The 282,292-nt window shown below is 48.9% G+C and overlaps 3 protein-coding genes and 1 long non-coding RNA gene across 8 annotated transcripts; 2 read left to right on the top strand and 2 right to left on the bottom strand.

The window, feature by feature from the left end:
- Positions 1–91,142: 91,142 nt before the first annotated feature.
- On the top strand, positions 91,143–170,156 carry robo3 (roundabout, axon guidance receptor, homolog 3 (Drosophila)). Of its 5 annotated transcripts, none has more exons than XM_030100898.1 (28): positions 91,143–91,545; positions 107,275–107,601; positions 131,727–131,884; positions 132,581–132,701; positions 132,885–133,023; positions 134,077–134,204; positions 135,299–135,310; positions 142,492–142,616; positions 145,721–145,892; positions 146,985–147,190; positions 153,482–153,563; positions 156,169–156,337; positions 158,134–158,300; positions 158,421–158,542; positions 159,005–159,221; positions 160,829–160,953; positions 161,570–161,753; positions 161,962–162,201; positions 162,901–162,940; positions 163,021–163,160; positions 164,237–164,506; positions 164,683–164,830; positions 166,701–166,895; positions 167,630–167,814; positions 167,911–168,018; positions 168,129–168,299; positions 168,620–168,762; positions 169,533–170,156. In XM_030100898.1, exons 1-28 carry the CDS (start codon positions 91,479–91,481, stop codon positions 169,542–169,544), a joined length of 4,173 nt encoding a protein of 1,390 aa, XP_029956758.1. In that variant the 5' UTR covers positions 91,143–91,478; the 3' UTR covers positions 169,545–170,156. The 5 variants fall into 5 exon arrangements, with proteins under 5 accessions (XP_029956758.1, XP_029956759.1, XP_029956757.1 ...); XM_030100899.1 differs by having other exon boundaries at positions 164,680–164,830; positions 167,633–167,814; XM_030100897.1 differs by having other exon boundaries at positions 164,680–164,830.
- Positions 170,157–178,537: 8,381 nt separating this feature from the next.
- robo4 (roundabout, axon guidance receptor, homolog 4 (Drosophila)) lies at positions 178,538–193,122 on the bottom strand. The gene is made up of 19 exons (XM_030101519.1): positions 192,925–193,122; positions 191,576–191,893; positions 190,722–190,879; positions 190,515–190,635; positions 190,300–190,438; positions 189,639–189,766; positions 184,529–184,644; positions 183,941–184,172; positions 183,741–183,862; positions 183,319–183,490; positions 183,048–183,245; positions 182,914–182,956; positions 182,614–182,726; positions 181,598–181,924; positions 181,422–181,523; positions 181,196–181,328; positions 180,601–180,834; positions 180,156–180,523; positions 178,538–179,256 (listed from the first exon to the last, which is right to left on the bottom strand). The coding sequence occupies exons 1-19, from the start codon at positions 192,965–192,967 to the stop codon at positions 179,081–179,083; spliced, it is 3,243 nt and encodes a 1,080-aa protein (XP_029957379.1). The 5' UTR covers positions 192,968–193,122; the 3' UTR covers positions 178,538–179,080.
- A 13,841-nt stretch (positions 193,123–206,963) lies between these two features.
- Positions 206,964–213,725, bottom strand: tmem218 (transmembrane protein 218). Its single transcript, XM_030101032.1, has 3 exons — positions 213,194–213,725; positions 211,608–211,710; positions 206,964–208,275 (listed from the first exon to the last, which is right to left on the bottom strand). Exons 1-3 carry the CDS (start codon positions 213,301–213,303, stop codon positions 208,144–208,146), a joined length of 345 nt encoding a protein of 114 aa, XP_029956892.1. The 5' UTR covers positions 213,304–213,725; the 3' UTR covers positions 206,964–208,143.
- A 2,225-nt stretch (positions 213,726–215,950) lies between these two features.
- LOC115395626 (uncharacterized) lies at positions 215,951–270,347 on the top strand. Its single transcript, XR_003932301.1, has 4 exons — positions 215,951–216,003; positions 236,258–236,299; positions 268,461–268,567; positions 270,215–270,347. It is a non-coding gene; the product is annotated as an uncharacterized LOC115395626 (long non-coding RNA).
- Positions 270,348–282,292: the final 11,945 nt, after the last annotated feature.

Genomic DNA, 282,292 nt, shown 5'->3' with positions numbered 1-282,292 from the left:
GACAATGAACTGCTATTTTTAAGACTCCACCTGCTAAAAAACAAAGAAAATTCTAACTTTCTGGGATTAATAAACTGATAAAATGACTTAATAAATGTGAGACTGAAAGACAGTCACGATCAGATTTCATGAGACGTTGCAGTTTGACTGATGAAGCAACAGTTTTCTGATTCACTTGAAACTCCGTCCTGTGTCTTCGTGCTACATTTCATTCAATTAGTCCTTTAACAATTCATGCGATGGCAGTTTGGCGCTAAGAGGAGGGGATAGAATCCATTCTGGGTGTTTTCTGGTCGCTCTGCGGTCTCTGAGGATGAGTCACGGCTTCGGCAGGAAGCTTTTCACATCACTGTCATCTCGCTCTCATCAGCGCCGCCTCGGATGGGATCATTCACCAGATCGCTGGGAAACGCTCTCCTGATGCTGATTGCTCGGGACAGTTCATCTTAACTCACAGAGAGCGGCGGCCGGTGGGAATCAGGCCTCCATCACCCTGTGAGCAGAGCGCCCAATCAGCACGAGGCTTCAGAGAGGAGAGGGGAGAGCATCGACAGGAAGTTCGGCCACTTTCCTCCAACTTCTCTCTGAAGGAGAAGAAATTCCAGCACCACTCAGTCTCTGCCTGCTGGTGGATTTTATCCAATTAAATATCTATTATTTTAGTGTTTTAACCATCATCGTGCTCGGTTATGTTTATTAACCAATAAATAAAAACACTGCGGTCAAACAAGTCGCTGCTGCGTGTGTTCAGAGCTGCGAGCGCTGTCCGGTTTGGGGTTCAGTGGAGATGAATGAGACTGTCGTGTTCACAGAACTAAAGTTATCTCAAGCAGGACAAACGATACAGAGCAGAGTTCTGGACCGAAGGTTAAAGGTTCCTGATTAAATGACGGCGATGGACTCTTTAATGAGGGTCACAACAACAGAAACAAGCAGAACACACCCTGGATGGTCACATATCACTCCGACATGTTCACACACCACTCCAAACACTCCAAACACTCCAAACACTCCACACTGGTCAACCAGGTGAGCCTGAGCAGCATCTTCCACACAGAAACAGAGTAATTATGAAACATGAATAATTCTATAGAATTAAGCAAGAGAACTAATAAAAATACAGAAGCTAACGTATTTGACGTATTCCAGCGTTTAATGTGAATATTTTAAAATATTCATCTTGTCATATGATCTCTAATCCAATGCAAAGTTTGTAAAAATATTTTAACTGAACAAAAGGGAAACACTATGAGGTGACCCCTGTTACTGTCCCGACCCTGTCAAGGTCAAAAGGTTGAGTTTGAGGCTGGAATGACTTTGACCTGAACCTGATTCAAAGCTCCGCTGGCATCTTCCTGGATTCTCCCACATGTCCTCAAACAAAGGATCCCCGAGTCCCCCGCTGACTCTCCTGATGTTCAAACTCAATCCCTGTCCTCCAATCAGCATTCAGCTCTTTAACATCCCCCAGCTGGGCCCGGAGCCCCCCTCAGCCCCCCCTCAGCCCCCCCTCCCCGGCAGATTCCCCTCCGCTGAGCTCACCTGCCCCGAGCGACAGGGGCCCAGGTGCCGTCACGCCGCCAGACGAGGGGCTAATTTGGCCGGACGCGCCCGAACACACACAGAGGAGGGACGGCGGACATTAAACTCTGTCTCATTAGGTCTGTTTGGACGAGGCGAGGTGGGAGGCGTAATGGGAGGCGGTGTAACGACCGAAAACATCTGATCTCCACCCGCCGCTGACTAAACATCCAGGCGGAGCCGAGCCCAGGGTCAGGGCCAAAGGCATGTCACTCCTCCACACCTCCCAGGAGGGGGGGAGGAAGAGGAGGAGAAGGGGAAGGAGGGGAAGGAAGAAGAGGAGGAGGAGGGAGAGGAGGAGGAGGAAGTGGAGGGGGGAGAGGAGAAGAGAGGAGGAGAGGAGGAGGAAGACGAGGGGGGAGGGAGGAGGAGAAGAAAATGAAGGAAAAGGAGGTGAAGGAAGAAGAGGAGGAGGGAGAAGAGGAGGAAGAGGAGGGATGAGAGGAGGAGGAGAAGGGAGGAGGAAGATGAGGGGGAGAGGAAGAGGAGGAGGAGGGAGAGGAGGAGGAAGAGGAGGGATGAGAGGAGGAGGAAGAGGAGGGATGAGAGGAGGAGGAGAAGGGAGGAGGAAGATGAGGGGTGAGAGGAGGAGGAGAAGAGGAATGGAGGAAAAGGAGGAGTAGGGGAAGGAAGAAGAGAAGGAGGAAGAGGAGGGATGAGAGGAGTAGGAGATGGGAGAGGAGAAGAGAGGAGGAGGAGGAGGAAGATGAGGGGGAGAGGAGGAGGAAGACGAGGGGGGAGGAGGAGGAGGAGAAGAAGAATGGAGGAAAAGGAGGAGGAGGGGAAGGAAGGAGAGGAGGTTCAGGGAGGGGTGAGAAGGAGTAGAAGTAGAATGAGGATGAGGAGGAAGGAGGAAAAAGAAGAGGAAAGATGAAGGGGGGTTGAGAAAGATGAGAAAGAGGAGGATGAAGTAAGAAGGGAAGGAGGGGGAGGACGAGGAGGCTGGACTCAGGAGGAGGAAGAAGAGAAAGAAGAGGAGGACGGAGGGAAGGAGGGAGGAGGAAGAGAAAGAGTAACGTCACACTGAAAATGTTTTCTTGGTTCTTTGGAGATTTTTCTGTGGTTTCTGCTTCTTGAGCTCCAGTTCATCTAAAATCACATCGATTTGCAGAAAAACTCTGGCTTTGATTCCAGAAGCTCATGAACAGGAGAGCAGAGTCAGTCGTGTCGCGCAGCTGAAAGTTTTCCAGCGTTTCTGGGAAATGGCCGGCAGCTGGGGAGCATCAGCCAATTAGATGTCAGCACGGCGGACAGCTTTCTGAAGCACACACATTTCTCAGCTCATTAACATCTCATGAATCCTAAATTAAAATGCAAATAATTGCAATTTTGATGATATAGTTTTCCGTGTCACCACAAATAAAACCCATAAATCACAATGTAAGCGCAGCGCCTGTTTGGCTTGTTTGCTCTTCGTTGGAGGAACGCTGGGTTTAATTACTAAACGAGCTCGCCGGGATGTTTAATGCAGGGCGAACCAAACACACACACCTGATTCCCAGGATCAGCCTCATCATGTACTCCTGCAGTCAGCAAGACGAGATGCTCGTTTGCAAATCCCCACATGGCGAGCGTTGGAGGAAAGACAAAAGGAGGGGGTGACAGGGATGAATGAGTGGATGAATGAATGGATGAAGGTGAGCTGATGGCCGCCGCCTCTTCATCTCCATTCTGAAGACAGGAGGATGAATGTTCCTCCTCGTGGTGAAGAGCAGTGCTTCAGACCTTCACAGGGTCTCAGGTGTGCAGCAGCTGAGACCCCCGGACGCCCCCGACCCCCCCGGACCCCCCTGACCCCCCCGACCCCCCTGACCCACAGCTCAATACTGCGTTAGCCCCTGCTGCTGACCTGAGACCTGGATTCACTCAGAGCTCAGTGAAGATCCGACCAATCAGGATCAATGAGAGTGAAAATACAGGAAACATTAAAGACTGTCCGACACGTGGGGACGTCTTCTTTTTTTAATTCACGTTTTACATTTGAAGAATTTCGTTACTTTTAATAATTTCAGCAGTAAAATCTTGAGTGAGTCGACAAATCAACACATCAGAGTCGATGCTGGAGAAAAACAGAGCGATGCTGACCCTGTCAGAGTTTTAAAATCTGAGATAAATGAGCTTCTCCTTGAGTCCCGCGCCCAGGGCCTTTTCATTCAGAGTTTGCATGTGCTCCCTGAGCGTGGGAGGTTATCTCCAGGGGGACTCCTAACTGTCTTGACAAGTATTTTTGTTTTCAGTCTGTGGCAGGAGACATTGAGAAGACTCCGTCTCTGTATTGAGCTGATAAGAGACGGAGTGTCGTTTGTTCAACCCTCTGCTGCATAGCGTCCACTGCAGTGGACAGCGACTAAACACTCATTTTCTCTTAAATGTAATAGTTTCTATGGTGGAACAGCTTATCAGCTCTCTGCTGCCACCCTCCGTTGAGGTCCATTCAGTGGTCAGTTGATGTAACTGCAAGTAACTTTCCTCTGAATCGAAGGTGGCCGAGAAACAGACTCTGCTGCAGACTACTGCTGGCATTTCCTGTCGTTGCTTCTAGAGTGGAAGAAATCCAGATGTTAAAAAAGGATGCTAGACAGTAACATCAAAGAAAGGGTATCATCCATGTGGAATATAAATACTTTATGTCACACGTGTAGAAAATTACAATGAACCGTGTCCACTGGAGAGGGCATCGTGCATCAGAGGGAGTCGTGTCACTGATTCACTGCCTCTTGTGACTGATTTGGTTTTAAATCAGTTTATCACTTTTTTATTTGTAAACTTTTCATTTAAAATGTACATTTTTGTGCAGATTAGTTGTATTTTGCTTTAGAGTATTTTATGATATTTCACCAAAGGAGACCATGAGGTCAAGTTAGGCTCAATAAATCACTGACCCCAACTCACTGAGTGAAAAATGCAAAGAGATATCATGATGCAGCATCGTGACACAGAAAACCAAACACATCTGGAAGCATTGCTGTGTACCACTGCCTGTGATGCTTTGAAATCTTTCGTACAGCCCAGGTGTGGCGATCACAGCCAAAATGTCACTTTCTCATTCAGGTCTAAACACAGTGTGGACCAGGGTGAACAGTCGTGGTCCTGAAGGGCCACAGTCCTCCATCCATCCATCCATTAATCCATTCATCTGTTCATCCATGCATCCCTTCATTCGTTCTTGATCCATCTATATTACTATCTGCATGTTTCTATGACTTTTGAAAATATCTTTATTTAGTGTGGTTTTGTCAAAATCCTTCTTATATTCATGCAGCCAAAATAGTTTGAATGTATTTTTTGTGCATTTTACCATCTTAATTGATTAATATTTAAAATTATTTCATTCAGTTCAGTGAAGTTTTGAGACTCAAACTTCTGTGTGGAGAATCTATTTTGACAAATCCTCTCTGCCAATATTGATGTGAAGAATATTCAATGACAGTTTGGTCTCCTGTGGAGTGAAAAGGTGTACACACACACACACACACACACACACACACACACACACACACACACACACACACACACACACACACACGGACACACAGATGAGAGGAGAACAAGGGGAAGAGCAGGAAACATGGAGTCTCTGGTGAAAACCTCCTGATTCCTCCTGAACTCATCTAAACAGCCAGAAACTCTATAATTATCTGCTTTCAAAGGAAACCGTCTCTGAAGACTCAGAGGAGTCGGAGTCTGCTGGAATGACGGTCGCTGTCTCATCAGACGTCTTTCACTCCAAACGAGTCGTTTGGAGATCCGATCCCTGTGAAATATCATTGATAAGAAATCAGTGTCTTCAGTGACTGCCAGCTTGAATATTGATCAGTGTTCAATCGCTGTTTTTCCAGTTCGTTATAATTAAATTGACCTTTGCAGACCTTATAGAAGGAGGACAGAAACACTGCGGTTGAGTAAATAAAGTCTTGGTGTCGGACCCCCCGCCGAGCGTCTGATGGCAGAGCGACGGAGTCAGTCTTCTCTCGCGCTCATGACAGTGACGACCCTGAATCCTGCTCAGCAGTCTGTTTAATGTCTGCCTGATGGATCAGAAATCAAATTTGTGAGAGATTTTCTCTGAGACCTTCATGTATCAAAGACCTTTAACTCACCTTCTGGTGGAGACGAAGCAGAGCTGGAGGGCTTCAGGCTCCGAGCTCCGAAGTCGTGTAAACGGACGCCAGAAGGCCACAGAGGGGTCGACGTTCCTGGACTTGTTTTAATCGAGACGTGAAGCTTCAGCCTGGTTACTCTGTGAACTGCAGCGAGTTCGGCAGGCTCAGAGTTCAGCTCAGAGCTCTGAATGCTCTTAAAGAGTCACAGATCAGAGGAGAGGCTGAAGGTTTGACTATCTTCACAGAGACGTTTCATCAGGAATCAACCATTTTTATTTTCAGCTTAGTTTCAAGTAAGAATTTTTCTTTTTGTAAAATTTGCCTGTTTTCTTATACTGTTTGAAAACAGTGTTTTCAGATGCAGTTTTCAGCAGTCAGACAGAATTTGACAGAACACCGGTGCAGCTGAAGAACGGATTCACGAAAAACTCCATTCCGTCTTTAATCTTACAGCACTTCAAATGTTCCCCACGGCACAAAGCGCTGAACAGAAATAAACACCACAATAACAAAAACGTTAAAAGGCAGGTGAGATAAAATCCACTCAGACTGAGGAATGTATTTCCTGATGGATGTTTGTGAACCCGCTCCAGAGGAGAGGAAAATGTATCATCAAGAAATGTGTCTTTCCTCATGAAAACACCGAGACGGAGAGTTTGCATGTTCTCCCTCTGCACTGCTTTTGAACATTTGTGCGTGGAGGGAAGAAATAGTCCAAGAAAGAAGGTCCACTTTCAGATTATCCAGAAAGTTTTGAGAGTTTTAGCCTAAACTAGGACCTTTGTGTGCAGACAGGCTCATGCATCTCATCAGATTAAAATATAGAAGAAAAGTTTCAATAATTTAACTCAAAATATGAAACGTCCATATAGTTTCAATTTATTACACCCTTTCATTATTTAGAATTTCAGCTACTAAATTAAAAAAAAAAAAAAAGATTAAAACATTTCAAGAAACCTGTTTTAGACAGAGACTCACATTTTATTCATGTCATTAAAAAAAACGTCAGTTTAAAATGTTCAGAGTAGAAAAGCTTCATCTGTTGTGAGATTCTCATGATGTCTGTGTGTCGCGGTGAGAGACGAAGCCTCAGGAAGCAGCTCTCCTCTGTTCAGAAAGAAACGAGAACTTTTCAGAGCGCCGTGGTTCAGGACGAGTCTCGCTGTCACAACTCGTCCCCACGAGGTTAAAGGTTGTCGTCCAAATGTCAGCAGACGCCGGAGCCGGGGCAGATGGGAAGCTGCGTCTGCCTCCACCTATTGATCACGTCAGAGAGTCTAATGAGAGGAGGACGGACGGCTTCACACACACACACACACACACACACACACACACACACAAGATGGATGATCAGGTTTTTCATGATTGTAAAGAAAATCTGTAATCAACTAAAACCATATTTCAGTCTGCTGCCAGTTTAACCCGTTAAAAACATGCATTAGTTTATCGAGGCAGAGGTTATTCCATCTGTCTCTGACTCCCGTTGACTTTGACTGGATGATAGTTTAGAAGGAACGTGACAAAATGAGGAAATGTTGTTGTTGATATCTCTATAAGACTGGACAAAATCATATTCAGGATCATATTTAGACCAGACAGAAGAACTGTGAAAACAATATTTTACAGAAATCCAGTGAATCTCCAATAACTGATGTTATTTTGGTCGGTTTTACACTTTTTATCAGATTTTTCTTCACATCATGATATAAACAGAGATGCTGAATTCAAATGGATTTAAAATATCAAAGAACAAAATACATCAATGATCTCCCCATTAAGGGTTAAAAAAACTGAAAGATTTCAGGAGTTTGTCTTCCTTCTGTTCTCATTACATTCATCTCCATCATATTTACACTAATTAACTCATTTGTGATGTGATTAAAATAAGAGATTCAAGATGAAACAAAGTAAAATAAGAGTTTTTACTTCATTAGAAAGATTGTGATAAAAATAATTCAGTAATGCAGATTCAAATTAAATAGAACACTATTACCGTACAGTACAGTACAAGATTTTAATCTAATACCGTTCCTACTTTAATGCTCCACTGAATATCATGGATTGTCTGAATCAGCTGCTGATATGTGTGAAACTGGAGTACAGACATCCAGACTTAGTGTGATGTTTGAGAATCTGTGATTCTAGAGTTTTAGGAGAAGGGAAAAACACGATCAGCTTGTATCAGATGGCAGGAGCCTTCATGGGTTCATGGCAGGAGACTCCTGGTTTCATGTCTTCATAAAGTATCAGTGAGAAAATATGAGTTAAAAATAGATGTTGAAAGTGTTTAGAGCTCAAACTGACCAGCCTCTCCCAGGCTGGTCCTGCGTTCTGCAGGCAGACGTTCGGCTCTGCGTGAGCCGGAAATCCTGGGACGCAGCGGGTCGGCCTGACGGGGAGCAGAGCGCCGCCGGGGTTCAGGAGGCTCTGCGCTCACATCCAGACCGGAATCATGAAGCAGCGAAGAGGCGCGCGGCGGCCGTCACTTTACACCAGCACCTCCATGCATCTGTGTGTGTGTGTGTGTGTGTGTCGGTGCCCCGTCCTGCTGTGAGCCTAATTAAAAGGCAGTGGGTGCAGAGGGGGCTGCTCTGGCCCCCGACCGAGTCCCCTCACATCCCCGCTCCCCTGCCTCTGCATCCCGGCCCTTTGATTACCGCCGAGCGCTAATGCCCCTCAAACAGCGCCGCACATGTGACCCCTCTGCGGCGGAGGGAAGGCGGGCGTGCGGGGGGGGGGCGGGGGGGGTCCTTCCCTCCGGCTTTGTCGGATTGCCCGCGGTTAGAAAGTCAAAGATCGGAGAGAAATTTCTGGCAGAAATAAAACGACTCTTTCTTCAAAGTGCTCAGAGCAGGTCTGTTCTGGCTGCAGCCCGGCGGCTCGCGGCCTTATTACCGCCTCACCTCCGGGCTTTAGTGAACGTTCAGCTTCCAGCATCGACCCCAAATCATACCAAATGCACTGCGATGTGGTTTCTGCCCAGCGGGAGAAACGTGGACACAAAGAGAGAGATAAATCACTGAAAGAGACCGAGTCCGAGCACGGCAGGAGACTTCCAGGGAATTATTGTTTGAAACAACTGATTAGATTAGAATACAGGTGCTGAAGGTTTATCAATTAATCGTTCAAACCAACACCAATAATAGAGTTTACTGAGAAGAGCAGTGAGGTGGGGGGGTGGGGGGTCCTATCAGGCTGGGTGGGGCATTAAAGGACCTATATCATGCAAAATCCACTGTTTTAAGGTTTTCAGCATGCCACAAAGTTGATTTCCCTTAAAAACCACCCCCAAAATGTTATTTGCCTTCATCCACGCACGTCTGAGTAATCTCTTCCAGTCTGCTGCTCTCTACAGCAGCCCCTCCCTTTGGGTAGAAAACAGCTCGTTTGAAACTCTTCAAACCCAAGTACGTCACAAAAGTTGAATTCCTCCCCACCACTCTTCTCCCACCCCACCCCGCGCAGACAGCACGCCCACCCTCCTCTGACCAGCAGCAGCTGATTCGCATTTTCCACTGAGGAACCCCCCCCCCCCCCCCCCCCCCCCCCCCCCCCCCCCCCCCCCCCCCACCGCAGGCCCTTGTATCTCCGATTATGGAGATAAACTTTAAGCATCGTCTGAAAGCAACAATCAAGCAAGAGCAAGAGTCTGGAGGGTCTGCGCTTGGTGAGTTTCTAACAGGAAAAGACGTTTTCGTGTGTCTTTGCATGTAGAGAAGCTAAAGCTAAAGAGCTAAAGCTAACCCTTAGAGAAGCTAACGCATGACGTTTTTGTTTTGAAGCTCTGATTGGCTGAAGTACGCTGTCAGTCAAAGTCCACAGGGGGAGAGGCGGGATTTTCAGTGAACCAGAGCGTTTTCTCTTCTGGGTTTCAGAATTAGCCCCAGAAAATCTTTTATTTAACACAAAATGACTTTTCCTTAGCGCCAAAAATAAACTATTACCATGTTAATGCCAATAATAGGGTTTGGACGAGCTAAAAAAGCATGATACAGCCCCTTTAATGGGTGTGATTCAGTGTGAGGGTTCCGTCTCAGCAGATTGCTCACAGATCAGTCGATGGATCGGGTCTGCCCATCTGATGGGAAGAAACAGGACAAATCTCCTCTTACTGCAAAACCTCGGTTTCCGCCGATTCCGTCATACACGTTGAAATAAATCCATCATTTCATTTCTACTGCCACAAGCTGAGGCCTAGGCCTAATGGAGTTTGACTTCCACTAAAATAGTTGAGATGTTAGCTTCCTTTAGCAGGATGCAGCTCAATTAGCAGAATCTTCACTGATGAATGGAGCTGCGCCTCTTCCCGTTTTCTTTGGCTGTTCAGTGGATCAGCTGGGAGAGCAGGTCGTCTGGTTGTTAGACTGCAGGTTTGCAGGCTGCACATATTCATGTGTGACTGGGTGAACAGATGGAAATGATACGGATTTCGAACCGTTCGTTCCCAGAAACCCCTTAAAAAAAACCACAGAACCTCTTTTAGACTTCTGATGAACCAAAACATGACAGCCAAGTCAAACCGAACACCGACTCTCAGGACTCTCTGGGGAACCAACAGTCCAGCTCCTGGTCTCCAACTGACGCTGGACTGAATCACGTTTCCATCTCTGGTCCAAATGTACTGTTGAGAGCCTCAGAGCAGGAACAAGCCTCCTCAGGGACGTCTCCACACAAGCAAAAGGTTTCAGAAGGCCTTTCTTGACACATATATTGAGCTGAAAACAGAAATGAAATGCTTCTTTGATCGTCTGTGCTCAAACTACTGGTTTTCTGTTCCGCAGGAACAAATGTCGCCACATAAACATTAGAAATGCTCTTATTGCTCTGACTGCCAGACCAGAGTTCAACTGTTCCAGACAAACAAGCAGATTTCCATGTGCGGCGGCCAAAGCACTCCGGTGTGACGAAAGCCAGGCGGCGAGGAGGGATCAGCTGCCGCCGCCAATCCCTTCCACTTGCACACGCTCAGAAGAACCTCCACTTAAACACACACGGCGGCCGACGCGGGTCTGAACGAGGGCCATAATCCCTTGCTGTAATTGCGTTCGGGGGCTCTCAGAGAGCCTTGATACGCCGCCGAAAGCCACTTCAGCGCCCAGAAATGCATCTCAGGTCCCTCCAAGGTCGCTGCTTGACAACATATGTCTCTTCATTCCTTAAGCCCTTTATTCCCAAACAAGATGGTTAAAATGCATAAATCACGGCCGGTAATTACTCAGCTCCTGCCATGCACCTCTTGATTTGACATCATTTGAAATGAGCAGCTGAGTCTGGGAGCATCCGGCACCGCTGATAAGTGACATGAAATCAGGATGGAAAATAAGGAACGTTTCTGGGTAAAATGTGTTTTTTTACCGCTCTGACTTTCAATTAAATCAACTTTTAAAGAGGTGTTGGGGAGAGAACGGCCGTCCTTGGCAGGAATTAGTGTCTAAACGCTGATGGATGCTTCTTTCTGTCGCTTTTGTACGAGAGAAAAAGGTGACTTTCACTGAAATGACTTCAGTTTTCTGGAAATTATCGTCACTATAGCTGCATAGTTAACACCACTGCCTGGACAAGAAGTGTTGATAATTCTGCTTTATAATGGTGCAAGGAGAAATGCTACAACAAAGACAAACAACAATAAAAACGCCAAACCAGAGGTGCAAATACCAACAACACGAATGCAAAAGTCATTGCAGTCAAATATAACAAATCACACAAATGTAAAAGCTAAAACACAAATACAAAAATTACAACATGATTGTGCATTAAATACAGATACAAAAGTAACAACATAATAATTACAAAAGTCACAGCATGATTATAAAAATCACGTTATGATTACAAAAGTCACAAGCTGATTGCACAAGTCACAGCTTTATTACAAAAATCACAATATTACAAAAGTCACAAACTACCAAAGTCACAGCATGACAAAAGTCACAACAAAAATAGAAAAAAACATCAAAATTACGAAAGCCAGCAACACAAACAGAAATGCCACACCAGACATACTGCGACCACAACAATATGCTAATAACACAAACAAAACCCACAGCAGAAATATAGAATTCCAGCTTCAATACAAAAACTACAAAGTGTGAAAGGACAACTTTTTATCATTAATGCTTTCCTGATTGTTTTGTGACTTTTGTTTTCATGTTCTGTCTTTTGTATTTGTGTTGCTAGCGTTAGCTTTAGCATTGTGGTTCTTCTTGTATTTGGGCCTTCACAGCCGTCTGTGTGTCCAGAATCTTCCTTCCACCTCTGGAGCTGGACTGAAACGCCGTGTTGGCAGGAATCTGAGCGTCAGTCGTCGCCGCTCCGCCTCTCGGTTCCGTGTGACGTGACTGACAGGAACTCGACTCCTCTCGGCGCCGGACGCTTCCTGCGGCGGATTCTTCTTTATTAGCTCTTATGGAACTCGCAGCCTCTTTTGTTTTGGGTGTGAGGGACCCCAGATGACGCCCAACCCGGGTCGTCCATCACCCCTGTGACACGCCCCCCCCATTCCACCCACACACACACACACACACACCGTCACCGCTCCACATCGCCACGCACGTGTCCCCCACGCTGCGTCGCTTCTTCCTCAGTCAATATTAAAATGGGCTAATAAAGAGGGGCGAGGTTCCCCGCGGTAATGGCCCCCCGGAGACGGCGGGCTAATTAAAGGGCTGCCCCCTCCAATGAGCAGTGATCGCTCACAGCTTTGGGTAGACAAACACGACACATGAGCCCTGAACGGGCGAAGGGACGGGGGCTGCCGGCCGGCTCTGTCAGGACTATAAAGACGAAACCTAATCGCTCCTATCAAGTCACAATAAGTGTTACAAGCCGATCATGACTTGTGTGAATTCAAGCTTCAAATGAAAGCCTCTAATTGATTAAACACAGGAAATAGATTACCATCACAAGCAAGGGGAGCATGAAACTGTGACAGCGTTAGTGTACATGGTTATATATAGAGGTATTTTGGTGATCTGTTTGGGATTTCTCCATTAAAAAGCCGACATAGTCATTTGCAAATCTCATCTGATTCATTTAAGATGTTTTTCTAAAGAAAACGGACTTTTCTGCTGCTGTGGGTTTAATCTGTGAAGGTATCGTCATGTCGATGCTGTTTGAAGTGATCTTCCTTCCTCTGAGGCTAATTCAGCTCAATTCAGTTTCGTTTGAACAGCACCAGTAAATAAACTCAGTCATTTCAAGACATTTAACAGAAATTCCACCTGGGACTCAAACCCTGGTTCATGTGTGGGGTAAAGATTCAAACCCCGGTTTGGGGGATTCTCCATTCAGCGATCAGACGGAGGAGAGGAGGATGGAGTTCTCTCCAAACCACAAACAAAAGCTTTCAGCATACAATCAGCTGATTATCAGGACATTAATAAAACGAGCTGATATAACATCTGAAGCAACTTAAAGGGGACATATTAGTCATATCGGTCTCAGAAGCCCAAAAACATAGTATTTAGGTTTATTTGCCCCAAATTCATCCTTCTAAAGGTCTAAAGTGGCTCAGAACAGGCTGTTTCTGAGCCTGCTTCCCGGTCTGGCCACGCCCACTCTCACACACACATGGTGGGGGCACAGTCGGGGGGAGGAGTTAAATCTGCTTATTTCAGGTTAAGTGGACCAAACTCAAAGTCAACCGTTTCAGCTTCAGTTTCAGTTTAATTTTCACAAAATGTGGTGCAGCGAGACAGGGAGGGAACACACAGTTTTCACATTTGAACGTCATAATGAGGCTACGGCAAAATATACTGCTATAAGAAACTCTTCACAAAGTGAAAAAAGCATAATATGTCCCCTTTAAAACAATCTCCAAGTTTAACTCGGTTTTTAACATTTCAAAATTGCTCAATCTGCACGATTCTTTAACAACAAAAGATTCACTGTGATTTTTATAAACGACATACAGGGTAATAACTTTTTTTAACCTGCGAGCACTGGTCACTTCTCAGCTGGAAGTGTATTGCTTTTGCCTTTATTTCCTTGAACATCCAGAAGACAATTAAAAAATGAGCCTGGAAGCCTGAAACATTTCACACTGCTGAGTTTTTTCTATTAAACGCAATTAACCTTCACAATTCTTTCAAACTTATTTCACTGCATTTGTCAGTCATATATGAACACATTCAACTTCAATGTGATTTACACTCTTCAGATAAAGTTCAGTGTGTGGTTCTCCAGTCCACCGCTCTGAAGCGCTCTCTGTACTGACAGGAAAGGCGATTTCGTCTCACTCCCTGCTCTCTTTCTGCTGGTATTTGATCCTAAACCCTCTCACTGTGAGGGCAGAGCGCTCCCCACTGCTCCGCCGTGCCCGTTCAGGTTCAGTCAATACCGGACGGATTTATCCCTCCATCAGGATCAGGAGACGAGGCAGCGCCGGAGCTGCAGGTGCGGATGACCGGACCGAGCTGAGGTCTGCCTCCAGAGCTCGTCCAATCCTGAGAATAATAACAACCGGGGACAAAATAAATAATCCGTTCGTTTCCTCAGGAAACAAAATCTGCAATTTAAATGTGTGCGAGCGGCTGATGAGTCACCCTGAATCAATATGTGATTTGTTTTTCTATTTGTGCAGGCCGCGCTGTAATTGGATGAAGAAAATAGGCAAGTGTCGCCGCCGCCACTGCGCTGCTCTTCACATCCTCAGAATGAAAGCAGGAGAAATCCTTCAGTCAGCGCCTGATAAAATAAATTAACCAGCGCATGCCTCCTCATGAATGACACAAATGTATTCCAGATTCCTCACAACTCTGAGCGTCACAGCTGAGATCCAGGTCTGACCAGCCGTCAAATCCTAACAAGACTCTTCCAATGAGCCCGATGAGTGGCCTAATGAGAGGATGTGCTCTGCATGCTGCCTGTGTGTGTGTCTGTCTGTGTGTGTGTGTGTGTGTGTGTGTGTGTGTGTGTGTGTGTGTGGGGTCACATGGGACCTCGTTCTCCAAAGATATTTCAAGGTCTGGATTTCTTTGTTCTAATAAATGCAGCAAAGATTTGGGGTGCTGAGCTGAAACACACACACACACACACACACACACACACACACACACACACACACGCGCGCAGCATGCAGAGTAGCCTGTCAGCGGCGCCGACTTCCTGCATCGGCGTCTGAACGGCAGCTGCTCCTCCCAGACCTGCGCCCCACCCGGTTCTACCCCACCCGGTTCTACCCCACCCAGCTCTACCCCACCCGGTTCTACCCCACCCGGTTCTACCCCACCCGGCCGCACCCCACCCGACTCTACCCCACCCAGTTCTACCCTACCCGAGTGCACCCCGGAAATCCTTCACCCGCCCCTCCCACCCCTGCTGTTCAGGCTCCTGCGGTCATGCAGAAGGTTCCCGGGTCTTACCCTTATTAAAAAAAATTTGTGCTGTAAGTTTTAATCGCATTGATCGCAATTAATCGTGATTAATTCATGGAGAACTGTCAACAATTAACTTTTTTAAAGTTGAGATTAATCGCAATGAAGAATCTAATCCTCATAAATCAGTCCCAATGTCAGGAAAGACACTATTATCCTCTAAGTTCTTTTCTTTGACCCAATTGGCAGACCTCAATGGATTAATCGCGATTAAAACTGACAGCACTAAAAAAAATTAAAATCAATGTAGTTATTTTGTGTAAAATAATTTTCAGTTTTATTTACTGTAACTTTAACTGTATAGACTCATAATTTTTGCAACTATTCATGATGACTGTCAAAATAAAGGTTATTTTGTGCGTTATAAGGTTCGATTGACCTCCACGGGGGGGTTAGGGTTAGGGTCCTCGTGTCTCCACCTTCCTGTGACGGAGGAGCCTGAAGCAGACACTGCAGTGATGGAGGTACCTGACGTTGCTCTACGCCGCGTCCTGTCAGCTCGTTAGCCCTGATGAAAGAGGGCAGGAGCTTTACTGACACTGACGTCCGACGGAGGCGTCTGAATCTGCTCCAGTAAAAACCCAGCGTGTCTGGAAACGACACCCCCGGTCACAGTAAAGCCCTCTTTGTGATCTCTGAGCCACGCCGCCGCCGCCACAGCTCCTGCCGTTTCCTGAGAGGCAAGCAATTAGCAGCGGCCGGTGGGCCGGGCGGTCCGGGCCAGGCCGGGCCGGCTAATGGCCGCGCAGTGGAAGACGTCAGCGTGTCGGGACCGGCGGCGGAGGAAGGCCGGCGGGGGCCTGGAACGCAGCCACTCCTCTCTTCACACTAATTGCCATGAAAAGTCCATCCAGTGGGGTTTATGGGGTGGCGGAGGGACGGGCGCCCTGCGAGGGGTTTGGTTAAGCTGGCTCTGGCTCCTCCTGATCACCACCGCCCCCGGGGGCCGAGGGAGGTGGGCAGCAAAATGGACACCAGATGGAGGAAGCATAACTGGGGGGTGGGGGGTGGGGGGGGGGTTGAAGCATGGCAGGGAGCCTGGCAGAGCCGGCAGCTCCATGCTGCTGGAGACCCAGGCCTGCAGACTGAGACGTGAATGGAACAAATGTCCCAGTCTGGGGGGGGGTTTGGTGTTTCTGAGGCCTCACAAGACTTCTGAACTGCTGCTGAGGAATCTTCATTTTAACTGTTTAACATCCAGAAAATCCTGCAGGAAGTGACAGAGAGAGACAGAGAGAGAGAGAGAGAGAGAGAGAGAGAGGAAGAGTTCCAGGCTGATTAAACCAGGTGTCCCAGCAGTCTGAACCTACAGCAGCTCCACTGGAAAATGGTCCTGAAGCCGCTCCAACTGTAAGCTTCAGAAAATAAAAGAGTCGTCAGCATAATCTCAAACGTGGAGACTGTGTCAGTGTCCTAGAGTGAGACTGTTAGCTGGTTCCACATCAGAGGAGCCTGGAAGACAAGAAGAGAAGAAAGGTGTGTGAAAAAACTAGCATGAGAGCAAAGTGCTATTCTGTGATGATCAGCACACTAAAATGTAGTTTCAAAGCTTTAAATGTTATGAAACGAGGATTTCAAATCTTTAAATCTGAAATTATACAGGATACTAATCAAGATAAATCAATATTCCTGTAATCTGACCTCTACCTCTGTTCAATAGTAGAAACTACATTCATATGTTAGAATCATTGTTCTGTATTCTGGGATCGGCACCAGTGTTTTTTAAACCAAGATTATAAATGTTACCACCGGTCAAGGGGCAACATTAAATGCTGACCCTTTGTAGGACTGTCATTTATTTCTGAAGCATTTCAATCATCAGTCATTGTTATGAGAAATAAAATGGGATTTATATCCGATAGAGGTCCAAAACTGAACCAATTATATCATAAATTTCATATTGTAAAATAAAAAGTCCATCCAGGCAGAATTTTCCCTGAATGTCTTCAGAAAGCTTCACAGTCCTGTAGCTGTCTCATACTCTCCACGAGAGTCCTGAAAAGTCTGTTTTTATCAGGAAAACGATGAGTTCTGTCAGTGTGGCTCACTCCTGGGGGCGAGGTAAAAAGTTGGCCGTGACCATATGTGGTAACTAAAAAAAAGAAAAAAAAAACTTTCTCAAGTCTCCTGCTGCAGAAATTCAAATGATTCCTCCGGAGAAGTGTGAAACGTGCCAGCGTGAAGCTTGTGTACAGACTCAAATGAGAACGGCCCCCCCTGGACGAGTGGAGCCCGAACCCCACCCGGCCTGTGATGGCACAGCTAACCAAGCGCGCCCGGCGTGGATTTGCATCACAGAGACAGAGGAGAAAACAAATGGACGGGGACTAAATTGAGAGGGAAAGTGCCGACGACGGCCCGGTCCTGTTGTTGCTGTCTGTTAATCATTCCCCGAGCCCCTCTGGCCTCAATAAAGCAGAATAAAAGAATATAAAAGAACAATTTGGACTGCCCCAGCTGTGAATAACCAAGCCATCACGCCGCACAATGGCCCAGTCACGCTGGCTATAATTCAGCGTGTGATCTGGGACACGCCCCCCTCTCTGGACACATCTTTGTTAAAGTCATCCGTCAGGCATATCATTTCCCTGTCCTCACCCCCCCTCCCCAACCCCCCCCTGCACAGCCAGATGGTTAAAATCCATAATTCACTGCCAAAAAAAAAAAAAAAAGGCCCATCTCTCCACTCGCTCCTGGCCCTCCTCCTCGCCTAATTAAGCTCAGCTTGGTGGAGCCGGGGCGCAATATCTGCTGGGGCTGGGAGGAGGGCGCCGCACCTGGGGGAGCCTACCTGTTACAGCGCCCGGGTCGGAGAGGGGAGGGGGGTTCGGGGGGTTCGGGGGGCGCCCAGCTGGCCGTGCTGCTCCGGCACTTAGAGGAGCGGCGCCGGAGCGTGGTGCCGTTGTTTTAGCAGCCTAGAGGGGATTTCAGGCCGGACACGGCTCAGTGGGTGAATGTAAACACACACACACACACACACACACACACACACACACACACACACACACACACACACACACACCGCTGCTCAGGGCTGTTTAAGTGGCAGAGATAGCCTTATTTCTAACATGAACTCCCAAATAATGAGGTTTAACTTCAATTATTTATGATTAATCACAGGATTTCTGAGTGGAAGTCACACGGAACGTTTCAGTTTTGTGACTCTTCGTTGTTTTCACTGAATGTTCCACCGTTTACAGAGAATTCTGAGAAGAAAACTGGTAAATCTCAGCAGTGAAGCAGAGTAAAATCCCAGCAGGGGAAGCTCCGTTTCTGTCAGGGTGGAGCTCTCCTGCTGTGACGACACACAAAGACACACACACACACACACGCACAATCTTCTGCACATTTCAGCTTCGAATGGCTCAAACACTCTGTGGCCTGAAGTTTAGAAGAGGGAAAAAAAAATCACAGAAATGCAGAATTGCTGTTCAAACTGAAGGAGATGCAGCCGGCAGCAGATTCCATTATTTCAGTTTTCTTGCTCAATTTAGCAGCAAGGAGCTCAGCTGGTGTGATGTGGTCAGTCAATCCCGCTCTTAGTTTGAGAAGAATGAACTTGCACGGAATGGTTTTGAGAGATGTTGCAGCTGGTCAGCTGAGGGGAAGCTTCTCTTGGTGTTCTGTCTGGGGGTGGTGCTGACCAGCAGCCACTGGCTGGAGGGGGGAGGGACGTTTCCTTCAAGAAAGTCCCTGCAAGTCTGAAATAGTCTCACAGAATTTGAACAGAAGATCATATTTTATGGTAAATTCTATTTTTTAACAGTGTCCATCATGATTTTGCTGGACTTGTCAGAGTTCATGATAATCAGGTCAGCAAAGGTCAAACTCAGTCACACTCACATTTACAACTACAGACAGAATTTAGACACCGTTTAACCTCATGTTTCTGGGAAAATGTTTAAACTTCACACAGAAATCAAATTGAGAAGCTTCTTTACTCTGAGCTGAGAGTTTCCTCTTGGTTGTAATAATGCTCCATATGAACTCTGACTTCAGTTTTTCAGACTCACACACTGTGTGTGTCCTGCAGCTCGGCGCCGCTGTGAGAAGATTAAACTATAGAGACGGTCCAGGCCTTTTCTGAACGTATTTATTTTATTGTTCTGATGATTTGTGTGCAGCTTAAGAGATGAAACAGGTTTCAGGCCCTGCAGATAGCGGCTGGCGAGTCCTGGTTGAGGCGTCCATTAAGCCGGGACGGCGCTCTCCATTGATTTTCCCTCCTTAGACACGAGTGGCGTCTTCGGAGTCCGCCGGCCGCGGTGCGCGGCGCCGTGGGAAGGCAATCAGGCTCCAAAAGTTTTCTCCTCCTTCAGATTCGGAGGCTGACAAATAACTCATCTTTTCTAGCTCCAATCAATAAGACGCCGACCTCTCCACTCCGCCGCGCCAATATTTTCTCTCCCGGCCGCTGATTGGAATGAACTCCGCCGCTCGGGCAGGTCCGAGCGCTGATTGTGAGAACGTGAGCCAATCTGGGGGTCTCTCTCCGGGCTGCGGCGGCGCCGGAGCGAGGGGTCGGCCTCTGGAGAGCCGCTCGCTGAAAACAAAGCTCCGGGGAACAGGCGCGACCCGGGGGCGCAACCAAAATTACCGCCTTCGTTTTTGGAGGCGGCTTTGATACTAATGCATATTTAAATGAGCGCTTTGCATGCATCTGCATTCATCTGGAAATAAAATAGCCCGAAAGCAAGGGCGGAATAAAGATTTGCACGGGAAGGTGTGGAGAGAGGCATTCATGAGATGCTAATGCCCGATAGGTAAATGACAGGTCCATCTTTTCCCACTTAATCGCCGCCGGGTCGCGGCTAATTGCGCTTTTGTTGTGCAATTACCCGGAGTTTGCTCAGGCTTTAGCCCGTCCGGGCGCTCTGTTTGACTTCCTCCCCTCGTGGCCCCGCGTGTAACCCGGGCCTCTGGAGACGGGATAATCCCCGCACGCCGGCGCACTGCCTCCGTCGGCGGCCGTTCCCGCCGTTCGGCCGCCGATGAGCGCGCTCAGACACAGACCTCCAGCTCTCTCTCTGGTGAAGGGGAAGAGAGGAGCTCTGGTTCTCGCGGGTTTGAGCTGTGATTGCGGGCGGCTCCGAACGCTTTGAAGTCGGTTTTGAAGTTATGAGGCAATTGGAGGAAATGAGCGAGCCGGCCGCGGGGTTTCCCGGAGAGCCGTGTTTGTGAGCGGCGTGATTGGACACAGCACCCCAGAGGGAGACATCGGCCATTTTGCTCGAGGGGGCCCCCAGCTCCTTCTGGCTAAACGTCCAGGACAGGGGCGCCAATTACGGCGCGTTGGCATATGGGCGGCGGCGAGCGCCCCGGCTCTAATGACGGACCCTGCCAACTGCCTGCCAGCCCGGGTCGGCGACACGGCAGATTTATTGGCCCAAAATGCTTCCATCTCTGTTTCTGATGCGACTGCTGGGTGGACGGGGGGTTGGGGGGGGGGTTGGGGAGGGGGGCGCTGGTACACCTGCAGCCCTGTCGGGAGGCTGGATCTGGCTCTCTGCCCGACTCTCAGCCCTCCTCTCCCCAGCTGGGAGAGAGGCATCCGGCTGTCTGCTGCCCCGGCTCGGCGGCTCCCATGGGGGGTCAGAGCTGCAGCGGCGGACCCCAGACGTGCACGGCAGACCTGGACACAGATGTTCCGCCGGGGCGCCGTGTGGCGTCCCCCGGTACGCCGCCGCCGCCGCGGCTGCAGCTCGCCGTTCGGGACACGTCAGATGTTCACCACACTTCATCCGGGCTGACACTCATCCGCGGCGACGAGGCTCGGGCCTGTCACGCCGCTGACAGGCGGAGAGCGCGAGATGACAATGAGCTCTGCAAATGAGTTTCCAGCCAACAGCAGGAAGCAGAGAGAGAGAAAACAAGCCTCAAACAAACACATCCTCATGATTTTATAGAAAGGAAATGAGTTTAATGAAACACCGCCAGCATCAGAGTATATTTACCAGCTGATTGTAGCAGAGCCCATAGGCACTGTGCAGACTGAGCAGTTTCCTCACGGCTGCAGAGAAGATCTGTTCATATAAGCCTCTGGAATGATTCCATTACTCAAGCTAACACTGAAATCTCGCCCTATTTAATGCATGCAAGGCTCCGTCAATAGAAGTGATCTTTGGTGTGTTTAACAGCGAGCAGCTAATCAGCTCGGTGGGAAAGATGAACGGACGATGGGAGTTCGGTGGTAACGATGTTCTCAGGTGTTTTCTCACCTCCCTCTGCTTCTGCTGTTGTTAAATTGAACGTCGGGTTAGAGGATTGTAATTCTGTCTCATGAAAAAGCTGCAACTTTTAATACGGCTTCTGTGTTTATGGGATATTGAAGCTGTGGGATTCCTGCAGATTAAAATAAACTCACCTCAAAGTTCTATGAGCTGATGTGACCCGAGTTCAGTGGGTTCGATGTAAAAATAACTAAATACACAAATCTTCAGTGTTGTGGGACATCCAGTGTGGGAATGTTAAAGAACTGAAGCGCTGACATGAAGGAGGCCTCTGCTTCCATCCCGACATCACTGTTTGCTGAGGGCCGCCACTCTTCCCCCGCTTGATGGATTTGCATGAAATTTGGTTTCATGCCTGGAACAGGGGTCTCCTGAACAAAGGCAAAAGGTCAACGTGCGTAGATCCTCTGACATGTGGCGTGTGAGCATCTGCTTCGTCAGCAAGATCACAAGATCCACACAACACGTGTCTTTTAACCAGTTATTTACACTCAGTGTGTGTGTATGTGTGTGTATGTGTTCAGCAGTACACAGATCATCATGAACACAGTGATGGAGCTCGGTTTCTTTTCCCTGAACGCCGTGATCGATTCAGTGTGCGCTGAAGCTAATGACTCAGGTTTACTGCCATGCTGGAGGTCTGCGGCGACACATTCAGGGACTGTCTGTAACTTTCACCAAGCAGACAAACGTTTTTATCGACAGATTCAACAATGAAAGCCGCTTTTACAGCAATAACAGCCACATGCTGAAAATATCTAAATGTTAAAACGGCTGTATATAATGATGAAAATGTCAATTGTTTTAATTGTAGTAAATGTTGTCAGTGCAATATAAAGGTCACATTTTCAGGTGCAAAAGCTTTGGCAAAAATAAAAAAATAAAATAAAATAAAATAAAATAAAATAAAATAAAATAAAATAAAATAGCTGTGTTGTCTCTGCATTCAAAGTTGAACATATTTTGCATGTTAATAAAATTTATTTGGTGAAATTTGAACATAAAAAAGGTTGAAAAGCTCAACAACAATAATTACAATTTAACAAACGTGTTTATTGTATTAATATATAGCGTCTAGATTACAGAGCATCTTCCTCTAACATCCAGATTAAAGAGCATCTTCCTCCTCGAGAAAGTATATACCAGTATAAATAAAGATATTCCCTTTGATAACAGGGAAAATAGCAAATCCTCCCTTTCTACATGTAAATAATAATAGAGCAAAACGTCTTGCATAAACGTAGTGCAGATAACAATTTGTGGAAAATGTACATAAAAACAAAAAAGAAAAAAGTAAAGTGCAATATGTTGGAGAAAAGCACAATTAAGTAAAATGTGCATTTTTACAATAAAAATTGTCAAATACATTTTAGAAAAAAACTTCTACTTGTCCTTCGCGCGCATGTCGCTCTGCCGCGCGCGCCCCCGTGCGTCACTGATCCAAGATGGCGGCGGCTCACCTGTGTTTCCGCTCAGGGATTCTGGAGCATCTTCCCTCACGGATGGAGTCTCATTCTACTGGAATATACCGATGGAAAGTTCGAGATATTCAGAATGTCAACAAACTTTATTAAAATTCCCGAGACCGACGACTGATGGCGCAAGACTCCGTTTCACCGTTACGGAGGAAAACACGGTGGAGTTTGGTCCGAGGCCTGGAAATGACCACAAAACGGTAAGGAAATGACATAAACTGCTTTTTGTGTGATTAGTTTTGAGATTTGGTGAAGAAGTGAGTGAGAAATACACTCACACAAAATCATTTAACATTGTATTGCTTTTGTTAGTGTCTCCATTTTTATGTATTTTAAAGTTGTTATAAAACATCTTTTGTTGCCAAAGGTCAGTTGGAGTTTTTACTTGGTGGTGTAGAAAGTACCTGAATTCATTTATTATTATTTTTTTAGGATGAATCCAAATCAAGTACTTCCTAATTCTACCTTTCACACATTGAACAGCTGGACAGAACAACATTTTCAGTAATATAACAATATTCTTTACTGTCTCATATGCAGTTATGTCCTAAACTGTGGGAACATCTTCCACCTGAAATCGGTTTGTTTTCTCAGTATTTCTCCATTTGCAGTGCAGAAGTGATTTAGCATTAGGAAACAGGAAAACATGTTGATCATCTGGGCAGATCACACAGCAGAGAGTCATTAGTGAGGAATTATGAGAGACTGAGGAGAGGAACGGGGAGCAGGTAATCATCCACATTACTTTGTAGTGGCGCTTCAGTGATGCCTCATTATCACAGCTTTATGACAGAAATTAGAAAAGGCCCTTTTAAGATAATTGCAGCAACATCATCACAACATGCAATTCATCACTGCTTTTCCTCCATGTTGGAAGGCAGTGAAGGAAATATTTCATCTTTTTTCCTGCTAAATATAAAAAGGTTTGCATTTATGCTGTCCAAGAAAGATGTTCAACGAATCCAAATGAATCAGCACGATTTGAGAAGGAGAACTCCCACAATCCACGGCTGCGTTCAGGCCTTCGGCTGGTCTGAATACGTCTGCTTCTGCATTCCCAGCGACGCTCCCGAACTGTTCCCACACGGTGGATCATGAGTCTGCAGAGTGGAGGGAAGCTGCTGTTAATCCCCCGAAGCAGCAGAACCACGGCTCCAGCAGGCTGATGAGGAATTACTCACTGTGTGTGTGTGTGTGTGTGTGTGTGTGTGTGTGTGTGTGTGTGTGTGTGTGTGCTCCACTTCAGAATCAAAGAGAACAAGTGAAGATTTTCAGTTTAACAGCTTCAGAGAGAAGCAGAATTTACAAAAAAGAAGCTCTTTCTTACTGTTAATTCGTCTCCTGCTGATGATCAGTTCTTGGTTATTGGCTGTAACTGGTAGAAAGCATCAGCCTGGAGGTGTTAATGACGGACCACTTCAATAAGCTGTTATAATTAGCTTCAGATCCTCTACTTGACTTTTGGACCTAAATCTTTTTATTGATGATATAATTGCCTCCGTGGCTGAAAGAAATATTCTTCATTTGGTTCCATTTTGCTGTTTTTGTCTCATTTACTGTGATTTATTGTCCACAGCTAAAAGTTATCATGTCCCTGTCAACACATCCTGCGCTGATTGTCACTACAGTTCAGTTTAATCTGGACGTTTTTCCTGAATATAAGGAAACGCTGCATCGATAGTATAACAATAGAAACTCATAGTTATGAATTAGGACTGTACAGTGAATCACAGACATATCGACACTGCAGATATTCTGCATCCCGGGTCCTGAGGGGCTCCTGTCCATGTTCCAGATGTTTCCCTGCCTCAGTGCAGCTGCTCTAATGACTCCGTCACCAACAAGCTCCTCAGATAGTCCAATCAGGACCCCATCATCGAGGTGGAAGGACGAAGGTTTGAGACGCTTCTCCCAGACAGGCCTTGTTCGCTCGTGTACCTGGAACAGCGCCACCTCCTGACAGCATGACTGTTTCCCCCACAGAGAAGACCAAGTCTGTCAGGAAGATCACAGGGCGAAAGCCGAAAAAAAGCAGAAAAAAACAAAGAAAAACAACCAAAACAACAACGTAAAATCTTCTCAAACTGTATATTTGCTGCGATATTTGACTAAATTACTAGATTTGACATGTTGACCTGCTGATGTAAATATCAAGACGTCCCTGGACGTCTGGGACGTCTGTCTTTCCCATAGCGAGGTGCGGGTCACGTGACCGCCGTGCTGCTCGCTCCTCATCCTCTCCGCTCTGAAAGCTCAAAGCTCGGAGTCGTGTTTGGCTTTTCCTCCGAATCCCTCGCAGGATCTGCGGACCGGAGATCCGGATCCGCTCCGGGCCGCCGTGGATCCACGGAGGACGTCCAGCTGTGCAGCAGTAAACCCCTCAGAGCCGGATCCTCGCCGTCGTCTTTCTTCCACTGAACCTGATTTATTCAGTGAATTCAACATTTCTCTTGAAACCGCTGCTCTGCTGTTTTCACCTCATCCTGAGTTTCTGAGATTGAAACAAAACTGTCCCAATGCAGAAAGACAAGCTGGCCCCCCCTCCCAGCGGCCCGGCCTGCCGGCGGCCATCGATCTCCATGGCGGCTCGCCCGCCGTGCCCATATTGCACGGCCATTAGCGCCGTGTGTGTCGCTGTAGCTGGCACCGCCGTCCCATGAATGGAAAACCCCCCAAAATGAGGAGGGACCGGAAAAGCCCCCCAGGAGCAGAGCGGCGGCCCGGATCGGGGGTCGTCACGGCGGCTTTGTGGGCTGCCATTGTCACGGTGATGGAGCGGGGGGACGGGGCCCCAGTGGGGCCCGGGCGTCATTAGTAGGAGGATGTCAGCGGGACGTCCGGCCGCCACATGAGCCCGACCGCTGCCGCCGCCGCTCGGCCATGATGACATGTAGAGGATGCATTAGGGCCGGACGGCGTGCTTCAGCATGATTGAAGGCATGCGGTGGATTTCTTCATCCATATGCAGACGCAGCCGAGGCAGCATTCCGGAGCCGGAACCTTCAAGAACAGTGACGCAAAATAAACCAAACTACTTCAATTCCTGTGTCAGAGTTTCTTCACGCAGCTGAAGCTTGTTCCTCTGCAGGTTGTTCTTCATTAACCCGCTCTTTTTATTTCATTTCATGTTTAATTACCAGCAGCGTGACGAGCTGAAGGCAGGAGATCCTGGAGCCAGCTGCTGATCCTGACGAGCCGGTTCCACATGCGAGGTGAGATCTGGGGGGACGGCAGGACTGACGGCTGGTGAGAGACGAGAACGAAACATGAAAACATGAAGCTTTGACCGGAGAGAGTCCAGTCAGTGAGTTTACAGAGTACAAACTTACTTGAATTGAAGTCTACTTTGTTTTCTCTGTCATGTTTCTGAAGCGGTTCGGAGAAGAGTCGGGTTCAGGGTTCAGGGTTCAGGGTTCACCTTTCCAGGTGTGTCGATGTGCAGTTTAAACCATCTGACTCTAGATTCTCTCTCCGTTACTGATCAGACTGTAGTGATATCAGAACCCGCCGCCTGGTGTTTCTCCTGAGAGGTCATGAGCCGTTCTCCAGCGCTGTGTTGATGAGCATGGCATTATTAGTGTGAAAGTGCCCAGCAGGAGCCCCGTGTTTGTTTCTCTCACTGTGTGTGTGTGTGTGTGTGTGTGTGTGTGTGTGTGTGTGTGTGCGTGTGTGTGTTTTCCCTCTGACCTGCCGTTTATGATCCAGACAGTGACAGTAACTCTGTTTTTGCACCGTCCCGGTTTTCAGCCTCCTGGGATGATTATTAATCTAATAATTAAACATTTATTGCCAACAGCACCTGCTCTCTCTCCCTCTCTCTCCCTCTCTCTCCCTCTCTCCGGTGGACCCCGGGGACCCCATCACATCGAGAGAGGAGGAGGAGGAGGAGGAGGAGGAGGAGGAGGAGGAGGAGCCAGAGGGAGGCGTTGGTGAGAGGAGGAGAACAATCCGAAGGGGTCATCATCACAGAGCTGGATTCTTTCACACCGGCAGCATGGGAGCCGTTTTTCAGTGTGAAGTTATTTGATCAGAGAACAAAAGGAACAAGGCGTCACGGCGAGGAACCCCCCCCCTCCCTCCTCCACCCCCGCCGCCCCCCCAGCTCAGGTCTGACCCTCCAGACGTTCGTCCGCACACTTTTCCATCGAGACGCGCCACTTTCTGGATTGTTTGGGAATACTCCGCCGCTCTTTCACTCTCCTGTCTTGAAGGAAGGCGGCGAGGGAGAGCCTCTCTGAGGGACAAGCTGACAGCCAGGGATCAGGACGGGGGCTCCGCTGGCCCCCACCACCACCACCACCACCACCGGCCAAGATGCTGCGCTACCTGATCAAGACCCTGCTGCAGATGAACCTGTTCACCGACACCCTGCGTCACCCGGGCAACGGCACGGACCCCTTCCTGAACGGCAGCTTGTCCTTCAACAGCTCCCTGCTGGACTGGGGAAACTTCAGCGGCTTCAACGGTGAGTGGTCCGGTCCCGGTCCCAGTCCCAGTCCCGGTCCCCCCCCCCGCCCTCCAGACCCGCACACTCGCCTCTCCGTCAGCGGGACGGAGATAGCTCTCAGTGGGGATCTCTTTTGTGATGGTAATGTGTTGAAACGGCGCCGCGGATCAGAGATCGTTCCCCCGCCGTCAGACCGCGCGGCGTCGAGCTGCTGCTGTGAATGATGGGACGAAGAGAGGAGACCTGGAGCACACCTGCCTGTCTTCAACCTGAACCTCCGGCTCTCAGAGCTCTGAAACATTTGTGAGTCCGTGAGTGGCGAGCGGCTCGATGAAGCCGTCACATCGCCTCAACTTTCTGCTTCCCGTCCTTCAGCCGCCGCGCTCTGATTGGTCCTCCTGCAGGAGGAAAATCACAGAAGCCTGTTTCATCTCTGTTTCGTGGTTTTTGGGACGACTTGAGTTGTTTTTATTGTGTGTCTGCACAGGATCATTAACATCCTGTAACGACGCGTCCCCGTGCTGCGCCGCATCGTGATGGCAGGGCTGCGAACTGTGTGTGTGTGTGTGTGTGTGTGTGTGTGTGTGTGTGGGTTTGAGTTAAGTCAACAGATCACCTTGATGTCTGCTATAATGAGCATCCTAAGCTTTGTCTCCATGTCAGAGCATACAAATGAAAGCTACACACACACACACACACACACACACACACACACACACACACACACACACACACACACACACACACACACACACACACACACACACACACACACACACACACACACACACACACGCACACACACACACACACACACAGAAGTGTGCCACATTTTCTGCTTTTCAGTTTAGAGCTGGTTATAGAGCGTCCAGCTGCTTCCCAGCTTGTGTCCGGTGACTGATGTTGAAGAGTCGGGGTGGGGGGGGGGCTTCTCTGTGCAGAGTCGGGGTGGGGGGGCCCCGGGTGTCATTTAGCCTCGCAGACGGGGGGCGGCGTTTGCCTTTTGATGTTCGGACGCCGGCGTGAGCGGTGCCTCTCTCCACCCGTCCCGCTGAAACAGCTCTATCGTCCCGGCGTCTCTGTCGCTGCCCTCGCTCTCCCTCCTCTCTCTCTCTCTCTCTCTCTCTCTCTCTCTCTCTCTCTCCTCGCTCTGCCTCCTCTCTCTCTCCTCGCTCCGCTCACCCGCTCGCCCTAATGGAGTGCAGATTGAGCGTGGGGTCGCACTTCATGAGATCTATAGGAGAAAGTAAGCGTGAAAGGCGAGGACGGACAATGAATCTATTGGGGGGGGGGATCTATCAGGACGTGCTCTGATGTCCTGATAGACGGACGTGTCTCCTGCGCACGTGGCTTCATGATCTCTGGGACGCTCCCAGAATCCCGCTCTGCTCCGGACTGTCTTTTAAACACCGTCGACACGTTCAGATGTCTCCAGCCTGCTCATGAGGGATCGATGAGATCAGCTGTAAACCGGTGTGAAGGCTGAAGATCGACCGCGTGCAGAGGATGAAGCTGATCGCTGCGTTTCCTCGCTGATCAGGATGTTTCCACAAAGTTTTTGAAGCAGTTTGACCCAAGCGGTCTTCAGATTTGGACGAGCTCTGTGCTCATAATTCATCGCGTGCTGACTCATCAGCGGGGGGCGCCGTGGGGGCGTGAGGGGGGGGGGTCGGACCGTGGGCACCCAGGCGAGGAGCTCGATAGCCAGGCGGTGGGTGGACAGCTTGTGTGGGTCGAGCCGCCGCTCTCTGGGAGACTCGATGGGAAAATCAATGCAGCCCAATTACCAATTTGGGAAATAATGGACAATTCACTCAAACACAGGACCGCGGAGGACGAGTCCGACTTCCTCCTCTCTCTCTCCGTCTCTGCCTTTCTTTGGGGATCAGTTGTTGGTTGCGTTGTACCTGGCGCCGTATAAATAAAGCTGAACTGGATTGAATGACTGGCCTCTAGAGTTAGAGGAAGGTGAAAATCGTCACGTTCAGGTTTTCGTTCTTCTCCTCGCTTCACCTTCATGACTTCACCCGAGCGCCTGTGATTTGACACCAGCCTCATTACCATCTGGCCCCTTCTGCGGCGATGATGTCATCTCATCACAGAACCCATGACCATATATGGCATCTGAGGACGAGATGACATCATCCCGTTACAGAAGCGATGACCATATTTGGAAAGTGGCGAGATGAGGTCATCTCCTTCATTCTGCGTTCCAAACTTCTTCAGTCCAGATTCAATTTATCGCTATAGATTTCTGTGTCACTTCTTTGAATAACACTTTGTTGAATTAATTCAGACTCAAGCATCTGTGACAGCGTTGAATTCCAGCCTAATTAGCTGGCCTGCCCGGCTCGCCACGCTCGCCACGCTCCCGTCGGCGGAGACGGATTCATAATCCATAAAGACGGAGAAGCTCTGCCGGGTCAATAAGTGTTAAAGCAGCAGTTCTTCAGGGAGCAGAGCTGTGAGGAAGACGTTTGGCTCCCCGGTCGATGAGACCAGCAGGAACCAGAGACCCGATCAGAGGTCAGACCACGAAGCTTCTGCTCAGATCGCGGCTCCTTCTGCTGGAAATAACAAAGCTCCTCAGAGAAAACATGATGAAAAGTTTTCTCTGTTTTCATTTTGATCATGTATTAAAAAAAAAAGTTCAGTGGTTTTTAGACTTTGGAAAAAAAAGAAAATGAAAGGGAAAAAAAAGTAAGACAGCAAATAAATAGATTCCCAAGAGCGATTTAAGAAATGTACGTGAACGATAATCAGTGGATAAATGTGGATCAGTCTCAGTGTGTCTTTCATATAATTAGCATAATTTTGAATTCGGGTGAAATTAAAAAAAAAGTTAAAACAAAGTGGGAAATAAAAAACGGGACATAATAATTCTTAATAAAATAATCATAATAATTCATAAAAATTCTTCCATTTAACAAATTGATACAATTTTCAAGAGAACAAATGCAGTTTTAAGCAATTTAACCAACATGTCAATAAAAAAAACAAAAAAAACAAAAACAAAACTAAAGATAAACCAACACAAAAGGCAAAAGCAGCAACAGTGCAAAAAACCCTCAACAACTTAGACAAACATTAAACCGGGCTGTAATTTTAAAAAGTAATAAAGTGGAATCTGAAAAGCTGACTGAGTGGTGATGACTGTGAGTAATTATCCGAGTGTGAACCAAGTGTAATTTATGGGCGCTAATGTGGCGATTTGTCCCTTCATGGAGGTCAAGCAGGTTCCCCTTTGCTCCGCTCACCATCAATCTGGCAAGGAGTCATTAACGCCGTGTGTGTGTGTGTCTGTGTGTGCATGTGTGTGTGTTTCCGAGCCAATTACTTCCCAGTTTTTCAATATGTAAATCTCATAAAAGTATCCTCCGCTGTCACATCCAGCGCTCGCTGCTGAATCTCCGGCAGGCTGAGTCACATGATGTCAGTCTGAACGCTGCCGCCGTTCAGAAACATGAGAACTACAAGTAGAACGGCTGCAGTGTGCAGCCCCCAGTCTGAACCCGTTCATCCTGGAGCCTGGAGCCGGCAGCTGGCAGCCCGGCGCAGCGCTCCGGGTCTCCGGGTCTCCGGGTCGATTGCTTTGCCTCCCACATCTTTGCAGCTGTATCCTTCATTTATTCCCAGTAAACGTCCGGCGACTACAGATGCATTATTAATACACTTCCTAGAGCATCTTTATTCATGGTGCGAGCCACTCTGGGCGCCGCCGCTCGTCCCTGGGCGTGTTGACCTCGGCCGCCGTTGCCAAAACTCTTGCGCCCGTGGAAGAGCAAACACACGGACTCACACCCTAATCCAGAGTAACCAGGAGTGCTACACACACACACACACACACACACACACACACACACACACACACACACACACACACACACACACACACACACGCACACACGCTTCCTGGTCAGAGCGGCTTCCAGCACCGCCGCCGCGCCCGGATCATTAGCCGTGACCTTTCTGGGCGAGCTCGTGCGGATGCTGGCGCCGCCGCCATGCCGGGGACTTTGTAGTGGGCCTGAAAGAGAATGTCTGATGACCAGCGAGGGGGAGGAGGGGCTCGGACCCCACGCGCTGAAATAACGCCTCCATCCAACCGTCCCCTGTTCAATCAGCGGTCATCACGCAGCGCTCGTGACAATACTCAGTTCCTTTTACACAGAATAGGTGGCAGAAGCGGCGGCGTGATTGCATCTTTGATTATCAGGCTGAAGTGTTTTTGAGAGCGTGGAGGTCTGATCGTCGCCCGAATGAGAGGAAACGAACGAAGCGCCGCTTCCTCCGCGTCAAACCTGGAGCGAAGGACAACAGCTCCACAGGCAATCAGCGGGACGCGCTCCAGAACGCTCCAACAGCTCATTACACAGCTTAAGGGCCGTTAAAAGGCTCCTCTCAGACTGGATGCTGCTTAATTAATGCATCTTCTGCATAGAAATACTTCTTGGCATTTTCTTGAAAGTTGTCCTGAAATCACCAACAGCAGGTCAGCATGAAGTTCAGACTCCGCCGGAACAAAGATCCAGATCCAAACTGCTCCTGCTGTCGGCACTAATGCAGCGAGTCACAGTCTGATCAGATTGAAAACATGTAATCAGGTCTTCAGATCCTGATCTGATCCGGTCCATTCAGACCCAGAGGACCGGTTCCTGTCCGTCCTGCTTCTGATCAGCGATCATGTCCGCGCTGGTTCTGATCCCGTCTCCATGTTGGATTCAGCTGCTGGGATTCCTGGTCACTTTACATCCGCAGTGTTTCAGTGGATTTTCTGCTGCTGCTGAATGAAGCGAATATCTGCGTTCACAGCAGCTTCAGGAGGACAATCCTCAGAGACCACAGGGTGGAAACCACCAGATTAAATGACCTTCTGTAACCTCAGGCATCGTTTGTGTAATAACGATCTGTAAGGGAATCATTTGAACTAATTTAAATTTAATATTACATTAAAGGAATCATATTAAAAATGTGAAGGTTAAATTAATTTCAACTGTTTCTCCTAATGTTCCTGTTTTGATGAAACTGGAAAAAATGTTTAATGCCTTCACATTATTGGCTTCAGTTTAATACATTTTCATTTTTAAAACCTTATGTGAACAATGTAAAGCTCCTTAAATGTGTAATTACGTCACTGACTTCACTTTCCATACATCTAAAATGGGAAGAATTATTTTTTTCTTGTAGTTTTTAAGACGGGATTTATTTTCAATGTAGTGATTTTTAAATTCAGACATCAGAAACGGTGTGAACAGACTTCCTGAGAGAGGCCTGGAGTTAAGTTGTTGGTGCTGGACGCACTCGGCCGTAACGAGGGAAACATTCGCCGGCGCAGCTTCCGGATGAGGTGAAACGTGTTCGCAGCCTTTCTTTATCCGCCCTCCATCTCCACTCTGTTTGCTCGCCGCCGCTATCTGCCTGCCTTCAATTTCCCTACAATCCACCTTGATTTATCGGCGCGGCCGCTGCATCAACATTACAGCAGCTTGTATGAATACATAACAGAAGACAGACAGTGAGAAGCAAGCCGGCGGACGCCTCTTGAATTAATTCCTACGTCGGCGTGCGACAGCGCCTTGCTAATGAAGGATCTGAGTCGCTTCACTTCATCCCTCCATCTGCGGCCGCTTGTGTTCGTCCTCCTGCGGCGGAGGAGTGGCGCCGGGCGCCGGTCCGGCCCTCTCGCCGTCCGCCGCCTCGCCGCGGAGCTCCAATCTGACGACCAGCGGGCGTTCGAGCCCGGCGCCGGCGCCCCGGTCGTCGCTCCGTGACATTGAAGTTAGGCGGGCATGAAAGTTCCCTCTGACGCCTTCCGCGGCGCCGAACACGCTCTTTGTCTCAGATAATATGCAGAATTATGTACATAACCAAGCGGGAATGGAAATGAGGCGGCAGCAGCATCTGTGGCTGAAGTGTGAGGAGGGGAGCGAGGGAGCGAGGGAGGGAAGGCCACCACACTTCTGCATATGCTAATAGCGGCCCGGACAACTTCCCTCCATCAGCGCCGGGATTTCTCCTTGGAGATATAAGAAGGTGGCTGGATTCGCCGGCGACGCGGGGCTTAGTGTCGGAGATCCGCAGGAAAAAGGGGGAAAAGGAGCTCGGATCAGGGGAGATGATTGGAATTCTAATTGTCGGCGTGGCTCATTCGATTTCCCCGAGTGTTTGTGGAGGGAAGAGTGGCGATAAGCCTCGGAGATGAGCTATGATAATGTAGCCGGGGTCCTGCTGCTGACAGTTATTGGGATGAATGGAAATGACGTGGGCCGTTCGCCTTGAGATGATAGAAAAGTCTTCATCTCAGCCGTCTGTATTTATCTGCAGCTCCTTTCCTTTTTTTCACATCTTACTAACAAGCTCCCTTAATCACACTTTCTGCTTTCTCTAATGCAAATCCAAACCAGGTGTGGAAATACGGATAACCAAGGCTGCTTTAGCTCACCTGGAGGTGTCCTCTCTGGGGGTTTTAGACTTTCTTCTGTTTCTGGTTTCAGAATAAAGAAAATGAGAAAGATGTTCAAACATCTGCAGCCTGTTGCATCCTCCTCCAGCGCTTTCAGTCTGCTCATTTTAAATACTCAAATCTTCCAGGATTTCCCCTCTGAATGTGCATTAACACTCATTTTTTTCCCACATTTCAACACTTTCTGAAAACAAAAGAGTGAAAACTGAAGTCTCCAACATCAGTAAGAAGGAAGGCTTTGAAAACCTGGATCAAAAACAGTGAAAATAATAGAAAATGTCATGTAATAATGAGGTATAGTTGGATGCAACTTGGCTAAAGTGGAACTAAAAAAAGGGTTTTTGATAGAGTGAGTTGGTTGTTCCAGTGGGTGGATCAATATTTGGCCTTCTGGAGGTTTCTGCGGTTTCTCCGCACTCGTTCGATGATGTGAGTGACTTAACGTATCGACGACAAGAAGATGAACATCGCTGAGATCAATGCAGTCAATAAAGTGAGGACTCCTCCGCCCTCATAAATCATCCAGACCTCTCCGTCCGCCGTGCAGCGGCCGCTCGAGGGGGGGCGGCTGAGGTGAAGGAGGTCGACGCCTCCTCACCCGCTTTACAGACACCTCTGACCCCTGAAGGCCCCGGCCTAAGTACAGACCCCCAGGGAGGTCCCGGCCTGAGGACGGACCCCCAGGGAGCCCCAGCCTGAGGACGGACCCCCAGGGAGGCCCCGGCCTGAGGACGGACCCCCAGGGAGCCCCGGCCTGAGGACGGACCCCCAGGGAGCCCCGGCCTGAGGACGGACCCCCAGGGAGGTCCCGGCCTGAGGACGAAGATTAGATCTTCACAATGTCAGATTCTGTATCAACAGTGGCGAAAAATCGATATAAAACAGAAAAGAGTGGATCATGAAGAGCCTCATGAAGCTTCATGAACCACTGTCTATTTTCTGAGGCCACTTGGTGGCGCTCTTGGTTCTAAGATAGAGGCTAAGGGACTGGCAGTGAAGTGTGCTTGTGTTGCCCTTAAAAGAATACTCCGAAGATTTTGGACCCACGCCCTATCCCGATCATTTACAGAGTTAGATAAGCTCATAAATACTTTTTTTGTGTCCGTTCATCCAGTGCCTGGCTCCCAGCTGTTAGCATCATAGTTAGCTTAGCTCAACTACGGCAGGTGAAGAGAAGACAGAGCCAGACTGAGAAAGTGGACAAAATACTCCTTCCAGTGGTCCAGGGGACGGCGTATTAGCACGCGAAGTAAATCCGATTGGTTATAAAGCATTTTAAAAGACATATTTTTTTTTTCAATCCGTTAAAATGATGTTTTGATCCACACAGACCTGCGCGTGCACAGTGCTCCGCGGAAGGATATGCCGGAGCACAGCAGTAGAAGCATAGACTCAGCCGCTGTGCGCCTGGTATATCCTTCCGCAGCGCACTATGCTTGTTCAGTTTTGTGTGTATCAAAACGCTATTTTAAGGGATTGAAAAGAAAACACGTCTTTTAAAAAGTTTTATAACCATTCGGATTTTCTTCGCCATTCCCTGGACCACTGGAAGAAGTATTTTGTCCACTTTCTCAGTCTGGCTCTGTCTCCTCTTCACCTGCCGTAGTTGAGCTAAGCTAACTACAATGCTAACAGCTGTTAGCCAGGCACTGGACGGACACAAAAAAGGTATTTATGGGCTTATCTCACTTTGTAAACGATAGGGATAGGGCGTGGGTTCAAAATCTTCGGAGTATTCTTTTAAGGCAATTGTTTTCTGTGCATAACAAGTTCACGTGTCTATAAATGTCAGAAAGTGTAAAAGAATAATTTTGAGATGTTTTACGTGCACATTTCATCATTAAACGTTCCCTGTGGTCCTGGTTCTTCTCCAGAGGTTTAAGTGGGTGTTAAATCAATGACGCTGTGGTGATCTCAAACATTTCTCAACAGTTAGCACCATCTAGTGGCTGCAGAAAATAAAGACAGTGGTTCATGAAGCTTCATGAAGCTTCATCTGCAAATTATGCACTGTTATAGAGTAAGAGACAATATGAACAGAATATCTGCAACGTAAAATATTATCAAAACTTAAATCCAACTAAATATACGAAACAATATCGACAATGTAGGAAAACTGTGTTTGTGTTGGACTGAACGCCGCCTGGTACTTTTCTCGTCTTTATTGAATCTCCACTGTGAGACGAGAACCTTGACGGACTCGGTATGAAAGTCACGTCATATCGCAATCATTGCTCGCCTCCAGTCAGACGTTGCATCACGATTAGCGGCTAATATAAGAATTTGTATGCGCAGCATTTTTCTCTCCAAGCTAATTAGTTTTTACTCGTGTTCAACAAATAGACTGAAAGCAGAGGAGTGAAGGTGTGAAGCAGAGCTTTAAGAGCAGCAAGTCGTCGTTAGTGCCTATCAGGAGAAGTAATACACACACACACACCCGCCACACACACACACACACACACACACACGGTCTGTGTAATGCATATACATCCGTCTCCCATCACGCTCGTCCTGACCCGCTGGCAGGGAGGAAACATACGAAGACAATCCTGATCTGTCAACACGATCGGTCACGCATGTCCGTGAATACTAAGATATGAAGTGTGTGTGAAGCGTGTGTGAAGCGTGTGAGCTCCGTGTCACAGAACATGATGTGTTCGCCGGAGAAGCTTGGAGCTCATTAATTCGAGGTGAACCTGCACAGATGTTCTGCATAATTCCCACATAAACAGTGAAGAAGAACAATTGTAGGAAATAGAGCTCCTTTTCCTTCACTTTCAGTGACTCCTCACAAAAATCTAACTTCTGTTTTACTTTCTTTTGCTGCTAATTGAAATCTTCCTGCAGCTCTGAGCGGCTTGGTTCTCCGTCTCTGTTCCTCTTCACATCTAATCATTGGAAATGAGACTCTTGATTTCAGTGACACTTCCCTGAATAAATGAAGGCAGAAACTCCTCCATGAGAGGATTTGTTCATTCTGATCAGCACCTCGGTGCTTTGGTCTCGGACCGTTTAGAATCAGACTTCAGTCTATCAGAGATTTTTTTTTTTTAAGTCACCAGGAAATCGTCTTTCCTTGATCTTCCATTGTGGCTCACCTGTAACTTGGTGACTCAGTGGCTTCTGCGCCGCCTGCAGCTGCTTTGTGATTCCTGCGTCACCTCCTGTAGTTGAGTGCCGCTGTCCTGTAAACTGACACTGAAAGTGGAATTAAAGTTATGCTTTTCATCGAAACATCAGTTAAACCGGGCCTGAAAGTGCCTCTATCTGTAAACCGATATGTAAATTAATCAGTAGAACACGTAAAACAAATGGACAGATTTGGAAAAAAAAAAGCCGTGAAAGCATTTTGTGCTGCCTAAATCATTTTGAATGACTCCTGTTGCCTGTTTTCTCCTTTTCTTTGTTTACTGACATTCAGACGTGATTTTATACAGCTGTCTTAGACAAATTGCTGAAATGCCCTGATCTACCATCTGTTAGAAATCAATTCTGATTTTGATGCGAAATGCTAATTATTGATATGTAGGGTATGTCAGGTATGTTCCTTGATATTCTTGAGCTAAGATGGTCTCAGTCAACTTTTGTCAACCACTAAAGAAATTATGGCAACAAGGACATATTTTAGCAGCATGGTTGTTAATCATCACGAGAACGACACTTTTTGATCTTATACGTTTATTTACTTGCCACAGACAGGTTTTGTGATCATGAGAACCTTCATGAAAACTCATTTCCAAACTGATAAAACCTCATTATTTGGTTTGTGAGCTCCAGCCACGCTGTAGCTTTTGAGCCTGAGACTGAAGAATGAAGTTTTCGCCTGCAGTTTATCGAGCTATAAACACAGATAACAGACTAATAGATTCGGAAAAAAGCTGTGAAAAGCCTTCGCCAGACGCCAAAGCGCCAGTTTTAATGAATTTAACATACTTTATCGAAAAATGTGTCATCCTCAAGAAACTGAAGCTGAGAAGCCAGAGCAGTATTTATTTATTTACATAACTAAGTACTTTAGTACTTTAACTTGACCACAATCGTAAACAAGCAGCTTTTGCTTCACTGAGTATCAGTGGTTGTACTGCAGGACTGGGGTTGAGTGTTTGTCCCCCGCTGATTGAATTCCTGATGTGGATCAGTGTTTGGGTGTTTCAGCGAGTCGATGCGGACTCATTAACCATGACTCTGTCAGGAGGATCTGCAGGTAATTACTGAGCAAACACTAATTAATCAATACAGTCAGTTTGTGACCCATCCTGACGTGCCCTCACGTGCACGTGCACGTGCGCGAGCGTGCACCGGGCCCTGCTTTCTCTGAGCTGCGTCTGTTGAACAAACGTCTTAACGGCGGGTGACTGGAGTCAACTCTTAATTGCCGCCATGCGGCCGTGATGAGCCGCTCCCGGCTCTGTTTGCAGAATATTCTAATTTTGACATTTGTGATAATGCAGCCGGCGAGCGCGGCTAATTAAAGACCGGCGTGGCATTTCGCTCTCGTCTTACTGGAATCAACGGGAAAGTTGAAATCGTAGCTTCAAAATCAGGTCGTTTTCTGTTTTTTTTTGGTTTTTTTTTTTTTTTTGCTGTCTTTATTTCTTTAAAGATCAACAAAGCTGAGGAAGCCGTCCCACTGGGGCGCTACGCTCCGGGAATGAGCGTGAAATTAGCATGCTAACCTCAACGGTGGAGGGGCATCGGCGGTCCTAATGAGGGCTAATGAAGACTTTGTGTGTGTGTGTGTGTGTGTGTGTGTGTGTGTGTGTGTGTGTGTGTGTGTGTGTGTGTGCTGGAGCGTTCTGCCGCCGGCCACCTGTAAGAGCGGCGGAGACCTGTCTCTGACCTTTAACCCCGCCCTGCGCACCTCTCCTCCACCTGGAAACACGTTCATCCATCCTCTGCTCTGTTTCCATGGCGACCTGCCCTTAAACCCCGCCCCCTCCCGGTCTCTGTTGCCCCTCAGACTGGGAAATCACCCTAATAAATAGCTTTATGCTAATGAGGCCCGTGGACGGCGAGCGAGCTGCCAATCTTCATCCTCTTATTAAAGAGCCTTCAGCCGTCGGCGCCCGTCCCTCCGCTCTCTCTCCACGCCGCCGTCCGATGCGTCCTCCTCTTCGTCCTCCTCTTCCTCCGTCACGATGTCTCCCACCGTCCCCGTTCAGCCTCCAGCTCAGTGTTCTTACACACATCGTACTTTCTGGACTGTAGGTCAGGTTTTCCGGCGTTTCGCTGCTCCTGGAGCAACTTGAATGTTGGATTATAAGAGCAGCACCGTTTCTGACCACTAGGTGTCTCTGTAGGACGACAGCATGGAAAATGCAACAGAAATGTCTTTTTGTGAATCTATCAGACCCGTTTCTTTAAGCTGCTCTTTAACTCAACAGTCTTGATGTATTATTCAAATCAATTTATTTTCCAACATCTTTCACAAGTGTGACTGGTATGCTTTATTTAAATTGTGATTCATGACTTATTTTTTGTCAGATGCAATTTATTGTCCAGAAAATATTAAATGTGAATCAAGATTCTCACATTTTATGGTCTAAAAAATAAATTCATATAAAAGAAAAACTTCTAATTCATAATAAATTTCAGTCAAAACATATAATACATTGATACAGTTGTTTGCACTGTCCCCTCACAGAGATAAATCCCCGGTTCGATTCCGGGCTTGAAGGCCTTTCAATTTGGAGTTTGCATGTGTTGCTACTCTCTGTTCTGATCCCATAATCCATCATGTTTCTCACTTTAATGTGGGTGTGACTCTTTCACTGAATATTCTACAGATACTGAAGAATGTCTCTGGAATTCATTCTGTCTCCGCCCCCTGAAGTCTCATTTGCTAACGCCTACTTTTCCTCTCAGGAGCTTTTCTTTGGCTTTTTTCTTTTTCCTCAAGTTTTCTTCAAAAATCTCCTTTAGAATTATCAGGAATCATCGCTTCAAATTTATTCTAATGTGGCATTTCTGCAGAAGTTTGAGCTGATGAGTGGATTGATTTTATGCTGATGAGTATGTATTTAGAGCTACAGAAACATTTCACTTCATTTGGTGTGTGTTTCAAAGGGAGGTGTGTGTGTTGAAGCCTCTCTCTCTTTCTCGAATCCGGCCTCTGGCCCGGCAGGAGTGTAATCTGCCCGTCTGAAATTGGACTCATCACGGCGTCGGCTCCTGGAGAATTGGCGACGGTGTGAGCGCACGGCGCAGCTGCTGCCGCCCGGCTCCTCCAGACATGTTTACCAGCTCCGCTTTCATCTCCGCCTCCTCACCTTTGACTCGCCGTGAAGTGTTGGCTTCTCCCGGCGCCGGCTGACAGCCGTCAAGCGGCGCCGCCGGCTCCTCGCCGGGGGTGTCGGTGGACCCCGGATCAAAACCTGCGCCGAGACCCGACAAGCATTAACATGCTGCGGCCGGTTTAGGGACGAAGCAGGGACCCGGTTCTCTGACAGGGTGGAGACCTGAGAGGCCGGGAAGACGCTTCGGGATGAGCCGGATGTCGCTCCGTTACCCGGACCGACCTGGATCCAGACGTGATCCGTGCACGTTCACTGAAAAGGGGCGGAGTTTGCAGCGTCTGACCAATCACAACAGGATCAGGGTTTAGTTTAGGATCAGGTCAGATTAACCAGGGACCTCACTGCCTGTCCACAGAATCTGAGGGTCGCTCCTGGAAAGCGTTGAAAGGCCGGCCGTGATCCAGCGGCGGGAGCAGGATCAAACCTCGTGCACGCCCGCCGCTCCCATGATTAATTCAAACCCAACATGAAACAGAATTGTAAACAAGGACAAACACAAAAGAGAGTTTAATTTGCATGAATGCAGCTTCACGCTACATTATTGATCTGAGAGGAGGAGAGAAAGTGTCCAGAGCCGAGCCGAGCTGTCGGGATGATTCCTGCCCTCATCCTCTCACCGCGCTCCCTGAAATCAGCCATTAGTTCAGTTTCTCTGCAGAATCTCCGGCTGTTATCGTCTGGCTCTGGGTGCTGAGAGATTCACTGTCACACTTCTCCTGCTGAGTCCAGAGTTTTCTCTCAGTTGCGACGTTTTATTGTTAAAGTTCTGATAAAATCTGATCTGGTTCATTCAGTCCACTGCGTTACAGGAAACACACCATTTTAACCTCAAATCGTCACACGTCTAATTAAAAGTGTTGAAAAACAGTAAAATGTTGGAAAGTATTGCTGCAACAAAAAGACATTAATCCACACTAATCTGCCATCTAATGTATTATGTGCTTAAAAAAGCAGCTTAAGTATAATTCACTCGAAGATTTGGGCATTTGTTTATTAATGTGTGTAAAACTGGTCATACAGGGTTTTTTGTTTTTACATTACTGTACATTTTGAAGTGAGCAGGATCAGTCGGATGAACTGACTGAACGACTAATAATTGTTGTGGAATTTTTGGTGAATCAGAGCCAAAGATGACGAGTCAAGGTGTTGACGCTGCACAAGGAGGATTTATTGAGGATTGCAGAGGAAGCACACACAAATCAGCTGATTGAGAGCAAGGCTGCTGCTCCGGGGAGAATCCAACCCGACTCTGGCATGACTTCCCGCCATGCCAACTCATATAGCTAGATCTCACGAGACTAGCAGACGCTGTTTCCAAGTGACTTCAGACAAAACAGAGCGGCCTTCACACTGTGTTCCTGAGGACTTTGAAAACAAAGCATTATTCCATATCAATAATCACCAGATGTTTCAGCAGCAGCATAAATAATTTAATCCTCAATGTCTCAGTGTGAATCGGGATGCTCGCTTTTCCTGATAAAACCTTCAGACCTGTCGTCCCTGAAGAGCTGATTGGTCTCACGCTCAGTTAAACTGTGTAATTTGACTCCAGCCTCACATCATGTCTAACTTTGAAGCTGTGACGGAAACGGACTGACGGACGCTGCTGAAGTGTTTTCAGGAAAAGCTCCGTCTGTAAAACCCAGCGACCCGTATGAAGAGGCGGCAGAAGCATCGGAGGACCGGCGGGTTGGTCAGTAGAGTCCTCCAGCTCTGCTGAGTGGAGCTGACGGAGGTCGGGTGGAGACGGAGCAGAAAACACCAGCTGAAGCAGCAGAGCGTCACTGGTCCTCCAGAGGATCACTGTGAGGAGGACTGCAGCAGCCTGAGAGCCAAACATGACCAGCTCTGCTCAGGAGGAGCAGGAGCGCCCTCTGCTGGACACCTGCACTCATGACATGCAGAGTCCTGGTCCTGGTCCTGGTCCCGGTCTGGGTCCCTCTGCTGGGCTGATGAGGCACAGAGCAGAGCAGGCAGCAGGGGAGGGGAATTCCCCCGGGAAAACCAGACAGCTGAGCCCCGGCGGCTGTAGCGCCGCAGATCAGCAGCAGGGGGCAGCAGCGCACCAGGCTGTGAGGAACCACCGCAGGAAGCGGCGGCCCTCACACAGGAAGTGGGACTACACCAGCATTTCAAAATAAAGACATAAGATTAAAAATACTGGAAGGAATGTGAAATATGTTAAATCTGCAACGTGCTTGAGTAACAAAAGATTAAAAAAAATACACAAATATGTGAGGGTTGACCCTCTTCAACACTTGATGAATATTTAATTGTAACTACCTCTCAGAACAAACTGATGAGATTACTGTTTAACCAGAATGCAATAGGCCAACTGATTAGGATGAATATTATTTAATATGCATGGAAAATTGCAAAATGTAACAAAACATAACAAAAAAAAAACCGTTTGAAATAAATACGAAATTCTTAAAGCTGATCAAACTAAACCAGGAAAGTAAAGAACAAATAATAAATTAATAAAAAAGACAGGAAAATTAGTTTGTGAAGACAGTGAAAGAAAGAGTCGTGTGTGTGTGTGTGTGTGTGTGTGTGTGTGTGTGTGTTCTTGTATTTCTATCCTTGTCGGGGCCAAATGTCCCCACAAGGATAGCAAAACGTGGAACGACGTGCCTTGTGGGGACCTTTTTCCGGTCCTAAGTAGGAGAAACAGTGTTTTCTTGACCATGTTGTTGTTACTGAAAAAAGTAAAAGTGCAAAAACATTTCTTTAGGGTTAGGCTTTGTTGTGGTGTGGGTTAGGGTTAGGGTAAGGGTCAGGGTTAGGGGCTAGACATGAATGGGAGTCAATGGACGGTCCCCACAAGGATAGAAATACAAGACTGAGCGTGTGTGTGTGTGTGTGTGTGTGTGTGTGTGTGTGAGTGAGTGTGTGTCCTTCACCCCGATGCATCTCACAGGCAGAATGAATGAAGTCGTACATCATGATAATGAACATAAAATGTTGTTAATTTCGTCTCATTCTTCATGTCAAAGTGACACTACAGCCGCCTGACAGTTATTTTCATTTTCCCAGAACCACCTTCACCACCTACACCCGCCTAGGCCCTCCTACACCCGCCGGCATTTACATTAGGAACACCTGGACGCTCTGACATGATCTAATCAATCTCATCAATCACCGCGCCTTGAAAACATTTTTAATTTATTACTGTGTGCAAAGTAGCAGGAGTGGTGGGGATGGGATTGTTTATAGAACTGCTTCTTCAAATAGGTTGGAGTATGATTCACTCAAAAAGCAAGAAAGGTGCTCTGAAATCTAGTGTTAGAGGAGGAAGATGCACATGGTTTGAATGAATATTGATAAAATTAGCTGGGGACACGATCCCTCAGTGTTTCCTTTATTGTTAGAATGAAACCTGCAGTAGCGCCGCTCCTCCACCAGGTGGCGGCAGATCACTGCAGGTACCAGACGCACATGCAGGATGACCCTTGATGGACCTCCTGTTTAATCCCTGAGTGGTGGGCTGTGTGACAGGTGAGGGGGCGTCCCTCCCCTTTCACTTCACCCTCATCCATCACCCCTCCGCCCCGACACACACACACACACACCCCCGTCTGCCTCTCCCACGCCGTTCACCTAATGTGTGTGTGTGTGTATGGTTTGCTTATGTTTCATGCACAGTCCAAATGGAAGCTAGATAACATCCACCACCCCCCCTCGGCTCCACCCTCCACTGCTTCCTGCAGGAGGTTCGGTCTTTCTCAGACTCTTCGGGCTTTTCGCTCATCCCGCAGCCGAACGTTCAGTTAATTAAAGAGCAGCTTCTAAAGAGGAGGCTGATGAAGGAGGACACTTTCTGCTCACACTCTGTACTTTCCTCTGTTTCATTCATCTCTTTATCTGCTGGACGATTAATTTGCAGCTTAAATGGGACAATCCCAGCTGGAGACGAGTCAATAGCAGGAAAAAAATAAAAATACAGTAAAAAAATCAACAGTGATGACAGTACTGTGGGATTAAAGTAGCACACACAGGGAGAACAGGGCGATTGACACACTGAAAAACCCCCAAGTCCCAAATTTAAACCCCCTTCCATCTGGTTACAGCAGTTTGGAGACAGAAAACTGTAAGAAAACATCCAGATCCAGTCCAATTTTCACCTGCAGTGTTTGTCAGGAAGTCGTCAAAATATGGTCAGAGTGAGCTGAGATCACAGAAAACTACAAACTTTTGTTCACAACTTTCTTGCTGTGAATCCCCGCAAATAAAATCAGAATTATTGATCATTAGAAAAACAGGCTCTGACTCCAGACCAGCTGAATGATTTGGGTGAATTGTACTTGTGAGTGTAGTTTTAATGCAATTTACTTTTTATTTTATTTTAGAATTCTGACCATAAATACTTTATTTCAAATTATTGCACATTAAATGACTCGAGGTGCCTCATCTCAGTGAATCTGCGCTGACTTTTCAGATCCTAATGGACTTCTGGAGCGGTTCATTTCTGCTCTACAAGTCGTTTTGTGAACGCTGACTTTCTGCTTCAGCTGAATGAAGACGTCAGCTCGCTGGATTCTCACTTCGTCCGTTGTTGAAACCAGATTGAGGAGTTCGATGGAGGTTTGGTGAAGCGTCGGAGCGGAGGTGTGGAGCAGCTGCAGTTGATTTACCTGATCCGGAACGTCGTCATGGACGTCGTCGTGCCGTCACTGTGCATGATTCCAGGTCGCGGCAGGTAGAACACGTGCTGCGTTCAGGGACCATCGGGTCTGCAGGTTCAGTTTAATCTATTAACTTTCGGAACGCACAACCTTTTCCTGCTTTCCTCTCTCTCTTTTTTAACCTTTCTAAATATATCTTCGCCTGGAGCGCTTCTTGTCTTCCCCTCCCCCACCCAGCATCGATTCTCCTCCGGCATTGATCTGGGATCCACCGTGTGCGACTTGTGTGGGATTAAATCCAGCAGCATGTAGGTGTGTAGATACACATATAGATATACGAGCACACGGATCCTAACGTGTGTGTGTTTCTGATTAACAGATGCTTTGTGGCTTTGGGGTCATCTGAGCGTCGCGCTGAGTCAGGAGACACTGAAAGGACTGAAGCTGAAGCAGTAGAAAAATAGATTTAAATGTTGACAAATGGAGATGGTGGGGCTTTCTATGCTCAGCAGAATTTCCTCCTATAAACACTGAAGCGTTAATCTGTCTATGAGAGAAATCTGGAATGAGAGCTCCAGTCCAGGCAGACCCCAGCGGGGATTCTGTTTGGCTTGAATATCTCGACAAATCCAGCTCATGCAGAGGGAGAACATGCAAACTCCTCCATGAACGGCTGCTAGTTAGAGGAAACATTATCAAACTACTGAGATATGAAGTGAAATCAAGCTGATCCGTCAGATTAGAATCAGAGGCTCCAGATTAAAAGAAGGGATTTCATTCAGAGAGCGGTTCTGTCGTTAGCCTCTGGAGTGGGAGCTCGGTTCTCTGAGCCGCTGAAGTGACGGATCTCATTATCTGGAGAGCTCTCCAAGGTGTTTCATCTCAGGGTCTGATGCTTCCCGGGTCTGAAACATTTCGGGGGTCTGGTCAGAATTGGTCTGCTGGTGTCCTGAAGTGTTGATCCATCTCCTGATCCGGATGGATGAAGAGGTTTCAGACATTCAGACGCAGTTTGCTTTGATTTGAAATGTGTTTGATTCTCAGTGTTTGCAGCTGGATGCGTGAACAAGGTGAACTCCTGTCTGGACGGAAAGCCAAACCGAGTCACGTCGATTCCTTTGATGAAGAATGTGACGTTGTCCTCCGTGGTTTCTCCTCCTGGAGCCAGAACACTTCAATCTCCAGTCAAACCTGCAGCTCCTCCTGTCTTTGTCCTCTGAAGCAGACGGAATGAATCCCTCCATCAGTCTGAAGACCGGCTCAGACTGATCCTCTCCTGACCCTCTAACAGGATCTGAAATGATTCAGCTCTGGTCTTTATACAACAAATGAATGAGAGTGTTTCCTGGGGAATCAGCCTCCGTCAGGTCCTCAGGTCCTCTTCAGGTTCTCTTCAGGTCCTCAGGTCTTCAGGTCCTCTTCAGGTCCTCAGGTCTTCAGGTCCTCTTCAGGTCCTCAGGTCCTCTTCAGGTCCTCTTCAGGTCCTCAGGTCTTCAGGTCCTCTTCAGGTCCTCAGGTCCTCTTCAGGTTCTCTTCAGGTCTTCAGGTCTTCAGGTTTTCAGGTCCTCAGATCAGGGCTGCTTTATAGTTTTTCTCCTTTGCTTTGGCTCATTTCTTGAATCAGAAATTCCATTCTCAAAACAGCACGGCCGAGTCTCCAAACTACTCTAACTGCTCTCAGCAGAATGGTGTTTCTCATTCGTTTCATCGCATTGGAAATATCTTTAGTCCATGTCTCAATGTCTCTGAACATCTTTGTCAATGATCAATCACAGTAATGATAGATTTAACTCAATTTCCAAGTGAATATATCAAGTTGATCTGAACTGATTGATTGGTTCTCAGTCTAATGGTTGTTCCCTCCTAAACATGTCAGCATCGGTTCATTGTGTGAGTCATCATATGATCAATAGTCTGACCGACTGTCAGAATCAGTGAAGAACAAACTTCAGGACCATGAAGACCAGACATGGATCAGTTTGAATGAGGGTGAGGAGGGTGAGGAGGAGGACCAGGGAGACCAGCGAAGAACTGAGCCGTGAAGCTCCAGCTTGATTTACAGCACTGTGGGCTACATGCTGTTATCCTTGTGTGTGTGTGTGTGTGTGTGTGTGTATTTTACAGTATGTTGTCTTTCATGCATGGAAGTTACTTTGTGTGTGAATAAAGGTAATTACAGCTACAGCAATGGATGGAGAACATTGACCATTTGTTTGAAATGTAGTTTCCTCCCCCTGAGTGAGCTGTTTTGAGGAGATGTGATCTTAAGAGACTTGAGAACGTCTGGTCTGTTTGGAGAAATGAGCCGAAGCTGTTGAGAAGGATCTTTACATTCTGGACTGTCAATATAGAGAAGAAATGAAGCTTTGAAACATGAGTGAAGAGCTTCAGCAGGTGATGTTGAGCTGAACTGTCAGACTTTCTGGCTGGATTTCATTTTTCCCAGCTTTTCCTGAGATTCTGGACAAAACCTGCTGAGTTGGCTGATACTGTTTGTCTATGGAGGAAACTAACAACTCTATCAGAGGATTACAGACAAAAATACCTCAATTTGGCCCAAAAACAGAAAAACAAATCATAATCTGGGAAAAGATTAGTCTCGAACAAAAAGAATAAAACCCTTCAGAAAACATTCAAATGACAGAAAATATCAAGCAGCTGAGGAAACGTCTCTGATGAGAATCAGATTCCAGGACCGCCTGAGGACCTTTCGCTTACTTCATTAGTAGCTTCATGTTCATGTTTCCAGATATTGAACCAATGAGAAGAACATGAAAAATGTGATTCAGATTAACGTTCTTCCAGATGTCCTCACAGCTCAGAAAAGCTTGATTAAAATGTTTGAACGTTAATTTTTTTAGCTTGTGACAGAAGCAGTCCGGGGCCGATCGCTCTTAGAGCAGTTTATTGTATCTGCCGGCCGTGACAGCCGTTGATCTCACACTTCCTGTGACCCTCCGAAGAGTTTATCCTAAATGTCACATAATCAATAAAGGCTGCATTAATCTCGGGGCAGCATTCATCAAAAGCCGAGCGGACAGGAGGATCAAACGCTGGGTCTCATCCTGTTCCTGATCCGATCCTTCGGCCTCCCGCTTCCTGCTCGTCTCTCCAGTCGTCCTCCTTCCACAGGATTTCCTGAGACGTAGCAGCAGTTAGGAATTAACTGGAATCACGCGTATCGATGCGACGCAGCTGTTTTCTCAAGTTGACGTTACTGGAATGAGATTATTTGTGCGTCGGGCTGAATCCCATTGACTGCACTCCGTCATTATGACTGTACCAGAAGTGATCAATTGTAAACCAATTTCCTAAGAGCAGAAAGCAATTATCAGCGGCAGCCGTCGCCGAGCGTCACGAGGAAACCCGCCGCTGTCGTCTCACTCAACCCCACGGTCCTAATTACCAGTCTGCTCCCGGCTGCCGCGGCGGCAGCTTTCCTCACTCCCTCCGTTATCGCCTTCAAATAGTGTTTTCCTCATAATTGGATTGTGACTCATTATTTCTGCTTGTGCTGTTTTTGCGGCGTCACTTTCATCCGACGTCCGTATCTCGCTGCAGAAAACCACATTTCATGAAAACACATCGAAGTGAGCCTCCTGATCGTAGAGATCCAGCGGTGTGTGAATGTGTGTGATTATAGTGAAAGTATGGGAAGACAATATTGAAGTGTTACATTTCAAGTTTTTAAACCCTTCTATAACTTTTTTCCTCCATTTCTTGTGGTTTTAGCTAATTTTCCCAATTCTACTTGCACCTTTTTTGAAACCCTTTTTAACCTAGAGTGATGAATCGTTCTGAATAGTACTGTTGTGTGTCACTATAATAAAAATGTTAAAAGTTTATTCACATTTCTTGTTGTGAAAGCTTCATGGAGCCACTGTAGAAGGACTAAAGGGCCACATGTGGCTCCAGAGCCGCAGGTTGAACACCCCTGGTGTTTTTTTTATCGTCGCATAAAGCGTGAGCGCTCCTCTTCAGCTCAGAGTATTTTTCTGGTGTCTAATGAATAACTCAGAGCAATAATTGGCGGCGGTAACTGAAAGTGCTGATTTAACTGCAGGTATTAGGACTCATCTCGGCTGCACTGCCCGTCTTCTCTTCCTGTCGGTTTGCTTTTCACTTACTGGCTCCAGCATCCTCTATGATTGCTTTTGCTGAATCTCTGCGTTTTCTCTGCGCGTTCGGGGATATTTCTGTGTCCGTCTTCAGTCTCCAGGGTTTACAGAGCTGCAGGATTGGCCATGTGGATGTGTGTGTGTGTGTGTGTGTGTGTGTGTGTGTGTGTGTGTGTGTGGGAGGACGCAGGACGATGCTGACCGGTGTGAGCAGGATGCAGGGAGGATAACAGCTGTACGTTCTGGCTTCACATCTGTCCTGCTGTGAGCTCAGACACTGAACCCTCTGACACGAACCACCTGCTTCAGACATCGAATGTCAGACGGGAGGAAACGGGACTGTTTTGTTGATGAACCCAGAAACATACTGTCCAGCTCTTTGACTTTCTGTTGCTGGTTTCATTCGATTCATTTGATTGAAAATCCCAGGCCAAAGAATTCAGGGGTGTAAAAGTACAAAAAAAAGGACAGGTCAGAATCAATCATGGCTAAAAGATGGGAAATGAACATTCCTTGTACAAACAGCACCATCTAGTGGCTTCAGAAAATAAAGACAGTGGTTCACGAAGCTTCATCTGCCCATCATGTCTGCTGACAGCTGATGGAAATCAGTCATTAGCTGGAACTCATGTTGCAAACATTGGAAAAACTCACTTCTGATTGATGTTCCCAAGTCATCAATCACCCAAGACATCCAATCACATTTCAGGGTTGACCACCGCGGCCACCCCTTTAGCTCCGCCCCCTCTTTCTCAGCTGAAGCAACACATTGTACCTCCGACTCCCGCACTTTCCATCATCTCACAAAAAAAAGGGATAAAATGAGCTCGATGAAAGGTATTAAATTCCGTAATAGATTGTCTTCCTAACACAGCGGTGGTATGTAGGGGGGGTACGGGGCTGGGGGGGTGGCGTGCACAAATAAATCAATACAACAAAGTGTGGTGAGCGGGGAGGAGAGACAGCGGGCTGAAATATTAACCAGGCGCCACACGAACACAAGCCAGAACCTATGAAACAGAGAATCCATTACGGAGCGGGCTGGAATTGGATTCAGTAACAGGAGGAGGGGGGCCGGGGGGGGGGCGCAGCACACCTTCACCACTTTTATTGAGAACTCATTGCACGGCAAAATTGAGAAGCCATTGGTATCGATCAGAGAGCACAAAGCAGGCTGCGCTCTCTAAACTTGTTTTTCTGGGTTTCCCCTCAGGCAGACGCTCTTTATTCCTCTTTTCTCTCCTCCTTTAATTACCCGCTCTCTCCTTCTTTATCGTTTGCATCTGTTGCTGCGCAGTTTCAGATTCCTCCTTTCTTCACCTTCTTCTGCCAGATTTAATTTTTTGCTGCTTTCAAACAAGCTGATTTTTCGCGAGCCAATTAGAAACGGCGTGGATCTGCGAGCGTGAGTGACGGCGCCGCGGACCTTGTTAGGACTAATTCCAGAGGATTGACTTCATCTCTGTGTGTGTGTGTGTGTGTGTGTGTGTGTGTGTGTGTGTGTGTGTGTGTGTGTGTTTTCTCTGATATACTGGGATTTATTTTGACAGTTTCACAGACCTACTCTGTGTCAGGGAATGTTCACACACATCTTGAGTTTATATATTTTTTTACAGATGAAACGAGTTGCGGTAGTTTTCTCGAAGTCGGCGTAGAACCGAGTAGAACCGAGAAGCTTCGGGACCAAATCTCCACCAGACCGAGCCAAATGAAGCCGCTGGGTGTTTGACCGACAGCTCCTGATCGACGGCCCGTGATGTGAACCGTGTTTTCAATAACTGCTGCTTTTGTTGACGTCTCTCACCGTCGCCGTGGAAACGAACAGCCGAAATGTCTTGGTTTGGAGGTGGAGGTGGAGGTGGTGACTGTAGGGTAGCGATGTTCAGGTGGATTAACCACTCGATATGGATGAGACTCTGGATGCCTGTATAAGGTCTGCATCCTCAAAATGAAGCTCATGAATAGAAACATTACGGCCACTGTGAGGTCAAAGGTCAGTGTGGTGGCTGCTGTGTTTCCATGTTGGCATTTAAAGTGGTTTTTAAAGTGATTGAGGTTGAAAAAAAAGGCCCAGAAGAAGATTGTTCATGTTGAGAAGAGGCTGATTTTCCCTGAAACATGTCTCTCTGAATATCACAAAGAAATGATGCTGCATATATTTTCACATGAGCGTCTGTTCCATACGTTCCGTATGTTCCGTATGTTCACGCTTGAATAAACCCCGATCAGAGGAACGGTGGGACGTAGTGACACTCTGATACCGACGTGTTAAATGCTTTGAATGAGTTCAGTTCAACACCTCTGCTTTAAAGACACAGCAAACAGCAGCAGGTGCTGATGGCCGGAGACGTCTAAATGGATTTCCAATTGAAATATTGATTACGCAATTTGAAAATGTATTGAAATAAACTGTGAAATGCAGCAGTCACACAAAATGTATCACAATAAAATACTGGAGTTTTGTATGTTTGAAACACTACATCAAACACTACAAAAAAACAACCTAAACGCTAAACGTAGCCCCGAGGTTTTTGACAATAATCAAATTTAAAACCCAGTTTGTAGCTTTCCTGTCATGGTTCCGTTTTACTGGTCTTCTATTACTAGACCGAGTGTCTCAGACGTGAACGTCTGACGGCAAATTTGAGGATAAGTTGGACCAATAGACCTTCTTACATAATCTGAGGTCCTGATTTTGAATGTTTTCTGGTATCCAGACAATGCATTATGGGTGAATACGGTAGGATGTGTTGACGACCAGATACTCACTGTTGTATGAAAATATATATTCATTGAAAAACAACTGTCTAAGTAAGTTAGCCCAATAAGCTCACAAATCAGACGACTTCATCAGAATTCCAACGTTTTAAATGCAGTGAAGTCAGTAATGGAGTGAAGTAGTGGAAAACTATTCCAGTAGTAACTCACAAAGTGCTGTATTGTTGTAGTTTGCGACAGATGTGTTCACTACGCGACATATTTGTTCCATTTGCTGTGTGTGAAATCCCTCATGCTAGCCTGTGAACCGCTAGCGGGAGCATTGGCGCTCCCGCTAGCCAGCTAGCCATAGCGCAGACGCCGGCAGCAGCGTTTCCACTGGTGGTTTGTTCAGTAAACTGCCACACAGTCCCGACTGTTGTTCTCCGCCATCATATACCGCACTGCCAGTGGCTGCAGGTTGTTTTTTATTATATCAACATAACATTTCTCGCCATGCATCTATTATGTATGCGGTTCACTGCACTACAGGGAATACTTAAGCACATAGTTAGTTAATCTTAACATCTGGAGCTTTCAGGCAACATTATCACCGCTGAAAATAATATCTATATGTATTGGTGACAAACGAGCGAGGGGGGGGGGGAGAAAATGATGTGCACACGGTTATTGATTTTTCTAAACGGTTATGATTTGTTGTCCGTGTGCAGGTGTGGCTGTTCACACTCCTGGTATCCACAGTGAACGAATGTGACGACTGCGTCATCCACTGCGATCCGCTGCGTTCAGCAAACTGCACTAAAACTACAAAGAAAAACATTTCTTTCCAAGCTCTTACTTATATATTATTGCACTATTGACTGCTGTTGATGAGAATCACATGTAATTGCGATCAGCTGATCAGTTTACTCGGCACTGCCCCCTACAGTGCAGCTGCAGTAACTACATCACTTCTTCCTCTGCTTTGCAGTTTTATGTTGAATTGATAAGAAGAGGATTTATTTTAAGAGTTTGTGTGGATTTTGCAGTCTGAGGCTTGAGCTGCCTCTCATGGTGACGGTCTTTTTACCATTTAAGCCTGACGCACACACATTAGGTGCTTTCGAACATAAAGTCATTGCTGCAGCGCGTCGTGTTTATTTATTCTGAACACTGACAAAGAGTAGTGCGTTCACAAGTCCATCTCAGCTGTTAGTGTCTGAGAGAAAATTATATTGCTAAGCCAGCAGAAACAAGGAGGCCCTGTGGAGGAGCAGTAGAAATCCAGCAAACAGAGAAACTCACTCATATTTCAAACCTGGAGAAGCTTGGAGGATGATACTTTATTGTTTCTGGTTCTCTTCAGCCACTGCTGCTCCAAACACTGATTCAATGTAGTTCCACGAAATGAAGTTTCATCTTTTGAAAAACTGTAATTCCGGTCAGGAATCTGTCAGTTCCTGTCGTTATTCACAGGAGATCCTCCTGGAGATCGACTCTGCAGAGCTTTATAAAGGGAAACTCCGGACCCAGTCCTGGAGAGAAAACCCGCATGTTCCCGAACCACACGGTGACAGACGACACACACTCCCAGACCGGAGCCTCTGAAAGCCCTCAGTGGCGCTCCGGAGCTTTATGAAGAGCGACGCGGCACACGCCACATCTGAATGACAATGATCAGGCCATGTGTCGGTCCATCTGGACACACACACACACACACACACACGCGGCTTTAAATAAAATCATAGGCCCCCATATACAACAGGGGCCGGTGCAAACGGGGGTCGCCCTCCGCCCTCCGCCCCTCGCTCTCCTCCGTCAGACGTCTCCTCTCTTCATTGCTGTCTGGGTCGCCGTCCCGGCCGGGCTCTGGGGTCACTTCACTTTCATTTCCATTCATGTCAGGAAATGAATTGTAATTCCGCTGGGCCGCGCCGCCGCGCACATCCATCTCAACGAGTCAATGCATGTCCCATCCAGTCTGTGTTTTTCACAAATCAGGTGAAAAATTGGCCACTGGGGTGAGATCACATCAGTCCGGCCCCTTTGTCCGCTCCGTCTAACACAAACAAATCTGTCCCGGAGCCGGCGGAAGTATCGGCTCCTTCAAGGAGACATTTAATGAAAAATACCATGAGCAGCATGTCTGAGCGCCGGATGAAGCTCCAGCGTAAAGCTGGAAAAAAAAAGACTTTTGCTTTTGACTTTGAACTTTCAGATTGCCTCAAATGTCAGCGACACTGATCTTCATCCGTTCCAGATAAAAGATGATAATTGTGAGAGAATCATGGTGAAATCCTCAGTCTTGGTTCTGGATCTGTGATCCTACGTGGCCCTGGGAGACCAGGTCAAAAACAGCTGTGATCACGGTCCTCTGATCAAAGACAACCTGCAACAGGAATCTGTGGACAAACACATAAATGCCACGAAGTCGTGAGGGCTCTGTTCATGTTTCCTCTGTGAATGGATGATGGTGATGGTTCACACTCATCACTCCCTTACATCGCTCTCACGGTGCATTCTGGGCACAGTCGTGTCCCGTCTCAGTTTATTAGATTCATTCCGTCCAGTGTGGCAAAATAGCTTTTAGATTATAGATTACAGTGAAGTCAAACTCTCTCCAGCTTTCTATGGGAAGATTCCATGTTCTACCTGAGTTTCCTGTCTTTTTATGTGACAGATGTCCATTCACATCCTTTTGACTGACAGAAAGTCTTGTTCTCCAGTCACGAGCTGGTTCTGGACGGTTTTTGGAAAGTTGTCTCATTTTGTTGTTTGATGTTTTTCTGTGGTTAAAAGCCAGAAATATTATAAACTCTGTGTTAATGTGTCAAAAAGCAGTTTATCTTTGTCTTCAAAGCTTGTTTTTGAAGATCAGTGAGCGTGTAGAGCATGTGGCGTTTGCATGTTCTCCCTGTGCAAACCTTGGTTTTCTCAGGATAACGTCTCTGACAACCCAAAGCATTTCCTACTGTGTTGATTAACAAACAATCTGTGTTCTGCCCTTTGTAAATTGAAACAATGCTGTTGTTTCTTTGTCACCGCTCAGGTTTTAAATCCAGCGTTCTTTGGGCAGTGAGGGCCGTGACGTCTGAGATCAGCCGGAGGGTTTTCCTCAGCGTTTAACTAACCGTGACCGAAGTGAAAAGAATTTAATTACCGCCTTTTTTGCGTCTCCCAGGTCTGCCACCGAGCCGAATTAGTGTGAGGGGAGGAGTTTTTTCCGTGGGAAGTGGAGATCACGGCAGATTAGATAAGAACTGTATCTCGGTGCAGATTCGGCGGCTCGGAGCAGGTCAAGTGCGATCTGCTCCCTCAGATACGCCGTTAGCCAGAATCTATTAGCATGACGTCCATTTATCTGATAATGGAGCGAATGAAGCGCAGATATCCGGCAGAGCAGAGGCTTATTGTGAAGCAGATACACTCGCCTCATCAAAGCTGCTCTTAAAGATTCACATTTTACTGTTTTTTTAATTTTTCAGCATCCTGACTGAATCAGACTGTGTCACCAGCAGAGAGCTGTAGCACCTTCTTTTATTGATCAGTCAGCGTTCGAGACCGGGTCTGACTGCAAGCCTCGGCTCTCCTTCTGTCTTTGTCGGTGTTTTTAACCTGAACGGAGGCTTCAGTTTTATGACTTTAGCTTCAAGGAGACTCGAGTCTGAAATCTGACATTGAATAAAAACTAAAGAAGAAAACAGATGAAAATACAAACCTTCACCTCATGACACCAGTTGGAGCGTTGCGTGACGAGGGAAGCTACGTGGGAATCATGTGGCTCAGCAGAAGAATCTGAAACAGCGTCCGACCAACCCCAGACGTCTGAGAATCAACAAGCGGATTACTTCCTGTCTGTTTCATGTGTTCGAATCAGAAAGTGCTGGCCTGGAGTCATATTTCACTCCGCCCTCTCCTGTGTCCGTCTGACTTTGGGTTTCGGCGACGGGGTCCGAGCGTCGTGACTTGCAAAAAGATGGCTTCATTTAGTTTCTCGTTTCTGCCTTTTGAAATTTACTGCGGCGCTAAATCAAAGGGAAGACGGCGCCACCGGAAGACGGACGGGCTCTTACAGGCGTTTACACCCCAACAGCGGCCGCGGACGTTTTAACGGCCGAAGACGAAGCGTCACCTGCTTCCTCCGTGGTTCCAGCCCCCCCAAGCCCCCCCGAAGACTGATGGATTATCCAGGAACTGATCGCAGCGATCCGGCAATCAATCAAAGACTCTCGCGGTCTCGTCACCTGCTCCACCTCCTCCTCCTCCTCCTCCTCCACCCAGCAGGTTTTATATCGGCCTGGAAGGGAAATGAATGACTGCCGGATCGGAGACGCAGCCACGCCGTGAACAAACAACCAATCTTGATGTGTCGCTTTGGAGGCGAGGCGCAGCAGCGAGATGGAAATGAGATCATTACAACACGGCGACGCACAGATTTCATCCTGTCTCAGGTTTTATGTTCCATTTCCTCCACCGAATGATGGAGCGCCTGGCGAGGCCGCCGGTGGCTGGCGGGCCGCGGCGCCGTGGACGGAGCCCAGCTGAGCCCCGGTCGATTCCCAGGCCTCGGGATGCGTTCAGACGCGACACTGAGCTGCAGAGATGCTGCAGAATCGACATTCACGCTCAAACACCGACCAGGGAGCAGGACTCTCTGTTTGTGGTGGAAACGGTGGCAGGAGGCGGTTTGGCCGCCGAGTGAAGAGGAGAGACGACAGAAGGAGGAGCTGTCTTTGTTAATTCAGAGTTGATGAAACTCAATCTGTCGTGACTGAAGCACCGAGTGACTCGTTTCCCTGTAACGAAGCGGGCGGCGCTCCACACAGGGAAGGCGTCGTAGAGCGACTGAGTGTGTGTCAGGAACAACACACGAGGCTGTTTTCTCCCATGGAAACCGTTTTAGAGCTGCTGTCTCTCTTGTCAGCAGCTCGTCGATCACGAAGGTCTCAGACTCCAGACTGATAGTGAGAGTAATCAGTATACCCGCGATCACCTGTTGATCAATAGAGGAAGCGAATATGAGGCTAACCTGCAGCTACCAGCTGGGATATGTTATGCTAATGCTAACGGCTCTGCATTAGCAGGCTCCCCTCGCACTGATTAAATCTGTACGTTGCTTTGGGTTGAACCATTTAGATGAAACACACACAGGCCAGTCAGTCAAGCTCATGCCTCTCTTTTATTGGAGAAATAAAGTCGGCTGAAAGCGGAGGATCAGTTAATGCTAAGCTCCGCTAGCAGAACAGAGGTCCACTGAGTAGAATGTTAAATGTCCCTCTGAACCGTTTTTATTGTTCAGGTCTTTATTTTAAAAGCGCAATCATTCCCCACATTTCTCTTGGCAGTAATTTCTCTTCTGTTACTTCTCTTATCTGCCCGGTCTGATAGTCTGCTGGCGGGAGAAACGGCGGCGCTGGCTGTTGCTCGCTATCAGGAGCTGCTTATCGGCGCTGCATTGAATCTAAATGAACCATAAATACAGACGCCGCCGCTCCCGCTCGCCGCCGCTCCCGCTCGCCTCTGATTGCCGCTTTCTGAAGGAGCCCGAAGGGTTAATGCCTCCCGCACAGGATGGCCAGAGGAGAGGTGGGAAAGGTCATTCCCTTTGATGGCAGCTCATCAGCTGGCAGCGGCTCGCACACACGCACACACACACACACACACACACACACACACACACACACACACACACACACGGAGGCAGATGAAATGTGTTCAAACATTGCCACCTCTGTTATTGACTGTGGGATTTGCCGGCTGTGATGGTGTTTATCAGATGTGGGCGAGCGCTTTCAGACTTTAACTTTCACACATTGTTATCGGGATTTTTTTTTTTTTTTTTTTTTTAAAACAACCTCTTTCGCCGCCTCTCACACTCAGACCAATTCATTTCTCCTCTCATGGCCGATCTGTATCTGCGCTCCAGCTGCTCCTCTCACCTTCAGCCTGACCTGGACCACATTCCTGCTTCAGGCCGGCGGGATGCAGCTTCTCTCGGCCTTCATCAGGAGGCCAAACACTCGTCTGATCCTTGATTGTAGACGTTAGAGCATCGCTATTGTACGGAGAACTTGGTGTCAAATGTCAGGACCAGGAGTCAAACTTCTGATCTGCTAGAAAGTTAATCGCCGGTTAATATTTAGGTCCCAATGTGTCGTTTTTAAAGTGGCTTTAATCCATATTTCTAATCAGTATGCCATGATGAAGTCTGTAAAGGTGGATCAGATCTGATATGGCGTTGAAGTCTTCAGAGCTGATATAAATAATCTGATTCCGTTTGAAACCTTGAGTTTCATAGTCTCTTTTTAACCCGAGTGCACCGGCGCAGGTAAAAAAAAAAAAAAAAAAAAAAAAAATTTAAAAATTCTGTGCTTCATCCTTCAGCACTTTGAGCAGAAAACTGTTCATTAATTCAGAGAGATGATGCCAAGTCCAGGAGTGAAATAAAATCACTTCAAATTCAGTCAGAATTCATAAATCTGCTGGAAAATGGAAGAAAACTTGCTTTAAGTTCAGTTGATTCAGTATTTTCATTCTTTTAAAGGTCAGGATTTTTATCGAATGTCCATTTGGGACGAGTCTCTACCGACCAACCGTTCAGTCTGTGGAATTTGACCGTTTTCTCGCCGACTGTTCCGAACGCGTCGATCCAGTCGATTCCCTTCCGGTGATGGAAGAGTAAACGCTCCTGCGTTTGCCGGCGCTCGTGGCGTTGGCGGCCGTGCAAACACACGGCCGTGCTGGCGACTTGCTGTTTGGAGCCACTTGTTGGACCGGCAGTCACCAGGTAACGGCTAATTTGTTATTCATGGAAAGCCACTTGTATAAATCCGCCCTCAGCCGCCGCCGCCGCCGCCGCTAAATTGGCCAATTACGCTAATGGAAGAGCGTCTCTTTGTTTGCCGCTGCGGCCATGTTGGCTGCGGTGGAGGTGATGGAGGTGGGAACGTGTGGGAGGGGAAAAGTAAAGGAAACAACCCCCCCATACACACACACACACACACACACTCACACACACACACGCACACACACACACACACAGGGTGATTTCATTGATGTCTGTGTTGGACCGAGGCCTCCATTACGGCTTCAGAAGGCTCAGATTGGTCTAAATTACTGTTGGTGTGTTTGAAGTGTTCTGGCGGCGGCGGTGGCGGCGGCGGCGGTCCGAGGGGACGGATGAAGTGCAAAATGTCACGGCGGCAGCTGGAGAGGGCTAAAGAGGCGAGCAGCAGTTTGCTATCTGGATTAGATTGAAAACACCGCAGCTGTCTCCGGGTCGACCTTCACTCCTCCCAGTTTTTATTTTCCTGACGGTTTAAAGAAGACATGAATCCCCCCCCCCCCCCTCCCCCGCCTCCCCCCCAGTCTGCAGCATTAACATGGTCCTGGTGGGGGGGTGTGGGGGGGTTCTCCACAGGTAGCAGACTGCCGGCTTTTAGCCGCGGTCGCCCGCTGGGCCTCGAAGTGAAGAACGCTGTACGATCGGCTCCTCGGAAACATGTCGTCATTGAAAAAGTCGTTCCCGTTAAAATAGGTTGAAATAACAAACTTGAACAAGTAGAGAGTGAAACCACCTCAATGAGTGTCTGAAAAAGATCCAAACTGCAGTCAGATGTGTTGAAAAGACACATTTTCCCAGAATTCCCACCAAATAAAATGTAATCTCAGAAGTGATATGTGGGTTCATGTTCATAATAAAGGCTCACAGAGCGTGAGGAGCTGTTGGCTCCTCCCCTCTCGTCTTCCCATCCTGAACACATTAAACGGAGGCGGCGCTCCAGCTGCAGATGCAGATGTGTGAATGTGTCGATCCTGCTGTGCTCCGATGCTTCTCACTGCTTCGTTTCAGCTCTTTCCTCCTCCGGTCCGGTAAAGAGTCCATTCATTCAGCACAAAAGCCTCAAATGAGAGTCGGTGGAAGAGCCCAGGTCAGGACGGGACTTTCTCAGAGTCCGTGACGAAGGAGAAACTTCAGCTAATAGAAATGATCCTTTCACTCCTCCTGGATTGACGGGCTGCAGTCGCTCTGTGGACGCTTTGTTTTCTGCGCTCCTGAAGTTAAAATGCGGTGAAATCCTCAGTCGATTCACAAAAGAAGGAGAGAAAAGAGTTTTGTGGATTAATGGATTTGAAAGTTTGTATGAAATCTGTCTGAACTTCAGAATAAAAGGCCTCTTTGTGTCCAGCCTTTCACTTTCAGCTCTTTTTATTGAGCACTAGTGGTAAAAAGTTAAAGATCTACTGATTTGAAGCTAAAGGTCAGAGAATTAACTAAATAAAGTAAATAAAAGGGCAAAATCCCTGACTTCTAATAAAGAGCTTTCTTTTTGAAATATACAGATATCTGTTCCACTATTCACTCAGCGCCGCAGATTATTCTCTACAATTATATGAAATCAATGGACCACTCTCTCTGTGTGTTTTACTGCCGCAGTGTTAACATAGATAAAACCGCCAGCCAGACTCTCTCAGAGGTGGGAAAACCAGCAGCCTTGCTCCTTTAACGACTGGAGTCACGGACAGTCGCAGTGAAGCTGCAGAAAAAATGGAGAAAGGAGAAGATATGAATTCTTAATATTCGTCTGAACGTCACAGTCAGACTCAGAGTCCTGTTAGAACTGGTGGAGGAGCAGATGAACGCGGCGAAGCAACAGCCTGCCTGCGTTAGTTAGCGCGTATGCTAACATTAGGGCATAGGCTAATGCGAGTGCGTATGCTAACAAGTTCAAACTTAACTTATTATTTCCTTACAAATCTTACACATAGCTTACAGCTGTTGCTTTCTGGTGGACTGAACAACAAAAAACTGGACGGACAGGAAGCGAGGAGAAATCTGGCGTCTTCTCCGCGTTCACGGCTGCCAGACGGTTGTTCTCAGAAGCGCTATGAGAAAACGAAACCATCAACTATAGAAATACGTACGAAACAAGTAAGGTCTGTCATCACTAAATGATCAACATTTTAAACGTTTTTTCTTTATTCAGCATAATTTCTAGTGAAGAACAATGAGCAGCAGAGCATGCTGGGAAAAGATGACTATTCTGTCAGAAAGAAAGCAGAGACAACCACAACAAACGCTTTTGATGTGTAAAAAAATGGCAGACAGGATAATCCTGCGGTTGACGACGACGTGACGATTCTCTGAACCAATCGGACGTGCTGGACTCGCCGATCCTCCGCCCGTTCAGCCGCCGCCAGCATATGGCGCGGCGTAATTGGCGACAGCCACCGTTTGACCCGAACACGTGTTCTGACATTTTGATTGCGACGGCCGCGCGAGAGCGGCGACCCTTAATGAGCCGCCGAGCGTGAATCAGATGACGGGGAGACATTCCTCTAATGAGACCGACAGGATTAGCGGAGGAAGGGCTACTTCAAGTCCGGCCGCCGGCTCTCCGCCGTGTAAATAGAGGAATTACAATTCCAGGGTAGCCTCGCCGCTCCTCGCCGTGACGCTCTGTAATTGGCAAGTGTTCCGACGGGCCTCCTGCAACAACTGTTCTCTTCATTACCATGCAGATCATATTGGTTTAATATCATCCCAGACCGCGGCGGAGCTCCTCGCCGTCCAGGAACCTTGTTTTATGGCCGTTCCTGCGCCGCACACAAAATCCAATTAAAGCAATGAAATCAAATTAGCCCGGCTACATCTGGATATGCTAATTTCTAACCAGTTTGCTGTTGAATTTAATTCCTTCCCGAAGGTCATCTTTCTTCTTTTTTTTTTTTTTTTTTTGACATGCCTGCAGCGTCGGTGCTGCGCGTCCCCGAGGATACCTCTGCACCGAGTGATTTGGCAAAGCTCTGGCTTTTTATTGGCTAAATTTCAATTAAGTGCAATTACAACCTGTTTCTGGTAATTGGACGACACAAACGGCGGCTCGGAGTGGATCAGAGAGCCGCTCACATATGGCACCTTTGTGTGTGTGTGTGTGTGTGTGTGTGTGTGTGTGTGTGTGTTCATCTGCTGACACGCATGAAAAGACAGATATAGCTCTTCTCTTTGGAGCCGTGCTCCCTCCTGGCAGTTCCTTTTAATAGCAAACGTCACAGCAACATGTTCAGATGTGGCGTTTTTCATGTCATAAATGTTTATTTTGGAGCAGGGTTTAAACTGGAGCCAGGATCTGTCTGCTCACATCCACTCATCGAGGCGCAGGTCTGTAGTTGAAACGCCTGGACGGGGCCCACTGAGCCGCCGTGGGGCCCCGGGGCCTCGGGGGGCCGCTGGGACGTCCCACTAGACGTCAGTCAGGACAGTTAATACAGCAGCAGCTTCATGTTTCTGGGCTGGACTGACGGCAGACGTCAGAATAAAGTTAATTCAAGCTCAGGTTTGTGCTAATTCAGCTTTTCAGAGGCTTTTTTATGAATGATGTTTGATGGTGATGAAATGGACTCAGACATGTTTGGACTTCCTGTAGTTTCACAGCACGATATGTATGAATCTGGAGATTTTTTTAAGGCTTTCACTGTGAAAATTCCCTGCAACAGTCGAGTGTTGTGTGTAGTTTCTGCTTGTTGGACGGTCTTTAAGTGGGATCTCTGCAGCGTTTTCAGCGCTGGGCGGTCGCTGCATGCTGATCAGCTGTTGAGCCTCCGCTGCCCGAGGTGTGCTGCGGGGCCCCCGTCACCCGTCCATCCCCCCTCCGAGAATGAAATATTAATGCTTCCTCGCAAGGTCACCCGCTCGCTCCTCGTTGTTGGGAAGCAGCCTGACGGCCGAGGCGATTGGGTCTGAAGAGATTTCCGCCTCGTCCTCACAGATTAGAGCGAAGAAGCCATGACTCCCTGCAGCCCGACCTCGGAGCGCATTGTTACCTGCAGGCTGCCGGGAGGGGGAGGGAGAGGGAGGGGCGCCGAGACGCCGGCGAGGAAGACAGAGGAGCGTTTTGCCTTCATTCATTCGCCGCACGGCCGTCACACACACCGGTGTGTTGCTCTTTGTGTGTGTTTTATGTGAGCCTCGTGTTGAAGGACAGACACAATCAATAGAAGCAATCAATGTTGCATGAAGGCTGGAGGGGGGAGGGGCGGTTTCTGAGGTTCCCCTGTTTCTGTCTGCGGCGGTACGACACACACACACACACACACACACACACACACACACACACGCACACAGGTACAGTACAGCTGCACATCCCAGGGTTCAAAGCGGCACGGCGGCGTCTGAGCACACATCTCCAGCTCCGTCTGAGGGATGCTGCGATTTGCATTCATATCAAACAACAAGCTTCCCCTTTGTCCCCTCTCTCCCCTCGCTCCTCGCTCCCCCTCGCTCCCATGATGCCTTTCATCTTCCCTACCTGTGCGCTCGCAGACCGATAACCCGAATCCTGCAGCTGATCACGGCGCCGGGAACGACCGCCGCTCTGCAGCTCCGGCTGTGGCGGCGCGCTCCCGAGTTCCTGGAAGCGCACGTGCAGATTGGCGAGGAGCGTGCACGTGCACGTGCACGTGCACGAGCACGAGCACGGTGGCCTCTGCGGACGTGTGTGTAGGGAATGCTGAAACGGAGAGGAGGCAGAAAGACGATGCAGGACGTCAGAGATGACGCGATCAAACAGTTTCAGGTTCAGATTCAGTTATTTCAGATTTCAGAGCGCAGACGATCAGCGCTTTCAAACATGAATGATCATTTAAATCAGGGGTCGGAAAATAGATTTGGCATCGGGCCACTTTTTTTTTTGGGCAATCGCGGCTCCTCACCGCCGCTCCAGTCCTGCTCCGTCACCGCTCACCGCCTGTTTGTTCTGCTAACGCTGCGCTGCGCCTGCAGGTTCTACATGTTTAACGCTTCATTCGCTCTACAGCGAGGACGGACAACCTGAAGGGTTCCTGTGCTTCACAGATATTCATGAAGCTGCATATTGTGGCTTTTTTCAATTCACAGCATCTCCGTGGCGTCACGCAGCTTTTTCTACAGGCCAAATTAATTCATTTCATTCAGAAATACGAATGTTAAGCTGATCCTGATGAAATTCGTCGGGGTCTCCTTTCCCGACAGCGTCTGTCTGAACCTTTTATCTGGAGCATCGCCGTCTTGCTGTGTGAGAACCTGAAGTCTTTCGACGCCGGGACAGACGCTGCGCTGTAGGAACACCGCCGTGGATCCCGTCCGCTCAGTCCTCGTCCTGACTGATGAAAACGAGCCTGGGTTTGGTTTAGGAACATTACCCAGCAAGCATTTCACCGCTGCAGCAGTTTATAATCAGGCAGGCGTGAGCAGAGCTTCAGGGCGAGTTCATCTGTAGAGAAACGTCAGAGAAAACCAGGAGTTTCTGACTCTGCAGTCACATCAGAGGTCTCCAGACGAGCCACACTCGAGGCGTCGGTTCCTCCAGAGTCGCTCTCAGTGAGCGTTGTCGGGTTTCCACTGCGATGAGACGCCGGACGTCGCGTCTCATCCGTCTGACGCTCATTAATCAGCCGCACTTTCTCCTCCTCATATTTGGAGAGTTTGCAGGAGAACCAGTGAGTCTGTTTGTTCGGCGTCGGGAAGCGTTTGTTGTGTCTGACGGCAGGAGAGAGTCGACCGAGGCGTCGCCTGAAGACTTCACCACACATTTGTTTCCTCGGAGGCTGGAATTCATGTGTTTGGACAGTGAGAGCAGAGGATCAGCGTCAAGAACTGGAGAGGAATTCAAAGAAACGGATTTCTCAGATAGTTTGAATCATAAGAGTCAGTTTCAGCTGAGAGTCGACTGTCTGCTTGATCTGAAGATCGGTCCAAACACGCTGCTCCGAATCTCTCAGGGTTCGTTCATCTTCCTGTGCTTCCTGTGAGTTCATCCTGTAAACCTATCAGCCATAACATTAAGACCACCTGCTTGATGCACGGTTTACATTGAATTCAGTCTTTTTCCAAAGTTTCAGTCATTGTCGTCCGTCGTCATTGTTTTTCTCTCCATAACGCCGTGACAGTCCGGTGTTTTCATTAAACGCCTCCCGTCTCCACAAAACCTGCGTAAAAGGCACCAAGAGGAAAACGTCACAAGACGCTGAAGGTCACCTGCAGACGAGCGCCGGGGCTGAAACAGGCTGACGGACGAGTCGTTAACCAGCCCGTCTTCCTCCTGTCTGATTTACATCCTGGTTCTGATCCGGCCCTCGTACCGGAGCGACGCCTCTGATAACAGGAAGCTGCTGGAACCGAGGGCCGCTCAGCTGCTTCCAGGGTTGATCCTCGGTCAGACGCCTCGCCTCGGCTTCGCTCTGACTCACGCCGCTTTCTTCACAGGAATCACGTAACAACGTGTAGAAAATTGCGAGTGGAGATAATTTCGCCGCTCATTTCCGTGGATGAGTGATTTAACACAACACTGCGTTTCATTCAGACTGTATCTGCAGAACAAATGTGATCCACAGTGAGCAGCAGAGTAATTAGAGGACATCCGTCTGAGTGTAAGACTGCATTCAGAATGAGCCAAAGCAGAACTTCCCTGCTGCTTTATAAACCTATTTATTGTAGGATTTTCATGGCACGGTTTGGCTTTATGTGGTCTTTCTATAAGCTGCTTACGCCTCCCACTGTATCGGCCCCGCTCCGCTTTACCGTCGGCGGACATTTAATTATCCATTATGTCTCCATTTCTGCTGCAGTTCTGTGCCGTATTAACATTTTCTCTTCCCTCGACGTTTGCTGTGTCTTTTTGGCTTGAATCTGCTCGATGTGGAACTCTGCCGTTTGCTTCTTGGCATCGGCGGTGGACGTTCCCCAACTGGAGCGTCGGCGAGCAATCTGGAGGGCAAGGCTGCTGAGGCTGTGGCTGTGAATGCTGGGAAAGGCTCAAATGAATCCTCACTCCTCACAGCAGGACAGGTGGATTGTTAACGTGCTGGACTGCACCGGGTGTCTGATGTCTCTGTTTAAAGGTGCAGTGTGCAGTCGAAGCAGTAGGTGGCAGTAGTGAGTTCTGGGCTGTAGGGTCAAGCTAACGCTGCTACATCAGTGGAAAACCTCTGATGTAAAGCACAGCTTTTTAGTGTTAGCTTATTTTAAATTGTTAATCTAGAAGTCAGAGATGTGACAGTGTTAATGTCTCCTGATCTCTACTCATTTGTCTTCTTCATGCTGTCGCTTTCACTAATGTTTGACAAATCAAGACCACAAAACGTGAGCATGGAAGCTCCTGAAGTGATTTAGGTTGGCTGATTCGTCCTTTTTAACTTGACTTTTCATCAAAAACTCAGCTGTGAAGGACTCGGGCGCTCTCCCTCCCCGGATCTCCAGTTGCGTAATGATAGAAATCGTCCCACGTCTTTGAACCGTCATCTCCTGAAGTGATCTCTGCGTGACAACGAGAGAAACTCGTTCCACAGAAACAAGCAGCTGATTGAAGAGAAGCGAACCTCCAGCTGCAGGAGTTCCTGAACAAAGGGAGGTTGTGGTGTCGGGAGACAGATAATTGCGTCTCTTAATTGAATCCCCGGTGTGCTGAGATGCTGGGAGGGTGATTGAGATCAGGCTCACCCGCAGCCTTTGTCTCCTTCTCCTCCTCCTCCAGCGGCGCTAAAACCTGGAATCGGTCTCCGTCCTCCGCCCGCCGCCCCGTCTCCCTGCCCTCCGTCTCCCCTCGGCTTCCCTTTGTTGTCGACTCGTCTGCTCCGTCACGTCCCGATCCGTCGCAGAGCAACAAGTCAAGCTGCCTCTTCACATTCTCCTCTCCTTTTGTTTGTCTTGTCTCTTCCTCTCTCTCATCCCTGACTTTCCTTCACCCTTCCTCCTCCTCCTCCTCCTCTCGCTTCGCTCCTTCTCCTCTCCTCGTCGGTTCGGGCCTAATTAGGGAGATCGCTCTCTGATCAATAGACCCTCCCCAATGGGAGATGTGTGTGTGTGTGTGTGTGTGTGTGTGTGTGTGTGTGTGTGTGTGTCTGCACGCATGCACGAGGAGCAACGAGGCCAGGTTACACGTCTGGAGACACTGCGGATCCTCACAGCGAGCACGGAGGAAAATTTACCTCCAGGATCGCAGTTCGAATGTTTCAGTTTCCCTGCCGATGGAGATGATCATCAGGTGAACCGGACCGATGAGAGTCAGAGAGAATCACTGTTTGTAACTGACCATCGGTGGAAACAGCCACCAATAGCAAACAGAAGATGCATATAGTTAATTATTTTATAGAATTAACTACTGAATGATCTTCTGGGGTCCTTTGTTGGATTTTATCAGCTGACTGGAAGGAAAATACAGTGAAAATACAAACGGTCACCATCATCCACTGTTTGTTTGGGCTACGTTCACTCGGTAGCTTCGGTATATGATTGCACTGAGGAATACACTCACACACACACACATACTCACACACAAACATACACACACAAAATCAACAAATGTTTTCTTTTGTGCTGTTTTGTTTGGAGCTTGAAAAGAATTCCTCCAAAGCCCGCCGCTCCGGCTGGCTCCATAATTAACAATACATTCCTGCTAATTTCCCTTTTAGAGCCGACGAGGGACGGATTCCGCCTCAAGGTCGCAGCCGAGGCAGTACATTAAAATTTAATCGCAGTCACACACAGATTTGAGGCGCGCGGTGCGGCGAGGCTGCACCTAATGAGTCAGGAGCGAGCGGCGGGAGGGTGTTTACGTCGGCGTGAGCGGAGGGCCGAGGGCCACGGGGGCCATCTGGGACTCCGAATTTCAGAATTACGTTCGGCGCCGTGGCCACCGGCACGTTCACCCCGTGCCGCTGTCAGAGAATTCATAATGTGTGCGGCGTCTGTTTCCGTCGAAATCCTTCGTAATCTTGCAGGGAAACAAAAGCCAATTAAAAATAACTGCAATCTGTATGCACACGTCTCCACCACTTTACCCTGAGAGCCTTCTGGAAGGGAAGGCTGCGGCTCGGCGGCGGGGAAGCATCGGCGGAGCGGGGCTTGTGGGAAGGCGGTCAGAGAAGAGTGGCGGCTGTAGTCCGACTCCAGAGATCCGCAGTCCCAGACGGCTCATTAGCAAGGCACTCAGGGATGGACACACTCACTCATTTAGCGTCAGGCTGGACAGTCAGACTGCTGATTACCAGGCGTGTGTGTGTGTGTGTGTGTGAAGGTGGCACTCTTATGCTTTGTGCTCATGTATGGATGAATTCACGTTGCCTGACAACCTTAGCGGGATTGGAAAGGCCTGCAGTCTCCTGCCAGGATGCATGTTATTCTGATTTATTGCCACCAGTGTGGAGAGCAGGAGTTCATTTCTGAGGCTGTGAGAACAAACTGCTCCGGTCCAGTTAATCATCAGCGGCCGTTAAGTTGTTTATAACTCTGTGGTTTCTGGTTGGAACCAAACTTTGATGTTTTTCACCCCAGTGCCACAGAACTGTTCTAATCAGGTGGAATGAGATTCTGGAGACGTTTTGAAGCTGTCTTAAGCATTTCTAAATGTTTGAGAACCATCTGGAGGTGTTAAGTAGTGTGAATCAGCGCGCTGGAGGGGAACAATGGGGCATGAAAGCGTCCTGGACTGGTCTGAGAACATCGATTTGTTTTTCCGCCGGTCATAAGAGCGTCAGATGAAGGGAGAGCGGAGCCTCCTGGACCTGCAGGGCGACTGGAGTCTCCATGGACGGACTTTCAGCTGGCCGCCGGTTCTGTCTGGATCCCCGGCTCCTCTCGCCTCCTTCTGCTCTCCCGGCTGTCTTTCAGCAACAGCCGGACGCTGAAGGGCGTGAGCTTTAAAACCACCGGTGTGAACTTGTGTGTTTTGCTTTTACTACCAGGTGAAGTTTAATTCTTCCAAATAAAACCTGGAACATCTGATCAGCAGTAACGCCTCAGCATTAAACAGTGTGTGTGTGTCTTCAGGCTGATTGCCTCTTCGCCCTCAGGGACTGAAGCGTTGTTGATGCTGTTTAGGAGCTGTGTGTGTAATTGGTCCGAGGGACTCGGGGCTCAGTCAGACGCCGCCGGCGTGCCGCTCTGGGCGCCGATGTGCCGACCGACCCACCGACCACGGCAGTAATTAACAGAAGCCATTTCCAAGTGTTACCGTGACGCGGCGCTCCTGGAGCACCGGCTCGCCGCCTCACCTCTGCGGCGCCGCTCGCTGGAAGAGCCTGATTATCTTCGCTCTTCTCGTCGGCCTGACGATTGTCGGTGCGCACGTCTCTGTCAGGCCTCCCTCTCCTGCATACGTGCTCCGAATCAATACTAATGAATGAATAAATACCAGTACCTCGGTTCATTTAGACGCTTGAGCTCTCGCTCCACGTTGGTTGGGTGTGTGTGTGTGTGTGTGAACACAGGGGAAATTAATATCATCAAGCCTCTAAAGCCAGTGGCAGGAAAGCAATATCCTAAGTAACTCCAATAACACAACACTTACCAGTCCTTCTCTCCAGCGGATTAGTTTTCTCCTGGAAAGAAAGTTAGCTGATCGTGTTTCAGGCGTTGGGGAAGCAGCAGCGCGACCGTTTGTCAATTAACGCAGGAGTCGAAGGAAAACTCGCTCTAATCATCCTGCGAGTCGTCTGTCGACTGGAAGCTGCAGCCGGTCTCGGTTTTCGGTCTGTAAACGACTGGAAGTCCCAGATCTTTGGGTCGCTGACCGGTGGATTGGTATTCCTGGGAGCGGAGTTGACGTCTCACGGGGTTAATCAGTGCGTTTGCTCCATTCATCCACCCGTCGTGAACGAACACACCTCCTGAGTGTCTCCTCTTCTCAACCCCGACGTTTCGCATCGAAACGTCCCGAGGAGAAAAACCCCGGCGACTTTGCTCACCCCGTCAGCTCCAGGTGTGTTTAACATTTCCACGCACGCTGACCTTCTGGTCGGCGCCTCGCAGACGGGCTGGATGAATCGCCGTGATATTTCAGTGATATTTCAGAAGTGTGATCAAATAGTTTTTCAATAACCATCAACAGGCCGGCGTGTTGTTACCTGCTGTCCATGTAAATATCACAGCGAAGGTGAAGCTTGTTCCTCCCAAACTCCTACCAGCTTTGGAAAAAGTGTTTCTGCTGCGGGATAGATCAGGAGGATCTCTTCACTCCTCTCCAGGTGTGGATTCATGAACTTTGATCATTTTTAATGAGCTCTCGGAAAGTTGATCTGCAGACAGAGCTCCGCTCGTTGAAGTAGATCCTCCTGCGGTCTAAACCTCGGTCCAGGATGGCTGGACTGGTTTGAAGCCAGTAAAATGATAGCCTGGCACGCCAGACTGTCTCTCCATGCTCAGGGATACATGGGAAAACAGTCTGGTACCGCGCCAATTGAATCTGACTTCTGCCCGGCAAACTTCTCCCGGGCCAATCACAGCCCACGAGAGGCGGGAGTTAGCGATGCGTCATATTATACCCCCCTCAAAACAATCATGGTGGCGGCCGCAACACAGCGAGGTTTTATCACGGCTCTGTCTGAAGTTTTGAACGAACTGAATTTGGCGCTGAAACCACAGCAAGAATCTGCTTTGAAGGCTTTTCTTTAACCCCAAATTCCACCGGACGCAAAAGCGCCGCGCCGTGTCCCATTAGCGCTGCGCGCGCCACGGCGCTGGTGATTCACTTCAGGTCGCCGCTTCTAAACATTTCCAGTGTGTGTTGACTTCAGGAACAAGACGGACGTAAAACTCCACGCCATGATCCCATGTTTTGGACTACAAAACTACTACAACGGAGCGCTGCATACGTCGCATTGTCGTTGCGTCACAGCCTCGTTTCTTGGATTGGTTCTCTCCGCTCAGTAGTCCCGCCTCTCGTCAGCCTGTCTGAAATGATGCCCCAATGGCGCCGTGCCTGACTGTCTTGTGTGTAACACATGAAGTCAGTCTGGCATGCCGGGCTAGTAAAATGATCCAGTCTGTTGGAAATAAATGCAGAGGCTGGGTTTTTATCCTGGTCCTGTTCTGATGTTGTCGGGTTTCCACACAGAGCTGTCAGGAGTGAGCTCCTTCTCGGCTCCATCAGACGTCGTCTCGCGGCATCCCCCCCCCCACCCCATGGCGTTCAGCCTGACACGCCACTGCCGGCACGCTCTAGATGTGGAGACGGAGGACAGCTCCGACAATAATGAGCCGCGTCGTCCGTCCACAGCGGGAAGACGCCGGCGGATAATTGGCCAATTTCAGCGCCGGGATGTTTATTCCGGCTCGAGATCCTGTGAATTAACGAGCCGACCGGCGCCGCATCAGAGGTCAGCTCGCAGGAAGACGCAGAGTCGGAAAGTGATGATGCTCCACAACGCTAACGATGCCTGCCATTAGCATGCGGCGCTCTGAGCGGCCGCCGTCGGTCCGAGCGGAGCCGGCTTCCTGAGTCAGCTGCTGGTCCGTCTGTCTCCGCCGCCGGGCGTCACGCCGTCCTGACCGCCACGAGCAGCTGAGTCTGTCACGCTCGCCACTCGGAAAACTGTACCCGACAGTGAAGGCGAAGGCTTTTCCGGCGTGTTTGAAGTGGTGGAGGATTCGGGGGGGCCGGTTCTGCAGCGGGCCGGCCGACGTTTGCGGACTGACAGCAAGGCCTTGAAATGAGCGGCGGATCTGACAGGAATCAATGAGCCGCCGCCGTCAGCCCGACACTTGACACCAGTTTGAGACGTCTGTGTCTTCAGATCTGACATTGTTCCATCTTTAGGTTCTGAAGAATGTTCTTCACTCCCTGATTCATGTTTTAGTTCAAATCTATATTTCAGGGTGCGATTAATGTGCCGGATTCTCTGTTAAATCATGACTGACTGCAGCGGCTCCCTGACGGCTCTCGTCAGTCTTTCCTTCGCCTCTTCTCGCTGAGGGAAAAGCTCAAAGCACTCAGCTGTCTTCAGGTCCAGACGATTCTGGAGATCCGGCTGCTTCCAGCACAGCAGGCTGGATGAACCGAACCAGAACCTTCAACCAGGCGAATATGAGCAGAGCTGATGAAGACGCTGTGAGAAACTCTTGATTATGATGGGTTTACAGTGAGTTTCCCCAGATTACCATGGTTTTGACTCTCTCTCACATGTTTTTTTGGACTGTGGGGAGAAAGACGCCCAGGAAGAACTTGCAAACTGTTCTGTTTTTTCTTTTGTTTGCTTCTGAAATAAAAATATAAAGCATAAAATCCATGTGAGAATTGATTCTGCAGCTAAGACGGCCGTCACTTTGCAGTTCCCTCAGTCTTTTCTGTGGCCTCTGGAGGTTCCTTCTGGTTGGGATGTTTCCTCCTTTTCTTCGGCGCTCGCCGGGTGAAGCGGCGGTGCTGGTGGGAGCGTGAGGCTGGAATGTGACGGCCGCCGAGCAGCCGTGCGTGGATCCGACTCGCTGAACCCGGCGCTTCGGCGTTTAAAGCCAACACGTCTTTCACCCACTAAACTCCCAGCCGAGTCTTTTCTTCTTCCTCCACACAAAAGTTACCTTGAAATTGCAGCCGTCGCTGCCTTTCAATAGACCTGGAGGTTCTGCCAACGCCTGGAATTCTCTCTTCCATAACTGGTTATTGATTTATTACCAGGGAAGAGTTTCCCAGTAATCCAGCGCCGCTCTGCTCAGCTCAGCCTTTTAAACTCCCACTGCTGCTTTCCTCTTTAATGCTGGAGTGGAAAACATCTCTCGAGATGCATCTCCAGGCTTCATTTGCACTTCTCCTCGCCCACACAGCTTGGCCTGCGCCTTGCTAACGCTCTCACGACTCGTTCGCGGCTCTGCCTGCCATTTTTATTCCGTCCCGCTCCGGTGTGAAGTGGAAAACGGACAGAACGCTAAACTTTGAAATCCTCCGCTTGCTTCTAGCTCGGTTCGTCTTCCCTGCAGACGCTCTGGGCGTTTGACACCGGGCTCGCGGAGCGTCTTGTCCCTCCGTCAGTGGCTAACATGAAGTCTGTTTACTCTCCTGCTTCATGTTCCTTCGCTGCTCTCATTTCACACAGAAGGCTGATAGAATCCACCTCCTCTGTTGACTGAAGCTTGAATTAATCTCTCGTCCGTTTGAGCGGCTGGAGCACACTGAGCCTTGAATCAGTCAAACCCCCCTTTGGGCCCAGACTGGAGCTTTTCATATAGAGCGTTGGGTTTTCTCAGGATTTCTTTTCGCAGTCTGAAAACATGCATTTTAAAGCTGCTGCAGGTGTGAATGTCAGTGTGATGGGTTGAAGGAAAAGGTTTTAATCTGCCCGAACTCAGAGTAATGGAATGGATCAGCTCCATCCCTCTGCAGCCTGAAGGGCCTGATTGTTTCACATCGTATTCAAAACATTGCTGAAATGCAGCGGTTTGCATAAAGCAGCTTGTGTTACTGTTTGAATCTGTGAGATGAATGATCACAAAGTCAAAAACAAAACCTGCGTCACAGATCAGTGGAGCGACCAGAAGGAAGGAGGGACGAGTCAAAAGAGTTAAATTAACTCAAACAGAAGTCAAAAGCAAAGAAAGATCCAGAAACACAAAGGAAGACGAGGATGGAGGATTATCAGAACAAAAGACGAACGGCTGAGACATGCTGACAATCTGGAGAGATTCATGTTGAGTTCAGCAGAAATCTGGATCCATCCCATAATTTAATGTCCTGAAGCGGAACTTTGTGGACTGATCGTTTTGAAGTTCCAGCAGACTGATAGTCTGAGGTCGATGATTTGTTGTAGAAGATACAGTCGATTCACTCAGCAGATTTTCACAAGAGGATTTTTTTACGTTGTCAGTTTAACAGTCTTCCCCAATTCCCTCATGAAGATCCACAAAGACACAGTCAAGCACATCTGACAACTAAGCTCGCCTCATATTCTTCTTCTTTTTGTTGAAAGTTTTTCTCCAACAAAATTAGCTGACTCTGTTGCCATGACAACACTCCAAAAAACACGTCTGTTTAGACGGTGACGGCAGAAATGCAGAAAAAGAAGCCGTTATTGTTCCGAGCCACCAGGTGGCGCTCTGGGCTGTTGTTCTCACCGGTTTGCGGTGTGGAGCCTCGGTTGTTTGTGGAGACGGTGAGACGCGCCGGGCGGTGACGTGAGCCGCGCTCGTCTCGCCTCGGTGGAAAGTTTCCTCGTTATTCTGAGGGTCTGCGTCCGGACGAGCCCGGCTCTAATTGGCCGCTCCTCATCTGAATTCTCCACGTTCATTCTCTCCGCTCTGCATTTCCATTTGCTTGGAAGTCCAATTTCCAAGAAGCGCCATGCAAATGTCCTCACCTCTGCACGGCGGGGGTCTGACCTCCGGGTCCTGCCGGTCTCTCCAGAACCTGCTGAGCTAATTAAGTTTGGTCTCATAAAGTTTGATCAACTTTGAAATTAAAATATTCAGAACCACTTTTAAAAAGTATGAATTTAGTATTTCCTCAGAACCCGAGACTGACCAAACCACAAGGAGACTGGTGTCAAATTACAAGCACAGTGGTGAGCTCAATGTGCTGAGTCAGGATCTTTCAGTTTATTTCACATCGATGTGAATAAAAACAGGAGGCTGGTGTCAAACTACAGGCGCCGAATGCTGGATGCCAGCTGTTTGTTTGGGGTGGAGGAGACTGAATATCGGTTCAGTGTGAATCTTCAAATCTGCTCAGGAACGTTGATTAATGCTGAAAATAGAATCTCAGGACCTGATGAGAGCGTTCAGACCCGCTGTGCTCCTCCATCCGGCCCGGGACCGTCGCTCGGGGGTCACCTCCAGTCCCCGTCATAAATAAAGACAGAGAGAGAGAGAGAGAGAGAGAGAGAGAGAGAGAGAGAGAGAGAGAGAGAGAGAGAGAGAAAGAACAATGGAACCCTCCCCTCCACCTCCTCATCCCCCCCCCCGCCAGCGGCAGCGCTGTAAATCAGAGGGCAGAAACCCGAGCCCAGGAGGAGCCAGGAGACATTAAAGTGGGAACTCGCTCTCCAGGAGTCCCTCATCACCGGGGAGGGAGGGAGACAAAGACAGGAGGAGAGGATGGGGGGGGGGAAGCAAACATGAAAACATGTGCAGCCCCGCCCGGACCTGGCTCTCCACTGCACCTCGTACCCTCGTAAATCCAGGTGGAGGCACGAGGCTGAGCGGCGGCGGCCCTGCTGCCGGGGACAAACGTAATCCGCCAATCATTCTCAGCCAACAAGGGATTTTGATTTCTACCCCGTCAGAGTGGAGGTGGGGTGGAGGGGGGGGGGGGGGGGGGGGGGGGGGGGGGGGGGGGGGGGGGCGAGAGAGGCCGAATGGTGTGTGAGGCGCTTTCTCTCTCTCCAGCCGGCAGCCGAGCAGTGTCCTTGCATTCTGGGGGATAAAGCCGTCTCTGACAATGATGGAAAAAAAGAGCTGCTGATGGAGAGTGAAGAAGCTGGGGCGATGAAAGGATAGCACAGTGTGTGTGTGTGTGTGTGTGTGTGTCACAGTCATCATTATGAGGCAACAAAAGCAGGCGTGTTAAAGCATTCAGCACATGTAATGACGCTGACCTTCATTATAGCTTTACATTTGTTTAACCTTTCCCTCCTCCTCGCTCTGAAGGAGCTTTTCAAACATCCCCTCATGAAAGGAAATGTCGGCACGGAGTGTTTTGATAAAAGAAGGAATTCTTTCAAATGCCACATTTCTGACTGGATGTGTCTCGCGCCACATTTCCAGGTGTTACCGTCTGAACGCTCCGTCCTCCGCAGGATAGTACGACCAACGGTCAGTTCTAGAAAGTCGAGACGTTAATTAGGGACGTCCAGATCGGACCAGTCCAGATCGGATTGGGGCTAATATGAGCGATTTTTGATTGATCAGCAAATCCAGGCAGTCGCCTCGCCGGTTCTTTTAGTTTTTAGTTTTAGTTTGGTTAGCTTTCGTCCGCTGAGCCTCGTTTGCGGTGATCAAACGGTTTCCTCCAACCAGCTGAATGAAGTGAAGCAGCTTTCAAAATAAAACTCCATGCAAACTAACAGAAATTCAAATGTAGATTTTCAAAATAATATTTTTTTTCCTATTCTAAATTTGCAAATCGGTAAAGTATTGAAATGAGCCGATTATCAAAATCTGATGGACTGGGTCGGGATCAGTCGCTGGAAAGTGTGACTATGCATTGATTTCCTTTAGACGTCCATTTTTTGCAGCTGCAACAGCTTGAGGTCACGTTTATATTTGGTGTCTGTGAAGTTAGCAGAAATGTAAAATCTGGACATTTTTCCTGTGAATTCAGGGATTCCAGCCTGTCGGAGACGGCGATCCTCTCAGTCGCTCTGGATCCGGAGGTCATCTCAGCGTCAGCGAGCCTCGTGTTTAACAGCAGCTAAATGCCACATTTTTCCACCACGGTGCACATTTGTTCGATCCTCCTGCTTTTCACGCTCTGAGCGGTAACGCTCATGACGCTGCAGGATGCTCGCAGCAGAACTTCCTCTTCCTGCGTTCGGTCTCTACGGTCGATGGCGTTTTACATCTCTGATCAGTTTATTTGGTCCAATCAGAATTTCAATTCCAGGAAAACTGTCGCGTAAAATGCGACTTTGCTTGTTTTCTTTAGATCAGCGCTCAGACTGAATTTTGGCGTTGGGTCGGCGGGACGCGCTGAGCGGTTAAGTGAAAGATGTACATTGATTGTTGATGGAAGTGGGTCAGAAATACAGAGCAAGTGATGGAAAGAGGAGAGGAACAGGGAATCAATAGGCTCCAGCATGATGCTCCCCTGATAGCAGCTCCTCTGCTCTGTTTACGCAGCCTGTCGAGCTCGGTTTACTGACACCGATCGCTGCCCCCGCCTCCAGACCCCCCCCTCCGGGCCCCTCGGAGCCCCCCGGGGCCCTGGTACCCCTCTCAGCCTCTTCACCCTGACCGCAGTGTTTGAGGAGCTTTCTGTAGCCGTGGAGAGGCTGAGAGGCCTGGACTCTTTACATTAATACAGCGGGGGCCGGGGGGGGGGGGGGGGGGGGGGGGCGGGGGGGGCTGAGGAGGAGGAGTGCTGTGGAGAACTCGCCCTGCTATGAGAGCAGGCGGGAGAACACGGAGAACATGAAGGAACATGCAGGCCGATGTTCAGCTTTCTGTTCATCTGGAAAGTTGTTTCTCTTTATCGCCACAGTGAAGCTTCGGAGCTTCACCTTCACCCACTGACAGGAGGCTCATGTCATACAGGAGAAGACGCTAGCTAGCATGCTGCTAACTGATTGCTTGTAACCAGGAAGTGACTTAAAGCGACACTAAGGAACTTTTCAACCTTAATAAAACATTTTAATATCTTTTGTGATGACACATCGAATTACAACGGGTTGAATGACCCCTCTGTCACGGGCTGAGGGCGTCAGTATTGCTTTCACTTGGACTAAGAAACTGTGAGGAGGGTGGTAGGAACCCAGCACACGGCATGCGTCACATTATGATATAATATTGTTTAGCCACCATTAGATTCATTACCTCGTCGCTATCCGTCCTTCACACAGCCACTGGAAACAAATGTAGGCGAGTTCAGTCTGACAGCACGCCACCGGGAGCAGCATTTTACGACGTCACGCACTAGTCCTCATGGGAACTGTAGTATTCCTTTAGGCAAAACACTACCGCTTTTGTCCACTGGCGCCGCCAAAATCAACGGAAACTGAAAGTTCCTTAGTGTTACTTTAAATTAACAATCTTAAAGGTGCAGTGTAATTTATGGATCGGCTGTAGGTTTGGAAGAGCTGTCAGTCCATTAAACGAGACAATTAAACACTGAAACTGCTAAACAAAAAAAAAAAAAAAACAGCTGCCATCTAGTGGACAAAAATAGAATCACGCCAATTTACATACCTTGCTAAAAAACTAAAATGATTTTTTTAAATGACCACTTTCCCGTGTCTCTGCCTCTGTCTTGAATCGGTATCAGATTAAAGCTGGGTGCTTTCAGCGGATGTTGACCTCAGTGACCTTGACTTCAATCTCTCCAGCGGCTGTGAGCTTCAGCCCAGATTCTCCCTCCGCTGACCGGATACGATCCGCCACTGCACCTCCAGCTGTTTGTGTTCGCAGTGGTTGGTACAAAACATAGTATCTCTGCCGTACTTCCACAGCCGAAGCTCGCTTCCTCTTTCTCAGTGCAGGACTTAACGTAAAGGCATCTGAAAATGTCAGCAGAGGCAGCGGCACTCTGGGAGAGGAGTTCTGCGCCGAGCGAGCTGACAGCCGCTCACTGAGGAATCAGATCTGCATCTCTGCATCAGTTCGCTCTGCTTCCAGGACAAACGCTGCAGACGCCTTGAAGGAAGCTTTTTACAGATACACGAATCCAGAACCTGGTCCACAGTAAACCTGCTCAGCTCCAGACTGTCGTGTTTCCAGAATCAACAGCCAAACTACATGTTTTGTCACGACACAACAAAACAACACCATTTTTGTATGGCTTTCCTGATTTAGAGCCTGTAGGAGAGGCGACGGTTCGAGTGCCAGATATTTAATGGAGCCAAAGCTTGAAATAATGAAGCGATCACAGATAAAAGTAAATCGTTTAAAGTAATGATCACACCTACAAAGTCCGTGGCGGAGACCCAGAAGGGAAGCAAACACTTGATCTGTGTGTGAAGTGGAAGTTCTGGCTCCTGCTCCTCTTCTGGAAGGCGTCCATCCGCCGTAACGGCAGGTTTGAACGGCAGTGTGTAGGATTCAGCAGGGCGGCAGCAGATTGCACCCGTGAAAACAAAGAATACATTATTTCCAGAAAGGCTCTGTGTGTGTGTGTGTGTGTGTGTGTGTGTGTGTGTGTGTGTGTGTGTGTGTGTGTGTTTTCACACCCGTTTCACTGCATTTAGAGAATTACTGCACTGCTCCGTCTCACCGATAAACCAAAGATGTGGATTCACATCCTGCTTATTGACTCTTCACCGTAGAAAACAAAGCAGCCCGACCACATCCATGTTTTCACAGCTAAAGTCTGGATGTTTCATCATCTTGACGATGTTTCCAGTCCGGAGCTGGACTGTCCTGACCTTTACTCCTCATTACCGCCGGCTCCCATTCATTCCGAGGACCATTGTCGCGCCCAGAGTGTCTGAAAGCTCCGTTCCGGTACGAAGGGCTCTGCTTCCAGCCGACGACAGTAATATCGCCTGCACTCCATTTTTTGCCATCTCCCATTAAAATGAGAGCATCTCTGCCGTGACTGTTATTTTGCTTTATTAGATCAATTTTCAATACTTACAAATGAGCTGGCTGTGTATATTCACGGCGTAATTACTTTGCCTTTCCAATTTGCCAGACACAACAGCTCCGTCCCGGAGACGTAATGGGCTGCTTTGCATCGAACGCGGCTAAAGTAATAACCGAATATTAGCTTACCTCTCAGCGGGGGTCCGATGAGACGGGGGGGTCACAATCGATGCAGGAGACAGAGCTTCTGGCGTGTTCTGGCGGATGATAATTGCTCTCTGGACGTGCTGAAACAAAAGGAATGAAGCGGTGAAATGAATCCAGACGGTCCTCGTCTCGCTTGCCGTCTTCTCCTCTTCGCAGCTCAGCTTCTGCTCTTCAGTCTTCAGAGTCGGGAGGATCCAGAAGTGCGTTTCTGAATACAGGTTCTGCTGTTTGAACAGTTGTGGATCTAAAAGTCAAATTTAGCTCTTTTAAAGGTAAATCTTCCAGGCTTTGTTCAGGCTACAGCTTCAAGCAGCTGCTTCTGCTACCTCTGTGAGCACAAATACTGAGGTCCAGAGTTTTAATAAAAGGTATTTTCTGTCATTCAGACGACGGAGACACTTGCTTTAGTGCTGTTGTTCCCCAAACCGGCACTCACCCCCTCCTTTGGGGCACTGAGGCTTTGACTGCTCAGAAGTTGTGAAAATAAAACGGCTGTAATCGACCTCACTGAGAGTGGAGCGGATCTGAGAAGCTTTTCGGATGTTATCTGGAGTGAAGCTGAGCCTCAGTGTTCGACTTCACTGTGACGGTTTGGAAAATCTCAGATCAGTGCCGCCTTGTTTCTGATGGATCCTAGTAAAAAAAAAAAAAAAAGATGAAATCTCTGATTAAGTCATGAAAATACTGAGGCGTTGGTCCAAACGCTGCCATCTGACCACCTTTCTATTAAACCTTCACCTCAGCGAAAAAACTCATTCATAGATGGAGGAAACCAAGCAGAAAACACTGACCCTGTTTAAGACCAAGTAAATCGTCTACACCTGGTTTAGCACCCTATTATTGGCTTGATTGTACTTTAAATACAAATCATTTCATTGTAATAAATAACCTTATTTTGAAATTTGATTCATGATCTTTTCTATACTCAGACAGTATATGAGAAAAGTGACTAAAAATGAGGATATGTGGCTGAAATCAGTACAACAAGGGTGAAAACGTCCTCCAGCTGAAACACTTCTGTTCTGATCTGATTCTGTAAACGACCATTCTGGAGCAAATCGACACTGCAGCTTTCAGTCAGCCTGAAACAAAACCTGTTTGAAACACCAATGAGATGAGATTCTTCTCCGTGCTTTTCAAAAGGTTCAAATCACAGTTACAGGAACAACTGAGGTTCGTTTGGACATTCAGAAAGCTGAAAAGCTCATGATTAGACGGCGATTTTTTACAGACCAGAGGCCAGTTTCATGTGTTGGCCGGAGAAAGAGGAAATGACCTTGGATGCACTTTCCATGAATAGAGGGGGAAAAAAAGCAAAATCAAGTCAGTATTTGGTCAGAAGTGTACTTTCTGATGCTTTCAGTGCAATTACTCTCTCAGAGACGGAGAAACGCGAAGCCCTGAATAGGAGGAAATGTTTCGGAGGCTTTGAAGTTGCTTTTAGTCGGAGTGAAATAGCAGCCGGGATTCTGTCCGACTTGTACTTTCAGCCTGAAAGCTCAGCGCAGTGCGATCGGAGTGTATTTCACCGGCATCAAGATCTCAAACGCATTACTGCAGTTTCCATTTTCCACAAGTCAGAATTGACGGGATAAAAATGCAATTTGAAGGCAAACATGTGATCCAACCCCGTCTGATAATCTCTCAGTCGGACGAGTGTAGAAGAACCTGGAGTCTTCAGTGAAAGAGGAACTCAGTCAATCTGCCCCCCGTTCAGCTGAAATATCTCCTCAGAGAGAAATTGTGTTTGGATGTCAGACTTCCTGTAACTCTGAAGCCCCTCAGAATGAAAAACCCTTGAATGTTTGAAGGGTTTCATGAATGAACTTCCAGTTTCAAATCCCACCATGAGCCTTCAGCGGGATTCAGGCCATTTAATGACTCGGTTTCTTCTTTCTGATGCTTTCTGTCAGCGGGTTTTCCACTGCTTTTACCATCGTCTCTTCAAGGCAGAGTATATATTCCCGGCATGGCCCTCTCTAGTGTTTTTGATTATTATTTTAAAATTCTGCCCCAGTCAGTGCAGCAAGCAGCCAATCACTGACTGAGGATTTATCAAGGTTCTACCACAAGGGGGCAGAGCAGTGACGGTCAGCTGTGTGTAAAAAAGTGTTAATCTAACAAGTTTCATCAAAGAATGTCTCAGTTAATTATTACTATTAGTATTGGATGATTGCAGTTTCACAGAGCAGCTGCAGTTGTTTCGGGATGGAATCCTTTAAGTTGAAGAATTTCTCGTGTCCTGAAGAATTTATGTCTTTTAAAAGTAGGAGATCTTTCAGAGCCGGTGCCGTCTGCGGTACTGCAGCCATGTCTGCCACCAGACCCGGTCCCGGAGATCAATCGAGGCCGGCTGGGTCGTGACTTCGTGGCTGATATGTATTCCAAGGAAGCTTCAAGCCGTCTGCCGGCAAGGACTGCTTCATGTCCTCATTTCACGAAGTCAAAAGACAGCCAAGTCATAAAAATGCAAGAAAATGTAATTAGACATTCCAAATAGCCACTTTTTTTTTGATCACCTCTTTCTCTCCTGTCAGCCTGGTGTCTGTTATGGGCAGAAAACTGCAGCTGTCTGCAGGCCGGGCCCGCCCGGCGCTCATTACGCTGCGCGATCAGCACATGAAACCAGTTGAACGGTCTGAAGCCCGTCGGAGCGGCGAGGGCCTGACGTCGCCCCTGACACCCCCGCCTGCCCCCCTCATCGCCGCGAGTGGTGGCAAACAGGCGGGGGCCGGCCGGCCACTCCGTCTTCATACACTCATATCGGTCTGTAGACCTGCAGAGAGCGAGGGTGGGCCGGGGGGGCGGGGGCGCCGCGGGGAGGGAGGCGGGGGGGGCGGGAACAGAGGGCACGTCTCGCTTCACAGCCCCAAAATTAATAGGGGGCCTCTCATTATGGAGAAATGGGGAAGACAAAGAGGTCTGGGAGACGACGGGAGGGAGCCGCAGAGCTGGGCGAGTGAAGCAGGAACCAGATGATAGATGTGAACGAGTCCAGCCTCTCGCTCACGTTTCCTCTGCGCCGCTCCTGCAGTGCGGCGTCCAGGCCGAGAGGAGCGGCGACAGAAACAGGAAATTAGTTGCCCCCTTAATAGCAGTGCTGCTTTACCCCCCCCCCCCCCCTCCATCTTATTTTCTTCCTCGTTCCCCCCTTCGTCCCTCGGGGAGGTTGGGTAAGAGCCAATCTCATTGAAAGGCAGATCAATAAAGAGATATATCGTCATCTTGGAGCGCCACCCTCTTAATCAATTAATCTATAACAGGATCTATTCAGCGAGGCCTCTTAAAGGGCCGGCCCCCGCGTCTCCAGCCGCGGGTCACAAAAGGTGGAGACAGATGTGTGGAGTCGTTACTGGAGCGGCCTCAGAGCTGCAGCTGATGAAGGTTCTCCGTCGAACACAGACGGCGTCGGCCTGCAGAGACGAGAGCAGGAGTCCTAATGAGGGATTATCCAGGCTCTGACACAGGCTGCTCCGTCCTGTGTGGAGTCTGCATGTTCTGCCTGTGCCTGCAGGGGGCCTGTCGTGTCGCGTCCTTTCCAAACTGATGAAACTCGTCATGCAAAAAACACCATAAAAAATATTATCATGAAAACATCACAGACTAAAATCAGAACTCTAATTTACTGAATAGAAATATGCAAAGTTTCATTATGTGGATGGATGAGTGGATGAATATTGGTGGAGGGATGGCTGTTGTTGGGTGGATGGGCGGATGGATGGATGGATGTATGGATAAATATCGGTGGATAGATGATTGGATGGATAGAGATGGGTGGATGGGTGTGTAATGGGTGAGTGGATGAATGGATATGAATGGATTAATAGGGGTAGATTGATGGATGATTAGATGGATGGGTGAAATGGTAAATGGTAAATGGACTACACTTATATACCGCTTTTTACCCTGCACTGACAGAGCCCCAAGCGCTTTACACTGCAATATCACATTCACCCATTCACACTCACATTTACACACCAGGTGGGTGGGTGGTTGGGTGGATGGATGTTTATGAGTGATGGATGGATATGGATGAATATGGGTTGATGGATCATTAGATGGATGGAGATGAGTGTGTAATGGGTGGATGGATGGATGGATGGATGGATGGATGTTTGTGAGTGATGGATGGATAATGTGTGAGTGGAAGGATGGATATGGATGGATGAATATGGGTAGATGGATGGATGGGTGGGTGGAGATGGCTGGAAGGATGGATGACTGTAGGTGGATGGGTGTATGGATGGATGGATGGGTGATGGATGGCTGGATGGATAGTGGATGGATCCCAGCATGGTGAACTCACTGGAGCTAGCTGACTCACGACACCACCTGGTGGTTGGAGTTGGTGTTGCGAGGTGGGTGGACCTGCTGCCTCTCGTTCTGTTTCATCTCCACTGACCACCAGAAGGCGGCGCTGAAAGCCTGAATGTTCCCTTCATACAGTTTGGCTCCTGCAGAATCTTCTTGCCTGATCATGAGGATTCTGGGCCACAGAGCGTTCTGGTGGTCACCTGGGATTCATAGAACCATAGTTACATTCACAACTCTCGTTTTACACATTTAACACATTAAAGTCCAAACTTTGACAGTTTGTATTTCAAAAGTTGGGTTTGGTTTATCAGATTAGATAACATCAAACATTTAAACATATATTTTAAAAGTAGACATTTAAACCATGTGACGAGCAAAGAAAGTAAAGACACTGCATTAGCTATAAGATAGAGCTTTTAAATAGAGCAGGTAAATTGAGCACTTTTACAATTTTGACCACTTTAATGTGTAAATTTACTGTGTGAAACTGAACTGACATTTTGATTCAGCTTCAAGTGAAACATTTTCCACTGATTTTTAGGGATGTCCCGATCCGATACTCAGTATCGATATCGGACCCGATACGCCTATTTTCGGAAACTCGGGTGGTATCGGCTTTTGTCAAGGTATCGATCCGATCTCATTTTCAGCGCCGTCACACTTTACGGCAGTCGCAAATCAAAACGTGCATCCAGCATGTCCGCTGTTTGGGAATATTTCTCCATTCAAACCAACGGCAGTCCAACAGCTACTTGCAATGTTTGCAAAAAGGAAATTTCTCGAGGAGGCACCAGCAGGGCGCACTTTAACACAACAAATATGATCAGACATTTACAAAGAAGTCACCCCACGGAGTTCGGGATATATAAGGAAAAGACAGCAAAGCCACAGCAGCAAACTTTGGCGGAGGTGTTTCAAAGAAGAGAAAAGCTACCTCGAAACAGCGAGAAGTCCAGGAAATTAACACAAAAGATCGTCGAATTCATAGCTTTGGACGACCAACCTCTTTCCGTGGTGGAAAACCAAGGATTTCGTCGCCTGATGAACTTTGTAGAGCCAAGATACGAACTCCCATCTCGGCACTATTTGACGGATGCGGCATTACCGGAGCTACACGAGAGGGTTTGTGAACGCATTCGATCCCTCATAGCTGATGCAAGCAGCATTTCATTTACAACAGACATTTGGAGCGCTGATGTGTGCCCAATGTCTTTGTTAAGTCTTACTGCACACTGGATTGACGCCTCTTTTAACCTCGTTAATGTTGTGCTACATGCTAACGAGTTCCGTGGCTCACACACGGCTGAACATGTGAAAGAGGTGATTGAGGAAATGATGAAAGGATGGCAAATACAGAAAGAACGAGTGCATGTGATTTTAAGAGACAACGCCAGCAACATGCGCAAAGCAATGGATGAGATGGGGGTGCGAAGCCTGGGCTGTGTTGCACACACGCTGCACCTCATCGTGCAACAGGGCTTACTGTCACAGCGCAGCGTGAGTGACACTTTGGTCATTGCCAGGAAAATTGTTGGTCATTTCAAGCATTCACCCCTAGCCTACTCACGCCTGGAAGACATTCAGACTGACCTTAAAATGCCCACAAAACGTCTGCAGCAGGATGTGCAAGTGAGATGGAACAGCACTCTGTACATGCTGCAAAGCCTCCTTGAGCAAAAACGTCCCCTCAGTGTCTATGCAGGCGAGCACAGCCTACCCTCTACTCTTACTCCAAACCAGTGGATGTTAGCAGAGAAGACTGCAACTGTCCTGGCCCCATTTGATGAGGTTACAAAGTCAGTGAGTGCAGAGACAGCAACATGCGCTGATGTGATACCTGCCATAACAGTGCTGAAGCGAGTTCTGTCTCGAGAAGACGAAAGTGATGCAGGAATCAAAACCATGAAGAGCACTCTCCTCGAGGCTGTAAACAGGCGCTTCTCCCATGTTGAGACGGAGCCACTGTACTACATCGCCACTTTGGTGGATCCAAGATACAAAGACAGGCAAGTTTTGCCAAAATTATTTAATTACCAAGGGTATATTGTGTGTGAGTTAATGATTATTTGTAATATTTCTAGGTATTTCACAAGTGCAGCCAACCTGAAAAGTGCCAAAGCCTCACTCCTGGAGAATGTGGAGAAGGTCTGCAAAGTCAGCAGTGAGCCAGCGAGTCCAGCCCCACGTGCAAGACCAGAGGAGGGAAGCAACAAACTGGGAAGCGTGTTTGATGAAATTTTGGAAGAAAGTGAGGTTGAAACCAGAGGTGCCACTTCATCTTCAGTTGTCACTGAAGTGCACAGCTATTTCTCTGAGCAAACCATCCCCAGGTCTGTCAGTCCACTGGAATACTGGAGGGCACATGCTACACAAAAACCCTCTCTGGCTGCTGTTGCCACCAAGTTCCTCTCTGCCCCTTGCACAAGTGTGGACAGTGAGAGACTTTTCAGTGCTACTTCAAATGTTCTGGATGAGAAGCGAAACCGTTTATCGGCAGACTTGACAGAGAAGCTTGTCTTCATTAAGAAAAACTTTCACCTCATTATTGATGGTTAGACAGCTAAACTAAGCCCTGTTCACCCTAACAGAATGTAAGACAGGGTTTACAGTTTGTTCAAAAGTATTGTTTTACTCGCTGCATTCTGCACTTTTTTTTCAGTATTTGTGTGCAAGTTGAGCACCAGCACTTTTAAAGAGGATAAAAAGGCTAATTTTCTTTTTCTTAATGCATGAATCTGTGCATTTGTACAACTACATTTTAAAGTGTAGACGTTTACAGTTACTGCTCAAATGAGTTCTCACTTGTTTTGCTCCCTATGTTCTTCTTATGACTGTAAAACCTTTTGAGTGAAATTCAGCATCAGCACTGGAAAAAAGAGAAACTATTTTATTTTTGCATTGAATATTAAGCTCAGCTAGCTACTGGGTTATTTATTTTTCCATTTCTGACAATCTATTTTTGTGTAAAAGGAAGGTTTTAGTTTTATGACTTTTGAAGTTGAAGTATTCTGCAGACATGGTTTGAAACCATTTTTTTTTTATTATGAGATTTTGTTGCATTGTTCTTTATCAAGCAAAATAAAATTTATCTGTAATTTTGATACTGCTGAATTATTTTTAATGCTCTGTGAATGAAGGTATCGGATCGGATCGGGTTGGTATCGGCAAAACACATCACTAAAAAAATCGGATCGGATCGGAAGTCAAAAAATCTGTATCGGGACATCCCTACTGATTTTTAAATCTCCTATTTTATTGAGAGTTAATCAGACGTTTAGCGAACAGTCGGGACGAGAAGTCGAATGAGCCGGAGTGAATGGAGATGAAGAAGAGTCCATTTCTCATCAAGGCGAAGATTTCTCTCTGAGCTGTGTGAGCCTGATGGGACAGAACAGGAAGTTTAGGAGACGTTCAGCTGAGAGCGCGTTTGATCGTCGGTATAAAGCTGATTTTGTCTGCGTAAAGTGAGATTTTCTGCTTGCAGAGGGGTAAAGTCTCCGTCAGCCTCCAGGAAGCAGCGCTGGGTTTCTTGGGCTTTCTTGGGGCATTTGAAAGGCTAATCTCTGTCATCAGCAGCATACTTGTGGTGCTTTCTCTGTTTGCTTATGGTTTCCCCTCCTCGGCTTCATTAGCTTTAATTGTGAGCGTGCAGAATGAGCTCTGGCCTCCTCCCAGTCGTATCAGCGCTGCCATCGCCGCCGCGGACCGAGTTCAGGCCAGGGAGAGGGGAAGCTGGTCCGACAGAACGCCGCTTGTGCAGAACAGGACGTCCTTTGTTGTTTGGAGACTTGAGTTTTTTTGTATTTTACAGTGAGATTTGACTCCTCATCCATATCCCTCCTGGTGAGCGCTCTTCTTCTCACAACCTGCTGATTTCTGCGCAGGATCTTTGGCTCCATTCTCGCCAAGCTGCTCATTTCAGAGGAAACGCCACCGATCGCTGGGTGGTGACGGGTCACGTGACCTCCGCTCGCTTCCTGGGTGTTCTCCCGTCTCTCTGTCCAGAATTCCTCTCTCTCCTCTCGTCTATCTTGATCTCAGAGGTGAAAGGCCTGGAACGTCCTGGATGTGTCTGAAACAGATTCAGCCACGTTTCATGTTGCACATGAATCTATTAGCATATCAGCCCGGTGTTGTTGCTCAATCTATCGTCCTCAGAGTCTAGATCAGCTTTAGTGGACGAGAAGTCTCCTTAAAGGCTGGACGTGTCCCGCCGTGGCGTCAGTTCCTTGTCCTGTGTCTTTGTGGGGATCGTTGCTCCTCCGAGCCGATGATCTTCCTGAAACGCTGGAGCGTCCTCGCCTCCGCGGCAGCAGAGAATGAGGACAGGCTCATCTTAAATTAATAACCCTTCTCCTCCCTCCGAGTCCGTCGGCAGAGTGAAACGTGCCTCCTGAGCCGCTCATTTGCTTCTCTTTCACAAACGAAGCCTGATTCGAGCGGGCGGAGAGGACACTTGATTCCCTCCTTCTCTTTATGAAGGCATTCAATCAGCCTCCAAACCGGCCGAATAATGAAATTGCTTGTAGTGGCGGCGAAAGGAATGAGCGCAACGCAGAGGTCAGGCATACGTCATGGTTCCAATTCACTCAGAGGCATTAGTTTATTTGAAGGCTTTTACTCTCCCACACACACACACACACACACACCCACACACACACACACACACAGCACGAAGCTGGGTGTGTTAAAGTTGAACTTCCTTCCTGTGGAGCTCATATTATGCACATTTATTGTTGTTATTGTTGCATTTTTAACATGTGGACTCACTGCAGTCGACTTTTCTCCTGCATTTCATGCATTTTCTGAATTCTGCAGCTGTTCTCAGTTGAAGTTATTTCAGACTCACTGATCAGAAAAACAAACAAAGTGACTGATTGCAGTGAGTTACAGTAAAGCTATTAATACTTCATTCACTGCTTCTTTCACTGCATCTATTATCAGGATCAACCAGAGAAGTTCTGTTTGCTTCTATTCAGACATGTAGAAAGGAGCCGTTACTGTATTGAAACACCGTTCTGCTCCAGCAGCTCCATCCCGACACACCCTGACACACCCTGACACTCCTCCATTTTATAACCTTGAACTTTTTGTTGTTTTCAGTCGTTTAATTTGCCATTTTTTGACAGAAAATCAAAGTTTCCCAAAATCCTCTCTGTTTAATAAGCCACTTCAACATGTGATAATATGATGAAATACCAGTGCTGTTTCTCTTTCGGTGGACGGCGTTTTCCCTTTCTTCCTTCAGTCCTGATTAGTTGTTTTTAGCTTTTACCTCCAGTTGGACGTGAAGTTGAAGGACTCGCCTGATTGGTCGGATCTGGAGCGTGGGAACCTCGCTGATCACCTGGATGCTGCAAACGTCACTCCATTATTAAAGCAGAAACAGGAAGCTTCTCTTTAATCCCAAATCAAACGTGAATCCATGAAGAAACGGCACACACCTTGCCCCCCCCCATCCCCCCGCAGGGCGTCTACAATGCCGTCATGTGATTGGCGCAGCTCCTTTGTGTGATGAACGGCTCAGCTGCGAGCGAGCGGCGCGGCGCCGGCCCTCGCTGATGGCCCGTCTTTGTGATTCGCCGCCTAATGTGGATAATTAGTCTAAATTCATGGAGTGCTTGATTCCGCTGACAGCCACGCCAAACGTTTGACGAAGGCGGCGAAGTAGCGGCATCAGTCACAGGCGAGCGGAAATGCGTTTAGCGGAGGGCCTCATCATGTTTTATTCAATCACAGAGCGCCGCTCAATTAATCAGTTTCTGCAATTAAATTAAACATGTACATGCATAAAACATGAAGGACTATCCGGGGTGTTTCAGTCCCCCGAACCCAGAAAACATGGAGGCCGCCGTGGAATTATTCTGGATGCTCGCCGCCGTCCAATGCATTTTCTGTAAATGTCAAGAGCGGCGTGTTTACCAGGTCTGCCTGACCCCCGGTATTTATTCTGCTCAACGGCACTCCAGCCAATCAGCCCTCATTGCCGGGCGGCTGGATTCTGTGCGGAGCCTCATTCCGTCCGCCGCCACGCGGAATATTGCTTTTCTCTTCCCATCAGCGGCCGGCGAGGCCGGCGGCAGGATGAGAAGTGACATTTGTCCGCGGCGCCGGCGTCTCGCGGCGCCCGAGTCGTTTCCACGGCCTGATTTGTAAACACAGCGGCGGCGCAGCGATCAGAGTTCCCCCACATGGACGACGCATTAGCATTTGGATCCATGCGACCGCCGGCGTCATTTACAGCGGAGATGACGGCGCCGAGATCAACGCTGACATTCGCACCACGATGAAGACGGAGACTTCAGTGGAAACATGAGTTCCCTCCAGATTGATTCAATTAGAATCTTTACAGCGGTTTGTCAGGTGATCGGAGGGGAGGCGGCGTTAGCATCTGTTAGCATCTGCTAGCATCTACTAGCATGAGTCTGAATTCACCATCATTGATTTCCTCTCCTGAATGACTGGAGCTGGTTTCACTTGTTCTGCATTTACAGGAAGAATCGTCTCGTTTCAACACGTCTCCTGATTCTTTACACACTTTTCATAAATAATCATTTGCTGGTTTCCAGCTCGTTGACATCCGCAGTTATATTTGCACATTTTACAGCAAATCAGGCCAACTGTGTCTCATCACGGTGATTAAACATCAGATTTCTTCATATTTTATCAGAGGAAGATTCAGTCAGGGACACTGAGAAAACCCTGTGATGAAAAAAATGAAAAACCTCAATTATTCTCATTTTACTTCTGTTAACTGACTGTTTTGAAGGTTTCTTTGAAAAGCAGAAGCTGCTCCTGATGGTCGTGATCGTTCAGACGCTGCGGAAGAAAAAACAAAGTTAGATATTTATTCAAAGACAGGATGAGCAAGAAAAAGTTGGAGTCTTCGTGATATTTCTGACTAACGTCTTTTCACTGAACCTACAGAGAGAACTCAGACCTCAGTCTGTCCTCGTTCCTCTAAATCCAGAGGATTTCACTTCTCTCAACCAACATTTCTTCTCTTTAAACATGAATATTTAATATGTCCACTGCAGTGAAGCAGCTTTTCCTTTTCACCGTCTCACCTGAACATAAAGGATCATGAAAATATTCATGAAGCTTTGCAGAAAACCTGATAATGAAACGCTCATCAAAACTTAGCAGGCCGGAGAGAGGAAGCACTGAAGCATCCTGGATTAAACCTGGATTAAACCTGGATTACATTCACCTCACCTCTCTAAAGGTAGAACCAGCATCCGTCTGATTTTAACTTGTCTTTGTCAAGTGATTTTAATCTTTCAGGTAATTATCATCTCTAAATCCTCAATTCCAACATCAAAAAATGAGTGAACTCTGACCCCGACATGCAGTGACAGACTCATCCCAGCAGAGCAGCGCCGTGTGGGTTTTCTGTAATCTGAGCGACATCAGGATTATTATTAGGATTATTTCTACATCAGCAGATTACAGCTGAATCAATTTAACAGTCTTTCTCCTGTTTGTCAGATTATTTGGGGCACTGGCCCTTTAAGGGAGCCCTGGTGATGGTTAAATTACACAAAGTGAGGGCAGATTAAACCGGAAGTGAAGGATTTCAACATAAAACCCCAATTCACAACATGCAGAATAGAAAAAACTGAAACGAATCAGAGGGTTTTAACCAAGTGACTTTCACTCGAAATGAAACATTTTAAGGAAAAACAGTGTTTATGAGCTGGAAGAATGGAGAAAAATAAACTTGATATCAATAAAATACCCAATGCTGCGTCATATTCATGGGGTAAAAGATGGTTTATTTTGTTTTTATTAGTGTGATGGAACAATGAAAACCAATTCAATCTGAATGAATTTCATAAAAAGAGATTTATTGAAGAGATTTGAAGAGAGAAGCGTCCAGTGTGTAAATAAAGACATGAAAGCTGTTTACTGATCATCTCAATTAAACATCAAATCAAGAGAGAAACCAGAATGAGAGTTTTTTCACATTTTCTGGTTAAAAACAGAACTGCCATCGCCCAGATCTCTCAGTATAAACACAGAGGACTGAATTTGCGCCGTTTCCAGACGGTCTCGTGTGTTAAGCTGTAACGGGGGGGGGGGGGGGGGGGGGGGGGGGGGGGGGGGGGGGGGTCCAGACGCTTTTCTTCTGACAGCTCGGACGGAAGCAGTTCTCGTGGTCGCGTGCGTCTTGACTGCGCGCCGCGCGCCGCCGCCGCGCTCCGGCTCCGTGCGCCGCGCGCCGTGCTGGAGGCTGCAGCAGCAGAGCGGAGAGCCAGAGAGCCAGAGCGCAGCGCGCAGAGCGCAGCAGCGGAGGACGCCGACCGTCCGGGGAGCAACAAAGTGGGGAAGAGGACTTTTCCCTCTCTGCTCGTGCGCGCCGCGGGACGCGGAGCCGCTCGGACGCCGCTCGGAAGCGCCTCTGCTCGGGTTCCGTCCTCCGCCTCACCTGCGGCTCCTCCTGCGGGCTTCGATCCGCGCGGCGGCGGAGATGCTGCCTGTGGAGCTGGACGCTGCCGCCGGGTCTTAGGCTGGATTTACCGTCGCTGCCGCTGCTGCGTCCCTCGAACCGTCCGCGCCTCGGAGAAGCCCGCACGTATGATGGAGTACCGCCTGGCTCTGCTCCCGTTACTGGTTTTACACGAGCTCACAACTTTGGCATACGGTAAGTTTGAGTTGGCTCGATGCTGGGCTGCAGTTCTTACCCTCATTCCACTGGAGCCGTTTCAAGAAATGCATTTCACTCGTGGAAAGTTCCAATGTCAGCCCGTCATGTGAGGATTTACGCACCGGAGCGCCGTGGTCCTGCTGCATGATGTCATTTTAAAAGGCCACTCAGGCCCAGATGCAGCTTCACCCCGCCGGCCCACCCGGGGGACCCCCGGACCCGCACCAGCATCTGCTCCCCGCTGGCTGCAGCCTGGAGCCGCTCGTTTATCTCCATTATCACCGCCATTAGGTGGATCATCTGCAGCAGCGGGACGCTGCCGGTACCGCGACTCCTCTCCCCTCTGGAGGAACATGCATCAACACTGAGGAGTTTTTGGCATCCAGAGGTTTGTTAAGGACGGAGCAGTGCGGGTTCCAGGGTTCAGGAATCATTAAACCAACATCTGACTTCATTAGTGGAGAAAGTTCTTCTGCTCAGTAACTCCTGTGTTTCTGGTTCCACTTTTATATATTGGATAAAATGAGCAGTAGATGGATTTTGTTAATTTTCTCTTTTTTTTAACTGTAGGATAATATTTACATTTTTAATGAGTAATAAATGATGGTCTTCTCCTCACTGACATGGTTCTACTGCAGCCGTCCTCAGAGGAAGAACATGAGTTTCATGTTAACTGAGTATCAATAGTATTTTGGTCGCGTTACTCTTGTACTCTTGTTACTCTTGTGATACTGGGAGCAGTTAGTGAGCAGCCGTCAGCAGCGGAAGTAGAAGAACATCCAGCGTCAGTTTAATGGTTTTACTCTGATAATTACGTTGAAATAAACTTAAAGTGAGATAAAAAGTCAGAGTAACTCCAGGCCCTGACTTTCTGTTCTGATTCCATTCTTCTTATGACACATCTCTTAAAAAACAATTGTGGAATCATGCGTAGCTGATCAGTGACAAGGAGGTTGGTGGACCAGCACCTCTGAAGCCCCGCCCCTTTGTGTCTGAAGCTCCACCTCTTTACTTCCAAAGCACCGCCCCTCTGCTTCCTCCGCCCCACCCCTGTGGTTGTGGGTTAAAGTCCCTTCCTCTGTTGTGCGTCAGAGTGATGAAGATGTCGAAGGCCCGACTCTTCATCCTCTGAGTCTCTGATCCGGGAGCGAAGCGGGACGCTGCCTTTTCTGGTTTAATTGCTCGCCTGTATTCAAAGAGCTTCTCGCTGGCAGAGGCTTTAATTCCCGCCTTCCGGGCGGCGCGGCTCGTCCTCGGCGCCTCCAGGACGTTGAAAACCTGCCCGCTGCCTCCGATTGGCACCAGCTGGCTGCAGGCACCTTCGTCTTTTCGCTCCTCGCTCAGGAGCAGCAGGCCGTGATGCTCTGAAGCGATTCCTTCTCTCTTTCCTCCTCTGGAAGCGGCGGGATGATATAGCTTGTGACAGGCGGCGTCTCCGGGCCCGGCCCCGCCGCTCAGGCTCCTTCTTTTACAAGGCTGTAAACATTGGCTGTGAACCCCGAGCATATGAACTCAGCATCTGTGAACGAGCTCCTTCACCGACTCCAGATGCTCCTCCGGGACGACGGGGCCCGGATTAAAGCTGCTTATTCTCACTTTAGCAAAACACACTGTGACTCTGAAAGAAAGAGAGAGAGAAAAAAAAACACGCCTTGTGCTGTTTTTAGTCCTCGCTCTGTCTTTCTTTGGGCTGAATTTGCATTTAAATGTGTCAGACTGCAGATTAAAGAGAGCAGTCTGACAGATATGAAGGAGGATAACAAGTGCTTTTATTTTGAAGGCCAGCTCACGTTTCACACCTGTTTGGTCAGTAATGTGAGTCTTTCAACAGTTGGCCTCCTGCTCCTCCCGACGCCGTGCCGGTGAACGTCCCTGAACGGCGGCCGGGCTGCCCCGATCACTGCCTGAACAGACTGAGAGATGAATTTCTAATCAAACATATTTGAGACTTATTATCCCCAAAATCAAGTCGTTATTTCCAGTTTTCCTTTTTCCGTTACAGATTTCTTCTGAGATTCAGGGAATCAAATATCCAGAAAACTGTCAGCAGCTGTTGGTGGAAGGAAACTCAGATTGTTCCTGACAGTGATTTATTTTTCGGAGAGCTGCTGAATCATCCAACTTCTGTCCTGCAGCTTCATGTGGACAGAAATGGTTTTAGTTTGAAGTTTCATGCTTGTAAACATCTGAGAACCGGTTTGTAAATCAGGGACGTCGTCCCTCATAGTGCGAGCTGACGTCTCTGGACCAGGAGCTTCCAGTCTCCTCTCAATGCTTTGAGAGTCTCTCAAAGACGGTCTCATTTTGGCATTTTTAATTAGGAACTTTTCTGTTTTCTGGGGTTTTTGCATCCGCTGTCTGGCTTCATCAGCCACACTTTTAATTTCCTAACTGAACTCAGTTGGCTGGTTTATTGTCACCTTAAGGCAGAATTAAAACAATTCCTCGGCCACCTTTTATCCCGCTCTACTTCTGGTCGTTCTGGAGACGCTCACATTCCAAGATGGCGGCCCGGAGCGAGCATTGGACTCGAGCCGAGACGAGTTATCCATTCCTGAGAAGAAATGGACATAATGGCGGTCACACTTACAGGAACTGACCCGATCCAGGGATCAACCATCATCTCAACCGGTTAGCCAGTCAACCGGTTAGCCAGTCAACCGGTTAGCCAGTCAACCGGTTAGCCAGTCAACCGGTTAGCCAGCCGGCTCATCTCAGCAGCTCGGGCTGGTTTCACCCTCGTTGGCGTATTGACAAACCCGTCTGCGGCGAGAGAAAAAAAGACCTGCCGAAACCTTTGTAGTCATTTTAGAGAACAAACAGGGACTGAGCGCACCGTCCTCCGCCCGCCCCCCACCTGCCGCCCATCTGCTCCCCGCAGATCAATCGCGCTGTCGATCGCTTCGAGGATGATCCGCTGAAACGAGCCGCCGTGTGCTTCCTGTCAGAACGGAGGGAAGGAACACCGAAGGTACAAGAGGAACCTAATTTGTGCCGAGTGAAAAAATAGCTCTGAGGCGGGAGGCCGGGAAGCTAAACGTCCTCTTCCTGTCATCCCGGCGTCTGCAGCGCTAATCACGCTCTGAAATTGCTGTTTGAAGCTTAGGTTTTCTGTCTCCGCCATATTCTGCGCTCTCTCTCCTTTAAATGCGACTAAATATAGAAATTAGAAATAAGTAATGGGGGGAAAGAAGCCCTCCTCAAACAAACAGTGGATTTCTGTGTTCTCGTCAGTAAACAGCCGCTCATTATGTTTCCCCGAGATAATAGAGTTTTCACAGCCCCAAATATTCATCACAGCGGTTTGACGAGGCCCCATGATGCATTATTAACGTCATTTGTTCGCTCAGCTGCGGCCGGCGGAGGAGAAAACCGCCTCTCTGCTCTCTGAAGTCGGTCATGTCGGTAAATTCCCGCTGCAGAGGGAAACATCCGCGGAGCGGCGGCGATCCGGGCCCCTGTTTAGCAGGGCTGACGGGTCGGGTCAGCTCTGAACCCCCCCCCCCCCCCCCCCCCCCCCCCCCCCCCCCCCCGACACAACGCCAGCCCGGCCCGGCACCTCGGGCTGCAGACAGATGCCCCCCCCCCCCCCCACATTAGTTCCAGCAGTTTCAGGCCTCTCAGCACGGAGCAGGATGGTCCAGCCGCTAACCGGACGGCCGCTGCTCAGGCTGTTCTCCTCTCCGGCGCAGGGGAAGGATTGAAGCGTCCCAATGTGCAGAAACTGTCCGTTTGCCCGTCTTCATTATCCTCCGCCCGCCTCGAGCCGAGCCTTCTGTCTGGGCGGAGAACAGAGACGGAGCATGTATAGATATGGATTATTTCCCTCCGGGGAGCCTATATACAGGATGCGTCTATGATCCGATGCTCAGAATGGGCCAGTATTTCATTTTAATTAGGACTGAAATACACGAGCAGAGGTGTGCAGCAGTCCATAATTCATCCCCGCCGTTAAATAATACATCTCCGTGCAGGAAGTCCCAGATGTTTAGCCAGATGGACTCCCACACAGGTGCCGTAGTCGAGTATAAACACAATCTCCAAGTCATTACGGCCTCACAAAACATTATAAATGGACGGCAGGTAGCGAGCAGGGCTGGAGGTGTGATCTTCATGATTCATCTCTCATTTCATGATGCTGCTCGGCGTCATGAAAGCAATTCCCATAAGTGGCTATATGCTTTAAAAGATGCATTCAATGCATTGCAGTCAGCCTCAAAGAAGCCAGACAGGAAATCAGAGCAGTCGTCGGTTTTGTCCTCCACAGGGAAGACAAACCTTCAGAAAAAGCAGTGCACGTGGCGTTCTGCTGTGCTTTCAGCGTTTATGAAACCTCAGATTATTTTCATGAAAATCACAAGAGGGAAACAACAGCAAGCAGAGTGAATAAATATTAGTACAGCAACTAACAGTCTCCCCAAAACGCCGGGCCTGCTAAGTGTTTTAATGGAAAAAAAAGTGTTGAATCTTTTCGAAAACAGAATTATCCAAACAGCGTAGTACAAAATACAGTTTGCTGAACTTTTCATGTCAAATAATGTGCTTTGAACAAAGCTGTCAGGTGGAAAACTGACAGGAAATATCAGAAAAGGCGAGCAGCCTTCAGCCGTGTGTGGTAGACTCCCCCCACAACGCAAAGCTCCAAAATCAACAATGTACCTGGAAAACTCCCCCCACAACGCAAACAAAAACACAAAACCCTTCAAAACCCTTCAGTCGGCCTTCAGTTCGGCTGATTCAGCTCCTTTGCAGACGTCCCCCATAGTACCAAGAGAGCCATGCGGTCAGTTCATGACCGGGTGAAAGACGACGCCTCAGAGTGAACTGCAGCGGTCCCCGACGACGCGTTCAGTCCTCCATAGTTCAAGAATTCCACTGCCTTGCTAATGGTTGACCGCCAGCTGTTCACATCCGACCAGTCGAACAGCAGGAGGACTTTTTTCACACGGTTCCATCATTGTTTCATTTTGTGTTTGGTACCTCTGGTACCTGCTGTTTAGTGATGCTCAGACCGTGACAGGAAGCGTTCAGCTCGCCGTCTCTGCAGCGGCGGCTGATTGACAGCCCGTCCTGTCGGAGGGGAGGGAGCCGGACTCGCTCCCAGAGGTCACTGGAGCGTCTTCTCTTATCTCGTTAAATCCAGCTTGTGTCAAGAATCGCTGGCAGGATTTAACAGCTGCGTTTGAACGGAGCTGCTCATCAGTTCCTGAACCCTGAGATTTAATTACAACGTTCCCTGAAATATCTTCGCGCATTTATCGACTTTCATGCTAACGTTATTCCGCTCATAAATAAGCAATCTCTGATGACTGGGCTTGCACGTTGTCAGTCTTTCATGTATAATGAGAGCGCGCTTCCATAATAATCTGTTCTCCTCACAATGCCGAGCAGTGGATCATCGTGACTGCTGATCAATGAAACTTTATATTTAGCTCCGGCTCACTGTACCTAATCACTCAGCTGGAAGAAACCAAGCCCGCTTTGTATCGGGGAGCTGAATAGTTTCATCAGTCATTGTCAAACCACAAATTATAGGTCTCCGCGTGCAGATTATCCTGAGCTGAATGGAAATGACCTTACTTGTCAGCTGCAATATGCTATCAGTCAATAAAAGACATAAAAACAGCCCTGAGAGGGTTTTTTTTTAAGCTCTATCTCTGGATTGTTGTTGCTCTGAGTTCTGGACCCGGTCCAGGAAGTCCCCCGTCTCGACCCTCCCCTCCCCTCATGCGACCTGCAGGGTGGACAGATAGGTGCAGATAGTGTGTGGAAGTGGTTCCAGAGCTAATCGGAGCTAATCTGGAACCACGCCGCCGTGGGACAGGAAGCCGGTGGCGTTTCCCCCACAGCTGTGTTTGGCCGCCCGCAGACGGTCGGGTATCCGTCCAGACGTCCCCCCACTTCAGGATTTCCTCCCCTGACAGAAGTAAATACACAGCGCGCTCGCCAGCGGACGCTAATGGAGTCATAATTAGTGATGATAAATAACCGGGCCGCCGCTCGCTGTAAGATGAGACGTATTTACATGCTGGCTGCGTCACATTTTCAACACATCCTCATACTGAGGTGACAGACAGGTCTATGTGCTTTCTCTGTTGGACAAATAAATCCACTGAAGATGAGAAATCCTGCCTCCGACATGAGTTCTGCCCAGCCTCCGTTGATGAGAGTGTTTCGTGGAGCCGTCCATCCACCCCGTTCTCCTCAGGTCTTACATAGAAACACTAAAGAACACAACATTAAAGACAGACTAACACCTGTGTCGGCTCTAGATACCGGCACCGTCAGCAGTTGGACCTTTGGATTGGTGAAGAGCCGAGCATTTCTCCGTGGTCTTATCCATAAATCTCACGCTGTTTACTCCTTGTTTCGCTTCTGCTGAATGAAAGTGTTGAGCCTCCCTGTTTTCCTCTTCCAGCAGAGTCAGTGTTCACCCTCTGTTAGATTACCCTTCATTAAACTTAAACAACACAGGAAATAAGAGTACCGGCCGTCTCAGACGGCTCCTGACTCTGGACCCAAACCGCAGTATTTAGTGAATGAAAGTTTTCTTTAGAGCCGTCCATCCACTCTGATGTCTCCCGAACACGAGCGCTTTAGCTTTTCCTGTCAGAAAATCAGCCAATATGCACGTTTTTCAGCAGTGGCCTGAAAGCTTCGCTCCCCGCTGTCTCTGACCTCCTTGGGGTATTTTCTCCTCTATTTCTTCTTGTCTCTTCTCGCTCTCGTCACACGGGGCACTTAGAGCGAACTCGCAGGAAGAGTGAAGGCCCGGTCGCCAGTTACAGTTGCCTTTCCCTTGTATTCAAAGACCATCCCCCCCCTCAAAAAAAGAGAAAAGCCTTGGTGGAGTCCGTGGAGAAAATCGATGCTTGTTACTGGCGGGCTACTCAGGCTCAAACTGACAACTCTTGGCAGGCGCTGTGATACCTTGAAGGATTTTGAACTGGTTGCATTTAAGTCCTTGGAATTCATTTTTCTTCTGTGAAGCTGCATTCAAACTTCTTTACTCTTTAAATACGGGAGTTCATCCTCCGCAGTATCGATGGGGATATTTTGATGTCTTGCGAAATGCGGTTCTTGAATATTCATGGCGGTGTGGAATCTGGAGGAGAGCACTTTTCAAAGTCAAAGCGAAGAGAGTTGAAATCTGCATGTGTAAGGGACGCGGCGCTGCCCACACGGGCCGGCTTCCAGGAGCTGGAACCCAATCAAAGCTTAATGAACTCCCAGAAGTCTCTCTCCACCAGGAACTTTCTGGTGTAAAAATGGTCCGCGAGCACTCCACTGTCTGCTCCCAAAAAAACCCCAAAAAGAGACAGCAGTGTTAGCCGAGTATCGACGGAGAGCCGCTCTGCCTTGACAGCGAGCCCAAACATCTCGCCAAACCTCGCTCGCCGGCTCTGCCAGGGGAAGAGGCCACACTCCGAGGGAGCACGAAGCACAGTTGTTAGTCGGATCGACGGCTTATTTTCGGCGCTGCGATGGGAGCGCGGCTCTCCTGCCTGCAGATTTCCATGATCCCCAAAGAAACAGAGCAGAAAGAAGCGGTTCCAGAACCCCCCCCCCCACTCACCGCCACAGGAAGCAGCTCGCCGCCCCAAGAGAGTCCCAATAAAAACACCCGTTTCCTTCAGCGGGCTCGACCCTGCCTCTTCAGACGCTTCTCATCAACACAGGCTCGATTAAAGAGCGTCGTCTCTTTCTGACCCGCCGCTCTGTATTCTCATGCAGGAGTCGGATCGGGTCGTCCCCGCGGGCGGAGGAAGGCACTCCAGCCTCACCGCAGCCAATTTAACTTCCAATGCACATTTGCAAATCAATTCCAGCGGCTTTGGTGCAAATTGAGAATCGGGGGAGGAGGCGGACGAGGAGGAGGAGGAGGAGGAGGAGGAGGAGGAGGAGGAGGAAGCAACAAAGCTTTAAAACAACAGGTTCTGAAGGGGGAAAGCCACCGATTGAAAAGAGGGTGGAATTGCTTTGATGGTCATCGTCCGGCGGTCGCAGCCCCCTCCCCTCCCCCCCTCCACCGCCATAAAATGATAAATCCACTCTCTTCACCGCCGGCAGGTGCTTTTGTGTCGGAGTTTCACTTCAGAAAGACTCTAGCAGGCCATTAACGGCTCTGTCTGGCGAGAGCGGCCCGCCGCTATCTGCAGTGCGGAGTGGAGGGTTCGCTCGGCTTAGCCTTCGTTTTTAAGCCGGAGTGCGGTTTAATCTTTCTTCTTTAGCACGTTTCACCGCGGAGTGATGAGCGGAGCGGCTTTTGATGTATTGCAGGGACTCTGATTTATTTTCGCGGCCCTTCCCGTGGAAATGAAAAGCGTAGCTCACGCTGTCCGGGCCGCGGCGCCGGCCGTGCTTTATGTCCCGCTCCCTGCAGAGCCATATTCCGCCAGACGTCTTCCTCTGCTGTGAGGTGGCGCCGCCTCCGTCACCACAGATTCATCTCAGTCCTTCTGAATTTGGTCACTTTGGACTCGACTTTCTTTGCGTTTCTGTGCATCCGCTGGCTCTTTTTACTTAACTATTCACTGAGATCTACTTCTAGGACATTTTGTAATTGAAAAAATGGTATAATGATCCGTAACATTCAATCCTGGAGTAGGACTGGTATTGGTGAAAGTTGAGGATGTGGACTCTTCTTCAGCGTTCATGCAGGCGGACAGGCTCGACCCGGGGCTGTGCTCCACGCCGATCCGTCAGCTGTGAGTCACTTTGTAAGTAGGTGTGAAGATGTGTGTTGACTCTTCGCTCAATCCAGAGCCGACGCTGGAGTTCAGTCGCAGTCGCAGGATGTTTGAGGGAAACCCGAGCCGATCAGTGTAAACAGCAGAGATCCAGGCCGCCTCTCTGGGCTCCGGGGGGTCGGAGGCGTCTCGGCCGGGCTGGACTGAGCCTCTAACAGGGTTTGGCAGCTTCTCTGATTGAAATGTGACGGAGCAACATGCAGGACTGAGGCGATTAGAACCTATCTCTACACAGAGCTCCTGTTCTATCAACAACTGTGTTTTTTAATAAACGAATCCGTGTTTTTTATTTACCCTTGACTTCCTCTTGCCAACATAAAAGATCCAGCTTGAAAAGACCGTCGCTCTGCTCTAATGCTGTTGGTTCTGGAAGAGAAGATCGACTGAAGTTTCCCTTGATTCAACAAGTTCACTTCCTCTTGAAGGTCTAACCCAGCGGTGTTCAACCTGCGGCTCTGGAGCCACGTGTGGCTCTTCAGTCCCTCTGTATCCCTCTGTCTCCATGAAGCCTTCAGGACATGATATGTGAAGAAACAGTTAACTTATTTTTAAATTATTGTATGCTTCGTCACTCGTGGTTCAAAAGGGATTCAAAAAAGGTTGAAGTAAAATTGGGAAAAATAGCAAAAACGAGAAGATATGGGGTAAAAAAAATGACAGAATAGCTTAAAAACCTGAAATGTCTCCAATTTCTAACATAAGAAAATTAAATATGGCAGGAAAAAAGCAAAGACAACTGTTTAAAAACAGATAAAATGGCTAAAACAGCTAAAATTTCCAAACTGTCAACAAAAAAGAAGCTTGAAAAGAACAAAACTGTTAAAATCAGGTACAAAAATAGGTTGAGTGTTAAAAAAAATTCTGTATTCTGAACTGTAGTTAAAACTTCATGAATGAATCATAAGGTCTAGCTTTTGTTTGTGCATCAAAACCCAGTATGTCGGGTGTCGTGCAGGATGGTCAGGTGCTTCTCTCATACCCAGAATGGGACCGTGGAGGGTAGAGAGGTCTATAATTCTGTGTCTCGGTGCTGGTTGTGTGGAAAGTGTTGATGTCTGCCTTCCTCTCGGTTCCTTATTGAAACGAGTGGCGCGTCGAGAGGCTGGAGAGGAAGCATTCATCCGAAGCAGATGTGTTTCAAACAGCAAACTAACTATCGTCAGACTGCTGCTACTTGAAGATTGAAGCTCTCCATCCTGAGACGAGAACACGTCTATTAACGCCGTCTAGACGAGCGGCTCGGTGAGCGGAGCTGTTTCGGCGTTTCGTCTCGTCCCTCCATCCCAGACCCCGGTACTTCAGCTGTGAGCGGAGCAGCGTTTTCTTCCTCCCGGCTCTGTAAATGAGCGCCCTTGCTTGGATTTGTTGCATGAGTCAGACCATCATCTGATCATTCTGCCATCTGTGTTTGGAAAATAAGCGTGTGAGCCTGTGAAAAGCCGTCTGAGGAGGATGCAGAGGTGAGAGCGTGCCTCCATCCAGAGCGCTGTCTGAGTGCAGAGGAACGGGCCGACACCTGAAGCACACAGCCTGTCGGGTGAAATTACGTCGAGGTGAACTCTTCACTGCTTTCCACATCAGATCTGCATCCTCTCTCGGCCAGCTCTTTCTGAAAGGGCCGTCTCTTTGGGAAGAAGTGGTCGACGACGTTTGTCTCGTCTCTAATCGAGCCGACAGTCGATCCTCCGACCTGCGACTCGGCGGCGGCGGCGGATTATTTCTGGGTAATTGGACTGGAACTGCTTCAGTGCCAGAAGATGCCTGAACTTTGAAGTGCAGGCCGAGGTCGGAGCCCCAACTGAAATATTGAGTCTATTTTTAACAATTCTCTTTGAAACATTTTTAAGTTGATCTTCACCTCCGTGATATTTGATTCTTTTCTGCAGTAAAAGATCAAAGTCTTCGCTAAACGACGAGTTACCTTCCAGCAGTCCTGCTGTTTGGCTCTATCAGGGACGAACAGCAATCAGAATGTTGTGGCTTGGTTTGTCGAGGCGTTGGAAGAGATTACTGAAGTGGAATCTACTGGTAATAAACATTATTTTTGGATTTGAACTTCCGGGTTAACAGAGCTGCTTCTCTGTTTGGACCCAGTTCTAAACAGAGACCTCGTGTTTTGTTTCCATCTCGAGCGTCTGCAGCTCATGTTGTTCTTCTTCTCCTTCTTCTTCTTCTTCTTCCTTCTTCTTGCCGGTGCTTCTCTGCTTCTCGGCTCTTGTTTCAGCAGGGACACGCCGAGCCACTCGTTCCTCCTCCTGGATGAGAAACGTTGTGCCTCAGCACTTTGCTCGGTTCTAAAAAGGACATTGCAGCAGGACTTTCTGCTCCCCGTGGCTGTTTTCTTCCTGGGTTTTTTTATTTTCTTTCCTCATTGGCTTTTTGCCGTGCGCCACTATTTCCCCGTCGCCCTCACAGCCTCCCAGCTCTCCTTCTCCTCTTTCCCTCCCAGTCTGAAGGACTTTGAAGTTGTTTGACAGTAATTTATTCTTTGTATGCATTTGTTCTGATGTTTCCCTGTAATCTAAATACAGAGCTCTCCGCATGAGCTCCTCTGATTTGTCTGTCAGCTCGGACTCGTCAGGTAAGAAGAGAAAGTTCACGCTGAGTGGAATTAATTAAAAATAAACTGTGCTGTGCTTTAGTTTCCTGGAATAACGAGGCCTGTGATTATTACAAAAGGAAATCATCAGTTTGCATTAAAAGCTGAAGCAACAGGACGCCACACTCATCAGCTGTAGTCGTGTTATTCTGACGCTGTGGCGCTTTGATATGGAAGGTTTGACACATCCCTCTATAGATATTGATGAAGGAGGAGTTCACCAGGTTTGGAATGTAGTTTGACACCAGATTAACCGTGTTACTGTGAAGCTGAACGCCGGGCGGCAGAATGAGTCTTTAGAATGAAGAGACGGTGAAAATATCATTCCATCTCAGGTCTCTGGAAAGGTTTGATCGATCCGCTGTAACCACGGTGTGTTCGTCTGTTCTGATCGTTTAATCCAGTCCAGTTAGTATCTCTCAGTTGTGTTCAGGATCTCAGGTCCATCAACAGATTGATCAAGCAGTAGTGAAAGTGACAGCTGAAGCTGTGGAACAGATAGACGATTTATTCTCAATAACTCACTTCTCTAGAAATGAAGAAAAAGTCAATATTAGCAGCTGCTGCACCTCGGTCTGTCCCTTTGCTCATTTAAATTCTGACAGTAGTTTAATCAAATGTTGAAAGACACGGTTTCCTCAAGTTTCAAACTCAGAGTAAATGATGAGTTGAAACAACCCTGGAGAGAAGCAAACTGAAGACGAGCGATAAAGAAAACATGAAACATTTCAAATCAAGCTGATAAGCGAGAACTTTGTGTTGGCTCTATATTGAAGAAGGTACGAGACGCCATTATGTCTGGAACCAGAAAAGACGCAAAGCTTTTCATAAACAAACGAGGTGCCGTCGGTCAGAGCGTTGTTTCCTCAGAGTCCTGGATCCAGGATCCTGGGAACCTGTCCGAGCCGGCCGAGGCCTGGACTCATTAGAAGCCTCCCAGAAGCGAGCGGCGCTCCGCTCTGCTGGAAATATGCTCCGACACTCATTTCTGATGGAAGCAGCTTCGAGAACGATTGAGCGAGACTGAAAACCAGACACGAGAACAACGCTTCAAACCCAGCAGACTCTTAAATGAGACTCCTGTCCAGCGTTTGTCTGATCAGTGAATTCGTAAAAATGAAGATTGAGGGATTCTGTAAACATCCTGTGAAGGCAGTACTTTCTTGTTCACTCACTTTAGATGTTTCAGATCATTTGTTGAATCCAGGTGGAAAAATTGGAGATGCTGTCATGAATTTATCGCCCAGAGCTTCATGAAGACAAATCGGTTGTCGCGTCAGCTCGTCTGATTTCTCTGGTGCCTGTAAAGCCTCCGAACCTCAGACAGTCTCCTCCGCTTCTGTTCTTACGAGTTTTTCCTGTTTGAGTTGTGGAAACTTGTAGAGTCGACTTTCCAAAGTGAGCAGATCAAAGCTTTTATAAATCCCCCACAAATCCTCCAAGTGCTGCTTTTTATTGTTTTTTAAGGCTCGGCGTTGGAGACGGTCTTTCCTCCGCTGCTGGATCTCCGTGGCTTCGTCGGCTCGCGTTCCTCCTGGACAGGAGCTAACGGTTCCTCAGAGGCCGCGTGGCGGCGCCGTCGCTGCTCTCGAGCGGATCTGCGGCGGCGTGTTGGGCTCAAAGGAAGCGTCGTATCAGAAAACATGCCGTGCGTCTGCGCTGGAGCAGCTGATCGTAGCGTGGAGCCTCTGTCGGCGTGACGAGCCGGCGTTCGCCGCTTGACGCCGTCTCTAAAAGCCTCCGCTGTACATTTCAACGCCGCCCGTGCCTCTGAGCGCCGACTGGAAGATTCATGAGTCGACTCTGAGAGGCTGAGCTCCCGCCTCTCCAGGAACCCTCCAGGCAGACGTCCGGGTTCTTCCAGAAGCTTCCCGGGAGCCTTCAGACGGCGGGACCCAGCTGCAGCCTTGAGGGCCGAGAGGCTCTTAACCAAACGACAACGGTTTTCACTTCCCGCTCCTCGGGAGAGCGGCCTTGTTAAAGTGCTGTTTCTGTTCAGTTCATCTTGTGAAGAACCGCAGTGAGGACCTCACATCAGGCCAGAGGTTCCACTTCACCCTCAGTCCATAAAGAGAGCCGGGTCTGGATCGGGCCGGTCGGCTTTATTTACATTACCGGATGGCTCGGATAAATATTGAGAATAGAGCTAATGGAGCGCCGCGCTAAACTCAACGTTCCGTCGGTTCTCTGTTCATAAAGCACGTTTTCAGACACACTCCTGTTTGTGGTGCAGCTAACGGGACGGTTTGTATAACAAACACGTCTTCAGAGGAGCAGTGCTTCATTTAAATACTAATATTTAAAAATAAATGTACTCAGCTTGACAGACTTAGCGTTAGCCTAACCCTGACCCTGCTTCTAAAAGTTCTAAATAATAAAATAGTTGATAAAGGTTTTGAATTTGTGGGGAAAAATGTTTTAGCCCCAAAAAATAACCCACTACAATTTTTACATAATACTTAACATAGCTAAACTCAATGTAATGGAAAAATGCTATGCATAACATTTTGAGTTTGTAAGCTAGCATTAGCTTCATTTTGAGTTTTTCAGGTTTTTTGATTTCCCCCACTGAATTAGGTTTTAGCTCACACACCTGAAAACAACAGCCTCAGAATTTCATTTTCCTGTTTGGAGTCATTTGTTTTCAGCTTTTTCAGGTCCAGTTGATTTTGCTGACATATTTCATACGACTGGAAAAAGAAAAGAAAACATAAAAATAGAACAAAAGAGACGATGTGTCAGAAAATGAAAGAAAAACCATTCGAAAAGCCGTTCGTACAAACGGTTCCTAAAGCGCTGCGACTCCTTCCTGCTCTCTGAGATATGAAGCAGTTTTTAAGTAGCTTTGATTAATGATCCCGACGCACCGAGAGGAGAAGTCTGCTTGTTCTTAATCGCTGGAGGGCCGTGAAGGCGAAGCCCTGCAGATTGAACCAGACTCCAGAATCAGCCGAGCAGATTAAACCCGAACGCCAGCTTTAAATCCGGTGAGCAGGAGTAGAGAGGCTGGCATCTGAAAGAGGTGGAAATAGCAGCTTTTCTGGAGTTCATTAAAAAAGAAAAAAACTAACTTCACAATAATTAGTAATGAGAGAAAAAAGAACTTCATTGGTTTTGTTAATGAGAAGCAACAAACGTAAAACTCAAACTCGTGCAACTCAAACCCAAACACCTGAAAGCAGAAGCGAGCCAAGCAGGTCGCATCGGGACTCATCTTCTCTTCATCCCTCTGTAAATAATTCAGACTGAAGCGTCTCTACCTGCTGGAACATTAGCGTTAGCGGCGTGTTGACCGGCGTGGTGTATTATTGATATCATGCAGCCTGTTTAAGCTTCCAGTGAGCAGAACGATGCGGCGCCGAGCGCGGTGCTGCAGAGGCCCGGCGTCGCCTCGGCCCGGTTCGAAAACCACACCGGATGACGGCTCAGTCTGGAAAATGTTCTCGCCGCTCCTCGCCGCTCCTTGCCGCTCCTCGCCGCTCCTCGCCGCTCCTTGCCGCTGCTGCACTTTGTCTTATTGCTTCTCTTACATAATTGTGCCGCCATTGAACCGGGAGGAGTAGGGGAGGGGGGGCCTCTGGGAATTACTTCACCTCATCTCTGAAATCTGCTACAGATGCGGCACCAGCTAGCATAATGATGACGCTGGTGCCAAATTACGAGCGCTGGGGCAGCTTTCAGTGAGTGCAGATGGAGCTCAGACCTCATCTCCTGTATAAAACCCCGGATCGGAGGCATCGACCTGCTCCAGTAGCAGAAGAGGCAGGAGTCAAATTACAATGAAGAGGGGCGCACCGAGCAGCTGGACCGGCTGATGAAGCCATCTTCAGTTCTGGAGCCCCCCACCCCCCCACCCCCCCACCCCCCCACCTGGAGAGCGTGAGTTAGTGCTGCTGCTGAGTGTGTTTTTAATCAGTTTCTCCGCCCACTCGCCGTTTTGTGTCGCGGCCACAATGTGAGAGAAAGCGGAGGATTGTTTAAATTTTTTTCAGCTCCGTGCGTTAAAGAGCATCTACTCTCCACGCCGCCGCCGCCGCCGCCGCCATCTCGCCACTTTACATTCAGAGTGTGTGAGCATTCAAATGAGCGCTGCCGCGTCGGTCCGGCCTTCGGTTTATGTTCGAGGAGCTTGAAATGAGGGTTTTTTTTTTTTTTTTGCATCGCTTTGCGTTAATGAGCTCCTGAAACGCCTCTAACGACTCTCAGTAACGCCGGCTGTTAAAGTCGGTCGCGTTCCTGTTTAAAACACAGATCAGCTTTAATTACTCTCTGAACTCCACCGCTGTTGACGCCACTTAGCGCTCGCCTTAAAAGAAAGAAACTGCTGCTGGTGATTGAGATCTGACGGCGCTGTGTTTTTCTGGTTTCCCCCCGCAGGGTCCCGGCCCCGGCTGGAGGACGCCGCCCCCCGGGTCGTGGAGCACCCGTCCGACCTGATCGTGTCGAAGGGCGAGCCGGCCACGCTCAACTGCAAGGCGGAGGGCCGGCCGACGCCCACGGTGGAGTGGTACAAGGACGGCGAGCGCGTGGAGACGGACCGCGAGGACCCGCGCTCGCACCGCATGCTGCTGCCCAGCGGCTCGCTCTTCTTCCTCAGGATCGTGCACGGGAGGCGGAGCAAGCCCGACGAGGGCGTCTACGTCTGCGTCGCCCGCAACTACCTGGGCGAGGCGGTCAGCCGCAACGCGTCGCTGGAGGTGGCAAGTGAGTGGCGCTTCAGATGAGCTGTGTGACGATGTGGAGGCGGTTCGGACCGGACTGGAGGCGGTTCGGACCGGTTCAGACCGGACTGGAGTCAGGGCGGCGCCTTGCTTGGTTCCACAGGACCAGCCGGAGTTGTTGCACTTTGTTCTTGTTTATTTTGTGAAGTTTTCCTGGGAGGAATCTGAAGATGTGCCTGGAGTGACGCCTTCATGATGTTCAGCCTGCAGCATCTCTACAGTGTGTCTGGACCAGGGGTGTTCAACCTGCGGCTCTTCAGTCCCTCTGTAGCGGCTCCATGAAGCCTTCATATCATGATACATGAAAAAACATTTAACTTATTTTTAAATTATAATATGATTTGTCATTCTTGGTTCAAAAGGGATTCAAACAAAGTTCACGTGAAATTAGGAAAAATAGCAAAAACCACAAGAAATGGGCAAAAAAAGATTTATAGAACAGCTTAAAAAAAACCAGAAATGTCTTTAATTTCTAACATAAGAACATTAAATATGGTAGAAAAAAAGCATACAAAACAGTTAAATAAGGTAAAATAGCTAAAATTTCCAAACTGTCAACAAAAAAGCTTCAAAACAGGAACAAAACTGGTAAAATCAGGTTCAAAAATAGGTTCAATGTAATAAAAGGCTCTATTCTGAGCTGAATGGAAAAAAATGACAAAATAGCTTAAAAACCTGAAATGTCTCCAATTTCTAACATAAGAAAAATAAATAAGGCAGGAAAAAAAAGTATAAAACTGTTTTAAAGAGGTAAAATAGCTAAAACAGCTAAAGTTTCAAAACTGTCAACAAAAAAGCTCCAAAACAGGAACAAAACTGTTAAAATCAGGTTCAAAAGTAGGTTCAATGTAATAAAAGGATCTGTTCTGAACTGTAGCTAAAACTTCTTGAATGCATCATTAGATCTAGTTTCTGTTTGTTCATCAAAACCAAGACTGAAGCCTCCTGAGCTGCAGTCGCCTCAGTTTAAAGCTTAAATGTTCTTTATGGCTCCAGAACAGCTGGACTGGAGGGAAAGTCACTGAAACGGCTCTTTTGGTCAGAAAGGCTGCAGAACCCCGGTCCAGACACACACCTGCGCCCGATTGGTCCATCCGCTCCTGGAGTTCAAACCAGCATGGCTGCATGTTTCTGCTCCGTCATCTTAATAATCCATCATGAGATTCTGATGCCCCTGACGCCCCTGTTGGGTCCGGGGTGGATCGGGGTGGATCGGCGTCGGCACTTATGGTCGACCTCAAACTCCGTAGCTGTGGTGGTTCTGGAGTCTGTATCTGTCATAAACTGCAGCACCGTCAGAGGTGTAGAGCAGAAAACCTTCGCCGCCGCATCAAGCCGTGGCCGGGACCTGATCGCCGACGGAGGCCGCCGAGCACAGGAGTGAAGGGACAGAGTGGAGGTGTCATCTGAGCCGCGGCGGCAGAGCAGGAAGGAAACCTCTCGCTCTCTTATCGTCGCCTTCGCTCGGCCGGTTTAGCTTAAGACGCCACCCCTGACCTTCTTCCATCCTCCCTCCTCCCGTCCCGGGGAGCGCTGCCCCCCCCCCCCGCGCTAATGTGGATGGATGACAGCTCACCGGGGCGGCGGAGATAAGAGGGAGGAAAGGCCGCCGTTAGCTGGCAGCGTCTCACCAGCAGATGTTGGAACCTTAAAGTACAACAAACTCCTGTCAGTCCCCCCCCCCCAGCCCCCCGCTCTCCCCCCTGCTTGTAAGTAGTGGCACTTCAGTGAAACGTTTATAGGCCCAATTAAAAGCGTGCTGTTGGACTCGGCCGTCACCGCTCAGGTGGAGGAGATTGCGCTCAAGTTTTCAGGAGTTTGTTTTGACAGCAGCAGGTGATCTAAAGGCAGCGGGGGAGGGGGGGGGGGAATCCAGATCCTCACCGCGGCTCGGTGTGTGTTTTTAGCGAGGGCGTTGATGGAAAACTGGAATATGAATAACGACGAGCTTCGATCTGTTCGCTCGGCTTTTCTTCTGAATGAGCCCGACGGCTCGCAGGCTGCCAGGATTTGAACCTTTCCTCTCATTCCTTCGCCGTGGCCCCCCCCCCCTCATGTCCGCTGGAAACCTCTCAGGAATTCCTGCTAACGCGAACCAGCTGAGCGCTCAGAGCGCGGCTCCGTTCCCAGTGAAACCGGGCGAAACTGTAGACGGCCGCCCGACGCCTCGCGTCCAGGCCGCGTGTTTTCTGAACGGCTCGGGCCTCAAACCTAATAAAGGCGCTGAATCCTGAACACCCCCCCCCCCTCCCCCCCCCGCAGAAAAACAGCCCATGATTCATCCTCCAGCAGAACGGCTGAGACCTGCGTCAGGCGTCCGTCACCTGGCTGAATCGACTGCAGCGGTCGGTGGAGGCCAGGCGGACTCCAGAGGCTGAATGATCCCTTCCCGCCGTTTACTTCCTGGCCTCTTCTTCTTCTTCTTCTTCTTCTTCTTCTTCTTCTTCTTCTTCTTCTTCTTCTTCTTCTTCTTCTTCTTCTTCTTCTTCTTCTTCTTCTTCTTCTCTTCTTCTTCTTCTTCTTCTTCTTCTTCTTCTTCTTCTTCTTCTTCTTCTTCTTCTTCTTCTTCTTCTTCTTCTTCTTCTTCTTCTTCTTCTTCTTCTTCTTCTTCTTCTTCTTCTTCTTCTTCTTCTTCTTCTTCTTCTTTCTTCTTCTTCTTCTTCTTCTTCTTCTTCTTCTTCTTCTTCTTCTTCTTCTTCTTCTTCTTCTTCTTCTTCTTCTTCTTCTTCTTCTTCTTCTTCTTCTTCTTCTTCTTCTTCTTCTTCTTCTTTCTTCTTCTTCTTCTTCTCTTCTTCTTCTTCTTCTTCTTCTTCTTCTTCTTCTTCTTCTTCTTCTTCTTCTTCTTCTCTTCTTCTTCTTCTTCTTCTTCTTCTTCTTCTTCTTCTTCTTCTTCTTCTTCTTCTTCTTCTTCTTCTTCTTCTTCTTCTTCTTCTTCTTCTTCTTCTTCTTCTTCTTCTTCTTCTTCTTCTTCTTCTTCTTCTTCTTCTTCTTCTTCTTCTTCTTCTTCTTCTTCTTCTTCTTATTCTTCTTCTTCTTCTTCTTCTTCTTCTTCTTCTTCTTCTTCTTCTTCTTCTTCTTCTTCTTCTTCTCTTCATACCTGACATGAGGGTTGTGTTGAGCCGCAGACCAGGGACACGTTATTACAGCGGCGTCTGCCAGCGCCCGCGGGACGTTTGGCAGCTGCGGCGGTAGCCGTGCAGTCTGGGCGCCGGCGGAATCCCCGCCGCGGTTCCTCGGGGTCACGAGAGGCTCGTCTTTAACGCCGCCGTGGCTTCAGCCTGGGCTTCTGCGTGCGCGTGTGACTTTATCTGGCGGCGCTGTGCCCCTCCGAGAGCCGACATCCTCCTCAGCTATCTGCAAACACACACACGTGCACGGCGGCGGCGCGGCTTGGCGGTCGCTCTCCCAGGTCAGGGCTCTAATCCGTGGCGGGAGAAGAGAAATGATGTGTGTGTGCTTGGCTGTTCCTCCGCCGGAGAGGTTACAGAACAAACAGCGGCCGGTGCCAGGCGCTGCTGCCAGCAGCCCCCCCGCCCCCCCCACGTGGCTCCAGGGGGGCTGGAGATAAGGCCGGAGGCTGCCAGGGGGCTCGGACCGGGCGCCCGGGCAGGCGCAAGATGGCCCTTTGTGGCGCGGCGTCGCCTCGCTCCCCAGGCCCGCGACTTGGAAGCTCCGGGAGCCGGGCTGTGTTGGTGTGTATATTTGGTGGCGGGGAGGGAGCCAGGAGCCGGGGGGGTGGGGGGGTGGTGGGGAGCGAGCAGGTTTAACCCCATCTGCTGCAGAGCCAAGCGGCGGCACTCTTACACTGCCTCATGTCTGGAAATGGATATGAAATCAGTTCATTTGCATCCATTGATGAATATATTTGAAATGCTGATGTTCCAGATGTTCTCAACACAAACCAGGACTGCAAAATATCTGGAGGAGTTCTGGAAGGAAGAGCGGAAGAGAGAGATGCAGCACAGTGTAAAGAGGAGGGTGGGGTGGATGGATGGATGGATCGGTGGACGGATATCCCATCATCCCTCGTCCAGCTGCTGCTGCTGCAGTGAAGAGCCGAGGAGGCTCCTCAGTTCGAGCCCTTCTCGCCTCGCCTCCCCTCGTGCCTCGTGACAGTTTGGGATTTTAGCGCCGCCCTGCAGAGCCGACGATGTCTGCAGGTGCGTCGTTGACAGAGAACATCTGTGCCGTCAGATCAGGTTCTGCAGATCTGTTTCAGGGAGCGTTTCTGCCGCCAGTCCAGGACGGTGGAACTGATGCTCTAGAACCTTCCCTCACCTGATTCTTACGTTTATATTGATCTATAAATGGTAAACATTGTGATTGCAGAACACTCTTCCTTCATTCACACCAATAATCTGAACCGTTAGCTCATTAACACGAGTTGTTCTCCGTTATCTCAGTAACAGTTTCGGTGTTTGACGACTGGCTGTTCGATGCAGGAAGTGGAGCAGGTGTCTCTTCGTCTCCGACGTTCTGCAGAGCTCAATATTTAAAGAGAACAAGTAGAAAATCACTCCACGCCGTGTTTGGTGGCAGCAGCATCGGGAGGGAAGCGGCTTCCTGACGCGTTTTAATTTGCGTCAGTGCATCCGACCTCGGAGACGGCGGCTCTTTTCTCGGCGTTTCCTCTGAAATGTGTGTTTAGCGCCGCGCTCAGATCCGATTTCACGCCTTGGAAGAGATTCTTTGATCCTGAAAATGTGGCCCACTGAGTTGCGTGCCAGGAGCAGAGGCCAATTCGTGTCAGATGCATAAAAGTCAGCGGAGCACAATGGAGCTAACGGGCCAGACGCCCCTGGGTGGCGATTTGACATTCAGACCCGCCGCCGAGCTTCAAGCTTCTTCTTTTTTTTCTTCTCTGAGTGTTTTACACCTCTGACGTTTTTATTATGCCTGCAACGTCTCTCCCGCCCGGCTTTATGGCTCATGAATATTCACTCTGCCGAAGGGAGACGGGTGGAGGAGGGGGGTTGGGGGGTGGGGGGTGGAGTCACAGACATTTCAAATAAAACGGAGCGGGGGTGAAAATCAACTTCCCCCCACTTTCTTTTTATAAGGTTGTTTGGAGGTTAAGACGTAGAGTCTGAGGAGAGCAGCTGCGCCGGGAACTCTGGGAATGAACAGGTGAAGATGTGACGTGTGTGTGTGTGTGTGTCAGTGTCTGTGTGTGTGTGTGTGTGTGTGTGTGTGTGTGTTTGTAACGGTCCCACTTTCTCACCCGCAGTAATCCCAGACACCCCGTGAGGGAGAGACAGCTGAAGTGAACTGTCACCAGCTGGATCCTCCTTTCTCCTTTACACGCACACGCGCACACACACACACACACACACACACACACACACACACACACACGCCTGCCACTGTGGTTTGGATCATCTTGTGCAGAAACAGGGATTTCAGGGTTTCTGTGGAAGTGGGAGAAGGATTCGAGCGGATCGGGCAGGGCGGATTGGGCAGATCGGGGCGGATCGGGCGGAGCGGTTCGGGCGGGGCGGATCGGGCAGAGCGGAGCTGTGATGAAGCAGATAGACCTCGTCCGTCCCGCCGGCGGCTCCTCGCTCGCCGCTCCCTGGCCTCGTCCTCCTCATTAACCCGGCGCTGTGGAGCCATAGGGGCTCTGGCCGGCGCTCGGTGGGGCTCGCTGTCAAGCAGCCACACCGCCTCCACACCGCCTCCACCCTGCCCTCGGCCTGCGTTCACACCGCAGAACGACGGGAGCCACGTTGCTTTGACTGAGACTAGCTTTCACTGAAGGAGCAGCAGGACGTTTAAAGTCTGCTGCTGAAGGAGCGACGTCTCTAAAAGACGACATTAAGCCTCTGAGCGTCGGTGAAACGCCTGTTTGGAGACGTCAGCAGTTGAAGGAACCTTTCTTCTGAACACAGTGAGCTGATTTTATCCGCTCGCCTCCTCACCTGGAACAGAGGAGATCAGGAGCTTTGACCTCAGCAGGGAGGTCGGCCTGACGGCGAAACAATGGCGTCTTTATCTCTACGGCTGTTTTGTTCTTCACAGAGCGCCGGTGTTTGCAGATCAGAGCGCCTGCTGAGCCCCTCGTCTGGGTTGTAAATGAGCTGAATTCTGTCATGTCGAACATCAGAAAGCGGAACCGAGTCATTTTGAAGCAGAATGTTTGAGTCGTCTCGTCTCAGGTGTGTTTTCGGCGTCGTCACAGCGATCAGGAGGAGTCGTGTTCTCTTCGCAGCGCTGACTGGTCTTTGTGGCGTCCTGCGTCCATCAGACGGACGGACAGAGGCCATGCGAGACGGTGGGACCGGAGCTGTGATGCTGTAAAGTTGGAGCCTCAGAGCTGTGTGAACGTTAGCAGCTCTGCGTTTGTGGAGTGTCGACTGTCTGTCAGTCAATACGGCCGACTCTGAGCTGCTCGGTGCTTTCAGATCACATCAGTCAGCCGTTTACTGTGTCCTCGGTTCATCGTGCAGCTCCGAGTCCTCGTTCAGCCTCAGCTCAGCAACATAAACCTGAAAAAATGTCTGTTTTCTAGATCTCAGATGTTCAGACGTCTGTCAGGGTTCCTTTGGTTTCTGCTCATGATGCTGTTTGTTCGTTGCGGATCTGGTTTGGAAGTGAGCCAGACCGGCTTGTTGAGGGTTGTTCAGCAGTGGAGGTACCACGGGCGCCTCGGGCCCCTTCAGGGACGCGGCGTCACGCCGTCGCTCTGCGGCGCCTCGTCCGGTGATAACGAGCTCGGAGCTGCGAGGCGTGTTGGCGCTCCGCTAATGGGATCGCACGTCTCGGACGGAGCCGCTGGTCATCCTGATCTTAGAGGGGAGAAAACAAAAAACAGGAATGAGGAAGGGGTCAGATGGCCGGAGTGAAGCTTAACCCCCCCCCCCCCCCCGAATGATCCGTCCGTCTGCTGGTCACTGAGCCAAACCCACCAGCCACTGGAGGATAGGCTGAATTAATTAGACCGTGCTGGAGACCTGTGTGTGTGTGTGTGTGTGTGTGTGTGTGTGTGTGTGTGTGTGTGTGTGTGTGTGTGTGTGTGTGTGTGTGTGTGTGTGTGTGTGTGTGTGTGTGTGTGTGTGTGTGTGTGTGTGTGTGTGTGTGTCAGTGAGACAAAGGCAGAAGGAGCGGGGGTGCTGGGTTGGGGGTGTGCTCTGACAACAGGTGGTGTGAGGAAGAGCATTAACCTTCTCCCCCTCTTTAATGACAGTGCAGCGCGGCGGCCTGTCCACAACAATAAAGGCCCCTCGCTCCAACTGTTGTGGCCGATCACACCCCCACCCACCCCCCACCCCCCCGGTCACGCCCCCTGTATCTCCGTGAGCTGCTGATCACAGGCTCTCAGCTGACACCAGGACCTCTGCCTGGCCCGTTAAATATTCGTAAGGATGAAGTACAAACCTTCTCCTCTTTGCTGACAATCAGCAAGTTCACCCGTTTGCATTTTAACGCCACGGTGTCTCAGTTAGGCAGATGATTAACGGAGGGTGATTGTGGCTGCGCCTCCAGGATGCAGATGAGCTCCCGTTCAGGCGATGCCTCCGGCGGTGTGGCGTCGGCTTCAGACGGATGGAGGGAAACCTCACACAGGAAGTCCGTTTGGGACGCTTGAAGACACAAAGACCATAAGTCAGTGCCTGTCAGCTCCCGGGAGATAAGGCAGCACGCCTGGAACCGAGACCCAGACTGTTTAATTCTCCTTGAATAGCGTTCGGGAATAGAGACTGTCAGATCATGAGAGGGATGAGGCGAGGTTCAGACGAATACGAACCAGAGGCTGGAAGGTTTGTTGCTCTGCTGACTCTCAGCTGTTCGGCTCCGGTTCTGCTCTAAATGTCGCCTTTAGCAGCAGGTTTCATGGTGTTTTTAGTCTGTCAGTCCAGTTTTGAAGTGTGAAACCTGGTGGGCTGCTGCTCCGGACCGATGGGATCTCACACGGCGGGGGGAGGATCCTGAATGCGGTGGATCCCCGGCGGACGGAGAACATGCAGAACCGGCTCGTCTGGGGAGCTTCAGCCATCATCCGTGACAGACGGCGAGCGGGAGAGGCCAACGCGATCAATACTCGGTTCAAACAGATCAATGGGGCGCAATCAGAACGCCGTTATGGAGCGACCGAGGTGTGTGTTGGCGCCTCGTCTCAGTACCGAAACACTGGAACCTCGGACCGGCGTCTGAGGGCGGAGCGTTTCCCGTTGGTGACGGAACTTTTCGTCCGTGGCCGTGTGGCCATTCGGCGCCAAGTCATTGTGAAAAACTGGCTTAATTCTCTGGACAGCAGACTCCAGCTCTGGGGAAAGTGGTTTTGATTGTCGTTGGAGCCGCCGTGCGCCCGCTGCCAGCTCGCTGAATGGCTGGACCGCTGGTCGCTGCCGTTGGATGAGTCGGGCCCGGATTTGGCGCTTCGCTCTGCGCTGCCTCCAGAAAACGCTCCACTCGCTCCAGTAATTGCTCTCCTTCTGCCTGCAAACCAAATGTCAAGTTTTTAAGCTACATTTGATGAAGTATATCATTTTTAATACTTTTTTTTTTTAGCTTATTTTCAGCTCTACTGCTGCAGCTTGTAAGAAGTTGGAGGGAAATGAATATTTGAGTGGCAGAGACGATGGGGCCGTGGCCTTTAACGCTAAATTAGCATGATGCTAATTGACGCGGCTCTCTCCCTGCATATAAATAGCGTCGGGCTTGTGATCAGTTTTTCTGCTGCCTCATCAGGAGAAGCTCCTGCAGCAGAATTTATGATTAATAAGGTCTGATTAGCGTTGGACAGCTTCACACTCTGGATTGTTCGATTTGAAGGAGCTTTAAGCCCGAAGCCCTCAGATTCCTGAGCGGAGATAATCCTGCTGGCTCTGGACTGAAATAACAATTCTAACTTTTCTTTTAACGGGAGACCAAACCTGAAGCAGGTTTCTAGCTGTAAAGGTCATTTCCTCTCTTTCATTTGCTCTGAAATCAGTACTTTTTACTATTTCAGCTGTTTGAACAAACCTGTGTTTTCTTCCTGTTTCTAACAGCTTTTCTTTAGTTTTCATCCGTTTTAATTGTTTGACCTTTTTTGTTTCTTTAAGCTTTTTTTCAGCTCTTCATCCCTTTTGTAGCTATTTTCTTGGTTCTATCCTGTTTTTTTTCTCTCGCTTCTTCAGTTGTTTTTGACAGTTTGAACTCGCATTAGCTGTTCCTACAGGTTTTGGCAGTTTCAGATTTTACGGTTTCTAACTTTGAGTTGAGAGACTTTTGTTCGGCGGCAGAATGAAGCGTCTCTCCTCGTCTCCACCTGACTTGGCGAACACTCCGGGGCGCCGCCGCACGGTGTGTGTTTGACCATCGGTTTCCTCCCGCCGTGACGCTCTGCGGTCTCCGTGCTGAGGAGGCTTTTCCAGAATTAACCTGAGGATCTCCTCATCGCCGTCAGGCTGGAGTGACACTCAGAGAGGCGTTTGAGGGGGATTTCGGCGTATTGGACCTGCATGCACACGGCCGGTGTGACGCCGAGCAGCTGTGGAGAATGCTTATTGATTTCTGCTTGTGTGTATTTGCACAAGATTCATTTCTCCTTAAGACCGGCTCCGCCTCGGAGCCAGGAAAGGTCGGCGAACGGCAGCTTAAGTCATCCGAGCGCAGCTAAATGGATTTCTGCTCCCAGATCCATCTGTTTTTGGAGTTTGTTGACAGGCTGGAAAATTGGAACTGTTGCACTTCCCTCCCTCTGTCACGGCGCCGCCTCCTCCCCCTCCCTCCTCCGCCGTCACCTGCTCCCCCCGCGTGTCCCCGGCGGTCCGCGGTCCCGGAGGAGTGACGGTGCGCGGACAGCTGAGGGACGTCAGCTGACGGCCCGACCGGCTCGTCTCCAGCCTGAAGCCGCCGACGTCGGAGCGACGCCTCACCTCTCTCACCTCCCGGACTCCACCCTGACGCAGTCGGCGGTTTCACCCCGACGCCACGCACCGCAGGGGGTCTGTGTGGGAGGCGGCTTCAGACAGGAAGGAGCTGAAACATCAGTTCAGGCGTCAGAACATATCGGCTTGAATCCCGCCTGCTGGAACGATCTCTGAATATTTACCATTGAATCCGAGGCATTTGTGTCGACTTGGCGAGTAACAGAATCAGAGTTGATTTGTAATCATCTGGGGGTCAAACTGAGAGTCCGATGGTGAAAAATGACCCATCAGAGGCTCAGTCTGGCCCGCAGGTCAACGTTTCCTTTAGAAATGACAACAAAAGTATTGACTGGAGTTTTCAATGAACTGCTGCTGCTAGTTTCTTGAATTCTGGTGTTTCATTCAGAGTCGTGGACAAAACGGCGAGAGCTGGGCCGACAGGTCACACGATGCAGCGGTGAAAGCTCCTCCGTATCAAAGCCTCAACACGCCTGATTTCCTGACTTTTCTCTGCTTTCTGCTCCAGGAGGATCATCGAATTGGCTTAAGGCTGAAACTCGTCCTCACTTTGTGAATTTGCACTTCCTGAGGAATGAAAACGCGTGTGGAGCTTGTTTTGTGTGTGAACGAAGCTTCTGGGTTTTGTCTCGTTCTGTGGCTGATGACGCGTCATCTGAACCGTCCTCAGCTGCCGTCCCTCCGCCGTCCCTCCTCCCTGCTCGCTCCCCGGAGGCGGGCTTCAGTCCTCCTGGTTTTCCAGATGGGTGAACGACAGTAGCCCGACCTGCCGGGGGTCAGCGGAGGGCAGAGCGGGGCCGGCAGGCCAACGGGGGGTGGAGGGGGCGGAGGGGGGCTCAAGTCGCCTCACAATGGGCTTCTCAGCATTTCAGTGACCCCGGCACCCCCGCCCCTACAGGCTGCACGACGGCGGCCATTACTAGATTAAAGTAATCCTCTTTTGGGCGGCCAGACAATGGCTTGATGAGCTGACCACACACACGGGAGCGCCGGCCTCCTCTGTGACGGCATTGTAGTGGGCGACCCCCGGGGTCCAGCCCCGCTCTGATCCCCTCCTCGCCTCGCGCCGCCGATCGGCTCACGTTCTCCTGGAGTTACAGCCTCACTCACATTCAAACCTCCCTCCTCGTCCTTCGCTTTTTTTTAAAACGCCACACAGTCCAGATTCTTTTCCCTCTGAAGCTCTGAAGCCGGTTTGTTTTTGCCAAGCGGCTCCCATCAAAATGCTGTTTCATCTCCTCTTTGCCTCGGTTTCTGAAGGACTGACACATTTTAAAAGCCACTCCAGAGTCTCTGTTTTCCCTGGCAGCTCCGTCTTTGTCCAAAGGGCATCGACTCTTCCTTTTTCTTCTTCCCTTTCGTGTGGGGATCCTTCACCTGATAATTTATGCAGCTTTATGAGAGGAGGGAACCACTCCAGCTGAATGAAGTATTGTCAAACAGTTTGAATATTTCATGAAGCGCCGGGGTAATTTAGAGAGACGCGGCGTGTCTCTATCGCCGCCGTTTGCATCAGAGCGCCCGCCGCTCCGTCTCCCTGAAGGATACCTGCCACTTTGTGTTCCAGAGAAGACTCGCGAGGCGCTTTCAGAACATCCACAGCACATAATTCACGAAGCGTCGGGCCGCTGCCTTCATCAGGCGTTCGGGAGCAGAACTTTGCGTCGATAAGTCCGCAGCTTCATTAAGGTGATCGATCCGACACGGAGCGAGCGTTGAACGCTCACCTCGGCTGGACGCCGTCCCACAGATCTCTGCTGTCCAGAGGTCAGCGCTTCGCTCCGTACGTCACCCGTCCCTGAAATAAATCCTGAATACAGCGTTTTGATAATGTGGGATTATTGATCCATACCAGGAAATGGGTTTTTTTTTTTCTCTGTACTTGCTGCATGTTAGAGGTCAGGAGTCACGGTCAGTCGTAGAGCAACCGCCTGGAGTCACCATTTCTCCCAATGACAGTTCGGAAACATTGATAATACGACTCTGCGGTGCAGTACGAATCGACTGTTGTGCATTCAGTTCATTCAGCTGAACTGTGGTAAGTCATGTCTTCAGGTATTGAGCATTCACGCTCTGACATCGGAAAACTCAATAAAAAAAATGCTTCATTCACAAAAGCTTTGCAACCAGCCGTAACCCCCCAAAAAACCCCCAGAACAGCAGCAGTGACAGTTAGGTGGAAACTAAACACATGTAGAACAAAAATACAAATTAAAAGCACAGCTTGGTGTAAATTTGGTTCAAGACAAAGTGCAGCAGTATCTGGAAGAGCAAATCTCAAAGCACCGAGTCAATTTCATCTTCTACTGAAGTGTTGCATATTGTTATTGATTGTTCACTCGATCCTCGACAAGAAGACCGGACGTCACATCTGTCCCTGAAACCCTGCAGGCCACCCAGAGCTGCCGCGGAATGGAAGACTCAACGCTCTCCCTGAAGCTCGGTGGTGGATGAAGCCCTCAGCTGATGGTTCCACTCTGTGAACCTTTCATTCATCTGGTTTCTGACCTGCTAATGATCAGTCGGAGTGTCTGAGACGAGCTTTGTTTTCTGGGTGCTGAGTTCAGGGATCTGTTCAGCCTGTGATCGAGCCAGGCGGTCGGGGAAACCAATTAGTACTCCCACCGGCCAGGAACAGACCGGGGCGGAGGAGAAACCTCCCATCAGCCCACAGACGGTCCCTGGTTCCACTGCGATGAGCCACATCAGGTCGGAGGGACTCAGATCTTTTGGCCTCTGATTCGATCCCCTGCTTTTTCTTTTTTTTTTAACTTTAAGAAGTTGGATGTGAGTGTGCTTGAGTTCTCTCGGGTCTCTGGAGGATGTCTTTCTCAACACAATTTCAGTCCAGCTTTATGAGTTTTTCTCACTTTCTTGGAGGAAAATCCGAAAGCCAGGAGCCGCACCGTCGGTTCAATTCCCGGAGAATTACAGCGTCCATCCTCCGCTGGGTTCGGCCCTCAGGTTTGGGGGGGGTGGGGTGTATTCCATCAGGAATCGTAGTGATGAAACGTAGATGGAAAAAAAAGAAACTGTCAGAAGACACACACACACACACACACACACACACACACACACACACACACCGGCGCCGTGCCAGGGGAGGTTTGCGGTGGATTAACCTGGAGGCTGCTGGGTGGATGAGCACAGCCGGAGCCGCAGCTCCACCTGGAGCTGCCGGCGAGCGCCGCCCGAGCGGGGAGGCTGCGGGGATTTACACTCAGATGAGGACGTGTTGTGGGACTTTTTCACCAGTGTTTGTGTTCACGGCTCGCCGCCTCTCATCCACGTCTCTGCACGAACGCCAGGCGTGGTCCGTGGCTCCGGGGTTCACGGGCCGCGGGTTGCAGTTGGACGGACGGCGGTCGACGGCGTCCAGGGGGGAAGGTTCTGCCTGTAAAGTGGTTTTTTTGAGACGGGTCTTCTCTTAAAATAAGGCTGTTTCAGTCTAACGGGCCTGGCTGCTGCTGCTGCTGCTCAGTGTGTGTGTCGAGTTATTATTGGCTAAATTTCCATCTGTCCTGCTGGACTTTCGCTCTGCCTTCCACACAGACACAGACACAGACACAGACACAGACACAGACACAGACACAGACACAGACACAGACACACACACACACACACACACGTTTTGTGAACGGCTTAGCATTTCTTGACATAAATAATAAATAAGCAAGTGTTTTACAAATGCATTACAGTCCTGTCTGGACTGTAAGAGTCACCAGCTGTAACCTGAGCACATGAAGACAGCCGAACCCCAGTCTAAACCCCAACCTACCCCCAATATAACCCCGTCCTACCCCAAGCTATCCCCAATATAACCCCAACCGAACCACAATATAATCCCAACTTAACCCTAGCCTAACCTCAGTCTAACCCCAACCTAACCCTAACTTCAACCTAAACCCAATATAACCCCAACCTATCCCAATATAACCCTAATCTAACCTCAACCTTATGCCAACTTAACCCCATCCTACGTCCAACCTGTCCCCAACCTAACTCTGATGTCAACATAACCCCAACCTTATCCCAATATAACGCCATTCTAAACCCAGTCTAGCCCCAACCTAACCCCAACCTTACCTCAAACGAACCCCAATATAACCCCATCCTACCTCCAGTCAAGCCTCAACCTAACCCCAACCTTTCCCAAACCTAACTCTCACCTCAACCTAGCCCCAACCTAACCCTGACCCCTGTTGGTGTTGGGACGATACTCTTTCTCCCGATTTGATTCTTTTAGGATTGATGCTTCCATTTGAATTGCGATTCTTCGACATTGCCGATTCCTGCGATACCTTGTGAAAAAGCTGAATCAGGATGTCTGCAGACTTGATCAGGAGCCAAATGTCCCCAAAAACTGCACCTCCTGCCGGTCTCATACAGATTTATCCAGCAGCAATAAGCATCAGCCAGCTGTTTGAACTTATACCGCCCTTTCAAAAGCCTGGACTGCATATGGAGGAGGCATATAGAGCGTTCTCTGAAGGTTATACTCTCCACATCTGAAACCTTTCTAACAGAATGAATGAAAAATACAGACTTTCTGAAGCAGAGTGCTGCATTCATCTGCACACAGCACAAACAGGAGCCTTTTAAATTAACATCAGAAAGTCGGTTTTAACCCTCTTCTCAAAGCTTCTGCATTTCAGAGATACAGGCTTTTTTCCAACCTGACTCAGAAACAGAGACTAAAATGAAGCATTTAAACTTGGAAACTTGGTTCTGAGAGTACCTGTACGATCAAGAAACCGATTAAGCTTGAATGTTGACATTGCTCTGATATCAGTACGCATGGTTGCGTTACCGAGAATAAATCTGCATTCACACCTTCGAAAATGAGCAAAACACCGAAGTATTCTTCTTGAAGCAGATCATTCTGCCGCAGACGGCCTCGGATGTGACGGGCCCTGAAGTGTAGCTAGCAGAAGGCGTCCTGCTCGCTCCGGGCTGAGACGGATGGATTCCTGCTATCAGAGGCTCGCCGCGCTGAAATACGGCGCCGGACGCTTCCTCGCTTCGCCTCTTCTGTTCGTCAGAATCAGAAAATGCCTCGTCTTTACATTCGGGAAGCCATTCGGGAAGCGCTGACTCGACAATAAGCCCCACATCACTCTGCTGTTGGCCGCCTCGCAGGTGAGAGAGGTTATTATTCCTACCTTCTCCTCCTTCCTCCCACTCCGCTGCGCGATGGCCGCTTTTCCATCCCCGCTGCTTAAAATGTGATTAGAAGGGAGAAATCCTTCGCTGCTTCCTTATCAGCGGTGTTTTTAGCTGTAATGGGTTGAAAGCAGCTCTGAGTGGCTTCGGAGCGTCTCGGCCGAGCGGTCTGGTCCGCTCTCGGCTGGACTTCCTGACGCTTGGCGGGCGGACAGGTGGTCATGAGCCGCTTGCTTTGAATTTCATCACTTCTCAGGGAAAACGAACCTTTGTTTCCGAGAGATGAGAGGCCGCCGGTGGGTGTGCACACTCGGGCAGCTGTGCCGATGAAATGTGAAATGTGCGCCGTCGCTCAGAGGGAAGCGCCGGTCGGTCGCTCCCGAAGCTTCCTGCAGCGGCGCTCGTTCCAGCCGGAGGCTCTGCGGCCGGCTAATAGGCCTTCCTGCGTTTAATTCAGCTTTAATCCGGTTAACCATCATTAATTCAGCCGTGCACACACGATTACCGGGACCTGCAGCCCCGCAGTGATCACCGCCGTCCTCACAGGACCGGAGTCGTGTTCTCCACACACACTGCATGTAGAGCATGAACGGGGCTAAAACACCGGCGCTGCTTCCAGCAGACGGCCGCCCAGCGCCAATTAAAACGCATCTGGAACCGCAGCGACTGCCGTACGGAGCTCACACACACACACACACACACACACACACATCAAGCTGACGGCTCAGTCAACAACAGAATGCTTCATAATGATTGGGGGGGGGGGGGTCACGCAGTCAGGAGGAAGGCGTCAAATTACCGCCAGAAAGCTGAACGTTGAATTATGGGAATGAAAAATGTTCTACGGCCGGCTGGCTCTGTTTGGTTTTTAGAACACAGGACGACACACACGCACACACACACACACACACACACACAGAGTGTGTGATAATTAGACCCCCCTCGCCGTCCCTCCAGTGCGACAGGACCCCATCGAGGCCAGAGCTCCTCGTTTATGAGCGCTTAAAAAGCCGTGAAACATGGCAGCATGACAGATAACCCCATCTACCCCCCCACCCCCCCACCCCCACCCGACCCCACCCCGCCCTAACGAGGTGACTGGGTGACAGGCAGTTTCTCACAGCTTTATGGCTCCATTTCAGTTTTCAGAGGCGTTTTGCGGGATGGCGTGTTTGCGGCGTGATGAGCGGGACGTGGAGGCGGGTGCAGCGCTCCGTTGCCGGCCGGCTGACGGTGTTGTTAGAGCAGGTTTATCTCATGCTAATAGCAGGATGATGATCTGCCGGTAGTGCATCACGCTGACTTGTGGATTCCGTTCCGGGCGCCGCTGTGGCGCCCGCGGCTGACGGTGGGGAGAAACCCGCCGCGCTCACGTTCCGTTAATTTGTAGCGCACAGATTTCCTGTCAGCTCCCGGGCCGGGATCAATTCTGCCCGGGCTGCAGCGCTCCGTCACGCTGATCGCTGGAGTTGTTTCCATCTCCGAGCCTGATCTTCGGGCTAATCGCTCCGGGAGCGGCTCACCTCCACCTCTTCATGGGAGCAGATGCTCCTCCACCCTCTGGTGGCAGCGGAGAGGGAGTGCTGGGAGCAGGGTGGGGGTGGGGGGCGTGGAGGGAGTGATCGGGTGGGGGTGTGGGGACTCATCTGCAGCAGCAGTGTTGATGGACTAAATGGACGGACAAAAGAAAATGGATTAAATCTGAGGGTTAAAATGCAGCAGACATTGATGAACAGGTTATGAGTGTAAGGTGGGGGGAGGGGGGAGGAGCAGAGGGAGCTGGGGGGGTGAGGAGGGTGGAGGGGGTGTTGAGAAGGTGACCCTTCTGGACTCGTGGACTCAGTAATTGAAATGCCCTCTCACTGCGATTCCCATTCATTTACCTTCTGAGCCGGCCCCATCTCACCGCTGGGCCTCAGGAGGGCCTCCGGGGGGGGGGGGGGGGGGGTCAGCTGATGGAGCAGTGGTGACGTCTGACCAGAGGGTGTGTGTGTGTGTGTGTGTGTGTGTCACAGTCCGCCCTCAGCTGGTGTTTTGCTCAGATTGGACTCACTCAGTGTTTTCTGTGTTCTATCTCTGCCTCTGTCTGTTTGTCTTGGTTGGGCTCAGAGGAGTGTGTGTGTGTGTGTGTGTGTGTGTGTGGGGGGGGGGGTTAGTGACAGCACGGACATCTGTCTCCAACTGTGAAGCACCACAACACACACACACACACACACACACACACACACAGCAATATCTTGTGTGTTTCATGGGGGTGTAATGGGGGGGGTGCACTCTGGGTAATGACAGTGGCTGATGGAGGTGATCTCTGATGGGGGAGGGGGGAGGGGGGGCATGGGGCTCAAAGGGACATACACTGCCTCGGGGTTCAGGCAACACTTAGAGAGAGTGAAGCAGATTTATTCATGTTTGGTTGAGATGAACTGAAGGATTCATGTGACGTTTCTTCCCTCCAGCACAGTCCTTCAGTCCCTCTGTCCACCAGTCCCTCTGTCCACCAGTCCCTCTGTCCACCAGTCCATCAGTCCTTCAGTCTGAAACAATCCTCCTGTCTTTTCCAAGGCGATCTTATTACAACAACAATAAGGCCACAGGCGGATCTCCGCCTGTCAGCAGAGGTGATGAACAGACATGAAACTTAGGATGAAGCCCAAAAGATGCAGTTTTATTCTAACAGGAAAGACACCAAAATTTTTTTTAAAAAAACCAGTAAAAAACAGAGTTGGGGTTCAATGTAACTAAAATCACTGCACAATGCGGTGAAGCAAAGCAACAATCTTAGATGTTTCCTATGTCCGAACTCCCCCCACAGTCAGCCGATTAGCCCTGCAGATGACCGGCTCTGTGGCCGCCGGCCGGTTAGTCACAGCACCACCGAAACCCGCCTCGGTCTCTGGTCCCTGGTGCTGATCCACACCATCCCGCAGAACCGCTAAGAGTAATCCAGTGAATCCAGCGGACCAAAACGCTCCAACGCTCCAACGCTGGCTTCACCCCACGGCTTCACTCCTCAGGCAGGCGTCCTCAGGTTCAGCATGTCTTTACTTTATTGTTGCTTTAATGAGACTTGACACTCAAGCTGTTGAAGGTTTGATATCAACTGTCCACGTGCCGGAGTGTCTTTGAGCCAAGCACTGGACCCAAACAGCTGCCAGTAGGGACTGAGCGCCTTGAATGGCAGCGGCTGACCTCGGCGTGTGTGAGTGGATGAATGTGAGCAACAGCGTGAAATGTTCTCGGTTCTCATGTTTTCATTTTATATCTTCATTTTTCTCTTTTTTATCGATCAATTTACTGAATCTAATGCAGTTTACAGTAAATTCAATGGACAATAAACAGAAGAAGAAAAAGATCAATAGTTGTTTCTTGGGAAAGACGGTCAACCTGGAACTCCACATTTGATCCAGTGTTGAACCCAAAGACGCCTCCTCTTCATCCTCCTCATCCTCCTCCTCCTCCTCCTCCTCGTGGCTCTGCCAGCTGAGGGACCATCACTCATCCTCTCTCCACCTTCTGAATATTTATTCTCGGTGTGGGTGGAGCGGGCGGGGGGGTTGGGGGGGTTGGGGGGGTTGGGGTCAGGGTGGAGCGCCTCCCCTCCTCCGAACATTAACCACGGCGATAAAACCATTTAATTAAAAGTGAGCCTCAGATCGGCCCAAAGGTGTTTTTTATGTCCAATTAAATGCTCAGATGACGCCCGGATACACAGCCGGGTCCTGATACTCTGCGCACACATGCGCACACACACGCGCGCACACACACACACACACACACACACACACACACACACACACACACACACACACACACACACACACGCCGATTAGCTCCTCGCTTGCATTTGATTTTGCCAGTGATTGGGTGACTGTTCAGATCCATCAACGTAGATCAGCTTCTGATAGATGAGGGTGTGTGTGTGTGTGTGTGTGTGTGTGTGTGTGTGTGTGTGTGTGTGTGTGTGTGTGTGTGTGTGTGTGTGTGTGTGTGTGTGTGTGTGTGTGTGACAGATGTTAATTGCATCTCAGACTCGCTGTCTTTGTGTTGTGACAGTGTCTGTTCTCCAGAAAGTGGAAGAATAATGAATTGTCTCCTGAACGTGATCGAAAGCCTTTTTTTTTTGTTGTTGTTTTGCAATTTTGGAGTTTATGAATCAACGCCCCCCGCAGATGTGTCACTCCAACAATAAGCAGGAAAAAAACATGTTCTAATTGAAAATAAATGGTTTTTCTTGATGAGTCCTGCAGCTCAGGGCTGATTTATTGTCTGTTGATCGTAATAACTGCAGAGAGAAACACTGCAGCCTGGATCCAGGATTTAAAACTGTTTTTCTGAGAATATGGAAACAGAATTTAATGAGTTAGTTTACCGAGCGATGGAGTGGAATGAACCACTTGTTGAGTTTAATGAAATACTGGTTAGAAACTGAAAACCTCGTCCATTGATGATTCATCCTTCATTTATTGGCTTTTTCATTCCTTTTATTTCCTCTCTCCTGTCTCCCTCTCTGGAGGATCTCCGGGAAAATGATCTTCTCGTCGCTGTGGAAGGCACATCTACTGGCGCCATCGGGATGAGGAATTAATATTCCAACACAGAACGAGCTCACACAGAGAACTGAGCCTCAAAAAACCTAAAGAGAACGAAGAATGTGAACTAAAGGAAGGACGCAGAGGAAGCTCTGCCTCAAACAAAGAGGAACTCAGTGATCAGAGTGGCGTCTATTTATGTTCCATCTTGAATTAAAACTATATTATCACCGAGCTACACATTAACAGAGTCAGCAGCTCTCTACTGACAGTCCTTCCTGACTTTTATTGCAGCATCGTTGTTGCTTTGTTCTTAAATAATGACTGTCTGCTCCTCCATGTTGAAGCAGCTGCTCTGCAGGGGTTGTGATTGGTGAGACGCTGCAAGCTCCGCCCCTTTCATGTGAATGTGCACTGATTACCTTTAGGAAAGCCTGGACTGAATGACCGAGTTGAAAACCAGATTCGATGTACCGCTATTCGAGGACTGACAATGTCTGCACGTCAGTCCCACTTCGTAGTCCAGGCCTCGGGGGGGTGTCCCTGTGTCTGCTCAGGTTCACATGGGCCCTCAAGGGTCCTTCTGGCTTTAGTCTTTTCTGGGGGCCCAGAGTGGGCCAGATCCAAGGCCCCTGGAGCCCCGGTTTGAGGATGGTGCTGTCAGCTGTCCTGGTTCCTGCCTTGATGGGTTCCTGGACTGGTTCCTGGACCAGAACCTGGATTGGATTCTGAACAGGTTTCTAAGCTGATTCCCAGTCTGGTTCCTGGTTGGGTTCCTGAACTGGTTTTGCGACTGATTCTTGGGCTGAATCCCAGACTGGTTCCTGAAGTGGTTCCCTAACAGGTTCTTGGACTGGTTCATGGGCTGGTTCACTAACAGGTCCCCAGACTGGTTCCTGGTCAGGTTCCTGAACTGGTTTCTAGACTGTTTCTTGGACTGCTTCCCTAACACGTTCCTGGACGGGTTCTTGGACGGGTTCCTGGACCATTTGGTGTTTCAGTGAAGAGACGTGGTGGACGGACAGATCAGGTCTGGCATGTTGCTCCGGATTGGGGGACTCTGGGATTGGGACCGTCCCGGGCGCTCTGCGGTGTTGCTGTGTCCGGAGCTGTTTCACTGCTTCTGGGTGGCGCAGGAGTCAACAAAGAAGTGGGTGGAGGCGTGTTCATGAAGCCGGACCCTGTTTGCTAATGAGGGAGTGAAAAATCTCCTCTTCTCTCCTGAAACACTGATGTCCTCGTCTCCCGTGACCTTCATTGCAAACAAAGCCGGCTGATTTATCCCCTCACACACATTCAGAGAGGACGCCACGCTATCTTGACAAGAAGAGAAATGAGGCTTGGCGGCGTCACCGCCCGACGCCGAGATACCGAGAATTTACCGCAGCGAGCCGGAGTGCTTCAGATAAAGAAATAAGTTCATCAGGGCGGACGGGCAGATGGACGGAGAGATGTGTGGATGCTGGTGATAGCGGTAATATCCTGCGGCTCTCCGGGCCCGTCGGGGCTGTCATGAGGGGCGGGCGCTCGTTAATCAGATGAGGGGAGGACTCGCCCTCCACCCCCACTGGCCTGTGACATTACAGCGACATTGCTGCTTGTTGCTCTGACACAGACGACACACACATTTACTGAAATCAGGACACATGGACACAGATACAGTTTCTTTTTGAGGAAGCTGCGTTCTTGTGGGAAGTGCACAGTTATGTGGAAATATCAGTTATTATATAAATTAATCAGCTTACTGGTCCGGTTCATGGAAATCAAGGGGGGTTCTGGGAGATCAGGGTGGTCCTTGAACTGACCAACACAATTAACAGTAGATGGCAGAGCAAGTAGTTCATCAGTCTGTCCATCTTTTATTTACCCCTCATCTGATCTCCACAGGCCAGCTGTCTGAACCGAGCATGTCTTGGACCAGTTGGGGCTCACAGGCTCAGGCTGAACATGCAGCCCTCATACAAGAATCTCTGCTGACCTTCAGGAACATTCTGGTTTGATGTGACAGTGCTAACAATGCTAACCACTGTGTTTTGCTTGTATTTAGCTCATATGCAGCTGCTATATGTTCACAAAGTTGGTAAATCTTAAGATTTGTTCCCTTTTCACTGAAGAACAACTTTTGAGTCATTGTGTGAGAATAAATAAAGATGCCCCTGGAGGCAGTTTGTTTCGTATTCCTTCAGTTCATGTGAAATCCGTCTGCTCCGCTGCATTTGAACTCCTTATTGAACATTTCTCTGTAATTTGCATCACTGCCTGTATGAACGTGTCGGTGGAGAGCAGACGTGGAGTATTTCCTTCTCATATCTTCATCGGCCCCCTGGTGTGTAAAGATCACTCACCCTGCAGGAGAGAAAATGCTTCACTCATAACTCACTGAAGGAGAAGATCAGACTGTTTACAGTAAACCTCACAGTGTCGCCGACACAGTCAGAAACCGATGGTCTGTCAGGCCTTCACTGGTCTTCCATGTCCATTGATTTAGTGGTTAAACGTTGTTCTGATGGGGAAAAGTGAATCTGCTGAGTCATCCTTTAGTGCACATTTCGTGTCAGCGACAGTTTGTGTCTTGGTGAAAACACACATGCAGAATGAAGACGTCAGTGTTTCTGTTAGAGCATCAGGTTTATGAGCGTTTGACAGACAGGTGAAGCACATGGCAGCTTTTATAGCGGCAGAATTCAGAGGTGTGACGAGCTGTCGGTGTGAATCGGGGCGTTCTGAGGAGGAGGCGTCTTTTGGTGTCACTCAGGAGACGCCGGCGTCAGGTCCTGAGAGAGTCTTATCATATTGATATGACTTATTGATACCTTCACGGAGCCCTCCATAATGTATGCAAATTTAGGGCGCGCCGTCCTCTGGCATCAATTAATCATCCTGCAGCTCCTTGATGTTCGCAGCTCACATCTACCCCGAGCTTCAAAGGGAACTTTGAGGAATATTTGATGGCCGAAATTGAAGAGCCTTTTCTAAAGAGGTGCTGCTGGACTTTTAAAGTTCCCATTAAATCCCAGAAAAATGAGATGAGCTGGTATTTTGGGGGATTTACCTTCCAGAAGACGCCCGGGGCCAGGTCAGGAAGAGATCAGCATGACACCCAAACCCTCTCATTGTTTCAGTCTTCTCCGGGAATCCCCGGAGTGACTTCAGCCCCGCGGGTCGCTTTGACAACCTAAAACCCAAAACCATCCTCCACATGTGCAAACTGAGTTCATGGAGAACCAGAGAAAACGGAGGCAGAGAGACAGATTCAGCTTAATGAGAAGCTGTTTCAGCAAACAGAAACAGCTTCAGCTAACAGAGAAACGGTTTCAGCTAACAGAGAAACGGTTTCAGCTAACAGAGAAACGGTTTCAGCTAACAGAAACAGCTTCAGCTAACAGAAACAGCTTCAGCTAACAGAAACAGCTTCAACTAACAGAGAAATGGTTTCAGCTAACAGAAACAGTTTCAGCTAACAGAAACAGCTTCAGCTAACAGAAACAGCTTCAGCTAACAGAGAAATGGTTTCAGCTAACAGAAACAGCTTCAGCTAACAGAGAAACGGTTTCAGCTAACAGAAACAGCTTCAGCTAACAGAAACAGCTTCAGCTAACAGAGAAATGGTTTCAGCTAACAGAAACAGTTTCAGCTAACAGAAACAGCTTCAGCTAACAGAGAAATGGTTTCAGCTAACAGAGAAACGGTTTCAGCTAACAGAAACAGCTTCAGCTAACAGAAACAGCTTCAGCTAACAGAGAAATGGTTTCAGCTAACAGAGAAACGGTTTCAGCTAACAGAAACAGCTTCAGCTAACAGAAACAGCTTCAGCTAACAGAGAAATGGTTTCAGCTAACAGAAACAGTTTCAGCTAACAGAAACAGCTTCAACTAACAGAAACAGCTTCAGCTAACAGAGAAATGGTTTCAGCTAACAGAAACAGTTTCAGCTAACAGAAACAGCTTCAGCTAACAGAAACAGCTTCAGCTAACAGAGAAATGGTTTCAGCTAACAGAAACAGTTTCAGCTAACAGAAACAGCTTCAGCTAACAGAAACATGAGATGTCGGCTCCACATGGATTTGAACAGAGGCGGCTGTGACTTTAAGATAAATCTCAGATGTTAAACAGACTGAAGCAGAGAAAAGAGGCCGGTGGACTCAGTGGCTTTCAGCAGCTGGTATATCTGATTTTACACCACAACATAAGAGTGAGTGTGTGTGTGTGTGTGTCTGCGCGTGTGTGTGTTGACAGGTCGGACTGAATAATTGATGCACTTTGTTTGTGGGCTGCTTTATTATTGATGCGCTGCGATGCGAACACACGACTTCCAGTGGATGAAGACCTCCAGACGCTCCGTGTTCGACTGGCAGACAGACAGATATCAGCAGCGGCGTCCTGTCAGGCTTCATGTTCACTCAATGTTCACGTCGCGTCTTTTCATCTGCATCCTCCACGGCTGCAGGATGCAGATCCACGGCTGCAGGATGCAGACCCGCTCTGCTAAATGAAGGCAGCATTTCCACAGCTGACAGCTGCTGTTCTTTCCTGTGTTTCCACCAGTTCTTCGGGACGACTTCCGCCAGACGCCCAGTGACGTGGTGGTGGCTGCAGGGGAGCCGGCCGTCATGGAGTGCATCCCCCCCAGAGGGCACCCCGAGCCCACCATCTCCTGGAAACGAAACAACATGCGGGTGAACGACAAGGACGAGAGAATAACGGTGAGTCCGCCGCAGGTCCTGACTGAGCTGGAGGAGGAGGAGAAAGAGTATTGGATATCACATCAACAAATGTTCTTACCAGCAGTTTTTACTGAGCCTGACTTTGCAATAGAAGAAGCTTGTAATTTAACATCAGCTTCATTATCCTCTGCAGCTCACAGCAGGTTAAATTCTGGTCTACCTGCAGTTCACCTCTTTATTTGAAGATTATCCACATTTACAACAAATTTCACCGCTGTTCGAGGTTTGTTTTGAATGTTCTCATTTGGTTCCCACCTCCTCCTTTCCTGGATCAAACTCAATATCAGTATTGATGAAAGGCATCGAGCTTTGGTTATTGATGAGGCGTCCACAGCCCGTTCCCTCACTGATGATAATTAAAAAGCAACTCAACTGCTGAAATGTATTGATTATTGTTTAATTGAATCTCTCAGGAAAGAAACAAACTGCAGAAAAAAACCTGACACACACACACACACACACACACACACACAGAGCATCTTGACGATGTTTCCATGGCGATGGGCCCGAGGCGATCCGTTGTCAGATAATGTAAGAAGTCTGGAGCAGCGTCTGTCCTGAATCACTCTGAAATGATGGAGCGACTTCGCTCTCGTCTAACATGCCTCAATATCCAACAACAACCCTCCATTCTTCTTTCTGTCTCCTCCTCTTCCTCCTCTTCCTCCTCCTCAGATCCGTGGAGGAAAGCTGATGATTTCCAACACCAGGAAGAGCGATGCTGGGATGTACGTGTGTGTTGGGACCAACATGGTGGGGGAGAAGGACAGCGATCCAGCAGAGCTGGTGGTGTTCGGTGAGTCCTCCTCCCCTCCTGCCCTCCTCCCCTCCTGCCCTCCTGCCCTCCTCCCCTCCTGCCCTCCTCCCCTCCTGCCCTCCTGCCCTCCTCCCCTCCTGCCCTCCTCTGTCGGGCAGCTCTGATGCTGCAGGATCAGTTTGATGAAAGCGTTGTCGGAGCTGAGGCGTGTTTTCTGTGCAGAGCGGCCCGTCTTCACCAAGCAGCCGGTGAACCAGGTGGTGCTGGCCGACGACACGGTGGACTTCTTCTGCGAGGTGCACGGAGACCCCACCCCCACCATCCGCTGGCGGAGGGAGGAGGGGGAGCTGCCCCGGGGCAGGTGGGTCCTGCAGCGTCCGTCTCCCAGCCGGGACGTCAAGTCAGCGCTCTGTCAGCAGATCCAGGCTCAGTTTATGGATTTCTGCGTCAATTAATACTCAGTTACACTCGGTTTAATGCCTTTCAACTGAACTGATTAGACAGAAATGGATATTTTAGACATTTCTTCACACTTTTCAGGCATTTTAACTCGACTTTCTGCAGCAGCAGGAGACGTTTCTGAACACAGGACAGTGGAAAGAGGACGGACATTAACAGAAACTCACTGACAGGTTGATTTGTAAATGAATGAAGAACCACTGAAATAATATTTAACAGCATGATTAAAAGGGACAATAAAAAGGTAAAACCAGGTCAGACTTCAGTTGAAAATCCTATATGATCCTTTAATGACACTTTGGTGGTGAAATGCTAATTTTTCCAAGCACAGTTTGGAGTTGTTCGCCCAACATTTAGTGGAGTTTAATGAGCTTTTTCCAAAGAGAAGAAGTTCTGGAGCCTCCTGTCTCCTCTGCCATCTCTGTCTGTTTCCTTTTTAATTTATTTGACGTTTCCCACGTCGGGCTTCTCAGACGTCCCATTTCCAGTAGCAGCCTCACTAATAATATCACGGCCTCCTCCTCGCTCCTCTTTCAGAGGAAGAAAGAAGTGAAAAGAGGAAACTGATCTGACTCACTAACAATATGAGAAAACCAATCAGGACATTCCCCGGATCAAAACTCTGAAAGCGAGATGTGGGCCTGTCAGCGCCTGGCAGTAACGATGCAGGTGATGGAGAGGTGTGTGGCCGAGCACGGCGGAGGTGACGGAGGAGCTCTCCGTCTGTCCCGACTCCGCCTTACGTTTAATGAACACTCGGGGGAAACGTGGCGGGACGCGTCCTGCTGTCAGTCCGTTAATCACAACAACACGGTCAGTTTATCACAGCGGGGCGGAGGAACAAACGCTCGGGTTCTCCATCTGGACTGAAAGAGTTCTGTGTGTGTGTGTGTGTGTGTGTGTGTGTGTGTGTGTGTGTGTGTGTCTGTGTCTGTGTGTGTGTGTGTGTGTCCAGGTTTGAGATCCGCAGTGACAACAGTCTGCGTCTGAGCCAGGTGAAGGCCGAGGACGAAGGCTCCTACACCTGCGTGTCGGAGAACAGCGTGGGGAAAGCCGAGGCTTCGGGCGTCCTGCAGGTGCACGGTGAGAGCCTCCTCTTCCTCCTCCTCCTCCTCCTCCTCCTCCTCGGGGTTCATCCTTCCTGACTTCATCACCATTTTCCTGCTGCTGTTCAGAGCTTCACATTTGTGTATTTCTGGGCTTTCGGTGCTTTTTTTCCAGCCACATTTTGAGCAGATTTAAAGAGTTAATGACCCAAACTGCGATCTGAAAGTGTCCCGCTGAGAAATGTTCAAACTCCAAACTGCCTCTAATGAGCAGAGCATGTGAAACATTCATGACGTGAAGCACGTTTGCCTTATTTCTTGTGAAATCAGCGGCGGCTTTAAAAGACCGATGGAAAAAGACGGAGCTTTGCATCTCCTTTCATCTGCTTCATGTTTTAGAGAATAATGTCTTTAAACCTCACCCAAGGTTACAAAATGCCAACTTTGGCCACAAGCGGCTCCAGCTGCTGCAGGTCGTGTAAAGCAGATCAGAAATGAGTCTTCATGGGTTCTGCGATCGGCTCTCGGTTCTCCTGGCGGCTCTTCTTTTCCAGGACGAGCTCAGGTTCTCCAGAAGGTTTGTCAGGGAGAGAACGTGCGATGAGGATTCAGAACCGGCGAAGCGGCAGACAGACAGACGCCGCTCAGACACAAAGTGAGGAATGAAGGTTCTTTCAAGCCGCGACTCGTCGTCTCTCTGGAGAACCGGCGGAGATCAAAACGCAGAGAAATCACATTAGAATAAAGTCGCTCGCTCCGATCAGGAAAACTGACACCGCCGGCGATGAAAGAGAATATTCAGATTTAGAATGTGGAGGTGGAACGGGAGAGTTTGCACGCCACACAGAACCGGAGGAGAACAGTGAACAGTTCATCTGAGAAGCTGTTCTGAAGTTGATTGTGTGTTTATATGATGTTTTACATTGAATTGTGAGAAAAAGCTTTGCTGTAGATGTTTGAAGCTTTTATCATGTTCGGGTCCTTCCTGGTGTTCGGTCTTCTCTTGCTCATTCTAATCATCCTCTGACACCCAGAACAGTTTTTTTTCTATTACCAGCATTGATCACCAGCTCATCATCTCATTCATCTTTTTTTTTTCTTTTCTACTCATTTCTGCATCATCCATCGCAGTGGGTCCGTCCTGTGAGTATTCCATTCCATCCCATCTCTGCATGTGTGTGTGTGTGTGCGTGTGTGTGTGTGTTCCATTCCTGAGATAGTCCGTCAGTATTGCAGAACCTGCAGACGTTCTGTTGAATGGTTCCGGCTCCATTCCATCTCCTCTCAGAGACTCTCACATCATCTGCGTACGTGTTTGTGTCAGAGCGGCGTTGCAGTTTTACCGTGTTCCTGAATGCATCGTGAACGTCTTCATTGGTTTTCCTGAAAAGACAAACATGGAATTGAGGAGGAAAAATCTTTTCTCCTCCTCCTTCTTGTTCTTCTCTGCGTGAGCGTGCGGAGCTTCTGTCCCCGGTGTAGCGGTAAATAAAGACAAACGGCGGCTTTGAAACAGGACGTGGGCTGTTTTCTGAGCGGCCGCCACGAGCTTTAGCGGCTGGGCTGGCACGGCGCTCGTGCTTCACGTTGCTCCGGCTCTCAGTCACTTCACGCGAGCGTGGGCAGAACCGGCGGAGGGGCGAAACAAGCCTTTTAAGCTCCGACGCCCATCAGCCGAGGCCACGGCGGCGTTTCTGTCCATTAGAGGAGCGGTCCTCCAGAGAGCCGGGCGGAGCAGAGCCGGCCGGTCCCTCCTGGCTCCCCGTGACATATAATTAACCCATTTTAAATCGGCGCCGTCAGAGCGGGGAGTGAAGTGTGTTCTGGGTGACAGTGGCCAGCCCGAGGCTGGATGTTGACCAAGTTTTCCATCCTGACGGTGAAAACATGCGTCTCATTCTGGTTCCTGTGTTTTCATTCATCTTTCACACTGCTGGACTCGAACCCAGAATTCCACCCCAGAACAGAAATCACTTTACACTTTTTCATATCTACATATTTGATTTATCTGCATCAGACTTGCAGCAGAGTGTTTTGAATCTTGATCACGGTTCGATCCCCAGGTTGCTTCTCTTGCCTCTGCCCCACATTTCGATCCTGAGGTTTTCACCCCGATTGCCTTCAAATTACCAGCTAATCACAGATCAAGTGAGTCAGTTTTTCCAGGGATCCAGAGTGAAGGTCACTGCTAGCTGATGAGATCTCAAGGACGAAAAGATTTTACTGAAAATGTGTCCAATCTGTATAAATATGTCTGGAAAGGCACTAAAGGAACGTGTCTGCGGTGAATAGATCGGTTGTTTTCACCGTCAGCATGGAGACCGTCGATCACCAGCTGTCTTTGCAGCGCCGCCGCCGGTCACACACATCAGAGCGTTCCTCTGTACTTCCTGTTAGCACGATGCTAATGTCCTCAAATTCTCACTTTCTCGTGAACAGAGTGATTAGATTTGCCCTGAAGATAAAACACTTCTTTATGCGCGTTGGATTAGCACGCAGATGCTTGGCAGGAGACGGTGGAGGTTCCGCTGACCGACACGTTCAGCGTTCAGCTGATTTCAGCGGCGGCATTAATGAAAGTGGGTCGCATCGCTCCTCCCTCAGCGGGGGGTCCGGATTGACCCCTGCGAAGATCCCAAAACGCATCTGCTCCAGATTGTGCTTAATCAAAGACGAATGTTTCTTAAATCTTCGGTGTGGTGGTGTGACTGATCCAAAGCCGGCGTCGAAGTGACGCCCGCTCCTCGGCGACAGCGGCAGAGGCCGACCGGCGGCTTAAAGCGCCGGAGGAACCGTCAGCCGCCAGATCACTCCTCTGATGGTCCCGTCTTGATCTCTATCAATCCTCTAATCCCACACCAGATTGAAGCCAGTTGCTCCGAACTCGACCCTTCTTCTCTGCTGCAGCGACGCAACGAAACAGCAAAATTACCTTTTATTAAAAACATCTTTCTGCCAGAAAATAAAAGCCAACATGCTGTAAAATTGAGGAAGAGCCCACTTCTTATAGGAGTCCTTTCTAGTTTCTTTTCACAAAGCAGATAATTTATAATCTGGTAAATGTCTGTGTGCGTCAATGAGGCGTGTAATGTGGGCTTCCCGCTGTTCAATACGAGCCGCTTTCCCATTCCCCCCCAAACCGGCTCTGCCGTCGTTTAAAGCTTCGCCGCTCCTCCAATTCACATATTGATGCTAAATAAATAGGCAGCGGCGCCGAGCACAAATTAAATACGAGCTGGGATGAATTACGGTCCGGCTGCAATACGTCACGGCGGCAGAGTAACCACAGCGGAGTGGGAACGGGGAGAGTGTGTTTACTGCGGCGTACGCCTGTGAAACACACCGTCTGCGTCAGCGTGGGAGTCTGACAGCTGTCTGTCACGGCCGGGCCCCCCGGGGAGCCTGGACCCCCTGTGGGGGGCGGGGGGGTTCTCGTAAACGCTTTGTCTGCGGTGTGATTGAACAACACGGCGTGTTGGTGCGACGGCGCTCTGATCCGTCTGAGCTGGGAGGCGGTCTTCACTCTGTGAAACCCAGAAGTGGCTAAAAACCCTGAGTCAGTCACTTTGAAGGACAGGTGCCCCCAGTGGACTTCAGCAGGCGTGAGGTTCCTGCATGTGCTCTGGAATAAAGTCTTGGCTGGACTTTAGGCGCTCGGTGGTGACTCCAGGTTTATGTTCAGGATGTTTTTCAGCATCACGTGACCTGAAAGGTTCATTCGTCCGTCACCAAAGTATCTGTTGATTCTGACGGGTCAGGGTTTAACCCTTCTCTGCAAAACATTTACAGTTTGTAATTCAGACACAAACACAGACATTAATCCACTGAGAAGCTGGAGCTTCATGACCTGAAGCCCAGTATCGTGTGGATTCCTGATTGGCCTGTCGTATCTGGAACCAAAGTTTTAGCAGTAAATCATTTAAAGTGTTGAGATGGAGCCTCGATAGGATCCGTTAATAAACCTCTGACACTCGTGACCTGGTTCCTGGTTTCTGGACCACGTCTCTCAGACGATGGAAACAAATGAGACACATCCCATGGTTTCAGCTCTAATCTGACCTTTGACCCCGGATCCCGGCCGGCGCTCTGGAGGAGGCCCAGCTCTTCACGCTCTCCTCCAGTCTGACGCTTCTTATCGGAGTCGCAGCCGCCGTCTATTTTTGCGTTCGCCTTGCTCTGCGTTCTGCGGCTCCGACAGTATCCGGCATGTGAAAGAAGTCTCCAGGCTCCTTTGATTTCCTATCTGGAGTGTTTCATTCTTTATTTAGACACTCCCCAATTTACCTCCCCGACTCTGCCTCCTGCGAGCCTTCGCTCTCTCACAGCCGTGAAATCAGCCTGTTTGATACGCAGAATCGCTCGCTGCCATCAAAGGCAGCCGCCCGGAAAACTCGATGACAACGGCGTGCCGGCATTGTTGTCTGATTTTGTTTTGTCATGTTTTTGCTCGCTTCCAGTCCACATCCACGTTTCCCCTGTGAGGATGCTAATATTCCTCCCTGCTCTAAATCTAAGGCTCAGTGTCGCACCGAGCGCGCCCATTATTGCTAATTATTTATTACAGCCCGAGGCGGTGTGCCGGCTCGCTTCCTCAAATCAAACATTGTTATTCTCCAGACGGGGCTGCAGCAGCACCAAAAACGGCATTTTAATAGCCTGAGCGTTCGGAGCTGTCACCGCATGTGGGTCAGAGTTATGGCGTCGTTCTCCGGAGCGGGAGGCGTTCAGGTGTTGAGTTTGCCGAGTGTCTCGCTCGTTTGGTGTGTCTCGGTGTGTTCGATGTGTTGGTGACACGTGTGTGTGTGGGTATGTGTGTGTGTGTGTGTGTGTGTGTGTGTGCGCGCCGGCCTGGGGACGCGTTACGTAAGACGCCAGTGTTACTGTGCATTTCTTTAATATTTCAGGCCTTGCGTCAGACGCGACAGCGAGCCGATCGCTGAGGGGGCGGGGCTTCCCCTGGACTGCCTCTGAGCAAGGCGTTGACCCTCGGGGTTTGTCAGGATGGGCTGCAGGACCCTGACTGGACCCCCCTCAGCTGGGACTCATGGATTGTTTGACGCTTGCTGTAGATTCCTCCCAGACCAGCAGCGGTGCCGTCACTCTCTAACGAAATGTACTGAAAACAGAGAAGAAGAAATCTCTCCCACCGAGTTCGGTCTGTTGAAAAACGCTGTAGTCCTCTGCTGTTGATGTCGGGGTTAGTCATGTGCAGCTACGTCAGAGGTGCAGCATGCGGAGCGAGCACCTGTCCGCTCTGGGAGCCAGGCTCACCCCCATCCAAGAATAAAATGAGGTGAATTCACCGAAACCCGGCTCCATATGGACGGCTCCTCAAACGCCAAACTGCCTCTGTAGCTTTTGAAGCTAAATTTGTTTCAGTTTTGTCCAATTTCAAGTGGACATCCTTCACCGGCTTGATGTAATTTGACATCAGCCTCATCACCTTGGAGTCCGGAGACTCTGCAGCCTGATCCTTCACAGCTCCGCGGATTGTTCTCTACCTGAAGAGACAGAAACTCTGTGTTGGTGATGCTGACCTGCAGAGCAGCTCCGGTGTCTCCACATGGTGGACACGTTGGTGCACGAGCTCACCGTGAATTATTGCTTTTCTTTAAATAATTATGATTGAATAGTTAATCAGAGGACCAATAAAACATGTCTGACAGGAGAACTGAAGAACATTTCAGAACGTCCTCCAGAACCCAGAGAGAATGAATCCACTCCAGGTCTCTGAATTATACATCAGTGAAGAGCATGTGCTATTCCACCCACTTTCTCTTCTGTTTCACTTCAAATAAATGGCCCATAATGTGTTGTTTTCTTCCTGTTTTGACTTTAAAAAAGTCTCAGCTGAAAATTTAACTTTTAAAACTCCTTAAAAAGTCATTATGGGCTGTCAGTTCCATGTTGAGCACAGATCAGATGATGAAATTGTTCCCAGGAAGAGAACAAACATGAATACAGAGCAGAGCCTCAGAGGACGCCACCTCCGGGATTCATGAAATCTGAAAGTGCAGACGGAGCTCAGATGTTCCTCCCGTCTGCTCACACTCACCGCGCCTCCTCTCTGGGTTCTCCGGTTCTCCGGGATGTTGATGGAGGCAGGAGATCAGGTGGGAGGATGAGGAATCAATTAGGACCGGTGGAGGCGTCGTTATGCATTCACAGCCCTGCGAGGAGGGAGAGCTGTCACAGAGCTGCAGAGTCAATACAGATCACACACACACTCACACACACACACACACACTCCTCTGCAGCCTGCGTCCATGCTCACAGGATGGCGGAGGTGACCCACAAACCTGGATCTGGGGCTCCGCTGGGGGTCTGGCCTGTGACGGGGGCTCGTGACTCGAGCTGGATGATTAAGTTCCAGAGCTCGCCTCGTTCACGTCCCGAGCAGCCGCCGTCTGTCAGAGCGCCGCCCGTCAAGGTCGAGCTGCGACTGACGCTTTGCGAAACACTTTGAGGTCAGAAACTCAGGAAGCGTGAGTGAAAACGTCGAGAAAGAAGTTCAGAGTATCGTATTTCTGCACAATGTGAACTAAACCCGATCTGACTCGGCTGTTCGCTGTTTGTTTCACTTCCTGCTGCTGCTTCCTGCTGGATGAGGCGAGTCGACGCTCTGTTTGGTCAATAAGTTGCTGCCTGATGAAATGTGGTTTCATCCGTGCTCTGATGGCACTAATCGTGGTTTTGCTGTCTCCGCGCCGCCACCATTAATGTTTGATCCCTCAGACCGAGGCCTGCGTTCACAGCTTCATCTGACTAATGAGATGTGGATCCAGGCAGCCTTCAGCTCGCCTCCGGTCTCAATTAATTATCAATTGAATCGGCGTCGTGAGCAGATTCAGCCGAGTGGTAATAAAAAAGACTTCTGGGCTGCAGACCTGTGATCCTGAGGAGACCCCCAGGACACGGCATGAGACATGTTGAAGGATGTCTGCAGCCTTTCAGAGAGGGAACATGTTCGAAACCACAGCTGGAGATAAGATTCATGGATTCATCCCTTCCTGGAGCGAAGTGCTGGGTGTTTAACAGAGAATTACTATTAAACAAGTTTCATCAAGGTAACGCCAGGCTCAGCTGTATGTCGATGATTCACACAGAGTGAATTTATGAACAGTGGAAAAAGGAGCTAACAGAGGCTGATGTAGAGGCTAACGCAGAGGCCAGCACAGAAGCAAAGCTCAGAAGCGAAGGCAGAAGCCTTTGTGACTCAAACAGCCATTTTTGGCAAATAGAATTAAATCTGGAATCACAAAAATGTTTAAAAGATATTTAAAAACATGTATCTTTACTTGCATTTGAGTTCATTATCATCATAGTTAAATGTGTTTTCAGGATGTTTTGCTTTTTCAACATCTGCAACCCTCTTGATGTTTGCCTGTTTTTTTTTTTTTTTGTTTGTTTTTTGTAATGGTATTCAGCTGTTTTTTGTTTTGTTTGTTTTTGTTCTGATGATTTTTGCTGTTTGACCTTCTCACTTGTTTGAAATATTAGATCTGCTTTAGCTGTGAGCTGGTTGTAATTTCCATGTCCTCTGATTGTAGCCATATTTTTAAGTAGTTTGAGCTATTTTTTGCCCATTTTTTGTAATTCCATCAAGTTTTTCCATTGAGGCTGTGTTTTTAGCTGTTTGAGGTTCTATTGATTTTATCAGTTTTAACTGTTAGTCGTTTTAGTCATTTTAGTTTTTTAATATTTTTAAAACATTGTGACTTTTGGATAATTTGAATGTTTTGTTTGAAGCATTTGAACTCCAGCGACCTGAGACGTTCATCTGAGACGAAGCTCTTTCACCTCGGCTCTGTTTGAGTCCCTCCTAACGCGAAAACAACTTTCCTGATAAACACCTGATAAAACCTCTCACAGCCTCCAGACACACTCCTCAGGCTGCCGGTAATTTAGCCCCAGCCTCAGTGTCTGTTGCAGTTTGCAGCCTTGTTGACAGTCTGACCTGGATTCAGCCTGCTGTCTGAGGAAGTTTTAGATTTTGAGCAGCTGTAATCACTTTATGACCGAATCTGAACTTTAGTCTGACTCTTGAAGTCTGTGAGGGAAAAGCTGCAGACATCTGAACTGTTTTGTCTTCAGTGGTGTGTGTGTGTGTGTGTGTGTGTGTGTGTGTGTGTGTGTGTGTGTGTGTGTGTGTGTGTGTGCGTATGTGTTTGTGCACGGGAGATTAAAAGAAAGCGGGAGCTGGAGGGAGTTGTCACTTATGAGTTGTTGTCGTCGTTGGCATGCCGTCACGGCCCGATGCACCCGGCGTCCCCGCCGGCTCGTCCCCAGACGAACCCTCACCCCGTCCCCGCTCTGTGTTGCAGTGCCGCCTCAGATCGTGGTTCGGCCGCGGGACCAGATCACGGCGCCGGGCCGCACCGTCACCTTCCTGTGCGGCACCAAAGGGAACCCTCCTCCAGCCGTCTTCTGGCAGAAGGAAGGCAGCCAGGTGAGAGCAGCCGCCGTGACGGGGGTGACGTGGACACCGGCGGTGAGCAGGAACTCTGAAGTGAGGCGTCTCTACTGAAGCGCCACCCTGGGTGGAGGTTAGGGGTGGGCGGTATAAACGCCCCAGGAAGAATAGCTACTGAGATTTCAGCGGCTAATGGGGGTCTTAATAAACTAAACTAAACGGTATAAACCATATGCGATATGAATTTGGCCCATGGTAGGGATTTTGGTCATACTGCCCAACTGCGATAGCACTGCCTCTAGGTGGCAGTAATGGAGCTTTTTAGATGCTCGGTTCCCCGAAGAAGAAGAACACAACAGCGATGGCGGCGAGCAGTGAACAGACAGAGGAAGAGCTCGTGGAAAAAAAGATTGGTGCAACATCTATAACAGCGACCTGTAGGTGGCAGCCCACCGGTATAATAATAATATCCGGCCCGCCAGATGATTTTGAGAATCTGAAGCTTCACGGAGGCAGTAACACCGTCCATTAGCCTGTTAGCATCCAGCTCCTCCTGAACCTCCTTCATTACCTGTGGAACACCTGAAACCCTCTGATTCAGAGAACAACCTGCAGCTCCTGCTGCCTTCAGGGACGCTTCGTAAAAGTAGCCTGCTGATAGGCGCTACCAGTGCCTCAGTCAGCTGTTAGCTTAGCTGTTAGCCACCAACGAACGGGGATCAGTAAAAAAAAAAATTGGCTCAATGCCAGATCAAGTTGCCGACCCCTGATCTGTAATCTGGACCTGGTTTGGATTCAAAGTAACTTGACTTCTGTTATTTAATAGTTTAAAAACTACTTCCTGATTCCATGCTTTCACCGTGTGCCGTGGTAACCATTAAAAGACTGTTATGCTCAAATGTATATATCAAATTATACCGTGATATAAATTTTAGGCCATATCGCCCACCCCTAGTGGAGGTTGATGGAGCTTCACCCACACTGACTGAACGGCTGGTCAGATGGGAGTCGTGTGACAAAGCAGTGAAAACACAACAGTCAGAACCAGGTGTTCTGGTTCACCGCTGGCCAGTGATGGGCAGGTGAAGCGTCATGAAGCTTCATGACGCTTCATGAAGCTTCACCTGCACAGCACTGCTGCTGGAACACACATCTCCAACTCTTGTGTGGAGTCTGCATGTTCTCCCTGTGTGTGTCACAGAATCAAACCCAGGTCTTCTCACTGTGAGGCTGAAGTTCTCACCGCTGTTCCGGCATGTCACTGACCCACAGAGACATGACACACTCCAACATAAAGACTAAAACACACCACAGCCGGGTGGACGGATATGATGTTCTCACATGGATCAGATCTCAGCAGCAGGACCCCTGAAACTGACTTCATGTGATGCTCGATCGTAAAAAGCTGCTTTCTCCCCGTGCTGCCATCATCCTCTGACACACACACACACACACACACACAATTCATTTTCCATCCATACACAGTATTATCCACCTCAGTGTGTGTGTGTGTGTGTGTGTGTGTGTGTGAGAGGGAGTGAAAGGCGAGCCTGTGATAAGCACCGCAGCCTGTTGGAATGTGCTGAAAGGCCTGATGAGAGTGCGTGGGAGCCTGTAGCACGGCTCCCAGGTACAGATTAGTGTGTGTGTGTGTGTGTGTGTGGGAGAGCCAGCGTGGAGCGCAGCGATAAAGCACGGAGGACGCAGCGTGTGGGTAGCGTGTTGCTCGCAGTCATTTTCACAGTGACGACCACAGAATAAAAGCTGAGATCTGAGATCAGAGTTGTCTTTCTGAAGCTCCCGTCTCCCTCCCTCGTGTGAAGCGGAGGCTGAAGCTGCTCTCAGATTACAGCTGGATTGGATCAGATGAAACTCCAGCCAGCTCCACATCAGCACAGTTTACACACTCATCTTTGCTTTCTGTCAGTTCTTTCAAACAGACTCTGAAAGTTGTTTGAAATGTTTGTGTTTTAACTGCGTTCACTCAGCAAATCCTTCAAATGAAGTGTTATTTAAATCATAATCCAGGATAAAATGTGGAAAAAAGCCTCGATGAAACTGAAACACGAAGGAGCTCAAAGCTTCAGTCTTTCGCCCACAATCCACCTGTCAACCATGATCAATTAAATCCTGCTCAGCTGTACATGAATTTATATATTTGTTAAATGACAGTTTGAAGGAAATGAATGATTTTTGATGTTTCAGATTAAATTGTAGAAAAATCCATAATAAAGATTTTCTCTGACATTATGTTATGTCTCTTTGAATCTTCCAGAAGTTCAGATGAGTTTTTTATCTTATTTCTTGCTTCCTGTTTTCTAAACATTCGTCTCCACCCCCTCCTGAGTTTAACGGCTGCATTATGCAGCCGACCCTGAGCGGCGGGTGGAGTCATTGGAGACCTGCCCCTCCGCCTGCCCCTCCACCTGCACCTCCACCTGCCCCTCTGCCTCCCCTCCGCCTGCTCTCCACCTCCCCTCCACCTGCCCTCCACCTCCTCTCCACCTCCCATCGCTGATCTTTTCTTTCCGTCCCTCAAACTGACCCAAACTCTGTTTTCACGTCTCGTTCATGTGAGCCTCCGGAGCTCGTCTCCTCGGACCTCGCTGGTGGATTATCACATAATTGACTGTTAGAAAAGCAGCTTTTCTGGGGCTTCCTGTAACTTCCTGTTGGACGACGTGTTTTTCTGTTTGCCCAACTAATTATGGGAAAAATCACGTTAAGCTGCAGTAAATAAAAAGACGATGCTGCCGCGGTAATTCGCATGGAAAACAAATTAGAATAATACTTAAAGACTGCCTGCCATGTTCATTTCCATCAGCTTTACTTTTTAAATTAAAGCTCCTTCAGCAGAGACTAACTGCTCCTCCATTTAGAACTGACTTATATTTATATATGTTGAAACACTCCCGTGCATTCCTTCTGTGACCACTAGAGGTCTCTGTATGACAGCAGACAGCCGCTACTCTCTGTTTATGCATGAAATGTGTGTCGATACAAGGAATGTAGATCCGATTTATTTTGGACAAAGCGTGATAAGAGGGTGTCATGAGTGCAGCTTAGCTTCAGTGTGATGTAAGGAGCAGAGGTCAGAGGTCACGGTGTTCTCCCTCTCTCTCTCTCTTCCCCTCCTTCAGATCCTGCTCTTCCCGATCCAGGAGCCGTCCCAGTCCGGCCGCTTCTCCGTGTCGCTGAGCGGCGAGCTGACCGTCACCGACGTCCGGGTGGAGGACAGCGGCTACTACATCTGTCAGGCCATCAGCGTGGCGGGAAGCATCCTGACCAAAGCTCTGCTGGAGGTGGAGAGCGGTGAGAGGCACACACACACTCACATGCACATGCACACGCACAGCAGCTCATGCTAGCGGTGCTACGATGCTAAAATTAGCCACAGTGCAAAATGAAAGGTTCGAATGACTGAAAAAGTCATTGTAATATTATGGTTTGTCTTTACATTGATAAGATTTAGAAACATCCAACAATCTGAATTATTGTGTTCTAAGTAGTAAAAGTCATGCTGCAGCAGTATTAATAAAGTGAAAATAAATAATACGATTCATGAATGCTCAGTTTTTAATCCAGTATTTTTCAATTCATCAATAAAATTGTGGTGCAGTAATGAAACCGGTCATCCATTCACAGTAACTGACACTTTAACTTCAGCATCTAAAATCTACTAAATCTTCCCATATTTAAGTTAAAAGAAAAGCACATTTCATGAGATAAATGAGTAATTTTGATTCAGTCTGTTACTGATTGGTTCATTAATTCCCAGTAAATTTAAAAATGTAAAATTAATACCAGTGAAACATCACGCTGCTTCACATTAAACACCTCTAAAAGACGCTCAGTCACAGAGTTTAAGTTATTAAATATTTATTTATTGTGTCTAATAGGAAGCTCATGAATCGATTCTGCTGGATTAAAGCAGCTGATATGAAACATTAACGCTCTTTTCTTTAAACACTCCATTTTTCACACGGATCATTTTCTGTCGCTCATGAAAACCGCGACGCCTGATAAATAATGCAGGGTGTTGAACCGGCCGTGCCTCTCAGTGCGCCTCAAACACTTAACCGTGTGTAAACCAGCTACAGTGAGTAATCTGATTACTGCTGAGGTGTGATTGACCGGGGGAAATCGCCACGGTAACCAGGTTGGTTCACTTCAGTGTCAAAACAACCGACACAAACAACACGAGACTGTCTGATAGAACCGAATTCTGAAGAGAACAAAGCCGACATGAACCGGACACGGCCTGCAGTTCCTGTTCTGACCACTAGAGGTCACAATGTGACTGATCGCGCTTCTTTTTATCCAAAACATTCTTGAAATTCTCACATGGAAACCAGAGTTCGTGACGCTTCCACGTCTTTCTGAGTATTTAAACCGTCCCTCCAGCTCCGTCGGACCGGGTCCCGCCCATCATCCGCCAGGGACCGGCCAATCACACGCTGGCGCCGGGCGCCACCGCCCAGCTGCACTGCCACATCCTGGGGAACCCCGTCCCCAGCATCCAGTGGGAGAAGGACGGCCAGAGGATCCTGGGGAACGACGGGCGGGTCAGCCTGATGGAGAACGGAACCTTCCAGATCACCAACCTGCAGGTATGACGGAGGGGTCGGGTTCGCCGTCCGGATTCCGGGACGCCAGGTTAACCTGGAGCCCGTCGGTTTCCTGTCTCCACAAACCAAACGCTGACACCGGATAGACGTGACGAAACAGCAGCTGTAATGACCGGGGCGGTCTGAGGACGCTGTCATGCTTTAGCCAAGCCGTTTTCACTGAGGGGGGGGCGGAGGTGTGACGGCCATGCTAATGAGCGCTCCAGGTCATTAGCAGTCGTTAGCGCTGTCTTACTCCTCGCTAATGAAACCTGCTCTGCTCAGAATCCACCCCCCCCTCAGCACCTGAGGTCAGCGCCGCCCCCCCGGGCTCCAGGAGGGCCGCGCATTAATTGATTGTGGGTTCTCAATGATTAACGATCGCTGGGACTTGTAATTAAACCCTCAATACATCAGTGGATGAAAGGGAGCGGGGAGCGGAGCGGCCGGGATGTGCTGCGGTCCCGTCATGCGGGAGTCAGGAGAAGGCGCTCTGACAGCCGAGAGCGCCGGCGTGGAGCCGCTCGGCCTCCGGAGCCCGTTTGAAGCTGTCAGAAAGCCGCTGAATGAAGTCCGCCGTAGATCCAAACATGCAGACCAGAAGTGTTTCTGGCCTCCGACTGCAGACACAGCGTCGCACAACGGGCCGAAGACAATGTTTGTTTCATTTGGAAAGTTGTTTTCTGAAACTCCAGAGGTTGTTTTGGTACAGAAATGCAGCAGGATGAGCAGAAAGCTTCACATACGATGATCAGAAGTGATTCTCCGTCCAAAATCTACAGAGTTCCCCAGAGGAGAACAGATGAGGGATCTCCTCCTACACCCTCCTGCAGTCCGCTGCAGTCCACCTCATCACTCCTCCAGTCTGTCTCCATGTGATCCACAACTCTTCCTCCAGGCCTGTTAAAAGCTGTGGAAACAGATGGAGACATTTCAGGCATCTTTTCCTAAAGTCTCCAAAAAGCCAAACATACTGTGATTTTCTCGTAATTCCCATTAAATCCCAGTGACTTACACTGCTGCTCAACACAACAAGGCAGTCTGTTGTTTCCATGCTCTGCAAATTCAAAGTGATAGAAACGAGGAAGAAGAGAAGAACACAGTTCAAAGACATCAACATCATCTGCATAAGTGTTTTTATCTATCAGTAATAACAGCGTAACAGAGGCTTCATTATTAATCTTCATCCAACCTTCATATCAGCACCTGATTAAATGAAAAACGATGAAAAACCTCTCAGGTTGACACAAAGAGACTTTTCCCTCGGCGGGATTCCGTCAGCAGACGAGCCTTAAATACCAAACGCCGTCGGTCGACACGATGAAATCAGCTTCCCTGAAACACGTTTAACCCTCAGATCGTCTGCAGCCGTCGGCGGTTTCATGTGGGCCCCTGCGGCGGGACAGATGGTCGGTTTGTTCCTCCTTCCCTGGCAATGAGGAGGCGCCATTACCCCGGGACCTCTGCCAGCCGGCCCCCACGCCGCTGCCAGCTCGTCCCGGGCAGGCGGGCGTGTGCGTGTGTGTGTGTGTGTGTGTGTGTGTGTGTGTGTGTGTGTGTGTGTGTGTGTGTGTGTGTGTGTGTGTGTGTGTGTGTGTGTGTGTGTGTGTGTGTGTGTGTGTGTGTGTGTGTGTGTGTGTGTGTGTGTGTGTGTGTGTGTGTGTGTGTGTGCTGCTAAATGCTGGGTATGGGCGTGTGCAGCAGTGGGGGAGTGGATGGAGCAGCTCTTCCAGGTAGAACCAGAGGAGCCCAAACAAAGCCGGGGTGGGGGGGGGGGGGGGGGGGGTTTGGACACGGCTAAACAGATTACCACCGGTAATCAGGTTAAAGCAGGAAATCGAGTTCACTTGTTGACTTGAACTCGGAGCGAACACGTGTTAAGAGGCGCTAATCGCATCCCCTGTCCACGCCCGCCCCGAAAACGATCCGGCGTCATTATCGGCCGTCTGGGCGATGCTGTGGAGGGGGATCGCACCCCTGCTGGAGGGGCAGTTAACAAGTGGGGGGGTGAGGGTGGGTGGGGCAAAACCCAGTGCCAAGGTTCACAACCCTCCAGACGAAGCAAATATCAACCAATGGGTTGGGAATTCACCCTCGAGGGCTCGTCTCCTCCCCCCTCCACCTCCACCCCCTCCACCCCCCCCCCCCCCCCCACCACCACCACCACCACCACCACCACCACCACCACCACGCTCCGCCTCTTCCTCTCTCCTCATTCATTTTTCAGCAGTCTGTTTCTGGCGGCACCCCGAGCCGCCGCCTTGATTAATAGTCAGGTGTCCCGGCTGTTTGCTCCACTCAGCCTCCTCCCCGGTGCCCGGTCCCCCATCCGCCGATCAAACACCACCATCTGGGGACCCCCCCCCCCCCCCCACCACCACCACCACCGCTCCCCCGCCCACTCCATCCGCCTCACACAGCCGGGCCGGGTCAAGCCAAGGTCAGCGCCGGGAGAGGAGCGCCGCTGAGGGAGTCACCTGTCCCCCGTCCGGCCCTGACAGCCCACTTAGGCCTGAGTAATTCCTCTGTCAGTGTTACTGATGAGCTGGCACTCACACACTCACACACACTCGCACGCACGGGCGCGTGCACGGCGATCAGCGGGACATTAGTCACCATAAGTTCTTCCGTGCGCGGCCCCTGCATAATGCATGAGCGTTCTGAAGGGGGTGATCCGGGCGGCGGCGGCGGCGGATCGGGAGAGGCTGACGGCGTGTTCGCTCTGGAGTCCTGCAGCCCAGCTGCATGTGAAGCGATGGGCGACAAAAGAGTGAAGCGTGGCGCCGGGGAAGCGGGTGAAAAACGAATTAAAGGCACATTGAGAGGGATTTATAGAGCCCGCAGACCCGGCTGTCCTCCCCTCCATGTCCTGGAGACTCGTTCCTTTAAACTGATTCTGTCTCAGAACGCTCTGTGGTCGTCGCTCATGGCGGTTGAGCAAATTCAGCGTCAAAACAGTATCAAGAATCTAATAATCATATGAAAACAACAAAAAGATTTTAAAATAAAAGGCAAAACATCTGACAAAATAAATTACAGGAGCCATCTCAAATCAACTTCAATGTTTCTAGCAAAGAAAATAATTCAAGGTCTCAAGGATTTACTCAGAAGGTTCAATCCGACGAGTCAATCCAGGGCTTGATCTTCGAATATCTGCATGAGTGAAAAAAGAATTTTCCAAATAGAAAGTTGAGAAGTGTGTCGAGAGGAAGTGCGGGCGCAGCTAGCTGCTCACCGCTAGCTGCTCACCGCTAGCTGCTAGCCACAAGCTGCTCACCGCTAGCTGCTCACCGCTAGCTGCTAGCCACTAGCTGCTCACCGCTAGCTGCTAGCCACAAGCTGCTCACCACTAGCTGCTAGCCACTAGCTGCTCACCGCTAGCTGCTAGCCACTAGCTGCTAGCCACTAGCTGCTCACCGCTAGCTGCTAGCCACTAGCTGCTCACCACTAGCTGCTAGCCACTAGCTGCTCACCGCTAGCTGCTAGCCACTAGCTGCTAGCCACAAGCTGCTCACCGCTAGCTGCTAACTGGTAAAAGGGGCGGGAAAAAAACCTGAAACGTTAAAGAATCATAATGTTGAAGGTGGAAAGGAATGCCTGGTGTTAAACCACGCTTCGTTTGTGTGTTATTCAGCCTCCTCCTCTGTAAAATGAGTTCAGTAACGAGTGTGTGCATCTCTTCCCCCTGTTTGGAGCTTTCCCATCGACTCTCCACGTTTTTCAGACAAAAACTTCTCTGAAAGTTTTGTTTGTTTTTGATTTTCATTTCACTTTGTTCTGTTATTTGTCACCTTTCACGGTGCGTTGGCGCTTTTCTTCTGGCATTTAAAAGACATTAAAGGAAGTCCAATTAGAGAAACTGTCATTTGAATTTGAATGTCCGTAAATGTCAGAAGACGACAGTAAAAAAGAAAAAAAAAATCATTTTTCTTCAGTTTCACAGCAATTTTTTTTTTCTTTTGTGCTGAAAAATAATTGCCACCTTGTGAAGTGTGTGATCTTTGGATCACTGCGCACTGGTCAGCCATAACATTATGATCAGTCAATAACCCTGATCGTCCATTGATTGGGATATAAATGGCACCACATTAATGTCGTGGCTGATCAGTGGGTTTATTGATCAGTGAGATGTGACGTTGCTTTCTGAGTCTTGCCATCACTTCTAGCTGAATAGTGGAGTGAGGGAGTGAGAATGTTTTCCCTTCACCGTGGAGCAGTTAAATGAAGCGTAAAATCTACTGTGGTTCAAGCAACAAGAGAAAAATATCCTGCAAAGTCTTGTAAAGGTGGCGGGGAGGGAAAGGTTCACACCGTGCTACAGGCGGCTTTACACCCGCTTGTTAAAAACACGCGATCAGGAACGATGCAAATGTTTCTAGAGGTCATAAATCACGCCGAGCGCTAATCTGCGGGTGTAAACTCCTCCCAGTGTTCTGCACCATCTGGAAGGAACGCCCGCTTCTCCATATTCATGAACCCAAATGCGCTTCAGATCCTTCCTCAGGGCCGGAGCATCAGCCTCGACACCTGTTCTGATTGGTGCAGACCTTCAGCCGATCGTCTCCTGTCGGTGTGAAGCGTTTCCACTTCTATCCTGCTCTGAAAGCTGAAGCTCGGCGATCAAAGGCGCCGCTGCTGAAACGTCCCTCAGCGTGGAGACGGCAGCCTCTCCCTCTGTGGGAAGCAATTTCACAGCCCGCCTAGCTTCTGGCGTTCCTCCCCAAACATTTAATCGCCGGTTCACATGTGTACACACACATACACACACACGCACAGGCGGGAACATTTATCACACACTTCTTAATTACATGTGCTGGTCGGCATGCTAAGTAGCTGTGCAGTGGAAGCGGTGACGCCTCAGACAGTGGAGGACCCCTCTCTTCCCCCTCCTCTTCCTCCTGCGCTGCAGGAATCAGACCGGGGACTGAAAACCAGCAGCTCCACTTCAGATGGATCCGCTGAGACTCGATCGCTGATGAGGGGAAAACTCCCACAATTGACACAATCTGTCAGGCGGCTGCAGTTAATTAAAGGAGGCGCGGCGGCGCTGACGGCTGCGGATGCAGAGGTTCTCCTCCAGCTTCTCTCAACAGCAGCTTTTATTACTGTGGAGGAATAAATCAGCTCAGAGACGCCGACTAAACTATCACAAACAGCAGGAAGAGTAAATCAGCGTCAATCTGAGAGAAACTCAACAAACTAGATTAAACCTTCATAAACTAGCATCAGATCTGCACTTCAGCTGCGCACTTTGCACTGTTTCAGACTGTCAGCCATCAGCCCCGTTTCAGACCCTTTTTCAGACCCTTAGACCCTCAGACCCTGTTTCAGACCGTCAGTCCTGTTACAGACCCTGTTTCCATCCCTCTTTCAAACCCTGTTTCAGACCCCTCTTTCAGGCCCTGTTTCAAGCCAGTTTCAGAACCTCAGCCTCTTTCAGACCGTCAGTCCTGTTACAGACTGTTTCCATCCCTCTTTCAACCCTGTTTCAAACCATTTTTCAGTCCCTGTTTCACTCCCTGTTTCAGACCATCAGCCGCCTTTCAGATCCTCAGACCCTGTTTCAGACCCTCAGACCCTGTTTCAGACCATTAGCCCTGTTTCAGACCATGTTTCAAGACCCGGTTTCAGACACGTGTTTCAGACCATCAGTCCTGTTACAGACCCTGTTTCCAGCCCTCTTTCAAACCTTGTTTCAGACCCTCTTTCAGGCCCTGTTTCAGCCTGTTTCAGAACCTCAGCCTCTTTTAGACCGTCAGTCCTGTTTCAGACCCTCTTTCAGACTCTCAGACCCTGTTTCAGACCTCAGTCCTGTTTCAGACCCTGTTTCCGACCCTCAGTCCTCTTTCAGTCCCTGTTTCAGATCCTCAGTCCCGTTTCAGACCCTCAGCCTGTTTCAGACCCTGTTTCAAACCCTTTTTCAAGCCCTGTTTCAGACCGTTTCAGACCCTCAGCCTGTTTCAGACCCTGTTTCAAACCCTTTTTCAGGCCCTGTTTCAGACCGTTTCAGACCCTCAGCCCTGTTTCAGACCGTTTCAGACCCTCAGCCCGTTTCCTGCCGGCCGCTCTCACCTGGTTAATGTGTCTCGGAGCTCTGCTCTTCTCTGCTGCTCACTATTCTGAGCACAAACATTCTGCTCTCAGAGATATGGCATTTAGTCTCAATCACTGCTAATGGATGCATTACCGTGGTCTCTCTCTCTCTCTCTCACACACACACACACACACACACACACACACACACACACACACACACTGTGCTCTCATTAATGATGCACGCTCTGCTGTTGCCAGGAGACGGACTCCGGAGTGTACACCTGCCTGGCTTCCAGCTCCAGCGGGGAGACGAGTTGGAGTGGAGTGCTCACAGTCAAAGGTAAACTGTCTCTGTGTGATTTAAACACATGCAAATGGAGTCTGAGTGAAGAGGCTGCAAACCGCCGCACCAGAGCAGAGATCTTCCAGCTCGCTTCAGACGGAGAGGCCAGGAGCAAACTTCAGCGCAACAACGATCCTCCGTCTCTGTTCAGTAACACCAGCCACGCTCAGTATCCTCAAACCCAAAATCTCTTAGATGTTTTCACTTGTTCCACAGAACGTTCACACATTTCATCTCTCACACACAGTTTCAGTCTCCAGGCCCGAACAACACGATGAACGTTCTCCTTCCAGCTGAAGCAGAGACCAGCAGCCTCAGTCCCAACGCCGAACTGTCCTCACACAGGCACACCTCTGCAGCCGTCTTTCATCTGGGACTGCAGACATGTCTTTCTTCTATTTTAAGTTTCACTTTAGGAGCTCTTTCTGCTTCTTCCTCTCACTCTGTCACATCTGATAAGTACAGGCGAGGCAGGAAAAGCCTCCCGTCACCCACAGTTAACGCTGTTTTCTTTTCCTAAAAGCAGAAATGAATCTTCCAACACACACTTCCCTTTAAAAGCCCTTCCTCTGTTCATGACTGTTGAGCCGTTCAGATCCGATCCAGTCCAGAACTTCACCCTGCTGGTGCTGCTGCTGTTGCTGCTGCCGGCATTGCTGGTGTTGTTATTGATGGTGTTGTTGCTGGTACTACTTCCTGTGTTGCTGGTGCTGATACTGGTTTTACTGCCGGTGTTGCTGGTGTTGTTGCTGATATTACTACTGTTGCTGGTGTGGTTGTTGGAATCACTGCTGGTGTTACTGCTGGTGCTGATGGTTTTGTTTTTATTTGTATTCTGTGTTTATTATGATCTCCATTAGCTGTACTAAGTACAGCTAAGCTTCCTGGAGTCATCACCACGAGACAATACAGCATCCTCCTCACATACAGCATTTTTACACCAGTTTAACAAAAATAACAAACAACAATTCCCCTTTTCCTCCCACGCTCCCCGCATCCACGCCCATTCACACACACACACACACACATGAAAAACAATGAAAAGGGAGTGAAGTTCTGCACATTTCACCAGCATGTTGATGTGCGTTACACCCTCCAGACCTGAAAATAGAACCCAGATCCTACTGCTACTCCTGTAGTACAACAGATACCTAAATCATGTATCAATATTACTACAACTGCAAATACGTATGACATTACATTGTAAGAAGATGCCTTTTGAAAAAGATTTTGAACTGACATTTTCTGTTTGCATTCATGATACGTCTTGGTAAACTGTTCCAGGCTGCCATGGCTCCGTACATAACGGTGTTTTTCCCATGACTTGTTTTCACTGTGGCTAATTCAGATCTGCCTTCTGTAGCATGTCTGGTCTCATGATGGTGTACTCCACAACTGAAGTGTAATGCTTGATAAAGTACAGTTGGCAATTCCGTTGTAATAATATTTCTTGTCAAATCCAGCAGTGAAGCTGTAAATCTTGAATCTTTAGCCAAGACAGAGCATCATGCATCCCGTTCACATGAGTTCTGAGTTGACATTGGAGAGCTCGACGCGCTGCTCTGTTTTGCACTATTTGAAAAGCCATCAGGTCGGATTCAGGAGCTCAAGACCAGACTTCAGAACAATAATCTAACTGCGACAGTACAAACGAGAACACCTTCGAACCACTGAGAGACTCCTGCCCATCTCATGTACGACTGTCTGAATATGTTTAGACCGCGACAGTTTGTCATTTATAAGTATTCCAAGAAGTTTGGTCTCTTGTACCTGCTCAGCATTGACATCTTTAATGTTGCTGGAATTACTGCTGCCGTTACTTCTGCTGCTGCTGGTGCTGCTGGTGTTGTTGCTGGTGTTGTTGGTGTTGTTTCTGGTGCTGCTGGGGATTGTGTTCTTGCTGGTGTTGCAGATGTTGCTGGTGTTGTTGGTGTTGTTTCTGGTTTACTGCTGGTGTTGCCGATGTTGCTGCTGCTGCTGTTCCTTGTGTTGTTGGTGTTGTTTCTGGTGTTGCTGCTGTTCCGTGTGTGGTTGCTGGTGCTGCTGGTGATTGTGTTCTTGCTGGCGTTGCGGATGTTGTTGGTGTTGCTAGTTTTGTTACTCCTGTTATTTCTGGTGTTGCTGGAGCTGCGGCTTTCAGCTGCTCGTACAGCTGTGTGTAGTTGTGTGTATGTGTGTGTGCTGGATGCAGGGTGTCTGAGCGGGAGGAGATCAGTAAAGGTGAAGTCGTGCTGATTCCCTCGACTCCGGCGGCGGCTGACTGATCCTCCAGCCGCTCCGCTGCCGCTCAGAGCAGCCCATCAGTTTAAGTGCTCTGTGGGCTTTGCCCTTTCTATTTTCTCTACAACTCATCAGGCATTAGTACATAAAATATTTTGCGCAGCAGAGCTTCATTAGTGACATTAAGTGAAAGAGTAACGACTTAACAAGCCGCTCTGATGAGGCCGGGGTTTGTTATTTGACTATTAGCGCTGTAATTGTTAGCCAAGATCTAATGGAGCACTTGTGAAGTCTGTTTGAAGCGAGCGGCTCAGCCTGCAGCGGCGGGGATGTGGGGATGACTCAGACTGAACCGCCCGTCTCCTTCACCTGCCCTCCGCAGACAGCGCCGAAGCCTCGGTGGCCCAGACGGCCGAGCCCTTCCAGCTGCCCGGCCCGCCGCACAAGCCCATCGTCACCGACGTGTCCAAGAACAGCGTGTCCCTGACCTGGCAGCCCAACGCCCACGAGGGGGGCGCCGCCGTCACCTCCTACATCATCGAGGCCTTCAGGTGGGTCCGGTCTGGCTTTGAAGGGCTGAGTCCTCAGGTCCTCCAGTCAGCCGTGGGGGGGGTCAGTGGGTCGGGGGATGAAGACGGACGGCATTAAAAGGCAATGTGTCCGTCCAATTGGATCAGGAAGAGGACATCGACTGTTTAATCCGATCCAGACGTCCTCGGCGTCTCTGAGGAAGACAGAGCGAATGTTTGGGAGGCGGCTGTGGGGGGCCTGCCGGGGTGTTTGCAATAAGAGCCGGTGGCCCGAGGTGCTGGCGTTTGTTTGTCGGAGCTGAGAGACGAGCCAGGCTTAGCATCGCGCGTGCGTGCGTGCATGCGTGCATGCGTGCGTGCGTGTGTGTGAAAACTGTATGTACTGTGTGATAGTCTTTCTATTCACCGGTGAAGCTGCTTTCCTGTTGTTTCTGAGGCGTCAGTGAACTCCTCCTCAGCACCTCTTCCACTGTTACTTTGGATTGCGCGCGCACACACACACACACGCACACACACACACACACACACACACACACGCACACACACGGAGGAGATGATATGATTGCAGCTCGGCTCTGCAGCAGGCTCACCGCTCACTCCCCTCCGCACCATAAGGGGAAAGTCGAAAAGTGTCAAACAAACGGACGAGGAGGCCTGCCGCTCTGCCAGGGAGGCGATAAATCCGGGCAGGAGGCCGAGGCGGGGGGGGGGGGGGGGGGCTGTGTTTGGGATAACGTGTCGGGGGGAGTGAGTGCCACAAGGCCAAGAACGGAGCCTGGCGTTCTGCTGGCAGCTCCGTTCCATTATTCATCGGGACTGCAGACGCCACGGTTTGGACGAGGTCTTTCTGGAGAGCAGGAACTGGTGTGAAGCGGGACGCTTCGCTCACGTCTGCTGTTGTTTACCAGATTAGAAATATTGGAGGAAGCCAGACGTAGAGGGCGCCATCACCTCCACCGAACAGCGTTCTGTACCTTCTCCAGCTCTGGAACATAAAGTCGGGTTTTATCATTTGCTGCAGTAACTTTCATGTTGTTCTGATCTCCCAGTGGCTCCTGAGGCCGGTCAGGCGGACCAAAGGGCCTCGTGTGGCTCCTGGGATCCACATCCAGCATGACTGGGTTGACCTGAGTCAACCTGATCTCCCATCAGGCATCAAGACTTTAACATGAAGTGAAGCAGAAGCCAAATTCCCACAAAACCTTTCTTGATTGTTTTTCTCAGCGTTACAACATAATCCTCATGCTTTGGCATCACATATTTGTTTTGTTTGTTTTTTCGCATCATTTGCCAAAGAATCAAAGTTAGTCCAGCAGTCAGGAGAGACGTTCAGCCGCCGCCAAAATAAAACAGTCCCGGAGCCCGGCTGTGCCGCTCCGCTGAGCGACGATCTGAGTTCATCACATCCTCATTTGCATTCATGCGCTCATCTGTGCTGCCCAGAAGGCATCAGATCGGAGACAGAGACGAGTCCATCGAGATGCGTCCACATGTCAGTCTCCTGAAAGGACATCAGAGCAGCAGACCTCGCTTCAGTTTTCCTTCAAATTGTAAATCGGTTCCTCTCCTGCCGTCATCGCTCAGGATGAAAACAGAGAAATGGTCCTGAGAGCAGACTGGAAATAAACATGTGGCCGTTATGTAAGAGCAGGTGATCACATGGTGGCGCTGCAGCTTCATTTATTATTGACAAGAACGGACTCAATGCAAACATAGCGTGTGTCCTGTAGAACAGGATAGATTTTCCATATGAGTCCCTGGAGGAGGATCTTCTAACCTGTGAACCTGAACATGTTTCTTCCTGTTTGTCCAACCAGCCAATCAGCAGGCAGCACGTGGCAGACGGTGGCCGACATGGTGAGGATGGAGACGCACACCATCACTGGTCTGCTGCCCAACACCATCTACCTGTTCATCGTCCGAGCCGTCAACGCGTACGGCCTGAGCGACCCCAGCCCCATCTCCGAGCCCGTCAGGACCCAGGGTGTGTGTGCAGTGTGTGTGTGTGTGTGTGTGTGTGTGTGGGTGTGTGTGCAGTGTGTGTGTGTGTGTGTATGAGAGAGTCCTGCTCTCAGCTGGACTAACCGTCCCCGTTGCTCCTCAGACGTCAGTCCCACCGGTCAGGGCGTGGACCACCGGCAGGTCCAGAGGGAGCTGGGAGAGGTGGCGGTGCAGCTCCAGGACCCGCTGACCCTGAGCCCGGCCTCCATCCGGGTGTCCTGGACCGTGAGTGACCCTCTGCTGCTTCCACTTCTCCTCCTTTACCTCTTTTATACCAAGACGAATCAGGCGCCAGTTCGGTGCTGAACTGGTTTCTCGCAGGATCTTTTTGTTCTTCCACTGACGAGAAGCCGCTGCGTTACTGTAAAGCGTCGGTGCGTCGCTGCATCCATTATATATCACGCCAAAGTGCTCTTAATGCACATGAAGCCACCGTGGCTCACTGCCAGACTTCTCTCCTCCTCACGGGAGATCCGGGTTCAGGACCCGGTCACGTCAGCAGTCGTTCAAACTGTGTTTTAAAGACAGTTTTGTTTGTTCTTGCGTGTGCTTCACCGTTTACCCAACAACCCCCGATAGTCTTTGTTAGCTTCTTGATTCAGTGGAGGAGCTGGAGGCTCCGTCCTCGCTCCGAGAGGCTCCCTCCACCCTGACCTCCGTCCCCTCTCTGTCCCGGATGTCCCCCAGGTGGACCGCCAGTCCCAGTACGTGCAGGGCTACCGGCTCTTCTACCGGCCCAGCGGGGGGTCCTGGCTCCTGCAGGACATCAACTCCCCCTCCGAGCGCAGCACCGTGCTCACCGGCCTGCTCAAGGGCTCCGAGTACGAGGTCAAGATCCGGCCCTACTTCGATGAGTTCCAGGGGAAGGACAGCCGGACGCTGCTGGTTCGAACCCCGGAAGAAGGTACCGGAGCAGCCGGGGCGGCGCCAGGCGGCCGGCCGGCTCCTCTTTGACTCTTCATTACCCTGAGCGACTCCACAGGAGTCTCAGCACTCTTATCTCTTTTTAGGGTTAATTTTATGTCCTCTGCAATTTAGGTTCATTTATATTGATCGCCATTTTTCATTAAATCCTGCTTCCACTCGCGCGGCCTCGGTTGATCCAAATTCTAGATTAAAAGCAGTTTTTTTGCCGTCAGCTCTGAGAGATGAGCCGACTCGCCACAAAAAATAGAAACATCATTAACCTCAATAAACCTTCATTTCCTGCTCCGGCTGGCTGCTTTGCGTGGTTTATGTGCTCTTCTCTCTTATTTGCTGGAAACTAATAAACCCAGGATGTCAGACTGTCCCGAGGTTTGTGCTGTACAGAAGCAGAGTCGCAGTCAGACGTCCTCATTCAGAGAGCGTGAAGGAAACGCCGCCAGGCGGCGAGGATTCAGTATCAGGTATCAGTGGCCGGTACGACTCCGGGCAGTTCCCACAGGAAACTGAGTCGTGGTGATTATGATCGGCTGTTCAGGCAGGATGAACCCGAGCGAGCCTGAAGCTTCTGGAACAAAGAGCCGAGATGAAGATCAGCAGGTTTAGACTCTTCAACCAGCTCGTCTTCCTACCAGAACCCAGTGAGGGAGGAGAGGACTTTCCTGGAGATGTCAGACCGTCGTGGTCCAGGTTCAGGTTTCACCCTCCTGGTGACGCGTTTTAGCTGTAATCCTGCTCAGAACCAGAGGAACCTCAGCGTCAGGCGGTGGATTCTGTTTAGACGTCACAGTACCGTCGCTTTGACCGTGGTTGTGTTGAATACCTGGACGACTGTATCTGAATGACTGCCTGGAGGACTGTGCCTGAACAACTATACCTAGAAGACTGTGCCTGGACGACTGTGTCTGGATGATTTGGGCTGGACGACTGTACCTTAATTACTGTGTCTAAATGACCATACCTGGATGACAGTGTCTGAACGACTGTGCCTGGATGACAATGTCTGGACGATGGTACCTGGATGACTGCCTGAACGATTGTGTCTGAACGACTGTACCTGGACCACTGTGCCTGGACAACTGCTTCTCAATGACTGTACCTGGATAATAATAGCTGGATGACTGTACCTGGATGACTGTACCTGGATGACTGTGTCTGAATGACTGTGCCTGAATAACAGTAGCTGGACGACTGTACCTGGGTGACTGTGAATGAAGGACTGTACCTGGACGACGCCCCTCTGTCACCACGTACATCCCGCTTGTTGAGACCCTGGAACTGAATCACAGACCTGGTTCTGGGACTCTGTGGAGACTCTGAGGTGGAAGTGTGTATCGTTCCTTCTCTTCTCAACAAGCAGCAGGTTCTGCTGTGGATCGTTGTAAAGTTACACCCAGAAGTTAGAACCCTGATTACAGCAGCGGTTCTCTATTTTCCAGATCAATCCTTCCATCGCTCTGCGGTTCATTCGATGGATTCAACATCAGCTGACTGTAGGCTGTGAAATGCTCAGCTCTCTGTCTGTGTTTGTAAATCCTCCCGCTGTTGTTGTGGTGTTGAGGGAGTAACACTCGTCCCTCCTGCCAGTCCCCAGCGCTCCACCCAGGGCCGTGACGGTGGCAACAGTGAAGCTGAGCAACGGCTCCGGCATCAGCGTCTCCTGGGAGCCTCCGCCCAGCGACATGCAGAACGGCATCATCCAGGAGTACAGGGTACACACACACACACACACACACACACACACAGTGTGCTAAATAAAACACAGCGTCTCTCTGTAAAGTGACTCCAGCTGGTTGATTCAGTCTGAATGATCAGATTAAAGCTTGATGAACAAAAGATCAATAAATAAAACATTGATGGTTTTAAATCCAGAGAATAGAGACGGTTCAGATGGATCAGTAGGAATCTCTCCTCAGCTCTGAATCTTATTTTATTTGCAATATATTGTTATTTGTTATAGTTATTATAATCTAATTTGATGTAATCAAGCGTATTGATTATTTATCTGTTTTACTGTCTTGTTTTTCCTCAATATTTTTATTTATTTTTTTGACTGTTGTTAAACTGATGTCAGCTGGTTGAAGTGATGTTAAGAAGCTTTCAGTCCATATTGTGCTGCGTGTCTGGATGCAATGCTTCATTTGAGGCCTGTTCCTTCATATTCTTGTTCCTTCCTCTTCCTCTTCCTCTTCCTTCCTGTTCCTTCCTCTTCCTCTTCCTCTTCCTCTTCCTCTTCCTCTTCCTCTTCCTTCCTGTTCCTTCCTCTTCCTCTTCCTGTCCCCTCCTTCCTGTCCTTGCTCTCATCCCGTCGTCTCTGTGGACGGACAGGTTTGGTGCGTGGGCAGCGGCGGGGACAACCAGACCCGGTACTACATCAACCGGACGGTGGACGGGAACACGCTGTCCACGCTGCTGAAGGGGCTGCTGCCCGGCCTGCTGTACCAGGTGGAGGTGGCGGCGGTGACCGGCGCCGGCGTGGGGACGCGCAGCCCGCCGGCGTCCGTCCTCATCAGTGAGTCTGAAGCTTCTGCCGTGTTGGATCTGTTCATCTGTCCCTGATCAGTGAGAAGATGAGAAGTTTGTGTTTCCTGCGTTCAGCCTCAGTCAGACTCATTGATCCACGGTTTCATCACCGCTATCCGGATTTAAAGCCATAAACGTGTCGAACAGGTAGATCATGACCTCCAGCTCCATCTCTTTCGTTGCCCCTCCCCCCTCAGAGCCGCCAGCCGAGCAGCCCTCGGTGGCGGGGAGCGGCGGCGGCGAGGCCGACGGCGAGGAGAGCAGCGTCAGCCTGGCGGAGCAGATCACCGACGTGGTGAAGCAGCCGGCCTTCATCGCCGGCATCGGCGGCGCCTGCTGGGTCATCCTGATGGGCTTCAGCGTCTGGATCTACTGCCGCCGCAAGAAGAGGAAGGAGCTGAGCCACTACACCGCCTCCTTCGCCTACACGCCGGCAGGTCAGCGGGGGGGCGGGGGGGGCGGCCTGGGGGGGTCCGGACCAGAGGAGACCTTCAGTCTGTCACCTGTGGAGCCAGAAACCAGAGCCTCGCTGCTCTGAGAGGAAACTGTTCAGAAAATGGCAAAAAGGATGAAAACTGCTTCAATAGATGACTTGAAAGATACTGAAAAGCTAAAATGGCACAAAAAAAGGCTGTCATGCCTCAAATCTGAGCAAAATGTTAGAAAAGAAAAACAGCTAGAAGTGCTGAAGGAAGGGAAACATTTCTAAAGGAGTAAAAATAGCTTGAAAAGATCAAGTTTCTGGAGGAAAAACAGGTCGAATAGCTGAATCAGATCAAAACACCAAGAGAGGAAAACAACTGGAAGAGTCCAAACTAAGAAAACACTGAACACAATCATACAAAAGAAATCCATGAATCTGCCTGAAACATCTTAGAAGCTGTAGAAGCTGAAGCGTCTGCAGACAGACAGAAGCTGAAACTTGAACTCTGACCTCACCTAAAAGCCTCAGAACGTCTGGAGGTTTAATTCAGATCTGATCTGTTTCTGGTTTGTCACCAAACTCCTCCTCTGGTCTTCAAGGTCACAGATGTGACGTTTTTCTGGTTTTTCTTCAGTTCTCTTGATGACGATAGAATCTAGAACCCTGAAAACCCGACTCATCGTCCTAACCTTCTGTTCTCCGTCTGCTTCAGTTGGTTTTCCTCACGGAGAAGCGTCGGGCCTCAATGGAAGGTAAGACGCGCTCTCATTCTCCTTCCCTTCCTTCTTCCGACCTCCGACCTCCCTCGCCCTGACGCCTGCTGTCCCAGCAGGCCCGGCGTTCTCGGGGGGAACATGGGGAACTACCCCTGGCTGGCCGACTCCTGGCCCACCACCAACCTGGTGCACAGCGGGAAGGAGGCGGTGAGCTGCTGCACGGCCAACCACGACACGGCGGAGAGGTACTACAACGGTAAGAGCCGCGCCGCGCCCGGAAGCTTCCGGAAGCTCCGGAGAACAGACGAGCGTCAGGTCACGGTGTTCCTTCCCCTGCCAGGTTCTGGTTTGGTTCTCTGTGTCAGTGTCGCTCTGTTATTCCAGGACTCGTCTCAAATTCAGTCAGTTTTTAACCATGAAGTCTTCTATTGATTGTCTTTAAAGTCCTGCAGAACACTCGGTCTATTGATGGATCCATGAAGCTACAATCAGACGCTCCGCAATGCGGAAGTATAACCTCCCATGAAAAAACCCGACACTGCAAAATGATTCACGATCTGTTCACATTATGAGCTGGGACGATATATCCTCAAATAATAAATTGATTTATGGTAGAACAACGACACGTATTCATTTAATTCAACTTTCTTTATGTAAATACAACACAGCTGTGTCCAACACAGAAAACACAGTTTCACATGAGCAAGTAGTGGAAAAACAGAAAAACCCACTTTAACAGGGAAAAACCTGCAGAACCAGACTCAGAGGAGACTTTCTGCTGCTGTGGTTGGAGGGAGAGGATAGAAGGACAGGAAAGAAGAGGACAGACAGACAGATGACAGGGACAGATTCATATAGATCATCGTCCTGCACGGTGCCGTAAATCATGATCTGAGATGGAACATTTGATAATCTAATGTGATGATTGATCACTGGACGTCCTTCATGACAGAACAAGAAAACACATGACGCTCTGACACTTTATGATACTTCATGATGGAACACATGAAAATGACACAACGTGACACAATATGATACAATGTGATACAAAATGACACAATACAACACAATATGACACAATGTGATACAATGTGATACAAAATGACACAATACAACACAATATGACACAGTATGATACAATATGACACAATGTGATACAATGTGATACAAAATGACACAATACAACACAATATGACACAGTGTGATACAAATCTCCTCTTCCTCCTCCTCCTCTTCCTCCTCCTCCTCCTCCTCCTCCTCCTCCTCCTCTTCCTCCTCCTCCTCCTCCTCCTCCTCCTCCTCCTCCTCTTCCTCCTCTTCCTCCCCCTGTAGAGGCTGGCATCTCCAACTACCTGACCCAGACAGAGAAGTACAGCATGGGGGGCTCCACCGAGGGTCCGATCTACAGCACCATCGACGCCACCAGTGAGGACCTGCACAGCTTCACCTACGCCCAGCACAGCTCCACCGCGCCGTACGCCTCCACCTCCATCATGCCGTTCAGCGCCGGCCCCCCGGCCGCAGAGCAGGCGGAGGACGGGCACTGGATCAGCCAGCCCGGGCCCTCGGGGGCCCAGTACGCCCAGCCGGACCGCTGCAGTGGTGAGGAGGGCGCCGGGGCTCCGCCCAGTGTCAGGAGGACGTTTCAAATATGGGCTCCAGATTTACTGAGTTTATCACTTTTATTATTGTATTTCTGTATTTGCACCCTGTCTCACCCTGTCTCACCCCGTCTCACCCCGTCTCACCCCGTCCCTCCCCCGTCCCCGTCCCTCCAGGGAAGCCCAAGCCGAAGGTGATGGGGAAGGCGGTGAAGACCCCGTCCCTGACCTGGATGGAGGCGTTGCCCCCCCCTCCACCCATCGGGGAGCTGGAGCAGAGCGAGCCGGACCAGCTGCTCCCGGACCACCGGGACATGGACATCGGGTGAGCCTCGTTCCCTACACTCACTGTCGTGTGTCCCAACCTGAGGCTTGGGACCCCCGCGAGGGACCGGCAGAATTCAGCCAGAGGGCCGGTGGCTGGGGGTCATGTTCTGGGTGGAGCTCTGCTTTATGCTCTTGACTTCCTGTCCTCCATTATTGACGAATCCGAGTGTTTCTGACCTGACGAGCGACAGCAGCCGGAGACGCTGCAGGAGACGCTGCAGGAGACGCTGCAGGAGACGCTGCAGGAGACGCTGCTGCTGCGAAGGAGGAAGTATTTAACGCCCATACTGACCGCTGGAGGATTTCTGACACAAAACAAAAATGGCTGACTGCACAAGTTTAGAAGCAAAAAGTCATTATTGTCACAGAGAAAGCCTGTTACCGCAGCGCCCCCGTATGGCAGAAACAGACAGCTGAACGATGACGTGACGCTTTAGTTCTGAACAGGCGGGAGGCGGAAAACCGTAATGAGTGTAAAGACGAGTGGATCCAACCACATCAGCTTATAGAGGACTGAAGGAAATGACTTCTAGAAGCCATGAATGCTGCAGCGACTGGCACCAGAACTGCAGTTTATTCATGTTTCAAGTAGCAGATCAATAAAAATACAATCTGCAGCAGTTTTGACAGTTTAGATATTTCAATGGAAAATCAAGAAAATGATGAGCAGAAGAAAAAAACAGATCATTGAAGAAAACTCTAAAGTGCTGGGCTGAGGTCAGCTTCATACAGAGGTCAAGGGTGTGTGTGTGTGTGTGTGTGTGTGTGTGTGTGCGTGTGAGCGTGCGTGCGTGTGTGCGTGCGTGCGTGTGTGTGTGTTCTTGTAAGCCCACAGTTTACTTTAAATTAGTGATTGTTTATTTAATTATTTAAATTTTTAGATAGAAACTCTGAAGTCTCAAGCCCCCAACCACCGGTCCATGGATCTTCTGTTCCCGGGCCGCAAAGAAAGAATAAAATATTTTATTTTGAAAGCGCACATTTAAATAGAGTTTTATTTTGAAAAACACTTCATTTTCATCTGTGCTGAACTCCGTCATTTTTCTTCCGTGCTTCGTTAAGCCCTCATTAAGGTGTATTTATACGGACCGTCCTGCCGGTCCACAGAAAAAATGATCTTGTTCAAGGCCATGAACCACAACATGGAAAACATATAAAAAGAAATTCTACAGATGAAAGAAACAAAGGTTCTGTGGTGTGAAAAAGGTCGTGGAGCTCTGGTCTCAAGGTCACGGTGTCCTACGGCCCTCCATCGGCCCGGCGCCACTCCAGCCGAGGATCCGCTCAAAGTAAAAATAGAGCCAGTCCACTTTCTACAGTCCAGAGCTACGATGCAGTTCCTGGATCAGGACACTAGTTGGTGCTGTTTTTTTAACGCTACATCCATGCAGACACTGCAGTGGTGTGATCAATAGCAGTAATAGTAACTGTAGTAACTGGTAAATAGTGGTAATGAGTAATAAAGGTCGTAAATGTAAATCGCAGTCAGTGGTAATAAATGTCGGATGTCGCAGGAAATTGTCGGAAATGTGCCCGATGTTGGAGAAGAGCTGTTAAATTTCAGATTGTGCGCCGATCGCACTCTGTGTCGCTGTCATTGATCTGAATGGGTCTGCTCGGTCGTGGCTGCGGCGCCGCTGAGGTTCTGAAATGTTGCAGCTGTTTCATAATCAGCTGCAGCCTGAACACGAGTTTAGACCTGAAAACGTCTCGATCAGAAGATCGATGAGCCGTAAGGACGGAAGTAGAATCCCGTCAAATGCTTCATCGATTCATTCTGACCTGTGCGGTGTTTAATAAGCAGCTGGAGGTCAAAGGTCATGCTCATAGACCCATCCTGACCTGTGACCTCTGACTGCACCCCGCAGCTCGGAGGAGGAGTGGTGCCCCCCCCTCCCGGAGAGGACCTACCTGATGGAGGGCTGCGAGGACGGCCCGGCGCCGCCTCAGCGGAACGCCGCCTCGTCTCCCGCCACGTCCTACAGCCACCAGTCCACCGCCACGCTCACCCCGTCCCCCCACGAGGAGCCCCGCCCCCCGCCGCTGGACCAGCAGCTGTCCCGGTACGTGGACGGCCAGGACGGCGCCGCGGCCAAAAGGCCGCCTCGCCCCTCTGGATTAAAGAGTCGCTTCGGCTCAGAAAATATGTCGCCTCTCAGATTACAGCGGGAACTTGCGGAGGGATTATGGGTCTTGTTTCTGCTGTAATCCTGCGGCGGTTCGCTCCACGCGCACACTTTTCACAAGGTCACAGCTTCCATTTGGGATTTTAGTCAAAACCTCCATGATAAAAGTGACCAGAGAATCTTTCTGTGGAGCATTTAAAACCTTTTAAAGTATTTAAAGTCTTTTATTGTGAAACTTTACATTCAGCAGGAAACGCCTGGTTCTGAGATAAAGAGAGTGAAGCTTCATGAAGCTTCATCTGCTGTGTGTGTGTGTGTGTGTGTGTGTGTGTGTGTGTGTGTGTGTGTGTGTGTGTGTGTGTGTGTGTGTGTGTGTGTGTTTTTGTCTGTGTGTGTGTGTGTGTGTCTGTGTGTGTGTGTGTTTTTGTGTGTTTGTGTGTGTGTGTGTGTGTGTGTGTGTGTTTTTGTGTGTGTGTGTGTCTGTGTGTGTCTGTGTGTGTGTGTTTTTGTGTTGTGTTTGTGTGTGTGTTTTTGTGTGTTTGTGTGTGTGTGTGTGTATGTGTGTTTTTGTGTGTGTGTGTGTGTGTGTGTGTGTTTGTGTTTTTGTGTGTGTGTGTGTGTGTGTGTGTGTGTGTGTGTGTGTGTGTGTGTGTGTTTGCGTGCCCCCACAGCAGACGGTTGCCCTGCGGTCCGGTGCCGGCCCCCCAGGCGCCCGGCTCGCCGCTCGCCCACTCTAACCCCGCCCTGCTCGGCCCGTCGGAGGCCGGGACGCTGCAGTGCCAGACCCCGACCCCGCGCTGCCTGCAGAACCAGGGTCCGGCCCCCCAGGAGGACCACAGCGGAGCCAGCACGCCGGGTAACGCGCAGCACACACACACACACACACACACACACACACAGACGACGCCACGCCGTGGGTCAGCTGATCTGCATGCACGCTTCTCTCCCGCAGTGCACGGACGCCCTCCCCCCACAGACACGTGCACGCCCCCCAACCAAAAGTCCAGAGTGAAGAAGAAGGGCTCCAAGACTTCGTCCTACAGACGAGATATGCAAGGAGGTGAGCGAGTCGGCCGAGCGGCGCCGCAGGAAACCAGCAGGAGGCGCAAGACTCCCTGCATGGCTGTTAAATCATTGAACTGACTCTTTCCTCTCCTGCGTCTGTCTCAGACCTGCCGCCTCCTCCGGAGCCCCCCCCAGAGGACGAGCGGCTGCAGGCGCCCCCGGCGTGCACGGAGGCCGGCGGCGGCGGCGGCGGCCTTGCTAACGGCCTGTCGTCTCTGGAGAGGAGCGAGTTCAGCAGCCAGCAGAGGAAAGGCTCGGGACCGAGACACGGAGACGGTGAGTCGACCAGAGCCACGGCGGAACCACGGAGCGCCGTCCAGACCTCCACCCAGAGTCCCGTCCAGAGCGCTGACTCGGGCGCAGGAAGACTCGGGTGTTGAGGGGGCGGGGCTTCGTCAGAGCTCAGGCTCTTCTCTGTTATCAGCTGGACGTTTGGAAAAAGCAGCTTTTTTCCGGCTGTTTTCTCTCCATTCATTATTCATCTGCTCCTGTTCTGCTCCGTCGGTTTGCTTTTCCACTGCGGTGTTTCAGAATGTGCTGCCTCACTGAGAATGTCCAGGAAAACCCATGAGTGTCCCCCCCCCCCCCCCCCCCAGGTGAGGACCTGATGGCGTACGGCGGGAAGGCCGGCTTCCTGTCCCGGAGCCAGATGTCCAGTAACTGCTCCACCACAGGAAGCTGCTCGTCCCGAGGCTCCACCGGCTCCCGGGGGCCCGGCTCGGCCCGCAAACAGCACGAGGTAAAGCTCCGCCCCCTCCGCCTCCGGGTCAGTCTCCGCCCCCTCCAGCAGCAGAGGCAGGAAAGCAGCCCCACTGCATGATGGTTCCTCCACCGTGCTGCGTTTTTTGGCTCATATATTTCAGTTAAAGCTTTTCTTCATCATTCTGATCCTGCAGCCTCACAGCAGTGATACACACACACACACACACACACACACACACACACCACACACAGCTCCCCGCCTACAGTCACACACTTCTGGGTGTCTTTACAGCCGTACGACCGTTTTTATGAGAAATGTTCCCGACAGACGGAGACAGAGGACGTCCCTGTCCCTCGTCCCAGACGGAAAGAGAACCGAGACGCTTGTAAAAGACGCTCACACAGGCTCCTGTTGTCCTCCACACACACACACACACACACACACACACACACACACACACACACACACACACACCCTCCCCAGGACATGACAGAGTGGAGTTACACAGGAAGCCTGGATCAGGTTCCTTCTCCCTCATGCCGGCTGATCTTCCGACCTTTGACCCCGGCGGCCGGCGGGAGCTGAGGAACCTCGGAGCCGTCCTGGGGGGAGATTTATCTGCAGCACCAGTGACCCGGACCCCGCTGACCCCCCGCTGAGCCCTCCTTCCTGAGAGAGTTTCTTCACTGTCGTCTTCGTTCTGTCTCCAGATCAACAAACTAGAGATGAAGATTAAAGCTCAGATTGATCATTATTCACTCATTAATAGAATTGAAGTCTGATGTCGTCTGTTTGTGTCTCTTCAGGAAATGAGATAAGGACGGCAGGAAGCGCGTCCTCCTCCTGCTGCTCCTCCACCCGGGACCCTGAGGACCGCCCCCCCCCTCGGTGACCGTCCGCCCGGCGTTCCGGGTTCTCCCCCCTTTTTGCGCCTCCGTTCTGTAAATACCTGCCGTTCCGTTCTCTCCCGCTCGCAGGGAATCAGATGTATATTGTATTTATGAGAATTCAAAAACAAAAAAAAGTGGAAAAGTCTGTTCTGATGAAACCAAGTCTTCTTGAATGTGCCAACTTTTAGTCCAGATGTAAAGTTTGGTTGTTTTTTTTATTTTATTTTGTTTTCCTGCTCGGAGGCGTTTGAACTACTGTTGCACTCATGTTGTGATGAAAACAACAGACGATACCAAGCACAACGGTCCAGAGGGGGCGGAGCCAGAACTGAGTGGGTCCTGGAGCAGCCCACCCCCCCACCGGACCCCCCCCCCCCCACCGACCCCCCCCCCCCCCCACCCACCCAGGACCCCGTGGTCTGCTCCGAATGTCCCTGTTCTCCGGTTCCTGACTGACAGGCGTCATGAAGGTTTGATTGTAACCCCGCCCACTCTGAACCCCGCCCTCTCTAAACCCCGCCCCCCTCTGACCCCCGCCCCCCCCCCCCCCCCCCCCCCCCCCCCCCCCCCCCCCCTATCCGTCTGAGAGACTGTGTGCTGCAGCTGTGAGATGAACTTTACATTTATTCTTTGGAAAAATGAAGTTAAAAAAAATGTCTGTGGAGCGACTTTTTGTACTCTGGTTGTTTTGTAAATGTACAATAAAATCCATTTGCTGACGTGCTGCTGATTCCCCCACCGCTTACCCACCCGCCTCAGGTCTCAGCTGGTCTCAGCTGGTCTCTGGTCTCAGCTGGTCTGAGCTGGTCTCAGCTGGTCTTCGGACTCTGGAAGGAAATAGAACAAAGTGGTTTTCCTCTGTTAGCTTGATGCTAACGATGGAAACATCCAGAGCTGCACCGTCTGCAGAAACATGGCAGTTACCATGGAGACCTGGGAGGGGGCGTGGCTAGCTGATGCTAATCAGCATTGAAGGAGACGTGCAGTCTGCTTTGTCTGGGTGGAAACGATCGGTAAAACTGCAAAGGCTGCTGGGAAGCAGTAAAAGCAGATCTATAGGTTCATTTTTAAAGTCCTCACCCCCATTTCGTCTTTTATTATCGTTTCTTGGTGGACTTCTCGAGGGGTTTGTTTCCTCTCTGGCCTGAACGTTTTACTGCTCTTCAGAAAGAAGAAAAAGCTCCACAGAAACGGGAGTGAGAAGGTGTGAATCTTTTAAAAGGCTCGGAGGAAAGAGAAGAGCCGCAATGTTTTCTACTTTCCTGTCCCTCCTGTTTCACAGCCAGCCTGAGGACGTTCGTCCAAATGGACCAGATTCAGTCCAGAAGACGGAGTGTGAACGGCGAGCGGCGAACAGCGCTGCCGCTCCGCTCTGCCGCTGGTCTGAGGATGAGCGGACTGAACCAAAACCCCTTTTCCTGCAGCACCACTCGGGTTCCAGGCGTCTCCGTCACGTCATGTGATCAGACGCTTTCCTCAGCAGCACACACTCCTGCCGTCCGTCTGTGTGAAGCTGTGTTTTCTTCCCTGACCGAGATGGACGAGGTGTCGTCCCGGTGAGGGGCAGGGTTTCAAACTAGCACACTTCCACAAAGACCAAACATCACTGTCAATATTAGATTCAACCGAACGTGTCACAATTCCATTGACCCCAAAAAAAAGTTGATAACATTCATAAAATTAGTGATATTTGTAATGTTTCAAATGTTTTTAATCCTGTTTTGTTTGCCGATGATATAATTATATTTATTTAAGGTTGTGATTTGAATGAAGCAGTTCAACTGGCTAACTCTGAAACGAATCCGTTAAAATCATGGTTTGATGTAAATGAATAATTGAATCTGAGCAAAACAAAAATGATATTATTCAGGAACAGCAGAAAAATTACACCAAAAAGGGACAAATTGATGGAGTGGACATTAAATGGGGAACAGAAACCAAATTTCTGGGAGTAGTAATTGATGAAAATCTAAATTTAAATCTCACATAAGACTTCTGCATTCTAAAATATCAACAACTGTTCAAATACTAAACAAAGAAACAGCTTCTTGATAAAAACTCATCTCACGGTCTGTCCGGTTCTCTGCGTTCTCCCTATTTAACACATAGTGCTGAAGTTTTGGGTGTTTCCAGATCCTGGTCTCATCCTGGTTCACGCTGGTCCCGAGGATCGGGTGCTCTCATGAGTATTCGAGTACAGAAAAAAGAACAGAATGGGAGAGAGTACCGATGTTGGTATCAGGATCGGGACATCCTGTTGATGATGATGATGATAATGATGAAGATGATGATAGCGATGATGATAATGAGGATGATGAGGATGATAGTGATAGTGATGATGATGATGGTGATGATGATGAGGATGAGAATGTTGATGATGATGATGATGGTTGTCATGCCAAATCCCAGTCAGCTGGTTTCACTGTGACACGCTCCAGTAGAGTCCACTCCAGTCCTGTAGGGGGCGATCAGGATCTCAAGCCGGTGTCGTGCCAAAAAGTGATTCCCTGCCATAAAGTGATTTCCGGTCCGCGGGCAGATGAAAAGCGCAGCTTCTGTGGCTCTGCAGCAGTCTTAATTGGGCTCAAACAAGTTTGTTTCTGATCATCCAACGATGTTTATTTGTGTTTGCGTTTCATAGCCTCCTGTACGTCCAGTTGCCTTATATCGCTGTTAAATACCGGTAAGCTAGTTGGCGATTTTAACCTGGCTTGTTGTTATGCTAATAAAGATGTGTATGGAGCTGACACGTTTTCTTTTCTTTTCTTTTTTTTTTTTTTTGCACTAAAACTGCTAGATTGCTCGACAGAGTAATTTCATCCCAAGCAGTGCGTCGTACGGAAATCACTTTCTGGCAGAAATCAAGTTTTGGCTGATTCCAGTCCGCGGAATCAGCTTTTAGCAAGCATAAGCTGATTTTGACATTGTAATGTCCCTTTACTGATTTTTTAAGTGGTATAAAGTATTGGTTTTACTCAAATGTTGTAAATGTGACTCTGCCGTGTTATATTAAATCATTTTGAGGCAAAATATCGATCCATATGCAATACCGGAGGCATGAATCAGCTTTTGGCAAGCAAAATAAGCTGATTTTGACATTGTAATGTCCCTTTTCTCAATTTTCAAACCGTACAATGCACTGCTTGGGATGAAATGACTGTCGAGCAATCTAGCAATTTTGGTGCAAAAAAAAAAAGAAAAGAAAACGTGTCAGCTCCATACACATCTTTATTAGCATAACAACAAGCCAGGTTAAAATCGCCAACTAGCTTACCGGTATTTAACAGCGATATAAGGCAACTGGACGTACAGGAGGCTATCAAACACAAACACAAATAAACATCATTGGATGATCAGAAACAAACTTGTTTGAGCCCAATTAAGACTGCAGAATTGTAGTGAATGACTCATCAAATGAAACACTGAGAAGAGAAGATTTGAAATCCACATTTTTGATGATGATGAATGGACCCTAAGTCAGAGCATCTTGTCCAAAATAAATTCTAAGCCCATCAGGAAACTCAAATAACACTTTCAGTGTGTTTCATTAATGAAATTCAAAAGAAGATAAAGGTCAAGCACATCCCGGCAAACCAATTAGGCCTGGTGCATTATTCAAAAACGCAGTAACAGATTAAAAATGTCAGGAACAATATAAGGCTGAGTCTCAAATCGGCACTTAAGCAAAGTCTAAATTCAAAATGAATGCTAAAGCTAACTCAATACAGCAATTCAAAAAGAATACTACAAGTATAACATGCCTCTAAATGAGGCAACTCAATTCAGTTTGCATTGAATTACCATTAAAGTGTGCTATAATTAATGTTACTTTAATTTATTAATGCGGTGATTTTCAGTGTAATTAATTTTCTAGTTAATGCGTTAAAGTGACAGCTCTAATTTTTACTTTAGCTAACGACCTAGCTCTATTTATGCTTTGAAATTGAGAGGTGTCCCTTGAGTATTTTTACCTGTTGAGGCTTCTTCAGGCATTACTGTTGACTTTGGTAATTGCTCATTCAAATTAATCCAAATTCCAGAATTAATAGTTTAGTATTTTATGAGTAGTGCCGGGCAGATGAAGCTTCATGAAGCTTCATGAACCACTGTCTTTATTTTCTGAATCCACTAGATGGCGCTGTTGTCTCTAAGATAGAGACTGAAGGACTGGAAATGAAGCTGATCTGAAATGTTATTTGAACAGAAGCTTCATCTGTCGACACTACAGACACCTCCAGAGCTGGGTCGCTGCAGCTTTCCCCTTGAAAGGGGAAACGGCACTAAGCGTTGGCTGACTGGTTCCAGCTCTGCTGGGCCGGAGCTCCCTCCGTCCTCTGGAATCAGTATTTCAGTCTGTAAAACCACAGCATGTTCGAATCCTCTTCAGATTCGGACTGGCTCCGTGCTGGATTCCATTGCGGCTGATTTTAGAATAAAACCTTGAATTGTCTCATGGTGGGAAATTACAAAGCCACACTTTGATGCAGTGTTCCACATTTGATGAAGACGAAAACAGGCGGAGATTCAAATTATTCAAAAGTCAGAACAGTTATGGGCAGATGAATTTGCTCTGATTTATTGACTCATTTCTGTCTTCTCAGTTTTGTAAGCTCGTTCCATGGACCTGTTTATTTCCAACAGCCCACACACACACACACACACCTGTCTAAACTGGTAGCTGCGGCACGCTGTGCGCCTCACGGAATTAAATCCAATTTGTGGCTGAGTGGAAGAAAGAACATGAAGAAACCGGAATCGTTCACACGTCTCAACAAGCTCTGAAAATGTGCAAAATGAAAAATGTTGGAAGTCTGAGCGGGTTGAGATGTGTCGGCTAAACGTGGCCATGCTCCTCCAGATAGAGATGATCTGTTTGATTTTGAACACGAACAACATTCAAACATAGTTTTTGACTAGAAACTAAAGACATAAACACAAAATAAATGAAAAAAGAGCATAGCGTGCAGCATTAATGGGAGCACCGTGTGTAATGGGAGCATCATCATCATCATCATCATCATCATCATTATCATCATCATCATAGTATGTTGATCAGTGACACATTTTTCAGAAGAAAATCAATCAGATTAGAATCTTACAGGATAAATCTATGAAAGAAACCCAGAACTCCCTGAACGACTGCTCTGCTTCAGAATGTCAAACTCTGACAAAACGTCTTCTGCGGTTCTTTCAGTGAACGATAAGAGAAGCTCTCCGTGGTCAACGAGCATGTTTAGTCCTCATTACAGCGATGCTGCTCTAACAGGAAGCCGCTCTGTGAGGGATGCTCACAGCAAGGAAAACTGGACACTTTCATGAATTTTTAAAACCCCCCAGACAGAGTGGACATGGCAAATGAGTGTGTGTGTGTGTGTGTGTGTGTGTGTGTGTGTGTGTGTGTGTGTGTGTGTGTGTGTGTTTTGGAGTGATAGACCACCATTGATTCCCAGCTAATTGAATGATTATCACATTAGTATGCAGCACAGCGCTGCTGTCGCTCGGCATGAGCACCACCTGAGAGCAGGCGCTCTCTCACACACACACACACACACACACACACACACACACACACCCACCCACCCACCCACCCACCCACCCACACACACACACACACACACACACACACACACACACACACACACACAGAGCGAGCCGCTGCTTCTGAAATGTGTATTTGAGTCATTCTAAGAATGCCTGTCTTCACCGTGTTGGCTGCTCTTCCATTCTATTTGCTGACTGCGTTTGGCCTTCCGTTCCTCCGGCGGCTGAGCTAACCCGGTTTCACCACGGATCAATCCCGCTCTATTGTCCTGCATAAATACAGCCACTCATGCACTAATTGAAACGGAACGGTGGCAGCGCCGACCGCGACACAGAGAGGATTCCAACGAGAAAACTGAGCGACTCGAGGACAAACTGCAGCTTATTTCAACTTCAAATGACTGCACTGAAAGTAGCATGCAGGTGGTTTAGGTCTGCGCCGCGTCACGTTCGCCTCCAGGCAGCATCAGTACGAACCCACAGACTGACCAACGTCAGACCACCATGGACCACCGCAGACCATCAGACTACCACAGACCAGCATTACATCGATCATCACACAACCTCAGACCAGCACATGGACCACCAGACACCAACATCAGACCATCATCAGACCATCATCAGATCATCATCAGGATACCGCAGAACACCACAGACCTCCATCAGACCAACGTGGACCAAAACCAGACTAGTATAAGTGACTGCAGTCCACAAGAAGATCTGAATGAATGAAAACAAATGTAGGGTGTGTGTGTGTGTGTGTGTGTGTGTGTGTGTGTGTGTGTGTGTGTGCGCCCCGCCACAATAATTTGGACGAAGCAGGACAGACATTCAAAATAAGGTGACAATAATACCCCGTCTGTGTTTACATGTGGCTTTAGAGGGGTAATTATCCTCTGGGTGGAAAACAGGCTCTGAATGTGTGTGTGTGTGTGTGTGTGTGTTTGTGTGTGTGTGTGTGTGTGTGTGTGCTTGCAGGCCATGTCTAATATGGCTCTGCTGACATGCTATATAAAGCTGGTTTTCTGGCGCTGACCAGAAATCGTGGCGCTCTCTGCCCGGAGTGTGTTTTGCTCGACGGAGCTTGGGGCTTTATGTGGAAAACATATGGCCGTTAGTGAAGGAGACAGATGAAGGATAATCCCTTTGGCAGTCCAGCACACACACACACACACACACACACACACACACACACACACACACAGTCCAGTACTTGCTGAGCTGTTTAAACCGGGATTTTAATGCTTTTTATTCAGTTTTTTTTTGCTTTGATTTGCAGGTTTTCCTTCGTTCTTGTGAACCGGCTCCTGGAGAATGTTCCATTTTTTGCAAAAGGAAAACAAAAATGACCCCAGTCCCTCACATCCCCACATATTCTCCTACATTCCCCTCCAGCGCCAGTAATTATGGTCTGGTTTTGGTTTTAAAACTCATAAATTCTGCTCCTGTGCGGCTTCTGCAGTGAAACAGACAGACAGAAAATCACTCCTCAGCCTTCCACATTGCCGGCTTCATCTGACCCGACTAACCCAGATACAAGGCGAGGATTACTTCTGGAAAAAAAAAAAAAAAAAATCAGGGTGTAGTGTTGAGCTGCGGCACGTCAACCCTTCATCCTCCACACTGAGTCTTTGAGGAAATCACATTAGATTTACGGGGGGTCTAATACTCACACCGCTAAGCTGAAACGTCATGTCTGAAGAGTTTAATCTGCTTTAAGAGAAATAAATAAATAAACCAGAGCCGGCCGCTTCCTGGTTCGGTGATGAAGGGTTAATTATTTTCTCCCCTGGGTTTGTAATTAGAGGTCATGATCAGGCGCATCGTTTTCGGAGAGTAATCCACCCAGAGAGACGAGTCCTGAATGAGCCAACAACACCAGGGTCAATCAGAGACCACCCAGGATGGATTCTCTTATTCATTCATTCATTTATTCATTCATTCATTCCCTTTTACTCCACATGGGGCAGTAAAGAGACTAAAGAAGTCCATCCATCTCTGTCCCTCCATTTTCCTCCCAGACCAAACTGCAGCTGTCGTCTCTGTAGAGAACCCTGGTCTGGGCTCGGGACCTCCTCCCAGCCTGGTAGACCTTTAAAGGAATCAAACCGGGGGACCTCCAAACCAGATGAACCTCCTGAACTGGTCCTCTCACTGTGGAGGAGCAGCTCCACCTCCTGAAGTCTCCCATTAAGACTACTGGGTCCTTTGGCGGTGCCCCCTCCAGGACCTCCCCCTGGACCCAGACCCTGGGGGGGTGCTCTGTGGTGAACCTGGTGATCCTGGTGACTGGGCAGACCTCATGTCTCAGTGAGACACAGGCTGAAAAAGCCATCTGGTGGGGCGGCGTGAGCCCAACGCCACCTGCCAAGTCCCACACGGGAACCCTGTGGCGTCATGGACCTGGACCTGGACCCAGAACCTGGATCTTGGGTGTCACCAGGTTCTAGATGTTGTTAGAGGAAGGAGCACACTCCTCTCGCATTTGAATCACCAACGGTGCGAGTGTTTGACTCTTCCTGGTTTATTGGTGTGATGTTTTCAGACCTGCTTGTTTTTTGTGGTCACTGCTTTGCTCCGGCTGCAGGTGAGAGAACAGCCACACCTGAAGCCGCTCAGGCTGACTGGAGGACAGAGAGTGTGTGTTCGCTGCAGTCTGGAGACAGTGTGTGTGTTACATATGAGGCTGTAAGGGGAGCTTTTTGTTTTTGTCGTTGCAGAAGACTTTTTTTTTTTTCGCTGCTGAATATCCTGTTTTCCATGATGAAATATACACAATCATTATTATTATTATCTCAAATTAACTTCCTGTTTCTTCCAGACTTGAAGTCAAGAAGTCCATCGTTAAGTGAGAAACCTGGAGGTCATTCTTTAACCTTCACCTTGGGAAAACATGAAATACACGAACGGTGGTGAATATATTTAAATAGAAAGGCTTGGACAGCTAAGCATGAGACTTCATGTAAATCTAATGTTGTTTGGGTGGTTTTGTCATATTATTATTCTGATTAGTGGGTGTATGAGTTCTGAGTCCATCTGTTGGTGTTGGTGCAGTTGAAAAGAGCCACATAAGTTCAGTCCATTAATTTTTTCTGTTCAGTGTATTTTAACCAGCAAACAGCTTCCTGAAGAGAAAGACAGTAATTCTTCAAATGGCATAAATTAATGTCGCTTATCTTATTTATGCATCTCTATATATATGTGTGTGTGTGTGTTACCATCTTTTCCCCTGACAGCCTGAACAGTTTCAGGAGATTTTTTCCTTCCAGAGTAAAGAAAAAAGAGAACAGTGCTTCAGTCCAACGTCGTGGAATAGAAAATGTAACAGCTTTTTATTTCACAGCTCAGTAAATCCTCACAAAACACATTTCTTTCCAAACTATAAACCCTCTGTGAAGAAAACACTGCTTACAAAGTATTAAACTCTCCTAAAAAAAAAAAAACCCTGCAGGCACACAAAGACTAAGCTCTACCGCCGACATTTCCATTTGACGGAGCTCGTCTTCCTACGTCGTCTCTACGGCTCCAGAGAAATACAGGTTAGCTCCATCGCACTGCTCTACCTCTGCAGCTCTACGGATCAGTACAGAGCAGACAGGGAATCCGATCAGAACATAAAGAATATAAAGTCAAAGTGTTTCCATTAAATAAGAAGCTGCATACATATAAATATCTCCTGCTGAGGACAGTAGGACCTTCTGGAGGTCTCCTGGTTAATGCGTCTCCTGTCTCCTTCTCTGATGAGAGCAACCAAAACACCAAAACTTTATCGATCTGTGGAAGTGGTGGAACAGGAGCCGGACCCCCCCACCCTGAGGAGACCGCCGGTGCAGACCCCCGCGGTCGCAGAGGGTCCGAACACCCAGTTCGCTGTGAGGTATCATGAAGAAAGGGTTCCCGGGACCGGAGCGCCCCTCCCGGCCTCAGCAGGGCTTCCTGCCGGGGGGGCACCGGGCCCTGTACTGAGCCTCCATCTCCTCCATCCAGGCCGTGCTCCAGTCCCAGGCAGGAACCGGCTCCGGGTCGCCCAGCCAGTCGCCGTCGGGGTGGAAGGAGGGCGGGTAGAGGCCGCTGAGGGGCGACGCCGGCGGGGAGAAGTCTGCACACACAGAAGAATCTGTCCTCAGCTCTGGAGCTCTGGAGGACTGAACGTGATCGTCAACAGTTTGAGAAGAAACGTGATCAATGTGGAGCTGCGATTCTCAACCAGGTATCCGGTCAGGAGTTCAGACTGCGCCATCTTTGTTTGGACCGTTTCACCAGCCGAAGAATCTGAAAGATGTTCTCTGAAATCTGATTTCTGTTTCCAGGGAGGAATCTTTTCAAAATCCAAATCCGTAGAGAGACCGGTAACATGACCAGGAGAAACCAAACACTCCTGATGGTTAGCTTAGCTGAAGGTTAGCTTAGCTTCAAGTGATCCAGGCTGGACTCACTCTATCAGACTTTAACGTCTGCCGACCGCAGTGAGGAACACTGTCAGGCTCAGGGGATTAAAAATGAAGAGGTTTTTATCACCGACGGTCACTCGATGTGTGAAAAGCAGGACAGTGTGTGACGAGGGCTGCAGAGGAAACACTCTTCTGAACCGTCTCAGCAGGTTTTCACTCGGCTCATCACAGATGTTTGCTCAAAGACTAAAGGATCATTTGTTCTGTGGGGATTTGATTTAGTATCCTCAAGAAGAAAACCTGAGATACTCAGACTGTCTACAGAGCTGCTGCCTCAGAGCATGGGGTGATGGCGCCATCTGGTGGACGAAGCGGGAATCACAGCAGGAGCAGTAATACTGCCAAACCACCTGAAAGCTGTTGAATCCCTCCTGAGATCGTTTATGAATCAAACATTCAGGGAAACCTGAAGGTTTTAAACTCTGATTTTAACGATCTGGACCAGTTCAGCTAAGCTGGAAGTGTCTCCTGGAATCACCTGGACCTCCTCCTGTGTCTGGACCTGATGCCCAGTCCTGGACCTGATCCCCAGCCCCGGACCCCTCACCTGACAGCGACGCCCCGCTCAGGCTCTCTGCGGCGGCGGCCACCAGGCGGCTGAAGGTGGAGCTGTCGCAGGTGTAGCAGCTGTCCACCGAGCTGATCATGCTGGTGCGCGCGCTGCTCTCCGGGTTCCCCTCCATGGCGGAGCTCCAGGTGTTCCACAGGGAACTGTCCCACTCGCTGTAGCAGGAGGACGGCGTGCTCTGGAGGCGGGCGCGGCGCAGGCCGACCAGCGCCGGGTCACCTCCACCCTCCTCCTCCTCCTCTTCCTCCTCCTCCTCCTCCGGCAGAGCGGAGCGCACCGCTGCACGCCTGTAGCCCAGGGCGGGGGTGAAGTGTTGGAGCAGGGACGGCCGGGGCTCGGGCAGCATGCTGCTCACAGCAGGGGGCACAGTCAGCTGACTCCACCCTGAAACGACGCCCCCACCTGGAAGAGCGCTGGACTTTACCTGCACCGCTCCGGTTTGGGACTCAGCTCCAGGTACTCGGTGGCCTCCTGGGCCGTCAGCGTGCCGCCCTGCTCCTGGTCCGGGGGGCCGGGGTAGGACGCCGAGGGCAGGTGGGTGTAGGAAGCGCAGCGGGGGGAACTGGGGGTGTTCCCGGTCTGAAGGTGGAGGCCTGACGGAACACACACCGACTGAAGGGAGCCCATGTCCACCGTCAGCTTGGTGGAGCGACTGGAGCTGAAGACAGAACACAGACTTCAGAGGTGGGGCACCAGAGAGGTGGGGGCATCAGAGAGGTGGGGGCACCAGAGAGGTGGGGGCATCAGAGAGGTGGGGGCATCAGAGAGGTGGGGGCATCAGAGAGGTGGGGTATCAGAGAGGTGGGGGCACCAGAGAGGTGGGGGCATCAGAGAGGTGGGGGCACCAGAGAGGTGGGGGCATCAGAGAGGTGGGGGCACCAGAGAGGTGGGGTATCAGAGAGGTGGGGGTATCAGAGAGGTGGGGGCATCAGAGAGGTGGGGGCACCAGAGAGGTGGGGGCATCAGAGAGGTGGGGGCAAGTGGTTGAGAAACGTATTCTTATTTAATGCAGCTGGTACCCTTCGTCTGAGGACAGGCTGTGAGCGTCGGACATGTCCTCTGGGGGTAGCGGGGGTGGAGGAGGCAGCATGTCCACCAGGTGGAGGGAGGCGGAGTAATGCAGCAGGCGGGGACATCCGGGAGCCCCGCGGTCTGGAGACGGACATGAGAGCACGGGTGAGTGTGAGGGGGACAGGGTGGGGGCATCAGGGGACATCAGGGGACATCAGGGGACATGAGCTGTACCGTAGCGTCCTGCTGGGACGTGACTGAGCCTCTGAGTGTACAGACCCTCAGGACTTGGGGGGCTCCTGGACAGCAGGGGGACGCTGTTGACTGCGTGCAGCTCTGTCAGGGAGACACATGCTGATATGAAAGGTCTCAGACAGGACAGAGGTCCTTCGTCCCCCCCCTCCGCTCACCTTGCTTGCTGTAGTTCTTCTCCCAGGACTCCCTCAGCACCCCCATCCTGGGCTGCGGTCGGATGGCCTGCTTCCACGGCAGGGCGTCGCGGCCGCAGAGCGGAGACGACTTGGAGACGGGCGGACTGAAGATCTGGATGGTCTCGCCCCCCTGCTGGGACGGGAAGCCGTGGGGCTTCTTCGGGCAGCGCCCGGGACTGTTGAAGGTCTTCAGATTGCTGCCCAGCAGATCCACGTAGAACGTCCCATAAACACCACAGCCGTCGGTCACCACGGGGACGGCCGAGTCCAGGAAGCTGCTGTCCTTCTTGGATGAAACCGGAAGGCCTGAAGAGACGAAGGACGGAGTGGTGAAACGTTCCCTGAACTCATCAGTGCCATGCTAAGAGTTCCAGACGATCACTTCTTTCCCTCTTTAGTAAATCAACTCAGTTCAGAGAGAACCTTCAGGACTGCAGAGGGGCAGTTTAGAGCAGAGTAATACTCCTGATGGCCTGTGGGGGCAGTGTAGCACAGCTTGGAAACTTCATGACCTGGATATTAAGGCAAAGGATGGTCTTTGTACTGGATCTTTCACTCTTTTTTAAACTGTCTTCCTCACCAGGTTCATTTACTATCTAATTTTTGAAAGAAATGTCCTCCATGTATGCAGATGACACTGTTGAAAAAGTGTTAAATTAGACAGAAGTACAAACTTGCTTTTGGTGTTGTTCTATTTGCACATGTGCAGGACAATGTTTCAGAAATGTATTTTCTCTGGTAACGGAGACAAAGATCAAACACAAAAAGCCAAATTGCAGCTTCAATTCACTATTTTCACGTGAAAGGACCTAAGATAGTCTCTGTCTGGGAACATTCATTATTTTTCCCTTCATCGAAGCCTCACTAGACTAACATACAGGAAACAGACTGTTCTCTTGGTTTTCTTGATGGTCTAACTGGATTCACCATGATGTAACAAGAACCAAACATGAAACCCGACTGGTCTGGACACGCTCCATCAGGCCTGTACTCACTGGTGCTCCTGAGCCCAGGATGGTTCTGACCCTGAACCCACAAGTCCTGGTACTTGTGGTTGAAGGCAGGTCTCCATGTTCCAGAAATCCAGGGCGAGTCAGGAGCTGCCATCCTGGAGGATAATCAGGAGACCAAAGAAACAAGTCACCTAGTACCATACATCTGAGGAGCTTCGCTCCACGATACAACCAACAACTGCCAACGCTGAAGATGTCAGCACCAAAACCGGAGGACAAATGGAGTCCAACTCAGTCAGAAGTGTTTCATACCGCCTGGAGAGAGTTCTGAGCTCTCCTCACCTGTGTTTGATAATCAGATCTTCACTGGCGAGTCTGCGCAGGCCTGCGGGGGAACAAACGTGTCGATAAAGTTTAGTTTCTTTGGACCGGCCGTCCTGCAGGAGGGACTGGAGGACCGAGCTGTGACAAAGCACCTTTACTTCTGCCGTGCCGAGGCAGGAGGCGGCCGGTCCTGCTGTGGCGTCTGAACAAGAAGATGGCCGCCACCATGAGGACGCACCACAAGAGGGCGCCAACGCAGCCAATCAGAACCGGGTCCTGCAGCAGGCTCAGGACCGGGGACACGGCCCCCGTCCTGGTGTCTGGGTCCGGGAGACCGCCCAGCTGAGGGTCTGAGAAACGAGCACATGGGTGAAGGGTGTGTATCACACACTCATCTGCACACACACACACAGTTTTACTCACTGATGACGAATCCGTGCGGCTCGCTCAGCTCGCCCACGCCGGCTCCGTTCACCGCCGCCATGCTGAGCCAGTACCGCCGCCCCGCTGCGAGGGACGAGATCTCCAGAACGTGTCTGCTGCTGTCCACCGTCCAGTTCTGGAAGAGCTGCTGCTCAGAGTCCACACACCACACCTCCACACACAGGCACACACACACACACACACACAGCTCTAAACACTCTGTTCATTTTCTTTTGCTTTCGTTGGAGTTCTTTTTCTGTTGTTTTTTTCGCACTGCATATAAAAAAGCATTTATCTGCATTTCAGATGAATTAGAAACCTTGCATTTTCAGGTGCGTTCAGTTTGAGTGTCTCCATCGAGATGACGTATCTACAGGCTCACAGGTGGAGATTTCACCAGAGACCGTGAAGCCGTCCGATACCTGGTATCCCTGAATGATGCCGTTGTGTGTGTCGTGAGGAGGCGGCTCCCAGCTCAGGTGGATGCTGTTGTTCAGCTGGTGGTTGACGGTGACGGACACGGCCAGCGGAGCCGCACTGGGGACTGAAGAACAGGTTTTATCACCATGAACCCTGATCAGAAGGAGGACCAACAGTGAGGCCCACAGCGAGCTGCTCTCACCGGTCTCGGGGACTCGGAGGTGCCGGGTGTTGCTCTCCCTCCCGTACAGCCCACGGCCGTAGGGACGCACCTTGAACTCGTACTTGTAGCCCCTCTTCAGAGGACCTACCCGGGCCTGGAGGCCCGGCAGGGTCACGTTGTGCGGCTTCCAGTCGGAGGAGGCGGGCAGCAGAGAGCGGTGAAGAACCTCAAAGCCGTCCAGGTAGTGAGGCTGAGTGGGGAGAGCCTGGAGCTGCAGGGAGGAGGTCCAGGGTCAGAACCAGGTTGAAAACCAACCAGGACCAAGGTCAGAACCAACCAGGACCAGGGTCAAATCCAATCAGGACCAGGGTAACAACAAGCGAAAACCAGGGTCAGACAAACCAGGACCAGGGTTAGAGCAAGCTAGAACCAGAATTAAAATGGACCAGGACCAAGCAGAATCAGGGTCAGAGCAAGCTGGAACCAGAGTCAGAACCAACCAGGAACCATCTATCTATCTATCTATCTATCTATCTATCTATCTATCTATCTACTGTCTATTTGACTCCTCAGTCTGCAGGTTTCTGCTGGTCTCATGTGGACCAGGTCTCAGAAAGTGGGCCATACCTTCCACTGGACCAGGGACACGTTGGACCCGGGCGACTCGATGGACACGTTGTCCAGGGTGACTCGGAGGGCCGACAGCTCCCGGTGCAGGTCTCTCTGCTCGGTGTTTTCAGCCTCTGCAAACACAAACACTTCACTTCATCCCATCAGAGGAGAGGAATCAAACCCGAGCCCGGGCTGTGCGGACATTACCACTGCACCAAACGCTGCTGTTTGCAGCTGTACTTCTCAGTCACTGATGGTCAGAACAACATTGCGATCTGGGTCCAAAGAATCTGATGTGCAAATATCAGTGTTGGGAAAGTTACTTCAAAAAAGTAACTGAATGGCAATATTTTTAAAGTAACTCATTACTAGGCAAAGTAACTATCTCATCACTTTAACAAAATGGTGTAAATATGTCAAAGAATTTTGATCCCCTTGTAAGCCACGATCAATTCATGAGCTGTTTTTGTCTGCTATTCCACCCCAGTCCTGCAGAGGGCAGCAGAGTGAGGAGCATCACAACAGCGACACTTCCTGGTTGGAGAGCAGGAGGAAAAAATGCACCAGAGAGTTGATGCTTTGACTGAAAAGAGAGTTATCTGAAGGTCTCTGGGACCAAAACCTGTCTTGTTAAAAGAAGAGTGTTGTTAGGAGGAACTGGATCTGCGTATCGAGGACTGAATGTCTTGGAATCCGGTTGGAACTCTGGTGAGTTTTTACCTGAAGTGCTAACAAACCTAGCTTCATCAGTGTGCTCTGCTGCTGTAAGATAAATGCCCTATGAAGATAATTTTGGTTCAGTTTTCTGTTTTTTATGATTTCATGATGGAATTTACTGAAAAAAGGAAAAAAACAATTGCAGCAGAATGTGTGTTAGATGGAACGTAAGAAGAGAAAATGCTGTTGTGTGATCTGTTTGTGTTGGAGTTTACATAGATGAAAACATGGTATTCAGATGAATGCATGGCATTTGTTTGAAGAAGTCGATATATATATATATATATATATATATATATATATATATATATATATATATATATATATATATACATATGACAAAATAATGCATGTTTCCCTGCTTGCACAGGTTGCTTTTTTCTGTGCCACAAAAAGAGACAGTTTTCATTGCGCCTGTCATCGAGGGACGTGGAGACTGGCAGAAGACAGACTGGACGAGTCTGAGGAGTCCTTCCACCAAGACGACCGATCCCTGACATACAGATAAGCCCTGAAACACACCACACTCCTTTTCAGAGGAGAAATTCACACTACCTGGGTAGATGAGCAGGTTTTTTTTTTCCATTTGATCTCACAGCTCTGATTCAGACATTTTATTTATTTAATTTTCTCTTTATGAAAAGACATTGAGTCAAGAGGAACTAAGTCCCCCAACTGAAAGGACAGTATAAAGAAAGAGACACTAATTAATCAAACTGGACCAATCAGAAGTGTGAAATGTGCTCTGTTGTTGTTGAAAAAATGCTAATAACCTGTCCTCCTCATTGAAAAGGATCTCTGATTTGTAACACTTTAAATTGTACTAAAGAAAAGGTTACACCCTCTTGATGGAACTTTTCTTATAATACTGAAGACTTGATTAAAGAAACTAATCCAAATTAATCAAATGATACTGTATTAAGAGTCAAGACACTGATCAAATTTGATTTGTAGTTGTGGGTATCATTTCTACATTTGTAAAAGAACAATAAGACATGTGAGACGTATGTCGATAGATGTCTATACTTCCATTGAAAAGCTGCCTCTGAATGACCGGGGCTCTCTCTATGGTTGTCTCTCAATCATGTCGACGTGACGCTCCAATACAGTTCCTTCTGTCTGTATGATGACATCATTTAGAACTTTCCTGACTGAGGAGTTGGCAACAATGTATCAGTTTTAAATGATGTCATCATGCAGTTCAACCTAGACATGCAAATGAGCAGCTATGCAAATTAGACGATGACATCATTTAGAATGTTCCCGACTAAGGAGTTGGTGACTGTGTATCGGTTTTAAATGATGTCATCATCTAATTTGATGTAGATATGCAAATGAGCTGATAGTCAAATTAAATGACTTCAAATATTGATGTGATACTATGAGACAAGACACCAATCACATTTCATTTGTAAATGTAGATATTTCTACATTCATAGACATAAATCTATTGACATAGATCTGTCTATGGCTGTATCTCCGTCACGTCACGCAACGCACTTTGCATCAAAACAGTTCCTTCTTCCTGTCCACAAAGTTCCTGCTCCGTCGGCTCAGTTGGACCCCAGCTGAGGGAAAACCAGCTGAAAGCGGTGAATTATAGTAAGTAGACCACGCCTTATATTGTTGTCAGTTACAGAACCGGCGCTGTAACGCTGGAAAAGTAATTAGTTAGATTACTTGTTCCTAAAATAGCAACGCCGTGTATTTTACGGTTTTTCTCCATTGCTTTGGCTCATTTCTTGAAACACAAATTACATTCTTAAACAGCATGGACAAATCTCCAAACTACTCTAACTGCTCTCAGTGGAATGGTAGTTCTCATCACATTGTAAATATCTTAGTCCATGTCTCAATGTCTCTGAACGTCTTTGCAAATGATGAAGTACATGGAGGCTGAATTTAGCTCAATTTCCAAGTGAATATATCATGTTGATCTGAACTGATTGAATGGTTCTCAGTCTAATGGTTGTTCTCTCATAAACATGCCAGCATCATTTCATTGTGTGAGTCCTCATATGATCAATAGTCTAATCAAATGTCAAAATCAGTCAAGAACAAACTTCAATACCACGAAGACCTGGAGCTGTTTCGAAGAGGGTGAGGACCCCAACCAGGGAGGTGAGGAGGGGGACCAGTCAAGAAGTGAGATTTGAAACTCCAGCTTCATTTACAGCACTGTGGGCTGCATGCAGTTTTTCTTTTTTTTCCTTCTGTTTTTTGTTTCTTTGTGTTCATTTGACAGTAAATTGAACTCTGATGGATGGAAGTTACTTTGTGTGTGAATAAAAATTATAACAATTTCCTTGGAAGTATTAGAGCAATGTGTGAATCAAAACTTTAAGGTTCTTCTTCCTGTAAAATTCTGTTTTTCTTCATTTACTTATACAACATGTATTTTGTTAGCTAAACAACTCACCAGAAAAAAAAAACAACTATCACAGGAACCATTGTGAATGAAGAACTCAGCACAGACTGAAAGGTAAATGAGAGATATTTCAATGTTCCTCTGCTTTAAAGACAAAACATCTAAACATTCTTACTGTCAGGGCCACATGGTGCCGCCTCGTAAACCTGCCCCGCCCACTCCACATCGGGATTGTGGAGCTGGGGTGGGTCTGGGGGACCAGAGGGCGTCGGTTACTCCTTTGACTGACAGCACACTTCAGCCAATCAACGCTTCAAAACAAATAGGTCATCAAAACGCGTTAGCTTCTCTCAGGGTTAGCTTTAGCTCTTTAGCTCTTTAGCTCTAGCTTCTCTACATTCAAAGACGCGCAAAAATGTCTTTTCCTGTTAGAAACACACTAGGGGTGGGCGATATGGCCTAAAATTTATATCATGGTATAATTTGAACCTTACACGGTAGACGGTATAATTTGATATACAAATTACAGCCTAACAGTTCCTTAATGGTTACTACAGCACATGGTAAAACATGGAAACAGGAAGTAGTTTGAATAACATAAGTCAAATTACTTTGAATCCAAACCATGTCTAGATTATAGATCAGGGGTCGGCAGCTTGATTTGGCGTCGGGCCATTTTTAATTTTTTTTTACTGATCCCTGTTCGCAGGTGGCTCACAGCTAAGCTAACAGCTGACTGAGACACAGGTGGCGCCTATCAGCAGCTACTTTTACGAAGTGTCCCTGAAGGCAGCAGGAGCTGCAGGTTGTTCTCTGACTCAGAGGGTTTCAGGTGTTCCACAGGTAATGAAGGAGGTTCAGGAGGAGCTGGATGCGGACAGGTTAATGGACGGTGTTACTGCCTCCGTGAAGCAGCTGCTTCAGATTCTTAAAATCATCTGGCGGCCAGATATTATTGTTCAGCCGGTGGGCTGCCAGTTACAGATCGCTGTTTTAGATGTTGCACCAATCTTTTTCACGAGCTCGTCCTCTGTCTGCTCTCCGCTCGCCGCCATCGCTGTTGTTGTGTTCTTCTTCTTCGGGGAACCGGGCATCTAAAAAGTTGCATTACTGCCACCCAGAGGACATAATGTGCTATCGCGGTTGGCCGGTGTGACCAAAATCCCTACCGTGGGCCAAATTTATATTGCATACGGTTTATACCGTTTATACCGCCCAGCTGTAAAACTCACCAGGCGCAGACCCTGGCTCTTGCTTTATTGTTGTAATTCTTGGTATTTTGGCTCTAACTTTACTTATTGCAGCTTTCAGACGATGGTTAATGTTCATCTCCGTAATCTCCGCTCTGTCTGTTTTGGAAGAAGTTACGCGCAGTGATGGCGTCACTTCCGGTTTAGCCACCGGAATTCGCCAAAGAAATTTGAAAACAGAAAGCGGCAACGCTGATTGGCTCGTCAGTCTCACTGCTCCGTCGCATTCTCTTGTTATTGTCTTGTCCCCAGACCCACCTGAGCTCCACAATCCAAATTTGGAGTGGGTGGGGCTGGTTTACCAGGCTAACATAGGGCCAAAATGGTTGAAGCATTTTGAGGACATTGACCATTTGTTTGAAAAAGGATTTTAGTTTTGCCACCTAAGTGAACTGTTTTGAAGAGATGTGATCTCTGACAGGTGAACCGTGGTTCTGCTGAACCGTCCAGGTTGTTTTTGACAAGAGAACCAAGAGAACTGAGAACGTCTGGCCTGTTTGGAGAAATGAGCCAAAGCTGTTCAGGGCGATCTTTGCATTTTGGAGGCTCTGACCGTTTATATGGGCAACAAAATGTAGATTTGAAACATGAGTGAAGAGTTTAGGGAGAGAGATGAGCTTCAGCAGGCGAACTGTGGTGTTGAGCTGAACTGAGACTGTTTTACTAAATGATCTTAGAGTTTTAAAATGTGATTTCTGTTTCAAGAAATGATCCATACCAATGGAGAAGAACAACTGTAGTGCAGTTACTCCCATCACTGGCAAATATGATCGAATGAAAACAAAGTTACCTTGAACCAGCAGCTGAGCGCTGACAGAGACCACGCCCACATCATTGACCACAGTACAGGTGTATCTCCCAGAATCCTCAGCAGTCGCATAGTGGATCTGCAGAGTGTGGTCTGGGTTTACTAGGTACCTGTACACACACACACACACACACACGAGAAGGTCAATTCCAGAAGAGTTACAACAGTTTGGCGAATTGGTGTTAAAACTTTGACGTTCGAATAACTTGCTTCCTATATTAATGAAAACACGACAAACTGTGGAAATAATGTATTTAAAGCCACGAGCAACATGTCATTTGTTCTCAGTGATGTTATTCTTATCTAAAAGGCTTTAGTTGATTCTTGTTGTTCCAGATTTTATAGATCCTCCAGTTTACAGCAACTTTATTTTCCTCCACATTTTTAAGATCCAGGAAAAGCAGTATTGTTGAATTTTATCCAGGTTCTCTTCCTGAGACAAACAGGCGAGCATGTCAGCATGTTTCTTTGTGTGTGACATAAAATCAAGCTTTTCTGTGTGTGGTGAAGATCTGTGGACAGGTTCTAATCTGTTCATGTTGATTTTAGTCAAAACAAGCAACACATAGAGAGGGTCGCTGTGTTGTGTTGTGTTGTGTTGTGTTGTGTTGTGTTGTGTTGTGTTGTGGGTGTGGGGGTGTACCTGCCATTGGGCAGGGGTCCCTGCTCTCTGCTCCACACCACGGTGGGGGGCGGGTCTCCTGTGGCCTGGCAGTAGAACTGGGCCGACTCGCCCGGCCTCACGGACACGTCCTCCGGCCGGAGCAGCAGAACCGGCTTGGCTGCAGGACAGAGGGGCGGTTAGCGCTGTGGGGGGTCTGATGGTGGGCCAGACGGGGGGTGGGGGGTCAGTCTCACCCAGCACAGAGAGGCGGGCCGCCCGGCTCTGCCTCACCCCCACGATGTTGCTGGCCTCACAGACGTAGGATCCGGAGTGCTGCTTCTCAGCCGGGTCGATGATCAGCTTCCCGCTCAGCTCCTGCACACATTCAGGGTTCAGGGTTCGAGACCCTGTTCAGGAGAGGCTCCTCACCTCTATGGAGACTCTGTTTTGGGGGGTCTTACCGTGTAGTGGTGATCTGAGGTGTTGATGGGAATGCCGTTCCGCTTCCAGAACACGTTGGGCTCCGGGTGTCCCAGTGGGGGGGTGCAGTTCAGGACGGCCACGTCCCCCTCTGCCACCTCCACGTCGCTGGGCTGCACGGGGAACTCCTCCTGCAGAGCTGCAGCAGAGTCCGCTTAGCAGGCGAAGCACCAGGTCCACAGGGACCACAAGCAGTTTGTAGTTCATCTCCATGAACGGAGGAATTCTGAACAGACGACGCTTCAGACACCGTCTGACTCAACGTTTCCTACGCCCTCTGGTATCGATCTGCTCCAAGACATTCAGACTCATGGCTAACGTGGAGCTCTGCAGACGTCTGACAGGAAACATCTGAATCAGGCAATGGATCAAGATCTGGTAGAACTTAATGGTCCATCTTTGATTTCTGCTTCATTAAAGCAACGTTTGCAGGAAAACTCAGAAAATCCTGACTGACTGCAGACAAAATGCAGGAAACGCTCTGAACAGAACAGCTCGCCCACATCTACTCCTGATTCCAGTGACCTTGTGGAACGAGGTCTTAATACACAGATAATCTAAAACTTCACAGGAGAAATTTGGAAGGTCAGTGGAGTGTTTTGGATCGTTTCGGGGTCCTCTGGTTCCCCGAGACGTGATAGTCTGAGTCAGTCGCAGCAGTGGGAGCTGCGCCTGTCCATCAGGCGGTTTTACTAACTGATCCACGGATCATCTGTGAGCATCACAGCTGCTAAATCTTTCAGTTTCAGACAATCTCTGAAGTTTCAGACCTTTGTATGTCTACGTTTCGTGGTCCTCCTGACTCTTCAGGAGGAGGGTCTTCAGGACGTCTCACCTGCGATGAACAGCGAGGCGTTGCGGCTGACGGCCTGGCCCTCGGCGTTGCTGGCCATGCAGGCGTAGACGCCCTCGTGCGACTTGCCCGCCTGCACGCTCAGGAAGAAGAGGCTCCCCTCGGACAGGGCCAGCGGCTGCAGGTGGTCGTCCGGGTTGGACGTGTCCAGCGGCCGGCCGTCCCGCAGCCAGCTGATGGCCGGCTTGGGGCTGCCGTCGGCCCGGCAGGACAGCGTGGCGGGGCTGCCGGCTTTCACCACCACATCCGACGGGTGGTGGACGATGCGGGGCGGCGAGTCCTCCGCACGGACCCTGACACCTGAGGATTCACAGAACGCAGTTTATCTCAGTGTTGCTTCAGAAACATCCACCGTCCCGGTTTCTGTCCGAGCTCATGCTTCTACTCATTGTCAGTTGTGGTTTGAACTTGTCGATCTTTGGAGAGGAGTCACGCCCAGCGGGGGACCCCCCCTCCCGGCACTCTGCCCCCCCCACCTCCACCTCAGCGCTCCCACAACAAGCCAACAAACAGCCCGTTTGCCGATTCCATTGTGTGCACTTCCCATGCGGTCGGAGGAGCCGGCCGGAGGAAGCGCGGTGACTCGGGCGGCTTCCTGACAGGAGAGGAAGCAGCGAGGTCTCAGGGACATCGGCTCCAACAAAAGAGCGCTGGAACTCCGCCCGCCAGCTGCACATCCGCCCCCGGACAAAACAATCCATCCAGAGAGTAGGGAGTGGCGAGCAGGGCTGAGCTTCTCACAGCAGCTCAGTCGTCAGCTTCAGGAGGAAGCGTCTGAAAGTTCCAGCCCTCTGTTGTCTGACCTGAAGACAGGATGCCGAAAGGACGCGCGACCTTCAGACCTCATGGAAAGAATTTGTCCTCAGGGCCAAGAATCCAGTAAACAAAATGAACTCATCCAAGTGGAATTAACATAATTACCCCATAAAAACAGCCGTTTAATACAGAGAAACTGGACTTTTTCAAGGAGAGCATTAGCTCTCGGCATTAGCGTTAGCGTTGGGCAGGATTTCAGGTCTGCTGTAAATTATGAAAATCATCTTTTTCTGGTTTTATTTGAGACATGTGGACCAAACAGTGACGCCTTCAGAGCAGGTGAAGCTTCAGGATCCACAGAAACACGACACATGGAATACCTGGACTGAGGTTTTTCATTCAGTCACTCATCTGTTCTCAACTCATCTGGAGGATTTCTTTCAGCCGTGGTTCGTTTCATGATGGTCATTTTAACGTTTTCGAATGATTATTTATTTAACTGGAGCTTCAGAAGTTTACATTTTGATGGATGAGGGGATGAATGGATGAGGGGATGAATGGATGAGTGGTCCTACCTGAGAGAATCAGTCCACACACACAGAAGAAAAGGTTCATCATAAAACGAGTGACAGAAGATCCAGCAGTTCCTCTTCGGTCGTTTCTTTTTCAGTCGAGTCTGCAGCTGCAGCTCAGGGTGGAGGCTCCACAGTGACGGAGAACGTCAGAGAACCCGGGATCCTCCCAGACCCCCCAAGACCCGGAGACCCCCACAGTCCCCCAGACCTCCTCAGAGCTCCTGAGGAACACCCACTGCTCACCGCCGCTTTCAAACTGAGAACCCGACTGCTACAGGAAACTCTCTCTCTCTCTCTCTCTCTCTCTCTCTCTCTCTCTCTCTCTCTCTCTCTCTCTCTCTCTCTTTCTCTCTCTCTCTCCCTCTCCCTCTCCCTCTCTCTCTCTCTCTCTCTCTCTCTGGAGCAATAAAACACATTTAATCTTTAAAATGAGGAAAATGCAGCTCATGAAGCTTCATATATAGTTTTGACACAAACAAGAACTGTACCTTGTGATGTACTTTTTGTTGTTTTAACTACGGTTCATGATAGTGAACATTTTATTACGTTTTACCATTTTTGTACCTGATTTTAACAGTTTTTTATTCTTTTCAAGAATTTTTTGTAGATGATTTTAAAATTTTATCAGTTTTAACAATTTTACCTATTTTTAAAGTGGTTTTGCTTGCTGACCCCCCCCCCCCCCCTCCCCCGACCATTTCAATGTTTTCCTTTAGAAATTCTAAACATTTAGGGTTTTTTCAAATTTTTTGTAGTTTGAGCTTTTGTTCCCTAATTTTACTTTGACCTTTTTTTTTTTAATCCCTTTGAACCAAGAGTGACGAATCTTTTCTAAAAGTACTTAAATGTTTAATAAAATTCCGTGTTGTGAAAGCTTCATGGAGCCGCTGCAGAGACTAAAGAGCCACAGGTTGAACACCCCTGGTCTGGACACTCCTTCTCATTTAATGCTTTATCTCAATTTTAACTATTGACATCGTAGATTCTCACTAAAGACATCAAAACTGTAAATTAACACATCTGGAATTATTTGTGAAAAAACTCAAAACGTGTTTTATATTTTAGATTCTTTGCTTTGATCCCATTGTTCGCTCCCTTGTCCTTCTGTCGTTGAGCTTCATGAGCTCGTCCTCCTGAACAGGTTTTTTCAAAGAGTCCCCGAGATGCTGACAGCTTGCTGGTCCTGTTCTGTATGTTGAGTTGAAGAAAAGCATCGTCACATCTGGATGATTATTGAAGAATCGTCTGTAAATTTGATGAAATACCTGCCTGTTGTCCAGCTGACAGTGGGAGGTAACGAAGTGTCTAAAGCCAGTCAGTGTGTTGCTTTAACGTAAATGTTGACTCTTTGGTCCAGTTTTGAAGCTGATCTGTGATCTTGGTGTGTTGAGGTTTTAATTTGGTGGGAGCAGTTAGCATTAGCGTCAGTTAAAGCTGATTTCCAGGTAGAAGTGAGCGTTGGTGGTAATGAAGCCTGTTAACTCGGTCGCGTTGACGCTGCGGTCCAGTTTGAGGCCGGTCTGGGATCTGGGAGTGTCCAGAGCTCGTCCTGGAGGGAGCAGCTCTGTCTTCAGCAGCAGGAAGGACGTTTAACAATGGAGGGAAACCGATTATCTCAGCTTCACTGGATTACTCCTCAGTCACTGAATTCACCACCACTTCACCAAAACAGCACAAACCTGGAATGAACACTTTAATCGGAATGACTCCGCTCCCTAATTGGGTTTCAGAAATGAAACGGAGGGAATGTGAAGCTGAAGCTAATGCTAATGCTAACGCTAACAACTGCCTCAGAACAGAGAGGAAGATTCAAGGTTCATGAGAGGATGAGAGAGAAACCAGGAGCTGCTCCCACGGCTCCTCCAGGAGTGAAGGAGGAGTTCATCGTTTCTCCAGGAGTAAAGAGTGCTGGATATATACTTTTATTACCACTATTGCCAGGATGAAGTAAAGGAACAGCTGTATTAACTGCACACCAGGCCGCTGTGACATTTGTCCCTGGGGCAAGTTTCCAAGCTGTTCTGCTAAAATGTAAACATACCAGCGTGTTCTGGAGATACCAACACTCACACATCGGTGTCACGGACATCCTGGATAATGATATCAGCTCTCAGCTGCTTCATCAGAACGAGGGGGAGAAAGGAAGGTCTGAATGTCCGCTTCAGTATTACTGGATGATTTAGAACAAAGCACATCTCCATACACTCGACTGGCAGCAGGCATGGATAAAACTGTGGATATAAAGGGATGTTTGCATCCCCAGAAGGGAGACGTTATAACCACAGTTGTAAATACGTGTGAAATCTGTGCTGGATGGAATCAAGGAGTAACACAACGGTGTGTTCCAGTAACATCAGCAATGTACTTGTGGACAACATTCCACAGCTCTGCTTAAAGCTCGTGTCCGGAGTTTCCAATGTATGCATCATTTTTTAACAGAGCTTAAAGCTAGGGTTGGCGATCTTGGAAAACTAGCATGTAGCACGAATGTAGCATCTCCCCAAGACTCCGCCCAGCTCCCACCCCATTGGAGGTGCTCCGTTAGGAGCGGAGACGCAGAGACGTTCCGCGCGCATGGTGCGCGCAGCACTTCCGCGTCCAGTGCGTTCCTGGCGTAACCTGTCCTCAGCGCTTCGTTTCTTCGTTTTTCTTTATTTGCACTATGCCAAGTACGGCGCACTCACCGGTAAGTAAAGCCCCAAACATTCTTCTCCGCCATTCTGCAACGACGCTCCGTCCTTCTACGCGCACACTGAATCAGGGTCAGTGCACGCCATTGACATGTACGCGCAGGGGGCAGGTCGAACGGCGAAGGGATTTGATTGGTTTAAAAAAAGGTGTCCCGTCAAGACGATCGGTTGCTGTTTTTCCCGTTTTACTCCTGCTGTAGATAGCGGATATTTTCCAAACTACTTTAAGAACACGCTATGAATTGTTTCCCATCGGGTCATAAAGATCATTTTAACCAGTATTTAAAAAAATGTATCTCATTCAAATCGCCAACCCTAGCTTTAAATGTGTCAGTCTGGTTTGATACTATAATACAATATTAGCATGAAGCAATATAAAAATTTATTTATGAGCTCCGCCTTCGTCTCATAGACCCCCATGTTATCTCAAAAAGCGCCGGTCAGCTTCAGCCAATAGATTTCGAGCTTCCGCTTTGTCATGCTGTCAATCAAAGTGTGGAGCAGCCAGAGAGCACGCCCGCTCGCCCAGCAGAGGAGAGTTAGCTCTGCAGCAGCAGCCGCCGCGCTCACCTCGGATATATCCACTGTCTGCTGAACATCCACCGTAAACAGCTCAACATGGAGGATGCTGTAGGACTCGGAGGCTCTCATTTTCACCCGACGGATAATAGCGTGCACAATTAAAGGGGCGTGGCTTGGTCGCTCATGAAAGCAGAGGGAGGGCGGAACTTGAGACGTTGGATTAAAAAAAAAAAACTCTCTCTTTCAAAACTCCAGACACGAGCTTTAACATCAGACCCGCAGTTTGTCAACCATCACAGCTCCCACACACGCCTCTCTCGGTTGAAGAGCTTCAATCCTGGAGGACGCAGAGGAGAGGACACACCGTCCTCCTGACCTGAAGAGAGCACGGTACACCAGGACGACTTCAGGACATGCCTGCAGACCATGCAGAAATGTATGTTTCGCAGGAATGTTAATTTTGTAGGCCTAAAATCTGTTTTGGGCCAAGAGGGGATTTGTGGATCCTCTGTTAATCAGTTCACCAGATTTTAATTAGTTGAGTGTAACTACACTTTTTGTATGCATTTGTACAGTTACTGTTCTCATATTGTTTCAACGCCTCATTTGACAGGTATTCTGAATGTAATTCATCTGGGAAAAGAGAGAAAACAAACAAAAATAAAATTAAAGATGAATCTGAATGTTTGTACCATTATTAGTTAAATTTTTGCTGATATCGTGATAATATCGTTATCGTGATATTTTTTGCCCATGATAATCGTGAAGAGAAAATTTGATATCATGACAGCCCTAAATATATATATATATATATATATATGTGTGTGTATATATATATATATATATATATACTGTATATATGTGTGTGTATACACACACACGCACACACACACACACACACACAAATAAATACATACATACATATATACGAGGGGGGACCCAAAAGAAACCGGAAGTTGGTTGTAACTTCTTATTTCTTACATTTCAAAATAAAACACCACTGTTGCCTTCAAAATAATCTCCATTCGCATTAATGCAACGCTCCAGCTGCGTCTCCCGCTTCACAAATGTGTCGGCAAACTCGAGTGTAATGATCCCTTTAAGGACCGATTTTTCTGTCACCTCCTCTCCATCTGCAAACCGCCGTCCCTTCAGCTGCTTCTTCAACCTGGGGAACAAGAAAAGTCACTCGAGGCTTCATCTGGCGAATAAGGCGGATGGGAGAGGAGAGTCATCCCATTCTTCGTCAAGAACTGCGTGACGTCCAGAGCCTTGTGCGCCGGCGCTCTGTGGTGGTGGATCCACCAGTCTCCACAACGTGGGCTGCTTCCCCTCACATCCTCACGAGGCGTCTGAGGACTTCGATGTAGTCGTCCTGATTTACAGTCTGACCAGGAGGGACAGACTCGCTGTGGACGATACCCTGGACAGCGAAGAAGCAGCTCAGCATTGTTTTCACGGCTGAGCGGACCTGACGCGCTCTCTTTGGCCGAGGGGATCCGTGGTGTTTCCACTGGCTGGACTGCTGTTTGGTCTCTGGATCAGACCCGCAGCACCTCGTCTCGTCCCCGGTGACGACCTCGGACAACAGACCGGCGTCGTCCTCCAGCTGCCGTCTGATCTGCCGGCACTCGTCCACGCCAGTCTCCTTCTGCTCCGGTGTGAGCAGGCACGGAACCATTTTGGCAGAGACCCGGTGCAGCCCCAAATCCTGGCTTATGATCCTCCGGCAGGGACCCCAGGAGACCCCCGTCAGATCAGCCACCTCTCCGATGCCCCGGCCTCGATCTGCCATCACAGCCGCTTCAATTTCCCCGACAACTTCGGCTGTGCGGGAGGTGGAGGGTCGTCCTGATGTGGGCTGATCGTCAATGGACATCTGGCCCTGCTGAAACCGCCTGAACCACTCACAGGCCTGCAGCTTCCCCAGAGCATCATCCTTGTAGGCTTGCTGCAACAAGGCGAGTGTTTCTGCTGCTGCTTTTCCAAGCAACAAGCAAAATTTAATGTTTGCGCTGCTCTGGCTTTCCAGTCACTGTCGCCCTTGTGGAGAAATCGCAGAGGGGCGCTGCACTCTGTTACTATAAATAGCGCGTGACAGACGTCAGTGTCACTCTGGGATGTCAGATTTTTCACAGATGTGCACGAGGCTTACCTGCAGCACGTCTGACGGCCAGAAGTCGAAACTCATTAGTATTAGTATTTTATGACCAGATTCCGGTTTCTTTTGGGTACGCCCTCTTATTTTTCGCAAGATTGTTAATTTTGTTGGCCTAAAATCTGTTTTGGGCCAAGAGGGGATTTGTGGGAACTAATTTAATTTCTAATATTCTAATTCTAATGCCTGCTTGCTTACATATGATACTCGAGGTGGAAAGTTCTGTGATATGAATGCATGTAACCTTGCTTGTGCAACAGCTTGTGTAGATTTTGATAAAGTGTAATCATAACCCTGAGAAGAGCACAGGAAGTCCCGGGAAGTCTTCTCGTCTGAGCTCTAGCAGAGGGGGAGGAGTTCATCACTTCATCACTTCTCCTCCAGGAGTAAAGGAGGAGTTCATCACTTCATCATTTCTCCTCCAGGAGTAAAGGAGGAGTTCATCCCTCCTTCAGGAGTAAAGGAGGAGTTCATCCCTCCTTCAGGAGTAAAGGAGGAGTTCATCCCTCCTTCAGGAGTAAAGAGGAGTTCATCCCTCCTCCTCCAGGAGTAGAGGAGTAGAGGAGTTCATCGTTTCTCCTCCAGGAGTAGGGGAGGAGTTCATTCCCGTCCTGCAGCTCATAAAGGCGTCTTTGTGCAGCAGCAGCTCAGTAAAGTTCCTCACTAACTGATGGATGTTTGTATTGATCCAACAACTGAGGCCTTCATGGCCTCCGACACAAAAGCTTTAGAGAGGATGAAGGATGAGCCCCCCCTCCACCCCCTCCACCCCCTCCACCCCTCGACACCATGGGAATGCCGCGGGCCGAGACAGCCGAACAAAGGTCAGGGGGGAGGCGGGGGTGAAAGAGGAACGTGGTAAAAAGTGACTCGGGAGTAAATTCAGAGGTTTGTAAAGACGTCGGGGTGAATGAAGCTGCAGACCGCCTTAAAGAGAGGACCAAACATCACACACCGCTGTGGAGGACACATTCACCAAGTCCACGGGCCTGGACAGGGACGGGGACGAGGACGGTGATGAGGGGAGGACGGGGACCAGGACGAGGAAGAGGAGGACAAGAGGGGGAGGATGGGGACTGGGATGAGAGAAGAGACGAGGAAGAGGACAAGGATGCGGTGGAGGATGAGGCTGAGGACGAGGGAGACGGCAGGGATGAGCGAGAGGACGGGACGAGGTCCAGTTTTATCAGTTTTTAACCCCAACATTTCCAACAAGTTTCCCCACTATGACTGTTTTTTCCATCTTAACTGTTTCAGGTATTTTATAGACTTTTTTTTAACCAGATTGATGCCAATAAATCAATAAATTCCTGCTCCATCTTTAAATGTCGTCGTCTGTGTTTTCACCTGAATGCGATGTGAATCTTTTCTTCATGCAGGTGTATTTAATTACATGCCGGCTGTTGATTTTGAGGATAGTTTAAGTCGTTTATTGTCATTTTAACTTTGATTTCAACAATTTTTTGTTAACAATTTAATGACTCAGCGTAAACAAATGAATGTATTTTTTAATTAGTTTAAATTGACTATTTTTAATATTTTAGTAGTTTAATATATTCTTATTCATTTGAATATTTGAATAATTTGAATAGCTTAATTTAAACTTATTTAATAAAAGTAGTTTGAAGAAATGTAACTACTAATTCATTTAACTATTTTAATGTAATATAATTATTTAATCTGATTTATTTTTGGTAGTGGCTGCACTTTTTCTCCTCTGGACAGGAAGAGACGGAAACAGAAGTTTAAAAATGAAGTCTAAAGGAACTAAAGTAAAGTGAGCAAAACTGTGTATTTGAGTTGATTTGACTTAATGAATTGAATTAGTTATGGGAAGCCTCCATTAAAAGCACTGTCAATCTGATATTTTCCCTTTTCTAACCTGTTATCTCTGAATAGTGTTTAGCTTTTTTAAAATTCTGTTTCATCCTGAGTAATTTTAAGTCAGGGGCGTTTGCAACCGTAGAAACGTGCTGTGAAACTAATGAGTTACTATTCAGATGCATTTAATGACAACTGAGCTTAAAACTGTGGAACACAAACATGCAAATCAAAAACTGTGATTTCTGTGGACATTTTCAGTCAAAAATTAATTTGAATTGATTGTATTTAATTTTAATAAAATGCCACATGTTGAATTACCGTAATCTGCTATTTCCACATTTAAAAATGTCAACTTGAATTATCTCTGTTTAAACTTGACTAACATTTTATAATCTCCTTGGCATCAACAAAAAACTGAGTAGTTCAGTGACCTTTGTGAGGAAATAACACGTTCAGGGTGAGATTAAAAGTTTTTCGAAGCATCTTCTGATGGGAACATTTTCTGTTCTATTAAAGTGAGGCCTTCAGATCACAGAGAAATTCAGAGACGCGAACAAATCTTGATAAAAAGGAGGACTGCGGTATTTTTCCAACATGTGGTTGACAGCAGATGGAGAGGCGGACTCACCGGTCCTACGGTGCTGCTTGACCCGGTGGGGTGGGGGGTGTCCGGGTTCCTGCCGGACCCGGTGGGGTGGGGGGTGTCCGGGTTCCTGCCGGACCCGGTGGGGTGGGGGGTGTCCGGGTTCCTGCCGGACCCGGTGGGGTGGGGGGTGTCCGGGTTCCTGCCGGACCCGATGAGTTGGACGGTGTCCTGGCTCTATCCAGCCCAGGTACAATGGCAAGTGTCCGGGGTCCTGCCTGACCTGGTTGGGCGGGGGTTGTCCAGGGTCCTGCCTGACCCGGTGGGTTGGAGGGTGTCCGGGGTCCTGCCTGACCTGGTGGGGTGGGGGGTGTTCAGGGTCCTGCCTGACCCGGTGAGTTGGAGGGTGTCCGGGGTTTTTCCAGTCCTGGAACGTTGGCAGGTGTCTGGGTTCCTGCTTGACCTGGTGGGGCGGGGGATGTCCAGGGTCCTTCCAGCCCGGGTGGCTTGGGGGGTGTCCGGGGTTTTTCCCGCCCTGGTACGTTGGGGGGTGTCCGGCGTGCTGCCTGACCCGGCTCCCTGACCTCCTGTCGGGGCCCTCGGAGTCCCTGCAGTCGTCCTCTCTGGAGGTCAGTGTGCAGCTGCACAGGGACAGACCGAGGAGCCACACAGACGGCCTCATCTTCAGCCCGATATTCCAGACCCCCCGAGTCACTGCGGCCCGGCTGGAGCTCCCATCCACCTCCACAGATCCCACAACACTACTCTGCCTTCTGCATGTTCCTCTGCTCCTCTTCCACCAGAGCTCTGCCTGCTCTGGGTCCCTGTCTCCTCCTCCTGGGGTGCCCGTCTCCTCCTCCTCCTCCTGGGGTGCCCGTCTCCTCCTCCTCCTCTTGGGGTCCCTGTCTCCTCCTCTTGGGGTCCCTGTCTCCTCCTCTTGGGGTCCCTGTCTCCTCCTGGGGTGCTCTACATTACGAACTTGTGCTCCAACTCCTCACAGCGAACCCTTTGGTCTGAAGGGTGGTCAAACTCCTCAGGGTCCCAAAAAACATGGGGGACCGATCATTGCCCTGTTGCCCCCAGACGCTGCACCCACTTGTCCCCGTCGCTCCGTCTGTCTCCTCTTCTTGACGTCTCTGTCTCCTCTCCCTCCTGATGTCTCTGTTTCCTCCTCCTATGGCCCCCCTCTGGTCCCCCCCCCCTCTCTCTACATTGATGGAGAAGCTGGTGGGTGTGGGGGCCCAAATCATGATAAATAACACAAGTTGTAGACCCCCTGCTGGGCAAGAGGACGAGGACTGAGGAGCACTGTTCTGTCCAACATCAGTGCCAGGCAGAAGCACAAACAGGGCCGAGCAGAGGGGGGTCCGCACCACCCTGTCAGATCAAACCTCCACCGCAAATATCCCGGAGCTCCATGATTTTCCTCAGATAATCCCCTAACGTGACGGCAGGAATGTGAAACGGGCTTCACTGTTGGACAGGAGGATCAACGCTCAGCAAAAGACGAGTCTCTACTTTCAGATTCATTTGTATGGGATATTTTTTCAGTAAAACCCAAATCATTTCGTAGGACCAACCGTCAGAATTAAATGATAAATATCATCTTGTGTCCTTTCTTCTGGGTTTACTGTAAAATGGAGTAAAAGTGAACTGTACCTCTTTATGCCATGATGGAGCCATATTTCCCAGAAACAGCCCAATTCAAGTAGCCTGCAACACATTAAGTACCCGGGAATCATTATTATTCCGTCAAGATCACTCGCATCATTAATGACCCCTTCAAATGGCACGAAAATCATGATAACCAAGAAACATCTAACCAAGTAAAAATTTGAAGGAGGGCTTGGCTTTTTCACCTTTAGAAGATTTTATTTGACTGGCTTCAAAACAGCGCCTGGTAAAGAGAAATGTTGCCAGAAAATGATCTGAATGGATCTCTACTGAACATGCTGCCTGTAAAAGATCATTCCTGTGTACAGTAGCTTATCAAAAACTGAAATGAATCTATAGAGTGGAAATATGGTCTTTCTGAATAATCTATTTGGAAACAGATCAGGTCATGTTTCAAAATCCTCGAGACCTGTTTGAACTGTCTGAATAAGTAATACTCAAGCATCCACACCTGGTCTACAGGCTAGAGGATCAATACCTATCGAGCCATTCCACAGATAGTTTCTCTACAGAAAGAAATATTCATATTTTTTATTGTTCGTTGACCAAACCAGGCTGTGAGGATGAAAGCACTGGTTGTGGAGACTCACGTCCAGCTTGCCATTCGCTCATCTAATCCTGCCAGAACAGCTCAGGACCCTTGAAGACCCCCTGTGGAGTCTGGCACTGAGACATGAGCAGCACATCCATTTAGGTTTCTGGACAGCCTGAGATCAGACTTGTTCCAGAACATTCCACAGCCCTCTTCAGCTGGTGGATGGTCTTGATCCCTGCTCTGGTCACTCACGGCTGTTGACCGGTACTCTGTTGACTTTGCGTTAGCTACAATGCCCTGATGAGCCATCTGACCTGGAATGACTCGGTCAATGGCTCGCTGAAGAGGCTCAGAGTGATCCTTAAAGTAAGACATGTTTGGATGACTACCGAGTCCCTGGATATTCCCCGAACTCCTCAGGATCAGACAGCTTCTAACCGCCAGCTCAATGCAAGAGATGAAACATGACGCTTCGGGCCATGAGCATGTTCCGATGAAGACTGAGGCCACCCAGGATCGTCTTTTGTGCCGGTGGCCTTTGAATCAGTGTAGCCACTGGCTTTCTGCGCCGGGCCAACATTTAATCATGTCCTCAACACTGTCAAAACGGACCCCCACCCCCTGAACCCCCCCCCCCCCCCCCCGCAGGGCTGAGCCCGGGCTCTCGATGGGAAGTCATGTCCGAGCAGCAGAGGGCTATTGGTGGGCAATCTGACCCCTAATCTGAGCCTTCATCGTCTCCCCGCGGACACAGAGCTTCGGAGCGATCCCTCCCAGAGAGGGGGGGTAAAAGGCCAAGGCCGCACCGGGATGTGGGATTGAGGACGTTGCCCTCCCTGTGTTGCTGTAATGATAGCAACCCCTCGCTGTATACAAAGTGGATAATGGAACACGACGGAGCAGCGGTGAGAAAAAACTGCTCTTGGCTCCGGGACTGCAGTTTGTTGCTGTGGAGACGGCTCTGGTGCATCTTGGGGTTGTATCACTAACCCTTTCACAGCTCGGGGAAATACTCGGGCAGTGAACTCTTGTTGTTTTCAAGCCTGCCAAACACCCTCTAAACCTCATCTAATTCAAGCATATATAGGGATTAAAAACTATCTGGCTCATTTCAGCTTTACCCCACGGAGCACTTATCAGCTTTTATTTACCAAACGCGGTGAAAGGATGGCAAACATTGCCATCTGCTTGATTTAACATGAACTGAGTCCCTTTTCTTTGAGAATAAGTGCACCGACTTTGCTTGGAATCTTTCATGGATCGTCAGCGTGGTGGGGAGCCGGGTGGGGCGGCAGCAGCTTTTCCATATCACAAACAGAGGATGTGAACGGCAAGCCGGGAGTTCTGCTTGAGTGCATCTGAATGTGGGGTCGAACCCCCGAGGAGGAGTGCACCCCGTCCCCTCGGCGGTCTGGAAAACCAAAGCAGCCCGAGCGTTCTGCTCACACCTCTCTGCCCTCACATTGCTCTCTCTTTCTCTGTCCCACCCGCCCCCGTCTCTTTATATGTCCAGCTGGCTGCGCCACAAAGACGGCGTCTCCCGGCTCCAAATGATCCTCAGACCCCCTGCGCTTTGTTCTGCTCATTTTCCCACTCCCCAGAGACGGAGCTCCACGTCAAAAATGAAAATGAGGGAGAGGGGACGACGGGGGAGAAAGATTAAAAAGGTGAGTTAGAGTGAGGGAGTGTGTGAGAATGAGAGAGGAAGCCAAGGAATGCCGTCAGATCTCCTCTGTGCAAACCGAAGCGACGGCGAAGATGGCCAGGAAGTGGCTCAAATACCTTTCCCACCTCCAGACAGAGGAACTGAGGAGGAACGGACTCGAGGAGGCTGTCGCTTGACAGGAAAGGAAAAAGAAGCTTGATGTGACAGGAACCTCTGAGGATTTTTGATCGTCGAGTGGTCAGCGATCGAAGACAAGTCTCCCCGGGCTGAGAAGTTTCAGATCCCACCCCGACTGAACCACCACCCCACCCCGAGGTCCACAGACTGAAACCATGTTGATACATAGCTTGCTATTTACAAAAAGGCCTCTTAATTTACACAGACCCACAGAGAAACCTGTTCTGCTGCTGTGAGCATAAAACCAGGCTAGCCAATCAGAATCCTGGGGGAGAAAAAAAGCACAGAACACAAGTCACACAGGCACAAGGGCCGTCCGGTCTCTGTGTGATCGAAGCAGGAGTCTGGTCCACATTACTGGCAGTAAGTCAGACCTGTTCCTGGTGCATGTTGGATTCCGGCAGGGCTGCCCCTGTTCTCTTCATAATTTTAATGGACAGAATTTCTAGGTGCCAGAGGGGCTCTGGTTTGGGGACCACATGATTTGTATTTGCAGATGATGATGTCCTGTGGGTTTCATCGAACCTGGACCATCATGCAATGGGGCAGTTTGCAGCCAAGTGTGAAACAATGGGGATAAGGATCAGCACCTCCAAATGCGAGGCCATGGTCCTCAACCGGAAGAAGGTGGTCTGCCGTCTCCAGGTCGGTGGAGAGACCCTGGTTCAAGTGGAGGAGTTGAAGTATCTCGGGGTCTTGCTCAAGAGTGGAGGTTGGATGGTGCGTGAGACTGACAGGTGGATTGATGCAGCGTCTGCAGTGATGCAGTCGTCGTATCGAAGAGGCAGCTGAGCCGGAAGGCAAAGCTCTCGATTTACTGCTCAGTCTACGTTCCTATCCTCACCTATGGTCAGGAGCTCGGAGTACAGCCACGACTCCTCCACGTAGAGAGGAGCCAGCCGAGGAGGCTCGGGCATCTGCCTCCTGGATGCCTCCCTGGGGAGGTCTACCGGGCATGTCCCACCGGGAGGAGGCCCCGGGGAAGACCCAGGACACACTGCTGGCCTGGGAGCGACTGAGGAAGAGTCTGTGGACAGGAAGTCTAGGCATCCCTATTTCAACTGCTGCACCCGCGACCCGGGGCTGGATAAGCAGTTGAAAATGGATGAACGGAGGTCGCACACAGATGACACCAGAGCCAACATGCTAACCTTGAAATGGAGGCGCTGTTAGCAATGCTGCTGCCCTTATCACGTGAACATGTTATCATTTTGCTGAAAAGTAATGAAAGTGTTCAGTATTGTTTCCAGTTTCACAGATTGAACCAGCTGAACTCCAGCTTGAGGGAGTTGTTTGGGGATCTGTTTAGCTGGTTGATAGCTAGCTTCAGGAGCTAGTGAGACCTTCACAGTGCTGATGATGCTAATGAAGCTTCTGTCTCATACTGTGACGTTTTCCAGAGTTTTCAGATATAAACGTTTTCAGTGGTTTGTAATTTAATTTATGTGTAAATTAAAGGCCAAACGCATTGAAATATCACCGTTTTGACTCGTTTTCTTTGCCGTGTAAACAGGGTCCGATCACCCACCCCACCCTGAGGTCCCCAGATCCCACCCTGCCTGAACCCCCACCCCACCCTGTGAAATCATGCGGTGGTTTGTTGTGCGGAGGGAAGAGAAAGGAAAAAGGGCCACAGTATGGAGATGTGGGCCGGAACTAATAGGATTGGTTTTGATTCATTAGATTCTCTTTCATCATCCTGGTTGGAATTCCACTCCACGTCTCCTCCGGCTTCACACTTTTAAAATGGAGGTGGGAACGGGGGGGCGAGTGTTTATAATTGAGCCTCCAGACTGCAAAAGCTCATTACGCTCTATGGAATCATCTGCTTATTGAAACGCCGTGGAATCAGCATCGGGACCATGTGAAAACAGCGCTGTGTTTGTCAAAGAGCTGACAACACAGTACAGGAGATCATTCAATGGCGAGCAAAATGTGGAACCAAAACACAGAAAGGCTCGGCACAATGGCCAAACACAGCGGCGGCTGGTGTCTCCGCTTCGCAGAGCTGCAGCAGTTCTGTGAGAAAAACACCGAGATCTGCTTCCTGGTGGGTTGGATTCAGACGCTTCTCTGAATCTGAAATGAATCCAACATGGAGTGGTTCTGAATCTTCAAGAGAAAGTTGGCGTCAGCAGCTTAACGCTGTTCTTCATGCTCAGGATTCCAAGTACACTGAGAAAAATCAATCTGACAGGTAAATCTAACTTTATTGATTCTGTGAAATCAACTATAAAAATTCAAGTTAGTATCTTCACACAAATACATCAGCATTGAAGTCAAAAATATTTTTTCAAAAATGTATTTTCTTTTAAAAATACTAAGTTTAAACAAAGACCTCGATTGATCAACATAAATAAGTTATGCAGAAAGTCGGCCTATTTGTTTTAAACAGACTAGTTTCCACTTTGACACTAGTGGGAAAACGATCTATTAATCAGCTAATTCAGAGCAGAAACCTGTTTTCAGGCCAGAACTGGATCATGTGACCATGGAGACAGAAAAGTGATCCTGGACCAGACATTTTTAAGACACAAAGCCTTTTTCACCTTTAAAATCACTAAAAATGTTGGTTCTGGATAGAAAAATCCAAAGTTCCAGTTAAATCAACACACAATAGAACAGAATCAAACTGAAAATAAAAAGAGATTAGACAGACTTTAAGGTAAATGGTCGGAGAGAGATGGACGTGGTCTGTAGTCGGTGGCGTCTTCTCCTGGTCTGAACTGCAGGGGTGGAGGACACGGCGGACCTGTGGTCTCCATCTCGTCTGACATGAAGGCGACCGGTCAGTAGTCATTCAGCTCTTCACGTCGTGATTTCTTTCATGCTTTCATTTTGAAACCTCTGCTCCAGCATCCTCCAGGTTAAGGCAGAGTTTCATCAGTATTTCTACATATTGAGGAGCATCTTGCACAAACAGACATGCAGCAGGATTCGTGAACCAGAACGTTCACGACAGGACGACAGTGACAGTCTTTATTCACCAGCCGCCTCTGATCAGACAGGTAACGGTGCTTCCTGTGTGCGGCCAGCAGGTGGCAGAGTTTTAATCCATCCTCAGGAAATCAAAGAGGCAGGAAGTTAAAAAACTGCTTCCTGTTTGAGAACCACTGGCTGCCAGGCATTAGAAGATCAGAGTTAGATTCAGAAACAGCTAAAATCCTGAATTAATCCTAGAGAATGTGTTCATGCAGGAAACAGGAAGAAGACGCGTTCCGGATCAGGAGAGTCAATCTGTATTAGCATCAGACACACAGCAGTACAAAAATAAATCACAATGAGCTGAAAAAGAGTTGGAAATATCTGGTTCAGGGTCCTGACAGACTTCTAAATGGGTCCTGGCAGAGTCCTGGTGGTTTAGAGGAACCGGGACCCCCCACGGCTCTGCTACGTCCTCAGAGGTTTGGCATAAACCGGATCCATGAGGTGGAAGGGGAGCAGCAGGAAGAAGGCGCCCAGGAGGACGGCGGCGGTCACAGCCAGGAGCACGTAGCGGGTGATGAAGAGCTGGTCCACAATCTGCAGGGGGGAGACCGGAGCAGCTCAGGAGACCTGAAGAACCAGAACAGGTCTCCAGCAAGACGAGACGCCTGCAGGACCCAGGCTCTGCCACTAGAGGTCAGGAGAGCACTGCAGACCTGCAGAGACCTGCAGAGACCTGCAGAGACCTGACTCAGTGGTCTGAGGTGAGGCATCCTTGGTTTGCATGAAGATTCCTTTTCTAAAACTAACCTCAGTCATTCTGGGGAAAAAAATAAAAACATTTTGACACATTGATGGTTGAAATGTTACTAACCTTCATATTGTCGCGTATTTTAAGACCTTAGCAATGAAATAATATGATTTTATCTATTTTAATTTAGATTTAATGTCTAAATATGGAAAATGTGATTTCTGTTTGATCTATTTTTTAACATTTCATATGCTCATATTTAGTCTCCCCTCAAGTAGCACCCTTAAGTCAGAACCATTGACATAAAATAAAAACTTTTAGAAAACTATATAAAAAAAAGTCATATTAGTTTAAACTGTCATGTTACTCTCACTTCTGTGGCCCATTAATGAGGCATAAATAACTAAATAAATAAATAGATAACTCTGAAGTGACCCTGTGGAACAAAAGGTAAAATACAATTATCTCAACTCCATTTTCCAACGTTTTAGAAACGTGCTGATTGAAAATGGACCAAACTGATTGAATGCTGCTGCGTTCCCACCGGTCAGAAAGAAACCAGAGTCAGCCCGACGTGCTCAGGAAGAACATGAGGAAGGTCAGATGAAGGTCATTCCAGTCTCAAACTTTCTTCACTTGGGGGAAAAAAAAAATCCCACCGTGATAATCATTATGCAGAGCTCACAGCACTGCAGTCGTTAGTACAGACAGAAAACACGTCGATGTGTTCATTTGATCACTTTTTGGCAGAAAGTTGAACAACCTGCAGGTGTGCTGCCACTTTTAGTAGTTAAAAAAAAATCCTCAGAGCCTCGGCACTGCTGCGCAAGGTCACAGTGTGACTTCCTGTCTGAGACGGACCCAAGCCTGAGAGAAGAGCCTGAACACGTCTGACAGTCAGATTTAATTAGAGATATGTGGGGAAGCCTGAATGGCTGGACTCCGTGCTGCATGCTGCAGACCGAGGCTCCTCCCGGTTCATTCCGTCCTGGAACGAATGAAATGCAGTCGATCGCTGAAGTTCACTACAGTTAGTCACCAAAACAGCTATCAGCTCACGCTGCAGGCAGCCATTTTGAAAACTGAAGCTCCTCGAAGCTACACGTGGATCACTTTAAGATACAGACCTCCGAGGCTTTAAGAAGAGCTTGAAATGTTCGGCAAATGGAACAAACCAAAAAGCATTCCCGTGGGGTGGCACGGTGGGGCAGTGTTAAGCGCCCTGTGTTCAGAGCCATAGGGTCCCCGGTTTGAGGCGTTTGTGCATTCTGTTGATGGGAAGGATTCCTCTGGATCCACCGGTTTAAAAAACCAAAGGCATTCAATGGAGGCTCATTGGTGGCAGTAAAAACCCCCGAGTGCTCCGAGCACGTGGCACTGGATTCACCTGGTGCAGGACCGGTGGTGGACCGGTGGTGGACCGGTGGTGGACCGGTACTGGACCGGTGGTGGATTCATCTGACAGACGTTTTAAAACATCCACACGCAAGTTTATTGAAAACTGATCAACTGGAGTCATAATAAACATGGATTAATCTCCAGATCCACTTTGCATTTTGCTCTGAAATGAGGCTTTTGCAGCTTCCCTTCCTGAAAGCTCTGCGCCGTGCTCATCACGCCGCCGTGCACAGACCAGATCGTCAAAGTTTGTTTTCAGAGAATAAAACATGATGGAATAGAGAAACTTTGTTTTCTCCCGACTGGCTGGAACGTAACGCTGCTCTGGGGTGCTCTTTACTCCCGGATCCCGCTGTTCCTTATCTAGACGGATGATCAGCGGGAACACAAAGCGCTCTGCGCCGCGGCTCGCCGACTGATGCCTCAATTAAGAGCCGTAAAAACAACTGATCTGCGGGATTAAAGCCGCGGCGTCTCGGGTCGCGGCAAGTTTAGGGTCGTTAAAGTTACCAGTGGAAGACTTAATCAACACTTTGCTGATGGCTCTGTGTGTGTTTGTGTGTGTATGTGTGTGTGTGTGTGTGTGTCTTAATATTTCCATCATGAGCCACCCATGAATACCAGAGGACAAACTGAGAGAACGGCCCGAAGCCGCAGAACAGAGGAGCGGAGACACATTTCACTGGGACGGCTCTGGAATTAAAGCAGAGAGGTGTGTGCATGCGTGTGCGTGTGAGTGTGTGTGTGTGTGTGTGTGTGTGTGTGTGTGTGTGTGCGTGTGTGTGTGCAGCAGCTGGAGTCGAGCGGAGGTAGGGATGATGTATGCCATCTCTTATGGACGCATTTAATACATCTCACTTTTTAATTTGCCAATTACGCAGCAAGCAGGAGCCCAAAGTGTGGGCCATGTTTTATTAATGTGCCACTGGGAGGGGGAGGGGTGGAGGGGGTGGGGGGGGGGGGGGGGGGGTGTAAACCTCCCCCACCGCCTCCACCTCTCCCACCCCCAGCCTGGGATTGGACTAATTGGCACTATGATATTTCACTTTTGTTAACAGCAAGCGATTCGACATTTCTCTCTGTCTCTCTCTCTCTCACACAAACACACACACACACACACACACACACACACACACACACACACAGTTTGTATGTTGAGTGTTTTTGCAGCGTCGGAGTCGCCTCCAGAACCTGTTCCCCGGTGTGTTTTACACCTGACTCCAGCTTGTTTGTCTTTAAAGACGTGACTGAGGATCAAAACAACAGTGTTCACTGAACAACCTCCAACCTGAACAACCTCCAACCTGAACAACCTCCAACGCTCCGCAGCCTCCACCCAAGCAATCATCAGGATGACAAGCAGACAGATTATAGGCTGTCTGAATAAAAACGAACATATAATACCTGAGTTAACACTTTAACCTGCTCCACCCACAGCAAGAAACACTTTGCTTCTGGTCGCTGCCGACTGTTGCTGGTTGTTGTCAGTTGCTGCATCACCAGGAGAACCAGACCTCAGAGTGAAGTGAGCTAGCGTCCGTGAACACGCCACTCGTGCAGCTCTGAATCCCCATTTTTCAGCGAGCTTCTCAACATTCGGCTGTAACGGAATCCAGACGGACGTCCATCCAGACGCAGAGCGAACCGGGCCGCTCTGCGCCGAGGGGTCGTGACCTCTCCAATCTGGACTGTCCCCTGCACATCTTCACACCCTGAACCTAAGTAGTCCTGTGTGTGTGTGTGTGTGTGTGTGTGTGTGTGCGTGCGTGCGTGCTCTCACCCGGGTCTCCTGGTAAGGGGGCGGGGCCTCCTCGCTGCGGGGGAAGAACACCAGCAGCAGCGTGACGCACAGCGCCAGCAGGAAGACGGGGATGATTCCTAACCTGGAGGAAGAAGCGGGGTGACTGTCTGATTGTTCGTCATTAACGAGCTGCAGTCCCAGCAGCCTTTATGGGCCGCCTTAAAAACTTCTAATCAAGCAAACGGCTCCGTCTCGTGCGCGTTCAGACTTTACTGTAATTGCACGGTGTTTGGTGTCACAGGAAAGGAACAGTTAGTGGCTTCGGCGGCGTAATCAGCGGGGACGGCGGCGCTCGCTCCCAGCGATCCATCAGGAAAGCAGCATGTGGCTGTGTCATCAATTCAGAGCGCCGCTACGTCGGCGCCCAAGCGTGTCATTTACTTCTCCTCAAATATGTTCCTTCAGCTAAAAATGTCAGTAATAAAACTCTCCCCGCAGCTTCCAGAAGCCCTGCAGAAAACACGGCGAGCGGCGGCAGTGCTGCGAGGGAAGAGGAGTGTCTACACCGAACAGCAGACGATCTGGACGAACACGGATGCTGAAACACTCCACATCTGCAGGACACACAGAAATGATGGGAAGTGTGTGGTTCAAAACCGAGATTCACTCAACAGCAAACAGACTCCTCTTGGCTCAGAGTGGCCGCCATCTTGGATAGGTCTCTGTCTTCTCACAGCTCAAAGGATCTGAACTCACTGAATTCACGTATCATCTATCAGGAAGGGAACGATCCTGTTTCTGTGAGTTATTCAGCTCACAGCGCAGCTCTTTATCACACACTTTAGTTACTTCAACACCAGAGCCAATCAATAGAATATAGTAATAGATTACTACATGATACTACTTGAGTTAACAACCCACCCTGCTCATCTGTCCAGATAAATGTCCCAGTCGTCCCACTGCGGCTCAACAGGAAAACTACATTGCTTTCAGAGTTTCTGTCGTTTTCATTGAAACAAACATTATTTTCAGAGTGTTGCAGCGTCGGTGTGAAACTTTTCTGAACCAGAGAAAGAAGAAAATGATGCATTTTCACTTGACAAGTTGTCGTGGAAACTACGGAGCTGTGATGCTCTTTTCTTTCATATTCGAGATTATGTTGATTTGAAGAACCTGAAAACAAAAATTACTGCATTACAGTCATGTGAAAACACACACACACACACACACACACACACACACACACACACACACACACACACACACACACACACACACACACAGTGTAAAGGCCACTTTTCTCAATAGGAGTGAATAAACTGGGGAAGATGGTTCTCGTCCAATATGGTGACTGCGGGTCTGTGAGGAATGTGTTTAAGGTCGAGTCCAGGGACCTGGTTCAGGGTCTGTTAGGGTTCTGGTCCAGTCATTAAGGGTCATTTAGCGGTCTGGTCCAGAGTGTTATTGGGTTCTGGTCCACAGTCTTTTATGGTCTGCTGTCTGGTCCATTGTTCTGTTAGGATCTGGTCCCAGGTCTTTTAGCAGTCTGGTCCAGGGTCTGCTGTCTGGTCCAGGATCAGTATTTACTGTATTTTTTTCCTTCCATCATCCTTTTTTTCACTCACTTTGCAGATCCGGACGCTTTCAGCAGAAACATCCCGAACAGCAGAGCTCCGATCCAGACCAGGGCTATGATGAAGACCCCGGTACCGACATCCAGGACCGTGTTGGACATGTTTGGATCAGGGTCTTTTGGTGGTCTCGGTCCAGACGGTCACAAAGGAAAGTCGCTTCACATGAAGGTAACACTATTCCCACTGTCTGATTGTCCCGATACGGCGTAAGAGGTCGTATTTCTTACACTATTTCTTCTTAAGAGGTCGTTCTTTACAGTTTTAGATCCGGTATCTGACAGTTTTAGATCCGGTATTTGACAGCAGTTTCCAGTTTTATCTCCGTTCAGAGATGCTAGGCTAACACTTAGCTTTAGCTTTAGCAGCGCCGTCTCGTTGGTTTTCTGCTCCTGATTCTCGGCTTTAACGATCACTTCTGAGTCGGGTGAGTAAATAAATCCATCCAGCGTGATTTTAATCTTAATCTGCTGATTTTAACACGTTTTTAGTCCCGCAGCGGAGCTCCGCGGCGTCCCGTACTTCCTGGTTACAGTAAACTCGAACCTGATTGAAAGAATGAACTGAGCGAGGAGCCAATCAGGAAGGCCGTTACTGACAAAGGTTGAGAAGGGGTCCGGAGGAGTTTACAGGACCTAAAGTTTGAACCTTTATTGATCCAACAGCAGACAAAAGCTGAAAACTGCAAATAGAAGAGTCTCTCCTGTCCGTTTCCCGCGCAGTGGCACATCTGCTGTGTAAATTATGAGGATGCTGCTCTTGTTTTGTTCAGGTTTTTGTTTACATGCAGGCTTTTCACAGCATTCCACCCTGTTTGCACTAAAACTGAGGAAAAATATCATCTGTAACTCAAACCAGAGGTTCGGTGTTTCCGTCCTTTAAGCTTTTTGGCCTCATTTCATGCTTCATGTGGAATGAAAGTTCAAAGAGACTGACTGGAGCATTTCTGTGTTTCAGCAGTGCACACACCACTGGAAAGCCTGGTTCTTTTATTTTTACTGGTGTGTTTTTGGTGAAGAGGATTTACTTTTACCCCTCAAATGTGAAGAAATAGTCATAGAACTGGAATAAAACTTTTAAAGGAAAATAAAACTGCCTGATTTTTGTTTTATTTATTTATTCACAGAGTTGTAAACATTTCGACTCTGAAGATTTGATATAAAACCTGAATATTGTCAGAACATTTGAGTACATCCCCTCATGTGACTGTTGACCTCCTGAGTGACTGACCTCTGACATGTGGTCCCTACTCTTCCCCCTTGTGGCCACATGAGGGACAGCAGGTTTATTTTCCTGTGGTTGACTGAAGCTGCTTCCTTTTGTTTCTTCTCTGGGAATTTAAACCAGATCATCTCTTCTGACTGCACAAAACGGCATTTGTACAATTTTTATTTTTTTTTGTATGAAATAATTCCCATCAAAGCACATCAAATCTTTTCTCCTTTCAGGAAGTGAAGACAGTTTCATTCTGAATTTAATTGTTCTCCTTCCTGCAGTTTGTTTAAATGTTTGAAGCCTAATAGAAACGTGAATGAACAGTGTGTGCGATGTGTGGAGTGAAACAGAGAACGAGATTACAATCTGCAGAAATGTGGCATAATGTGGCTCTGTTAAAAATGGAATTCAATCTGATGGAAGAAGATTAAAACAATAGGATTAAAATAATGTTTTCTGACTTTTTATGATTAAAAAAATAATTTCTCTCAGTTTTCCCTTATCAGTATTTTTCATAGTTTTTTTTATTCTCTGGGGTTTTCTTTTTTGTTATTTCAGATTTTTTTTTCTATTTGTACTTTGGGTTGTTTTTTTAATCTACAATTATTTGAATCTCTTTTGAGGGGAATTTAAACCTCATTTCCTTAGTCTGTATTTCTTGTAATATCTTCTTCAAATTTTTTTTTTTTTTTTTAAATCTGAAGCCTTTTTATGGACTTTGTATGTTTGGATTTTTCTTTTTTAAATTTGACTATATTTATATTTATTTAAACTTTTAAAACTTTCTTCCTCACATTCTTACCTGATTTTTACTCAAGATAATTTTTAATGCGTTTTGTCTGACTTTTTATCCTCCTTTTTTTTTGATTGTTTGAAACACAATAAGTCAAAGAGTAACACACACACACACACACACACACACACACACACACACACACACACACACACACACACACACACACACGTTGAGTAAATGGCTTTAATGTAAGTAATTGAACGTGCTTCACAAAGACAAATTAAACACTTAAAATTAAATTTAAATCACAGAAACAAAACAAGCCAGAGGAAACACAAGAGAATTAAAAGAGAAATGACAAATAAAACAAGAGAATCAATATTTCAGAAATTTAAACTGAAGCTCGAGAAAAAGCTTTTAGAAAAGTGTTTTTCTGTTCCAGACATTCATTTGTCACAAACACTGAAGAACAAGAAGAGAAATGTGTTTTGATAACAATGACGATAAACATAAGAATAAAGATTTAAACCCATTAGTGTGGTTTTCATGGTCTTCCCAGTCCTGGTTCTGGTTCCTGAGCACCGGGGAACCTTCAGGTTCTTCATCAGCACCCTGGATGTGCCCCCCCCCCCCCCACCCCGCCCACCCCCCCCGCACACCACGTGATTGCCGTATTTCCCACGGACACTGGAAGGCATCAGCAGCCCGCTGATGGCAGCGGAGGAGGAGGAGGAGGAGGAGAGAGGATGAAGATGCGGTGGGAGGGGCCTCCCGCCGTGACGTCAGGCCCTGTGTGGAGGAGTATAGGCTGTGCTGTCAGCCCTGTGTCAGTCTGATGAAGATTGGCATGCAGGTAAGCTGTCATTCATTTTCAGTGTCAGTGCATGGAGCGGCCGCAGCAGCGGGGGCAGCCGCCGCAGCAGCCGCCGCCGCGGCAGCGGCGTCCTTTCCCCTTTCCCCCCCTTCATTACAAAAGGCAGGACATTATTCATCCAGGCAGGCCAGAGAGGGAGAGACAGGGAAGGAGGGAGGGAGGGAGGGAGAGAGAGAGAGAGAGAGAGAGGGAGAGAGGGAGGGAGGGAGAGAAGGAGGGAGGAGGAGGAGGAGGAGGAAGAGAGAGAGAGAGAGAGAGAGGAAGCGCAGCAGATGCGTTTTGTGCAGGACTCGTAGAGGATTTTCTCTTTCTTCTGCTTCATGCGGCGGTTTGGACCCGAGCTGAAATGTTTGCATGCGGATGTTTCTGGTTTGTGTGTTTCTGGAATAAAAAGCTGAGGATCGACCCGCGGTCATTCCACATGATTGTTTTGCACCTGAACGCATCACCGCGTCTTCTAATGGCGCGTTTTGCTGTTTTTCGTTTGATTTGAAGCATAAAAAAAGAGAAAGAAAAGAAAACCCGGGTGTTTTGGTGTTGTTTGCTGTGGTTGGCTGTGATTTCCTCCAGACTGAAGTTGCTGAGGAGAAAAGGCTTTTATTTATTTTTTCAGCTGTTTTGATGCTGTTGAACAGTTTTAATGTTTCAGCCTGAAAGTTTGTATTTCTTAGAGAATAAAGAAAATAGTGAGCTGTTATAAGAAAAAACACAAACAAAACCTTCTTTATTTTTAAATGATGGATGTGATGTGTATAGTCTTGTCTGAATAAATGAAAGCGGCGTACAGACTTTTCCACGCCGAGCCGTGAGTCCCTGGTCTCTCAGGTCCGGTCTGGTCTGACTCTTTAGAAAACCCTCCTGAACACTGGCCTCCTTTGTGCTTCTCACTTTCTGCTGCTGGACTTTGCTGAGGAGACGCCGGTGTGTTTGGGGGGGTTATGGGTGGACTGCGGGGGTCTCGGGGTCCAGGTTCTGAGGGTGACCCGGGGGGCCTCAGACCCCGGTGTGGGCGTCAGGACCACATTAGACCACATTGGCCTGATAACCCCCCCACCCCGACCCCCGACCCCCCGAGAGCCGTTAGTTTACTGATCATCTGCCTCCCTGACAATCACTTCAGCTCGCTGCGTCAAAACGGATCGGGCAGGTGCGAGGGCGCCCGGATCCCGCCGGGAGAGCTCTGAAAGATGGCGGCGGCCGTGGAAAGGCCAGAGGACGCCTCCACTGAGAGCTGCGGGTTCGATTCCTTTGTTGTTGTGCACCCCACACACAGCTGTTTGCGTCTCCGAGATGCCAATTTGGTTCTACCCGGCGAACCCCGCTGAGATCTTAATTGATGATTTGTGTCATTGGACAAGCCGCCCGGGGCAGATTACCGGGACCGACTGCACAACACCCCAACGCCATTTGCATATTCCCATCCATGCTCCGAGGCTGAACGGCGCGATGAGCGGCGGTGCTGCGCATTCCTGCAGCTTTTTGGGGAGGATAATCACTAATAAAGCGATTCAGTCACACTAAATGAAGGGAGTAAGCAGAGCGAGGAGAGCATATGTTACCAGCCAATTTACGCATTTATGTACGGCCGTAAAACAATTGAAGAAATTAAAGCCGCCAGCCACTTCCTCCTCATGTTGGTGGCACAACAATGCGTCGGTTTCCCACACGGCGTCCGTGGTTTTCAGTGTTCCTCCTCTCTTTTAAAGGCCCGGCTGTGTTAAATCAGGCCGGGGAAAACAGAGAGGATGTGGAGAATAATTCATGAGGCTTCAGTCTGCCGGGTATCCTCGGCGGAGCGTCCGGGTCCCGTTCCGGCCCGTGAGCAATGCGATGCGGGGCTGCGCGCTCAGTAGCAGCCGTCCTTAAGACGATTGTGTTGTGTTGCGTGTTTCCGTGCCGTCTGGGCCTCGGAGGTCGTCCCCACTAAGCCCCCTTGATCCCCGCCGCTCTCCGGAGGAGGCCCAGGCCTGTTTATGCCGGCGGGCTGCGAGGCTCCAGGACAGTCCAGGCACGTCCGCCGCCGCCGGGGAGCCCGGACACGGCGGCTTCATGACGCCCGGGGAGTGCGCCGGTTCTCCGGGAAGCGTGTCGAGGAGGACGGAGGGGAGAAGCAGTTTTGAACCTGAACGGCGTCCGTGTCTCGAAACGAGCAGCGACTCAACCGATCGATACTCTTTGGCTTTCTGCATTCAGACTCCTTCCTTCTCTGGAAATCCTGAGCAGTTTTCTGTGAATTACCTGAAATCAGAGCGACACCTTGCCAAACTGCTTTTCCAGAGCGACAGAAAAAAAGGATCCTGTCAAACCAAAGCTGTGGAAAAGCGCCGCGTCGTCAGCAAACGTGTTGACTTCTCCTCACTGGATCCTGGTTTCCAGTTAATCTGATGTTTGCTAGCGTCTACATTCCTTCCTGTTTACTCAAACCATAAAACATTTGATGAAAGAGTTCCTAAAACATCGACTGCACAATTTCTAGAATCTGAAAAAAATCCCTTCGTTCACGAACAGCTGTGAAACACCGAGTCTCTTCGTTTAACTGTGATACATCCAGCAAGAAATCATGAGAAACAGTGACTCCACACTGTTACGTTGACAGAACCGTTTTTAAAGTACTTTTCTAGAGTGCTTTTCTTCCAAATGAAGCATTAATGGAAATATATTAATGCTTAAAAAAATATATATATAAAATTTAAAACAACTGAAACTTGAGTTTTTCTGAGGTTCAGATGAAGATGACTGCTTTTCTTTTTTTTTTACTTTGACAAATTAAATTCAGCTTTATGTACACAGCTCCAGACAGAACAGAGTCATCTGCAGACTCTAACAGTCTTTATCTGCGAGGGAATCAGACTGTGATGATGGGACGTTGAAGACTGGCTGCAGGACAACATTTAAGAAAAACACAACAAGATAAAAACATTTCAGTCGACATTACCTGGACTTCCAGATCTGCCCTTCGAATAAAAATAAATCTCTTCATCCAGAATTTCATTTTGGCTGAATATAATCATTCACTCTTTGGTTTCTAATTTTAAATTCTGTACAGTTGAAGTTTTTCTCTGACTGAATGTTTGTATTGATATCACGATATCAATACGTTTTAGCTTCTGAAACTCTGTGTGTGTGTGTGTGTGTGTGTGTGGTCTGCTCCTTCTCGTTCCTTCTCTCATTTATCTCGGAAGCTTTTTCTCTGAAGGTCACAGGTCAGCCTGACTTCCTGGCAGCGGTCTTTGTGGAGAGCAGTGCTCTTTCTCTTGCCCCTCCTTCACACGGGGCTGTCTCTTCCCCTCCGTTCATTAACGCCCTTCGTTAAGTAATTACAGCTGTCAGTCATCAGTCTCTCATTGTTAATCACAGCCTCAGAAATGCGTGATTCACGGCTTAATTCACAAAAGGTTATTTAAAATTCTGTCACTTTGCACCCGGTGATTCGAAACGACTGGAAACTATTTTGAAGAGAAGCATGTTGATGTGTTGTTTCGCTCCCGCTTCATCGTGATCATTAGAAAAACAGGCTCGTATCTCCTGGGTCTCACCCCGCCGGGGCTTCGGTCCGTGGTTTCGCCGTCACATCGCTGCGGTTTGACGCCGCTTCACGCCGCTCCTCGGCCGACGCGTCTTCGCCGGCCCTCCGTGTGAAAACCGGCGAGCGGCGGCGGCGGCACTCATTAGCTGATGGTTTTAGCATGGGCTCCTCTGGAGGGGCGGAGGAAACGAGGAGCCAGCGGGGAAACATTCCCGACCCGAGCAGTGGAAAAAGTCCGGGAGCCGCTCTCTGCAGCTTGTTTACCGAGGATGAAATGTCTTTTAAAGACGAACCCCGGCCTCCACGCCGCCTCTCCTCCACCAAAATAATTAAAACACATTATTTTTAGACGTGGCTGGTTATTATTCAAGGATCAAGCACACAATCAAATTAGCAACAGCTTATTATATATTCTGCATTTGAAGACCTTTGAAAAGGAGCGGCTGAACCTCATTGTGCTCCGGCTTCTTATCTCTGGTGGAATGTAGATAATCCTAATAAATGAGTCGAGCTTCACACAGAGAAATATGAAGCCTGCCAGTAAATCCTGAATTTATTATATTTGAGAGTCCTGCTAACAGCTGAGCTGGGCGAGGTTCAAAATATTTGATTTTGAATTGAACGGCGGATCAGAGCGGAGAAAATCCCAGCGAGCTCAGCGTGAAGGAGGAGATGTGCGCAGGGGAACGTGGCGCGCCGGAGCCTCCGGTTCCCCCGGTTCCCCCGGACCGGCGAGCTGCAGGTGAAACCCGGAGAACAGCTGTTCTCTGAGCCGTTTGAACATCTAACACCGATCCCCTGCCGTCCCGTCGCTGTAAAACCACAGATCACATTTAGAAATGAGGTTCCTGAATGTTGACTTTCCCGCCCAGTGCTGAGCTAACGCTAAGCTAATGCTGTTTGCTAAGTCTGGCGTCGAGTTTCCAGGTTCTGGTTTGAACTGTTTGGTTTAAAGATGAGCTGCGGTGTTCTCTGACATGAAATCCAGATTAAAGGCGTAATCTGAGGCGTGCTGACGGCCTGCTGACAGAGCCGTCCTCTGGAACGCAGAGCGCCGCCGCCGCCGCTGCTCTCGCGCCGTGACCTCCGAGCGCCTCGTTTCCCGCCGGGCCTCTCCAGAGGAGAGCGCGCCGCTCTTCTTCCCGCCGCCCTCGGCTCGTGTGACTGTTTCAGCCGGCGGCTCTCCGGGACGCCGTCGATCTGGAGGGACGGCGTCTCCTGGAACGACGGCGCCTTGCTCCCGCCGCTCTCGGCTTATTGCAGAAAAGCGCTGCATCGTGGCAAGGGCAGAATAATTTGCCCTAATGCTTTTTAGCGATCGCTCTTATTAGAGGCAAATGACTTCCTTTATGCGCCGCCGCCCCCCTCCCCCTCCCCCTCTGCCGCTGTAAAAGTGCCATGATTTTATGACGCCACGAGCCGGAGTGCGTTTAATTTTCCACAGGAAGGCGACATGTGTTACAGTGTTTCATAAAGCGAAGGACGCTCGCCGGATTCCTTCGGTTCCTTTCAGGCTGGAAGACTCGGAGTTCAAACCAGAACCGAAGCTTCTGAGACCGCAGAACCGAACCACATTCGGGTCAAACGCGCCACATCTTCACCACCGTTCATCCTGCGCCAGGTTTCCACCATTCAGGAGTGCCTGGAAAAAAACCCTGTAAAGCATGAGACACAGAAACACTTTTAATCCAAGATACTTTTTAAAAAGGCTTTAAAAAACGCTTTGAATGTAAAAATCACAGAAGGTTAAATTGTAAATTGGTTCAAAGTGGTAAAGAAACAAAAAAATGTTTATACAGTGAATATATATAACGATAAGAAATAAAAAAAAATCAGACAGCTAAATAGAAAAATGAGCTGTGTGTGTGTGTGTGTGTGTGTGTGTGTGTGTGTGTGTGTGTGCGCCTCCACCTGGCAGCGCTCCACCCGTTAAGGCTCTGCTGTGATCTGAAGCTGCCAGATTCCACGGGGAACCTTCACAGGAACCTTCACGGCTCTCCTACGGCGCAGGATTTGGCCGACGGAGGCGTTTTTTTTTTTTTTTTTTTTTTTCCGTGGCCGGCAGGCGGTTCTGCCTTTTGTCTCGTTTTTCACGACTGTGTGTGTCGAACAAACACACACCCGGGTCTTTTCCTGCAGGGTGATGACTCGAGAACACAAAAAAGAACACTGTTCTGTGTTCTCGCGTTTCTCTCTTGTTTACAGAAGCTGCGGTAGCTGCCACACTTCATTTCATCTTAAATGACTCCACACTGGTAGCACAAAGAGCCTGGTGTCAAATTACAGGGATATGATGCCGCTATCTCTAGTTGTAGAAACACATGACATTTTAACTGAGAGGGCGAAACACAAGCGGCTGCAGGAAATTTAATTTAGATGAAAAACTCAAACTAAAAGCAGAGCCTCCAACCGCCGACGGAGGTTTGAGGCGAGAGAAACAACACTGGTATTTAGAAGAACCTTCAGTCGCAAAGACACGACAATCCGTGTTTACATGGGATTTTTTTATTCCTCTGTAAATCAGAATGAAGCCTAATTCCACTCTAAAATGACCACGTGAACGCTTGAAAACTTTATTCAGAATCAAGTTTAAATCCGAATAGATAGTTTAATAGTTTATTCTCCTTAGGAAGCAGAGTTCTATGCTAAGACTGGAGACGATTTATTTATTTATTTATTTATTAATTTATTTTTGGAACAAAAGTTTATTGATATTTCAAGCTTCACATTCTTCACTCGTACACATTCTGTTTCAGTGTAAAGAAAAAGCTTCAAGAAAAGCTTCAATATAGAGCAAAAAATAAAATAAAAACAAATATAACCAAAAAAGAACAGTTCGGCAAAATAGTCATGACAGTGTGTTCACAAAGAGCACTTTGACAAAGTTAAAACACATTTTATGGCACCCAGTTCAACCTAAATTCTCGTTACTGGTACTTATAACCCTCATACTAAATTTAAGTGTTTTATCAGTGGATTCCATCTCTTTTTGAATAATTCAATGTTCAAATTCAACTGTGCAGTAATTTTTTCCATCAAATATACCTTTGTAACCCTCTCTCTCCATTGGTTCACTGCAGAAAACGTTTACAGGGAGTACTCCAAACACAAAGATCAGCGGGTCGAGCTCGATATGAATTTGAAATAATTTTGAAATTTCCCCCCTGATTCCCTCCCAAAATGTTTTCAGTTTTAGACAGTCCCAAAAAATGTGTATATGATCCCCAATATGTCCACATTGCCTCCAGCACAAATTTGTTTTTGTCTTGTCAAATTTAGAAATTAAAAAAGGCGTTTTAAAGTATCTCACATTCACTTTCCAATGAAACTCTTTCCCAGATGGACTGTTGGTCAGCTTGTGACCAATTTCCCAGACCTGTTCCCAATTTTGATCATCAGTCAAAACATTCATCTCTAATTCCCACTTTTCTTTTGCCTCCGGAGCGCTCCCTGAAATAGCAGATTGTAAACACTTATAAAGATTTGATACAATCTGATCACTTTTCCTTTCTTTCATAACCTTGATAAAAACCTTTCCAGGTCTGTGGGTTGTGCTTGCAGTTGTGACCATTCTTTATGTGACATGAAGTAGCTTCTCAATTGTAGAAACCGATAGAAATCACTTGGAGACGATTTATCTAACGGCAGCTTTAGGAGAATTTCATTTAATGAAACGAGAGCATTGACAGGCGCTTAACAACACGGACATTTTCAAAGCTGGAGACGAAAAAAGACGAGAAAAAGTGTTTACTTCCTGGAGAGGTCGGTACGTTACGGTCGCCTCGACCAATCAGAACACTGCACAGACCCCGGCGTGAGAGAGGATTTAATCCTTGGTTTTCCCATAAAAACGCCAAGCTGAGGAATATTATTCTGAATTATTTAATTCAGAATGAACAAATTCCGAATTAAAAACGCCAGGTAACCACACTCCGTCAGCGGGATCACACACTTCTGTTTCATCACTGCACCACCCAGCAGTCCTGCTCTGAGGAGGTGGAGCAGTGAGGAAGAGGAGGAGCTGGAGGAGCTTCAGCGATGAGGAGGTGGAGCTGTGAGGAGGTGAATGCGAAGAGGTGGAAGAGGCCCAGCTGGGAGGAGCTGGAGCTGCCGTCTCCCCCCGTCTCTGGTCAGAGTTCTGGTTCTGCCAGTCGGCTGCAGCAGGTCCAGAACCGACCTGGACCAGGAGGGTTCTGGATCAGGTTCAGTCCTGATGGGGTCAGAGAGCCTCACCTCCATCAGCTCCATCAGCTCTCCGCTGCCCGCGGTGTGTTTAAGGCCTCACGTTAAACTCGGTTTCCAGGCCGCCTGATTCCGTCTCATAAAAGTCTAATTTAAAAGAAAGTGTGTGTGTGTGTGTGTGTGTGTGTGTGTGTGTGTGTGTGTGTGTGTGTGTGTGTGTGTGTGTGTGTGTGTTTCCTGCGACTTGCGGTGTCGGGCCGCGTAATTTGTCAAAGAAAGCTGTGTGTGTGTTAAGTGTGTTTGTTCAGCGGTGCAGGTTTTTTTTTTTTTTTTTAGTAGCGGTAATGTTTAATGAGTCCACAACGTGCGCGTGATTTGTGAGCGCACGCTTGGAGCAGCACAGTCCGTTCTGGACGCCTGCTGCCTTTTCAAGCCACTCACACACACACACACACACACACACACACACACCCACACACACGCACACACACACACACAGCTCCTGCAGGGCCGGGCACCGACTGTTAAAGGGGAGAGTGCATAAAAAGAATGGTGCTTTAAAATGAAAAAAACGTCATGTCTAAAGTCTGAAAGTGTGACTCAGTTTTCACACTAAAGTTTATAATTTTTAATTCACCTCTCACACATTTAAAACTCCTGAAATTAAAACGGTTTCACCTTCCACTGAGCACGTCTCATCAAATCATAAAAGACAGAAGAAGAGAAGCGGAGTTTGGCTTCGATATCTGCGTTTTCTGTTCGGTAGTGTTATTATTGTGGTCCTAAATAACAGCATTAACAGGTAAAACTAATCTTTAAGTTACTGTAGAAATGAGATAAAACGCTAAAAACAACAATCTGACATAAAAAGAGAGAGAGGCAGAATATTACAAACCTCGCAGCATCGTGAACATTAGCTTCTGATCCACAGGAATGACAGAAAACTAGCAGCTAATTGAGGAAGAGTCGGTCCTAAACTGGACTTTACCACATTCTAAAATCCAGAATTTACAGGGGATGAATTATACTTTTTCACATAGAGAACACAGAACCCTGGAGCTCTGTGTTCCCACTCCGTTAAAATAATCTCTGTGCAGCTCAACATTTAGCTGGTCAAACACAGTCGCCCCAAGTACAACATGTTAATGCTAACGTCCAGATTCCTGCGGAGACAATGCTAAATGATGAATGGTAATCTTTAGATTCCTGCAGGGAAAATGCTAAATGCTAACATCCGTTCTCCTGCAGGGGTGATGCTAAATGCTAAATGCTAACCTCCAGATTCCTATAGGGATAATGCAATATGCTAAATGCTAACCTTTAGATTCCTGCAGGCACAATGCTAAATGCTAAATGCTAACCTGCAGGCAGCTCCAGCAGACCTCATGTCCAGATGTGTTTGTTTGGGACTGAGGTTGAAGTCACTTTTCTCCAGGAAGTTGATTCAGTCGGGAGCGGCTTTAGAGGAAGAGTCGTAAAATGTTGCGGTGAGCAGAGGAGCGGTTCTCCAGCTTTGATCCTCGGCCTGCAGTTGTTCCTGTCAGTAGATGTGAGCCTGGTGCCGCTCGGAGCGCCGGACCCCCCTCCGCTTTCCAAATCCCCGTCTCCTGATAATTTTATCACGGCCCGCTAACTGTAACCGAAGAGGACGAGGCGTCGCTCGCCAGGCTCTTCGGCTTGTTACCGCGACGCAGCGTTCAGAAAGAGACGCTCGGTTTAGCAGTCAGTGTTCTCACAGTGAGAGGGTCGTGGGTTCAAATACCAGGCTGGCCTGTCTGAGTTTAGTTTGCTTTTTCTCCCTGTGTGTGTGTGTGTGTGTGTGTGTGTGTGTGTGTGTGTGTGTGTGTGTGTGTGTGTGTGGAACATAGGAATAAAGAAGTGTTATAGACTTTCAGAATAAAGGTGTCGCTGATGTTCTGTTGGTAATTTTCTCAGATTACTGGTGAATAGAAACACGTCCTGTTTGTTGATTAGTTAAATATATTGATTTAGTTGTGGTTTGACAAAACAGCCTCGTTACATAAAGCAGCAGAACGTATGTTTCTTATTTTCTTTCTGACATTTCTTCTATGGAACGGGGTCATTTATTGCCGATAGTTTGTAGATTGAGGTCGAAGCGACGATGGGATCAGATCCACAGTGTTCCTCTGTTTCTCGGTCACTCACTAAGAAACTTCCACATCCTGAAAACATGGTGAACAACAAGCCGTCGTGTCGGCGCGACGCCGCTAATCAGGACGCCGTTCCCCCCACATGATCATGATTCCACGGGGTAACCGCAGCGGCGCCGCGATTTCAAAAATAAAAAAGACTCAACACCCCCCTTCTTCTTCTTCTTCTTCTTCTTCCTCTGAACTGACTTCTTTCCACTACAAAGAATAATTACTTTTCCCAACTCCGGCACCATAATTGGTTACTACTCTTTTATCTTATCTATGTGCGCATAATTATCACAGTCATCATATTAGATTATTTCATGCATAATAAATGAAGTCAAACTGTGTGTGGGGGTAATTAGCATGTTAGGATATGTGCCACGATAAAGAGATTTGCTCTTTCCCTCTGAGAAGAGGTAAAAATGTTTGACACGTTCCTGAAAAGTGCGAAGAGGATTTAAAACCTCTCGGTATCACAAACCCGCCGGCTTTTGTTCTGCCGCGTGACGCCACGTGTCTTTGAACGCGTCGCGGCGCTTTTAATGGCTGTTACCTTGGACTGCGGATCTGGAGCAGACGGTATTTATATGCAGGAGACATAACAAAAAGATGGAGACGCCGGTGAGAGGGACCAATGCGCTCCTTGACTTTGGCAGCCGTAGATCTCGTTGAATGGAAATGACAGCTGTGTGCGGCACTTCACTCAAGGTTCCCGCCGCCAGCGCGCTCTGATGGGCCGCTGTTCATATAATGGAGGCTCAATTAAACATTTTTTGTGTGCAACTTTTTGACTTATAAGCCGGTTTAAACGTGGCTGTCCTTCAGCTGGGATGAAGCTTCCAAACACTCCACTGTCACAGAGACTCTACCTGCACAGGAGCGGCGTTTGCCGCCAGCGTCACGCTAACGTTCCTCCAAACTGTAAGAAAACGGAACCGAGCGCCACCAGGTGCTGGAAACGGTCGGTCCAGTGGACGAGCTTCAGATCGTCAGTTTGATGAAGGATCTGGTTCTAATGGGTCAGAGGATCTCCAAGCCTGCGGCTCTGGTTGGATGGTCCCGGTCTGTGGTGGTCCTGGTCTGTGGTGGTCCCAGTCTGTGGTGGTCCCGGTCTTCATTGGCTCCAGTCTGTAGTGCTGCAGAAGTTGGTTCTGGTTCTGATCAGAAGCTGTCAGATTCACACTGTTTGTTGTATGAAGCTACAGAGTCGTCAGGGTGTTCAGGCTGACCGGGTTCTCTGGGTTCCTCCAACCATCTGAACGTTGCTGGATATTATTGTGAAGTGGTCATAATGTACTGGCTGATGTGTCTCCTGTCAGGTTGGAGTCCAGTTTCCATCTGAGATGAAGTTTGAAGTTTGTTGTCTATTTTCAGCTAAAAAAAAAATCAAGAAACATGAAGAGTATTAGATGTACGATGGATGGATTAGCGTTGTGCTTACCTTTAGCTCGTTAGCTCGTCAGCCCTGTAGCCTGTTAGCTAGTTTATGTATTGATCCCGTTGAATGAATAAAACAACCGTAATGTCCACGATTTACTTTAATTAAAGAAGATTTTATTTCCTGATGGAGGCACCACATCCACCGTCGGAGGCAGATTTCCAACATGAATTGATCTCATTCAGTGCAGCTGATTTTCTTTCACACTGGAAGCAAATTTAATCTTCAGATCAGTAAAAAGTTAAATCAGGATTTTAAATATGAGGTTAAAGATGAAGGATGTGTAGCGGTGACATATTGGTGCTAAAAGAAATTCACAGACAGCTGTGAATGAATAAAAACCCCAACTCCTGGGATGTTACCCCCTGTCAAGTACCCCCACCCCCCCCCCCACACACACACACACGCACGCACACACACCACCACCGCTGGCACGGCTGGGGCATTGCTGTGGGGTCAGTGTGGGGCAAACGGGGCAGTGGAAGGTGACAGCCCCGCCTGAGGGCCACATTTGTTTGTTTATCTGCAGAGCAAACACCTCTGGGGCGGCTTTCAGGGTCCTGGTACCCGGCGGGGCAGATCCTTTAATGCCCCGGGCCCGGCGGGGCAGATCCTTTAATGCCCCGGGCTCTCGGCTACAGACTGGCTGTGTGTTGGATCGTATCACAGAAGTCACCTTTCACTGCTTCAAACACAACAGGTGGACCTGTCCTCACCTGAGAGGAGGGATAAGAGTAATGTCCAACCCAGACATCGTCTGGTCTCAGTGTGAGGACGATGATTTCCTCTCAGTCCACCATGTTCTCCAGTCGACACCAGATCAATCCAACCAAACGGAAACTGCTAATGACTTCCTCTCATGTCTGCGGGTCGCAGAAAGGTTTCCTCTGAACTGAAAGTGCTGCAGCTTGTTAGGCGAACTCGTTATTTTTGGTGTTTTCAGTTTGAAGGACTGGGGATATTCAGAAGATGGTGTGTTTAGAGAAAAACTTCCTGGACACATTAACAGCTGTGAGGCTGCTGGAAGTCTGCGAGCGTTACGTAACGTCAGGCCGACAGGCTGCTCTCACACTGTGATTCAGCAAAGCTGATTTGGCACCTAGCATGTGGCTAAGGAAGTTAGCATTGGCACAGACTGGGAGTTTGAAGTGTTTGGTTGGTTTTGCAGGAGCAGTGAGAGTTCCAGATCACTCTGTGACCATCTGCTGGTCTTGTATGTTAAAATACATGAAACTGGATGTTTACAGCTTCGTTTGTGGGGTAATATGCTAGCTTTAGCCAAAAGGGCTAAAAAACCCAATAAAATTCATTACAAAGAAACCAGTGGACCCACTGACATACAATTAACCGTTTCCATCAAATCAGCATCTGTAACTGGCATAAATCCCCGTGGTGGATGGGCTCGGTCACTTCCTGGTTCTCTGGTAGTGACGAAGAAATGTTCATAAAGTCTTGATCTGCTGAGTGGGGACTGTTTCCTGCCTCTCCGAGGAGGAAGAGGGGTGAACTACTTCCTAAACCACAGTGACAAAAACATTTCCTCCAACATCCACACTGTTGTCGAAAATACTGATTTAGAAAAACGTTCTGGCTGTGACGTCAAAGCTAAGAGATCTATATGAACTGCAGCATTCAGAGAAAAAAATACTAAAATCTATTGATGTTCTCGAACATTTAGTCTGGGAACTGCCTTTGTTTTAACGTAAAGTACGTGTATGAATACCTAGAGGAACTGAACAGTTTGATCTGCATGCATGTGGTGTGCATTATTGTCAGATAAATATGATTGTTTAAAATGAAAATAGATTAAATACAGAATATCACATTAGTGCTAAAGTGGAGCTCACTTGGAACATTTAGTGTTTTCAGAGGTAAAACTGCTTCTTTAGGTCATTTTGGATTTGGTTCTCAGACGTTCTGGTGACGTTCTCAGAGGAATCAGACTTCATCAGATTATTTCAAGGTTTACTTCAAGGTGCTCTAATAATCCTTTTATGTCCTGTTAATATTGGATTAAAACCATGTTTTGTGTAAAAGTAGTTTATGAAGTCGATTCTGAATTAATCTGATTCGAGATTGCTAGAATTCAAAATGCAGCCCAGAAACCGTTGTTTGGATGAAGTTGGGGTAAAGGAAGGATGGAACACTGCATTCAGGAACCAGCATCAACTTTTATCATTTAAACTATAATTTTAATCTGAATGGATTTGAAGGATTTCACTGCTTCCACCACTCTTTATGCAGGTCGACTGGAGTCAGCCTCGTGCTGAGCTGGAGAACGTCCGATTAAAGTCAGATTACATTCAGTGTGATGCTGGTAATATCTGGCAGGGAGCGTTTCCTCCTCTTTAACCCTGTGGAGAAAGGAGACGTCACTTCCATCAGGACAGAAAGGATTCGTCACAGCATATCGACGGACTCTCAGGGCAACGTTTATTGATCTGCAGCGCCTCTTCTTTCAGAGCAGTGAAATCCCCCCACAGCCTCCCGAGCCTGTCACAGCAGGGGTCCGGCACTCGGGCTCTTTTTCAGCTCGCCGCGGTCCTACGTGTGTGTGTGCTCGTGTATATCTGTGAGTATCAACAGCCACGTTATGCTGGCTTAGGAGGATCACTGCGCTGGATCAGATGGAAGCAGGTCATCTAGCGTTCCTCAGCAACCCGCCGTACTCTCTCGGTTTTTATTAGAAAGTCCGAACTCAGCAGTGTTTCCCACAGTTCCTCCACCGAGCGCTTCCAGACTTGAAGGTCGCTCCTATAATTTACTGCATTGTCTTTCATGGACACAACAGCAGGTTCTTTTCAAGACTCCGGTTCTCCGTGCATTTCCTGATATGATCATTTCTCTCGTAGCAAAAGGCAAACCGGTCAGATGGAACCAGACTCGGAGCGCAGAAGACGGAGAGTCTCCACCTCTGAGTCTGGTTCTGTTAAAGTGCCTTTCCCCTCCACTCTCGCCTCTGCTTCCTCGCTCGTAGAGGCCCGTGTTGTTTTTGGCACCAATCAAATGAAACTGAATTGAATTGAAGTGAACAGACAAAAGACTCTGTATCAAACGTGAACGAGTCAGAAGCAGGAGGATTGGTTCTGTTCAGGTAACGGTGGATTTCGTGGTTCGTAAGATCCATAGAGAACCTACCGTAGCCATGAAATCCATAAAGAACCTTGTTTTGGGATGACGTTCTAGATTTCTCTGAACTCTTTCTGAAGTTTCTCTGCGGTTCTGTAGCATCTTTCTGTTGTCATGCAGAGACATCTAGTGGCCACTGACTGTATCTGCCCCTATAGATGTCACTTTTTAAGATAAATAAGATGTTCTGAGCCATTCGCCGTTAGAAAGTGACTTCTCCTGTGGGAACTGCGGTGGTTCTCTGAGCTGTTGTTCCTCCTTTCACAGCCATGTTTGTGACGGACATGTTGGCATGTCAGAGTCGCTCCTCAGTGATTCAGTTTCACTTAACACCTCTAAACACGCTGCTACAAAACACTTTTATGTTCCTGCACCTTTCTTCTCCTTTAGTCTGGGAATCTTTTTCACATCATTAGCCTCCATTTGGATAATCTCTTTTTATCCTGCCAGTCTGCAGGCCTTTTTTCCTTCCCGTCTTTTGATGCGGCCCGATTCATTAAATGGAAGAATCCACTGGTGGCTCTCAGGACCGCTACTTCTTTCTCCCAAAGTCTTTACCGAGAGCCCAGACTGGAGGAAATTAGACGGGTCTCTTTTTGTTTGCTCAGTCCATCCTGACTCATCACGACGAGGGTATTTTTAGCCGTGGATTCCTGTTTGGCTCCCTCCTACCTCCTTTTCTTCTGCCCGGCTTGTGAAGCGGTGTCACATTCTGCCAGGAGCGGAGGAATTATCAATGTCAGATATCAGTCGATTAGCGACGGACTCGCAGAGTTCGACTGTCCCGTGTCACGCAGGATGTTGGATGTGGCATGTTTGGAGCAGCAGGGTGTGTGTGTGTGTGTGTGTGTGTGTGTGTGTGTGTGTGTGTGTGTGTGTGTGTGTGTGGGTGTGGGTGTGTGTCTTGTCTGGCGCAGCTGCCTCCATCAGCTGCGTGCTCGTTAAACGTCGGGCTTAAAGCGGCGGTGACGCGGCGCCGGCTCCGGTTACCCTCCTGGGAATACCTGCTATTGTCACCGTGAGCTCGGAGTGATTCCCAGGAATTAGCCTCAAACGGTTGAAGTTGATCTGGTGCAGATAAAGATTCCCAGCGCCTTCCCAGCGCCGCTCGCAGGAGATGGCCAGGCGCTCAGAAACACACTCTTCTTCCAGTCGCTCACTTCCTGTCGCTCACAGACGCCACCGACTCGCTGGTGTTTATTGTTCACTGAACCTTTATTTGAGGGTTCGACTCTGAAAGCGGCTGCTTGTTTCCTTTCATCCACGGCCGCAGCGCCGGGATCTGCTGAAGAATTGTGTGAATTTAAATAACAGCATGCGGGAGTTTGAAAGAGATTCGATTTGAGCCGGAACAATGTGGAGCGCCGCGTTCAGTGTGTGCCGCTCGCCAAACAGTGAACGGCGCAGGACTCCAGGAGCCGAGGCCAGAGAGGCTCGGCGTAGAGGCTGGAGAGTCGAGAAGCGGAGCAGCGAAGCAGCGAAGCAGCGAAGCTCTGCGGGAACGTAGAACGTCCGCATGCTCAAAGTCCAGAAAGCAGAGTTCAGCACGATGGAGGAACCATCATGCTGGTGTGCTGCCATGTCCAGACGATTACCAGATTTAGTAGAGAAGTGTGTTCTGGGTAAAGCTTCTTGGCTTTTGAGCTGGACAGCGATAGTCCCGACCCAAATTTCTGCTATCTGGAGGTTAGCATTTAGCACTTAGCATTGTCCCTTTGAGTTTAGTTATTAAACGTTATAAATGAATCAAACATGAATGGACTGAAGTTCATGAGTCTGTTAGACTTCGCATCCAGCTGCAGCTTGTTGAATAAACCCCCTGACCCCCTCGACCCCCCCACAGTGTCGAGCCGGTACAGTAAAGGTGTCCGACTGACCCCGCATCCTGTTTGCGAGGGGAACAGGAATATTTCTGATTGTTGCACATCCTGCCGGCCACTGATCTGTGGCACAGGCAGCTGCCGGGTACGCCGACCGATTTAGCTCCATTGTTCTGGACCGGGCTAGCGCGCGGCGTCGGGGCGTTGCGTCAACGTGCGCCAGAGACCGCGGCGAGTTTGGGGCTCACGACGCTGCTCGCGTTATCATGCAAAATTAATTGTTTGCCTCCCTTCCCGTTTTATGTCCCCCTGAATCTTGGAGCAGTAAAAAACCTGCCTGTGTTTTACTGAAATGAAATTATGGCATAATGTCACTTTCGCTATTAGCACTGAGAGTCTGTGCATGCCAATTGATCCTGCTGTTGTCATGGCAACCTGAACCACTAAACCTCTGCGCAGCTGTTGTTATGGAAGCCCCGGAACAGCTGGGGGGCCGTAGCTGCCGAGGGATTGTGGGAAGCAGGTCTTCTGGTCCTCCCTTCACACCTTGACCCCAGAACTCCTGCTCGACGCGGCGCAGGAGGATTTAGGAGTCTTAAAGACGCCCATCTGGAGTGCGTTTTCCAGATTCCATACCGCGGCAGACAAAGTTTGAGGCAGAAGTTGTGAATATTCAATCACTCCCGTGTCTTCCTCCAACCTGCTCCGGCACATAAAGAGCGAGCGAGCGGTGAAATTGAAGGAATCAAATGAGGCTGCGGCGTCTCCCAGGGTTCGCCCGGCGCATCGGAGCGTATCCCATTATTGATATGAGCAAATGTTGTACACAGTGCAACAATAAAACAATCATTTCACAAGAAGCACAACTTGTCCAGGGAGCAGTACCGAGCAGGTCCAATTCCTTCTGCTGTAATAAAGCAGGAAGCCTCAGCCGAGAGCAGAGCCTCGTCCCCCGACCGCCGCTTTAATGAACTCCGAGACACAGTGGAGCAGAGTGATCAGCAGGGTGATCAGCAGGGTGATCAGCAGAGTGATCGACAGAGTGATCAGCAGAGTGATCGACAGGGTGATCGGCAGGGTGATCAGCAGAGTGATCGGCAGAGTGATCAGCAGAGTGATCGACAGGGTGATCGGCAGGGTGATCAGCAGGGTGATCAGCAGGGTGATCAGCAGAGTGATCGACAGAGTGATCAGCAGAGTGATCGACAGGGTGATCGGCAGGGTGATCAGCAGAGTGATCGGCAGAGTGATCAGTGGGGTGATCAGCAGAGTGATTGGCAGGGTGATCAGCAGAGTGATCGACAGGGTGATCGACAGGGTGATCGGCAGGGTGATCGGCAGGTGGTCAGCGGGGTGATCGGCAGAGTGATCGGCAGGTGGTCAGGGGGTGAAGCCTCCTCAGCTCCCCGAGCGCGGCCTGCTCCAGTACTGTGGTGTTTTCTAAACCGACTTCAGGACCGTGGTGTTTTGGACAAGCGTCAGCCTCCGCTGGTAAAAAGTGAAGATGACGCTGAAGTACAGGAAACTGTAATTCCAGAGAAATTCCAGCAGGGGGCGATGATGTTGGTTTCAAAAAGAGCCCGAGTCTCAATAGAAACCGTTCAAAAATGCTGATTTTGAAAGTGCAAAATAAAATATGAAGCATCCGGTTTCAAACCATGTTCTGGTTTCTGTCACTAGTTCCATCAACCGAGTCGTCTTCACCAGACTCTGGTTTTCACATAAATCCTCTGTTGATTTTATTTTATAAGTTAAGTTGTTGCATAACTCAGCCAATCACAGTGTGATGCGGTCACCTGATGCGGTCACATGACAGGCTGGACCAATCACGTTTACATCTTGCTTCAAATGTTCGATATGGAGACGTCCTGCTCAAATCCTCAAAACGGGATTTCAGTAACGCTGTGGAGGACGCCATGTTGGCTCCGCCCATCTTTATAAACAGTCAGTGGTTTCGTGGTTTTGTGAGCTGACCTCCTCTCACATGGAGATGTAAATAAAAAGCCCTGATTGGCCAGGTTTCTGTGGGACGGTGGATGTTTATTGTATCTCCAGTCTGACCTAAATTCAGGCCCACATGGAACTTTGCCTCCGCCGACGTGATTTACGACCGTTTGGCCGTTTGGACCCGGAGAGCCGCTGCCTCCTACCTGAGGACGCGAGCTTCAGGAATGCTAATGTTTCCTCCGAGGCTGAGGCCGGGAACGCGGTGATTAGACCTGCAGCCCCCCGGGTGGAGCCGCTCGCCGCCCGCCCCCCCACCCCGACTCCCGTCTGCAGGAAGGTCAGCGACGCTCCCCGCGGGGTCACGGGGGGCGGGGGGAGGAAGGACCCTCGGAGCTCAGGGAGGGCTCGGGGAAGGATTACCCAGAAGCTAAAATGTTTTCTTTGTGGCTGAAGGAAACCTAAGAAATGCTCTCAGCCAAATCTCCTCCGGTCCGAGGGGAACTCCAGCCGCCGCCTGATTGGCCGAGTCCGTCGGAACGACGGTCGGTTAGAAATCCCCAGCTCCCTCCTCATCCAGGCTGCGCTGCACTTTTCAACACGTCCACACATTTATTTTGTCTTCTACGCTGCATTAAGTAGAAGAAGGGCTGTTTGTGAGGCAGTGGTTAGCACCGTCACCTCACGGCAGAAAGACCCCGGTTCGATTTCCTGAATTTCGGAGGTTTCCACCTTTTCTTTAAGAAGAGAAACATTTCCATCCGGCTCACAGACTGACACAACCTGGAGTCTGGTTTATGCTTAAAGACTCTGGAAGTCATGCTTAGATTTACTCATGGTGGGACTTCAACCGGTGAAGGATTTCCTTCACTTTCTGTCGTGTTTTTAGTGATTATTTCGAACATTTATCAAACAAATCCACGACCTGTTTCACTGTTTGAACTCTCCTGACAATGTTTCCCGATGTTCAGAATGAGGAGAGACGAGAGAAGAGCCGTCCGGTCTCATTCCCTCCTCCTACTCTTCCTCTTCCTACTCTTCCTCTTCCTCCTGCTCTTCCTCTTCCTCCTCCTCCTGCTCTTCCTCTTCCTCCTCTTCCTCTCCGGTCCGTGCAGTTCTTGGTAAACTCCCTTCAGATTTCTCCAGGTTCGCTTCCCGCTGTGAGGCTGGCCAAACTCCCACTGTTCTGGGATCAGGTGTCCACGACTCAACGCTTGACTGAACTTAAATCTTTTGCACGTGAGCCGCGTCGCTGCGACTCCTCCTCCTTCTCACTTTTTAATCAGCTCACCTCGTCCGTAGAGAAGCTCGGCTGTAAATCCGGTTCATTGTCAACAGCAGCACTTCGCTAGGAGAGACTTTCACATGATTTTGATGATGGTTTCATTTCGAACTCTCTGAGAATGTTTCTCAATATGTTAACTTGTGTGTGTCTTTGTATTGTGGGCATAGGTTGAAGTGATACACACATGCCCAGGGAGAACATGCAAACTCCAGATAGACAGACTCCAACCAGGAACTTTCTGTCTGTGAGATGTCACAGCGACCCACTGCACCTGTTTGAATACAGACTCTGTGATTCTGCTCAACCTGAATGCAGGGATCCAGTGTTGTCGTTAACTTTCAGTGCTTTTCTGAAGTGTCTTCAGCAAAACAACCACATCTTTTTCACTGTGGTATTTTCAATTATTATGACTGTATTATTATTTTCATGTCTAAACAGATGAAACTGACTGCAAACTATATACAACATTGATTTCATTTTAACTGCGTTAGTTGAATTTCTCACTCCAACCTGAAAACTGTCCAGGAGGTTTAACAATCGTCCGCTTTGAACAAAGTGTGTCTGAGTTCAGTGGTGCAGCAGCAGCTTCGTGTTTATCAGCTGATTCCTCCTCTTTGTTCCAGGATTTTTGGTAAAACTGAGACAGATCGATGCTTTTACACTCACTGCCTCTTTGCTCCATCGAACAGCTTTTTTGTTTCTTTGTTATCGATCATGAAGTTGCAGCTCTGATCTGTGTCTCTGTGTCCACAGGCTTTGGCAGGAAGTCGGGACCTTGCTGTGGGCGAGCTAACTGTGAGTCCTCCGTTTCCTGTCATGCCACGTCAACCGTGCACGTTTCCGCTTGTCCACATGAACCCAATGAAGCTGCTCCAGTAGTAGTTTAGTATCAGTCAGGACATCTATAGAAACTTTTATTTTATTTTTTGCTTTATGGTGGTTCCTAGTCCCTCATGGTTCCTTAAGTTTACGGATTCCTGAAAGTTCCTGATGATCGTTGATAGTGTCTTAATATTCCTGATAATTCCTGAAGATCCATGAGGGTTCTGAGGTTTCATAGAGGTTCCTGAAGGTTCTGGTCGTCCCTGATAATCCCTGAAGGTTTATGATGGTCCCTGAATGTTCTGATTGTCACTAATCATTCATAAAAGTCCCTGATGGTCACTGATAGTTCCTGGTGGTTCTGATAGTTCCTGAAGGTTCATGAGGGTCCTTATGGCTCCTGACGGTACCTTATAGTACCTGATGTTTACTTGTGGTTTCTGACGTTTACTGATGATTTCTGAAAGTTCCTGATGGTTCTCGATAATCCATTGTAGTGCATAGTTCTAATTCCTGACAGTTACTGATAATCCCTAAAGGTTCTGATGTTTCACAGAGGTTCTGGTCATCACTGATACTGTCTGAAATTTTATGTTGGTTCCTGAAAGTTCTGATAGTCAGTCGACTGTTGTTCTTCAGGGCTCTTTTAGTCTGGATTATAGTTCTCTACTTGTCAGGAAGAAACTTCCAGCAGAACCTGGGTCCCCCAGTTCCAGGAGCTGTTTGGTTCGGAGTCAGTGAGGCGGAGGGGAACCAGCGGTGGTCCACCCTGAGTCAGATTCAAGTCCAGATCCTCCTTCAGCATGCACACACACACACACACGTGACCTCTGACCCCAGCAGACAGATTATCGCTGTGGTTTTGGAATCAGGAACATTTTCAGCTGTTTTCAAACATGTTTCCATTGAAATGAAACCAGACGACTTTATACTGAGTTCATTCAAACTCAGAGTCGATTTAGATGAAAGACTGAAATCTGGTTATTTTCATTTATCTTTATTTATCCATCATTTAATACATCCTAGTACGCTCAGCCATGTTTCATAAAGGTCGGAGATAACAGTGAATGTACATCCCTTCGATGCTAACCAATGCTAACCTGTGCTAGCATCTTTCATTGAATTAGCCTGAATTGATTGATCTTCCCTTCAGTGTAAAACTCTGATTTTCTCAGTATTTGCACTGGTTTGAGCAGGAACGTTTTGCTCTGTGTCTCCTGCAGATGTTGTTTTTTTGGTTTTTATTCTGTACAAATCCAGTTTTTGTCAATAGAAACTCAACAACAGTTTTCATATCATCAGGCGAAGGCAGCAGCGTTTAACTTGGCAGGTGCGTCGCTGCTTCCATTTAGTTTTCTGCTGTTTGGACACTAATTGGTGCAGGAGGAGCCTTTCTTCACGCCGACAGCTCCGCTCAGACGAGATAATTAAGTGTTCGCGTCGCCGGCGCGGCGGCATTGTGATGACTGGAAGTAACACAGCAGCTAAAACATCTCTGTTTTGACACCAGAACAAACATTCCTCGCTCCGCCGTGAATAAAACACTTTCACACACTTCAAGCGTTACAAGCGGGGCTCCTTGTTGCCGCCGCGACTTCGGCTCAGATGCACTCTGCTAGCGGCGGCTAGCTGGGTAGCTAGCTCAGCAAACAGCTGATCACAGACAGTTTCCTGCTCTTTGGTCTCCGAGCTGCTGCCTCGAGGTTATCCGAGTCGTTTGGTTGCGAGGTTTTGACGTTTCTGATTTGTCGCGGTTCCGCTGTGTAAAGACCTCCGGCTCTCAGATGGACGTGTGGTCCGCGGGGAACGCGCCCGGCGTGACCGCAGATCAGCCGCCGCCGCTGACGACGGGATGTGGAGACAGTGGACTGTGACTGTGGAGTTCCCAGGTTAGAGTTCCTTCAGAAACACGGAGCTCCATGAACCATCGTCAGCTTCTAACGACATAGCCATGCGTGTAATTTGACTCCAGCATCTTTCTCCAGCCAGCTGTTGCTGGATGTGGAACACATGGCCTTGACGAAATGGGGTTACTATAACTTCTGGACTGTTTCTGCTTGTCCTCCGTCTTCTCTGTGAGATCAGACTCTGGATGGAACTCAGTCCCTGCTGTTAGTCCAGGGTTGACCTGTGGACAGAACCAGACTGGGGACTGTGGGGGATCAGGAGACGCCGTCTCTGCTCGACTGCCAGAGGTGGTCTGCTCTGAGCCGTCTGTCTCTTCCTACATGTGGGTCGGACTAATCGCACAGCCAGTCTCCATGTTGCCCCCACCCCCACCGGCACCCCTGGCCCCCCCACACTCACCCAGAACCTCCACCCGGATTCCCCACCAAGGATTGTTTTACGCTTAATTTTGTTAGACTTAATGAGATTTCCCTAATTAAATCTCCTCCTGGTTGGAGTTAGAGACCCCCTCTCCTCCTCCCCTCACATCACCCCCCCCCCCCCCCCCCCCCCCCCCTCCACCCCCTCCTCCCTCCGCACTCACTCCGGCCCCACGGAGAGATTTTTAACAGAAATAAAGCTTCCTTTCATGAAGAGCGGCGGCTGGCGGGCTCGGGGAGACGCCACTCTGTGGATTTGTAATTTCACGGTGAGACGCTCCGATGCTCTCGAGACGGCTTCTTCACGTCTGACGAGGACGAGGACGCCGCCGCCGCCGCCGCCGCCTCCTGGTCCGTCAGCGACGCAGACGTAGCCGAGGCGTGCTCGCAAACCCAGTGACGGAGCTTCCTGTTGGAAACGTGCACATGCTCCACGTGCACGGTTTGAATCCCTGTATGAGCTGAAAGGGAAGTGCTGCCGGGTTGGGGGGGCTTGAGGGGTTTTTGGAGAGGGGGGTCCCAGCAGTGAGGACTTTGAGGGTCGTCGTTGACAGCAGACACTTGCCCTGCTGTTGTGGACCACTGTTGGGGAGGTCCGCCACCCCTGTTTCCCGTTTGAGCCCTGGACACCCGGTGCCAGTTCCTCGGCCAGAAACTCCATCACACCCCCTCCCACTGTGTCCATTGTAGACCCCCCCCCCATGCACACACCCGGCCCACCAAAGCCTCGGGTGGGCAAGTGGGCAGCTCGCCCGCTTCAGATGGGCGAAAACCCAAACTGATCAGGTTTCTGCCACCTGTCATTCAGCTTAGCAGGCAGGACAGGGAGTGTGTGTGTGTTCTGTGTGTGTGTGTTCTGTGTGTGTGTGTGTGTGTGTGTGTGTGTGTGTGTATGGGGGGGGGGGGGGCGGTTACAGATACCATGGCAATCTGGCAGTGAGCCTGCAGCCTGCTATTGTTTCACCGGAGCCTCCTGCACTTCTGGAGGGCTCCTTTCTACCCCGAGCAGGGGTCGCACGGCGCTCCGGCTTCTTCTTCTTCTTCTGCCATTAAACCTCCATTTTTTACAAGAATCCTGCGTGAGAAGTGACGTTCAGGCACCGCAGACGTCACGTCAACGTCACCATCATGTGGTGGAAGTGTCTCCACATTCTGACGAAACCCAACAAACGAAGAGGAAACTACAAATCTAACCGTTCCCAGAGTGTTCGTGTGGCTGCCGGGTGGATGAATCGCCTGTGGGTGGATGAAACTCCCGTCGGGTGGATGAATCGCCCGTCCGGTGGATGAAACTCCCGTCGGGTGGATGAATCGCCCGTCCGGTGGATGAAACTCCTGTCGGGTGGTTGAATCACCTGTGGGTGGATGAAACTCCTGTCGGGTGGTTGAGTCACCTGTCGGGTGGATGAATGGCCCGTCGGGTGGATGAATGGCTCCGTCCACCAGAGGTTTCCGCCGTTTCTGCTTCTTGTTTACTCCTCCTATGACTTGCCCGAAGCCACCAACACTTCACTGGCCACAGGTTTTATCCGCTGGCTTTATGAGCGCGATCAGACCAACACTTAAACCTGAAAGCTTTCTCGCCGCGTCGCTGCGGATTGTTCCAGAAGCTTCTTTATGGAGCTTTACTGCATGTGGAGGCAAATCTTTTGGGCCCATTTTTGTGGATTGGATTTTATTACGACGTTCACTTTATCTTGGCGGTGAAAGGCACTCGGAGGACACATCGCCAGGCTGAAGTTACGCCGTCGGTTTATCCGCCGGAAAAACTCCAGCAGCATTAGCGTTAGCGTTTATTTAAACCGCCAGTAAACGAGCTGAGCGGCAGCAAGACTGAGGACCTGTTAAAACAAAGCACGCGCTACGAAGACATTCAGGAAGCTTTAATAAGAGATTTAATAAGAGATTTAATATTCAGGAACGACATCTATACCTGCTAACAGCTAGCATGAAATGTTAGCATCAACTTCAGCAGTTGGTAAACTTTAATAAACCTATTTATTTGTTCTAAATTTAGAATATTTATTAAATAGAACAGAACAGAAATATTTTATTAATCCCAGAAGGAAATTCTTGTAATGAAGCTCTACACAGAATTAACAGAATTTGATGTTTGGCAGCATTAGCGTTTAACAAGTCAACATTGGCGTCGCTAGCTCTGGCTTTTAGCTATGCTAACACATTAGCATTTGCTGACATTAGGTTAGACTATTTGTCACATGCATGAACAAGTACAACCAGGCTCTACGTGCACAAAAAGATGCAACAATAGGACAAAAATATAGATTATAAAGTAAAATACAAACAATGCAAAAAAAGCGTAAATAGGTAAAACGATATTATGCAATAAGCTCAAACTGGCAGAAATCAACACAGGCATGGAATAACCTAATATAATATAATATAATATAATATAATATAATATAATATAACATACTATACGGAGCAGCACAGGCTGCAGGAGTGAGGAGATGCTGCCGGAAGCTTCCGGAAGCTTCCAGAAGTCATCGGAGGAATTTATCCGCCCAGCGCAGCAGGTTGATACCAATGAGACGCCGGCTGCTGCGGCGCCGCCGCCGATGTGTTTTTTAGCTCTGCTGCTTTGGGAGCAGCTTCCCCGGCCGTCCTTCAGAGGTTTCCTTCAAATGCACACATCTGGAAGTGAATATTAATACACTGCAGCAGATCATGTTAGACCGAATGAATCCTCAAATAAGACCACGAAATACTGATAATGTCCAGCTTTAAAACAGCACTCACAAACTCTGAAACACATCCTCGCAATGTATAAACATAAATATTTAAACCAGTCTGACATGTTTATCATGCTCATTTAGATCTCTGGTGAGAAAAAATAAAGGAAAAATTAATTATCGCACCTTTAAATGTGTTATTTTACATTTTCATGGCTTACAATCTAAAACTATAAAAGAAAAAAATAATGGAAGTGTTAAAGTGTATTCATGTAACCGCTGCAGAATGTGTTTCACTGAATGTAAGAAGTTTATGATTTTATGTGTTGAAGCTAACATGGTGAAGCTAAAGGTGCTAATTATTGATTTTACTATCTCATCTGTTCCTTTATGTAAAAAAAAAAAAAAAAAAACTAAACTAAGCATTAAAGCTTTTTAGGTTGAATAAAGACAGTTAATGCTAATGCTAAGCTATACTGCAGCTATATTCCTACACGTGACACATTAGCATTAGCATTACTAGCATCAGCAGTGTTAGCAGGTGTTTCAGGTCGATCTGTGGCCGCTCCTCTAATGTTTTTCGCGATCTTGAAGACATATGAAGCCGGTTCGACTCTGGAAAGCAGCCGAGAGCAGGCCGAACACGGCTGCGTGCCGAATGTACCGAACGCAGCGGTGTGCTGAATGTACCGAACACGGCGGCATGCCGCTGTGACCTCGCCATGACTGGATCCGGAGTCCTGCTCGTGTTCTTGGTGATTGACTTCACTGTGTGATGCACATTTCCCATCAGCCTTCTACCTCGGCGCTTAGCGTCAGATCCATTTCTCCTGGCCCGGCTCTTTACCCCACCAGCCCTAATTGTAATTATGTTGATTTAACTTAGACACATGCGGCTCCCTCCCCGCCATCTGAATGGAAGCTTATTAGTTTGAATATATTTTTTTTATATTTATTTATTCCCATTTCTCAGGGTCCCTGTCGGCATTTCCAATTACTCTTGTCGTGCGGCTGTAATTGCCTCCATGCTAATGGCCGCCAGACAATCGTGCTAAATGAGGTGAGGCCGAGAGGCTAGGAGCCCGACTTCATTAAGAGCTAATGGGATTTTAGAAGGGGGACTGAAGACCCAGCTCATCAAAAAGAGGGAGATGGAAGGAAAACAAAACAGATGGAGGGGGAGAGCCCAATCACCGGCACCAGGAAGGAGGACCAGGTTCCTTCACTTCCATGAGAACGCCGCCAATTATACCCCGGACGGGGACGGGGGACGGGGGACGGGGACGCTGTCCTTACAGGAAACACAGATTTTTACGTCTCGCACAAACTCTTTCTCTGTTGTTATTTGGCAGAGCAGCCAGGATGTATAATTTATATATTTGAGCTGGAAGTGGCCGTTCGGTCGGAGCCAAGTCCTCCCACGGCTTTCACACGTCGCTCAGACCGGCGGCGCCGCAGACCACACAGACGAGCGCGGCGGCGGCGCTTCCTGGAAGAGAAACGGCGTGAAGACGGCGTAAACCTGCAGCCAGGTCACATTCGGCGTCTCCGCTCACACCCGCCATCCATCCGCTCCCCCTCCAAACAAAGGAAAACCGAAACGCCGACGCCACACGGATCTGGAACAATGAAGCTCCTCGGCGCCGGCAGGCAGACCCCCGGGTTCTGCGATCATCGTTAACGGCGAGCGAGCAACGTGGGGGAGAGTTTGGTTATAAATATAAAGAGAGCTCAAACTAAACTGCTCCACTTCATCTTTATCTGGTAGAACTTTGAGATAATTTCTGAATAATTCCAATAAGAATAATAATAACAGGAATAAACTAGTGAATATATAAATGGTTTATTTGTCATAATGAATGAATATCTCTGTACGGGCTTCATGTTCAGGATTAACTGAATATGACTTGAAGACATGAAGTGTAATAATTTAAGCAGAAAGTGAACATTTATTGAGATGAAGTGAATTTAAAGCTGAACTCACTGAAGCCACACGTCCAATTAAATCTTAAACATTTGAAATAAAAGACATTTAAATTGATATATGACAGATTTCTGCTGTTCCTGCGACTGATTGATGCTTTTTGTTTTTTTTCCTGCTTCGCGTCATCCTGTTAAAGCTCGGGTAGACGATGTTGTCCAAAGCTCCTGTGATTGGCTCCTCAACACTACTTTTTCAGAATAAAATAATCCACTGCGTTTCACAGATGGTCTAAAATAGTTTGACACCATCACTTTCAGATATTTCTGGAGGATCCACTTTAATACTTTGTCATAATCAGGTTTATTGATTGAATTATCTTATAAAATTGGCCAAGATTATCCTCCAAAATCTTTGGTATTCCCAAGAAAATACATAATCTGTGGTGCTTCACTCCCTGAAAGAAACACCCTGTTTTTTTGGAAAAAAAACAAAAAATAACACTGGTTGCTCAAAACTCACGATGGTTTGGACCAAATGGGTTTGTTGAGCATCTGAAGAAGGATCTTCATGTTGATCTCTGTAAACTTCAGATTTTGTCATTAAATCATCTCATTTATTCAGATTATCACCTCTGCTTTCTGAACTCAAATCAACAGTCTGCTTGGTTTCTCTGCTTCTACGCCCAAAAACAAACCTTTAAAAAGACAAAGTTTGTATAAATGTTCTTCAAGACATTTCTATATTAGTGCTTTTATAGTTCCAGGCCTCAGAAATGAACCTTGCTCTGGATTTTTGATGTGTTTTCATTGAGCTCTCAGTTTTTGTGGAGACATGAATTCAAGCCAACATTGATTTGTGAATCAATCGGAGTGTTTTATTCTGTTTGATGGAGATCTGACTCCAGAACAGTCGACTCACCCAAACCTGCAGCGTCTCAACATGAAGACCTGGAGCAGCGTTTTTCTAGGCCCAAAACACGAAGCCCGTGGTTTCTGCTTGAAAACAACCAGGAATAGAAACAAAACCACAAAACAGCTGGAATCGACACACAACGTGCAACAAGCAACACGCAACAAGCAAGAAACATGCAACAGTCAACACGCAACACGCAACGAGCAGCAAGCAATACACAACATGCAACACGCAAGAGGAAACATGCAACGGTCAGCACACAACACGCAATATGCAACACGCAGGAAGCAATACACAACATGCAGCATGCAAAACAATATGCAACAAACAGTATGCAACGAAGCTGAAAGCTGGAGCTGAAGGAAATTATGGTTTTGATTGGAGAGACTTCTTCTCATCAGACCATCAGCATCACCGTCCTTGAAGACGTAAAGATTCGTTTCTGGGGATTGAACCTTGTTGTGCTGCAGAAAGTCTTCGTTCATTTAGATTAACCAGCAGCGCAGAACATCGTGATGGTGTCTTTGTCTCATTTGATTCATTATTTTAGGCAGTGAGGATCACATGATCCATATCCAGCTTGAGCAGGAAGTTCTGGAAACCTGGACTCTGGACTGGAACCAGAACTCTTCAGGTTCTTTCTGAATGGACCTGATCAGATCAAGATCTGCAGAGCGACCAATTTACAAGAACATTTTGACTCTCTCGCCCAACTGAATCAGGTCAGCCATGTTTTCTAATATAACCTGTGGCTTTAAATCCAAAAGTCCAAATGAACAGTCAAAGAAAAATGGGCATGGCTCTGGTTTGACTTTTCGATCATCCCAGCAAACGCCGCCGCGCTGGGACCCAGGACTGAACAGACAACGGTAGAGATGTCTGGAGTTTCTGCTGGCAGTGTTGAATTAGCATGAACGTCCCAGTAAGCAGGCGAGTGGGTGAAAATCTGCTGAAGGCTGCACAAGTCGAAGAAGCTCCACACTATATTTAACATCACTGCGGTTGGAAGGAGGATCGCGTGCGATTAGATGTCTAAACAATTAAAGGTCTATTCCCCGGTGAAGACTCGTGTTCTCTTTGTGCTGTATGAAGAAAAACTACCAGCTTTTCCGTATTCCGATGCTTCTGTGTGGCCTCTGAACTGAAACGAGTCAAACACCGAGACTCCAGAGGACTGGAGAACACGTGAACCTTCTCTAAGACTTAGAAGATTTGGTTGAAGCACAGACACACAGCCAGAACATCATCCAGAACATCGTCCAGAACATCATCCAGAACATCATCCAGAACATCGTCCAGAACATTATCCAGAACATCGTCCAGAACATCGTCCAGAACATTATCCAGAACATCGTCCAGAACATTATCCAGAACATCGTCCAGAACATCGTCCAGAACATTATCCAGAACATTATCCAGAACATCGTCCAGAACATTATCCAGAACATCGTCCAGAACATTATCCAGAACATTATCCAGAACATTATCCAGAACATCGTCCAGAACATCGTCCAGAACATTATCCAGAACATCGTCCAGAACATTATCCAGAACATCGTCCAGAACATCGTCCAGAACATTATCCAGAACATCGTCCAGAACATTATCCAGAACATTATCCAGAACATCGTCCAGAACATTATCCAGAACATCGTCCAGAACATTATCCAGAACATCGTCCAGAACATCGTCCAGAACATTATCCAGAACATCATCCAGAACATCGTCCAGAACATTATCCAGAACATCGTCCAGAACATCGTCCAGAACATTATCCAGAACATCGTCCAGAACATTATCCAGAACATTATCCAGAACATCGTCCAGAACATCGTCCAGAACATTATCCAGAACATCGTCCAGAACATCATCCAGAACATCGTCCAGAACATCGTCCAGAACATCGTCCAGAACATCGTCCAGAACATCATCCAGAACATCGTCCAGAACATCGTTCAGAACATTGTCCAGAACATTATCCAGAACATCGTCCAGAACATCGTCCAGAACATCGTCCAGAACATCGTCCCGAACATTATCCAGAACATCATCCAGAACGTCATCCAGAACATCATTCAGAACATTATCCCGAACATCGTCCAGAACATTATCCGCAGCATTAACAGCAGAATCTGTTCATGCCCTCCTGGTTCGACCACAGATTCAGTGTCTCACTGGTTTCAGTCACGCGTGAAGAACATGCTGAGTTCTCATTCAGGGACCGAAACCAGATCCTGAGGTGGAGACGAAGGACAAGAACCAGTCCCAGAACGAGAACCAGCTCGAGGACAAGAATCATCAGATGATAAGAACCAGCCTGATGAAGAGAACAAGATTCCAAGATTCTCCAGGAGGAGATCGAGGTTTTCACCCAGAACTCTAACGGTTTATTGATGGATCAGCTTTTAAAAAGATGCAAAATGAATGATCAGTTCAGATTCAATCAGATTAGATCAGATCAGATTATTTCACACATGACTCGTATGGCAGTGAAAGGCAGTGACTGTCCCTCAGGCTCTGTGAACACCAACACATTTAGAAACTGGCCAAAAGTAAAGAAGAAAGAAGAAAAAACACAAACCGAACAAACAAAAACAACAACACTACACAACTATACACACAACACAATACACAGGAAGGACGAATGGGGAGAAACGGGGAAACTCCTGGAATGGGAACGGTGTGTTTGAGGCTGCGGCACCAACGGTCTGCCGTCTCTGTTCTGACTGGAGGTCAGAGGTCATCCTCTCTTCAGCTCAACTTCATACGTTCCTAAAAACAAACAAACAGCTTTAATGTTTGAGTCCCTGACCTCTGCTCTGGGTTCAGTCCTGAAACTGGTTTCTAATAATGAATTCATGATCCCGGTTCAGTTCGTCTCTTCTAATCCAGCCGATCCAGGATCTGAGACTGGATCGGTCCGGAGAGATCTGGCGGTGGTGTTGTGAACCCGGCTCGGGCTCAGCAGAGTCCCGATGGTTCTCACAGAAGCATGAGGCAGATGTGCGTAATGGTTGGAGGCCCGCCGGGTGTTTGGGTCCCCGATGCGCCGTCCGGGGCCGCGCCGGCGGCGGGATGCTGCCTGTGGTTTTAAGGCTCTGGTAGGAACAGCTGTCCTACAGCTGCCATCTCCTCCTGCCTCAGAAGGGAGGGGGGCGGAGCGGGTGGAGGGGGGGGGCTTGAAAAACAGTCCCAAACCTCCTGGGTCAGAGCCCTGGTATGGTGGTCTCCCTGGCAACTGGAGCTGAGACTGTGGAGGGCGTGTGTGTGTGTGTGTGTGTGTGTGTGTGTGTGTGTGTGTGTGTGTGTGTGTGTGTACACACTATATGTGGGAGAACAATCTGTCCGGTGGGGTTGGAGGTGGGGGGGTCGGAGGGGGGGTCAAGGCTTTTACAGAGTCGATCCTCACTTTATCAGTTGCCTCCCTCACTTTAGCCGCTATCGCTGTGTTTGACTGAGATCATGTGGAACCAGTCCACAGCGCCACACACACACACACACACACACACACACACACACACACACACACACACACACACACACACACTCATTTTTCTCAGAATCAACAGGACTGATATTCTTCCTCCTCTTCTTCTTCCTCAAACGATGAACCAGAGCTCCTGTTAGCCAAGGGAGGACTGGGGGAGAAAACAGGAGGAGGAGGAGGAGGAGGAGGAGGAGGAGGGAGAGCAGTGAAAAGAGGTGAGACGACGGGGGGATGGGGGAATGGGGGGCTGGAGGGGTGAAGATGGAAAAGAAGGATGAATAGAAGAGGAAAGTGGATATGTGGAGATACTTGGCTTCGGCCCCATCAAAATAATGGCTGTCATGCTAACTCAACCCTCCTTCCTCGCTCTCCGTGTGTGTGTGTGTGTGTGTGTGTGTGTGTGTGTGTGTGTGTGTGTGTGTGTGTGTGTGTGTGTGTGTGTGTGTGTGTGTGTGTGTGTGTGTGTCATCCACAAACTGCAGAGAGTGTCTGAAATCAGCTTGTTGTTTTGTTCAGAAAGCGAACTGTTACTTTAAAAAACAAACTTTCACAAAAGGCCACCAGCAGGTCGCTTTTTTTTTTAAAAAGAAAAAGTTTTTTCGTCTTTAATTTAAAACTTTGATTTCCATCCAAAGCCGCCCTCCAGCCAACCTACAGCCGTGCAGTGGTTTCCTGGTAATTATCCTATACGCTGCGCTTCTCACACTTAAAGTTGAACGGCGGCGCCCACAAACCTTCTGGAGAGAGAGAGAGAGAGAGAGAGAGAGAGAGAGAGAGGGAGAGAGAGTTGTGTGTCCGTTCGACACAATGAGTCGGAGACAAAGCTGCAGTAACAGGTGCCGCCGACACATGAGCAGTCGGAGTGGAACTGCTGATCGAGGTGTGAAGGAGTGTGTGTGTGTGTGTCGGTGTGTGTGAGTGTGTGAGCGGCACATACTGTACTCTGTGAATCTAAATGGCCGTCCATGTGTTTGCCTGTTTGTATTCATAACTGTCTGCAGCGCAACATGTTGAAGCTCTTATTAAAGACACCTGAACGGACCCACAGGTGTGTGTGTGTGTGTGTGTGTGTGTGTGTGTGTGTGTGTGTGTGTGTGTACACACTTGTAAGTGTTGAAAAATGACACAAGTTTTTACATTTTTTTTCAGATTGACAAAACGTATATGCATTTATCACCATATAAAGATTATTTTTGAAATCGTGATTAATCACATAATTCGGCTTATGACTTCTTTTTCAGTTTGAAAACTGGCTCTACTATTTGGTACTTTATTTTGAAAGAAAATCCAACATGCTGAAAAGGGAAATTCTTTGTGTTTGATTCCGAATCAAGACGCTCTGTTGCAGGACGTCTCCATGCTGAAACCTCAACAGTGACTTTAAATCCAACTTGCGAACGGATTATTTGGACTAATGGATGTTTTATGGACTGAAAACTGCCTTCAAATGCAAAAATACACAATTTAAAGGCGGCAACTCAAAGCGTCATTAATCGTGATTACCTATGGAAATAATGTGATTAGTTGTGATGATAGAAAATATTTTTTTGTCAGTCCTGATATCTGGACATCTGGACCTGGAACATCAGCGTGTCTTATCTAACTTCTCGTCTTCGTGGCTGATTCGGTCCAGGAAATCCGGCGCCCTCTGCCTGTGTGGAGGATCCCTGCAGGTCGTGATGCTCGCAGCTGCTTCGTTGAACGCTGGATGATGGTCGGGTCGCTGCTCTGCAGCCTCTCGTTGACAGATTCTGCTGGATTGTGACTCAGATTATTGGCGGATTCTGACTCCAGACGGCGTGCGTCTCTTTCTGGAAGCGCACGAGAGGAAACCTGAAGACGAGGCGTTCTTTTTTCTTCCTCTCCCCCTCTCAGCCACAAGTGATCCGGTTTGGAGTCCAGATGACAGGAAAACACCGAGCGTGGAGGGTCGCCGGCCGCTGTTTCCATAGAAACAGACCTCATGCGAAAAGGTCACTGTCAGAGGCTTTTCCTGAGAAAAGAGACAGGATTACAGTGTGTGTATGTGTGTGTGTGTGTGAGGGGGGGGGGAGTCAAACCAAAATAAAAAGCAGTTTTACTCACCATTTCTCTACATTCATCTCTCCCCTCCACCAATATTCCAACAATGATTAAAAAAAAAAAAGTAGGATTTAAATAGCACAATTACATGGCTGCGGATGGAGCGAGCCCCGCTCTCCCACTCTCTCTCCTCTCTCTCTCTCTCTTTTTTATTATTATTATTTCTTTCTTGTCTTTTGAAGTGGAATTGAAAAGGCAGAGTGGTGGACGGCCGGGCGGCGCGGCGGCTTTGTGTTCCGCTGCAGATACGTCGCCTCGCTGCCCCCTCAATCACTGGCAGCTCCTTCCTGCTCCCCCCTCCCTCTCAACTCGTTTTAATTAAGTCAGTCTCACTGGCATGGCAGGCAAAGATAATTGGAGAGGGTTTTTGGATGCCATTTACTCTAAATGACGCCTGTTTCTTCCCATTCTCTCGCCTTTCTCTCCACTCCCACAGCTTCTCCTCCCCTCCTGGCAGAGAGTTACCTATCTTTCCCTTCGCGTTTCCCTTCTCTCCTTCCATCTTATATTCAAACGTGAAATGTGGATTAACCTCTCCTGTGTGGCTGAGGGGACGACTTCTCTGTGAATTGCAAATTTTGGCCAGCGCTGCAATTTATTTGAAATGGCAAATCAGGCAAAGCAATTTAAGCGGCGATGAGGGGCTTCTTTGAACTCCGCAGAAAAAGTTTGTGTTTTCTTCGTGGCAGAGGATCTTCTGGAAGCATCTCTTGTTAATGAAGCTTTTGGAAAGGGGGGGGGGGGGGCTCTGATTGGCCACAGCGTTCGGAACGATCTGAGTACCCGTGTTCCCGGTATTGCTTCCACATGTCGGGAGCTGTTGCCTCCATTAAAAGCGGGCCGGGTGGGGCTTACTGGCGGCGCGCCGGCCTCGCATCCACCCGGAGGAGCCCCCCCCCCCCGAGGCGTACCGCCGGGTGATTGATGGGCCGAGCGCCGCGGTGGAAACACACACGTCGGGGCTAATCCGCGTTACAGCGGCGCTCGCCGTGTTCTCCTGCGGCCGGCGTGTAGGATTTATCGGTGTGTGTGAGTGTTAAGTGTGCACGTGGGGGCCGGGAAGGGCTGGATCCCGCCGCTGACAGGGGGCCGTGGCGGGCCACCCATCCAGTCCCGCGCTCCGGGGAGATCCGATGTCCTCCGCGCCTTGATGCGCTCCAGATGTGGCCTGGGCCGGGCGGAGGGGGGGCCGGGGGGGCAGGGCAGGCCCGAGCTGCTCGGGGGGGGGGGGGGGGGGGGGGGGGGGGGGGGGGGGGGGCAGTGTTGTCGTTCTCCACGCACCTGCACTTCGCTGTTCTTTGATAGCTGAGTCTCTCTGAAGCTCCGCCCCCTTCATCACAGCGGAGGGAGGACGTCAGTCTTATGTAACGGCCAGGTTCACATCCTGGTCCTCAGTCCTGCTCATAAAACTCGTTCCCAACACATGATCTGTGCCGGTCGTGCTGCTGAGGAGGTCTCTGGACGGAATCCAGCTGACATTACACAACAGCCCAGTCTGGAGTCCAGAGTCTGGGTTCTGGAGTCTGGAGTCTGGAGTCTGGATTCTGGATTTTGGATTCTGGAGTCTGGATTCTGGACTGAGCCATGGAACTAATTCTGTTTTCAGTTCCTCCTCTGATCTGAACCTCGGCGTTCAGTCGACTCTTGTTTGGACAGAAACTGGACTGAGAACTGACATTTAACATGTCGTTTCCTTCTTCAGTCTTTCTGAAAATGTTCCCCTTTTCTCTAAAGCTTGAGTTTATTCTCCACGTTTCATTTCCTCCAGTTGGTATTTCGAGTCCATAATTTCCGTGAAATGTCGCTTGTAAAGACTTTATGATCAATATCCTTCACTTATTGCTGTTTTTGTGGTTTGTAAACAGCGACCAGCTGATCGGAGGCCACAGGCAGCAGGAATGGACCAGTCAAACCATGAAAGTGGTGCCATGATTGAAACAACTTAAATATTTCAAATAAATTCTAAAGTGTAATTAAAAAAAACAAACAAAAAGAAACTTCAGCTTGGTTGAAATCTTCTGAAACTACGTCATCCATTCATCCATTCATAACACATTTTGATGACTTTCTGAACTTGAAAGAAGTTGATAAATAAACTAAGCATTTGATGCTAACTTGCTAGCAGCAGGTTAGCTAGAGTCTGTGTTGAATCAGGTTCCCTGCTGTGACTGAAACATCGAAAAAAACCCTGAAACGATTCAAAGTGCGGTCCCGCCTATTCAAACACTGTGGGACAGGCCGGACTGACCCTGTGGCGGCCTGGTTTTGGTCCTCATGCCACATGTTTGACACCTCTGCTATGATAATGACTTCTGGATATTTCAACAGTTTTATTCCAGATCGTGTCATTTTGTTCTGATGATGCTCGAACCAGCGTCCTGGAGAGCATCGGGTCACATCAGGAATTTCCCACTTCCATATGGGAAGTTCTTCAGAAACACTGAGCAGTTCTCCTGCTTCCTTGTTTCATGTTCCTCTCTGAAACAGAAAAAAATCACTTTTGCTGCTTTTCTAGTTCCACTCATAAGACGAATTTTAATATAGATATTGTGGATTTGTTTCCTACATCCTCAGTATATTCTTGAAATTTGAGTTTTGAAGTAGAATTTTCTTTTAAATATTTAGATTTTGTTGAGGCGGGATCCAGAGGGTTCAGGGTTCGACCCGTTCTGGAAGCATCTGCATCTTTTCTGCCTAATTCCAACTCCTGTCCGGATCTGTTCTTCTGCTCAGACGTCTTCTTCAGAGGCATCAGGAGGCTCACCTGGGTTCGAGTTACCCTCCCCTACCCTATCCTAACCCTGCCCTACCGTACCCCACCCTACCCTACCCTACCCTACCCTACCCTAACCCCGCGGCGTTTCGGTTTCCAGTCCTGAGTTAAAGAAGCGTGTCCACTGACCAAGCTGCAGTGTGGCTCGTTGTCCGCCATCCTCCCTCCACTGCACACATCTTCTTCTTCCCCCGCTTACCTTCCTGTCTCTTTAATTTGAGCCCCATCACCACGCCTCTCCCCGCGGCATTTCAGGGGAAATTTAATATGAGTTTGTTTGGCGTTTCCAAGAATTCCATTCAGCTGCTGGCTCTCTTTACCCCCCCCCCCCCCCCCCCCCCCCCCACCTCCACCGACACTCAGACAAACAGAGCCTGTCCAGCCAAGAGCAGCAAACAGCGCCGGCGTTGGCCTCATTATTTGGTCTTCACAGTTCAGGCGACTCCGGCTCTCCTCGCCTCGCCGCCTGTTTGTTCCTCCTTCACCACTTCATCTGAGTACCTGCTGGTCTAACGTCAGCTCCTGGGACTCCAACCCTGAAACCCGCCGCGCGGCGTTCACGCCACCGAGCGGCGTCCACAGCGCCGTAGCTTCACCTGCCGGGGATGTAAACAGGATGTTCGTCTCCCACTTCCCATTAGTTTTTATCTGATTTGCCGTGTGCGACAGAGGAAGGCTTGGCTGATGATGCACAGCAGTTATTTTTACTTCATCATCTGATATCGACTCCTGGCACCTGCTAGGATTCACTGGGAAACGGAGTCGCAAAAGTGCTGCAAAGTTCTCTATGATAAAAAAAAGCAACTAAAAAACTTAAAAAAAAAGCATCTCTGCCGTGGACTTTCTTTTGTCAGTGAAGCTTTAAGAGGAGGATCGTCAGTTATCTCAAACATTATTCTGATTTCTTGCCTGATCAGAAGGTGGAACGTTGAAGTTAACATGACAGTCAGGTAGAAGGAGCCCTCTAGTGGTTTATGGCAGGAACTACAGCGAGAGCTCGTTTTATGATCCAGGAAGCAGGATGGAGAAGTGAATTATTTCAGTTTTGATTCTGAATGTTTTCTCAAATAAGCATTAAATGAAGCAGCGGTTAGAAAAAAACCGGTTTGATTCCTCGTCGTCCGTCCACATGAATTGTGGATGAATTGTGTTTGTTCAAGATGTCGAACCCAAAAATCGAAACTCACTGAACCTCCCGATGATGAACCTCCTGCAATAGTTTCTATAAACCACTGCTGTACATTTAATTACTTAAAGTTTAGTCTTTCATAATAATTTGTGTTGCCGATGATAAATAATGTAAACTTACTTTCCTGTTTTAAACAAACCAATGTCTTATTCTTATTATTCTTATTATTAATCTTATTTTCCCCCTGAACTTTGCCTTCTGACATTGCCCGAGATATTTTGATGGTTTTCGTTCTAAAGCTAATTCTAAACTTTGCGTCTGTATTTCTTGAGGATACAGATCAAGTGCTGCAGTACCACCAGTAGGCAGGGGGGGCAGTGTTGGGCTAAATTTCACCATGTTCCTCCTCTGTTTTTAAGTCAGTGTTACTTCCTGCCATCGCAGTTATCGTGAACGTCGTTCATCTTCTAATTCTAGCAGAAGTAAGCCTCTCCTCTTCCCTTGGTATTTGTCCGTTGTGTTCCATCAGAGCGGCGCCCTCTGGTGGATTAAATGCTCAATCCAACACACTGGATGTGTAAAGAGACGGTTTTGTGCTGATGCAGAAGATAAAGATATGACCTTTGCTTTTACACTCAGTGGCTGTCAGTGTTTAGCTCAGATGACCTTGTGTGGCCTTCCTGGAGGTCACCGAGCCACAGCTTGAGCCACGCTGTTCCTGCGCTCTGCCTGCTTCACATGCTCGGAGAGTCTGACCTGTCACGGCCTGGCTGGACGCCTGCGAGCGCCGTCACACTCCGCCTCCATGTGACCGGCAGCCAGGCTCCAAACACACTCCTGCACCGTCCCGCCAAGACAAACTCACCCCCCCCGCTGACGCTCGAGTGGCTGACACACACACACACACACACACACACACACACACACACACACACACACACAGAAAGCCACCCACCTGCTAATCCCCTTCTCATTAATCCCCCACCACTCTCCTCAAATATTCCCTTCTGCTGATCTCATTGTGAGTCAGTCCGTGTGTGTGTGTGTGTGTGTGTGTGTGTGTGTGTGTGTGTGTGTGTTGAGGTGGAGGTGGGATCGTGCAGCAGTCTTGTGCAGATCTTCTTTTTAAGTGATTTCTCTGTCAGACATCAGGAATCCAGCAGCCTGACTGAACTTCATGCGTCCATAGATTAACTTCCTGTCATCCACCCGAGGTGCCGCTGCCTCGTTGCCCCGCCCATTGCCTCGTTGCCCCGCCTACTGCTTTACTACCCCACCCACTACCTTGTTTCACTGCCTGCTGCCTTGTTGCCCCGCCCACTGCTTCCTGATGCCCCTCCCTGTTTGAAGCGAGGTTCAGGTTGGTTGGAGCGCAGCGCTGTTCCTGAACCGGCAGAACACGAACCGTTAAGACGCCTCATTGATTATGTGAAAATGCTGATTAGCATCAAAACAAGGCTCCGTAATGTGGTTTGGATTTGAAACAGATTCCCGTGAAGGAGAACCGCATCTGGTTGATTTATTGGAGAGTTATTAGTTTCCTTTGTGATCCAGCGTCGCCACAGTAACGTTTCATGGTTTTACAGATTTCACAGGACTCTATGCCTCTTTAAGACGAGGAGTCCAGTCTGACCTTTTTTTTCCATACTCTTGATAATAACGCTAACTTTACCTGCTGCCATCTGCTGTTCAGCTCAATCTCAGGGTTCTCTTTTTCAAAGTGTGACAGATTCGGAACTCTTCTGGGGGTCTTGTGTGGGTCCTGGTCTTGTGAGCATCCTGGTTCGGGCTGAATGATTTCTTGTTTTCTTGGGCCTTTAGCAGCGCTGCTGACTGACCCAGGATCAGTTGTGTTGGTGTTGAGTTACCAGCTGCTAGCGTGTCAGACGTGGTTACTGTCCAGATGACAACATGCAGACTCCGTAAAACCCCAGAACCAGAAGCGGAGTTTGGGGATCTAATCCCAAAGAAAAACAACACGTCGGTCATATGAGAGGATTTCAGGCTATGTTAGCGTCTGCCGCTAGCTAGGCTGTGGAACCGGTTGAGCTTAGTGAGCTTTTTTTCTTTAGCCAGCAAGCTACTGCAGCTAACACAGACAATGTTATCAATACTGGAGGAAGAGGAGGAAGAAACATGAAGGACTGTGAGCAGCAGGAGGAGGAGGAGACGGAGGAACCATCCCCGATGCTAAGCTAGGAAGTTAGTAGATGAATGTTATTGGTTCGTTTAAATTTGGGGGCAGGGCTTAGCCAAAGGTCCATCAGGTGGGAGGCGATGTTGGACGCAATTCTTACCTTTTAGTGTCCATCCTGGGGATGCGTGTTTTGATGGTGTGACGGAATTTTCTGTGAACTTTTAAATCTGTTGCTGTGCCTGGTCGATACGGCACCGGAGCAGGATCTGAAGAAATATCACGAATCGAATCCAGATTGTCATATCGATAAATATTTTTCCTAAAACCGTTCAGCCCTAGTCCTGGTCTTGAGAGGATCCTGGTCTTGTGCAGAGACCCAGATGGCTCCACTCTGAGACGAAGAGGGATTGTTTATTTTTAAAGGAGCCTCGTGGATGCAGGGTGGATGAGCTGCACAATGTATGTGCCAGTAAACATGAGAGGAGGAGGAGGAGGAGGAGGAGGCGGCGTGGGGGGAGAAGATGGGAAGCGAAGCGTCTGGAAAGGATTCAACGGGAAACTCTTGTAGATTACGTTTCTTCTCCGTCAGCTCGGCCGTTCGTTCCCATTTCAAATTTTTCTACCTTCAGTGTTCTGATGGTTATCAGCTTAGCAGAGGTGTGTGTGTGTGTGTGTGTGTGTGTGTGTGTGTGTGTGTGTGTGTGTGTGTGTGTGTGTGTACCGTTCAGCAGCTGCAGCAGCTGAGCGGATCAGGAGGTTCAGGCAGGAGAGTGGTGGAAGAAGAGAAGCAGGACGGCTTTAATAAACATGACTTCACTTCTCGGCGCCGCTCTTCATCCTGACGGCGTTTGAGCGAAGCAGCCGGAGGAGAGACTCTCGTCCAGGAGAGGAGAGAGGAGCAGCCCAGATGATCAACACGTCAGAGTTATCCTCATATTGACTGCAAATGATTACATTTATTAATGTCAGAGTTAATTTAGCTAAAAAGTGCAGTATATCCTCATGATGTCTTCATCTTTTGCCCGGTTTGCTTCGTGCTTCTGTTTTCTGGCCGCTGTGGAGCCTCAGTTCCACCCAGCTGACTGCAGACGTGAGCAGAAGGTGAAACTCAACCCGACACGCAGCCAGTCCGTCCAGCTCTGTGTGGATCTTCAGATCTTAACGGCGTTAGCTGCCAGTGCTAGCTGGATAGCTAGCTGTCTGTGGATGAACGCTGACGGTTCGGGATCGAGTGTCGATGTTCAGTTGACATTCAGATGAAAATAAAATATGTTCTGACTGTCACTGATGTTACAGCTCATCATGTGAGACCTGCTAGCACCGTGAGCACGCTGTTAGCATTAGCATCGTGTTTGGTGGTTTCCTCACACACACACACACACACACACACACACACACACACACACACACACACACACACACACACGCAGATATGGTGGATTTAGGCTGAAAACTGTTGTTCGCTGTGCGCAGTGTCACTTCAGGACGTAGCCGAGGTGCCGCCGCGGCTCACAAACACGCCGTATTGGATAGTTTGATCAGCTTTCCGGAGCAGGAAGCCGTCGGAGCAGGAAGCCGTCGGAGCAGGAAGCCGCCGGAGCAGGAAGCCGCCGGAGCAGGAAGCCGTCGTATATCTCGGCGCGTTGTGAAGACGGCGGCCCGAGCTCCTCATCTCGCCAGCCGTTGGCTCTGTGCTCACGCTGCTGGTTGCTGAGCTATTTTTGTTGGTGGCGGGGAGCGTAGCGTTGGCACTCTCCACCCACCCCACACACCCTCCCTCCTCCCAGGAGTGTGTGTATATGTGTGTGTGTGTGTGTGTGTGTGTGTGTGTGTGTGTTTGTTTTAGGAAACGATGCAGCGCCAGTTTGTGTAAATGTATCCGCGGCGCAGCTGAAGCAGGAGCGAGCGAAGCGGGTCTGACGACCATTTGGTGGCCGTGCGCGTCGTGCCGTCTTCTTCTTCTCCTCTTTTTCTTTCTTTTTTTCCGTGGGAGGACCGAGGAGCGCGCTGCAGCCGACCGGGACCAAACCAGCCTCCGTGCTGGCATGCTTGAGCTGCGGCCAATCAGAGGCCGGCTCCACTCTAACGAGCGCCGCTCGCCTGTCGGGGCAGTGTGCTTTAAAGTCGAGAGGACGCCCGCAATAAATATTGATCCTCGCAACAACTCTGCGATGCAGTAATCAATCGGCTGCTGCTGACGGAGTGAAGCGTCGCCTCCCTGCACCGTGTTTGCATTCACACACACACACACACACACACACACACATACACACACACCTACACACACACACACACACACACCCCTGCTAATTACAGCACATAGAAACATTTGGTCCAGACACCTCGGTCCAACAATAAAGCATTTAGCAGAAATTTCCATTTCGATTGACTAATTAAACCTCTCGTCTCCATGTTAGATAGTTAACTCCATCAGTTTCGAAGTGAGAGATTTGTTTTCCCACAGAATCTTCCGTCCACAGTTTCCTCTGACTTTGCGATTCCTCTGTCCTGCTGTCAGTCATTACCATCCAAAACACAAACCCTTGATTTTCTGATAAACAGGGAGTGAATGAAAACGGGACGTTACTCAACACAGGCAGCTGTTTGGAACGAGACACACTTTTCTTCCCAAACCGACAAACTGAAGCCTGTGAGTCAGAGGTGCGGGAATCGAACCGACGTGTGAAGGTGAAGCCTTTGTGCCGGTGTGTTTTTTTTTTTTGAAGTTGAATGGAAGGTGAGGGTTGCTGTGCTGCTTAATATAGATTATTAAAGATGTTCCAATCATTTACCTGGAGCCCCAGTCGCCTTTTCATCTTTGTCTTACATGTTTAGCCTCTTCCCAAAAAAAGCGCACCTCATTATAATAAGAGCTTTTAGCTATGTTAATGAGGTGATTTGCATGCAAACCATCTGTCCTTGGGGGATTCCAAAAAACTGTTTCTACTCCAGCGGAGTTTCAGCCACCATCATCCATTCATACCCCACACTTTCTAATCTTTCTTCTTTTAAAGCAGAAAGCAACGCAATCAAACCGGAATCGGTAATATCCAAACAAACATTTGCATAAATACAAAGAAAACAAGAATCGCAGTCAAATTGGAGCGCTGACGCCATTGTTAGCAGTTAGAGGGAAGAGAAAAGCGCCGGATCTCACAAACTGTGGCACCCGAGGGAAATCCTGGTGTCTTCATTAAGGCTGCCGGCCAGATTTGAATATGTGAAGGACGTTCATTAAGAAGTTCAGCATGAAAGAAGGAACTGGAAAGGTTATAGATTTTTATATTCAAGCGGAAAATGTCATTGGGAAATTGATAAGGACGAGTCAGACGGACCTTTTTGGAGGGAAGTGAGCGAGAAAATGAAAACAGAGAAAGGACTCGGCGCTGTGTGTCGATGCGTTGTGTGTCGATGCGTTGTGTGTCGATGCGCTGTGTGTCTGCGGTCGTACAGTTTCCATGAGAGGGGAGCAGCGGAGCAGCGATCAGAGCCCGGCAGGAGTCGGTGTCAAACATGACTCTTCCCCGAGTGACTGCTGAAACGCTGAACCATGAAGATAAACAGTTTCTCTCACTGACCTCCAACATGCTGTCAGGCTAATAATGCTAATGCTAATGCTAATGCTAGCTGGTTCAGGGAAACAGGAGCGCCGTGCGCTCTGTCCTCATAGATTCAGGAATTTCACTGTTATTATTGATCCCTGTGAGCCATCCATCCCTCCATCTATCAATCTATCTCTCCATCCCTCCATCCATCCACCCATCAATTTCTTCATCCATCCCTCCATCCATCTATCCCTCTATCATCATTCCATCCATCCATCCATCCAACCATTTGTTCATCCATCCATCCATCATCCATCCATAACTCCATCCACCCAGCCATCCGTCCATCCATTCGTCCATCTGTCCGTCCATCCATCCATCCATTCGTCCATCCATCCACCCATCCCTCCATCTGTCTATCCATCACTCCATCAATTCCTCCATCCATCCATATGTCCATCCCTCCATCCATCCATCCCTCCATTCCTCCCTCCACCCTTTCATCCATCCATCCATCCATCCCGCCATTTCTCCATCCATCCATCCGTCCATCTATCCATCTGTCTGTCCATCCATCCCTCCATCTATCCATCCCTCCATCTGTCATTCATTCATCCATCATCAATCAATTCCTCCATGCATCCATCCATCATCCATCCTTCCATCCACCAATTAATCCTTCCGTTCCTCCATCCATCCCTCCATGCATCCATCCATGCCTCCATCCCTCCATCTGTCATTCATTCATCCATCCATCCATCCATTTCTCCATCCCTCCATCCATCCATTAATTCATCCATCCATCAATTCCTCCACCCATCCGTCCATCTGTCCATCATCCATTCCTCCATCCGTCCACCTGTCCAGCCATCATCCATCCATCCACCCAGCCATCTGTCCATCCCTCCCTCCACCCGTCCATCCCTCCATCCCTCCCTCCAGGTCGGGGTCTCGGGGCGCTGGAGGTCACCGTTTCTCCAGAAATCCTCGGTTCATCTGGAAGTGATAAATCCTCGGTAAACGGCTCCTGAAGTCTTTTCTCCTGCAGAGAAGGAAACCGTCACAGTTTTTTTTCTTTCCCTCTCTTTTCCCAGTATCGTGCAGCCCTTCTTGTGAGGCGGTAACAAATTCTGAGCATATTTGTTTATGCTAAAGCCGCGCTGTGAATATATGTGGGTGAGCTGCTTTCTGCCTTCCTGTGACGGAACACTGCGGACCGAGTCGTCTCAGACACGCCATCGCCTCCAAATCTCACTCTGCGCCCACAGCCCCTTTCCTCCTTGCTTTTCTGTAATCTTAGTTAAACCTCTGCGTTAACAATGTCCACAACGGCGCTCCGGCGTCCTTCGCCCGAGTCTCCAAATCCGAGCCTTATCTGTCTTGTGGGCGAGGATGAGTCCAATCAACAAGAGCAGATGAATAAATGATACTGGAATGAATTGTAAGTGCGAGGCGGTGCGAGGCGGGCTGGGCGGGGGGAGGAGCTGCCGGCCCGGGTTAATGAGGTGGTCTGGGAGCGCCGACCGGGTCCTGACTGCTGGATGTGAGGAGCTGCCGGTAGCCTGGGGGGTTCTGTAGCCCTAAGACCACTGGTTAGACTCTCTTCGCCTCGGGCTGTGTATGCTCTCCAACCTGCGCGCGCGCGCGCGTGTGTGTGTGTGTGTGTGTGTGTGTGTGTGTGTGTGTGTGCGCAGTATTGCCCTCAGGAGGACACTGGTTGAAGCTTCACGATCTCTGTGTTTAGTGTTGGCATTTGTGCATTAATATACATGCCCGTGTTTGCATGCATGCCCGTTCCCGAGTGTTTGCCGCTCTGATCTGTGTGTTTTCTGATTTTTCCTCGTCGAGTCTGACCACAAATGTGTACACAGCCCCCCCTCTTGCCTCTCCCCCTCCCCTGTCTCATTACCATTCTGCCCTTCCCTCCGTCGTTTTACCCGGCGCCATCAAGGCCTCGCCTCCCGGTGTTTGCATTGTAAATCAGGCCCCACAATAAGGCAATGATTAGATCCTACTCATATTCAAAAACACCTGATTTATTTATTCATCTCTCTCTCTCTCGCAGATGCATAATATCGGACCAAGGTGACATACCCACATCCAAATGTTATTCATTGCGTCGGCAGGTCGGCCTTTAAAGCGGTAAACGGGAACAGGACGGGCTAAATGAGGTTTTGATGGGAGGGAAAAAAAAGCGCCGGGCCAGCTGGTTCTCCCCTGGACGACTGTGAGATCAGATCACACACTGGCCGGGTTCGAGTGCTGTGATCAGTCACGGTCTCAGCACTTTGAAAGAGGATCTGAGGCCGACCCGCGGTGCAAAACTGTGACACGCCGTCTCCGCTTCCATGAATATGTGCCAGACTTTATTTATGGAAAGCCGCTGGATTCTGAGATGCGGATCCAATTGATCGCTGGTTGAATCAGACAGGCTTCAGTGCTGTTGGTCTTTTTGCTTTTCAAGTACTTAATATCTCGGGAATAGGTCTAGTTTCTCCCAGATTTGCACCCTGTCCTTGTGAAAGTATTTTTTTTTGCCTCTGTGATTCTGTTTGTGGAGGGTTTGGAAGGTTTGGGTGGTGGATCAATACAAAGCGCTTGACCAAGTAGGTAAACGCATACATGAATATCAAGGTGGTTCTTCTTTGGGTGCAGCTGGTGGAGTGGAGTGTTAACGAGAGGGAACCTAATGAGGATCCACGGGGTTGGGATGAGATGTCAGGCCTCGGTTCTGGGTCCAGATAGTGATCCATACCGGTCCGATCACAGATCAAACCAGACTCATTAAACAAAAACAAGTGACAGATCCAGAGACCAGAGACACGGAGCTGCAGGGGACCAAAGGTTCAACGATCCAACATGGACTGACAGGAACGAGGAGGTCCATTTTCTGGGCCGCTGTGCTGTCAGTACAGTAGGATGAATAAAGGCGAATAGATTCCATTCTGACATTAATACAGGGGCGAAACAGTAGAATATCCTCTCTGAGAATCTGCAGAAAATCCAATATACTCAAAGTCTGCTCCACGAAGAGCAAACATCTGCTGTGCAAACACTTGTCAGTCTGACCGGAGGACTTTGTTTTAACGTGAGACGGACGCTGTGAGTCTCGTGTTCCCATTTATTGTTCTGGGATGGATGTAAACAGAAGAGTCGATACTAATCAAACTACTGACGGATCTCATGATATCGGCTGTCAGCAGCTTCAGCAGTGAACAGCTGAGGGAAATCACTGCTCGGTTCAGAGACCTGCACATCCTGGGGTTCTCGTAGAGATCGTCTCCTTCGCTCATTTATTTCCACTTCCTGCAGCCGAACGCTGCTCTGGCCTGAACGTCTCGGTCCGATCTTCCCCCCGTTTTCACCATGAAAACTGAGCTCTGGACCCTTCAGGTCCTTGGATCTGCACCCGTTCATATTGGCAAAGATAAGACATCTCAGAACTGTCCCGTCTTGGCTCCAGGTCGCTTCTGGTCCAGGTCGGACTCCAGTCTCTCCAGACCGCTTCGTGTTTTCTGGAGTTTCCCGTCCTGTCCCAGTGGCAGATCATCATTTGATGTATATTTTGAAAACTGTTGCTGGGTTGGCCAGATTATGCCGTTTCAAACTTCTTCAGTCCACTCTTAATAAACAGCTGGATCCACTTCCGTGACATTTGGTGCAGATGTTCATGGTCTCCTCCAAGTGATGCTGACTGAAGTCACCAGGAGACATTTGTTCCTATAGCGCCCCCTAGGGCGTCAGTCTTCAGCCTCAGAAGATGAAGAGAGCGTTCTTCAGAGATTGTTCTCTGTGTTTAACCGTCCTCTTCGCTGGCAGCAGTCCAGCTGGTTGGGGTCAGGGGTCACGCAGCGTTTCACTGCTGTTTTTGCCAAACTTGAGCAGAATGCGGTCGTTTGGATTCCTGCAGCTTTGCCACAGTCGTCCCTGCTGGTGTTCGCTTACAGTCTTCTTCAGATTGAAATAATTCACCGTTTCTTTCATTTACACCAATAAAGACGTTGCTTAGCAACAGCGGTTTCCCGGGACGTGTTGACGTCGTCAGCTGATCAACGGGACCGCGGCGGCCGACGAGCTGCGTCGTCTCGGGGCGGCGGTGACAGTTTTTGAGTCTGAGGTGTGAAGTGGATGCTCTCGTCGTCCCGGCGCAAAGTGTTGATCATCCACCGCGAGAGTCGTCTGCCGCCGCCGCCGCTCCGTTTATATTAACCAGCCGGTGCGAAGCTCCAGCCGGGTCACAGCTCGCGGTGCAACAATCACGGTTTTTTTTAATCACCTCTGTCTGCGGCGGGAAGTGTTCCCGGTTTCCACGGTTAATGGAAGCGGAGCGCCGAACAATGGAGCGGCCCGGCAGCCACAGCGGCGGCGGCGGCGGCCGGCGCCGCGGAGCGGGGACCACGGGGCGGCGATGGGAGCAGATAGCAGTTTTCCCTCCAACGCCAGAGGTAAATGGGGTGAAACTGCAGCCGCGCCGCCGTCCGGCCTCCCGTCGGCGCCGCCGCGGCCCGCTCCGCGCCGGAGAATTGTTGGAAATTCGAGTGCTGAATAGAAGCGGCTCCCCCGGTGAAAGAGGGCGACTGCCTCCCCTCCGAATCCACCCGAGCCTTTGATGTTTGTTGGAATAATTTTATGCCTACTTCTCATTTTCCATTTTATGCTTGCTTTTGAATTTTGATTTGGACTACAGGCACTTTTCAATTGATATGCATTATGAACTCTGTAATAATTCAGAGGCCTTTGTTGAGGAACAAACATGTCATTTGTCCCCAGAATGAATTTCTGCAGCTCATGGTGTAACTCCACACCTTTCGGTGAGTTGAGAGCGAGGGGGTTCACCGGGGAACGTTCCAGATGCGTTCTCGCCGGTTCTTGTCTGTACATTCACGCCTCAGCGGCCGCGCGCTCGTTCCGTGCGTCTGCACGAGTGTATTTATGGATGCACGATTGCCTGCTGAAATTTGGCGTTCGGTGGCTCGTTCCTTCGAGGGACGGGCGAAACTTGAGAGGCCGCCTAAAATACAGTGCGGTAATTGGAATAGCTTTATCTTCGGTCTCATCAATTAATGTGCAATTTTCCATTTAATCACTAACACGCTCGCTGCATTTGCAATTAAAATGAGGGCTGATAAGGGAGAAGATGCCTTTCAGCTGATACCAGTTGGAATGAGGAGCGAAACCAGACGAAGCAATCAGTACACAAAGTGACTCCCGCACAAACAAGAGAGCGAGCAGCCGAGCGGCGGCACGCTCGTGTGCCGGGCGGCGTGCGGCGGCAGCACGTGCACATTTTACAGCTTAGAAAACCCAAATTAGAAACCAAAACCGTCACTTAGCTGCAGACGGCTGGCAGAGCTCCGCCTGCAGGTTCCAGGGTCCGGCTCTCAGCCGTCTCGTCTGGAGGAACGACGCTCGCTTCGCCTCCAAAACCCCCACACCCAGGAGTCCATCCTCCACCCTCCGAGAGCAGAGGAGGCCGGGAGACGGAGGGTCAGACTCAGTTCAGTTCAGGACCACGAACAGCTGGAGGCCGCATGCTGATCCGGACGGCTCCGGAAATATCAGCTCTGGATTTAACTCCCCGTCTCTTCAAGACAAAGTCAAACTGGTTGATATCTATGCCATTTATAACCTTGAGCCAATATTAACAAAGTACAGTCAAATGTTAAAAAGTGATCCTGTTTTTGAATAGTTTGTTTATCTAGAAATACAATAAATCGGTTTGAACCACCTGAGAAAACATCAGTACTTTCTCTGCTTATTTTGAACAGGAATATCATCTGTTCTGTTTTTTTTTTTTTTAAGTTTGATCATTTCACATGTATTTTCAGACATATTTTATCAAAACAATGCTTTTGTAGCTCGCCCTCATGCACAACCAGTTATGTCTCTCAGGGACCTGGTCTGTCGTCTCCTTCTCTGTCTCTTTCTGTCCCCTCACCCCAACCGCTATAGCAGAGAGCCGCCACCTCTCAGCCTGGTTCTGCAGGGTTCGGCTCCTCTCAGCCTGCTCAGCCTGGTTCTGCAGGGTTCTCCACCTCTCAGCCTGGTTCTGCAGGGTTCTCCTCCTCTCAGCCTGGTTCTGCAGGGTTCTCCACCTCTCAGCCTGGTTCTGCAGGGTTCTGCTCCTCTCAGCCTGGTTCTGCAGGGTTCTCCACCTCTCAGCCTGGTTCTGCAGGGTTCTCCTCCTCTCAGCCTGGTTCTGCAGGGTTCTCCACCTCTCAGCCTGGTTCTGCAGGGTTCTGCTCCTCTCAGCCTGGTTCTGCAGGGTTCTCCACCTCTCAGCCTGGTTCTGCAGGGTTCTGCTCCTCTCAGCCTGGTTCATGTGGATCTGTCAGGTTTTCTCTGTAAAAGTCTCTAGAAATCACTATGTTTTAATTGGCATTTTATAAATAAAGCTGAATTTATTTGAATTGAGTTGGTCAGGTCACTCAGGGAACCGGTTAGGTCCCGCGGGCCAGATGTTTGACACCCTGTTAGCGGCAGGTGGTGCCACTGCTGGACTGTTAATATTTATTAGAACCAGTTTAAAATCTCGTCTTACTGCTGTGATCGTCTCTGGGATATTTTAATCTTAGCTAAAGATTAAATGAACTCAGCTGGTGAAAAATATCTACAATCACATGTTTTTTATCATCTGTGTTAAGAATCTCTGGAGAACAGACTTCACCTTTGTTTGGGGGATTCATCAGTTTGCATGTTCTCCATGTGCAGCTTCTCCAAAGACAAGACAATCCATTCTAAATACCTCTTCAGACTCTGTTCTTAGCTCAAATAATGTCCCTGTTCTAATGAAATCTGAGGTTTTGTCAGGTTCAGACCTGGACAGCATCCTTCTTGTGATCAGCTGTTCAGTCGGTTCCTCCCTCCTGTCGGCTGCCAGCTCCTCTGTGAGCTCCACACCAGGCCGTTTGATTTCCAGTAGCGAGCGTCCACATGTGGCCACATCAAGTGAGAGTGAATCCCCCAGCGTCGCGCTCGCGTGGCCACAAGCACCTTTTCTCGGAGCGTTTCCGTTCAGGGCTGAGCAGAGGCAGAAACCTTCAGACGAAGCGCCGGGCGGCGGGCCTTTAAATCAAGACTGTCCTGCATCCTGAGCGAAGGCCCTGGAAGACGAGCTTCCACATGTGGTCTCCATCTTGGTTCAGTCCAGCTCAGAACTCATCAGAGCAGCAGCCTCCTCCCGTCCTCGCGCCGCCGTTGCCATGGCCGTGCGTTTCACTGGAAGGAGCTGAACTCCCCTCCCTGCCAACCTTTAAAAACCGCAGAGGGGAGCTGAACCGCCGCAGCTCGAGTTTGGTCGAAATTCACCAGAAATGGTCTCGGCAGGGACAGACGAGCCAGATCAGGTGTTTCTGTCCCACTGAAGGAATCTGCTGTTTGCCTTTCTGAAAAAGCAGCAGCAATGCATCTCGTGTTTCTACCCAACATCACATCTGACGGCTCAGAGCCGCCGTTCACTTCTTCACCTTCCTAATAAGCTTCCTAATAAAGTCCGCAGACCCGTATGACCCCTGACCTCACAGCCAGGAGCCGCCGGTCATTAGGATCTCTGTGTCTGCTGATCGTCATCAGCTGGACCGATCCGGTACTCTCCTCATCCAGAACTTTGCTCTAGTTTATTATATTCTTCATCAGAAGAAGCTTTGCTCAGCTAGAATTATCATAAATCTCATTTTTTAAATCAAAATTCCCCTCAGAATGAGGTAAAACTCCACTCTGTGCCGTCTGCTGAAGAAGGGAACTGTTTACTTGGAATCTCAGATAAGCTTAAACTGGTGGAACTAACGAACTAACTAACTAACTAACTAACTAACTAACTAACTAACCCTGGGACGAATTCAAAAGCTGCTTGATCATTCCACATTTCTCTTGTGATTTTCCTCCACACACTGTTCATATATATCCTCGCACGGCGTTCTCCTGAAAGGGTCTCAGGCGATCAGGGTGGTTCTCCCCCATCGGGCCGTGACCTCCGGCTGCCGTCCTGCAGATCCAGGCTTCAGCGGTCGGCCGGACCTTTATTTCCTGAGGCGGCGGCGGCGGCGGCGGCGGCAGCGGCGGCGAGCGGACGCTGCCAGATCTTTGCTCAGATGTTCCAGTTCCGTTTCACTGGCTTATAATGAAGCGCTCTCCTGCAGGTCGATACGGCGCGGTCCGAGCGCTCCGGCCCATTGTGAGCGCCGTCCGCCTGTTCACGGAGCGCGCCGGGCTTTATGTGGCATTACGAGGCATTTTACCCACAACCCCGCCGGCTCGGCCCCCTGATCCGGACGAGCGTTGATTTGATGATGTGCGGCCTGGTGAACGAGTGTGTGTGTGTGTGTGTGTGTGTGTGTGTGTGTGTGTGTCGATGGGAGGAGAACGGCAAAATGTGACAAAAGGTTTAATAACATTTCCTGTGACATTCATCAACCCCCCCCCCCCCCCCCAGGCGGCATTAGCAGGGTCTCTTCATGCGCCGTGCACATAGGTTACCTGCAGCTGGAGGGCGGCGTCCAGCTGGGAGCGCCTATAGCGGGCTGCAGCCGCGGCGGGGGTCTGCTGTGTGCGTGTGTGTGTGTGTGTGTGTGTGTGTGTGTGTAAAGTACTCCTGAACCAATTAGCCCCCTCATCGGGGGTGGGGTCCAGACGGAGTTCCACAGGGTACGGCCCTCAGCCCTGTGGGGTCCCGGCCAATGAGAGCTCTAATTAGCCCCTCTTGATTGGCTTGGTAACGGCGCCGCCGACCAAGGTGACTCCGGCGCCGCGGAGCCGGCTGTAATTAGTAAACAAGCATGGCGGCGGTAATTGGTAAACACGGCGTCGGGTTTGTTTGGCGTCGGTACGAAGCTGCCGCTGCGCTCGCGGTTCCTGCGCCGGCCGCCTGATTGAGTTTACGCCGCTTTGTTTCCTTCCTGCTCGGATCGCTCGGCGTTGATACGTCGGCCGAGTCGTCCGCCGGCGCCGCGCCGCACGGCGAGCAGCTCGGAGCGGAGAAATGAATTAGTGAGGGGGGCGAGGAGCTGGAGTCCGGCTCCCATTATGTAATCACAGCAGCATCCGGCGGTCGCCGCGGTAATGGGGTTCTGAGGCGCCGGCCGACCCGGACTGACGTCCCGCTCTGCTCTGGTTCTGTCTCCCCGCAGTCTCCATGTGACGCCGTCCCACGATGCAACATGTGTCCCCAGCGCCTGCAGTGACGATGATGGCCACCCAGAGCGTTCCTCCTCCATCGTACCAGGAGAGCCAACAGGTGAGGGGGGGCGGTCCGCCAGGGCCGGGGAGGCCGGGGAGGCCGGGGCCAGCAGAGACCAGGGACCACAGAGACCGGGTCCAGGAGAGACCAGGGACCAGAGAGACCAGGTCCAGGAGAGACCAGGGACCACAGAGACCAGCTCACAGAGAGACCAGGTCCCACTTAAACCAGGGAATGGTCGCACAGAGACCAGAGACCACACAGACCAGGAACCACAGAGACCAGGGACTATGGAGACCAGGAACAACAGGGACCAGATACCAGCTGATACAGAGGCCAGGTCACACAGAGACTTAACTCTAACCCATTCACACTTACACTAACCTCATGGAAACACAGCGGTTCTCAATGCCTGGGAAGATATATGTATACACACACACACACACACTTATATATATATATACATACACATACACACACATATATATATATATATACATACATATATATATATTTTTTTTAAGAATTTCTGGATTAAACAGAGAGAAGTGGAGAGTAAAGTAAAGTAAAGTAAAGTAAAGCTGATTTCTGAATTCTTTATCAGTTGTATTAAGGATGTAGATGGTGTTGGTGTGAGACCAGGTACAGATGGAGAACGAGCAAAACCACCCACACCCCCAACACCGCCTGCACCACTAACTCCACCCACACCACTGACTCCATCCCACACCACTGGCTCCACCACACCACTGGCTCCACCCACACCACTGACTCCACCCACACCACTGGCTCCACCCACACCACCACCAGGGCGACCGCAGAGCAGCCGCGAACCGCCTCTCCTCCACACTGACGTTTCATGTTAAAACTCGAAGCGCTCGTTTCATCAGAAAGCTGCTCGTCGTTTCCGCTGCTCCATATACTCAGGACAGGAGGTGAAAGGCTGATACACACTGTGTGGCGCTCCGGGGGGTCAAGAGGTCACGCTCGCTGCGTGTCGCCGCCAACAGGTCGGCGGAATTAATGAAGCCGGGCTCACCTGTTGGACGATCCACCGGCAGAGGTGAAGTGGAGCGGGGTCACCCCCCCCCCCCGCCGCCGCCCGTGCCCGGAGGATTAGTGCCAGGGAGAGCTTCCCGAGCTGCAGCCGGTGCGCTCGCAAAATGCAAATGAGAGCCTAGTAAGTGTGAAGAAGCTAATTTATTTCCCATTTGGTGTCGGGATTAAGACTTGAAGCTTCCTCTCCGCCCCTCCCCAGCTGGAAAATAAAGACGGGGTGGGGGGGGGGGGGCTCATCTCCTCAGAGAGAGCAGAGAACGGAGAGGAAAGTGGGGTAAAGGATGAAGACGACAGCAAGATTCAGACACAGGAAGCTGCAGAGAGCACCAGTTCAGAGACGACGGGTCACCGACCGGGTGGATCCGGGTGGAAACCAGGTGGTTTACAGACTGATCCACTGACCGGGTGGATCCGGCTGGATCCGGGTGGTTTTCAGACCTGATCCAACGACGAGTGGTACGGGTAGATCCGAGTGGATCCGGGTGGTTTTCAGACTGATCCACCGACCGAGTGGATCCGGGTAGATCCGAGTGGATCCGGGTGGTTTTCAGACTGACTCATCAGATCAACCACAGTGAAAATCCTGTTTTCAGTCATGATCCTTCCTGAAGATGACACCGCCCCCCCCCACCTGTGTCTCCACAGATGACGGGCACCACTCAGCAGAACACCAAGACCCCGCAGGTCCACCTCCCAGCAGCCTCTGCGGCGGGGAAACACCTCCGTCAGCGTGCCCCTTGACCCCCAGGCGCAGCTGGAGTCTGACAAGCGGGCCGGTCTACAGGTCGGTGGCGCTCCGCTCGTGTCTGAGAATCGAGCCGAACCGCGGCTGAGCGGCGGATTTTACCGCGCTCTGACAGTGGCCGTGGCCTGAGAGGTCGTGACCCGGGAGGCTCGGGGAGGCTCGGGGAGCGGCCTCTCCGCCGTTGTTCGCTCTGTGTGCCGTGACCCGCTGCTTCCTTCTGACTTTTTAAAACGCCATTTATTTCTCTTTCACGCCAACAGTCATTTTCAAAGGTAAGCGCCTCTTCAGACGGTCCACAGCTTCAGCTGTCAGACATGGCGGGGGGGTCGTGACCTTCAGGAGCTTGTTCACGTCACAGGTCACGACTGACTGCATGCGACGCACCACTGGACCACTGACACTGTACGGCTGCTTTCTGCATCCTCCATGTCTTTACAGGCACTCTGCTCGACACACTGATCAGCTGCACCGGGTGTGTGTGTGTGTGTGTGTGTGTGTGTGTGTGTGTGGTGTGTGTGTGTGGTGTGGAGGAGGTCACATGACTGTAGTTGTCAAATGATTTGGGAAAGTTCAGGACATCAGAACTTCTCATCAGGTTTACAAGACTGTAATGGTCTTATTAACAAACAATCTAGTTCAGTGTTTCAGAGCAGCTCGTAGTTTGCCTTTGAGTGATTTAACATTATTAAGTTTTGTTTTTTTTTTTAAAAAAAGGCTTTATGACATTTTTAAGCTGTTCTTCCACAATCATTTTTTTATGTAGTTTGTTTCCATCAACCAAAACTCACTCATTCATATTCAGACATGTATTAACTTTTCAGTTCATTTCAAACAGAGTAAACTGAAAGAACAAACTTATTGTAACTGAAATGAACGTTTAACAGGAAACCTTGGGGAAAAAAAAAGATTTTGACTCATAAAAAATGAAAAAAAATCTAATTTTATGGATTTCTCTTGATTATTAAGTTGTATTAGAAAATAAATGCTTTTTTAAGGAAGGAATGAATCATTAAAAATGAGTTAAATGAGTTATTAATTGAATGTAATATTTCTCAAAGTTTATTTCTATAAATCCAACTTTCTTGCTCCATAAAAACATTTTAACTCATTTCTATTTCCTGTTTTTTGCAGATGACTCTCTTTAAACTTCTTGTCTAACTTTACATTCAGATGACATTTAAAAGTGCAATAATTCAGAAATTTACTGTAAAAACAATTAAGATCACTCCCATTTTTCACCTGTCATTAAAGAAGAAACAACCTTTAAACAATCCGTCGTTTCCATCAACAACATTTTGGTCAAGTTTTTTTGTTTTTTTTTTTCAAATTGAGTTGTTCTGGGATGGAGAAGCTTTGGTGGGCGGGGCTAGACGCCACTCTTCCTGGTTCCAGAGCCAATCAGATTCCTCAGGTTGCCAAACAATCTGTTCTTTATGACTGCAGCGTCGGGCGTGTGCCGGAGACCGCCGACCTTGAGACGCGCTCCTCACCTGTACTGTCTAAAGTCAGGTAAAATCTCCCAAACTGGCAACCTGCGTGACGCTCTCCGGAGGGGAGGTGGAAGCGATGAGCTGAAATATCGATCGATAAATCCGCTCCTTCACTGGAAACGTTCAGTTTTATGAAGGCGCTGGTGGACCTCTTGGGTTGTTTAAATATTTCTGGGTTCTTCCCCTCAACCCCCCCCCCCCCCCCCCCCCCCCCCCCCCCCCCCCACCCCCCCCCACCACACACCACTACAATATTGATGCCCCCCCCCCCCCCCCACCCCCCCCCCCCATAACGAGCTCCTATTATCTATTGATGAGGTGAATTATTTAAAGAATACAGACGGTTTGACTCGGCTCTTCCGGTGGATTCAGCCACCAACGAAGATCCAGATTCTGCAGGGTTAAGTTTGACTGTTGGGGGGGCAGACTGAGTCGGGGAGGGTGGGGGGCAGACTGAATCGGGGGGCTCCTCGGGACCCACCCGGGGGTATCCGCCTGTCTGAGGAGGGGGGCTGCTGAAAGAGGCAGGGAGGGCTTGATGTTTGGAGGCGCTCTGGGGGGGGCCGACGGCCTTCCCCCCCACCCCCTACCACACCACCACCACCACCACCACCACCCCCCCAGCCCCCAGCTCTCTGCCCCCCCCCCCCCCCCCCACCCCACAGTGTCTGTACGTAGGCTTCTGGTATTTACTGTACATCCCCATTCTCTTCTACAGAGAATACATTAATGCTAATAATGCTAACGCCGGCTGCGCTAATTAATGTAAAACAGTTTCTAACATGCAGGAGGGGGAGGGGGAGGGGGAGGGGCACGTGCACACGTGCATGTATGCACACGTGCACTAGCAGTGATCCAGCGGCTGATTAAAGCAGCGGCTCCACACATCCACAGTGGACACGTTTAGCGTGAAGCTGCTGCAGCAGCAGCTCAGGTGGAGGGTGTCTGACACGTGGCCCCGGCCTCACAACGGCCCTCCAGACAGCCCGACCGGCCCTCCACAATAACGAACAATGTATTGTTCAGTATGTTACTGGTATGGTCCACTCAGATCATTGCTAGCTTAGATGCTAATTTGGGATTTCCTGTAAGAGAATTCGGGGCCATGTTTGGGGGAGTTCTATATTAGAGATGTTAGCTTGAAGTGTTGTGTTTTTTACGCTGTTGGTAGACTCTATAAAAAGATGAATTGACCTTTGTATTCCCAGCATGTAAGCCGTGCAGCTTCAGCTACGCTAGCCACATGTCAACAGCGCTACAACGGCTTAACCTCAACTTGACACCACTTTAAACTCAGACTAAATGAATTGACACTCATTTAACCTGAAGCTTGATTATCTCTGAATTTGCCTCAGCCTTAAACCCAATTTAGCCTGATTTAATGCTAACTAAAGTCTGTCTTAACCATAATTAACTCGAACTTTACCCTGTCTAACCCCAAATAAACTTCAATTAACGTAAACCTAATCTTGATTTAGCCTCACATTAACCTTGCCCTAACCTTGAGTTGATCCCAGTTCCATCTTGCTGTATTTGGTTGAGGTTTGACCTAACTCGGCCTAATCTCGCATTAACCTTGACTAACCTGAAACTTTAGTCTGACAGTGAGAAGCTAAAGCTGGAAGTACAAAATATTTTTCAAAATTTAACTGGTTTTTACACTCAGCCCATGAACTGCCCTTGTCCCCCTGAACTGCCCTCACATGCCCCCTGAACTGCCCCCTATGGCTTTTGAACTGCCCCTGTGCACCCTGAACTGCTCCACATAGCCCCTGAACGCCCCGCGTAGCCATTAACTACCCTTTTGGCCTCAAACTGCCCTTATGGACCTCAAACTGCTCTTGTGGTCCTTGAATGGCCCAGTATGGCCCTTGAACTGCTCCAGGTGAACGTTAACTACCCTGTGGCCCTTGAAGTGCCCCACATGGCCCCTGAAACTGCCCCACATAGCCTCTTAAGTGCCCCTTTGCCCCCCTCTGGGCTCCGTTCGACGAGCGCTCACTGTAGGATTGTCTTCTGCAGTGTTTCAGCATCAGGACACATTCGGTCCGTTCCTTTGAGCTGGTGGCTCGTCTTGCCTTCCCGCCTTCAGGCTAACCTCGCCTTTGTCCTTGATTCCTGCTTTGTGTTTGCCAAATCGGCATGAAATTAACTTTTCCTTCTTCATTCTCTTATCCCCTCATCTAATTTTCTTATCGTTTTTCTTCTCAGTAAACCAACTCAGAGGCTGATCTGGTTGTTTTTATTATGATGAAGCGTTAGGGAGGTTCAACACTCCACCCAACTCCAGTTGTTTCCTCTAGTTCCAGTATCAAGTTCCAGTGTCACAGCAAGTTATGGATATCAGTTGAAATTTCAGGTGGACCCTAAACTGACCTTTACAGGTGGACTTAGTGTGACATTCTCTAAACCTCCTCGTCATGTGGTTGATAATTTCAGTCCATTAAGAGGCCAAGGCCTCAGAGTGTCATCAGCAGCTAAAACAGATCCAGAGAGACTGGAAGAGTCACAGAAAGACAGAGAAGTGGACTGTGTCCTCCATTATCCCCCTCAGTGGCAGCCGCTTCAGCATGAGTCAGGACCAAGTCATGCCGGTAGATTTTAGTCTTGTTGTATGTATCTGTATCCATCCATCCATTTTTAACCACTTATCGAAGACTGGGTCATGGGAGCAGCAGCAGTCTAAGTAGGGATGCCCGGACTTCCCTGTTCCCAGACTCTTAATCCAGCTGTTCTGAAAAGATCCCAAAACGTTCCCAGGCCAACTGAGAGGCATAGTCTCTCCAGCGTGTCCGTGGGTCTTCCCCGGGTCCTCCTCCATGGTGGAAAATGCCCAGAACACCTCCCCATTGAGGCGTCCAGGAAGCGTCCTTAACAGATGCCCGAACGTCCTCTGCTGGATCCTCTGATGTGGAAGAGTAGTGGCTCTACTCCGAGCTCCTCTCTGGTAATGTACCTCCTCCCCCCTATCTCTAACAGAGCGCTCTACGGAGGAAGACCATTTCAGCTGTTTGAATCCGGGATCTTGTCCTTTCGGTCATAACCCAAAGCTCATGACCATAGGCGAGGGTACAACGCCTACAGACCGATTCAACGCCTGCATCACTGCAGTTGCTGCACTGGATCCGCCTGTCAATCTCACGCTCATCCGTCCCCGACTCGTGAACAAGACTCCAAGATTCTTGAACTCCTCCACCTGAGGCAAGTTCTCTCCGTCGACCTGGAGCGGGAAGACCACCTTCTTCCAATCGAGGACCATGGCCTCTGAGTTGGAGGTGCTGATTCCTCATCCCATTGCTTCACACTGGGCTGCAAACCGCCCCAGTGCATGCTGCAGGTCTGGGTTCGGTGGAACCAACAGGACAACATCGTCTGCAAAAAATGAAGTGGTGTGGCTACCATACTGGACCCCCTCTGGCCCTGACTGCACCTAGTTGTTCCTCCTGGATCCGAGGTTTGACTATCCGTCCAGTCCTTTTCCTGGGAGGGTGAGGAGTCCTCCGTACCCCCTTTTTCTCTTTTTAAAAATTGAAACCATCCCCTGGTCTGCCTATATACGCAGTTTTGTCCTCTACCTTTTCATTGTTGACCTGCAGTGTGAAAAACAGGAAGAGGAGTCTCATTAAACAGATCACTGTGCAGCTGAAGAGTCTCTTCAACACTGAAGCAGCATCAGAGTTTTCAGTCTCCATGTGGATGACTGTAATCTGCATGCTGGAACAAAGGCAGGAGGCGGGAGTGTCTGCAGTGTGTCAATGCTCATGAGAATGTCAGGAATTAGCTGTGTGTTAATGCTGATCACTGCCAGGATTCAGTAGTGTGTTAACGCTCGTGACTGTCAGGATGCTCTGTTGATCATCTGTCTCAGAGATGTCAGTATTCAGAGATGCTGCACATGAAGATCTCTTCCCACTCTCTGCAGAGAGCTAATGCTAGTGACTAAACGCACCTTGTTACTTTGTGAAACAGTTAAAATTTACTTCACTTCCGTCTCCCACAGCGACTCAAGTTATTCACCCAAAAAACCCACAAACAGCAGCGTTATTTTAACCGTGTGGGGGCTGCGCACTTTGAAAGGAGAGCGAAAGCACGAAGAATCAGCATCTCAGACACTTTTTTTCTTTCATTATTTTGCTCAGGAAGTCTGTGTCGGCTTTAATGTTTCTCTTCACTAATTGCTGGAATGCCAACTTTCTGAGGAGATGTGTGGTTTCCTCTCCGCCGCTCTCTGTCTCACTGCCTACTTTGTTATTAGCGGCGGAGTAAATGTGTGATAGGGTAATTAGCCTAATGAGTTGTGGCATTTACTATAAAGATCCTTCTGGCTTCTCTGCATCTTATTAAAAAGCCAGCGAAGGTTTTTGTTTTTCACTTTTTTTTAAAGTTGCGGATGTGGCGCTCGCCCGCCGATGGAGGCTGATTCGGCTCCGAGATGGAAACGCAGCATTTAATTGAAAGAGACATCATAATGGAGCTCCTCTGTTTTAAGCAGAAACGTCCTTGTGTGAATTCACCGAGTCGGGCGGAGGAGACGTGAGGAGAACTTACGGCGGAAACTTCAAATCGGAATCAAACTTCAGCTCAATTTCCAGAGAGATGAAGAACTTTCAGCTCCGCTCTCAACGTGTCTGCTGGTTTCTTTTTCAACATCAAACCTCAGACATGTCCTCACATTTATTAACAACAGCTGTTCATCAGACGAGCTTTCACGTTTTCTCATGTTGCATGCTAATTCTAATGCTGCGTAGAGCTGCTAGCTTCATTCTGTTGAGGAGATAAAAACAGAAAACAGCAGTTTCACTACTTTCTGAATCTTTTTAGGCGTAATGCTGCCGACACATATGCTAAAGTTAGCATGCTGGCTAACTCGCGCCAGCCTGTGTGGTCTTGTAATATCATGTCTTACCACAAGATGGTGTATTGAGTCACTATTACATGTTTAGTCTCAGTACTAAAACTAAATGGGCCAAAGAGGCAATTCTTTTCTCACAAATTAAAAATTAAGCATGGGAAAGAAGTGCTGACAAAAATGAAGTGTTTTTCAAAAAAAAAAAAAAAAAAAAAATGAAGGCAGAGTAATGGAAATTTAAATGTATATTTTCAAAATAAAACTCTTTGTTTCCTCTTTGCGGCCTGGAACCAAATAGAGGAGCCCTGATGTCAGCTCCTCATGAACTCAAGACACCATCTGATGGTTCACAGCGGTATTGCTGGAGGTGTCAACAAGTTTATGATTATAGGATTTTCAAAGTAAACAAACCACTTTTCTCTCGACTTTTTGAAGCGATGAGTGCTAAACGTTCACAGCCGTGATTCATGAGCGCTCGTCTTGTTTTTCCCGGCCACATAAATCGTGAAGCAGGCGGCAGCAGCTGTTTCTGCAGCTCCAGACGCTGGCGGTGAAGGAACGCGCCGCTCGGCTTCTGCTGGAAGTTTCCTCACGTCTTTCCTTCCATTTTGCGCCATAAAGCAGAGAAAGGGGAGCGTTTTGCAGTGTTTTGAGCGCCGGGCTCTCTCACTCGGCGTCGGAGGCCCACATGCTGCAGATTAGCGTCCGCCGGCGCTGCGGAGGTCCGATCTGAGGGCGCCGCTTAGCTGGTCGATTTAAGTCGGAGGTTAAGATGCCGGCGGCGGCGGCGGAGCGTTTTTCCTCGGGTGTGTTTGTGCCACTTGTTGCTGATGGCAGAAGACGGCTGAGCCCCCGGAGCAGCGTGCAGCAGGGGGGGGCTCTTTTCATCGGCTGTGTTTTTGTGTTCCCGCCTTCTTTAACGCACCGTAAAGTCTGTTTATGCTCGAACCACAATGCTTCCACCGCCTCCCTCCCTCGGTCTGACGGAGGCTTAACCCCCCCACCCACCCGGCAATGCAGGAAACTGTGTCAAAGCTCAAGAGCTTTTATTGGCTGTTTCTTTTCCTCTTTTCATGACTCTCCTCGCCGCCCGACTTTAGATGTGAAAGGAAGTCCAAAATTTACTTTCCTGGATTTTTTTTATTTTTTGTTTGTTTCTTCACTCGGGCAACTTAGTAATCCGTGTTATCTTTTCTTGGCACAAGAGTGGCCTACAGCAAACACAGAAGAGAACACATTTGCACTTCACAGCTGTCGAGCGATCCCCTCTGGAAAGACAACAGCCGTCATTCAGCCGCGGCGCTCGCATCCTGCCTCCGTCTCTCCGTTTCCTCGCCCAGAACAAGTGTCGCTGCTTTTCCTCACAAGTACCTTCCTCTCGCTGCTTTATGTGTTTTCACCTCCTCCGATGCTCCGGCTCCGGTCTGGAGGTTCGTTCTGCGACTGCATGCAGTCAGAGCTTCACCTGCATCAGTAAAGACATGAGGACATTTGATTATAAACAACATTGAGAGCAGGATCGGACTGGTATGTTTCAGGTTTTGTGTCGCATGATGCGTCAAAATGCCACAGAAATAGACAAGGGATGGAATTGAGTTGATTTACAGATTTCCTGTAGACAGACGATGCTTTGATTTTTGGATTTGTTCCAGTTTTTACTTTAATTCTTTAGAACTTCACTGGTTTAAAAGTGGAATTCGAACAATTCAATTTCATTTGAAGAGATGACTATAGAGGCCTGGGATTTTTTTTTCTTTTTTTGGTGATGAGTAATTTAGATTATCAGATGCATAAGATATAACAATCTGAATTTGTAATCGTCACAAAACATGCAAAAAACGGAAACAGGAACATGAAACCTGTAACCTGCTTTTATTCGTCTCAACATTGATCATCCAGGAACGTGAAAAGACTCATCCTCTCCTGCAGTATCACTCTGCACCTCTAGATGGCGAGTAGCCATCTCCGCTGGCTCACTACTGCCACCCAGTGGACAGAAGGAGTAGCGTTATCCTGTGTATCGAGCGATGTGTCGCAGTGCTGAAAGCCGAGGGGAAGAGATGGGATTGGTTTGGTTTCAGCTTTTGGTTTTTACCAAAATGTGTTTCTGTTTATTCTGTCATGACAGAAAATGATTACAGTTCAAAAACAGGAGTTTTTGTGCTGCTTTCACGACACACACACACACACACACACACACACACACACACACACACGCACACACACGTTAAATGCTGAGTGGAGGCGTTTCCTTCACAGACAAAAAAAAAGCCCAAAATGAAGTCCGACAAGAGGGCAAAACAGGCGAGTTTGAAAAGTAAGAGACAAGGAGGCAGGATTTATTCACACACACAACATACACACACACACACACGGAGACGTGTAGCCCGGGGAAACGGGGCCTCGTCGGGAGCTGGCTCAGCAGGGCTCCGCCACAGACTGGTTCTGATATGTGGGGGTACAGGAGGCCTGATTAGACTGGAAAACAGTGGGGAGCAGAGCGAGCAGCTCACATAAACACATACCTTGGAACCCGCCCGCCCCCCTCGCCCGGACCCCCCGGCGGCCTGCCAGATGACTGAGAGCAGGCGAACGTGGCGGGCTCCTCGGATGACTCCGCCGCTTTGATTCCAGCCTTTTCGCACTCGGCCGGCGGGTTCCCTATTCCCGCTAACTCCCGCCGCATTCCAGGAGGAACTCCGGCGGCCAGCCACCGTTCCGGGTCCCTGAACGTCAGTGGACCCCACACAGGAGCACCACTCGGGGGCCTTTCTGGAACCCTGATGGTTCATGTGATGGATCTGTGAGTCGGTTTGAGGGAACTGTGTGGAGAATCCAGCCACATTCAACAGTACAACGTCAAAAAGTCAAACTGTGGAGCGTTAGAAGGACAAACAGAAACGGGCTGGACGCCTCCGACGCATGTTTATAGACTGTTAGTGAAAACCAACACATGAGGACGTGAGAAGTCCACAGGAGGCCTCCAAACCGGGACTGAGAACCGACGAGGTTTCATCAACTGCAGCACTGTGAAGATGAGCAGACGGGATCAAATGAAATCAGACGGATCAAATAAATCTTCAGATAAATGGAGTTCAGGGGAAAAAGTGAAAATAACAAAACAAAATTAACTGAAATGAACAAAACACTTAATTTAACCCAAAGTTTCTCAGTGCCGCCGAGAACGATCCTTCAGTTCATAGTGTCAGGAATCTGTGTGTGTTCCTCAGTGTGTTCCTCTGCTGCTTCCTCTGAGTGTGTGTGTGTCTGCCTCGGTGTGTGTGTCTGCGTCTCTTTGTGAATGTGTGTATATCTCTGCCTCTCCTGGTCTCCCATCCTTCCTGTGGCCTTGTCCTTCCCTGGTTTCCTCTCTCACTCTTCAATCATTCTATTATGTCCTCGTCCAATCGTCTCGGCTCTCGGCCCGCCCCCTTCCTCAGTATTTAAGCCTCCTCTCCTTCTGTCTCTGGTGCTCGGCTGTCAGAGTTCTTTTGTTTTTGTATCCTTGCGTTTCTCCTCTGGTTTCCTGGACTTTGCTTCTTGGATTCTTCTCTTTGGTTTTTCCGCTCGTTAGCCAGTCTGCCGGGTTTGGACCCGATTCTGCTCCAGGTTTTACCTGTGTGGACCTGTGCCTTGGACTTAAGGTCTGGCCGGTCTGTAGGGTCGAGGTTGAGTGTTTGAGGGAACTGCAGTGTGGTGAGAGAGCAGAGTTGGAGAATGTTCTTGGCAGCCTTCTTGTGTTCTTCAGGAACCGTTTGTTTCCTTTAATAAAGCGTTTGAAGGTGATTCCTGCTCCTTCCAGCTCCAGTCCTGAAGCAGCACAGTTAACTCAAACCAGCTGCTGTCTGTTCTTCCACTTTCAGAGGAAGATCACTCTGCGGGGTGGAAGGGTTCTCATATTCTAATTACTTCAAGTACCTTCTAAATATTCTTTAACTCATTTTTAGTAAGTTCTCCAATAACTCTAGTAGATTTTAACAAACTGCGAATGTGAGGGGTAGAACTGAAAACCAACCATAAAAACCATTATATGATACACACCAGCACATGTTCTCTTTTCTTTACTTTTTCTTTAGAAGACTAAAGTTTAAAGTAAAAGTCACAAACTGATCACACTCGTTCACCAAACTGTGTATAATAAAGACGATTTAACATCCAGCGTGACTGAAGACCGAATTCAGCCTGAAGAAGCTAATGGAACGTGAATTCATTCGTGTAGAGGCGCTCCGATGCCGCTTTCTTAAAGGACAAGTATGAACACTAACCTTTAGCTGCTCAACACCGAGTCCAGGAATGAGGACTGAATAAATACCTTAAGGCTGAATTCAAACTCCAAACACAAACGACATGCGACGGCAGTGAACCACCTCAACACAGCCTCTGGGTCGGTGCTCTCACCTCCAGCTTCAGCCATACAAAGAAGTTAAAATCCGTCCCCGAAGGAAAACAATGATCAGGAAGAACATGCAAACTGAACCCAGATAATCCTGCTGTGAGGTCACAGTGCTAACATGCTAAATGCTAACAGAAACAAAAGGTGATCGGTTCTGGATAAATACTGAAATGGCCTGCAGTTCTTAGACAAACGGTTGAATACAGGTTTGCAGGGAGGAAGACGGAGCGCCGTCACTTCCTGCTGACTGTGGACACGGATCGGGTTTTCCAGGGTTTCTGCAGTCCGGTGTGACGTCCGGACCCGGTTCTGTCTGGACCGGCCGGTCTGAAGCAGCACCTCGCCTTCAGGTTTCAATCACTGCTGGACTGATTCCTTCTCCTGGGTGACCCAGCGCGGTGCAGCACTGGAGGGTGGTGCTGATGGGGGTGGGGGTGGGGGGTGGAGTAGGGGGGTCGTGCTGACTCCACTCACTGGCCGTCCTGTAAATCGTTCTTTTATGGCCCTTGTAATGATCCCCAGCCGGCAATCTTCACTTCGTCGCACTGCAGATACGAACCTGCCGCTCCTGGCAGTGGAGTTCAGGATGGTTGGAGGAGGTGGAGGGAGGCTGGAAGACACACACACACACACACACACACACACACACACACACCACACACACACACACACACAGAGCTATGTTCATGTTCATAAAAATGCATGCCTTTTCACACCCCATCTACCCTAATCCTGACTTCCTGTGTAAAGGTCATAGAAAGCTCCGGAGGGTGGTGTTTTCACTCTGCTCGCTGGCAGTCGGGTCCGACTGTGAGCGACGGGCCACCGCCGATGATTTCCCCACCCCACGCCACCTCCACATGTAGACCAGACCCAAACCTGCCGTCCAGACGAACGCCGTTCCTCCCTCTCTGTCTGTCGTCGAGTTTATTCGTCCATCTAAACCCGGACGTGAGGTTTAAAGCGTCTCTCCTCTGGTTTTTAAGTGTAGCACTTTTGCTTTAATGGTTCCACGCAGCCTCCTCCTGAAATGTTTCCCACGAAACGAGCAAATGAATTGCAGCGAGCGAGAGAATTAAATGCAAATATAATATATGAAATGCAAATGGCTGCACGTCAAGCTTTTCACAAAGCTGACCAGATCCATCCCCGTGTACACACCGCGTTTTAGATTTCACAGCCTCAATTTAATGTACTGTTTCTGAATGTTAATTAGAGTGTGTGTCATTAAAGCAGACGCGCTTTA

This window comes from Salarias fasciatus, chromosome 10 (assembly GCF_902148845.1).
Source record: "Salarias fasciatus chromosome 10, fSalaFa1.1, whole genome shotgun sequence".
NCBI lineage: Eukaryota > Metazoa > Chordata > Actinopteri > Blenniiformes > Blenniidae > Salarias > Salarias fasciatus.
The sequence above is the reverse complement of the archived record's forward strand: the minus strand, read 5'-3'. Positions and strand labels throughout refer to the sequence as shown.

Coding starts and splice junctions, on each gene's coding strand:
- tmem218 (XM_030101032.1), bottom strand. CDS start 213,303: ATGTCCAACACGGTCCTGGATGTCGGTACCGGGGTCTTCATCATAGCC. Junction 211,711..213,193: donor AAAGCGTCCGGATCTGCAAA/GTGAGTGAAAAA, acceptor TTCTTCCTCCAG/GTTAGGAATCATCCCCGTCT. Junction 208,276..211,607: donor CCCCTTACCAGGAGACCCGG/GTGAGAGCACGC, acceptor TCCCCCCTGCAG/ATTGTGGACCAGCTCTTCAT.
- robo3 (XM_030100897.1), top strand. CDS start 91,479: ATGATGGAGTACCGCCTGGCTCTGCTCCCGTTACTGGTTTTACACGAG. Junction 145,893..146,984: donor TCTGCTGGAGGTGGAGAGCG/GTGAGAGGCACA, acceptor CCGTCCCTCCAG/CTCCGTCGGACCGGGTCCCG. Junction 159,222..160,828: donor GGTTCGAACCCCGGAAGAAG/GTACCGGAGCAG, acceptor CCCTCCTGCCAG/TCCCCAGCGCTCCACCCAGG.
- robo4 (XM_030101519.1), bottom strand. CDS start 192,967: ATGATGAACCTTTTCTTCTGTGTGTGTGGACTGATTCTCTCAG. Junction 190,880..191,575: donor CGCCTCGCTGTTCATCGCAG/GTGAGACGTCCT, acceptor ACTCTGCTGCAG/CTCTGCAGGAGGAGTTCCCC. Junction 181,925..182,613: donor TCCTGGGCTCAGGAGCACCA/GTGAGTACAGGC, acceptor TCGTCTCTTCAG/GCCTTCCGGTTTCATCCAAG.